Below are 288,358 nucleotides of genomic sequence, written 5' to 3' on the forward strand. Positions count from 1 at the left end.
ACTAAAAAGCTTCTGCACAGCAAAAGAAACAACCACCAAAATGGAAAGGCAACCCACTCTATGGGAGAGCATCACTGTCAATGATAGATCAGATAAGGGGTTAACTTCCAGTATATATAGAGTGCTCATACAGCTCAACAAAAGAAAGACAATCCAATTAAAAGATGGGCAGAGGAACTAAATAGACACCTCTCCAAACAGGACATACGAATGGCTAAGAGACATATGAAGAAATGCTCATCATCACTAATTATCAGAGAGATGCAAATTAAAACAACAATGCAGTATCACCTCACACCTGTCAGAATGGCTGCCATCAACAAATCATCAAACAACAAGTGCTGGCGAGGGTGTGGAGAAAAGAGGACTTTAGTACACTGCTGGTGGGAATGCAGACTGGTGCAGCCACTATGGAAAACAATATGGTGTTACCTCAAAAAATTAAAAATTGAACTTCCATTTGACCCAGTGATCCCACTTCTAGCAATATACCCTAAGAAACCTGAAACACCAATCAGAAAGAATATATGTACCCCCATGTTTGTAGCAGCACTATTTACAATAGCTAAGATCTGGAAACAGCCCAAGTGACCATCAGTAGACGAATGGTTAAAAAAGCTGTGGTACATATACACAATGGAGTACTATGCAACTGTAAGAAAGAAAGATCTTTTATCCTTTGGGACGACATGGAGGGACCTGGAGAGTATCCTAAGTGAAACAAGCCAAGCAGAGAAAGACAAATATCACATGATCTCACTTATTTGTGGAATATAATGAACATAACAGTCTGAGGAATGGGGTAGTCCCAGGGACATGGAAGTGGGGTACAGACTGACAATTCCAAGAAGAGGGGGTGGTGGGGGAGAGATAAACCACAGAACTTATATGCATGTATGCATGGACAGCAAAGCTGTGGACAGGGCTGGAGGGTAGGGGAGTGGGGTATCAGTGAGGGAAAAAGGAGAAACATCTGTAACAAAAATAAATAATTTAAAAAAATTCTTTAAGGATATACTGCTTACTTTACACAGACACACATGTATGCACATAACACACATATATATAACAGAAATATAACATGTAATTTATATATGTACAAAATGAACTTATCTTACCTATAATAAGCTACTGAATAAATACTCTTCAGTGAGTCTGATTTGAGTCTCATGTTCCTCCTCACAAAGTTGTTGGTGATAATCCTTAAAAAGCATAGTGTGAAGAGGACAAGGACTGGACATGTGCTGGGACATCCGTGTTCTCTTCAGAGGTGCATTACATCTCTTGTAGCATGACGGTGATCTGCTTCATGCTCCAAGGCTCATAGAATTAGTTGATGAATGTTGTTAGAATTTTCTTATGTAAGTGACCAAAGTATAGTCTGTGAGTAGTGCAATTTTTGCATTTGTATCTATAGATTTCTAATAGCAACTATATAGTAGGGTGGTTGTGAGTGTTGAGTTACCTGAAGGAGTGCTTGGCATCTCATAAGCACCAGGTGAGTGTTTGGACTCTGATGTCAGAATTCTTGCATTTCAATTCCAACGTGGCCACTTCCTGGTTGTGCCATCTTGGCCGGTTCTGGTGCCTCAGTTTCTGCATCTATAAAATGGAGGTCATAATAAAATTACTCCACAGGGTATTGTGAGAATAAATGCACTGTAGTATGTAAAATGTTTAAAATGTCACCTCGTACATTAAAAGCATAATATATTAGTTATATTTTACTAGTAGTTCTAGAATTACTATTATTACTGAAAGATTTGCATTCATCTATGGAGTCCAAATAACATTCCTCTCCCTGATCTCTCCATACAGTCTTTTATGAAAGGTACCCTTACCTTACTCAGGTTGGCTCAGGAAATATTTTCTACCTCCATGTTCTTTGTCTAGTCTAGCTGTGTATACTTTGTGTTGTAGACCCTCTCTTGGCCTTCAGTTCTTCTCTGACAACTCCAGGGATTTCACTTTTGGGCTTTTCCTTGCATCCTAGACCTATACAGAAAAGTTTTCTCTTGCCCCAGTTACCCAACATCATTTACTTCATGCGTGACATTGGTTCCCAGACTCTGGCCTGAGCAACTTCTGGATGCCTTGTTGCCTCTGACAAGAGTTGAGGAAGAGGGTGGGAGGCAGATGGATGGTATACTTTACAAAATGCTGGCTGCTGGCTGTCTTGCTGAACTATGGGGTCCATCCCTGTAACTCAAGAAGCCTTTATCTTTTGTATTAGCCTTGCCTTTTTTCCTGCTCTGATCAGCATTCTTTGCAAGCTGCTACTTTTAAGGGGAACACTTTAAACTCTTTTTGGCAGAAAGATGTATGGACTGCTTGGAGTTCAAGCTGAAGGTGGCCTCCTCACTACTGATCATAATCAACATCCTGTGTAACACCTTTCAGGAACTCCTGGCATTACTCTTAGGTCACCTCATGTGCAATATAATATGAGCTAAACTTTCAGGTGTAGTCACAATCCTCACAACAGCCATAGGAAGTATTATTACTACATAATGGATAAAGAAATGGAGGGTCAGATTAAGAAATCTGTATGGTCACTGTTGTATTTTTAGCTCCTCAGGAACATTCCTTGCCCCCCCCCTTTTTCCCCAGTGTCTGAAATACCTCCTTTCCATGACCCCTTATAATCCAACTAGATGGTCAAAATGCTCAGTTTCAGCTTCTTGGGAGAATGACCCTGGAGTCAGCAGCTTGGGAAGAGGCCCTGAGCAGTCATTTAAAACTTTCACTTATAGGTTTGCTAAAGCAAGTAATATTAATATCTGTTCTGTTTTCACAGTTATAAGAGAGTTGGGAAATACATAAGAGTTGTTTTCTCTTTTTATCTTCTGGGGAGCAAACAAGCTCAGAGCTCCAGGACCTGGACATTTCTTGGCCTCAGGAGGAAACGACTAGTTCTTTGTTTTTGAAAATCTCCTGAAGGGGTGGATCATCTGAAAGGGAGGAGGTCTCCAGGGTCTGGAGGATATAGTTGGGATATGACCCTGGGAGGAGAGAGATGGATTTTCTCACTGCTATCTCAGGATGGCTGCACCCCAGAAGGGAATGACAGTACAAATACCTGAAAATCTGTACACTAGGTCCCAGCTATAACAAAAGACCTGTGCCTGAGCTTGGCAAGAGGCAGGGGAAACACTTGCCTTCAGATGGCGTGTGTGTGTGTCCCAGAGGACAGTCATGAAGGTCTGAAGGTAAGTGGCCTCTTTCTCCAATGTTAAGGATTGAATACGCCCTCTGAGACTATTGGATAATGCCCCAGAGAAAGGGAGGGCCTCCCTAAGTAGGCCTGAAATTCAGTTTATCAACACTGATTAGTGAGGGGCTTAGCACTAGAGTAAAATCAATTTAGAACAAATAAAATAGGGTGACATGTCTTATTTCTGAGTGTCAAGCATATTGACACCCATTAGACATCTACCAGTACAACTCAGCCATTATCACTTGATTTTATTATTCTTTACAGATTAAAACTTTGTTCTGGAATTGAGGGCTGAGGGAGTGGGAAAAGAAGGAAGGGTAGAGAATGTTATAAAGGAAAGCAGGTGGAAACAAGAAGGGAGGGAGAAGCAAGTGCGTTTCAGGAAAACAGGGAAAGGAGGACGAGCAGGCTTGCTGACAGACTGAGTTGAGGATGGACCTGTGTAATGGGGTGGTTGTATGTACTCTGTGTATGGTAGTGACTAGGGGTATTTATAACGGTGGGATAAGAAATTGGAAGGGCAGTAGGCTTGGCACCCTTTTATAGTTCTGGAAGTGGTGGAGAATTCCCATAGTTGTTTAGGGCCAGAATTTTTAGGTTGCTCATGATCCTAGTTGTTGAGGGACATGATAGTTATACATGGCCATTGGCCAACAGCACTGTACTGTAGCTTCACTAATATCTCCAGGATCCCGATGAATAAATAACAGGAAGTCAAAGGTAACATCTTCCACAGAAGATGATCTGCTTTGGGGTGCCTGCCTAGTTCACTCTCTCTTCTTTTGGAACCGACCCCATCACAGTGTTTGATGAAGGGATGGGTTATGGACCTCATGATACAGCTACTTCTCCTGTTTTCTACCCTTGTTACAAACTCTTGTACTAGGGATACACCTAATTTGTCAGAGAGAAACCATATTTTCTGTCTTTTTTAGTCTGGGGTCAAAGACACAGGGCATGTACTCATAGGGTGGTGCATACTTTAATACAGAAATCACAAAGCAAGCAAGAAGGCAGGGACAGGGTATGTTTTCAACCATGTGCCTTGATAAGTAGACAGAGCTGGCCCTCAAAGAGAAGCAAGTGAGGGTAAGGGCTAAGCAGAGAGAACAGGGAAGAGAAGCTACTTGGCTTCAGAGAGAGGCTGAGAGAAGCAGAGTAGCTTCCTCCGTCACGGATGACTTCTGAGTTCCTGGGTGATCAAAATACCCTTCCTGGAGCTTTCTTCATGTCCTTCCAATTGTCGTCCTTGAGGGACATCTGTTGTTTGCAATCTCTGATGAAGAAGAAAAGCTACCACTTAATGAGTGGGCCTTTTAAATAGCAGATTTAGCAAATCTGGCTGACTCTGTCCCCATCTTCCATAGAAACACAGAGAAATCATACTTGTGAGGAGAGACTTTAATCTCATAGGGAAAATAAATGTTTCTTAAGCACATTTAGATGTCAGTCACTGTGCCAGATGCTTCCCCATTCTCTTCCATTTAATTCTTATAAAACACCTGTAAGGTACCCAGTAATTATCCCCATTTTACAGATGAAGACCCAGAGACTCAGAAAAGTTAAGTAATCTTTCACTTTATATGAGAGAGCCAGGATTAAAAATTATACCATTTTATTTTTCTTTCTGCTTTGCTTTCTCATCTGACTTCATTTAAACTGGAATATTGAAAATTTTTTCTATCCCTATGGTATTGCTTTAAAATTTTACACAGTTTGCTAGCCTTGATAACTAAGTAGGGGCTATTTTTGAACTTAGAAATGTTATGCATGATTCTCTGGGAACTTATGAATAATTTTTATCTGCATTTCTAATCTTGGACCCTCAGACTCTGAGCAGTTCTGCTCTGTTGAAAACAAGGAGATTCAGAGGACACAGAGGACGCTAAAGGAACCTGGGTGAATTCAGGAGGAATGCAGAGTAGTTATTCTGAAGAGCCCAGTAACTCCTTCCCGTGGATTATTAGCTGAGTAACTCTCAGAAGCCACTTAGCTGGTCATGATTATGTAACTTAGGAAATTACTGGGAGAATGTAAGACATTACTTATGAGACTTAAAATTTAGAGGGGAAAAATTATCTCGGAATTTGCCCGAGGACGTTCTGAATAGATTCCAGGCACACCATACTGTTCTTTACTGATTGATGTTCTGTTTAGTTAAATCCTGCTGTTTTGCAGTTTCTATGCCATCCAGTAACTTCATAGAAATTCCCAGAGGCAACATTAGCATCTGTCTCCTATTCTCCATCACCTTAAAGAATTATTGTGGAGGACTGCAAGACAATGTTTTAGGAAATTATGAGATACTTCAGTCTGTCTTTCAATCAGAACTTCCTCCAATTCTTAAGGATATTTTAAAGGAAATTTCAGATGGAGCTTAAAGTAGGGATACAGTTACAGTCCTTAAACTCTATGTTGAACATGCTCTTAATCTCTAGGGAGAAAATTGTGACTTGCGGTTCTTCACTTGGATGCAAACTCTGAAGCCTGGTTCCTATGGTTTTTGATCACTTGACATGAATAGGGATGCCTACTCGGTTAAACAGAGCTATAAATGGCCCTATTAAGAGATGCTCCTGCAATGCAGGCTTTCAGTTTATTATAAATTGCCCACCAGGTTTTCAGTTGGAACCCCCCTGAGAGAAATCCACTTTCCCATCAGATTTTCATTAAGATCTATTTCCCTGAACCTCTGTCTGTTACTCCGCTCTTGGAATGTCTTGAGAATCAATCATTCCATTTTACTCGCCTGAAATGTCAGGCAAATATAAAAACACACAACCAAAGGTTTGTGACCGGTTAACCATAGCAAGCATACCTGATATTTGTTATTGTGTGGATGTGGCTTTCAGTTATTGAAGCAAAATGTGCCAGTGTCCACTTCATGAGGGATGTGGGGACTACAGGTTGGCTTAATTTCTAGGAACTACAGGCTCTGTTGTGTAATGATTATTTGCCATCCATTTCTTCTAGGGTTAGAATCACTGCCATGATACGCTATAGTATTAATCTCTGACAGTTAGTGCAAGTGTAGTATGGACACAGACTAATAACTGAATGTGTTAGTCTCTCATTCCTAACACTTCTCTGACTTCTTCATTGGGATATGATTAAGCATGGATGGGAACCCTGAAAAAGATTCAAACATTCACAGGAAATACTTGAAAATGGGAACTGGCCTTCCTTTTGCAAGATTCCTAACACCCTTTGGCCTCTGAGACTGAAGGTCAAAAATGTTATCCCTTTCCCTTTTTTCTGCTGTTATAACTGAAATCGATTCAAGTATTTGCCAAGTATAATTCGGACTTTCTGGTTAAAGGCCAACTTTTCACATGAAGCATTATGAATTTGCAATGAATTCATTACATTTAGTATTCATGGTAATAACACTGATCATTATGGAAAGATTTAATATTCATGAGGGTTACATTGCTATTTTCTCAGGTGCCATGATAAGTTTTAATAATAATTCAGCATTTTTTCCTGGGAAGTTGGCATAATAGAATGGCAGGGCATTAATACAAATTTTTAAACTTGATCTTCCATGAGAGCGTTTGATCGGTATTTTTCTGTATTATTAAAACAAGCTGCCTCTGTTAAATGATTCTGAAAAGTCAAACAAATCTCCCCATTGAATGCAAGCTGGTGACTGGTGTCGTTAACAGTTTAAAAGGTCAGGGACCGCAGAAATATCTGCAAGTCCATTTGGGGAGGGGGGTAAAAAGCACTTTTAGTATTTGTGTCATCCTTGGCCTTTGTGTCCTTAAATTTGCTTTTTACCAAAAGCGTACACTTCAGAGTGTTTTTTTTTTCCCCTGGTATGCCATCTGTTTCTTTGCAATTGGGGATGGTTGAATAATTTCCTGAGGAATTGCTGACAAGATGTGGCCCAGGAACAGTAATCCAGCAGGACCCGATTTCTCATTAAAATCGCTAAGCTCAGCTGTGTTGTAGCAAGCTCTTGATTTAAGGTGGTCACCCTGGGCCGGCAAAGGTCACTGACCAGCAGCTACCCATTTTTTTTTCTTCTAAAAACAGAACAGTTAAATCTGTATACACATTGTAAATGGTCCCATGTATAGACCATTTAGGTGGGAAATTGTCACGTGTCCTAAAGGGATTTTTTTTGTCATATCAGTAGTAGTGATCATCTTTGTTTACCTTCATGACGTACTGTCTGCCTCTCACTCTCTGAGAAGACTGGCAGGGGCATTTCACATCACACCTGTCTTACCCCAGACGACTGTCCTTTTCTTCCCCAGTGCACAGATGAGCTGGGATATGCATTTACTTTTCTGGAATTTCCCATGATTCTTTTTGCAGAACCTGACGCTCCTCCTCAGCTGCTCTGGAACTGCTGACAGTTGGAGCAGGAGGCATCTGGAATCGGCAGGGGTCCCAGGCAGGGGAGACAGTGATGCGGACTTTGCCCTGGCACCTCAGTGTCCACCACAACCTGATGACTCAGATATTGTTATTTTTCTCATTTCACAGATGAGAAAACTGAGTCACAGAGCATTTAATAACTTGTCCCAAATAACATAGCTAGTAAGTACTAGAGAAGGGATTTGTACTCTATTGCTAGTTTTCTTTGTCACCTACAGAGCATTTAGTCTCATAATCTCCTGGCCCTAGATGATATATGTCCCCAAAATATATGCAACCGATCACCAAGATCAGATGCAACGGAACTATTAAAAATAAAATTCCTGCCCCCCACCGCAGACTTTCTGAATCAGAATCTCTGGGTTGGTGGGTGCCTGGAGTTTTTAACAAGCTCTCCTGGTAGTTCTGATGCATACTAAAATATGAGAACTACTGTCCTACAGCATAATAAATGTTATTTAATTAATTGGTTTATTAAATATTGAACAGTTAAAGTCATTATAAAGCTACGAGTAAAGTTGGGTGAAATTAGAAGTAAAAATCTGAAGCTATGGTGGAGGTGGGCTGAGGACCCACAGAAAGAGACCAAGGCAAGAACTCTCTTATATGGAATAAATCACAGGAAGGTTTTGGTATCAAATTTTGGTACAAAATTTTGTGATGATGACCTAAGTGAAATGAATCCTGTCTGACTCCCGTGTTTCACATTTCAGCTGAACCAGATGAAAAGTGGTCTCAAACTTTCTGTCTGCCTTTTTCTGCAGTTTTTTCTCTTTAACAACCAGGAGATTGGGCATCTTTACGTTGGTTCTTCCAATGCCCCAAATACAACAGCTTGTCATTAGGAGGTCCTTGTTCCAATTATACATTCAGCATGTTGTGTTTCTGCTTACTTTCTCTGTAAAAATTTTATTAAATTTGGGATGAAATCTCTCAAGAGACATCTTAAATTTGATTTTCCAATCAGCCATGGTTGAAGTGAAAAGGGGGCTGTTTAGTTTTTTAAAAATTGTATAACATCCTGGATTGAACTTGTTAAGGTTTGCAAAATAGAACTACTGTTGAACTCATCAGTTTCTAATAAGAGATTTGAACTGGCTTAAAAAAGGAAGAGGAGGAGTATTGATTATAAAGGTATAGAGGTGTCTCAAGGAGCCCCCAGGCAGGAGTGCTTCCAGGCCTTAGGATGCAATTGGAAACTTGAGCAGCAGTTTCCAGAACTTTCTTTCTATCCCCAAAGCTCCTCCATCCCTCTGCATCACTCTTCTATTTCTTAGGCTGGTGTAAGGGGACCACCTCAGATGTCTGCTCTATTCAAAAGGGCTGAGACCATTTCTTAGGTTACAGTCCCAATTGCAGGGGTAAACAAAGCTGATCAGTCTAGTTTGGGGCTAGACTCACTGCCAAGCGGGTGTGTGTAGAGACAAGGGGATGGGTTGTGGAGGAGCGTCAGACATTAAGTAGTGAAGAGGCACTAGGAAGATGTTCCAAAAGTTAATTCTTCAAGAAATAGACAGAATGCGTTTTGTCAGTGCTTTGCAGCTTGCTTTCTGTTCTGGTGAAAGAGGCATGAGGGATAGTGATGGGGCAAGGAGTGCAGGAAACAGCCTTGCAGAGAAAAACCCAGCGCTGAATGGGCCCTCCAAAACTCAGTAGCAGCTTTCTTCCTCCCCCGTAACATATCTTCTGCTGAGATTAAGCCATACTAGACAAAAACAAACAAACAAACAAACAAACAAACAACAAAAACCATGGTTAGCTGTGAGAGGTATGGATTTAAATGTACCACATCTCACAAACAAATCCAATGACACAATATTATATGCATAACTTTTTATGCATGACTTCACGTCATCATCTTGAAGTAATATTCATCAAGAGTATGGAAAGCGTAGTAATGTTTCCAATTTGACATTGAATCCGGCGGTGAAAGTTCATGCCTATTTCATCTATAATGACATCTGGACATGGGCTCTTTATGAAATATTTGTTTAACAGAGAAGAAACAACATTTGATGGCAAGTTCTCTCAGCCATTTCCATAAACCTTATTGGTCAGTTTTCTTTATAGAACAAAGATAAAAATTAATGCACTACCACTCAGACAATCCCACTGCTGGTTTCCAAATACCAGAACTTGTCTGATGTAGCCCTCATTTGGAAGGATAGCTTTAATGTCTTCATTCAGCAAGTATTTATTGCATATGTCACAGGTTAATAACTGATGATCTGTAGGCTGGACTTGTCCTACAAGTGTGTGTGTGTGTGTGTGTGTGTGTGTGTGTATGGGGTGGGGGGATATATTCACATCTATATAGAGAGAATTGAATAATGTTTAGTTAGTTGCTAACATTTAAAGTTTAGATTTCCCATAAAAATCAAGACTTCCAGCTTTATTTGAAAAATCAGATGTGTCAGCATTACATTTACATACCTACAAGGTAATGTTCGCTAGAATTCTGCATGAATAAAGCATTGGAATTAACTATGTTAACCATTTATAGAGAGAGGCTAATTGAATGATTCGAGTTGCCTTAGCACCTGGTCTTTGTTGTGGAGAGCTGAGTTCTTGGCATTACTCAAGTTCGTTATGTGACTCTTCTCAGGCTTGTCTCCTCTGAACAGGAGATGTTTTGGCAGGGAGTTGAGCTCAAAAGGTGGTCATAAATTCACAAAATTGCCTCCTCTTTCTATATTGGTAGTCTCCCCACTAATTATGATGGAGTAAATCTTTCATCCTAAATCTGCACTGTAGGGTAATATAAGAAGTTTGTGGGAAGAGGTACATAGACAGAGAGGTGGTAGAATGTGTCAGATTTTAATATTTGGTGGCTTCATCCACATGGTCCTCATATCTGCTTTGCCTGCCAGCAAATTGCCCATACTCCTGAAATTTGACAGGGGTGTTAACTTAAAATGGACCATTTTACAGATCCTTTAAGTAACTTGCTAAATCCACCCTGGGTTCCAGATAAATTTAAGTCCTACCCACTCGGTAAAGTATTTCCTGTCTCTACCAACACAGACTGAATTCATTCGAGTACACTCCTATTATATTCCGTATTTTGCCAGTACTTCCCAAACTGTAATAGATTGAATTGCATCACCCCCCCCCCCCCACACACACACACACACACACCTCTCCCTATTCATATGTAGAAGTCCTAACTTCCAGTTTGGCTGCATTTTGAGATAGGGCTTTTAGGAGGTAATTAAGGTTAAATGAAGTAATAAGGGTGGTACCCTAATCTAATAAAATTGGTGGCCATATAAGAAGGGGAAGAGCACTTTCTTTTTCTCTGTCTATATCTCTGTTTATATCTGTGCCTCTTCCTCTGTCTCTGTCTCTGTCTCTGCCATGTGAGGACACATTGAGAAGGCAGCATCGTAAAGCCAGGAGGAGATCCTTACCAGAAGCTGGCCATGCTGGCCCTGATCTCAGACTTCCAAACGCCTGTTGGTTAAGGCGCTCACTCGGTCCATGGTATTTTGTTATGGCAGCCTGAGCAGACTGAGACACAAACCATGTTTAGAAAAACACTGGATGTTAGTGGATGTTCCAGTAGTGGGAAGTGTGGATGGTCAGGTAACTTTAGGAGGCACTAAATTAAGTTAAATAGGATTCTTTATCATATGACTTCTCAGATCTTTGTTAATGTGCATGATCAATCTCCAAAGGGAGGTATTTTATGTAAGATTTTCTAAACTTCTTTAATTGGGGGACAACTTTTATCAAGAAATACATTTCAATATCTTGAGCAAAACTAATCTTCTACATGGCACTATTTAGAAAATTGTGCGTGTATATTGACCTGATGATGTAAATTGGCTTATGATATCTCTTAGTTTAATATTACACTTTTCTGTCTATATCCATCCATCCATCCATCCATCCATCCATCCATCCAACCATCCACCTATTAAAATTTTTCAGTCCACAAAAATGTAATCAGAACCTATGGAGCATTAATCACTTAGTTAATTTTTCAACTCTATCACTTAATCAGCCTAACAACCACATGAGTACCATTTTACAGGTTATGAGAACAAGGCTCCAAGTCATTAGCTCAAAATTATAATTAGCAGAAATATGAATTGGTCTCAATTTTAAGTCTATGCTCTTGCTTTTATTCACCCCCTACCCCCTCCTTGCACATCCAAATCCATGTCGATAGAGATATTGAAACTCAGAGAGCACATACTTACTCGAGTGATAGTTTTGGTTTCACACTCTTGTTTAGCCTATGCTCTTTCCATTAGAACATGTATGTTCCAGGCTAGGGGATTTTCATGAGCACAACTATGGATGTGGAAAAGTACAGGGCACGTTTAAGGACTAACCCACTTGATATAAAGACGGCTTGTGGAGGGAAGAAGGCTGGCAGATGAAACTGGAATGGTAAGCTAGGAATAGATTTGCCATTTTTGAACATCATGTGTGTTAGTTAACTTTGTTTGAAGCAACAAACAAGTTGAAAATTACAGTGACTTACTACAAGAGGTCTCTACTTTTTGCTCATATTATTTGGGGGCTGCAGGTTATCTGTGGCTCTGTGGGCTCAGCTGGGTTTGGCTTGGTTGGACTCCGCTCCATGTGTCTTTTTGTTCCCAGACCCAAGCTACTGGAAGAGCCACTATATGTGATATGGTTTATCTTTGATTTGTATGATAGGAGCTTAAGATTAAGGGTATAAGCAATGCCTGTTAAACTCTGTGTTCGGAACTGGCAGGCTATCTCCTTCACCCACATTCCATTGGTCATGACCAAGTTGTAAGTAGAGTTATCTATTTTGTGTATTCTACTTGGTGGCACTGAAGAATCACATGGCAGCAGGTACGGATAGATAATGTTTCTATAGGGAAGGAGTGAAAATTTGGAAAAATAATGTCCTGTATCAGACTTTACAGTTTTCAGACCTCTCCAGAATTAAGCCTTAACTTTAAATCTTAATTCTGTCACTAGTAGACAACTCTTGACACATTTTTTGGGAAGCAGAAGTAATTCTTGATCTGGAAAGATGGCTGTGAGCTATATGTATAAATATATTGTCCCCCCCCCCTCCGGATTATACTGGGTAGGCAAACTTTTGTGGCAGAATGGGGCTCTTCATCCCTTTATCATCTTGTTCTCTTCCCATTCTCATACTTGTGTGAAGGGTTGTTAAACATTACAAACCCATGGCATGCTCTCAGTATCAGTGAGAACGGAATTGGGTTATCTTACAGGAACTCCAATCAAAAGTATGTACATGTCCAGCCTCACCATACCAGGAACAGCACAGGAACTTGCCTTTCTGTCTTTGGACAGAATAGCAGCAAAATGAACCAGGACTTTTGGTTTAAAGCTGAGAGGTTGAAAAGGAGAGACAGAGACCAAGAACAGGAGACTTTTGGATATCCATGTGAGATAGACATAATGAGAACAGCAAATAAATGTTTTGCATCATCCTATGAATTTCGAATTTGTTTACAGTCAACCAAAAATAAAGTGTGTGTGTGTGTGTGTGTGTGTGTGTGTGTGTGTGTTGCATGCCCTTTGAAACACCAAACTTAAAAATGTCAGGAGTATGTTCTCTTGATTTTTGACCATGGACTCCAGGTGTGAGAAAGGAGACAACGAGGGAAAAGGACTAAGGAGCTCTATTTCAGAGTGTGCAAGGTGGTAGAAATTTCACGTCAGTCTGGACCAGTGGTTAGGAACCTCTGGACCTCCGATTAGGCAACCTCCTAGGACAGGGGCTGCTTTTAAAGACTTGTCTGCAATATTCTCAGCTCTTTGGTGTTGATCCATCCCAGATTCTTCCATACATTTCTATTGAGACTAGAAGAACTGAGGTTTAAACAGCCTTTTGTGTCTTAGTGTCTTCTGTTGCTTGAGTCTCTGGGGACTCTTTACCATTGTTAGTTAAAAGCTTGCTAACTGTGTTCTGTTATGATATAATTAAATATTTGATTAATTGCTTCAGCCTTATTCCACAGAGTATGCAGTTTTCCTGAATCAAAGAGTTTGTCTCAGCACGGTGTCAGAAAACATGAAGATTTAAGGCTCACCCAAGCATCAACTTAGAGCTAATGCAGCTGCCCTGCCTCTTGAGGCTGCTGAATGGTAGGATTAAGCAAACATTTAAAAGAGAGAGACTGCTGATATTACTGAACAAGAATAATAATAAAATGTGTTAAACATTGGAGAATAAAAGCTTAACATTTTATGTTTTTAATGTATACACTGGCTCCTGTTTTTGGTCTTCCCTTTTAATGGAGGAAAATGAGTTTTCATCTGTAAGAGGGAGGTCAAAGTTGTAAATAAGCTTGGATGTGGAGAAAGTCTTTCCGCAGTCACCAAACATTTACTAATCATCGTTTGTGTACCAGACACTTCAAGAGTAAGATTGCTTTTAAGGTGCTCATGTTCTGCTACAGACCTTTATAAAGAACATTCCAAATACAGATAAATACTAATAAGTTTAAAAATAGTGTGAATATGGTTATTGTAGTTTGGCTAAGACAGGAGTGGGAAAGGAAGGAGATCAGAGGAAAAACAAATACTAAAACGATTAAAAAAAAAAGTCTCTAAAGAAAAGCTAAATGGAAGAATGAAAGATATATGGAGAACTCAGTGTCAGCTTCGAAGGCTCGTCATTGTGACTGGCTTTAGCATTAGCTCTGAGCAGAACGCACCACCTAAATAGCAGCAGATATGAGTTGGAGGAACTGCCTCACTGCAGTTCCTGCTCGATGTGATCTTCATTGCCTTCATCCATAAAACTGTCATGGGCCCTGGCTGGTTTGGCTCAGTGGTTGGAGCGTTGGCCTGCGGTCCAGAGAGACCCAGGTTCGGTTCCCGCTAAGGGCATGTACCTCAGCTGTGGTTTGTCCCTGGCTCTGGTTGGGTTGTGCGAGAGGCAACCACTCGATGTGTCCCTTTCACACCGACGTTTCCCTCTATCTCTCTCTCTTCCTCTCTCTCCCTCCCACTCTGTCTGAACAAAAAATGGAAGAATTTCCTCGGGTGAGGATAAAAAAAACCCCAAAAACTGTCACAGGGTTAGCTGCCCGAATACCTGAAATCCATGCTTCTTTTATAGTGTGGATTTGCTTCTGGGAAGCTTTTGCTCAACCAAGGACTATGTTTCTCCTTCTTTGGCACCTTAGCCAAAACCATGTGACTAGTTCTGATCAATGGAATTCGAGTGGAATTAATGTGTGCTGATTAGGAAAAGGTGGAGTATCTTGTGTACCTTCCCATGCCCTTGCCACTTGCTGTATTGATGTTGATGACAATGACATCACACGGGCATTTCTGAGAGCTGCTTGGTTTGCATTAGACTCAACATCAGCAAAAAATAAATTTTGATTGTTTTGAGTCACTGAGCTTTGGGAGTTGTGAATTGTAATTAGCCTACCATAGTGCAAAGATTTATAATATCCAGTCTACATTTCACGGAGCTGATGAGAGCCTCAGACACGATAGACATGAAAAGCATTGTAAAATTTTAGGTACTAGAAAAACAGGGATTGTTATTGGAAAGAAAATAAAAACTTACCTATTGAAAATTAGTGTATTTTATAATAAGTGCAATGAACTCAGTCTAGCGCATGTTTAAAAAGATTACTGTTGTAGTATTTATAAGCTGTATCAGAACATCTTTAGTCTCAACTGAGGCCTTTGTTTTGAGTTATAGCTAATGCTACAAAATAATAATTTAATGAAATACTCTGAACATAAACTTGAGGTTTATCATTATGACATCTGATCTGTATTATTATTATTATTATTTTTAACAAAATGTGAATTGACTGTCTCAAGGGAGATACCATTTGAGTTGGCAATAATTATGAGCAGAAAAGGACTGGGTGAGGATTTATAGGGGAAAAAATGATGAATTGCTCAGAAGTATTTCAGGTACAAGTGATGGAAATTTGATTTGAAGTACCTTGAGCCAAAGAGAGGCTTTATTGATAGGACATAACTGGAAGAATGGTCAGGGTGCATCAGGACCTCAGTGATGCACTAAAATGCCATTGGGTTCTTTCTGCTGACCCACCTCTGCTTCTCTCTGTATGTTACTTCCTGCTCCCAGTGGGCACTGCCTTTTCTTTCCATGGCTGCTGGTAGCTTCCTGTTTCCCATCCTCAAGCATCAGTCACTGAGGCAGACAGTTTGTACTGAGGTGGTATAAACTCCTTTCTTCCTAGTCCTGACATTTCAGGGAAGGGATTTGCTGGGTTATTTGAGTTATGTGCCCAGTCCTAGAGAGGTGAAGTCATTAACATGGTGGCTTCTGGGTGGGTTAGTCATGTGTATGAGGCAAGAATTTACTAGCAAGGAATTCTAGATGCAAATTTAGCAGCCAAGAGAATTTTGAATGCAAAGTTGTTGATTAAAATAATCACTGTTAAGGTATTATTCTAGATTCTTTTGAAGGATGAAAGTATAGTTGACGTACAATATTATATTAGTTCCAGGTGTACAACATAGTGATTCAACATGTATATACCTTATGAAGTGATCACCATGATAAGTCTAGTAACCATCTGTCACTGTTTAATGTTATTATAATGTTTTTGAATGAATTTCCTATGCTGTACATTACATCCTTGTGACATTTATTTTATAACTGGAAGTTTGTACTTAATCCCCTTTACCCATTTCACTTATTCTCCTCCCCCACTGGCAACCGTAAATTTGTTCTGTGGCTATAAGCCTGTTTCTATTTTGTTATTTGTTTTGTTTTTTTAGATTCTACATATAAGTGAAATTATATGGCATTTGTCTTCTTCTGTCTGACTTATTTCACTTAGCATAATACCCTCTAGGTCCATCCATGCTGTTACAAATGGAAAGATTCCATTTATTTTCATGGCTGAGTAATCTATCTATCTATCTATCTATCTATCATCTATCTTTCTATCTATCAATCGTCTATCTATTCATCCATCCATCCACCCACCCACCCACCCACCCACTTGTGGGATGTAATTTGAGAGTCAGCAAAGAGATTTTCTATTCTCAACATGGCCCCTGCCTTTTTGCACCCAAATACTTTATCATTGAACTCATTCCAGTTCATTATATTACTGTCCAGTTGCGACTCTTTGTTAAACTTGGGAAGCCAGTGGGGCTGAGTAAATCTGGAGTGGCATTTAATTGAGTCCAATATAGCATATTTATAATTTGTACTGTCCTACTATATATGATCTAGGCTAGAAAAATGGAATAATACTATGCTTGTTGTTTTCATTAGGAAATATTGTAATTTGAGTATATTTTACTATTTTAATAACTCCTGTTGTTGAAGATTTGGGTTGTTTCTAAATTTTTACTCATGTAAAAAAAGAAGCTGTAACTTTTTTTTTAACTAAATCTTTATTTATCTTTTTTATTATTGACTAACAATTTATTCCTAGAAATTTAACTAATATACCAAAGGACATTTTTTTTTAAAGAGAGAGAGGAAGAGAAAGGGAGAGATAGAGACATCAATGAGCGAGAGAGAACATTGACTGGCTGCCTCCTGCATGCCCCCCACTGGGGATTTGGCCCACAACCTGGGCATGTGCCCTGACCAGGAATTGAACTGGTGATGCCCTGGTGCATGGGTCGACGCTCAACCACTGAGCCACACAGGCAGGGCCCAAACACACTTAATTTTTTATATAGGTGCTGCACAGCTACCCTCCAGAAAGAGTGCAGAAAGGCACACTCCTGAACGGTCCTCCAGAAGTCTGAGGAGTCTATCAGCATCTTTTTTGAAAAAATTAATATTAAATTTATTTTAAACACTGATCATTTCAAAGCTGAATCTTTCTGTAACACTTTGGTTTGGTTTGTATTTTTATTAATGAAGTTAAATTATTTTATGTTTATCAAATATTTATATTTGTGTGTTTATGAATTGTGTATATATCCTTTGTTCACTGTAATCTGAGGGTACTCCCACTTTTTCTTTGTTTTTGTAAAGACTATCTATTAAGAATAATAGCTTTATATCTTATATACTGAAAAGATATTTTTTCTCAGTTTGAAAATGATCTTTTATATTTTTATAATATTCTTTTAAAATAAATATTTATAAATGTATACTTTTTTATTAATTAATTTTTGTTACAGATGTTTCTCCTTTTCCCTCCACTGATTCCCCCCTCCCACTCCCTCCCTGCCCTGTCCCCAGCGTTGTTGTCCATGTACATTGTTCATGCATACATGCATATAAGATCTGTGGTTTATCTCTCCCCCACCACCCCCTCTTCTGGGGATTGTCAGTCTGTACCCCACTACCTCATTCCTCAGACTGCTTTGTTCATTATATTCCACAAATAAGTGAGACCATGTGATACTTGTCTTTCTCTGTCTGGCTTGTTTAACTTAGGATGATACTTTCCAGGTCCCTCCATGTCTCAAAGGATAAGAGATCTTTCTTCCTTACAGCTGCGTAGTACTCCATTGGGTATATGTACCACTGCTCTTTTATCCATTCGTCTACTGATGGACACTTGGGCTGTTTCCAGATCTTAGCTATTGTAAATAGTGCTGCTACAAACATGGGGGTACATCTATTCTTTCTGATTGGTGTTTCAGGCTTTTTAGGGTATATTCCTAGAACTGGGATCACTGGGTCAAATGGAAGTTCAATTTTTAATTTTTTGAGGTAACACCATATTGTTTTCCATAGTGGTTGCACCAGTCTGCATTCCCACCAGCAGTGTACTAGAGTCCCCTTTTCTCAACACCCTCACCAACACTTGTTGTTTGATGATTTGTTGTGGCAGCTATTCTGACAGGTGTGAGGTGATACCTCATTGTTGTCTTAATTTGCATCTCTCTAATGACTAGTGATGTTGAGCATTTCTTCATATGTCTCTTAGCCATTTGTATGTCCTGTTTGGAGAGGTGTCTATTTAGTTCCTCTGCTAATTTTTTAATTGGGTTCTTTGTCGTCCTTTTGTGGCATTGTATGACACTCTATATATATTGGAAATTAACTCCTTATCTGATATATCATTGGTAATTATGCTCTCCCATACAGTGGGTAGCCTTTCCATTTTGATGATTGTATCTTTTGCTGTGCAGAAGCTTTTGAGTTTGATGTAGTCCCATATGTTCATTTTCTCCTTTGTTTCTATTGCCTTAGGTGATATATCAGTGAAAATTCTGCTGCGTATGATGTCTGAAATTTTGTTGCCTACAGTTTCTTCTAGGATTTTTATGGATTCATGAGTCACATTTAAGTCTTTTATCCATTTTGAGTTTATTCTTGTGTAGGGTGTAAGTTGATTGTCTAGCTTCATTTTTCTGCATGTAGCTATCCAATTTTCCTAACACCATTTATGAAAGAGGCTGTCTTTACTCCACTGTATGCTCTTGCCACCTTTGTGAAATTGAGCATATTGCCTTGGGTCCATTTCTGGGTTTTCTGTTCCATTCCACTGGTCTATATGCCTGTTCTTGTGCCAGTACCAGGCTATTTTGATTACAGTGGCTTTGTAGTATAACCTGAAATCTGGTTATGTGATCCCTCCAACTTTGTTCTTCTTTTTCAAGATTACTGTGACTATTTGAGGTCTTTTTTGTTCCATATGAACTTTTGGAGTACTTGTTCTAATTCTGTGAAGTATGCCATTGGTATTTTGATGGGGATTGCATTGAATCTATATATTACTTTGGGTAATATGGACATTTTAATGATGTTAATTCTTCCAGTCCATGAACAGGGTATGTTCTTCCACGTTTTTATATCTTCCTCTATTTCTTTTTTCAATGACCTTTAGTTTTCTGCGAATAGGTCCTTTATTTCTTTGGTTAAGTTTATTTTTAGGTATCTTAATTTTTTTTGCCGCAATGGTAAATGGGATTGTTTTCTTAGTTTCTCTTTCTGTGAGTTCATCATTGGTGTATAAGGATGCCATCAATTCCTTGACATTAATTTTGTATCCTGCTACTTTGCCAAATTCATTTATTAAGTCTAGTAAATTTTTGATGGATTCTTTGGGGTTTTCTACGTATATTATCATGTCATCTGCAAATAATGGCACTTTCACTTTCTCCTTTCCAATTTGGATCCCTTTTATTTTTTTCTTCCTGTCTGATTGCTGTGGCTAAGACTTCCAGTACTATGTTAAATAAGAGTGGCAAAAGTGGGCATCCTTGCCTTGTTCCTGTTCTTAAGGAAAATGCTTTTAGTTTTAGCCCATTGAGTATGATGTTGGCTGTAGGTCTTTCATATATGGCCTTTATTATGTCTAGATATGATCCCTGTATTCCCACATTGCTGAGCATTGTTATCAGAAATGGATGCTGGATTTTGTCGAAGGCTTTTTTGGCATCTATTGATATGATCATGTGGTTTTTATTCTTCATTTTATTTATGTGGTGTATCACATTTATGGATTTGTGAATATTGTACCAGCCTTGCATCCCTGGGATGAATCCCACTTGGTCATGGTGGATAATTTTTTTGGTGTATTGCTGGATCCGATTTGCTAGTATTTTGTTCAGGATTTTGGCATCTATGTTCATCAGGGATATTGGCCTGTAGTTTTCTTTCTTTGTTGTGTCTTTTTCTGGATTTGGAATTAGAATTATGCTGGCCTCATAAAATGAGTTTGGAAGTCTTCCTTCTTCTTGACTTTTTTGAAATAGTTAGAGGAGAATGGGTATTAGTTCATCTTTGAATGTTCGGTAAAACTCCCCAGTGAAGCTATCCAGGCCTGGGCTTTTGTTTGCTGGGAGAGTCTTTATTACATCTTCAATTTCTTCTGTTGTTATTGGTCTGTTCAAGTTTTCTATCTCTTCCTGGTCCAGTTTTGGGAGACTATGTGTTTCTAGAAATTTTTCCATTTCGCTTAGATTGTTGAATTTGTTGCCATATAATTATTCATAGTAGTTGTTAACAATCTTTTGTATTTCTGTGGTGTCAGTTGTTACTTCTCCTTGTTCATTTCTGATTTTGTGTATTTGGGTTCTCTCACTTTGGTTCTTGGTGAGTCTAGCTAAGGGTTGATCAATCTTGTTAATCTTTTAAAATAACCAGCTCGTTGTTTCATTGATCCTTTGAATTGTTTTTTTGGACTCTATGTCATTTATTTCTGCTCTGATCTCTATTTTCTTCCTTCTACTTGCTCTCTAGTTATTTACGTTGTGAGGTTAGATAGTCTATTAGAGATTTTTCTTGTTTTTTGAGGTAGGCCTGTAGTGCTATGAACTTCCCTCTCAGAACTGCTTTTGTTGCATCCCAGAGATTCTGTGTTGTTGTGTGTTCGTTTTCATTGGTTTCCAGGAAGTTTTAATTTCTTTCTTGATCTCCTCGGTAACCCATTCATTGTTTAATAACATGCTATTTATCTTCCATGTATTCAAATGTCTTTGTATGTTCTTCTTGCAGTTGATTTCTAGTTTCATGTCATTGTGATCTGAGAAGATGCTTGATATGATTTCACTCTTCTTGAACTTGTAGAGACTTAGTTTGTACCCTGACATGAGTTCTATCTTTGAGAATGTCCCATGTGCACTTGAGAAGGATGTGAATTCTGAAGTTTTGTGGTGTAATTCTCTGTAGATATCTATTAAATTCATTTGGTCTAGTGCTTCATTTAGAGTCTCTGTTTCCTTGCTAATTTTTTGTCTAGAGGATCTATCCAGGGATGTCAGCGGGGTGTTGAAGTCCCCTGCTATGATTGTATTGCTATCTATTTCTTCTTTGAAGTCCTCCAGAAGATTTTTGATATATTTTGGTGCTCCTATAATGGGTGCATATATGTTTATCAAGGTTATATCTTTCTGTTGGATAGATCCTTTCAATATTATGTAGTGGCCTTCTTTGTCTCTAATTATGGCCTTCATTTTGAAATCTATTTTATCAGATATGAGTATTGCTACCCCAGCTTTTTATTCCTTTCTGTTTACTGGGAAGATTTTTTTCCATTCCTTCACTTTCAACCTATGTGAGTCTTTTGTTGTGAGTTGGGTCTCTTGTAAACAACATATAGATGATTCATGCTTTCTTATCCAATCAGCTACTCTGTGTCTTTTTATGGGAGCATTCAGTCTATTTACATTTAAGGTGATTATTGATATGTACTTATTTATTGCCACTTTTGTTTAGTGTGGTTATATTTTTCTTCCTATTTCTCCTGCTAATTACAGCAGTCCTTTTAACATTTCTTGCAGTGTTGGTTTTGTGGTAGTGTATTCCCTTAGCCTTTTTTTTTTTTGTCTGAGAAGCTCTTTATTTGACTTTCTTTTTCAATGATAGCCTTGCTGGGTAGAGTAGTCTTGGATTCAGATTCTTGTTTTTCATGACCTTGATTCCCTCATGCCATTCCCTTCTGGCCTGTAGTTTTTCTGTTGAGAAGTCAGCTGAGATCCTTATGGGGTTTCCTTTGTCAGTAACCTGTTGCTTATCTCTTGCTGCTTTTAGGATTCTCTCTTTGTCTTGAATTTTTAGCACTGTGATTACTATGTGTCTTGATGTGGGTTTGTTTGTGTTCTTCTTACTTGGGGCTTTCTGTGCTTCTTGAACTTGAATGCCTTCTTTCTTCACCAAATTAGGGAAGTTTTCTGTCACTATTTCTTTGAATATATTCTGTAACCCTTGCTCATTTTCTTCTTCTTAGGGGACTCTTATGATGCGAATGTTATTATGTTTCCAGTTGTCCCACAGTTCTCTTAAGCTGTTTTTCTGTTTTTTAAATTAGTTTTTTCCTTTTATTTTCTGATTGGTTGATTTTTTTCTACCCTATGTTCTAATTCACTGATCCAGTCCTCATCTTCCTCTACTCTGCTATTTAGACTTTCCAATGTGTTTTTTATCTGATATGTCATTCTTCATTTCTTCTGGTGGTTTTTAATTTCCAACTGGTTGATTTTCAACATTTCTATGTCTTTACTCATGGTGCTCATGTCTTTACACATGCTGTTGAGCTTCCTGAAGATCATGGCTCTGAATTCTAGTTCTGTTAACTTGCTTAACTGCACCTCATTTATCTCATCTTCGGTAGAGGTCTCTTGTTCCTTCATTTGGCTTTTGTTTCTGTGTTTCACCATTTTGACTGTCACAGTGGGCTTTGGAGCCTGCCAAATTTTCCCTGTGTGTATTGGTGTTCTGCTGTTTGTGGATCCCTCTTCTGGGTTTGGATGAGGCAGGGAGGACCCACTTTAATCACCACTGTCACATCTTAACTTTCCTGGTTAGAGTTGCTAGCCCAGGGAATGGTAGTTATCCTCTAGCTTTTTTGCCTAGAGGCTATTAGTAGCAGTCACCTGATGAACCTTGGTTTCTGAGTTGACTGAAAAACTCCCCCAGGTGCTCAGTGTAAGAGGATTTCCAGAGGGTGGGGCAGATGCTGGTTGTAATGACCCTCAATTAGCATTTCAATGAACATGGGTGGGGTTGAATCTCTGAGGGAAGGGCTGCTGTCTCTCCCCAGGTCCCTGGGAAGTAGTAAGATGACCATAGTCCTGCATGGCTGCACTTAGCAAAAACTCTGAGTACCCCCCCAAATCCCGAGTGTCCCCACACAGTTCCATTCCAGTCTGCCCTCCCTCTGCCAGAGCCCAAGGTGAGTGGCTGCTGCCAATTTAGCCTCTGCCCTGGCTCTGCGCCGTGGAGCCGCCTGGGACTTTACCCCGAGTGTGCAGCTTCCTGCCGAGGGCGCAGCTTCCAGCTGAGGCCACTGGTCCCAGCCGAGGCCACAGGACCCAGCTGAGGGCGCAGTTTCCAGCCAAGTCCACTGGTCCCAGCCCAGGCCGCTGTGGACTGTGGGCTCCCGGACCTCTCAGGCGTCCTCGCAAGCCTACCAGGATTGAGTCATTGTCACTGGTTATGTGGTCCTCCAAGCTGCCTTTAGGTTGCCCCTTCCTGACGATTTGTCTTTATTTTTGTTGTAATTCTAGTTTGGTCCTGGGAGATGGTCTGTGTAGCTTCCATTCATTCTGCCGCCATTTTTTCTCTCTCATAAATGTATACTTTTATATGGTCAGATATATTTCACCTTTGTTTCTTTCATGGTTTTCCTCTTTGGTGTTAATGCTTAGAAAGATTTTTAAATTGACCCATTTAGCCCAGCTGGTGTGGCTCAGAGGTTGAGCGTCGACCCATGCTACAAGGTGTTACCATTTTGATTCTTGGTCAGGGCACATGCCCAGGTTGTGGGCCAAATCCCCAGTAGGGGGCATGCAGGAAGCAGCCAATCCATGTTCTCTCTCATCGATGTTTCTATCTCTCTCTCCCTCTCCCTTTCTCTCTCTCTCTCTCAAATCAATAAAGGAAAAAAATATTTTTTTAATTGACCTATTTATGTACATATGTTTTTTCCAAATGCATTTGTAGTTGCAATTTATTATATCATTTTGAAGATATTTTATTTCTTTTGGCTTTCATTATTATCATTGAGAAATAATCTGTAAATCTTATTAGGGTTTATTTGAAGGTAATGTATATTTTCTCTGGCTTCTTTGAAGATTTTCTTCTTGTCTTTAGATTCCAGTAGTGTTATTATTTTATGTCTTTGTATTTATTCTCCTGGTGAAGCTGTCTTAAGATCTTTGATGATAGAAACAACTGATAAGCCTGATTCTCTTCTAGTCAAGCTTTATATTTTGTACAATAATATGGGGACGTCTTCATAGGCCTGCCTATCATGGCACTGGATGGGACTAAAGAGCTTTTGAGAATGGAAAGTCAGTGAGTTGGTTCATGATTCCATATCTAGGAATGTGAATGTTGGTCTCCATGTAAATGATGTCCTATATTTATGTTGGGAATGGTGAGGAGATAGGAGCAGGTCAGGCAGTGAGAGATGGGACCACGGGAAGGGAAGGCTGAGACATGTGGGAAGTTTGAGAAGACCTGGAGCTCAGCACACAGGCAGAACACAGTACAGAGCATATCTGGGAGTTTATTTGGACTCTACAGATCTCAAAATAAAACTGAAATTAGCATGGGAGATTGTGCCTCCCAGGCCAGAAACTCTCAGCCCCAATTTATAAAAATGCAATTTAGAAGCTCCTGGAAGGAGCACAGGTGAATTACATAACAAAAAACCCAGAAAGGCTGGTTTCATGCAAGAGGGGAACAGCAATTAATTGTATGATTCCCTTTTCTGGGTTTGCAAAGAAATTTTATTTACTATTAAAGAATATAGTGCTGGAAGTTCCTACCTATTTCAACTAATATACCTACTGGTTTCTGGAAGCAAGGCACCAGGATTGCTGCATGAGTTTTGCTGAGAAACTATAGAATGTGTTCTTATTGCAAAAAGCCAGGCCACCTTAAAAAGGATTATACAAAACCAAGGCTGGATTGGGGGAAGAAATCAAAAGCAAGCATGGGGTTGCTCCAAGGACGTTTCCCCTCCTCCTCACTAATAGTCTGGGAGGAGTTGAAATTATCAAAAAAGGAAAGCCACTAAGGCCCCTATAGATGACTTAGGGCTGAACCCAGTCAAAGAGAAAACACAAGTTTTAAAATGTATAGATGTTACTAAGACAGAATTCCTTCAAAGGACCAATCAGAGGCTAGCAAAGTATATATCTAACCCTAGACAACAGAGCCCCTTGTGCAACACACTTGGGCCCCCTCCCCACTATAGGGAGTTTGTCTATCTTTCAAATAAACTTTCCTTTTGCTCACCCTTTGTCCCTGAAATCATCCTTCGATTTTTCGAGACAATGAGCCTGAACACCGCCTCTAGATTTCAATGGGAACAGTGTAAGAGAGAGGAAGAAGGTTCACTGCTGTGTAGATGGGAGTGTGTTTCACTTAGCTACAATTCTTTGTGTTATCAGAGACCTTTCCTAAACACATTGAAAAGGATATTGATTGACTCTTTCATAACTCAAAATTTAGTTGTAGATTTAGTCTGAGGTTCAGCTCAGTACAGGGACCCAAATTATGTAATGAGGTCCTGGATTCTCTCTTAGATTCTCTCAGCTGTTCTTTTTTATTGGATTTATTCTCAGATAGGTTTTCTCTTACATTGGAAATACAGGCTTTACCACCTCTAACCCACATCTTTTCGGATTCAAGTCTCAAGAGAAAAGCACTATTTTTTTTTTTAAAGAGTTGTAGCAAAATTGTGTTACTTGCTCTGATTTGATTCTTGAACAATAACTGTGGCCAGAGAAATGAAATACCCTTAATGACTAGACTAGTGTCAGATGACCATTACATAGGTCTAAGGGATGAAGTTAAGTTGGTCTGAAGTGTGTCAGTTGATAGGGGGAGATTTTTTTTTGTTTTTTGTTTTTTGCCAGAGGATAATGGGGTTCTGTGGTGACCTAGCCTTTATTTCTTATTTATTTGGCTTTCTAAGCCTGAAATTGTTTAATTTTAATATACAGTCTTTAATTATTGAGAATATTTTCTTTAGTGGCTCTCTTGAAGTGTTATACACTCCTGAAATGCCTGTATGCGCTCATGCCCTACATCAAAATTTGCAGTCCTCATTTACATAATCTGCAGTCATCTTATAAGTAGAGGCAGCTTCAGTGGTCTGAACACTGGATGCACATTTCCTGGAGAGCATTTAAGAGAGTATTTCTGGATTTGCCCTGGTGATTTTGATGTAGTACATCTGAAATGAAACAGGCGTGATTCTGATGTAGCGCTAGGAAGAGAATGATAGGTTAGAAAATTCTGGAGCAAATCAAGTATCTATTTTCTTAGGTGGTAAATTTTAGATTCTCAAGTGTTTGAGAGTTAATTTCCTTTAGCCAACAAGTGCTGACCTCCTTTATTTCAATGTTATTTGATTTTGAGTTAAAATTTGGTAGAAAAGGAAATGATGGGAATGAAGGTGGGAAGGGCAGGAGAGTGGATATGGCTACAAGTGAGGTGTTTTTCCTTCAAGATCTTTGTGAAGCCTCATTAAAAATAGCCCACCTTGAAAACATACTTATATTTCAGAAGCATTTATTAACTGAGTATCTAAGCAGAGAGCACATGGGAGACATTTTTCTTTGATGCTCAGGAGCTTGTCTAGCTGCAGGGCTTAAAAAGATAATAGCACTTGTGTGTATATCTAGGTTCCCCATACTATGGATTACAAGTGTTTGTTTGTGTCATTTTTGCTTTGTCCATAATTTTATTTTATTTTTTAATTTTAACATATTTCTATTTTTAAATTATAGTTGATGTACAATGTTATATTAGTTTCAGGGGTAAAACCCTGTGATTAGACCTTTATATAAATTATGAAGTGATCACCCCAACAAATCTAGTATGCATCTGATACTATATATAGTTATTAAAATATTATTGACTAGCCCTGGCCGGCTTGGCTCAGCGGTTAGAGCGTCGGCCTGTGGTCCGGAGAGACCAGGGTTCGGTTCCCGCTAAGGGCATGTACTTCGGTTGCAGTTTGTCCCCAGCCCTGGTTGGTCGTGCGGGTGGCAGCCACTCGATGTGTCCCTTCACATCGATGTTTCTGTCTCTCTCTCCCTTCCTCTCTCTCCCTCCCACTCTATCTGAACAAAAAATGGAAAAATATCCTCGGGTGAGGATAAAATATATATATATATATATATATATATATATATATATATATATATATATATATTATTGCCTATATTCCCTATGCTGTACTTTCCATCCCCATGAGTTTTCTGTAACTACCAATTTGTACTTCTAAATTCCTTCACCTTTATCACCCATCACCCCAAAACCCCTGCCATCTAGCAGTCATCAAAATATTCTCTGTATCTATGAGTCTCTTTCTATTCTGCTTATTCATTTATTTTGTTTTTTAGATTCCACATGTAAGTGAAATCATCTGGCATTTGTCTTTCTCTGTCTGACTTATTTCACTCAGCACAATACCCTCTAGGTCCATCTATGTTGTTGCAGATGGCAAGATTTCATTATTTTTTATGCCTGAATCATATTCCATTTTATATGTAATATATATGCCACTTCTTCTTTATTCATTCATCTATTAATGGACACTTAGGTTGCTTCCATGTCTTGGCTATTGTAAATAATGCTGCAATAAATATATAGATATATGTGTTATTTTGATTAAGTGTTTTGTTTTTCTTCAGATAAATATCCAGAAGTGGAATTACTGGGTATTTCTTTGTCTCCTGTTATTGGCTTTGTTTTGAAGTCTATTTTGTCTAGTAAAAGTGTTTCTACCCCAGCTTTTGGTTTTCATTTTCATGAAATATCTTTTTTCATCTCTTTACTTTCAATCTGTATGTGTCGTTTGATCTGAAGTAATTCTTGCAGATAACATGTGTAAGGGTCTTATTTTGATACCCATTTAGCCACTATATGTCTTTTGATTAGAGCATTTGATCCATTTACATTTAAAGTAATTATTGATCGTATTTATTGCCATTTTATTATTCATGTTTTGATTTTTTTTCTTCTTCTTCTTAAAGACCCTTTAACATTTTTTGTAACACTGGTTTGGTGGTAATGAACTCCTTTAACTTTTTCTTGTCCTAGAGCTCTTTATTTGTCATTTGATTGTAAATAGTAAGCCTTGCTGTGTAGAGTAATCTTGCTTTTCGGGTCCTTGTTTTTTATCACTTTGAATATTTTGTGCCAATCTCTCTGGCCTGGAAAGTTTCTGTTGACAGTCTTATGGGAGCTCCATTGTAGGTAACTAAATGTTTTTCTCGTGCTGCTTTTAAGGTTCTCTCTTTGTCTTTATCCTTTGGCATTTTAATTATGATGTGTCTTGGTGTGGGCCTCTTTAGGATCATCTTGGTTGGGACTTTCTTTGCTTCCTGGATTTGTCTATTTCCTTCATCAGGTTAGGGAAGTTTTCTATCATTATTTTTACAAATAGGTTTTCAATTTCTTTCTCTCTCTCTTCTTCAGGCACCCCCATGATGAGAATGCTGGTGTGCTTGAACTTGTCCCAGAGACCCCTAACACTTTCCTCAGTTTGGGGATTCTTTTTTCTTTGTGATGTTCTGATTGGGTGTTTTTTGCTTCCTTATCTTCTAAATCATTGATTTGATCCTCTGCTTAATCTGCTTTACTGTTGATTCCTTGTAATGTATTCTTCATTTCAGTTAATCTATTCCTTATTTCTGACTGGGTTTTTTTTTTTTTAATGTGTTTTATCTCTATTTTAATGTTTTCTATGTCTTTGCTAAAGTTTTTACTAAGTTCCTCTACTCTTTCCCTAAGTTCATTGAGCATCTTTATAACCAGTGTTTGAACTCTGCATCTGGTAGATTCCTTGTCTCTATTTTGTTTAGTTCTTTCTCTGGAGTTTTGTTTTGTTTTTTTTCATTTGGCACATATTTCTTGTCTCTTAATTTTGGTTGACTTCCTGTGTTTGTTTTTATGTATTAGAGATAACTGCTGTTTCTCCCAGTTTTGGTAGCATGGCCTCTATGTAGGTGTCCTGTAGGGCCCAGTGGTGCTGCCTCCCCAGTCACCAGATCTGGATGTTCCAGGTATACCACCCATGTGGGTTGTGTGTACCCTCCTGCTGTTTTAATTGAGCTTTGATTGCTGTTGGTACATCTATAGAAAAGAATGACCTTCCCCCACCAGGTCAATCAGCTGTGGCCACTGTGGAGGATCTGTTGTTCAGGGGTCAACCCCATAGAGTAGAACTCACTTCAGTGGGCTCAAGTACCTGTTGAGTCCACCCCTTGAGTGTGTTACTTGTGGAAGTGGTTGGGTGGTGCTTCTGTGTGGTCTGACGCTTTCCACTGGGTGAGTCTCTCTGGGGCCTCCTGGGAGTTGCAGAACCAGGTCAAGCCCTGCCTATGCCCTGCATGGGGCCAACCAGCATGAGCTATAAAGCAGTCTGCAGATGGCTGCTACTTGTGGGCTTGGAGTTACCTGGGAGAGGCAAGCTGTGAACCAAGGCTAGCTGCCACTAATGGTGGGTGTGGGGCCACTGAGCAAGAGGTATAGGGTATACAGAGGCTAGATGCTGCTTATTTGAGAGATTTTAGGAAAGTTGGCAGCATGAGCCAATACAGGCTATTTGTATGAAAAAGCTGCTGGAAACAGCTTGGTTGGGCACAAAAGTTGGGAGGGGCATGGTCTCAAGTAATCAATAAGGCTGGGTGAATAGTATTAGCCAGGTTGATGGAGACTCAGGTATGGCACCTGCCTGCTGGTTCTTTTAAGTAAAGGGCTCAGCAGAGAAACAATGGCCTCTGTCATCACTTCTGTCTGGAAGAAACCTGCCCCTCCCTTTCTCGCTCTGATGCAAAATAATTAATTTCCTCCCTGTATGTCATTGGCAGCACTCTAGCTGCTGCCCCAGTGATGGAGTTCACAATAAATGAGTCTGAGTAAGTTCGTGCAGGCCCTTTATGAGGAATGCCTGGGACTCCAGAAGCCCTCTGTCTCGCTCACTCACAATTTCTGCTGGTTTTCACAGCCGGAAGTTATGGGGATTTCTGTTCCTGGCATTGGAACCCTGGGATGAGGGGCCTGTTGTGGGGCTGGACCCCTGGCTCCTCAGTGGGGATCCCCACAGTGGAGAAATCCCTCCCGATTTTTAACCACTATTCCTGGGTGTTGGGCTTGCTCATTCTGCATCCCTGCCGGTTCTACCAGTCTTGGTGTGGCTTCTTCTTTATATCCTCAGTTATAGGACTTCTGTTCAGCTAGATTTCAGGTGGTTCTGAATGATGGTTGTTTTGCAGTTTAGTTATAATTTTGATGTGGATAGGGGAGGAGGAGAGCACAGCATTTATTGAACTGCCATCCTGACTAGAACCTGGACTTCAGTTTTAAATGGGTTCCTTTTAAGCCCTATTTTCTGTTCACTACAACTGTTTAAGAGAAGAGGTGTTGCCAAATGAGCATTTAAATAAATAGACCAACTCAGAAAAATGGTGACCCGGCTAGTGTATGGCTTGCGTGTACTTCTTTGTTACATTGGGCATACGCATGGTGGGCTCTCATTGTTCCCAAAGGCTTGGACATTATTTTCAAATGATAATAGGTGAATGTCTTACACTTAAAAAAATCGATGTCTATCTCTTTTCCCCCTCTGCCATAAATTTGTAGCCAGTAACATAACCAGGGTTTGTCAAATGCCAATATCCAGAAAGCCATGGCTTGCCCTCAATAAGTTTTTTTCTATAACAGCTATCCACTTAATTTTTATTTATGTAGTAATTTTTTCTGAGAGTAGAGTAGACTATTTTTCTAAAAAATATATATGTTTTTATTAATTTTTAGATAGAAAGGAAGGGAAAGGGAGAGGGAGAGAGAGAGAAAGAAACATTGATTAGCCTTCCACCAGGGTTTGAGCCTGCAGCTGGGGCATGTGCCCTGACTGGGAGTCTAACCAGTGACCTCCTGGTTCATGGGGATGCTCAGTTCACTGAGCCACACCAGCCAGGTTAGAGTAGACTATTTTAACATGCCAATCTTCATATCTGGGGACCAAGGTGGAGAGGGATGGACTGAAATTTTTCTTCAGTTCTACCATCCTTCAACCAATTTCTGTTATTTTCAACCCTGTTTCTCATTCTGCCCAGTCTTCTGTCTCCAAGATTATCTAGCTCTGTACTGCTTTTGCAGTGATTTGCACTGCATCTCCCTATGGTTGACTCTGACTGTGGATTTTGTCACTGTTTTACCTGTCAGTGTGCTTCTATCTGCTTTACAATTCCAGAAATGCAAAGAACTGCTCTCTTCTCCCATTCTCTCTCTTAATGTGGTTCTACTTTTTTCCTACTGATAGACTTTTTTTCGGGTGAGCCTTTGGATAGAAAGGAAGATGAATCTCTCATCTGCCACCTGTACCTGAAGCTATTCTGCTTCTCTTTTTATACTATATCAAGGGACATCTGATTGTTCATCTTCCATTTAATGAAACATGCCATAATAATTAATTTCAGAAGTAATTTTACTCAAATTTGTTATGTTTATACACAGGGATATGCATGAGCAAAGGCATTATTCTTTGGGAGAAAAAAAAATTGAATCTTAATATTGCTTCTATTGCTAAAGTCTCCTCTGAGATTTCAGAAAATAATTTAAAAACCAAATAGGTGAAAGGTTTTATAATATAATTTATAACATTTTATTAGAATGATAAATGAGTATAGAATTAAAAGAACGAAGCTTTTTGGCAGACTATAGGACATTCACCTAAGAATAAATTACTTGGAACTTCGGTTACTTTTTAATATCTGTTACCAGTTTTTGCCTAAGGCATAATGCCAAGCAGTTCCAAAAGATGAATTATTACCCACAGCTCTTACCATTTTATCTTTTTTGTTTAATTAAATATGGTTCTCATCTCTTTATCAAGAGGAATAAATCTAGATTGCTATGTATTTAGTCCATTGTAGCTTATTTTTCTGGTACTTAAAAAAAAGGCAACTCTGTGCCATATGCTGTGCCCCAGAATGGCTGTAAATAATCATAAAATTAAATGCCAGAATTTACCACTACATGTGGTTTCTCATTAGATTTGATGTGGCTTCTCTAAACTGGAAATGGTTGAATGGTTGATTTCTTGTATTATCAAGCTGTTTTCTGAGTTTTCTTGCAGGCCCACCTACCTGGATATATAATTAAGTCTAGCTCTCAAAGGCTTCTAGTAGATTGGGGCTATATCTTTAGGAAAATAAGAGGTTATTCTCTGAAACACATATGTGCTATAGGAATAGCAATTCCAAAATATATTCAGTGGCTGCTCCCTAATATGATGGTGACCATATGTTTGGTTATTCCCAAGAAATCCTATGTCATGTACCCTGATTCAGGGTTTGGAAAATACAGCCAATACCATATGTAACACTTACTAAGTAAAGAGAATAGATCAGGCTGCTATTGCTAATGAGCTCAGTGATTTTTTTTAGAATGAATTCCAAACTAACCCAGACTATATCAGTCATTATTTTATATTCATGCCTTTACATTTCTTCTTTAAATATTATTGTATTCTAGAGAATTAGAAATTTTCATATAGAGAAGATCATGGTCCTATAACAAAAAAAAATCTATTTAGAGGAGAGACTTTATAAATTAAAATTAATATGGGTTAGACTATGTCTAATTTTAGATCTATTGCTTTGATACTCTCCTTTATATATTTTTGCATTTTAGAGAATTAGGAATTTCCATGTAGAGAAGACAATGATCCTATGTTCACAAATCATTTAGAGAAGAGATAATATCCATTAAAATTAAACTTTTGTTTTGTTCAGTCATAAGGGTAGCAAGTAAAGATCAGCTCCACTGAGCAGTGTGTTAATTTTTCACACCTCCCAATTGATTTGGTTTCAATTCCATCACCAAATATAGTAGGGATAGATATTCCAATAACAAATATATTTGAATGTCATTTGTTCCTCAAGGTACTGTGCTGAGGAGGAGGGCACCCAAAATAAATGTTCTGACTTTTGCTCCAAAGCAGGTCAAACTCTGGTAGTCTGAGAAGAGCACAACTTGTGGTTAAGTGTCAGGAGTCAGGAAGATGTGACCTTGCCACTTATTAGCTGTGTGACTTAGCAAGTTAAATAAATCCCCTGAGCCTCAGTTTTCTCATTTGTATACTGGAGAGAATAATGCCCCACAGGTGGTTGTGTATGTTGAATGAGGTAGTGATGTGCTCAGCACAGTTTTGGCACCAAGTACTTCAACAAGTATTGACAAGAGCAGTCATTATCATTATAATCATGTCATTTCTTTCATATTGATCAGTGATATTTGTCAACATCAGACTATAATACCATTAAGCAGAAGAGGTAGGAAGCACGTACCTTGGTATGCTCACTATTACATCAGGATAGGAATGGAGTTGAGGTGTGGCAAGAGGAACACAAAATTGCATTTCTGCTTCTTAATGATTGACATAACTGATTTCTAGAAACTTTATTCCTGTACATTTCTCTCCATCTTTCCCCTGTTATCTCCATATTTAGAAGCACCCACCTCCTGTAATAGTCTGTTCAGCTTCCTACAGTACTAAGGAATTGATTTGGTTGTTGGTGGAGATGGTCTTACCCCAGGTCAAATATAAATTAGGGACCAGAGCCAAGAATAGGGCAGAAGCACAGAAAAGATTTTTTTCTTGATTTTTAAATTTCTTTATGTAAGTAGCTATGCAATGTAATAAATTTTTATCACACTCAATGAATTGGCTTTAGTGACACAGCCACACTTAAATGAAGTTAAGTACTGTACAGGGACATATTGGTTATGCCGAGTATGGGCTGTTTATGAAGTGTACCACCACAGGGAAAAATAAAGGAGATCAACTGCATGAGGAAAAAACTAAAGTTCCAGGTGGATAATGGGACATCCAATCTTCCTTAGAAAAAAATGTATCTTTGCTTTAGCGGAATCCAAGACCCAGAGTGATGATCAGAAGAAAGGTTGACCATATACTCTTTCTCCTGGTTTATTTCTTCTGAGAGAATCATATGGTCTTTGATGGTAAAGATCTTACAGACCATTTAGTGCAGTTGTTTAAAAATTTTTTGTTTTAAAACTATGGCAAATTTTGTTGAGATGAAATCCTCCATAGAGCCCATGTATATGAAATAGAAAATAACTAATTTGTGTGGGAGTGAACATGGAGACCTAGAGCATACCTGCTTGGTTTCCCAACCCTCCTGTTCCATTCACAGTCTTTGCTTTTGCAATGTGTTTATTTGGGATTCCCTAAGGTTTTAAACACCATAAACTATGGTGAGCTCATTAAACCCTGTATTTTTATATATGAATAACCTTAGACCTAGAAAAAGAAAATTATGTTTAAAATCATGAGCCAGTTAATGTCAAAATAGGTCATAGAACCTAAGTCTCCTAACATCCAGGCCATTGTACTTCCCTTATAGGATGCTACTTCATTCAGCTTGTCTATTTCCTTCAGGAGCCTCTGTGGAGAGAAAACAGCTAGGCATAATTTTCCATAAAGGATGCTGCTGCTACTCTTATTACTACTACTGCTACTACTGCTACTACTACTACTACTACTACTACTACTGCTGCTGCTGCTACTACTACTACTACTACTATTACCACTGCTACTACTTACTTTCCTTTTTATATTTTCAAAATGTAAAAAGGAAAAAAATCCATCAATGATGAGAGTGTTAATATAATCCATATTTATAGCTGGATTCTATGTACTTCTTTCTTCATAAACACATTTTTTAAATTGACCAAATTGCAATTTTATCATATCTATAAAGGAGACACTTCTTTAACTAATCAAAATGATTAATTGCATATATTCTTTTCAAAACCATATTGACTCTACCTTATTATAAAAGAATCATTCCATGATATCCTTTCTGATTCTGATTGTGTGGTTTCCGAAACAGAATAACAAAATAAATGAAAACACTTCTCTCCAGGCACTTATGCCAAATGTTATAATTGAAGAAATAAAAGAAGACAGTATCAAATATTAAAGATTAGACAGTATTGTCTAATCTTCGCTTTTGCCTCCAGCATTATAAAGTAGTGACATTTATTGTGAGGTCAGTGAACAGATTCTGTTGAGTGATTGACTTTTATATGTGTTTGTCAGCATATTAGTTTTCTATTGCTGCATAAAAAAATCATCAAAAATTTATTATATTACAACGAGACAAATTTATTGTCACAGTTTCTGTGGGTTAGGAGTCTTAGATACAAATTGGATGGGCCCTTTGTTCAGGCTAAAATCCAGGTGTTGGCTGAGACTGGTAGTGTCCTTGGGAGCTCACTGGTTGTTGGCAAATTTATTTCTGTGTGGTTTAATGACTGAGGTCCATTCTTCCTTGCTAGCTGTTGGCTGGGGACAGCTCTCAGCTCCTGGAGGGCACCATCCTCTTCCTGGCCAGCAGGAGAATGTCCCTTTGACATTCTTTTAAAGGATTCTGTGATTTGGTTAGTCTCACCCAGGATAATTGCCCTTCTGATTAACTCAAAGTCAACTGATTACTCAGTCTTGGGTAGGATATCCAATCATATTCACAGGTTTTGTTCTTCCCTTACTTAAGGGGAAGGAGGGGGTTTTTCAGGCTTGTACACCAGAGAGCTAGAATCATGGGGGCTGACTTTAGACTCCTGCCTACAACATTCAGATTTTGTATTATTGCCAAAGTAAATGAACATTAGATAAAAAGATCAATTAAGCAAGTTTATTCTCAAAATCTTCTCATTACCCTTAGGAGTATCTTGTTAACTCAAAGGAATAAATTGCCAAAAGGATTTTTTTTTTTTTTGGTGGAAAAAGGTTGCAGTGAGGAGAGACGGAAGAAAGGAAGGGCTTTTCTCAAACTATGGAAGACCTACTTCGGATACAAAGCTTATCCCTCAGCAGACTTCTCAAAAACAAGAAACTCAATACTTTAGTAGCAACCAATGTGTTGGTGTGGAAACTATTTTTCTTCCACGTATTTTCATTAGCATTTTTAAAAATAAACAAATAGAAAATGTCATCCAGAGTCAAGTTTCAGAGTTTTACCATTTCTGTGAACAGAATTCAGATCTAGTTACCATATTACAGGGATAAAACCCAAAAAACTCAATAATTTTATGACTAAACATTCTGAGTTTTTTTTAAAAAAAGGAGAGAGGACTATTTTGGCAAGAGTAAATCATCAGTTAAATTATTCATCGAAGAATAATTCATTATGTTAAAAGATAAATGGAGGCATATTACAAATTTTAAGAGTTTTTTTGAGCAAAAATCAATTTGAATTGGGCAGTATCCAATCTAGCAGATAGAAAGGAGCTCTGAGGAACTGTACAAAATGAAATACTTTAAGACTTCCAGTCAAGATGATGGAGTAGGTAAAGGCTGTGTTGGCCTCCTTCTATGAACACATCAAAATTATAGCTATATTATAGAACAGTCAACTGGAGAACCATCTGAAGACCAGCTGAAGGAGCCACACCAAGGCTGGATTTTTAATGCTGTTTAATAATACTTGAGCATTTTCTGTGTAAAGGCCTTGTACGTCTTTTGTTAGTTATTCTTGAGTATTTTATATTTTTGTACCTATTATGAATGGGATATTCTCATATATTATGCTTTCCAATTCATTATTGTGAGTAGATATACAGTAGTGCTATTGGTTTTTGTATGCTCATCTTGAGAACAAAGCTTTTAATGCCAACTTGCAATGTTTACTAGCACATTTTTATTAAAGAAATACTAAAAAAAACATTTAAAATATTAGATATTAAAAAAAAAACAGAATGAAAGACTTTTATAGGCAGAAGGGAGAGGAGGCAAGAAAGTTATACTAGGCAAAAAGTGATCAGATATTACAAAGTTACTTTCCTTAGGGGATGGTAGATTACCTAACTAATGTTGATTAGGAGACTCCTGATCAACCAATTTTAGATTCCATTTTTGAGAGAGCCAAACTGTGATTGAGTCTCTGTTTGGTGATGTGGTGTCTTGGCATAAGTGACTCCATTTTGGAGCTTTTGTCTTGTTTATAACAATTGTCAAAACAGTTTTGGCTTTATCTCATAAAACAAAGCCATGCAATTTCTAGAAGTTTTCTCTTTGATTTGGTTTCATGAAAAATTACTTTCTACCCATTTCAAATTTCCTTTAGAATTTCAGGTTGAATCCCTTTTTTTTTTGGGTAAACTCTTTCAGATTGTGCTATAAGTATAAAACATCTCCGTGGAACTGTATCTGTTCAGTTCAGTAGAAAACATTGGTGAGCTTCTAGGAATTGGGGTTAAGTTCAGACTGCTTACATAGTCTGAAACTGTGGTTTCAGATGGGAGTGCCAGCATTTGGTTGAGCTGTTGTAAAAATGCTTGTGGGTTCAAGATTGCCAAGCTGCTCTAGTGTTTTAATGAGACACAGACCCCCTGTACATCAAGATTTTGATTCTACCCACAATCCTGCCATTCTTTGTGACTCTCACCACACCTTAGTACTTAGTACTTCTAGTACATAGTATTTCTGCTCTGTTTCTGAATGTGGTCCCACATTCCAGTACTTTTAGCACCCAGTCTTTCATATAGATGAAAAAAAAAAAAAAAGGAAAATGGGGGTATAAAATAAGAATTACGTCTCTATGTTAATGTTATCTCTCTCTCTCTCTCTCTCTCATTTCTTCCTCTCTCTCACCTTTGAAAACACCAACAAGAACAACATCCAGATGGAGAAAAGAGAAAGGAAAGAACTTGCTCAGTGTCAAGACTCTAAGGGTGGGCAGAGCCACAGATGGAATCTGTGGTTACCAAGTCCCTAGACTTTTGCAGAAACAAATGTTAATGACAACATCCATGCTGCAGCTTCTGGAGGACTCAAAGGCCAGCTACATCAATGGGGATTTGGATTTTTCTAAACAAGACTTTCTGGACCAAGGTCCTTAAAATCAAGGGGCTTATGACATTTTTCTAAAGATGTTCTCTCTCTCTCCTACTCTCTCTCTCTCTCTCCCTTCGTTCCTTTCTTATTGATGACAAACGTTTTAAAACTCTGCAGATACTTAAGTGATGAGTGAATCTGATAAGGAATCTCACTCACCCTTGTAATGATCTAGCCATGCTCAGTTGTTTCAATAATGATGCCCCATGATTAAGTTGTTTCAATGACATTTGCATTGTTTCCTGCAGATAAAATACCTATTTCCAATAGTTAAGATATCTAGTTCTAACAGTACTGATATGTGGTACTACTGAACTAGCTTTTAAACTGGCCAACATGGCGTCATGCAAGATGCAACCTTAAGGTGAGCAGTGTGTTAAGTGACTCCTACATTGCAGGGACATACGATTCCCAATTTTCCTTAGGTCTCAGAAAGGCAGTGAGGGTATTTTCTGAAGCTGCTCTTATATATTAAATAATTCTACTTTCCCTTGCCTTTGGATAAAGTGACCCTGTTCCAGAGAAAGTGATGTGAAAGTATTCTCACTGTTGGCCAAGTGTGAATTTGAAAAAAAGTACATGGCTCATCCTTCACTGCCAATTAAGATTTTACAGTCTCATTAGTGTAATGATTCTGTCTCAAAAAAGCTTTGCCACCACAAAGATTATTTTTTTCCCCTCTAAAGTAGGCAAATTAAGCTCTTAAAAATCAGACAAACCTTTTTTCTCATCTAATTCAAAACCTTCTGAAGAGCTTCATGATGTCAGTGGTGTTGGGAAATTTAACTGAGTTGAATGCTTAATATGAGAGTTAGGTTTTGAACTCACATTGAAGCAATGCTTTTAACAGAGTTTATATAGTAGTTTCAGATGTGTGGCATTACCAAAGAATCACAGGATCATAGCTGAGAATGGATAAATTAATAGGGCCCTCATGCCCAAGATATTCTGTTTTCCCGTATTTAATTGCTTTCTTCTAAAACAAACACATACAAAAGACAACAATAAATACTAACCAAAACCCAAAGCCTATATTCCGGGAACCATTACCTTCTGCTAAAATGTTGCTTTTTAGAGCTTAAATTTTCCTGTTCCTGCTACTTTTTAAACCCTATGTTTCATAGTAATATAGATTATTTATTTCAAATGATGAATACTCTCTATGTCAATGATGCTCTGGAAAATAACTTAGACTAAGTGTAGAGATAGACAATGAGGGGTTAAACCTAGGCCACAGGCCAACTCTCATGATTCTCATAATATGTCCTATAACCTTGGGTCAGATGTAAGCATCATGTGACAGTGTCATGTCATGGGCCTGCCTCTTCTCCCTCAAAGCCACCAGTTACTCCTGCTAAGTCTTTCTACTCGAGAGGATGATCTTCTCACATCATTGTTCTTCAACCAAATGTATATACTTTATTGCTGAAGCCTCCAAGCAAACAACCCCGAAGCAAGAACATTTTCTCTCTTAACTACAACAAAGTTATTCTGAATTAGAACAATGGAATTCGCGCTGACAACAAACAAAAATGTTGTGCCCCTTTTCTGTTTTGCATTTTATTTTATTTATTGATTTTTAGAGAGAGGAAGGGAGAGGGAGAGAGGGATAGAAAAATCGATGAAAAAGAAAGAACATTGATTGGTTGCCTCCTGCATGCCCCCCACTGGGGATTGGGCCCACAACCTGGGCATGTGCCCTGGCTGGGAATTAAATTGGTGACCTCTTGGTGCATGGGTCAAAGCTCAACCACTGAGCCACACTGGCCAGGTCTGTTTTGCATTTTAAATCTGTCCATATAAAAGACCTTTATGTGTATACAAAAAGAATGCGCTTAATTTAGCATCAGTAATTTAGCACCTGTATTTTTGGTGTCTTCCACACACTTTGATTCAGGTGTCCCAATTTACTTAGAACCTATGTGGCACCATGAGGAGGGCTTATGAACAGTCCTCACTTCTAGGAACTCACATCCGGAATAGCAACAGCAATTCTTGCAGTTAGATGTAATGTGATATTGTGAGTGCCATACAACAGAGATGGGCACAAATAACACAAAATGCTAAAGAAATTGAATGAGTCAATAGTAGATTCACATGCAAACAAAAGAAAATCCAAGTTTATTTCTTTCTCACACAAACAATTTTTGGAGGTAGGTGGTGCTGGCTGCCTGGTAACTCTACAATCATCAAGAACTCAGGATCCCTCTACCTCATTGTTCCACCATCATCAGCACTTGACTCCCACATCCTGGTCTAAAATAGCTGCTCAAGCATCCGTCATTAAATCCATCTTCTAGCAAGTGGGAAGAGGGAAGGAGTCAAGAATCGCGTGCCTTGCTTGCTGTAAGAACACCTCCTGGAAGTTAAGACACAGCACTTCTGTGTTCATCCTATTCACCACACTGTGGTCTCATGGCTGACCAGACCTAGCTGCAGGGAGAGGGTGATATGGTCTTTACTCTGGAAACCAGGTGCTGGTAGAAAAGAAGGATAGTTACTGGAGAAAATGGTTATTTTCTGCCTCAGGCATTCAGATAAGGTAGAATTTTATCTGGAAAGAAAAAGCAGATCTGGAAGGCTTCCATGGACAAGGATATATTTAAGCTAGATCTCTGAGGGAAAGCAGGAGTATGTCAAATATAGAATCAGCAGAAGCATTATATAGGCAGAGGGAGCAGTATAAGAGTTTGCTTTCAGGAAGCAGCCAGCCTGAGTCAGGAATGTAGTCAGTCACCACAGATCAGGAATGGCTTTTCTGTTTAGTGCTGGATGGGGAGCTAAGGAAACATTACACAATGTTCTCAGGATCTGGGCTACTTTGTCTCATCACATGTATCTAGCTGCTAAAAGCTGGATTATTACATCATGCCCATAGAATTGATTCCCTGACCTGAGGAGATAAATCAGAAAAAATATTGCTAGGAGAAATGTCTGAGATTTTACTGCCTATGTTTTCTTCTAGGATTTTTACGGGCTCAAGTGTAACATTTAAGTCTTTAATCCATTTTGAGTTTATTCTTATGTATGGTGTAAGAAGGTGGTCTAGTTTCATTCATTTTTTTATATCTGTCAGATACTCCCAACCCATTTATTTATTGATAATCTGTCAGACTATCTTTACCCCATTGTATGTTTTTGCCTCTTTTGTCAAATATTGACTACAAAAGCATGAGTTTGTTTCTGGGCTCTCTAATCTGTTACATTGCTCTGTATGTCAGTTTTTATGCTGTTTTGATTACTGTGTACTTGTAGTATAGTTTGATATCAGGTAGCATAATTCCTTCAACTTTTTCTTTCTCAAGATTGCTGTTGCTATTTGGGGTCTTTTGTAGTTACATATAAATTTTTGGAATATTTGTTCTAGTTCTGTGAAATAGGCTATTGATATCTTGATAGGAATTGCATTGAATCTATAAATTGCTTTGGGTAGTGAGGACATTTAATGATGTCAAATTCTTCCTATTCATGAACACAGTATATACTTTCACTTTTTTATATCTTCTTCAGTTTTTTTCTTCAGTGTCTTATAATTTTTCAAGTACAGGGTTTTTACTTCCTTGGTCAAATTTGTTCCTATGTTATTCTTTTTGAAGCAGCTGTGAATGGAATTTTTTTTTTTTTTGGTTTCTCTTACTGATAGTTCATTATTGGTGTATTAAATTCAACTGATTTCTGGATACTTATTTTGAATCCTCCTTTATTGAATTTGTTTATCAATTATAATATTTGTTTTTTGGTGGAATCTTTAGGCTTCTCTATGTACAGTATCATGTCATCTGCAAATAATGACAGTTTTATTTCTTCCTTTCCAATCTGGATGCCTTTTATTTCTTCTTCCTGTCTGATTGGTTTTATGTTGAATAAAAGTGGTAAAAGCAACATCTCTGTCTCATTCTTAATCTTAAGGGAAACGCTTTTTGTTTTTGCCCATGGAGTATGATGGATGTGTCATATGTGGCCTTTATTACATTGAGGTATATTCCCTTTATTTCCACTTTGCTGAGAGTTTTTTTTTTTTTTTTTTATTTTTATAAATGCATTCTGGATTTTATCAAATGCTTTTTCTGAATCTATTGATATGATCATGTGGGTTTTTTTTTTTTTTTTAAGCTTTAATATTGTTTTTATTTTTTATGGGGTAATAATCTCTTACTTCAATACTTTGTGTGTTCTGTGCTTTATACACATTTCCCCGACTAGGTATTATTTATTTTTTAACTCATCTTTATTGTTGAATGTATTACAGATGTTTCTTCCTTTTTCCCCCCATTGACCCCCCCCCCCCATTCCTGCCCCCTCCTGCCTTTCCCACACTATTGTTGGTGTCCATTGGTTGTGCATATATGCAGAGAAGTTCTTTGGTTTATCTCATCCCACCCTCCCTCCCCCTTTCCCTCTGAGGTTCATCAGTCTAACAACCAATTTGTACTTCTTAATTCCTTCATCTTTTTCACCCATCCCCTCCGCCCCCACCCATCTGGCAAGCAACAAAAATTCTCTGTATCTATGAGTCTGTTTCTGTTCTGCTTGCTCATTTTGTTTGTAGATTCAATTGTTGATAGATATGTATTAATTGCCATTTTATTGTTCATATTTTTGTTCTTTTTTGCCTTCAAGAAGACCTTCAGCATTTCATATAATACTGGTTTGGTGGTGATGAATTCCTTTAACTTTTTCTTGTCTGGGAAACTCTTGATATGGCCATTGATTCTAAATGATAGCTTTGCAGGATAGAGTAATCTTGGTTGTAGGTCATTGTTTTCCATAACCTTGAATATCTATTGCCATTCCTTTCTGGCCTGCAAAGTTTCTTTTGAGAAATCAACTGACAATCTTATGGGAGCTCCTTTGTAAGTAACGGCCTGCTTTTCTCTCGCTGCTTTTAAGATTCTCTCTTTGTATTTAAACTTTGGCATTTTGATGATGATGTGTCTTGGTGTGGACTTCTTTGGGCTCAACTTGTTTGGGACTCTCTGTGCTTCCTGGACTTGTATGTCTGTTTCTTCACCAAGTAAGGGAATTTTTTGGTGATTATTGTTTCAAATAGTTTTTCAATTTTTTGCGCTCTCTCTTCTCCTTCAGGCACCCCTATGATGCGAACGTTGGCATGCTTGAAGTTGTCCCAGAGGCTCCTTACCCTATCCTCATTTTTTTTTTTTTATTCTTTTTTCTTTTTGTTGTTCTAGTTGGGTGTTTTCTGCTTCCTTATATTCCAAATTGATGGTTTGATTCTTGGCTTTACCTACTCTACTATTGATTCCCTGTAGATTATTCTTTATTTCAGTTAGTGCATCCTTAATTTCTGATTGGCCCTTTTTTATGTTGTTGAGGTTCTCACTAAGTTCCTCAGAGGTCTCCTTAAGTTCCTTGAAGGTCTCACTAAGTTCCTTAGATGTCTCACCAAGTTCCCTGAGCAATCTTATAACCTGTGTTCTGAACTCTGCATCTGTTAAATTGCTTATCTTCATTTTGTTTAGTTTTTTTCCTGGAGTTTTGTTCTTTTCTTTCATTTGGTACATGTTTCTTTGTATCCTTATTTTGGCTGCGTCCCTGTGATTGTTTATATGTATTAGGCAGAGTTGCTATGCCTCCTAGGCTTTGTAGGGTGGCCTACTGTTGTAGGTGTCCTGTAGGATCCAGTGGCACAGTCTCCCTGATCATCCCAGCAGGGCCCTCACAGTGCACCCCTAGTGTGGACTGTACACCCTTCTCTTGTAATTGAGTCTTGATTGCTGTTGGCACATCAATGGGAGGGGTTTACTTAGGCTACCTTGGAGGATCAGCTGTGCAGGGGCCCACCACACAGAACAAGACTTACTTCAGCAGGGCTCTGGTACCCACTGAGCCCACTCATTGAATGTGTCACTTGTGGAGGTGGTTGGGTGGTGGTGTTTTGATGTGGTTTGAAACTGTCCACCAGGTGTGCTGGCTCTGGGGCAAGGCCAACCACTACCTGTGCTCTATCCAGGGCCACCCGGCATAAGCTACAAAGTGAACTGCAAATGGCTGCTTCTTGTGCTGGGCTTGGAGGTGACCAGGAAAAGCCAAATTGTGAAGCAAAGCTAGCTGCTTCTAGTGCCAGGCCTGGGGCCACTTAACGAGAGGTATGGGGCTTGCTGAGTCTGGCCCCTCTTGAGCCCTAGCTCCACACCACTCTTGTAGGCCACTGGTTTGCACAGGCCCCTCTAGATCCCCAGCTTCCCTCTGCTCTTGTGGGCAGCTGTGTTGCACAGGGCTGTATGGAGCCCCTGGTCCCACTGCTGGTGGCTGGGGAGTGCTGCTGCACAGTGGGGCTCAGATCCTGTTTAGCCTTTGCTGTAGTTTTTGGGGATGATTTTCTGCTGCTGATCTGTGCTTCTGTTGCCTGGGGATGGATGTCTGCTCCCCAGCCTCTGTTGCTGGGGGTATATCTCGACTCTGATTGGGCTGCTACTGCAGGATATGGTGCTGGGTTCCCAGCTGGCCCTTTGTGGTTTCTGCAACTGGCACCTTGACAGCTCTACTACTGTGCACTGGTTTGTGTTGACACAGAACCCTATGGTGCCAGGTGGACTGGTGGGCTCAGGTACTGGATGCTGCTTGTTTGAGAGATTTTAGGAAACTCTGAAACAGGATCCAAGACAGGCCAACCCTATGGTAAAGCCTTTGGAAACAGCTTGGGTGGGCCTGAAAGTTGGGTGGGGCGGGGCCTCAGATAATCACCAGGGTGGGGACAACAGTGTGAGCCAGGTTGCTGGAGTCCCAGATATGGTGGCTGTCTGCCTGCCCTGTGGGGGAAGGGCTCACCAAAGGAAAAACAGCCTCCACCAGCATGTCTGTACAGGAGAAAGCTACCCCTCCAGCCCTCGTCTTTGTTTGGAGGCCAAACAGCACAGTTCTTCCCTGTTCTCTGGTGCTCCTCAAGCTGCCTCCCCTAGGAGCTCAGAGGGAGCAAGTCTGAGTAAGTCTGTGCACAGGCCCTTTAAGAGGAACTGCTGGGGTTTCCGAAGCCGCAGCCTCCCTCTGCCTCAGTTCCTGCTGGTTTTTCCAGCCAGGAGTTATGGGGACTTTTCTTCCTGGCACTGGGACCCTGAGCTGGGCACCTGGTATGGGATGGGGACCCCTCAGTCCTCAGGGAGGACCTTTCCAGCGGAGGTGTCCTCCTGAATTTTACCCACCAAACGGGTGTGGGACCAGCCCGTCTGCGCCTCTGCCCCTCCTACCAGACTCTGTGGCCGCTTCTTTAATTCCATAGTTGTAGGACTTCCATTCAGCTGGATTTCAGGCGGTTCTGAATGATGGTTGTGTTGTAGTTTTGTTGTAATTTTGATGTGGTGGTGGGAAGAGGTGATACTGCATTTACCTACGCCGCCATCTTGACCCACCTCTATGATCGTGTGGTTTTTATTCTTTGTTTTGTTTATGTGGTGTATCACTTTTATTGATATGCAGATATTGTACCAACCTTGCATCCCTGGAATAAATCCTACTCAGTCATGGTGTATGATCTTTTTAATGTGTTGCTGAATCTGGTTTGTAAAATTTTGTTGAAGATTATAACATCTATGTTCACCAGGGATATTGACCTATTATTTTCTTTCTTTGTAGTGTCTTTATCTGGCTTTAGAATTAGTATAATTCTGGCCTTGTAAAATAAGCTTGGGAGTCTTTTCTTCGAAATTTTTTGAATCGTTTGAGAAGATACCCATAGAATTAAAAAATAATTTAAAAATATATCTATAGAAATTATTTTAAATGTGCATTAAAAAGTATAATCACTTGTTAAATTAAGGAAGATATTTAGAAATTTAATTAAATCTGGATTCTGATTATGACATGTATCAAGTGTGAAATAATCATCTCTAAAACCTTTCACACATGTGTTCATTTACTAATAGGCATCATAATAGCATAACATCATGCTTAAAACAAAGAAACACTTAGTCCTGAAACAGAAAAGTAGGCAACGCAAGATGGGCAGTGCAGCATTGGAATAATAATAGTAATAGACACTTAGTGGCCCTTGCCCTGTGCCAGGTATGCTTCTAAGCATGTAGCACATATTAATTTAATCTTCAGAAAATACCGTGAGCTAGGTTTCTATTACTATCTCCATAACTAATATGTAGGGAAGGATAGACAAACCCAACTAACCTGGCTCCTTAGCCACTATACTAGCTGGCAACAGGGAATTGGGTGTGGGGTAGAACCCAGCTCCATGGCTAACTAGAGATGAGACTCTTGGGAAAGTTATTTCATCCCCCTGTGTCTCCTTTTCTTACAGTTTCTATGATTCCATGAGAAGCTATATGTAAAAGATGTAGCCTGGGGCTTGGCACAAGGTAATTGGTTAATAGTTAAAAGGTTGAACAAGACTGAGTCATTAATCATAAACACTAGCCATATTTTGTCCTTAACCATACAAACCAAAAGACAGACCTAAAGCTATTTCTGACATGGCTTTAAATTCTCTTTCAAAAGAGTAAAATTTCTCCTTCTATTCATTTACCCCAATTCCCTGAGGTCTGTCTCTCTGCTAGTTCTTGAGTTTGAGCAGATTTTTATAGCCATCTGCTACAGTGTTGTGTAACAACAAACAATAGCATCCTAAAAATGTTTACAAATGCTTCTTACATTAGTGCTGTATATTTTTTCATTAAGCTGTGACATCGCCATTGAAAAATTATTTTAATCATTGAAAACTGAATTACATGAGGAGAAAGCATCAAGAGATAGTACTTAAAAGGCTGGATGTACATTAATTGCTTTAGCTAATGAAAGAAACATGACTTAGCCAATGCATACAACATGAATCCTAAGATGCACGGACAATTGACTACGGTAATAAAACAAGTATTAGTGTGTTGCATCTGAAATCCTCATTATGCTTCATGCAGCAAAGCCCATGGTGTACCTGCTGTTCAGTGTGTGCTTCCTCCTCTTGACACCACAAGCTAATTATAGCGCAGGGTGAAAGCACGTGACCTATGTTTCCACAGTTTGGGGACCTTCGAGAACCCTGCAAATTATGTCTGGTGACTCTTTTTACTTTTTAATCTGATAAAAGTAGGTGTTGGTCAAAATGATTTTGGGATATTCTGTGTTCCATAGGCAATTTTAATTAAAATATTAATTATTTAAATATGCACACACTATATTTCACTTACATTGGGATCTTGCTTTATCTCCCTTGGCTTTCTAAACTAGTAAATTATTAACTCAAGGATAATTTATGGCACAGTGTTCAAGATGCTGTCCATTGATTTTTTTGTCTGTCTTTTCATTTCATGAACCTTAAAGATAATGATAAAGTCATGTCATTTAAGAGACAGAAAGAGAATTGAATGCCTTATTTTCACTATTCTAGAATCACATAGCAATGGGATTATGTAGCTTATAAACAGGCTGTATTAACTACAACCTTCTGTTCATAGATGAAAAATATTACTCTATTAGGACCCTCAGTAAAACTTGATACTACCTAAATGCCCCCCCAAACTTCCCACCACCTTTTGGTGTGAGAATGGGTGGTCTGAGGAATCTCTACAGGGATCATCTAACCCAGTCTAGGGTATCCTAAAGGGCTGGAGGAGATAGTATCTACATGGAAATAGAAGGGAAACAGGAGTAGTAGGGACATTCCAGTTTGACTTTCTGTGTTTGGCAAAGAGGCCGTGGATCCCCGTGACAGGGGTAGGGGAGGGGTGGGAAATGTGAACACAAGGTCAGAAGGTTAAAGAACTTGTAAGACATATTTTTGGGTCTCAAGGAGGATTTTGGTAATAGGTGAAGACAGAGAACACCTTCCTAAGATGTCTTCGATTAACAATTGAGTAATGCAGGCTCGTCATGCTGTAGGATTTCTCTGGAGAAAGTATTTGGACTCTTCCTTCAATAAAATTCTATGATACATGATTTCACTCTGGTGGGAAGAGAAGGCTTCATGGAAAATGTAAAGATTCAGCTGGGCCTTGAAAAATGGGTAGATTTTTATGACATTTCATTTCAATACAATTTTAAACTTTCAGAAAAGTTAAAAGCAGAGTATGACTAATCTCCTTATGCTTTATCCAGATCCACCAATGCTCACATCTTGCCCCAATTGTTCTTGTTCTCTTTCTTACACACACATGCTCACACACACATCCTGACACAGATATTTCCTTCTGTACCATTGAAAGTTGGAGATGCTTTGCTCCTTTACTCCAAAATACATCAGTCTATTATTTCCTAAGAAAAAGAACATGCTTTTATATAATCATAGTCAAATAATAAAACTTATGACATGTAATAAGAAATAATTCAGATCCAGGCCTTTCTGTCACTGACAGTCCATAGTCAGATTTTGTCCCTTATCTCAATCATGTTCTTGACAGGATTGAGCCTTCCAGGGCAGAATCATTGCCTGTAGTGTCTCTATCATTGTCTGCTCATTTTGATAGTTCCTAATTTTTTTTTTTTGTCTTTCTTGATCTTGAGACTTTGGAAAGGTATAAGTCATTTATTTTGTTGAATGTCCCTCAGTTTGGGTTTATCTAATGTTTCTTTATGATTAATTTTAGATTATGCATTTTTGGAAAGAAGGACGTTAGGTTGTATCCTCCTTAGTACATCATGATAGGAGGAGACACAAAATGTAGGTTTGTCCCCATATCAGTGATATTAACAGTGATAACTTAGGATGGTGTCCACTAGATTTTATTACTGTAAAAATCATTGATTTTCCCCTGGGTAATTCATAGACATTTTGTGGGGAGAGACTTTGTGGCTATGTAAATGTCATGTTCCTCATCAAACTTTCGTCTGATGGTTTGAGCATCCATTGATGACTGTCCAATCCATTGATGCATCCATTGATGACTGCTTCTGGATATTAGTTTATCCTACTATATCTATATCACTATAAGGAAGAGCTTTTCTGGTTCCCCCACCTATGTATTCATTTACTTATATCACTGTGGGCTCATTTTTTTGAAAAAAACAAGTTGTAATCCACTAGTGTCATTATTTTGATATTCAAATTATCCTTGATTTTACCTCTGGAAGTTCCTTCAAATTGGTTCCTTTTTTTAGTAGTTTCTATCATTCTTTGAACACTTTTTGACTTTCTGGGGTAATATACTACTCCAGGATCATTTTGTAATTTCCCTGCCCCAGTCTTAGACTCTGCCTTTTATTCCAGGAGTACGGTTCCTAGCACCGAGGTTTGAGTGTACTCATTACTATCAAGGTGTTATTGTTCTAATATCTTTGGCAGACAGAGCTAGGATATATTTATTATATTATATTATATTATATTATATTATGTTATATTTATTATATTATATATTATTATATGGTGTTTTTTTTCTTTATTGATTTTTAGAGAGCGAAGAAAGGAGAGAGAGGAAGAGATAGAAACATTGATGAGAGAGAACATCAATTGGCTGCTTCCTGCATGCCCCCCACTGGGTATCAGGCCCACCACCTGGGCATGTGCCCTGACCGGGAATTGAACCGGCAACCTCTTGGTGCATGGGTTGATGCTCAACCACTGAGCCTCACTGGCCGGGCATGTTGTATTATATTGTATTGTATTATATTAGTCTTTCTACATTAAAAAACCATGAGTTCACACTGATAATGGCATCTTCTAGTCTTTCTTGCTTCTATATTTATAACTTCAATAGTGAGACACCTATCTCAGAATGAATACATTTTTAAAAGGCAGAGAAAAATAAGAAAGTTTTTCTGATCTTGAAGAATCTGTGAGACATCGAGGTGGAGAAAGGTCTGGATCTGAGTTATTTCTACCAAAGGAAACATTGTCCGGAATTTATTACATTTTATAGAGTGGTATAAATGCTAAGAAGGTCTAAGTTGCAGGATCTGCATGGGATTAGGGGTCATATAATCACGTGTATGCCTCCCAGTTTCTTCACAAGGAAATCATCATCTCCGCCTTCATTGTAGAGGGCGGGGAGCACCTTCTGTGCAAAATGCTTATATGGGTTTTAATAATGCCTTGCCTTCAACATTGAGATATTTAAGACTGACCTCTTATTGAACTATTTGTGGTATAAGGTTTCTCTACCAGAGATCATGAACTTGGCAATAAATCCTGTACAACAAAACACTCTCCTAAAAAAAAAAAAAAAAGAAAGAAAGAAAAGAAAAAAGAAAACCAAATCTCTTTTCCAATAAATTTTGATATAGAGTTCATCTTTTAGGTTAAATGGTAAAACCTCTTCAAAATGTAATTGCTGAGCCTTTGTTCATGAACCAAGAAATTTTTTTTCATGACTTGTCTTCTTTTGTAATCTTCCTAATTATGGGCAGACACTATTATGCTAGTCACTGTTGAGCGAGATTCTTACCACTGTTATTATTATTTGTCTGTGATCAGTTGAAGATGACTTGAGACTGCAAAACCAGGTGCCAGGGTGTTTATTGGATGACTGAGATTTCTTTTTCAGCATGTGGTGAAAGAAAAACAATTTCAAATCTTTTTAAGGTGTGTGTGTAGGAGGGGGAGGGAGAACAATATGTTTCCGAATTAGGCCAATGGCTATTTGCTGCTTATTATTGGAGAAGGAACACTGAGTACTAGATGATCAAATTCTCCCAGCCTAGGGACATGATTCAGTGTCAACTGGAAGGAAAATTGTCCCTTTCAAGTGAATACTTGCAGAACATAATGCTCTCACAGAAACCTTGGCCCCAAGATAACAGGTTGTTTCTTGTCAAGTTACGAAATTTTGAAGAACTTAACCTGGTCACAGGAGGGGCGTCAGGTTTGAGCTAGGCGTACAAAATATGAAGCTAGGAAGGGATGAATTCCCATCAGGACTAATCCTTCCTTCCTTCCTTCCTTCCTTCCTTCCTTCCTTCCTTCCTTCCTTCCTTCCTTCCTTCCTTCCTTCCTTCCTTCCTTCCTTCTTAATTTATTTTTGTTACAGATGATTATCCTTTTCCCCCCATTGACACCCTCCTCCCAATCCCGCCCCCACTCCTTTACCCAGCATTGTGGTCTATGTCCATGGTTAAGGGTACATGCATATAAGTTCTGTGGTTCATCTCTTGCCTTGCCCTGTTCCCCTCTTCTGAGGTTTGTCGATCTGTACCCTACTTCTCTGTCTCTGGGTCTATTTTGTTCATCAGCTTGTTTTGTTCATCATATTCCACAAATAAGGGAAATCATGTGATATTTTCTTTCTCTGATTGGCTTGTTTTGCTTAGGATAATGGGAAGGGCAGGACCCGGTTGGCAGAGGGCTGGCTCCTGAAACAAATATTTGGTCTATTCAGTGAAGCATCTTTCTGAGACATTTTTTTTTTCTTGTATAGGAATTAGTGTGGAGGGCGGGAACCAGGCCGATCAGTCAGTGAAGCGGACACTGCTTTATGTTCTCTGTTCCCTTCTCTTACGCTGTTCCTCACAAACACCTCAAAGCCCCATTTCGTTTCATAATAATTTTGTAATACTAAACCCACAATAATGCACATGAAGCACTTAACATGGTGTGTGTCACATAAAAAATATTTAGTGTTTAGCAGTAATGATTAATTTTGGAAGTTATGAAAATTTCTTTACAAAAATGGATGTTAGAAATGTCACATCATTTTCTTTATATTCAATTAAATTTAGCCTCAAGTCGCCTGCATGCTGGTTGGCAGAAAATCTACTATCAGTCATTATTAGACCGTCCCTGTCTCAGTTCTTGGGACCTAATAAAGAAAATAAAGTCAGCCCTGGTTGGTTTGGCTCAGCAGTTAGAGCATTGGCCTGCGGTCCAGAGAGACCTGGGTTTGGTTCTCGCTAAGGGCATGTACCTCGGTTGCAGTTTGTCCCCGGCCCTGGTTGGGTCGTGTGGGTGGCAGCCACTTGATGTGTACCTTTCACGTCGATGTTTCACTCTCTCTCTCTTCCTCTCTCTCCCTCCTGCTCTATCTTACCAAAAAATGAAAAAATGTCCTCGGGTGAGGATTAAAATAAAATAATAAAATAAATAAAATAAAATAATCTAAGGCATGCATGGCTACTTGATGTTAGGGGACCCTGGACACCTCTGCCCTGCATGGTCCTGGGGACTCTGGAGCACACCTTGAGGCCAAAGGCCCAGCCTCCTGTGGGGCAATAATTAGTGGCTCTGCACTAAAGTCTTGCACCCTCACCATTGTGTGAGGGGCCTCAGAATTCGTCCTGGTCTTGGGGGTTCCCGTCTCTCCTGCTGTTTTCTTCTCTCTTCTTTATCACATGTCATGTTTGCAAAGGTTCAGCTCCCTTTACCCTATGGCAGGGTTGGCAGATTTTGCAGAAAACAAAGCAATAACAAGTCACACTGTGAAATGTGAATTTTAGATAAACAGTGAATAACTTTTCAGTGTAAGTTTTTCCCCTGCAATACTTGGGACATAGTTACACTAAAACAAACAAACATTTGTCTGCAATTGATATTTAACTGGGAAACCTACATTTTATCTTGCAACTCTACCCTAAGAGTTACTGCTTTTGAAAGACTCAGGAATAGAATTGTAGGGTTGAGTCTTTCAGTGCAAATCTTCAGTGTGGTAGAGAGAAGACAACCTATATAGACTTAGAAAGGTGCAGGGGAAAACCCACCGTGGACAAACACAGAATAATGTCTATAAATATTCCTGTTACTCTCATCATTATGATCATCCTGTTCATCATCCCCCCTGGAGATGTGCTGCTTAAGAGTCAGTCCCCTTGGGGGAGGCAGTATTAAAGGATCCTTTTCTAAGTACAGTATTAATTAAGATAAAGGAGGCATAGCAAGTCTGCAAGCTGAGGCAGGGGGATAGGAACAGGGGCAGAAGTGCAGAGAGGTACCTCACAGCTTCACTTGCTGGCCTGAGGTGGGCATCTTGGGCAGCCTAGGATGGCAGAATTGATACCGACCTGATTCTATTCAAGTCTCTGCTTTGTCACCACGACCACCATGCTGTGTCACCTGGGGCAGGTTGCTTGACGTGTCTCTGCAGCTCAGACCACTCCTGTGAGAGTCAAACCCAGATGTGCTCCTGAATGTTTCATAGGTACCTCAAAGTCGACATGTGCCATTGGGAACCTATCCCTCTCTCCAGACCTGCTTTCTGTGTTCTTTGTGTTGGTGCGATGACACCACCATCGGCCCAGACCTCCAGGCCAGATCCTTACCAGTCATCCTACACTTGGCCGCCAGTCTTATCCCTGGTGATTGCCAGAATGGGTCAGGTCCACTTGGATGGCTAGGCATGTGCCCTTGTTCCCTTCATTGCTGCCCAAAGTGAGGTCCTTCTTAGACAGGAGAGGGACCATTCCAACTTTTCCCAGGAAGACAAAGTCACTCTCAGGTGGCCAGAGAGAACAGAAAATGACTGTACATTTGGAGGGAGAATTGAGTTAAATATACATCTGTACCTTTTATAATGGCGTAGTGATAGTCCACTCTACCTTCCTTTTCTGCCCACCCCCCCATTAAGGGTTGAGTTTTTTTTAAACAGGTATAATTGATATGTAACATTATATTAGTTTCAAGCATAATGATTCAATATTTATGTATTGTGAAATGATCACCACAGTAATCTAATTAACAGTCAGCCTCCCCCCCCCAAATTCACCCCCCTTTTTTGAAGTCACTTGAATGCATCTCTGTTCCTGTCTATCAAAACGGCATAACAAACAGAAACTCATTTTACTTTCTTTTTCTCAATGGACAGGAGATGTCGACTAATACTAGGGTGGCAGGGTATTATACTAGGGTCTGCTTACACCTTGGACACTTCTTGTTTTCCAGAATTGAAGAAAAATGTATGTTAGAATATGCCACAAGGGCAGTTTCCTGAATGATACACCCATGCGCAGAAAGTTATTAAATCCGTAGAGATTAGAGAACAAGGTAAGAAGGCATTTGAAAATAATTAACCAATCTTCTCTATTCTTGAAATAGCTTCTCTTCCCCAGGAGCACAGAGGAAAGAAGCCAAATAATAGGGGAATGGATGAGAAAGCACAAGACCACTTCATGATTCCTGCTTTTTAAGGTAGAAAAAAATCACTCATAACTGCATGCCCTTTCCTGGTTATGTCACAGGAAGGCACATGGCAAAGGGATAGGAGAAGAAGCAGAGTTATTAGTCATGTTGGACAAAAGTGTTAAATTGTTGGGAAAGGGGGGGAGGATCGCATCTCAATAATTCCAGAGAAATACAACCTAAGTGAAATAATTTCATGATGGTTTTGGATCATTCCAGCCCAGTCAACAGAAAGGTTCAAAATGACCTGTAACAAACAGGTTGATTGTTACAAAATTATCCCAGGAGAAATGCATGTGTGTACACACAATCAAAAACACTATACTTTATATTTTTATGTATTTATATATATAAAATGATATGTGATATATATATATATAGCACTCAAAATGTAAATTTTTGACACTCTCTAAACAAAAATTAGATTTAGAATTAAGTTTGGATCCTAGCCAGCTGTGCTAAGCACCTGATACATGTGATAGGATTTGAATATAGAAGGCAGGTGTTTTCTGCCTTTTGAGTTCCACAAAATTCCAGTCTGTGTGTATGTTTGTGTGTGTGTGCATGCTTATGATTCTTTTCTTCAAAGTTTGCAAGCATCCCCGTCTATTGTGCCTCTCAGATCTCTGGCTGGAAACATAGCTGGGAGCTGATCAATGCCATCCCGGTCGGTGCTGGATCACCGCCAGAACTGATTGGTGAGTGTAATGAAGCTGTACCTTAAGAAACTGTTTACTGAGTGTCTGCTAAGTGCTAAGTACCTTCATGATAATCTGCCAGTTCAGAATTTTATCCATTTTACAATAAGGACTAAAGTTCAGTCACTTACTTGTGGTCACATTTGACCTCCAAGTGACTAAGCTGGAGTTCAGTTCCATGGTGTCGAACTGGAAAGCCCGGGTCTCTCTGTGGTTAGTGATGACATGTGTAAGTGGTTTGGAACAGGGACTCTGGCGCCAGACTGAGTTTCAATCCTGCTTCTGTGGCTTTCTAGCTGTTTTACCTTGGGCAAATTATATAACCTCTGTGGTTCAGCTTCCGCATCCATAAAATGGGAATAATATTATGGACTGATAATGATAATAATATTAATAAAGTTGTCCAGAGGATTAAATCATACAATATGTATAAAGTGCCTATCCCATGCATTGTAAGACCTGATCTGTATTGGTGGTGACATTACTGTTATTCTGAATGGGAAGTGTCCAGGGTACAGATGCTCATCGAAGCCAGGCAGTCAGGATTGCTCCCTCCTCGGAGGTCCAGAGTTTTCCAACAAGCCCATGTTTACTTTCCAGACTCTTTGGGAAAACCTGTGAGCCTGGTGTGAATGGGATGGCTTTTCACTTAGAATCACCTCATCCAAAATCATAGACATATCTCCCTCCTGGGAAATATAAATTATTTGATTCTAATGTTCAAAATACACCTTCTCTGAATGCCTCCCACCATGGCGCCTAAGTGAGGGGCTTTCCACCTCAAAATGAGGTCATAAAGACACAATTATTCTCTTCCTCAGAGTAGACACGACCAGGCTCATTTACAAAGTTACTCAGCTGTGACTTGGCCACTTAAATAACCCTATTGTCTAAAGATATTCCTCGCTGCAGCAGTTTACCCCCAGGAACCCCCAGGAACCGTGTTACAGAGAAATACAAATAAATACAAGTACGTTCTGCACCAGTGGTGTTACAGTGCTATATTTTGTCAGTTATAAATTATATCTGGTCTTTGGTGGGAGGGAGCCAACAATTCCGTTGCCCAAGAAAGAATTTCATAAGAAATAATAGACCCTCATAATTTGGAAGTCTCATATGCTGGTTTGATTTTGTTCTGGCAGATTTTAGAAGCAAACAGTTCTCTGAATGCCTAAAAGTAATGCCTAGGATTCTGTGTTCACATATTTAAGCTATGTATTTAGATACCATTTAAGCATTCCAGGGTGTTAAGGGTGTTTACAAAGGAAACTGCTGGAGGCAAATTCAGGCAGTTCCTTAAATTAATAATGCTTTTTTCCGCAGTCCAGTTTTTCCATCCCGTTCTGCTACAGCCAGAGTGCATCTTCTCCATTTATTCAGGAGATAATGATAATTTCTATTTACACGCTGCTTTTCATCTGGAAGCCGCCCCCCCTCCATCATGGTCTGCCCCCTTCTGCATGGCAACAGGGAATGCAGTCTGCAGCATTCACTCATTGGTCAGTGAGGAGAAGAGACACCTCAAAGCAAACACTGAAATAAAGAGGCTGAAAGAAAGGCAGGAGGAAAAGAAGGAAACTCAACATGTTGGCATGTTTGCTTAGGAGAGGGGCCTGGCCCAGAGAGCAAAGTATTCTTCCAGAACCACACCTGCACTTTTGTACGAATAAGTAGTGTTTAGGGGCTTGGAGCTAGACACACCCACATTTAAGTGTCTTTAGTATAATCATGTGACCTCTTTGAGACTTGTTTTTTTCATCTGTTAAAGGAGTACAATATTTCCTACTTTCCTGGCTTGTGTGGGTGTGTATAGTATGTAATAAGGGTTAGTATATGATTGTTAGTATTTGCTGTCTCATTATCATAGTGTTGCTATACTATTACTGTCATTATTATCTATACAATTACATCTGATGGGGGCTGTACCCTTCAAAGGGGCCACTCTCTGCCTGGCTCTACCTGCCTATGTCTTTAGTCCCATCAATAGAGACAATGTTGAGGTTTACACAAAAGAGAGCAGGGTTTTATCATCCACAAGCCTAAATTACAATGTATCCTTATGGGCCAAGGAGAACACTTGGTGTTCCATTAGCATGGACTCTAACAAAAATACTTTAGACACTAATCTTCAAATTTTAGTATGCAAAACTGTCATCTGGAGGAATTTGAAAATATGCAGATTGCAGGGCCCTGTCCTGCATTGTCAGGTACAGTACGGCAGCCCAGTAATCTGATTTCTCGTGGTTCCCAGGTGGTGCTGATGTTGCTGCTCGGGGACTACACCTTGAGTCCTGCACATGAGCTTCTAATTACCATCTTGGAAGCCATTAGCAGTCTAATCTTCGAAGGGTGTTTTGTATTTGAGGCCCAGAGAGTCCGGAAGAGGCTGGGGCATCAAAGGTGAAGTCAGGGATAGGGTGAACACCTGCAGAAGCTGAAGGCGGAAAGGGGAGGGTGGGTATCAAGACCCCATGCCACCTAGTTCACAATCTGCTGGGACTCTTGACTTAGGGTTTTTCTCCTTTCTCCTCTTCCTCTTGGCTTCCTCACTCTTTAACCACTCTTATCTTTGTGGGTTTCCTCTTCTTTCTACCAAGTCACCGCCAGATGGGCCTGATGAGGGACATGGGAAGAGTTTTCTCAGGTAGTAGAAAGAGCAAGCATAATGGCCTAGAGGTTAGGTCACAGGTACTGAAAGCAGTTCAACTTGGTAAAGCCTAGAAAGCAAAGAAATTCCAGCTTGAGAAGATGCCCTGGATAACAGCCACGAACTGGACTTGATTCTAAGTACCGGTGGAAGCTACCAAAGGGTCTTAGCAGGGGAGTGACACTAAGTGCTTGTCGTGTGGGCCTGCACTGTGAGGAGCTGGCTGGAGGAGCCGAAGCCTGGACTTAGGGGGACCAGAGATCAGGTGTCCAGGCACGAGGCAATGGTGGCCTAGATTAAGCTGACACGGCGGGAAGGAAAAGACTTGTGAGTCCTCGTCTTGCTGTAATAAAGTTCTTGAATAATATCTGTCCTTTATTCTAGTGGTGTGTCCCCCCAGTGGCTCCCATTGTGCATCAGAATTAGCTGGTAGGCTTACTAAAGTATGTATGGCTGCATTTCAGTACTCATGGCTGCATTTCAGTACTCACAGACTTTTTGATTCAGTGAGTAAGGGTGAGGTCTGAGAATTTCTGACAAGCTCCCAGAGGTTGCTGCTGCTGCTGGTTCTGGGACCACACTTTGAGAAACACTGCTTTATTCCTGCCTTTAAAAAAAGAGGATTATTGGGCCTTTCCAGGTGAGCGTGTTCTCAGCTTTTGGTAACCAGGATCTTGGTGTTTAAACAAAACATCGAATCTACTTGCTAAGACTCTACCCCTCAGGATCTGCCCTAGCTCACCAGGCTCAATTAATTTGTCTTCATGAACCATCGGCCTTGCCCTAACTTTTCCAAAAACTGCTTCCTCTTAGCCTTCACTTGGCTTACACAGCAAGTGGGACCTGCTCATCCCAAAGTGATCCTAATGAACTCTCTCTGGGTCAACTCCCGGAGTAAATGACTTGGATAACCCAGCATGCCTGTAATACTTTATTTATTTAAAGATTCTGAGCCCTCCTACCCCACAATCTTGTGCTGAACCAGGACAAACCAAAAAACAATTAAGAGTTTAAAAATGTTTCTTTATTCCACAAGTTGCTTCTTTGTTCTCGGACTCCTTCTGTGTGTCTTTAATTCTCACAGATGGTCAACCTTTCTTGATTTCAATTTTGGCAAGAACCCTCCTGGCCCATGCAGGAACACATTAAACATTCTCTGCTGATGGTACTAGAAAACAAAAGTTAACTGTAAGATTGCTGTCTTGGTCAGTTATTATACTGTTCTCTCACTTTGGAAGGGTTAGTAAGAGTATGCATCAGTCACAGGCCTTCTTTCTTTCCTTTATTCTCTATTTTTTAAAATGGTTTTTTTATTTTTATTTTTTTGAGAGAGAGAGGAAGGGAGAGGGAGAGAAAGAAACATTGATGAGAGCGAAACATAGACTGCCCCTTGCACGTCCCTCACTGGGAATCGAGCCTGAAACCCAGGCATGTGCCCTGACCAGGAATCGAACCAGCGACCTCTTGGTGCATGGGACAATGCTCAACCAACTGAGATATACCAGCTTGGCTTTCTTTCTCTTTTAAAATTTTTTTCCGGACTCAATCCTTGCAGTCTAGGTGTTTTGCAGCTTGGAATATCTTGCCACAAAATTGGTGTGGTTACCATATCTACTGCACTGAATATATATTCATGCTTCCTATGTGCCCTCCAGAGACATGAAGGCTATTGTGATCTCTGCTGTACCTTCAGCTCCCTGTATGATCCAGCAACTTGCCACACAGTGACTTTGGGGTATGAGAATGGGTTCCTTAAAGCACTCCCCTGGCATTGGTGACACGGTGGAGGAAAGGAAGGGGAAAGAGCAGCAGAGGAAAGCAGTGTCAGTACTCTTTGGTGCTATACTGCAGTCGGTTGCTTTCGCAGTGTCACCCAAGTGGAAGAGACGAGGACACCCCAGGGGAGAGATGAAAGAGGGGGAGATGCAGGGGAAGGTAGGTTCAGAGCTGAGTCTGAGAAAAGATCCCATTATCCATTATTATGCAAACAAATGGTTAAGAAGGAAATGAATGAGAGAACTGACAGTGAAGATGATTTCGTGTCAGAAAGAAGACTGGACTCAAGGGCTCTTCTAGTTTCAGGGGTCACTCAGTTACAATATACTGCTGTATTCCCTCAAGTGGAGTCTATAAATCAAATTGCTTAAAGTGACTCTAATTTTCGCATTGATTTCATTATTAAACTTACTTTGCAATGTAATTTTATAATATAAATATACTTACATATATTTATATGACATACACCTAAATATATATATTTATACCATATAAATATATTTACACTGTAATATATAAGTGATTCTGTTATGTAAGTTATTTTTATAAATTATGTAAATTATTCTAATGAACTGAGAACTTTTTTTTTTTTTAATCCTCACCCAAGGACATTTTTCCATTTTTTGTTCAGGTAGAGTGGGAGGGAGAGAGAGGAACAGAGAGAGAGAGAGAAACATCGACGTGAAGGGACACATCGAGTGGCTGCCACCCGCACAACCGACCAGGGCTGGGGACAAACTGCAACCGAGGTACATGCCCTTAGCGGGAACCGAACCCGGGTCTCTCAGGACCGTAGGCCGACGCTCTAACCGCTGAGCCAAACCGGCCAGGGCTGAACTGAGAACTTTTGATGAGGAAGGGGTCAAGTTGAAGGCTAGCCCATGGCATGTGGGACATTTTAGAGAATTGGTTGGGATTTCACTTTTTACATTTTCCTTACTTTTGTTCTTATAACCTGATCCATTAATGAGGGGATCCGTTTTTTTCTTTTTTTTCCCCCCTACAATTGATTGAGGCAAGAAATGTTTATTTCATACTAAAAGTCTCCTCTTTTCATATTTATAACACTCAAATTTAATCTCCTAATTTTTGGTTTAATTTCAGTATAGAATTTTTATTATTAATTTGGCTTGCACAAGTTTGGTAATTTATGAATTTCCATTTTCAGATAGGATCACTTTAAAAAAATAAAACTCAATCACAAAATTTTTCAAAATTGAGTTCTGAAATGTTTGTTCACTTAAACAAAGTTGCATTAAGACCTTTAGAAACACCAATTTAAAAAAAGAATGAATTGCAATTTCAATATCACTACAACGTAAGTTGAATATTTGTTGTACTAATCAGAAATACTTTCTGTAAGGGTCTGGGAAACCTCACTTTTAGTCTAGGTCAAATTATCTAGATGATTTGAAGGTAATATTAAAGTGATTTTTTTTTTTTTTTTTTTTCCTGTCATGGATTTCCCTCAATCGAGTCTGGCCTTTTTCCCATTGTGTCTGAGTTAGAGGGGTTTGACTGTATGAAGCTCTTCAGTAGTCCTGGTTTACAATATTACACTTCACCAATAGGTGTCACTGTCTAACACATGATCTATTCAAACAAAAAAATTCCTATGTATGTATTTTAAGGTTCTGTAATCCTAATTAATTCCATACTTTATCAGTGTGGAAGGGTTGAAACTTTGAGCATTAAGTTTCCATAAAACAAGGGCTCCAGAGGATTTTGGGGGCAGGGGAAGGAAGCAAATTATGTATAGAGTTCTAGTATTTTAGCTGTTTCAGGGAGAAGTTAGGAGAGCGCACAGATCTGAAACTCTTTGACGTTCAGAGATCTGTCACCATAAGTAACCTTTAATGACTGCCTGTTGAGGCTTACTTGCTTTTTTATTTAATTTAATTTATTTATTTTTAACTCAGCCAAGGCCTTCAAATAATAGTGGAGAATCAATTAATTCAAATTCTATTCCAAGTGGTAACCAAACTTTAAGGTTCAGAAAGATTTTTTGTCCTGTTACAAATAGCTGAGCCAGGATACCCCATCTTTGTCAAATATCAGTAGTGTGGTAGACACATGTTTTCTGATGAGTAAAGGAGTTGACCTTGAACACTTGACAAAACAGACAAAATTATCTGCTTGAAGGTTTGAATGCTGAGGTGACTTTCTTCTGGATGATCTAAGAGGGAAGTGGCTTTTTTTTTTTTTTTTACAGTTTTAGAGAACCTCTTAGAAAGTTTATTTTTCTTCAGTGAATTTTTTGGGAAAAAAATGTTTTGGACATTTAGAACATACATAAAATTAGAGAGAATAAGATAATAAAACCTCTTTATGCTCATTACCTAGATTCAATAATTATCAGCATATGGCCAGTCTTTTTTCATCTATACCATCTCTTTTATGCCTTAACCCTACCTACTGGATCATTTTGAAGTAAATGCTAGACACAATATCATCCTCTCCTACATATTTCAGTATGTACTTCTAAGAGACAAGGACACTATTTTCTTAACCATTCTTATACCAAAAAGAAAAAAGAAAGAAAGAAAGAAAGAAAGAAAGAAAGAAAGAAAGAAAGAAAGAAAGAAAGAAATTAACGTTATTTCTTTAATATCCTCCAGTATGATCTCAGTATTCAACTTTCCCTATTCTATATTTAAAAATTGGTTTATTTGAATCAAGATTCAAATAAAGTCCACTTATAGCATTTGGTATTTCATAATACTCTTTTAATCTGTATCAATTTCCTCCCTTTTTAAAAAAATGTCATTTATCGGTTGAAGAAATTAGATCTGGTGTCCCATAGAATATCCTACATTCTGGGGTTGGCATATTGCATCCCTGTGTTTTCATTTGATGTGTTCATCTATACTCTGTGCATTTCCCATAAACTGGTAGTTGTATCTAGATGCTTGATCATATTCAAGCTCAATTTTTGGTAAGAACATTTTATAGGTGATGCTGTGTACTCACAAGTATATCACATAAGAGGCACATGATACATAGCACACTTTTTCTCTTTTATATTTTATTTTACCTTCTTTTATTTTATTTTTTGAAATGTTATGATTGACTAAAAGCTTAAGATGTAGTCAGCCTGATTGATACATCACTACCCACGTGACTGTAGTAACCTTTGATGGCCATTGCCTATGAGGAACAGAGTGAAGAAATAAAATGGAGTCACTATCATCAAGCTTCTAAATTACTAAAATCAAGTAGGTTGAGGCATGAGGTAATGATTCCATTATTGTTTCAAGTAGCCTGGGAACTGAAACTTTTGAACTTTACAGTGCCGCATCAATGCCTGGGTATACTATTCAAACGTACAGACAGTACTCTGATTAACCCTGAAGGACTGAGGAAAGAATGCTCATGTACCCAGACCACCTGACACCCCTTATCCAGACCACAGGTCATCTAGAGGATTGCCATTGCGGATCAATCAAAGGCTAGGAATGCAGGACTGGCCCTTCTCAAGAATGTACCTTTTACTATGAGAACTCTCAGCTTTTCTTTTTTCTTCAGAACACTCTGGGTATTGCCTAGTTGTGTTTCTGGTTGGCAAACCCTAAGACCCTTGAATAGGTCTTTATCATTTATTTCTAGCCCAAGCCTCCATGTTCCTTTTCAGTTTGTTGGACACCTGGAGTTTTATTAGAGGCTACAAAATATAGATATTCTAATTTAATCAGTTCTTCTGTAGTTACTGAGTGGCATTCTTCTATAAAGAAGAATTTTTTCCTCGTCAATGATTTGATTACCTTGGAATACAGTTACTCTAGGAAAGGTAGGATACATGCTTGATTTCCTCCAACCCCTTTATTTATCATATTTCAGAATGACAGGTTGGTGCTCTCAACAACGTTCAAATGGAACCAATGAGATTTTTAAAAAATTTCATTATAACCTCATATATTTAAAAAACATATATGATGTGTTTTAATCTCATAATTATTATACGTTTTGATGCACAAACTCTTTTATCTTTGTCCAGTGGGAGTCCTTTTAACTTGTCTCCTATTATCTCTTGACATAACTCCAGTGAATGTGGATAGCTTCTTTGCTTTCCAGGATGAAAGGATGTTCCAGGTTTACATTGTGCATTTACTGCACCAGACTTAGAATCAGCCATCTCTCTAAGGATATCAGGTTCTTTTTCCTGGAAATGGTAGTTAGAAAACACAGTATGGACACAAGGGGCGCCCCTTGCCACTGAGTTGTTTATTGCTTCCAGACCTTTTATGTGAACAGAGCTAGGTAATAATTTTTTAAAAATAAAATACATAATGAGTATATTAGACTTTTGATTCAAATGCAGGTCTACAGATCTCATTGACCTGTATTTCCTTTAACTATGCCTCAGGCTTTTATAAGATCCAGCTTAGGTAAAATTGAGTTCATATTTAGTTTGGGTTTAGTGAGGTATATTAATGTGATTTTTTAAGTCACTTTGGTGTAGTTAAGCTATTGCTAGCCATCAGTGTATGAATTACTTCTGTGGTTCTTGGAAGCAGAAACATGTGGATACTGGAGAAAAACTAGGCTTGCAATGTATGGAACATGAAGCTGATCCCTGGAAAATTCTTCCAATTCGTAGACATGTTTAATTGTTAGTAGAGAATACTCATCAATACCTAGTCAAAATGAAAAGTGCCCTGCTGTCAGGAATTTATTTGATAATGCAGTATATATACAAATAAAAAAGCAGCATACATTTTTTAAAAATTTATGGTAGTCATGCCACATAAAATTTGTCAAAATTCCCATGTTTGTAGGGTGTGAACTTACAATGGGGCTACAAAAAACAACCCATATTTTTCTGAAGTTGCATATTTTATGCAACTCCACTATCAATAATAAAAATAATTTTTGATGTGTCACTCTAGAAAGTATTAAAATATCTTTCTTCTCATTACCAAAAGTTGTCCTTATTTGAAGAGATGAAAAAATTGCAACCCAAACCATACAGTTTAACATTATAAAGGTATCTTAGGTAGTTAATGAATAAGATTATTTTGGGTTATATGATAGTTGAATATTTCCCAGCTATTTAAAATTTGTTTGTTGTGATTTTTTTCTTCTTAATCTGAACAAATGTTCACTTCCATACCTAATTTTATATTCTTAATTTTAATATTATTATTTTTAAAGTGAGCCCCTAAAATTGCAGAAATCTTAGATTCCCCGCAAATTTTAGAGCTGCCAGGTGCTGGTTGTTTTTATTTAACCCTTTCCAACTTTTAGCCCTTCTCTGCTCCATTCTGTGCTGTGGGACCTCTATAGATTGCCTTAGCTGGTGTTAACCAAAGAACTGGAATTCAAAAGGAAAGAGAAAAAGGTTGGGCCATTTACTCCTTGGCTTTCCTCTTGTCTCTCACCATAGTTAGAACAGTGAATGTACTTCTCCAAGGCTTCAGGCCTTGGTGGAAGGCCCTAACTCCGTGGTTTTAGCTCTTATGGGACGGCAGTAACAGCATTTCTTCATTTTCCCCTTAGGGCCCTGGATGTAATGACATTCTCCCAAATGCCTCACCATCATTGTTGATGTCCTTAATCCTGTTCAAGGCTTAAGTAATAGTTCCCTTGATAAATTCTTTTAGTTAAACTTTTTCAAGTGTGCCATTTGTTTTCTGCTGGGACTGAGACAGATATTGAGGTTAAGCCTGAGTAGAGAAGCTGGAATATGGAATTAGCCAATGTTATTGGCTCCTTCTGATCCACATAGTATCTCAGCTTGCACTTCCCTTTTTGTCTGAAAGTGTGTTGTATCTGGACCCTGTTCAGGGCATGGAACATTCTGGCAGGGGAGGAATCTCCTGTGCTTATATTTTAGGCTTCACTGGGATACCACATATCTACCCACCCCCAAGGGCATTCCTTTTCCCTGGGGTGTCAACACTGCATAGCATATGAGTTTTTGATTTTCAAAAATACCTATATTCTGTTCTTTCTCTAGTATTTAGAATTATTCTACTTTTGCTGCTCCCATAGGTGCATCCTTCTTCCTTCCTCCTCTAGTACCTTTAGTATAATATTTGCAACTAGTGTAGGCATTTGTTTTATACAGAGAAATTATGATTTCAACTAACTTATGTTTCGCATCTTGCAAAAATCCCTGAGGCAAAATGCTGAGGATTGGAATGAAATGGGGAAAAGGAAAAATACAGGGAAAATCACACAAATTAAAGTTATGTTATTATGCCCCCAGACCACCCAAAATTGTTGCAAGGTGTTTAACAGTATGATACAAAGTGTTTCTTGGAGCCTACATGGGGCACATCTTGGTATGCTCACTTTCAGATTCATACTCTGTCTCTCTCTGCCCTGCTTTCTATTCCAAGGAACTATATTTCTCAAGCCTCTAGTCCTCTAGCATCTGTGCAGATTTCATACACTAGTATGAAACAGGACAAGCCGGATATTCTTCTTCTCCTCTTTACTTTTATTGGCTTCTGTGGCAGTATTTCTGTGCCTCTTCTATGGGTCCCAATCCAACAGCTGGAAAACATTTGTTGCCATAGTCCCACTGGAAAGGCCCAATTGGATTCCAATTTATACCCAGTAGCCACCCTCCTGGATTTGGGACACAGCCTCCTCTCTGTTCCTCTAGCTCTAGGGTAGTAGCAGTTTTGTGTTGTTGCCAGTCTCTTCGATGCCTCATCATCTTTTTGGTTCTTTAGTTCTTTCACCACTTATATAATCAGTTTCCTAGATTGGATTCTATCTGTTTGAGATACCTCAAGTGGTTTCTGTGTTCTGATTGAAATCCTAATGGTATATCTTGTTTCTGCTCAATGGGGGGATTTGCTTTTCACTGAGATCCCCATCTTTGTCAGAGAGGGCTTGTTTGTAAAAAAGAGCAATGCAATCAATTAATCTAGTTTAAGTAAAAGAAGATTTATTGCAAATATACATACAGAGCTCATGAAACTCAAGATTTATTGCAAGTATATAGAAAATGAAATCTGTTCTACTTTCTACTCTAGATAGGCTTAACCCTCAGATGATAATATGAATAAGTGGATCAAACTAAGCCACTGCTGATTATTTTACTGCAACCCCAGGTCAGATTATACAGTGGTCCTGTAGAAAACATTTACCTCTTTCAATTTTAAGGTTAGTTTCAAGCAGTGTTCTTGCCAATGGGGAAAATGTGGTATGTAACTATATGATTTATTATCCGCTTAGACTTTACCAGAGACAATGGGGGACGTAACAGGTCAGTGGTATTCAGAATACTCTCCATAATACAGGTTTATGTTAACTCTCAAATTTTAAATTCTTTTGCTTGCTGACTTTTTTTTACCCTATGTAATTAATTCCTCCCATACTTCTTTTCATACTTCTTCTATTTTATTTTTACTTTATCTTCAAGTATTTTTCTTATTATAATACATTATAAAGGGCAATGAGCTCTGTGTCCCAGGAGAAAAGAATGGATTATGTACAGACCTTCTAGTCCATTTGGCCAAACTCCAATTATAATTAAGAACTCTCATTTCATTTCATGTAAATATTGTCCACTTACCCTCTTATTAGTTTAGCTATTTCCATAAGGTCTGAGGAACTTGAAATATTTCTTAACTTCACTGAATATACACGTTATTTTTAACTGTACCTTCTTCCATGCAATAGTTTCCAATTCTGATCTATACTGCTTTCTCAAGTTATGTCATACAATAGGCCAGAACCAGGGCAGTCCTAAGCGATCTTAGCAGTAGAAGTGTGTGGTTTTCATTGCAGCAACTCAGCGTTAATATGTTTAAACTCTGATCTGATTCTAGTTCTGTCTCTTAGAGAGCTGATAGAATGATAGTAGATGGCCTAAGATCAAAGGCAACCACTCTGTCCTTGTTTCTTATTTGTACCTAGTTGGTAAGGGATTTGTTCATGATCTTAGTATTTTTCCTATTTCTTCTTCTCCAAATAATGACTTTTCTTCTATATACTTTAAGAAGTAAAAATAACAATTCCAATACTAGTCACTTCAACAAGAGGAGTATGATTACTTTTTGTAAAAATGGGACTTCTTGCAGTGAAGTACCGTACACTTCAGAGAATGTGTAATTTCAACTTGGTTGGCTGTCACATTATTACCGAACACCCTCTCCCGTCTTGACTCTATTGCACAGGGTCATTGGTCTAGATATGCCCTCCAGAATGCTGCCAAGAAAGGGAATCTAGGTTGCCTCTGTTGGGGCTGACCTGGAGATTTACAATTCCTGAACCCACATAACCAGTTTGTTTAGATTTGTTTTGATGTTCCATAGAACTAGAAAGCTGCCCATCAAAATTACTACTGGTCACTTGTTCATTGGTTGGTTCACTCATGTTAAATAATTGTACAACCAATCACTAGTAACTAAAATAAGGGCATTGAGGTCTGCTAATGGCTGAACCACAGGTAGCAGGAAAGGCCTGGAAACAGCTGCAGTTGTTGAACTTAAGTAAGCATCACATGTGGACCACGGACCCAGACAGTGGAGATTACCAAAGAACAAGGGTCTAGGAAAGGCTCCATGATAGCAACTCTTGCTAAGATGCCACCCTCTTTAGTTGGAGAACTAGGCTACTTGGGGAACAAAAGCCTACTCATATTAGGGAAAATGACCAGGTAGAAGTGCTAGCTTAAATATTTATAATGGGAGAATCAAGCTTGTTTGTGTGGTAGACAGTTGAATGGGTTTTGATGAGAGATGCAATAATTGTGTGTGTGTGTGTGTGTGAGCGTGCACATATGATAAGATTTTCTAAAAGGTACTTGTAAAGGTAGGAAGAATAGAAACTCTTCCTACCCCAAAGTATATAGAGTATTGTCACGTCCTTACCTGCTACTCCCACCCACAACATTGGGGCTGGACTAAATGTAGATCATGGCAGAATTGAGCAGAAGACCAGTTATAGATCAGAGAAAACACAGATTATGAACAACAGGAACTATGTGTAGGAGTAAATAAACAGTTTCTAGATAAGATACACCATAGCCATATTTCTGCAAAGTATTTTGACTGAAAGGAAAGCCTCCTTAAAAATCAGCTGATGAGACTCATTAAAAGTCCGCAGTTAGAGTGATATCAGACAGGATCTGAGAATTCTCTTCACTGAGTAACCAAGAATCTAGTATATAAGAAAATCGCAATTTAGAGTCTATGAAAATCTTCATAAAACATAAAAAAAAGGACCAAAGAATATGAAAGCAAAAATCTGAATCCTGTCAGGGCAGAGATGTTTCACCTACCATGTGACAAGAGGTTTCCACCAGCTTCTTATGAAGCAGAACTTGGACATTAATATCAGATACCTTTTTTATATTTTTATATTTATAGTTTGTAGAAGATAACAGTGTATAATTTTACTACTCCCTTTAGCATTATTTCCTATAGGGTTGAGACATTCGTGACTTATTAATTTTTATTGCCTTCATAAAAAACCCCAGTTAAGAAACCCATCCAAGTATTGTTGAAGATAGAGATCAACACCAGATGATCTTAGAGGATTTCCATGAAGAATCTGCTTTTCAGAGTGCTAAGACCACTTTGGGAGCACCCCACCAAGCATGCTGCTAGTGTGACTTTCTTCAGACTAGGGATGCCAAAGGCCCATATAAGAATTAAAGGAGAAACAAATTTCCATTAGAACCAGTAGCTAGAAACAGCTATAAGTTCTAGCAAAGTGATTTGATACTGGATGTTGTTTCAGTTAAATGATGCCTACACATAAATAGGTTATCTGTGTACAGTACCCAAGAAACTCAGCCCATCACTTAGTAGCTGTGTGACCTTAGACTGGGCATTTAGCCACTCTGTGCCTCAGTTTCCATCTTTATAAGTGGGATGCGTATAATAACTCTTTCTGAGTTGTTATGAGGATTTGAACATGTGGAAAGAACATTCAGTAAATATTAGATAATATTCATTACTAATATTGATAAATATTTTTATCAATAATTAATTTCACTGAAATAAAGGCTGATAGGAAATTTAAAATTCTTGATATGTGTTTAGAAGCATGGCTTTTAGTCATGTCATGGCTCTGACAATTATACTTGAAGTGAGTTACAGAATTTTAGAGATGGAATATGGGAGTGATTTTGAGATTATCTTATTGAATTTCCTCAATATATGGGAAGAAATTGAGGCCAGAGGATTCTTGCTTAAGGCCACACAGCTAGCTGGTAGCAGCTTGCGTTTCATTCTGCTGTTTCTCTTAAATGAACGTGGCTCTTAGTTTTCTCATGTGGAACTCAGGTATTACATTACATTAATTTCACTCCAAATTTGATTAAAACATAGGTTCTTTTAAAGTGCATATTATTAATTTATCAACAGATATTTATGTCTAAATCTGAACTTGTGCATATTCTGTAACAGCGATCCCACTCCTAAGTATGCAATCCACATTAATATATATATACCAAAAGATATGCACTAGAATGTTCTTAAGAGCACTATTTGTGTTACCCAAACCTGGAAACTGCCTAAGTGCTCATCAGCAGTTGACGAGGTAAGTGAACTAGTGCAGTTACACAATAGCACGTGATGTAGTAGGGAAAAGGGTGAACTGCAGCTACCCACAGTATTGATGAATTTCAGCAGTATAGTGTTGAATGAAGTCATCCCAAAACAGTTTATATTATGGGATTACATTTATATAGAGTCCCAAAATAAGCAAAACTAAACTCTGCTGTTAGAACTGGGGATGATGGTTACTCCTGTGGGTGGTAGTAAGTAGGAAAGCGTACAGAAGTGTTTCTGTGGTGCTGGTAATGTCTGCTTCTTGTTCTGAGTTCTGATTGCATAGATGTGTTCAGGCTGGGAAAATTTAGTGAGTTTTATACCTGTGAAATGTGTGCTTCTCTCTATGTACATTGTACTTCAATTAAAAAATAAACAGTAAAACAAAAATAGTTTTTGTTGTTACCCACTAATCCTGGTACTGGGGATAATCTCAGGAATGAATCTCACAATATTCCTGCCCACATGGAAGCTATTTTTGGTGGGAAGTAGAGGAGACAGATATGTGCAATGAAGGAAATTTAATGTTATTGTGAAACTGTAGAAGGACAGTGCTTCTGCATTTATTAAGCAACTACTTTGTAATTGCCATTGTTGTCTTCTAGTGTATAGTTAAACATTTGATAGTGCATCATCTTTCATTCTGTCTCTCAGACCTTTGTAATATTATTACTTTCTTTTTTATCTGTAATGCTTTCTTTTTTCTTGGCTGCTGCTGATTTCCAAGTGGTTTTAGACTCATTTTTCATCAGTATGTCAGTGGACATCTGCCAATTACCACAAAGTGTTCATTTCTGATAAAGGAATAGAAACAGAGCAAGCTAGAAAAACCTGCTTTGGCAGCCAGTGGTATATGGGACCTATTAGAGCCATTTAAGTGACCTCAGCAGTGATCTGTTTACAAAGGAAAGACCGTTTGCTTTCTAAGATCTATTGCCCATTTAGTGACCTCACTGACAAATGTAACATTGTTCAATATTATTTTCTCATGTTTCTGAAGTTGTACTTTAATTGCCTTTCAGACAAAAGGGACTCTTTAATTATTATGCTTAATTGTGCAGAGAGAACAGTTAAAAAACAGGGATATACATTGATGTTCCAATGTGCTTTTATGGAATAAATGAAGTCCAAGAAGCAAAAGAAATATGCTGAGAAAAACGGGTGAAGAACTCTGGGAATGTACAGAGACTTTTATTGGGACCACGTATAAGGGCCCCAAGAGAAGCAAAGAAAGATGCTAATTAAGGGGCAGAATACAGTATGTTTTCCTTGATCACTTCTGATTGTTCATGTCAAAATGTCCCTGTGGACTGAGGGAATACACAAAGCCTCTAGCTTGAGTCTTTAATAAGGTTTATGGTATTATTTAATTTTAAGTTTTATGAATAGTCTATTACTTAACAATGGTTCCTTTTATGGGATTTGTAATAGTTGTGATCCCATCCCCTTGTGTTCTGGTAGTTTTTCTTTTCTTTCCCCTCTGTCAGCAGTGGGTGTGTGGCCCCTGTTGGCCATTTTGCACAGTGTGGCTCTGGCCACAGGTTACAGTTGACTGGAGGCGGGAAGAGCACGTTTCAATCCGAGCACCTTGTGGTCATTGATTGATCAAGACGTGGGCATCTGACCCAAGCTTGGGCAACTCCTTCCTTAGGAATTTTGAGCTGAGTCTTAGAGGACAGGTTGGTTCCTCTTTGGATGGTATATATGTACATGTGAAGGCTGACTGTAGACATCTTTTTCTGTCACGTGCCATACTTTGTAACAGTAACGATTGCTACATGTGCACAGTGGGGAGAAGGATAGGGAGGTAGATGTTCTTGAGGTCATTCTACTTCCTAGTTTCTGCCCATTCATGAGGCCAATGGGGCATTTCTTTACTTAGATTCCATGAGAACATTAATTGGCCTTAGATGGCAGAGTGGGTTTCTCTACTTGCAAACAACAGTCTGTGTACTACAGTGGCCTTACTTTGCACGGACTCTCTTCTGCAGACAGTAACATATGGGTCACCACTGTTAAACCCAGTTGGTCAGCTCAACTCCCTTTTGGAATGAAGTGGTTTAAATAAATCTAAAAAATAAAGTAGTAAATAAATATTTTAGAATTCCTAAGAAGGGTGTATATGTCATTTTACATTTGGAATTACGTTTCACTGAAGGATGAAGATTAATTGTAGAAATCATTCCATGTTAACGCTAAAAGGGATCTTCACTCCAGATCTTTTGTGGCTTAGAAAAGTGGGGCCCAGGGATGCCAACAGGCCTATTCAGATTTTATGGTTCATCAGTCCTAATAGGGCTTTTCCCCTGGGACCGTAAAGAGCTTATACATAGGCCCCTACAGAATCTGAACCTGAAAGCGGAGAGCTAAATTCCAGAGAGAGTGGAAGCCAGAGGTGATGGGGCTCGGGGGAGCATTTCTGTGGAATGCATGGAGAGAGGAGTTGTGAATTCAGTATCGGGTCCCCAGGCACCAAATTCCATTGCAGGCCCTCTTATTGCCTGACCCATCATGCTACTGTGTTTTAGAAAATGCTTCAGCAATCTGCATTTTTGCAATTGCTACCTACTTCTCTCTGTCTTCTAAACTCAAAACTCTTTACTTCCTCCCATAGTTCCTCATCTCTCTATCTCCTCAGAGGACCCCTTTGGTCAGGACTGAATGAGAAAGTCTCTTCTTCATCAGCTGTCAGAGGAAGGTGTGAGTTGTTGAGATTGCAGACAGGGTGTGGATCAGGATGCACTTTGGAAGAATATGTTCTCGAAAGGGAAATAAATCGAGAAATTCTGCATAATGAACTCATCTAGTCAGAGGTCATGGAGAATTAACCAGAAATTTGTACATTTTTGGGGGGTTGGCAGAGGATACGTCTCTGATTTTCAATTTTACTTCTTAGATGGTAAAGTTACTTGACCTCTCTATACCTCACTCAGTTCATCTTTTTAAAGAGGGAACAGGCTCAAATATGCAGTTGTATGGCTGACATGAGAAGACACACATGCAGAATTTAGCACAGTAAGCACTCACTATATGTTAGCTATTAAAACCAGGAAGGAATAATTTTTATGAAGGCAAAATAATGACTCTCACAGAGGTATAAAACAAACATGTGTCAGAGATTTTATTTAACTTATTATTAAATGAATACAACCATTTCAAAGGGGAAATCGAAAGATCCAACTATTTATAGACCAGGAGTATTGAAATTAACTGCTCTAAACAGTGCATAATTTTCTATTGGAGGCACCCAGTAATCTTTTTTGCTTGTTCAAAATTCCCTGACATTGCTATAATTATTATTAATTCGTCTTAGCTGAGTTCCTTCATTCATGCCCACTTATCAGGAAGGGTTCTACTTTTGACATACCATAAATCTCATGTGCCCAAAACCCACATTTACAATATAAATATTCCTTCTCATTCCAGGTAGATTTTGCAATAGAGTTCTTCTATTACAACCCCTTATTATCAAGCCTTCAATTCTTGGCCATAACTTACCAGCTTGGATTAAAGTCAAAGGATGAAAAATATGTTGAGGCTTAAACAAGAAAGAAAAACGGAAGTGGTCTTGCTGGCAATTTACCCATTTAGAAAATGTCTGGGGCTAAGAAAACTAAATTCACTGTTGGCAATGCATGCTCAAGCAAGAAAGTCTATTTGGTGTGGGAAATAGAACTCAACCTTTCATTTTCAGCAATTTAATCAAATCTCTCCTGCTCTCTCAAATATTTATTTAGTCTCCTATAATTTATGGTAACCATGGCACTTAGTATTACCCAGGTGTTAAATCTAATACAAAAAAGGTAAAAAGAATAGTAGAGTAGTATCAAGTGATGCCCAAGGGAACTTATTAAATGTATTTCATTTAAATAATCCAATTCAACGAATTGAGGCAGAACTCTTTAAAAAAAAAAGAACTTGGCTCAAACTGAAACCCAGATCATTAATTTTAATAATTTCTATTGCATACATCTTGGGTAGACAGCTGTATAGTCATTGTGCTGGTTGTTACTTACTCTTATTCTGTGATATATACAAACCAGGTTGCTATTAGGATCTTCATTTGAAAGACACTCAGAGGGGCCAGTGACTTGCACAAGGGCACAGGCAAGGCCACACATACATTGTTCTACTTCAGCTCATTTTTATCTCTTTTCTGGGAAACCTGAGATGTTTCTTGATTAAAAACAGATCATTTCAGGAGGTTAGCCACCTTGGGGTACCCCTGTCATACAATCTTCTTACCCTCAGAAACCACTGTGTTTCGTGCCTTCTTCTCCCACAGTCAGCACCAGTTTCACGCACCTGCGTGGGCTCAACTTGTGAGTTTATTTGATTGCTACCTCACCACAGGTAAGAACCATTTTAGAAAAGAGGGATTAGTCCAGGGGCCCACAGTGCAGGTGAGCCTCCTGATTAATTGTGGGCTCATGCTGATGGCTGACCGAAGAAGTTGAAGAAGTCAGAAGACTGGATTCTGGGTCTGACTTTGCTGGTGTCAAATGTCATGACCTTGGGCTAACAATTTAAGAACTTTGTCCCAAACACTTTAACCACAGTGTGAGCTAATTTAGTAGGAGAAAAATGAATATAATGGACTCTCCAATATTGATACATTAATATTACACTGTGAAGAGAGCATGGGCTTTGGGGGTTCAGATTTTGGCTCTGTCTTTAAGTAGCTGCTGTTTAGTAAATTAAAAAATTACTTAATGTGTCTGAGCCTCAGTTTCCACATCTGTAAAGTGATAAAGACGGTATGTTATAGGGTGCTCTAAAGATAATCTGTAATATGTTTAACATGCCTGGAACAAAACGTGTGTACACTAAATGATAGCTATTATTTTACATATCACTTCAGGCTCAGTCCCCTGTGAATTAAGTATTCTCACTTTTCTTATATTTTTTATGTCTAAATCTTGAAGGAAAGAAAATATGAAAGTTCAAATATGGCATGCTTCTTTTATTTTGTAAACTATACAACTGAAGTTATTTATTCATTGGGATGACATTTATCCAAATGTTGGCTAAATCTAGATATTGGTGACCCATGGCAATTTTCTGTTCAGGCTAAGGTTTTTTATATTATATCACCTATCCAAGTGAAGTCTTTTCTCTCAGCTGGAGATTGCTCTGGGAACAGCCAAATTATTTTGTTGATATCTTCAGCCAAATGTGGACCATTTATTCAAATCCAATAGTGCAGAAAATATTTTTACAAAGACAGATAAGAAGCAGCACCGTGCACTGGAAAGAGACTAGATGGAGAATAAAAAAAACAAAAACAAAAACGCACACCCAGTTTCCAGTTCACCTAACACCAATTGTGAGCATGACCTGGAATCATCAATGAATTTCTTTGGGGCGGTTTCATTGGTGATTTGTTGAACCACAAATATATTCCGATGCTGGGTGCATAAAGGCATTGATGAGTCTATGCTAATTAGAAATCAGTTGCTAAAACATGAGGAAATTAATTCAGATATCTGTGTTTTGGATACTACTGTTTCCTTTCATTAACATGGAAATCAAGGATATTTACAAAGCACTAGCATAGTGCTAGAATTAGTATACTAGCACCAGTATGCTAGCTTTCATACACTTCACAATACTTTTCAAATACATCACTTAATTTGGACCACACAGTGACGTGTGAGATAGATGTTACCATTCTCTCCTTTTGACGGGCTAGGAGTGTGTGTGTGTGACACAGAAGGAGGTGGGGCTGGGGAGAGAGAGAGAAAGAGCATGATCTCACAACCACTGAAGAAATCAGCAACAGTCTCGGTCTTATTCTAGTGTGTTCATACTCGTGAAGCTTTGCTGCTCCAGTCATCCTACATCTGCTTCTATTTAGCCCAAGCCCATTAATACAACAGTAACATTGGGAACTCTGCCTGGTTAAAACCTATAAATATGCCTCATGATAGCTGAAATAATTAATAATCAATAATCCAAAGAATTACTGAGTTTTAACACACAGAAACAGAACTTGCACCCTGGCAGGCTTTCCACTGATCCCCAGAATGGCTTTTTTTTTCTGAACAGGGTACAAACATGATAATTTAATTACTTTCCCAAGCTTTGGGACAACTTAAGGAAAAATAGTCAAGTCAATGTTTTCAGTTTTGAAAAACATTAAAAGAGTTTTAATTGGATTACAAAGCAATATATAGTTACTGTAGAAAATGAGAAAACAGAAAACAAGTCCAATTTCACCAATTTCAATGACAGTTATGTTTGGCCACCTGGGATCATGACAGATTATTCACTTTCTTGGCACTTTTTTTCCCTTTTAACCAAATTTGGCTTCAGAAGCTTTCCCAACACAGTGCCTGTGGGATCCATAATGCTTGATCAGAGCTGGCCCATGGGTTGATATCTGTTTTTCATCTCTTGTGCCTTTCCAATGCCTTTTCTCTAAGCTCACCTGTTATCATATATCAAGTTTATACATATATCTTAATAGAATTTACCGATTTGACGGGCTTCAAAGCATTCAACTGCTTTATGAATGTGGTGCCATCTGTCCTTTCTTCTATAAAAGGTGCAACTCTTACATGCCAATCAAAGAACTTCCTCTGCGGTTTCGGGGAATGGGGGATGAGGAAGGAAAGTTAAAAGGTATTATGCAGACGATCATGGAAATCAGTTCTGAAAATGAGCTTTAATTTGAACAGTTTAAGTGAAAAAATTTCAAAAGGAGACTTTTGTAGTAAAAATACTTAATGCCCAACATTTCGTGTTAAGCCTGCGCGCGTTCCAAATAAGGTGTCCCTGTCCTTCTAAATTACTGAGTGTAAAAGCTGTAATGTTATATGTTCCCGAGGGGCAGAGAGTAATTCAGACATGAAGTAATTTTAATAGAAATCATTCCTCTTTTCTTGGCAAGAGAAGAATTTCAGTAGGAATTTTTCAAAATTACAAAATATCCTTCCCTGGGGGATCCGTGCCGCCACTTAGCAGATTTCTCATTTCATTTAACACAAATATTTTGATCCTCAAGGGGAAATATGCTCAGTTACAGTTTCTGCATTACTGTCTCCCAAAGATAAACGAGGTGCTTTTTCTCCAAAATGGACACAGGAGAGGAAAGGTGGGAGGAAAATGATGTAAATCCCAGGAAGAAATTTCTAAAAACAAATCATTTACCAAAGTCCTTAAAAATGGAAACAACCTCTAATTTCAATTTCATTTTCTTCTCAGAATGTTTTTCAAACAGGATATGTGTGTGTGTGTGTGTGTGTATTTTTTTTTTTTTTTTTCTTTTCTGGAGAAAGCTAGCCTGAAGGTCTCCCTGAAGGAAAAAGAAATTTTGATCTTGGAAGGCAACTGGGTTAATCCTCTCTTACCAGTTCAGATGGATGCAGTGACCTGCTAGATGGGTGGGTGAAGAGAGGTTCTGAGCTGCACCTGGACTTAGCAGGAGAGGGCACTCTGATTGAGCAGCAAGTGTGATGGAGGGTTGTACGCGGATGCTTTCCATTTGCTGGTCTTGAGTAGATGATGCCAGCACACCTGGGAGGAAGGTGCAGCTTGTCATCAGTGCCTGCTCCCAAGTGTCCTCGGTCCTCCAGATCTTCTGAAACTGGGCACTTAAACCTGCCCTTTCCAACCAACATTAAAAATTCCATCTTGTCCCATTGATAATTCCATTGAGGTTCCACTCTTTGCTAAATAACAAGCAAAATAATCTCCCACATTGGGTAATGAGTGTAAATGGGATGCACTGTTTTGCCAGTGGTCCGGTTGAAAGAGTTGAGCTCCCAGGAAGTAACTTAATGGTGATAATGTCGGGCACCATGAGTTGTTAGGGAAAATGCTTGAAAGTGTCTAGGTATTACCATCTTCATCAAAGTGGGCATCTACCTATTCTGTCTCTGAAAGAATGATATCTCCCCCATTGTTGACTTCAGCAGCATATTTTGGTGATGAGACCATTCCTTTCTTAGATGGTAAATGATTATAAGGCTTTCAGTGAAGGAGGCACTAAATGAGCTTTTAAATACACCTTGATGTCCTCAAATAAATTGTTTTACAGCCCTTACATGATCCCTCAAGACTTCATTTTTAAATGTCACATCTCAAGAAGTGTACTTGTGTTTAGATTAAAAACTTAGATCCTAAGAACCTGAAACCATGACCCATGTATATGTTTTCATAATTTTAGTGCAGGGTTCTCACAGTTTCTGGGTACATAGTTAGTGACCAATAAATGTTTTTGCCCCAGCGGTCTGGGAAGGTTAGCAACACCAAGAGAAATTGCTTAACAGATTAATCGGAGCGTTGCTTCGGTCATACAACATGTCTATCATGGACACATGGTTGTTACAAAAATGCAAGGTCAGAAACAGTCCTTACAGACAAGTGATCGGATGTCACAGTGACCTTTATTGGAAGTTTCATTGCCTGAGGGATTGACATGAGTGTCCAAGGTAATTGCCAGATGTTTGGGCATTAGGCTGTGAGCCCTTTTGGAGTCAAGGGTAAGCAGCTCTCTAAAGCCACAAGCAGCTGTTAAAAAAATACAATTAGTTTTTAAATGGAGTTTTTATGACCACTTAAGCTCCAAGAATTGTTTAAAGTGATATAAAAAATTTTTTTTAAACCATAGTATCAGTTTTTAAAATTCTTCAAGTAGGCCTCTTTGTAAGGAAATAGACTTTATTAGGCCAATATCCTTCTCTCTCTTTATCTTTTGTTTTTATTATGTTAGGCCTAGTAAAAGTCACTCCTATGCCAAGTACATCAATTAATTCCTGTACTAATGAAGCCAGGAAGGGTGTTAAATTTTCTGAGGCCAATTTTTGTGTGATTAAGAGCTCACCTTACTCCAATTGTTTTTTTAATTTTTTTTTCTTTATTGATTTTAAAGAGAGAAGAAGAGAGAGGGAGAGAGACAGAAACATTAGTGAGAGAAAACATTGATTGGCTGCTTCCTGCATGCCCCCCACTGGGGATTGGGCCCACGACCTGGGCATGTGCCCTGACTGGGAATTGAGCCGGCGACCTCTTGGTGCATGGATTGTTGTTCAATCACTGAGCCACACTGTCAGGTTGTTTTTTGTTTTCTTTTGCAAATGTGTGCCATGAACATGTGTACCCTGAGATGTGGGACAAGAGAATATAAATAGATTCTTGTAAACCCATCTTTAATACTAAAGAATTAATATTAGAAATATTAGTTATTCATATTAAGATTTATAACAGGAAGTAATATATTTTGAGTGCCTTCTATGGAGCAAACTCTGTACTAAGCATTTCACATACAATCCTCACAACAAATTTATAAGATAACATGAGCAATCCCCTTTTTATAGAAAACAAAACAAAACAAAACAAAACAAAACAAAACAAAACAAAACAAAACAAAAGGCTCGTGGAGGTTAGCAGACTTCCCCAGGATCCCATTGCCATTAAGTGATGGACACTGGATGGGAAACCAGGTTCGTCTAACTTCAAGCCCACTCTCATCCTTCAGGCCAGGCTGCTCCAATAATAGTATTTGTATAGTAATTTATAACTGATCACAGACCTTTTCATTTATTTTTGGTCTCTGAGTGTTGATCAGAGATCCCTTCTTAGGAATGGGATCTTTGTCATTGCCTTATGGATAGGGAATGAAGGTGAAACAGTTATGAAGCTTATTCAGATTTATGTAGCTGGACCGTGTTATTTCTGTCCTATCAAGGACACCAAAGGTTTCAGAGCTAGTGGTATCCATAGCGTGCCGCCACTGTCTTTTTCCTTTGAGGTGCAACTTGTACCAAGAATCAAAAGACTTTCAAGCTCTGAAAGAGTTTATCCAACACACTGCATGAAGCATCTCCTCCAATCTCTACCTTCCAGAAGTTCACACAAGTGCAATGTCTAAGCACACTTATACAGCAAGATCTTGGAAACTAGTAGACAATTCATATCTTAAGCCAGTGATAATTAACGAGTAAACATATGCATAATTACACAAAATTATTAAGCACACAATGGACTCAAACTATCATTTGTATCCAGTACCTTAGCTGAAAAGTTTGATCCAATTTATTGTCAGTTCTAAGATAAGAAAACTGTTATTTATACTTAGCATGAGATAAAGATCTGGAAGATGATAGTATAGTTAGAAGAAAGCTGAATGTCAGTAGAGTTAGAAGAAAGCTGGAAGATATTGAGTGGGCCTAAGGAAAATTATTAGTCCATATGTCTATGAACTTTTGCTAAAGTCAGTAATTCTAGGCCAGAAGCCCTGTGTTATTTTTAATATCTTTTTACCCCATTCACTTCCACTGCCTAACACTGTCCAGAAACTGCCTTCCTAACCAAGCCATTCATTGATGAGCTTGAAAGCATTTATGTACCTCCTATTATTGAAACTAGAATAAAAGGTATATGTACATTTTTCTGAAGAGCGGTCCCTAGATTTTGTTTGAACCTTGGAATGCGTGACTCTGCAAAACCGCTAATCTGAAGTGATTCTCCATCCTGGCCACATGTTAAAATCATTTGTGCAGCTCTTTAAAATTATGGATGGCTTCTCACTGGCGCTGTTGAATCTGAATGTCCCAGAAAGGGGAGATGGGAGTGGAGATTACCAAAACACTCTAAAATTTATTATAGTACACCAACAAGTGTTGAACACCATTGATCTAGAACACAATATTGTCATGTTATTTGAATAAGGAGGGGAAAGAGAAGGGAGACCATGTGTACATTTTGGGGGGATCGTGTACATGGAGAAAGAAGAAACAAATTGAAGAAATTATTTGCTTACTCTCAAATTGATTGGTTTTAGTCTCTTGCTTTCAATTAATGGCTTTTGATCTTATTCTGCCAATGTTTTTCTTATAAGCTGCCTCAGATCTTTTCTAAAAGAGGCATTACAGTGTTGTGTTTTCTATTATTTATTGTTTCTAAGGCGATAAGCAAGAGGAATAGATTTTGACTAGTTACGCCCAAAGTGGGGGATTGGAATGATTATGACTGCTCACAGAACTGAGAACAAAGATGAAGATCCAACTTCTGGGAATCCCAGTATATGGGCAGTTTCATGGAACCTCTCAGCTCAGTTCCCAAGACCTCCAGCCCTTTGGTTCTCTAATCAAGGTTCAATATACCAGGGAAGGTTCGTTTGCCAGTGACGGTGAACAGGTGGGCAAAACTACTGGGAGCCCTCCTATATCTATTGGGAATCATTTCAAGAAAAGGAGGTGTTTCAGAAGAGTAGGAGTCATGTCAATTAATAGCTACTCTACTAATAAATATATTTGGTTTCGTCTAGTCCAAGACCAAGTTTCGAGAAATTAAAGTGCAGGGCAGATGGAAAAGCCACAGGTTCAGAAGAGGAAGTCCACTAGAGGATTATATTTATGAGCTGGGTTAATTGTGGCTCAAATGGGAACATAATTATCAAGGGACTGTGGTTTTATGGTATTTACCCTCATACAGCTGGTAAAGGATCCACTGTAAGAACTATGTCCCTGGCTGAAGCAGGGCTTAGCTGGTGGCTGGCAGACCACCCAATGGAGAGGGCCAGGACCTAATGCAGAGTTTTCAGCTTCTGCACCATTGACATTTAGGTCTGTAAATTCTTTGCTGTGTGTGTGTCCTGTGCATTTTAGGATGTATTTTAGCATTGTTGGCTTCTGCCCAACAGATGCCCGTCATGACCAACAGAAATGTCTCCAGGTATTGCCAAATGTTCCCTGCAGAACAGAATTGCCCCTGGTTGAGAATTACTGACCTGGAAGGTGGCTGATCAGTGACTGCTTCACTTCACAAGTGATTACTGAGCTCCTGCTCTAAGCCTTGTGGTGGTCACTGGGGTTATAAAGATGATAACCCTTTCTTCAACCGGGTCACACAGTAATGGGGAAAAGTGGACACAAACAGCATGGTTTGTATCTCTGTTGTATTACCAGCACCCAGGCTATTCCCTAGAACAGGTGACCTGCTCAGGTATGTATTGATGAAATTAATGAGAATGCATCTTTTATTAACTGTTTGACCTAAGACAAGTTCGGTAGTCTCAAAGAATCTGTGTCCTCATTTATAAAATAGGTATAATATTAGTTACTCACAGGACTGGGGTGAGATTTAAATAAAATAACACCTGCTTAGAACATGATAGGCAGTCAATAAAGAATTATTATAAAATGAACGTGTAAATTGTCAATTGGGATCTTTTCTGTATTCTCTAGAATTGCTGACAGTCACGCACAGTTGAATAGTAAGGCATGGAGTACCATACATTCTAAATTTAGGGAAAGCCGACAGCCACCTCTGAATAGCTGTTACACAGAGAGGCCATCCCAGTAGTCCCTCACCACTTGATTGTGTTAAAAAAAAAAAGCTAAAGATGGAGAGAGGAGCTTGTCCTTTGGAGAATGTTGAACTCTCTCCTCTCTGGGGTGGAAATTACCAAGTGCTAACCCCCTGCGGTCAAACATGTCTAAGAAATTCATCAGATTAAGCAGGGGATGGGTGATGCTACCCCGTTGGAAGGTTGCTGTGAGTGATGTTGCAGGCATGTGGAGAAAAGTGTAGAAGTCAGAATGGACCTGAGAGATGGAGAGCCCAGGAGAAGAGGGTGTCTGCAATACTTGGTATGAGAGCTAGATGACCTGGATGCTGATAGCATAGTAAGGTTTAAATCAGCTCACCGGGGACCCCCAGAGGGCTGTAGAGAGGAGTAGGTGGATAAAGAATAGACTTGCACAGGGGCTGGGAGCTAAACCATATTTAGGGGACATGGAGTAGAGGAGGAGGCCAAGTTGTGCCAGCATCTTCCCCAGGGAGGGACTTTTAGGGGTTCCCTGAAGAAATAACAAATATACCCACAAAAAGAGCCAGCATGTGGAAACTGGGTGCACCAAAATACCTAAATGTTTCTCAATAGAACAAGTAACAGAAAGTAGGCGGAGAACTCAGTATCATGCCCATATCATGGTCTGGTTATGTGACTAAGAGTTTATGGCCACAATAAAATTAAATAAATTCTGACCTAATGAATGTAGGGGAGCTCCTAGTCTAAGGATCCTTAAATGCACTTTAAATAGGATCAGTATCGGTTTCCAGCCTAGAGCAAGGCTGAGCCAGAAGTGGGCGGGGACTAGAGGACTGCCAGGCAGAGGGGTGTACATTTCCGTACCCCTGGCCCAGTCACACAGATGTTCTGTGCTTGCATTGCATGATTGCTGGTCTTGCACAGAAACCCTGGACTTCTACAAGAAAAAGGGTCTCACCTCGCATTCTATCAATAGCACCAGAGGGAGTCTTCATTTCCAAAGGTAATTGCTGCAAACGTGTTACACAATATCATTCATTACTTGCTAGGATTGAGTGTTGAAAGTACATTTCACAAGATAATGAAGTTGTTTCCCAGGACTAAAATAACGGGTTATCTGACTCTTAGGTTCATCCCACATTAGATGTATTACACACACAACTGTCAAAATAAATAACTTACTTGGGATGTGTCAGAGCTCACAACAAGCTGATGAGAAATGTGTAGGGTTGTAGAAAGCAAATCAGAGAGGCTGAGTGAGTGAGGGGAAAATAATGGTCCGTGTCAGCAAAGGGACAGCCCAGCACGAGAGAGGAAAGCCTGGTGAGATTTAAAATGCCCACATTCCCATTCCTGCAGGTTTTAGTGAACAAATAGGGCCACATGTGGTCACACCAAAAATATCAGTTTGAAATGAATCTCCAGCTGCAGCAGTGTCTCGTGAAGCTGGCTCTGTCATTTACAAAGGTGACAGCCAAAGCTATAACATGAAAATGGGGGTTTTCAATCAAGGAGCTTGAGAAAAGTGGGGGGAATCATAGACTAGTCGGCAAATACATTTTTATTAGGCAACAGGTGTTATTTAAAAAAAATAAAATATTGAAGAGCCTGCTCCAAACAGGGAGAATTGCAGGCATAGATTTGTAACCTTACTTGTTGAATGGAAAGTTATTTTCAAGGAAGAGTTAGGGAATATTTAGAGTAGCTTCTAAGTGGACATTATGAGCTTAGGAGGGTATGAGAAAACATGATGATAACGATGACGATGACGATGATGATGATGATGATGATGATAAAGAAAAAAGAGGAAGAAGAGGAGGAGGAGGTAGAGAAGGGGGAAGAGAAGTAGAAAAGGAGGAAGAGAAGAAAAGGAGAAAGAGGAAAAGGATGAGAAATAAATCTTGTTCAGACCAGCTAAATAAAAAAAGTAAACATGACCCATACAAAGTATACCCCAACATGTAAGCTCAATTAGAAAAGGTGATAAGGCTGGGGAAGGTGAACATAAGTAAATACTCAGGGCTTGGCAATGTTCTTCTAGTGGCAGCAGTCATTTGTCCAGGGTCCTTACTGTTGGATGAAGCCATGTAACAAACTGCTCGTGGCACTGGCCGTTTGCAGCTCTCACTAGTCTGTCCCTAAAGAGCGGCGATTTCATGGAGCATCATTCAAGGCGATGGCCATGTGGAGGGCCCAGTCTGTCTGTCTTTGGGCTGACAGGTCTGAATTCATTGAGCATGCCCAGTGGGCCCAGGCATTTGAGGCCCTGGGTACCCCTCCTGATGCAGCATTTCTCGTTCTCAGCAAGACCAAAGCCAGTTTAGGCAATTTTGTGACTCAGCCACCAGATTCTTCACTTTGCCAAAGACAGAGGAAGAGAATTACTGGAAGAGAGATCTGGAGTGAAAGATAAGAGCCCATGTTAGAGTTTTGTTTTGTTTTGTTTTCTACCTCCATTACTACAGCTTTTCTGAGCATTGCTATTACAATCAAATAAATTGGTTATACAGAATTGTGGGAGTGAGGCAAGAACCATGGACTTTGGGGGCAGATGACCATGAATTCTAACTGTGCCTCATAGGGCAAATTGCTTAATCTCTCAGCCTGTGTCCTATTGAAGAACACTATATATTTTGAAAAGTTACAAAGATCAAATCAATGAGACTCACCTTTAGGGCTTATGTTAAAGTATCTCAGTTAAACCTCACCTCAACCCTGTTAAAGTATCTCAGTTAAACCTCACCTCAACCCTAGGAGATGTGAACCATAATTCATACCCCCCATTTTACATAGGGAAAGCTGAAGAGAAGAGAAGTAACCTGTGTGCAGTTGCACCCTGTGGTGCAACTTGGATTTGAACTAGGTCCGTGTGACTTCAGAACCTGAGCTCTGAACCTTCGCATAAAAATGCCCAGTTTGGCTCCTGCCACCTACTGAGCACTTAATAAATGACAGCCCCTATGCTGATGACAACTACCTTACATCCATGTTGGAACAAGAGGGGATATAAATAAAACAAGAGAACTACTATGGTTGTTGCTGTCTTTTGAGTCGTAAGAAGTATAAAATGCTCTGCCAGCTCCCAGAGACATTTTGCTCAGAGAATTGTGAAGACTTTGACTTTATAGGGAAATGAGTTAAGTGAACAAAATCCAATGGTAGAAAAAATCTCATCAAAAAAGGCTTAGATAAATCTGTTGCTTTGACTACCACTAAAACATGAAGTTTCTTTTGGAGGCTTTTATTTCTGCTGTGGTGTTAGAACATCTATAAGTTTAGGCTTCACTGGGAAAATGAGGGGATTGATTAGATTTTCCCAAGGCCTCCCTTCAACAAACTCAACAATATTCAGTATGACAGTTCAAATAATATCAACTTTAATCCTAAATTAAAAACTTATATTTATTGGAAAAATTAAGATGTACGGATTTAAGAAAGAACTTTGAATTGCCTGCTGCACTTTAATTTTGGGGAGTACACGAATTGCTTATTTTATTTTCCTCTGCAGTTGTACTTTTTGGCATAGGAAGTCATAAACTGGTTTAAAGGAAACAATTGATCAGAAAAAGCTTCCATTAGAAAACAGTATACTTAATTTCTTAATTAGGTGAATAAGAATGACTGAGGTCTGGCCAGAAGAGTTTTCTTTTCTTTTCAAATAATGTTAGGAAAATAGGCCAGGTGATTAGTAATCTATTTTTAGGACTTGACAGGTCAGTTTTATTTCTAGGAAGAAAAAGGGCTTCGTCTATTTGTAGAACTTGATAATAGCCCACAGCCATTTGTCACTGCAGGTTAAAAACCTCTTGCTAACTTCCTCCTTTAAACAGCCTAGACTAATCCCTCAGGAAATCCAATCTTTTTACCTCTTCACCAGATGGCACCAAACATCTTTCGGGGAGAGAAGAGAGGTGAATGGGAAGGCTTACTTCTGGTGTTTCATCTATAAAATAAATCCATTTAAAATGTGAAATGCCGAGGGAATGAAATATATAGAGAATTGGAGCCAGTTTCCATGTTAAGCAATCCACAGCATTCCTTTGCCCTTGCTCTGGATCAACTTCATGTTCTCTAAAAGATAATCCTAGGAAAATAGATTTTTGAGTCAATGTTTTATTATAAAATATACATATCCTAAAATGTATCCTTTTAACCATTTTAAGTGTACAATTCAGTGGTCTACGCAATTCACTGTGGCATGTACATCTACAATGGTGTACACGTATTGTCACTATGTATTTCCAGGACATTTTCATCATTTCCAGCAGAAACTGTGTACCCATTTAGAGTCTTCAAACAAGAAAAACTTACTTTATTTAAAAATAATTATAGATTTACGGAAAGTTGCAAAGATAATACAGAGAGGTTGCATGTACATCTCACCCAGTTTCCTCCAATGGTTACAACTTATGTAACTACAGTACAATATCAAAATCAGGAAATTGACACTGAGTTTGATACAATGTGTGTGCAGGGGAACCTGGGTTCTCAAACTTAATTTATTCCAGAAGGCTGTCCTAGAAATGATTTGTTTGAAAACTAAACCATTTTTTTCCATTAGAAATAATGTAAATTGAATTAATTCATTTCAGACCCCCAAATGATTCCCTGTTTTAACCTTTCTTCTATACAGTACATGTCTAATGTACTGTTTAATCTACACACAAACACTTCTTTTCTTAAATCTGTCGAGCCAGCCCCACTAGCCTTAAAGGAATCACTTCAGCGCTCCTTCTAAGGGTGTCTTCAGGAGGTCAGTAGGTGGCATCTTCGCTTTTTCGCATAGCACTGCCTCAGAAATGCTGTCACCAGCTAACTGCTTTTCCTTTAACTAAAGCAACAACAGGTTTTCTACCTCTTCAATTGCCTGAGATCATTGTTTCTTTCCCACCCCTAGCAACATTAGCACCCTTGATGGCCTCTTTATGTTTTAAAATTGTGTCAGCAACAAAAGCAAAACAAACAAACAAAAACAAAAATCCACAAAAGTATTTACAGCACCATTTCCTGAGATGTTAACAAAGGAGATTTAGAGGTCAACTGACTGGCATTCTCTTTTGTTTGTGGCCTGAGAGACACTTTTTTGTCATGCTGATGTATCAGCAGGCAAGGGTTCTCAGCTTGAGAACTGAAATTTTTGTTCAACAACTTAGACATTATTTCCGTGAACAACTTGGTTGAAAACCAAATTGTTCAGAGATGGGAGACATTCGAGAACCGAGGTTTCACTGTATACAGTTCTTCCCCCTAACTTTACTGAGATAGGATTGGCATATAATGTGTAAATTTAAGGTATACAAGATGATAATTTGATATATGTATATATGAAATGATTACAATAAGATGTTATCTCACTTAGTCACTGTGTGTGTGTGTGTTGAGAACATTTAATATTTCTTAGCAACTTTTAAGTATACAACAGAGTATTGTTAACAATAACCACTCTTAGATCTCCATTACTTATTTCTCTCATAGCTAGAAGTCAGTACCCTTTGACCAACATCATCCTACTTCCCCCACCCCCCAGCCCCTGGCAACCACCAATCTACTCTGTTTCCAGGAGTTCAGCTCTTCTAGATTCCACATATAAGTGACATAATCAGGTATTTGTCTTATTTCACTTAACATGATGCCCTCAGGGTTCCCCCACATTGTTGCAATATTTTTAATTTTTTGCAGTGTACAGATGTTCCCTTATCTATACACCCTTGTCAGCACCTGCTATTTCTTATCTTTTTTATGGTGTGGATAGTTCTGTGCCATTTTATCATATGTATAAATTTGTGTAACCACCGCTGCTATCATATGCAGATCATTTGAGTATGTGTACAAACCTCATCTTCCTTAAAGTCCTTTACCCTCCTCTGTTTATAATAATTGTCTTACATATTTATTCTACACAGGTTGAGAATCACATCATGCATTAAACTTTCGGCCTCAACCATCAAACATAATTGAGAAAACCCAAAAGAAGAATGTGTTGTATTTACCTATATTTTGTTCTTTCTATTGTTATTGCTTCCTTCTTGATGTTCCAAGATTTTTTCTTAATCATTTCCTTTCTGTTTCAAGAACTTCCTTTGTGGGAGATCTACTGGTGACAAATGTTATTATTTCCCCTTGATTCCTGAAAGATAATTTTGCTGAATATAGAATTTAGGGTTGCCAGTCTTTTCTTTTAGCACATGAAACATGTATTGTTTCCTTCTGGCCTCCATGGTTTCTGATGAGAAATCGAAGGTATTTGCATTGTTTTAACCCTATAGATAAGTTGTCTTTTCCCTCTTTCTGATTTTAAGACTTTTGTTCCCTTGTTTTTCTGAACTTGGCATGGATTTCTTTGAGTTTATATTTGTTGAGGGTCACTCAGCTTCTTGAGTCTGTAGGTTTATGTATTTTGCCAAATTTAGGAATACCTTTCTTTAGCTCTATCCTTTTTCTCCTGTCCTGGGATTCCAATGATGTGACTGTTGGAGCTTCTGTTATACTTCCACGGGTCCTTCAGGGTTGGTTCATTTTTCTTCAGTCTGATCTCTCTATTGTTCAGTCTGGGTCATTTCTATTGTTTTATCTTCACTGTCATTGATATTTTTCTTCTGTCTTCTCCATTCTACTCTTGAGTCCGTCCATTGAGTTTTCTATTTTGGCTATTGTATAGTTCTAAAGCGTTCATTTTTTTTTTTTTCCTATTTCTTTGTGAGACATCCTAACTTTTCTTTTGTTTCAAGCATGATTGTAATTGCTTATAGAAATATTTTTTACGATGATTAAAAATGTTGTTGGATTATTTTTACATGTGTCATTTTGGTGTTAGCATCTGTTGATTGCCTTTTCTTGTGCAAGTTCAGATTTTCCTCGTTCTTGGTATGATGAGTGATTTTTAATTTTATCCTGGACATCTTGAGCATTATAAGAAATATGGATGTTATTTTATTTTATTTTTTTAGACAGAGTGGAAGGGAGGGAGGGGAAGAGTGAAAGAGACAGAAACATCGATATGAGAGACACATCGACTGGTTGCCTCCACACGACCCTGACCAGGGCCTGGGGATTGAACCTACAACCCAGGTACATGCCATTGACCTGGAATTGAACCTGCACCTCTTTGATTCACAGGCCAATGCTCTAACTGCTGAGTAAAACTAGCCAGGGCAATCTGGTTGTTATTTACATCTTCTCTTTTAACCAACCTCCCTTGACACCATGCTGCCAGGTGAAGGGGGGTGTCTTGCCTGTTACCACCAGGTGGAGGTGGACATTAGGTGTACCACTTGGCCTCTACTGACACCACAGTGTCGTTCCTTGGGTCTCAAGGATCCTAGCTGGTCCCCCTTTTTCTCTCTACCTTTCAACATCTAGTTATGTTTGTTTTTTATTTAATGTACAAGATTTTTAGCTGTGCATAATGGGAGGAATAAGGAGAATTGCATGACACTCTCTTGGTCCTGAACTGGAAGTTTTAGAGTCGTTTTATTTTATTTTGTTATGTAGTTGGTGAAACACATGATCCAAGTAAATCTACGGCAATGATGATGCTTTAGGCTAAAATTTAGAGTGTTTGCAGTCATAACCAGTGTATTCACTTCTTTCTGAATCGTGGATTTTGGGGGAAAACCAGCACTCATTGCTCAATGACTGTTGCTACTACATAAAGTAATGGAAAGGTTTTTGTTTTTATTAAAAAGTTTAAGGAAGGAAGTTAATTTTTTTTTTTTACTTAAAAATACCACCTGATTTTTTTTCTTAGAATATATTTAAGGAGTCTGTTTAAACACACCTGAAGATGGAAATTATATCCTCATTTTAAGCTTTCTGTTCTTGACAGAGTCATACTCTACAGTGACACAGTATCATTGAATTTTATTATTTATTTTTACTAATTAATTTCTTTTTGTTACAGATGTTTTTCCTTTTCCCCTCATTGACACCTTCTTCCCAACCCCCCCACCCCAGCATTGTTGTCTGTGTCCATTGGTGATGCATATATGCATATAAGTTCTTTGGTTTATCTCTTCCCTCCTCCGTGACCCTCTCCTCTAAGGTTTGTCAGTCTGAATCCTACTTCTGTGTCTCTGGGTCTATTTTGTTCAGCAGCTTATTTTGTTCATTATATTCCACAAATGTGAGATCATGTGATATTTGTCTTTCTCTGATTGGCTTGTTTCACTTAGCAGAGTACTCTCTGGGTCCCTCTGTGTCGTCTCAAAGGATAAGAGATCTTTCTTTCTTACAGCTGCATAGTATTCCATTGTGTATATGTACCACAGCTTTTTTATCCACTCATCTATTTATGGACACTTGGGCTGTTTACAGATCTTAGCAATTATAAATAGTGCTGCTATGAACATAGGAATACATAATATTCTTTCTGATTGGTGTTTCAGGCTTCTTAGGATATGTACCTAGATGTGGGATCACTGGGTCAAATGGCAGTTTAATTTTTAATTTTTTGAGGAAACATCATAGTGTTTTCCATAGTTGCTGCACCAGTCTGCATTCCCACCAGCAGTGTACTAGAGTCTCCTTTTCTCCATAGCCTCACCAGCCCTTGTTGTTTGATGATTTGTTGATGGCGGCCATTCTGACAGGTGTGAGGTGATACCTCATAGTTGTTTTAATTTACATCTCTCTGATGATTTGTGATGAGCATTTTTTCATATACCTCTTGGCTATTTGTATGTCCTGTTTGGAGAGGCATCTATTTAGGTCCTCTGCCCATTTTTAATTGGATTTTTGTCTTCCTTTTGTTGAGTTGTATGAGTACTCTATATATTTTGAAAATTAACCCCTTATTTGATGTGTCATTGGCAATTATGCTGTCCCATACAGTGGGTTCCCTTTCCATTTTGATGGTTGTTTTTTTTGCTTTGCAGCTTTTTAGTTTGATGTAGTTCCATGTGTTCATTTTCTTCTTGTTTCTCTTGCCTTAGACATTGTATCAATGAAAATTCTGCTATGTGTGATGTCTGAAATTTTGTTGCCTACACTTTCTTCTAGGATGTTTATGGATTCATAAGTCACATTTAAGTCTTTTATCCATTTTGAGTTTATTCTTGTATATGGTGTAAGTTGATGGTCTGGCTTCATTTTTATTTTTTATTTTTTGCATGTAGCTGTCCAGTTTTTCCAATAACATTTATTAAAGAGGCTGTTTTTACTCCATTTTATGCTCTTGCCACCTTTGTCAAATATTAATTGAGCATAATGTCTTGGGTCAATTTCTGGGTTCTCTGCTCTGTTTCATTGATCAATATGCCTGTTCTTGTCCCAGTACCAGGCTGTTTTGATTAGAAAGGCTTTGTAGTATAATCTGATATTTGGTATTGTGAGTATCATTGAATATTAAATAAAAGTGCTATGGAAAAGGATGGGAAGTATAGCTTGATGTATATTTTATTTTTCCTCTTGACTAGAATAAAGATTCTAAGTTATAGGCTTTAACTATCATGTCACAAAGAAAGCAGTCAGAAAGTTGACTATACCTGCTAATTAGAGACCAGGTTCAACAGGAAAACCCAATTGTTACCAACATTCCAGAGAAAGCACAGCCTTTACCTTATAATGAATCAATCTATCCACACTGTAGCCTAGAGTTAGCAAATATATTTAAGAGCCTTTTAATTTTTACATTGCTTTGGTTCCCAGCCTCAATGATGCTGTGAAGGGGTCAGCAAATTGTTTTCATACAAGGCCAGATAATAAATATTTTAGTGTTTATGGGCCATACACTCTGATCTGTTGTAAATACTCAACACCTACATTGTAGCATGAGAAAAGCCATAGGTGACACATAAACAAACGAATGTGGCTATGTTTTAATAAAGCTTTATTTACAAAACCAAGCAGCAGGCCAGATTTGGCCAATGGGTTATGCTTTGCTGACTCTTGGTGTATACCCATGTGGCAGGATACTTTAGATTCTTAGCTCTTTATTTCTCATGTGTAGACAAGTTCTTTCATGCCTCCTTGACTTGGGGATTTTGAAACAACAGAAATCAGAAGTGGCTTGAAATCAACTCTTCTATTTATTTTGAAATCCAAGACAGAGATTATAAATCAGCGTCTACAAGACTGACTACGGCCAATGACTACTTTTGCTTGGCCCAAATAATGTTTGCACGGCATTTGAATTAGTATTTAGCATTTAACAATCAGGATGTTTCACATAAAAATTGAGATCTCTGACTGTTCTAGAAACACTGTCATGGCAGGCAAGGTAGTGCCTGTGTCTCTCATGACAGCAACTGACTAAAGCAGGACAGTTGCTGCTCCTTTGGAACAGGTCTCCCCAGTCCCCACAACTCCCTGTTGTCTCTGAAATAAATTTCAGGGTTAGTTACTATCTATTATTTTTCCCTGGCTTTTTTTTTTCTCTTTATGGTAAAGGATCATTTATTTATTCTAGTGTCTATACCATTGTTCATATTTAAATCCTTGGGCTCCTTTTCCTTACCTGCCATCCTTGGCCTGATGCCATTGTAGAACTAATGCTAGGTATTCCAGATGAGAATAGGGGAAGAATAACACTTCAGAAGGAAAAGAGAAAGATGCCATTTCTCTAAACTGGCAAGTGTTAAGACAACAGTGAGACCTCAGGAAAACAGGACTGCATTGTGTTCTGTGGGTCTGGTGGTTTTAAAACATATTGTAAATTTTTTCACGCTCTTCACTTGAGACCAGGCTGGCCTGTGTGACTTACTCAAGGGAGAGAATGTGATGGAGGTAATGCTGGGTGACTTCTGAGGCAAAAAACCATACCATTTCTGCTGCTTTCTCTTGTGATACCCACTTTGGGAACCTTCACAACCGTGTGAGAAGCCTGGGTACTGGGAAGTGGCCATGTGGAAAGATCATGTAGAGAGACCACAGTGATAAGGAGGGGTGCCCAAGCAACTCCAGCTGTTCTGACTCCCAGCTTTTTTGAACATCCTTCGTCCAGTAACCGTGTAAGCAAGAAGCCTACAAGATGACGCCAGCCCCAATCACCATCTGATTGCAACTTCATGAAAGACTAAGCAAGAACCACCTAGCTGAGCCCAGTCAGCTCCCAGAGCAAGGTAAATGATTGCTACTGCTTTAAGCTACTCTTCTGGGCAGTTTTTAAAAATATAATAACCGGTAACCAGAATAGTGGAAGCGCTGGAAAGAAATGGAAAAGCCCCTAAAGGATGGCTGCACAGTGCAAGGTGGCTTTCTTGCCTTGGCAGAGAATCCTGTAAACAGAAAGCAGCTGATCTTGAAAAAACGCCGGTGGGTTTGGCTAGAGGACACAAATCGTGTCCAGTGGAGGCAGAGACAGAAGACTAGAGGGTCCCCTCTTCCTAGCACTACCAAGTTCTGAGCAACTTTTGGAAGGAGAGAAGGAAAAGAGGAGGAGGAGAGAATTCTAATTTTGGGGCCTGAAATTCTGGCCAGTTCAGGGGATGAAGTCAATGTTTATATTATTTAAAAACAATTTAAAAGCATTGCTTCTTTAACATTCTAATTTGGGGACTCTGATTCAAATTAGTATGGAAAAGGAAGCCCTCGATTTGCCCAATATTGGAAACAGCACCCTTTTTCGCCCTCAGCCAATCACAAGTTTGCTAATACAATGGACTATTTAGCAAAAAATGTTGTGAAATTAGACAACATAGGATATCTGTCAGCTCTAAAAATTCAGTGAATAAAATATAAGTGAAGAAAAAAATTTTGGTGGGAAAGGTCTTGGAGACGGAAGAGTAAGATGATGCAATTACTGATTATTGATTTCTGTCCTCCCACCATTCTGATCATATCTCTCAATGGCATTTAACCTGAACTTGGATATGGGACAGATACTATAGTAATCTACCTTGTGGACAATGTTGATTTCCTTTGAAAAACTGGCATGACTGTTGTTACTAACATGTTTATAGACTATTTTGACTGGCCTGATTGTTTTGGTAAAGGTTATTTAGAAGCCATATTTCACGGATTTATGTTGTCCAGGTTTCATGAATAAGGACATATAAATAGGGAAGAAAGGCCAGTTTTTATTTTATTTTATTTAAATTTTTAAAAAAATGAGAAAAAGAAAATATAGATGGTTGGCCAATATTAATATTTGTATATATTTTCTTTATTAAGTGAATTGAAAAGTTAATTTGAAAATAATCATTGGCTTGCTAATGGATGTTTTCAAGGATTATGATTGGATAGTCAGATCTATGTGTTTATTGTATATGTGTGTGTATATGTTTATATCTGTATATTTATATACTGTTAACCCTTGAACAACATAGTTTTGAAGTGTGAAGGTCCAATTATAACCCAGATTTTTCTTCAATAAATCCTGTAAGTGTATTTTTCTTATGATTTTCCTAATAACATTTTTCCTCTAGTTTACTTTGTTGTAATGGTACAGTATATAATACTTATGACACATGAAATATAAGTTAATTTACTTTATGTTATTATTATATCTTCCAGACATCAGTAGGTTATTAGTAGTTAAGTTTTGGGGGAGTCAAAACTTATATGTAGATTTTCTACTGCATGAGGGGTTGGTGCCCCTAACCACTGCATTGTTCAAGGATCAAATATACATGTGTGTGTGTGTGTATGCAAGCGTGTGTGTGTGTGTGTGTGTGAGAGAGAGAGAGAGAGAGAGAGAGAGAGAGAGAGAGAGAGAGAACACTTCACCCTTTGTTTTCAAGTACATTGCTGTGGATGAAGAGTTTGGAAAGTTCTCAGTAAGTTCTCCGAACTTCTCCTTTTTGTTTTGTGTAGTTGCATTTTAAATTAATATATATAAAAATAACAAAGAGTTATTTTTCTAAAGCTCCTCTATCTTGTTCAGGCTTCTAAATACAATTTCTTTACATCATCACAATTTGGATATGGAAATGGATTTGAGACTGTTCTGGAGAAGAAAGGTGGCAAGTTCAGAGCCTTCCGGAAGGGAGCGGGTTTTCCAAAGCCATCAAGAAAGGGACCTGTAGGGAGACTTAAAAGTGAGAGATGAGGGCTTTGATGAGGCCCCAGAAAGCTTTCCTGGAAATGAAGATCAGTGAAATGAGCCATTTATAAGCAAATAACGAGAGAACTGAAGGAAAAAGAGGGTCCTGTTTTTTGTTTAGGCAGGTAATGTGGGCAGTGCTAAGTGTGGCAACAGCAGAGCTGAGAAGGTAGTAAGACTCTTGACTGTCATTTCTAAACCTTCCGACTGGAGAGCAAGAAGGAGCCTGGGAAAGATGCTTGAGTTCCCTCAAACGAATCTGAAGTCTTCCCCCAAAGAGATTGTTGGATTCTCTTTGGTCCCCACCCCCATCCCCCACAGCCCCGTAATTCTTAGAACCTCAGCTTTATCAGCTTTGGGGGAAAACAAGGGTTGTAGGATTTGTTCAAAATAAATTATCCTCAAATTAATGGTCCCCTTATATTAAGCAGTCAACGATGTGTCTACAGAGACGGCCATATGTGAAAGTGCAGTAAAAAACGTGTAGCCAAAACCAAGACATGCTGTTCTGTGGAAAACAATACTTTCAGCAGATTTGGCTTCACAGTCCCTATTAAGATGATGAAGTGGCTTAAGCAGAGGGATACAATCAAGTCTAGAAGGAGCAAAAAGGAAATTGGAAGCAAGATGTCTTAGTAGTCTCTTAAAAAGGCATCATCATTTCATGTGGGGTAATGAGACCTGGGCCCTCTGCAACTGAGTTACCCAAGACTCCCCTTGAATGCTTCTAATTACAGGGGTAGCCAAATTCTATTTGGGGTCAGAAGAGAGATGAAGACATTCTGACCCCCTCACCTGACGATGGCAAGAAAAGACCACTCTTGGTTCTCATAATTTTATCCTTGTCACAGAATATAGAGAAAATTACCTCAGAATCATGCCCTGGGCCACCTAAGGGCCATAAATTCAGACTAGGAGATGATTCCAGAAGGCAATGAATTCTTTCTCTATTAATTCGTATCCCTTAAGACAACCCACAGTGGAATGGTGGTTAGCAGCAAGATGAGAAGTTCCAGAAAGTAGCATGGATAGAGAAATAAAGGGTTTCTTCTCTCTTTGGTTTAAGTCAACTGTAAACAGCTGAAGAAGAAATTGTCAGGAAAAAAGTGCCAATAGGAATATCACTAAAAAAAAAAAAAAAAGGAAAAGAAAAAAAGGGGAAGAAGAAAGAAACAAACTTGAGAATTTTATTAGACACCCAGATTTAAAAAATAACCTCAAAGGACCATCAAACCTAAGTTAAAACCAGGAATCTAGTTCATAGCCTTCAATTAAAATAACAGTATTTGTAATTTTTGTACAGTGCAGTGACCCAGTTTTCACAAACAATCCAAATGTTGCTTTTAAAGGCAGCAGTGTCAGAAAGAAATTAATTCGGCACAAATCAGTCAAGATTCCTCGCACCATTTCTATGGCAACTGGAAGCAAAGAAGATAGAAGGTTTGGTGACAGGAGATTCTGAGGAGGAAAAAGCAAACCACTTCAGGTTGTTTATCAAGTTCAGTCAAATAATAAAAGCCATTGATCTCCCTAAATGAGACTTTTTAAAGTCCTTCACAGTTCTTATCAACGTTATCTAAGCAAAGAGTTCCCCAGCCAGGCACCCTTAAATATCTCAGGATGCTCAGAGGTAATACTGGGGCACTCAAACTATTTGCATTAATTTTAAAAGCCCAATGCAAATGGTACATTTACCTGTTAATTCCGAACCCGTGTAATCCAGTATCTGCACGGAAACACATTTTTTAAAAAGCATGGTACTAAAAAGTAATTAAAAAGAATTTAGGGTGTTTTTTTCCCAAGACACCTCAGCTATATTTCTTCGTAAGCCCATCAACGTTTCTCGTGTTACCACCCCCTTCTCCCCTCTTCTAGTCTTCTTCTGCCCTTCACCCCAGAGCCTTTCATGCATGAAACCCCCCTAAAATCTTCCTCCACCGGCTGCCCTGGGGAATTTTTCTTTCTTTCTTATCTGTTTTCTCCCTTATCTGTTTATTATGGGCCTCTCTCTAACTTCTCTCATAACCCTTTTTCCTTCTTTTCTCCTAGTCCTGTCTGGTTGTCTGTGTTCCCGTTTCTGCCCCCCAGAGGTGTAGGAAGGCCACTCTGTGTAACAGGGTGCAAACAGGGATGGCCACAGTGTTCTTTCATTTAGTGAGCAGAAATCGTTTTAGTGTACACTCATCGTTTAGTGTACACTCATCGTTTTAGTGTACACTCATCGTTTAGTGTACACTCATCGTTTGAACACTGAGCAGCAGCAGGGCCTTGTCTTCATGTGGAATCTTATTTACTAACTTAGGGCTGGGGAACGTAGCCCTTCCTGGTGGACTTTCTCTTGATCCATCCCTCCTGTGTGGTGACTCTGTTGTACCTTTGGGGGATTTCTATGCTTCCACCACACATAGTTCAGAAAATATTGCACAGTGATTATTTTACTGGCCCCTGATTTGACACTGTCCCAATGAGTAACTTTTCAGGTGTGTGTGATGTATTTTTCTCACTAGATTGCGTACCCTTTGGAGATGGAAGACACGGACTCAAGAGTCTTCCACAGCACATTACATGATGCTAGACAATCAGGTGGCATTTTATAGATATCATAGAGTTAATGACATCAGAGATCATGGCACCCAATTTTTTCCAGAAAATCTGTTATTCTGAACAGGCCACTTCTGGAAGCATATGTCAAATAGGGGCAATCATTCTGTAAAAAATCTACAGTAAAAGTATTCTGTGCAGATAACTGGGAAAGGCTCAAATTATACATACCCCTTTGGAAATGTATGGTACGTGTTAGCTTATTGTTTAACTTGTTGAACCCAACGCATTGCAAACCTCCGTGGCCACAAAGTCCACCCCCTTCCTCTCTCAAAGCATCCTTCAGCATCCCACAGTATGGCTGTGGACCCTCCTCCCGTGAACTCTGACCTAGGGTCGCCTGCTAAACCAGGACATGCATCTCAGATAAAAGCCTTTTGTGTGGCTTTTCTAAATCTTGCTCTAGCTTTTCTTCTTCACAAAAATTAACTCTTTAATCAGGTATGAAGAGGAACAATGGAGGCACGAAGGGTAAAAAAATACTACTTCGGAATTTTCCTTTTCCATCTGCAGTGTATTTAATCCTGGCAGCCTTTGTTTGGTCCATTTTCCTCTTGCGGAGGTCAGGCTTGAAGTGATACATGCTTTTTGTTTTCTCTGGACACCAATCAGAGAAAGTTTCTTTCAACATCTGGTACTGCTTAAAAGCTAAGAAAAAAAAAAAAAAGGAAAAAAAGCACTTCATGAAAAAGCTATTAGTAGGCAGGGAAATGAAACCTTGGTGTTCTCACAAAGGAAGGAACACTTAAGAAAAATTGAAAAGAAACAATAAGCTGGAAATTTGAATGCAGCTGATATTTCTTTTCATTAACAGTTTTTTTTTTATCTGCGGTGTATATAAAATGACCCACAACAAAACACGGTGCCTTCCTCCAAAGCTCTGAGCCTCACACACAAAAAGACAGCCCCAGGGAGAAATATATAAACGCTGCATTGAATTATGTTAAATGGGTCATGGCCAGCCACTAAGAGGACATTTCCTAAGAAGGTAAATAATCATTCATTCAAGAGTAGTCCCACAAAGTAGGGAGGATGGCGAGGAAGAGACAGGCAGCTGTGATCGTAGGCAAGGGTCTTGCTCCAAGAGATGGTTCATTCTTGGACAGAACTGCTGAGATGCTGGTGAGTATTCAAGGGAAGAAGGCGTTGCATTTTCCTGAGGTCATGGAGGAGAGATTAAAAATAAAATAAATAACATAATATAATTCAACTCATCCAGGGAATAATTTTTAGCATTTATTATTATAGATTAAGGAACAAATAGAAAGATCGAAAATGGCATGGTCCCTACCTTCTAGGAGTTTAAATCCTAGGATGGAATTAAGACACAGTTATGGATAACTCTAATACCAAGCAGGATGTCATGAATGCTGTAAGAGTTATAAATTGCTCTGAAAGTTGAGTGGAGGTTCCTTTTTAAATTGTTTCTCTTCAATGTAATTTCTAGAATTTATGTGCAAAGCACTGTTTGGGACACAGGTAAATAAAATGATCACTACCTTCCATTGGCTCACAGTTAGATCCTGCTGGTAGTCAGCCACTCACCTTTAAAAAGGGGTTCACAGCCCTGGCCGGTTTGGCTCTGCGGTTGGAGCATTGGCCTGTGGACCAGAGAGTCCCAGGTTCGTTCCCGCTAAGGGCACGTACCTTGGTTACAGTTTGTCCATGGCCATGGTTGGGGGTTTTTGGGTGGCAACCACTCGATGTGTCTCTCACACATCGATGTTTCTCTCTCTCTCTCTCCCTTCCTCTATCCCTCCAGCTCTATCCAAAGATAAATTCCAAAAAAAAAAAAAAAAAAAGTCCTTGGGTGAGGATTAAAAAAAGGGGGGTGGTTCACAATCCATGGCCTGCAGGGCATTTCTGGCCCATTGACTCTTTTGAAAATAAAGTTATTGGAACACAGATACGTTCATTTCTTTACATAGGGTCTGTGCTTTCAAGCGCTAACAGCAAGGTTAAGTAGTTGTAGTGGAGACAGTACAGAATGCGAACCCTAAAATATTTACACCTGGCCCTTCATAGACAATGTTTGCTGACTCCTGTACTAGAAGACAATCAGTAATGTGAGCCATTTGATAAGGAATCTCTTCCGTATGCTATGCATGTATTAAATAATAGACACAAGGTAATTGCTCTTATTTCAATATGATGGTGGGAAACACAACTACACCTACAGCCTCATTGGGGTTGGAAGCTCCTTAGGAGGTGAACAATTCCTTATTATCCAGGTAATACTCCAGAACTCAAGTTCTGTGCCAGTTCTTTCTTCACCATTGTATCGCTGGTGCCAGGTACTAAACAAATATTTCTGCATTGGACCCAGAGAGATCTATAAACTAGTCCAGAATAAATGCTGGCATGAGAACCATAATTCAGGGCACCTCATTCCCCGTGGACGCTCCTTCCTCTTTTCTAGCAATTTCTCCCCTGGGCTATTACTCGTCTTGTCTCCCAGACTGTATTCTTCCCTGCAAGACTTTATTGCTAACAGGAACATTTTTCTAGAGCTCTGCTCAAAAAATCTCAAGTAGTTTACCATTACTGAAGTCCTACCTAATTTTCCAGACTTAGCTTAATTATTTTACCTCTGTGAAGACCTCTGAAATCTCTCACCCACCTCAAGAATGAAATGTACCCTTCCATGTGTCCACAATTTCTATTTGTTGTGGAGAAAAATGTTACAGTAGAAAACGTGATGCACACGTTGGAGCACATTCTTTTGATTTTAGCCCTTACTGCCTTTGAGCTATTTTACAACTCAGGAAGCTGGAGATAACTGATAACAATGCAGAATAACTCTAGTCTATAAATAGGCAAAAAATGCTGTCAGGTGAAGTTGCACTTAAATTTCCTCGCTACTGTGGAAGAAGCTAGTTTTGTCTCCATTTGCACATTCATTAGAATACATGTTTTCATTTTACATCTGAATGAGAATCATGATTTGACCCTTTTTAGTAAATCACCCTTTAACATGTTTCTTCAATGTTTATTGTACAACTTCTATATGCCAAGCTTTGTGTAAGGAAGTGGACATATAATGATGCTCGTGATAGTCATGACCTCTGACTTAGAGGAGTTTATTATGTCTGGTCGGGGAGATAGTTATTTATTTATTTTAAATCACAGAAACAAATATTTAAGGTTCATAATGGAAAATTCTGAGTTGTTCTAAGAAATTGGTTTGAGTGGCAGTGAGCAGTGAAGAAGATAAGGAAATGCCCCTCAGAAAGTAACATCACAGCTGAGACCTGCAGAAGAATTGGTGAAAATTCAGATGGAGGGAAGATACAGAGGCAAATAGGGGCAGAGTGAAGGCAAAGGGATTCTCTAGATACAGATTAGGCAGGACCTGGCAGCCCATTGTAAGTAGTTTGGGTTTCATCTTCAATTCAACAGGAGGACATTAAAAGGTTTTACAAACATCTTTCTACTCCTACCTAGAGAATTAATTAGGATAAGGGTCAGAATGGAAGTAGGTTCCTTTAAGAAAATACTATGTAGTCTTACAGTAGTATCTCACTCACATTAGTCTACTTTCTAAGATAATGGTGAGGACCAGGGTTCCCTCCCCTGACCTGAGGACAAGGATTATGTGTTATTTACCTTTGAATCTATCTAGTGCCTTGTGTACATAGAACACCCTAAATAAATGCTTGTTGAGTTGAATACCAGTCAGTACTCTATTAATAACCATCGATAGGCTATACTTTATGTAACAATAGCTAACATTTACTGAGTGATTATTATGATGCAGACTTTATACAAAGAACTTTGTAGGGATTGTATCATTTAAAACTCAACAATTCTATCTGGCAGTTTCAAAAAATTGTTTTCATTTATGAGATGAGATATCTGAGATTTAGATCAGTAAATAAGTAAAATAACTTGGCTAAGGTAACGAAACCAGCAAGTGGGACAAAGACAATTTTGCCTAACTCTAGAAGCTGAGCTCTTAGTCAGAAATTATAGGGTGTCCCCGAAATTGTTCACAACTTTGAATAATTACAAAGCCAGTGTTTATTAAAATACACTTCATTTTCAAAATGTAATAAAATCTACAGACACCCTGTATACATTTTGGCGGGATACCCTCTATATTACTCTCCATCCAAGTATTTGAATAAGAAGTTTACCAAAACAGATGCTGGTTCTTTGTAGCTGTTTTCTTTTTAACCATTCAGATGTAGTTCGATGCATCTTTCTCCGGATTGCATTCAAGCTCTAAATCAAGATTTTGGAAATCACGGCCTCCTTCAAACATTGTCATTTATACTTTCTCGTATCCCCTCAAAGACGTTTGCTGTTAGAATTCAGCACAAAAATCTGTCTTGCATTAGTGATTTATAGCGTCGCCAACATAATTTTACGCCTAACAACATCACCTACATTGTTTGACAGCAAGAGTCAAGCCATGAAAACGTGGAGCCGTTCATTGCAGCTCCGATGGAAACATAAATAAAAGAATAAATATATGCCAAATATAAAGGAGCCAGTCTCAATAGGGAAAGAAACATTCTGTCAGGGCCTCAAACAATGTAGGAAGGTAAGAAAAATAAATACAATCTAATTGATTATTTAACTTCATTACATTAATACATCTTCACTATATTCAGCTAATCAGCCAATTACAAGTGACAAGATAGAATGGTACCAAATTCCCTCCACATGAATAAAAAGCAATTTTGGATTATCTTGCTATATTGACTTCTCCTCACAGAGTTCAGTTTCTTTCTCTTGCATGTAGCTGGGGGAAATTGTAATTGCCTTAACTGGTTTTGATTGACCAACTGCTTTAACAGGACCATAAATACAGACTTCAGACAGCAAACACAAAATGTTTATTTCTGTGATCCCTCTCTAGATATTGACAATCTGACCCATGAACCCGCCAGCAGGTAATCTCATAGATCATTTTCTCTACAGGAGATTCTTGCAGTTGGGCAGGCTTGTCAATATCCCTGGCACAGGGTTTTGATCAAGGACTGCTTTGTAATTGTCTGGAAGATATATTAAACACCTCACTTTCCCCAGTGTTCTAAACACGGAACAGTCACTTCAAGTGTAAATTGCTCACACCAAGATTTCTGTATCTGGCTATTTTAAAAAGCATGTTTCAGATCCTTGCTGCTTAGAAAATTTACAATCATATAAACATGACTTCCTCATGCATATCTCTGAAGGTATTCTCTTGATCATCAAATCAGAGGTGGTGGTGGTGTTTTTTTAAACCCTAGTTGACAAGTCTTCTTTTTTAAATTCAAAGAATACAACTGCTTATCAATCTAGTCAGCTAACTCTTGCCTTAGAAATGTCTTTAGCACACGTGTTTCTGTTTTTACTGACACCACTGTACATTAATGGGTAAGCACTGAACATGCAAAACAGATAATCGAGAGAAATCATCTGGATGATTCACACCCTTGACTCTCTTTCTTTTGCCAAAAATACTTAGCAAAGTGTGTTAAATTCTGATGGGAAGTGTGTGGATCCTCAAATGTTAGTGTGAGATCGTTGAAAGGGAAAGAAGGGAGCTAGGAAACAGAGGGAAAGTCTGAAAGGTAGAACATTAAGGGCAGATGAGAAGTTGAAGGTCAGTGCCATGGCCCTCCCCTTTGAGCACAATCTCTCTTCAAGTCCTTCTCTTCTCAAGAATTTTTTTTCAGTGTTCCTTGTGGATGTCATAGTTGCCAAAACCTCTCTGTCAGATAGGCAGGAAAACGAAATAGAGAACATCTGTTCTGATTTGTTTCTCCTCGAGTGTGAATTAGCAGATGGGTGAATGATAGGATATTTTAAATTACCAGTGTTGTGAAATTTCAAACACAGTTATGGGGTGGCTGGGAGGTTGGGTGGGGGCAAATGTTACAGCTTTGTGTAAGGAAAAGCCAATTGTTTGTATTCCTAGCCTCATTGAGATGCTAATCCAGCTGGGCTAGGTTATTATAGGTCATAAGTAAGAAATAGGCCTAATGTTTGATGCGGTAAGCATTGTAGAGGGAAGAATTAGATTACTTTAATTTAAGCATAACCTCTCAATCATATTGGGAAATGCTAAAGTCCACTACCTGAGAAGAGATCTACGACTTTACTGTCTAGGTAGATAGCTGTTTTCTCTTTAGCTCAGTTTTTGTGCTGAAAATAAAAAATTCAATGAGAGTCTTTCTGTAGCATTAAGCTCAAGGGCCTTCAGGTTATAGCAGCATTAGAATAAGGTCAGTTTTAGTATTTATTGTCGAAGAAAGCTATTATAGATTATAAAATGGATCTTCTTTCTAACAAAGCCTGCTCTCTTTATACTTTGTAGAAACAAGATTGCCATTTGAGAGAACCCCAGAGCATAAAGAACAATTAGATATACAGAAGACTAAAGATTTAACATGGGCGGGATTGGAGAATTAAAAGACTCTTGACCATCATTTTTTAAAAGATTTTTTATTGCTTTTTAGAGAGAGAGGAAGGGAAATGGAGAGAGAGAGAAATATTGATGTGAGAGTAAAACATTGATTGGCTACCTTCTGCACAGCTGCCTCCCCCCCCCCCCCCATCCCAGGGATAGAGCCTACAACCCCGGCATGTGCCCTGACCAGGACTTGAACACACAACTTTTTGGTGCATGGGATGACACCCAACCAACTGAGCCACACTGGCAAGGGCAACTTGACCATCATTTTTAAGTTAGTCTACTGATATTAAAAGTTCAAATTAAAGAGAAAATAAGGCAAAGTCAGTTTCTCTGTATATTTTAGCCTTTTCCCTGGGAACTGACAAACAGCTCTTCAACACACAGGTGGAAGTGTGCATCTGAGAGCTAATGAATACTGGAACTGTTCCCTGAAATTCATAGTTTGAGAACTAGTTGTCATGAATTAATTTTGTCTTGGCACCCTGTTCAAATGGATTATAAAACAGACATAAATTTCAAGCTTCCCATGGGCAATCTTTAGTCTAAAATGGGGGTCACAGTATTCACTATGGTTAGTGGCAGGCAATACATTCCATATTAAAATACCATATACCCTCTCTCCTCAGCCCACCTAGCTCTTGTGTGAATATTGGAGAGAGCTATGTCATAGCTACACAGAACAAAAACATGCCACATATTTCCTCCCCCAGTCCTTCCACGGAGGGCAGATCTGCATAGTTGTAAGAGCTTGGGTTTTATAGAGAGACAAATCTGGATTAGAGTGTCAATTCTTCTGCTTACGAACTGTGATCTTGGGCAAGTTACCTCATAGTCTCTAGTCTCAGATTCCTCAACTGTAAAAATGGGGGTAATAATATATGTGCCTTGCAGAGTTGTGAGAATAACATGACATAATGTAAAGGGATTTGTTCAGTGTTTAGTACATGTTAAGTACTCAATAAAAATTAGCTGCTGCCATTATGCCACAGTTTTGACTGGCTATGTTGTAGACCTTGGTGATTTATTACATGTTCTTTTTAATGAATTAACAATCTCAAGTACCATAAAGTAAGTGTACAGATGAGACATGTCTCTAGTATGCTAATAGTAGTAGAAGAACAGTATTATACATGCACTTGGTACTTCTGAAGTTTATACACTTATTACCTGCTTTGATCTCTGCAGAATCCCTGCAAGGTGGCTGCTCTGATCCCCATTCTGCAGGTGAATAGATTGTGATTCAGAGGAGTTAAGAAACTTGACCTGTCATGTTTTCTGTGGCAGACCCAGGTAAAGTTTGCAGCTATTTTTACTTTCATGTAGAACAAACAAAAGAAATTTGATAGTCTCCATCCAACCTGTGACAGCCTTTTGCTCAACCAGCTATCCTGGTCAGATGCCTGTATTTCATTCAGGTCAGTATTAATCCTACCTTAGATTCAGTTGGTTTAAGAAGCTTCTGCACCAAACCTTTTATCTGCCCTCCAGGTATATCCCAGAAAATAAGCCCTCATATTCTTCAGTGTAATTTTGTGTTGTTGTTAATCCTCAACCGAGGATATTTTTTTCATTGATTTTTAAGAGAGTGGAAGGGAGGGAGAGACAAAGGGAGAGAGAGAAACATCAATGTGAGAGAGACATATCAATTGTTTGCCTCCTGCATGCTTCCTGACGGGGCTGGGGATTGAACCTGCAATCCAGGTACATGATCTTGACTGGGAATCAAACACATGACCCTTCGGTGCTAGGGCCAACACTCTAACCACCAAACACACAGGGCTCTTTACTGTAATTTTTATTAGAAGGTCAGTTAGGGGGATACAATACTGATGGAAGCTTACCTGAAGAATAATCTTCCATTCCTTTATGGTCAAAATGCAGTATTAGATCAAGTGAAATCATCAAGGAGATTCATGAAGACATGCTTCTTGGCTGCTTGTAAAATTAATTGTTTTGAAGGTCCATCAGGCATTATTGTGCTCAGTTTAATTGATTCATACTATAATAAAAATAGTCTTAGGAAGCGAGTATATGGTTTCTATATCAATATGAGCATATTGTCCATTGAATTCATTCCACCAATGTCTGAATGGCTATGTTTTGCCAGGGGTTGGGTTCTAGAGATGCAATAGTGAACAAGGCACAGTACCTCTTCTCAGAAGACAGACAGGCAAATGCAAATATGTATATGGTGATACATGCACCATAGTAAGTGAAAGCACCTAACAGGGCCACCGCAAAGTGCCCCAAAACTTCTCTCACTTCTGTCACCAATTACAAGTTTGGTGTTTCCAAGGCCACCTCAAGTTTAGTAATTTACTGGAACTCACAGAACACACTGAAAGCAGTTATACTCTTAATTATGGCTTGTCACAATGAAGGATACAGATTAAAATCAGCCACGGGGCCTGACTGGTGTGGCTCAGTGGTTGAGCATCGACCCATGCACCAAGAGGTCGCCATTTCGATTCCCCGTCAGGGCACATGCCCAGGTTGTGGGCCTGATCCCCAGCTGGAGGCGACCAGTCGATGTTCCCTCTCATTGATGATTCTATCTCTCTCTCTCCCTCTCCATTCCTCTATCTCTCAAAAATTAATAAAGAAAAAAAAATAAAAAATAAATGAACAAAATCAACCGAGGGAAGTGCTGCTTGTGGCAGAGCCCAGAGAGTTCCAAATGGGAAGCTTCCCGTTGTCTCTCCCAGGGGAGTCGTGGACAGTGAGCATCTCCCAGCAGTGATGGGTCACACTACTTATAGAGTGTTGTTTGTCCTGAGAGAAGCTCCCCTGAGCCTGGGGTCCAGTGTTTTTATTGGGGCTCAGTTACATAGAGATGGTTGACCACTTTTGTGGCCGATCTTAGTTTCCAGCCCCTCTAGGAGTCAAGCTGATACCCTCTGGCCCAAAGCCTCCACAATAAATCACATTGTTAGTATACACTATCAGGTATGTCAGAAGTCCTCTGAGTAGACAAAGACACTCTTATCAGACAGAACATTCCAAGAGTTTCGAGATTACTTCCAGGAAGCAAGGACAAAAGCCAGGTTTGGGCAAAGTTAAGTGCATACTACAAAACTGCTACGCCCGTGTGCAATGCCAGGGAAGACTTCTTGGGGTAAAAAATGTATAAATGGAGACCTGTGGGGCAATTAAGTGTTAGCCAAGGTCTTCCAGTCAAAGGGAACAGCATGAACAAGGGCTCTGAAACAAGAAAAAGCTGAGATTATTTGCTGTGCTGCAGGATGTCTGGAGCAGGAGGTATGGGAGAACAAGGGGCCAGAGGTGAGCTTGGAGCAGACAGCTGGGAAACAGATCTTACGCTGCCTCAAAAGCAATGATATGCTGGAACCAGCTTGTTATAGATTTGAGAGCTAATTGCTAAATATTCTAGGATTTTGCACATATTATTCAACACAGTTATTACTAAAAATTCAAATATATAAATGTATGACTAAATAAATTATATTTTTGAAAGATAATACTCAAGCCCTGGCTGGTTGCTTAGTGGTTAGTGCGTTGACCTGCAGACCAATGAGTTGAGGGTTCGATTCTGGTCAAGGGCACGTACCTCGGTTGCGGTTCATCCCCGGCCATGGTCAGGTTGTGCAGTAGGCAACCAGTTGCTGTATCTCATGTCGATATTTCTCTCTCTCTCTCTCTCTCTCTCTCTCTCCCTACCTCCCACTTTATCTGATGATAAACAGAAAAATATCGTTGGGTGAGGATTTAAAAAAAAAAGAATACTCAAGATCCATCACTTACTAATTACATTTTATTATTATCTATATTCTTGAGGTTATTTATGTCTATTGTATGTGGAATTTTTGTACAATAGTGGATTACTGTGTATTTCTTTCCAATCTGCTTTCAGTGATGTCATTTTGGTAGCTTGAATTCAGCCATGGTAGGAGTATTTACACCGCAGTAATTGACAAGTGTTATAAGTATGGGCCTTTGCTCCTTCCAAAAGCTGATTGTTAAACATTTATAAATGTAACACTACTTAGGAAAATATTTCCGTGAGGACAAAAAGGCATTGAAAGATGTTAATCTGGGAATGATATAATAAGCTTTGTTCATTGGGAAGGTCATTTTGGTTTTGAGTGGAGGACAGATTTACTGAACAAGAGTGGATGCAAGTAGGAAGCCATGACACTGTCCTCCTTCTAAGGACTCATACGGAAACCTGTCTCTAGTTTCAATACCAAAGACACTATGCCTCACCAGAATATTTGTCTTTTGATCCTAAGCACACTGTAAATTTCACTGCTAATCATTTTTCCGTCCCACTTGGAAGTATGAATCCAAATTTGTGATCTACCTCTAACAATTGTGTTGTACCTTTTTTATGCCCTTACGCCGATTATTTTCCCACCCTTATTTTTCTCTTTGATACAATGTTCTCACTTTTACAAAGATTTCCAAATGTATTCTAAAACAAGACAGGCAATAATTAAAAAGATAAATATTTAAAAGGTATCCCAGCCCTGGCTGGTGTGACTCAGTGGATAGAGTGTCGACCCACACACTGAATGGTCACTCATTAAGTTCCCAGTAAGGGCATACACCTGGTTGCAGGTTTGATCCCTGGCCCTGGTCAGGGCTCATGCAGGAGGCAACCAATTTGATGTGTCTCTCTCGCAATGATGTCTCTCTTTCTCTCCCTCCCTTCCATTCTCTCTCTCTCCCCCCACCTTCTTCCCTCCCTTATACTCTCTCTAAAAATCAATGGAAAAAATATCCTCAAGTGAGGATTAGCAAACAAACAAACAAACAAATAAAAGGTAGCCTATGACCTTCAAGGCTCACATTTATAAAAAATGTCAACAAGTACCCACAACTTGTGGTTGTTTTAGAATGATTTTCTTCACTAGTTTTAACTTGGGACTGAGGGTTCTTCCTAGTACTATAATCAGGGAAAAGGCAGGATACTTACACATCCCATGAAATCTGAAAGGGCTTCATTGAAAAAGTGAACCACATAGAAGAGTCTTGAAGGAAGAGCGAGCTGGTGGGAGCCAAACACATGGGGGTGTTTGGGACACTGCCCTGCACTAAGGATGCTCACTTCCTCCTGGGACAGGATATGCAAGAGACATGTCCAGATCATCTATCAATATCTTTCTTTCCTGATAGGAGTCCGCCAACGTTTAGAGTTTCATGAAGGAGGGAATTTTTGAGTTTCTGACATGTGCCCTTAGGAGTCAGCCTGGGAAGGAAGTACATTATCCTGTTTTATTCCCCGATACTGTTTTATATGTGTTTTATACTCATTCTTTCATTCAGTCTATTAATCAAAACAGTCCTGTAGGTGGATGTTTTGTCCCTGCTTTAAAGTGGAGGAATTAAGGATCTGGAGTGCTTAAATAAATTATTCAAGTGGCAGAGATAGGATTTACATTCATACTCTGCCTCCAGCCCAGCCTCTCTCCTTCCCTCAATAAGTTCTCTGCACAGAGTTCAGGTTGAGCTTTGATCCACTCAGAAGAGGTACTGGGGAGGGAGAGAGCTATGATTGTCTGCTGAGTAAAAGGACTATACATTTCAAAGCAATGTTTGTGAGACACCAACAGATATGGATGAAAGGGCCCATCGTACTGACTTGTATCTTGGAGGAATGTTAATAACTTTTCCTTTCGTTTCATTAACATTTGTTTCTGACCAACAAAAATAATTATACTAATAATTAAGATAATGCTATCAACTAACATTTATTGAGTGTTTAGTCAATACCTGGCATTGTGCTGGGGAGTTTACTTGAATTGTTAACTAAACCTCACCCCAATCCTGTGACTGTGATGAAGGCACTATTAGTATCCCCATTTTATGGTTGAAGAAACTGACATTCAGTGAGCAAGTCGGGGAACTTATACCAGGTTGCACAGTTAATAAGTTAGGGAACTTATACCAGGTTGCACAGTTAATAAGTTGGGGAACTTATACCAGGTTGCATGGTTAACAAGGGCTGAAGTTGAGATTCCAAATTACCACAGCTGTCTTACAAAATCTACTGTGTGCGGAGGCGTTGGGATAGCCTATGGATTTAAAAATCAGAGGAAGTATAATGTATTCTTCCTCATGATTGTACTATGAAGAATATACATATTTGTCTCATTTGCCATCTACAGGGCATTCACATAGAAATTACAGCTCAATCTCATTAATCTTGAGAAAATTATTCCAGGTATTGAAAGTGTTGGATTTCAGAAAGAGATTGTTGCCCCTGTCATCTTGCCTTTAACGATGAATTGAAGTGTTAAATGCAGTGCTGAAAATGATGTGTGTGTGTGTGTGTGTGTGTGTGTGTGTGTGTGTTTGTGTGTGTGTGTGTAGTCAGGGAGCAGGAGTGGACAGTGGGTTGGAGCAGGAGAGAGAAGGTCAGAGAGAATAGGGGCCCAGCTGAGACTGATGTATTCAGTTTGCAGCACAGGACGCCTGCACCAGAGTCAGTCTTTTGTCTTCATTTCAAAACTGTTGTGAAGAGTTTCACGTGCATCCTATAAGTCAGGCAAGTCTATGAAACAATTTCTTTCCATGTTCCCCACTCTCAACTATAACTAGAATAAGCACAGACAAAAAAGATATGGCTAGTCACATGCTTGAAATATATTGATTGAGTTTTCATACAAATTGTGCGCAAGTGAAACATTTTATCTGTCCTTCGATGCTGTCTGGGCAGGCCATGTTCAAGCAATGATCTGGGAACTTGGTATCTGGAAAAGCAGAGGCTCTGAGCCTGCCTCAGTGTGGCCCAAAGGATAAAGCCACTGGTCCCCTCTGATTTTTTCTAAACAATGACCCTAACAGAGTTATTCTCTTTATTGGCACACTGCTTTTGATATCTAGTACCTTCTTAGATAAAGAACAGTGGCACGTTCATTCTGTGCTGGAATGGATAATGCGGGGCTTTATTTTGGGTTTATTTTGAATAAAGAGATTTGCCATCCTGGGATATAACTGTGGGGATTAAAGGCAATAGTGATATTATTAGAAACTCAAGCTTCCTTGATATTAGGATTACTATTTGCTAAGGTCCTGAAATATCAAACATTTTCCCCATTGTGATATATGCTTTATGGCCAGGTGACTTTAAAAAAAAACAAAACAAAAAAGAAGTCTCTCCATAGGAGGAACTCAATTCACTCCATTCATAAATCTAAATATGCACTCTGAGAGAGCTAGGAGAATGCTGTTTCTCCTTTTCTAAATCCAATACCAGCGGCTCTAAGTAGGCCTCTATCATTAATCCCCTGGATTTTGGCCACAACCTCCTCAATACTCTGTCCCTTTCTTCTACTTCCCATCTCCTCACCAAGTCTCCCAGCATCATACTGTGTCTGGGATCTCTTTGAAATGCAAATTTGACCTTGTCTTTCCCATCCCTTTACTTATTCGGTTGCCTGAAATATAAAATCTCACCTTCTTAGTATAGCATGTAAGACCTTCCATGATGTGACCTTTGCCCTTTCCATAACTTTTCTCCAGTGGTCTTTAGACTAATTATTACAACTAACTTGTTCACTATATATAATAAGTTAATTTTTTCAGCAGTCCTATGAGGTTAGGGTCATAGTTCCCATTTTATAAATGGGGATACTGGACTTTCAGAAGGAGTACATAAATTGTCCTAATGATGTCACTGGGATTCAACACTTACTGGCACTAACATTTTTTTAATCTCTTTCTTCTGCTGCCTCATAGTTCTGTCCTTCAAAACTGTAAAAGTTAACTAATGAACCCAATGTTCTGCCATCATATTTAGGCAGAACCATAGAGTATCACATAGAGTCCTGGAACCTGGTTTCAGGAAGGGTCTAGAACCAGGAAGAGGAATAGCACCAAAACGCAGGAGGGGAATACAGCTCACGGTAAATGCAGAATCACATATGATACTAAGACTCAAACACACAATGGTTATTTCAATTTTCAAAGTCTTTTCTTCATTTGTACTATGGGGAGAACAATACCTTCCTCACAAGGTTGTTTTAAGTAGTGTGAATATATACACATATATAATGTGACATTACAGTACATACAGCAAGCACTTAATAAGTGGTAGAAATGCAGCTCTTTATTTGTTTTTATGCTACCTTGTTTTATAAATAAAATAAATGATTTATAAGGCCTCAGAACAATATGCTTATTGGTGCTCCTGTGGTTGGTACTTTAGCTCTGTGTTCATTAGGAAAAATAGTCAACTTCAATAACAAAACTGTCATTTTTCACTTATTTTTATTTGTAAAAACTCACAAAATGCTGCCATCAGGAGACTGGGCTGGCATGAGAGGGACTGGGTTCCAATATCAGGCTCTCGTTAGACCCAGCAGCTGTGCACGCGCTGATACATGGTACTACTTGTCTATGGCTGGGCTTTCTCAGCAAACATCTGGCCTATATCACGGCATTGTTATAACCAGTAAAAAACATAGTTGGGGAAGTAGTTTGAGAAAAGAAGTTTAAATCTTGTAAACTCAATTTGTGCACAGCAGAAACCATGCTATTGAGATATTCACTCACACTGACTCCCTGTAAATACAGACCACTGTGGAAGGTTTCCAGAAGAAAAAGCACTGATTTCTGGGAGAAATCTGGCCGCCACCTAGGGAATAAAGCCATACACATACCAGTATTGGAATTCAATTCTCCCAGTGATGAGAGTGGAAACAATTTCATTAGGACCCCTAAATGTAATTTTACAAACATAAATAGAGCTGATCAACTAGTCATTGCTTCATTGCTTGGATTTGTACTTTTGCAGGTATAGGTACTTCTAGATCTAAATGTCCTCTTCTGCGCATTAACCACACATCTATCTCCCTTCATCACTCCTCAAGGTGGGAGTATTTCGTCATGGACACTCATGGACATCACACTGGTGGAACATCCCCCAGAGGCATGGAGGAGATCATAGTCCTTATCCCGTTTATAGCTCTTTTATCTCATTCCTATTAGAAAAATATGAAGTTAATCTGGGCTGCTTTTTCCTCGTGAGACATTTGTTATCCTTGTCACCATCATCATTCTTAAAAATAATAACGGTAATAATTATCAGTAAGAACTACTCTCCAAACCTGGGGCAAAATATGGTCACATTCATTTTCATTTGAGTCCTCTAGGTCAGAAGAGCATGCTGTTTTACATTTCTTTCTTTGAGGTTTACATCTCTTTCTTTGAGGTCTCCATCTCTTTTAGTTTTCAATAGGTGCAAATTAGGTTCTAGGAGCGCAAAAGAATGTGAAAGTCATTTATACTTCCACATGCAAAAGGGGACTTATTACTTATTACTGCTATATGGGGTTGCGGTTGACAGCTGGTCCTGAGCGGTCTGGTAAGTAGTACCAGAAGCTGATGAACCAGGTATTTGCTCCTTTGAGAGAGTTGAACCTATTTCCTCAGTGCCCAATTTTTCAGGTGCTCCCCTTGCTTCACGTAGTCTCCCATGGTCACAGTTCTTGGTTCTTAGCAATTCCATTTTGTCTCAAGCTATCTCCTAAGCCTCTATGCAGCTGGGCTCTTGCATATCAGTTTTCTCTCCCTCCAAGGAGTCAGACTTTTGTTTTCAACAGTCACAACACAAAAAGATTTCATTACATTGCCTCTTTACAACCACGAAGCTAGCAGCCTCCCCTTTTAAGGGTGGCTATTCTAAATGCCCCCAAGAGACATAACTACCTAGGAATAGCCAAAGAAGCCTCCTTTTCCTAACAATATCACTACTTTTTCAGTCTTTTAATGACATTAACCCTGAGGGTCTCCAGGGGAATGCTATGTCCTTCTACGTTTGGGAGAGGGGACTAGCACCAACACCTCAAAGCGATGTGCCATTCTGAGGACCACCCAGGTAGTTTATGGCACTGCTTTTGCTGGAGAAAAGAAAGAAAGAAAAAACAAATATAATATCACTACATTATGTATATCTTAGCACATAAGAATAAAAACCTATTAAATATATTGAGTCCTTATTCTTTTCCAGGCACTGTGTTAAGCACTTTACAGGTATACTCTTTGTTAAGCTAGTAAGGACAGAGCCAGAGTCCAACCTCAGTTCTGATTGATCCCTTGAATCAGAAGCTGCTGCTCCCTCCAGGAGATGCAGCTTGGTGGGCAGAGGGCAGGCTGGATTTCAGTCCCTTGAGGCTTATCTGTGAATGTGTTTGAGTAGTGTCCAGACTGTTCAACCTCAGCATTCCTGCCCACATACACGCTGTAACCTGTTGAAAGAGCACAGTGCATACATGCAAGAGTGTGGGGACTACACTACTTGAGTGTGAATCCTGGCTGCTCCACTTGTAATTATGTAATCTTTGATGAGTTTCTTTATCTTGGCTTCTCCATCAGTTAAATGGGAATAATACCTGCCTCGTGGGGTTGTTGCAAGGCTAAATGATTTTTATTCATTTAGAGTGCTCAGACATAGCACATAGTAGACACTTAATAAATATTGGCTTCTGCAAAATTAGTATTTTAACCCCTAAACTATCAGTGAAGCACTAGCAGGAAAGGGCTGTGATGTAGAGGAAAATTGTTTATGCAATAGGTTTCTTAGGGTTGGCTTTGTTGAAAGTGATGGGTAAGAGTAGAGTCCATGAGGTTTCCAGCTGGTTCCCAGAGGACGTGAACTGGTGAGCATTCAGGGCAAAATCCATGCTCAGGAATATTAGATACATGTTTATCCCAGGTACCACGTTTCTCCAGGGTCCCTGTCTTTCAGAATCCTGAAGCATGATAGGTGATGAGCAGAGAAGCAAAGGGACCCCACTGTTTAGAATTCTCATGCAATAGCTCCTTCTTCCACCACTAACCAATGTGCTCTCCTGGGGCAACAAGTCACTACTTCCATTAAAAATCCTCACACGTTGACTTAAAGAAAATGGAAGCACACAATTATTTGACTAGTACCAAGATCCATGATGAAAATACAAACAGTTGTGAACACATGGCCTTCTGAAGCATGAGGGACCGATCTCAGGGATATGTAGATGTTGTAATCCTATTAAATTCACATGGCTCAGGAATGAACAGAAGTGTATGATGTCCTTGTTTTAGTTAAAGGTACTTGTTCTCTGAGATAATCCATTAAAGAGAAGACTATGATATCCATGGAACATTTTGGCTCATTTGACTATTTTTTAAATTATGCATCAACATGTGATCACGGTTAAAGATTAGAGAACAGAGTCGAGGGAAAGTCAGGGGTGGGAACTGAGAAATCATGCTTTTAATGGGGGAAAGTCAAATGGTTTCCTTTCTTAAGGAAAGCATCCTAGTAATTTCCACTGGCATCTCACACCTCCTGACTCAAAATATCCAGCAACTTTTATCGTTGCCAACAATGATGTGTGTCTTTAGGGTCTGGCAGACTTCAAAGAAAAGAATGAGGATTCCAATATAGATTACTCCAAAATAAATGGGTTTTGATGGAATCAGGAAGTTGGGCTTATTACCACCTTCTTGGATGTGCAATGATAGAAAAGACAGCTAATAGAAAAGACTGAGAAAGTGAGGGCTCTCCTTGACTGGCTACTCCAGAGGAAGAATGAGCGAAACATAACCTCAAATTTCAACCTCAGTACACTAATGCTTGAGAAATGCAAATTTAAGTTAACCCTCATGTCTCCAATGTGCTGACAAAGAGAAACATTCCTTATCTCTGATGTACCATGTGCTTTTTATTTCATATGGGCATTATATATGGTTCATAAACTTTCATTGCCAGGTAACATGAGGCACATTGGCAAGAGTTCCCTGTACATTCGGTTTGGAGCAATGGAAATGGGGTTGGACGAGGAGACAGAAGGCCTGAGTCCTTGTTCTGCTTCTGTTGTTTATTAGCTGTGTGACCTGGCATAAGTTGCTTATTATCTTGGATCCCTTTATTTCATTTATAAATGGGGAATCCAGTATCTGACCTTCTGGCCTTACAAGGTGGTTGTGAGAATGAAATTAGGTAGTGTGAATTAAAGCACTTTGAACACAAAAGATGCAAGCAGTTAACACATTAAAGGACTCATTACTACAGATAAAATTGGCTGTGGGCTTTTCTTGTAACTTTGTTGGGGGCACGCTGCCAAATTTCACAAAACCAATCTATTCCCCAGCACCATTTTTTAATCTCACATTCACCTACTACTCATTGCAATCTGCCTTTTGACCTCTCCTCTTTTCTAAAATGGTTTTCTTAAAAGTCACCAGTGACTTCCTAATCACTAAATTTCATGTTAACTTTTCATTCTCAATCTCTCTGAACCTATGATATCCCTTATCATCTACTCCATGAAATTTCCTTCTACTTGGGTGACCCTGTGCTGTGCAGGCTGCCTTTCTGATGTCTCTTAACTACTTCCCTACTGATTCATCTTCTTGTTTCCACCCTTAGATAGAGGCATATTCCAAGATTCTGTCTGTGCTCCCTTTCTTTACTTCCTTGGTGATTTCATTCACCCAAAATGTTCAGGTTTCCCTGGAAACCTCAAAACCATTATGTCCATCTGACCTGAGCATCATCATTTCTTCTATCTCTTCCCTTATATCGGCTTTTTCCTAAATTGCACACTTGATAATGAATCATTATTTTCTTAATCATAGAGGTGAGAAACCTAATTTATTTGGGTTTTATGCCCTTCCCCAACCAATGATCAATCTTGCCAACTTTCCTCCAAACTGTTCTTACTCTTACCGTCAAATCTAGGCTTTTATCACCTCTCACCAGCAACACTCCCTTAAGAACCTCCAATTTATGGGATAATAATCTTAAAAGTGGAGACCCCATAATTCTTATGTTCTCTTATTCACAGAGATCCTGTGATTTTCCTATACTTGGGATTATAGTATGGTATCCCTATGCCCTCTATGCCCATGCCCAACCTGCCTGTTCAAGAATGTATTCCTGACTTTTCCACATATTCTGTATTTCACCCAAATTCAACAATTTCTGACCCACACAATCTAATATTTATCACATGAATAAATGAATGTATAATTAGTCCACTTTATTTCTTATTTCTGGTCCTAATTGTTTTTATTCATTTCTTTAGTCAACTATCTCCAGTCACCTCCCTCTCTCAAAACCCTAGTGATTCTTCGAAACTCAGTATAAATATTCCCTCCTTCTTGTGATCACATCAACCACTGTAGTCACTCTCCCTCTGAGATTAGAAGGTTCTTTGATGGTCAATCCCCAGAAGAGGGGGTGGTGGGGGAGAGATAAACCAAAGAATTTATATGTATGTATGCATGAACAATGGTCATGGACAACAAAGCTGGGGACAAGGCAGGGAGGGAGGGAGAGGGGAGTATCAGTGGGGGGAAAAGGGAAAACATCTGGAACAAAAATGAATAATTAAAAAAATGAATGATATTGCATGAGGAAGTTCTCAGTTTTCATTCATTCATTCATTCATTCATTCATTCATTATTTTGGTGGCTTTTATTCTAGGCATTAGTTTTCTTTCTAATTTTTTTTATTAATTCATTTATTTTTGTTACAGATGTTTCTCTCCCCCACACACACTGATTTCCCCCTCCCCCTCCCTTCCCACCCTGTCCCCAGCTTTGTTGTCCATGTCTATTATTCATGCATACATGCATATAAGTTCTGTGGTTTATCTCTTCCCCCACCCCCTCTTCTGGGGATTGTCAGTCTGTACCCCATTTCCACATCTCTGGGACTACCCCATTCCTCAGACTGTTATGTTCATTATATTCCACAAATAAGTGACATCATGTGATATTTGTCTTTCTCTGCTTGGCTTGTTTTGCTTAGGATTACACTTTCCAGGTCCCTCCATGTCGTCTCAAAAGATAAGAGATCTTTCTTTCTTACAGCTGCATAGTGCTCCATTGTGTATATGTACCATAACTTTTTATCCATTTGTCTACTGATGGACTGTTGGGCTGTTTCCAGATCTTAGCTATTGTAAATAGTGCTGCTACAAACATGGGGGTACATCTATTCTTTCTGACTGGTGTTTCAGGCTTCTTAGTGTATATTCCTAGAAGTGGGATCACTGGGTCAAATGGAAGTTCAATTTTTAATTTTTTGAGGTAACACTATATTGCTTCCCATAGTGGCTGCACCAGTCTGCATTCCCACCAGCAGTGTAATAGAGTCCCCTTTTCTCCACAACCTCACAACACTTGTTGTTTGATGGTTTGTTGATGGTGGCCATTCTGACAGGTGTGAGGTGATACCTCATTGTTGTTTTAATTTATATCTGTCTGATGATTAGTGTTGTTGAGCATTTCTTCATATGTCTCTTAGTCATTTGTATGTCCTGTTTGGAGAGGTGTCTATTTAGTTCTTCTGCCCATTTTTTAATTGGGTTTGTTGTCTTCCTTTTGTTGAGCTGTATGAGCACTCTATATATATTGGAAATTAACCCCTTATCTGATGTATCATTGTCAATTATGCTCTCCCATAGAGTGGGTTGCCTTTCCATTTTGGTGGTTGTTTCTTTTTCTGTGCAGAAGTTTTTGAGTTTGATGTAGTTCCATGTGTTCATTTTCTCCTTTGTTTCTGTTGCCTTAGGGGATGTATCAGTGATAATTCTGCTGTGTATGATGTCTGAAATTTTGTTGCCTACATTTTTTCTAGGATTTTTATGGATTCGTGAGTCACATTTAATTCTTTTATTCATTTGAGTTTATTCTTGTGTATGGTATAAGTTGATGGTCTAGTTTCATTTTTTTGCATGTAGCTGTCCAATTTTCTCAACACCATTTATTAAAGAGGCTGTCTTTACTCCACTGTATGCTCTTGCCCCCTTTTTCAAATATTAATTGAGCATATTGTCTTGGGTCCATTTTGGGTTCTCTATTCTGTTCCATAGATCTATCTGCCGGTTCTTATGCCAGTACCAACAATTTTGATTGATTTAAAACTAGCTCTTAAACTATTGTCTTAAAAACATATGACCATAATTGACATATGACTGTTCTTCTATGTCAGACTATTACTTGTCAGTTTTCAGCTACCTTCCTTGGGTCTATATTACTTAATTGAGGCTTACAGTGCATAAGACACCATGGCAAGTGTTTGCCAAGGATCATATATAACCCCACAGAGACCTTTAAAGGTAGGTATAATGTTTCCTCACTTTACAAATGTGGAAACTGAGCTCAGAGATGTTAAGTAAAATGTAGGGATCACACAGCTAGCAAATGGCAGAGTTAAGACTTCAGCTAGAAAGGATGTGGTCTTTACCTTGATAATAAAATAAATCTTAAGGCCAGAGATTTAGCCTGATACCTTCTAGTTTTTCTCCCTAGCCCACATTGACTTGATTATCCATGGTTCTTAATTTAGCCCCTTGCAAATTAATTTCTATTTTTAACTTGTGCTACATTTTGTGTGCAGGAGTTGAGTCTTGTCCTAATCTCTTTGGCTGGGATGCAACCCTTGGGACAGTGCTACTATGTCTTAATGTTCTCAGCTGTTCACTGAAGGGGATAAAGCCATAGATGTTTCCAGTGGCAGCTGTCTGCAAAACCCTGCCATGGTTAAAAAACAAACTTAGAAAACTAGGCTCCTGGGGCCAGAAAAACATGTGTAATTTATTGTAAGATAGAAAATACTTCAGGAACCCCAAGAGGGAAAGAAATCCTTCTACCTACGTCCTGCAGAAACTCCAAATAGCCAGCCTTATATTTTTCTAGTTACAAAGGCAGATTTTCCCCTCTGAAATACTCAAGAGGACTTTGTGGTAAGTATGAATTGATGCGAAATCACACTAAAAAAACTGTCATGACTGTAGTGCTTCCTTTCCATAAATTTGATGTCAAATGACCCTTAGCAATGACATGTTATTTCATAAGAAAGCAATCAAATCAATTAAACATTTATTGAGCTGCTACTACATGCCTATCTCAGATTATGGTTGGGGTATACTCTTGGACCCCTAGAAACAGGATATCACATGCGTGGTAAGTTCTTAGTAAGTATGTTTTAAATTAAAATCAGTATGGCCTTGAAACTGAAGAGCTTTCTCTAAAATAATTTTCTTTTTTCACATTATGAAAAATGAGAGAGGTAGACCAGATGATCCCAAGATCCCATTCAATGTTTAAATAACACAATAAAAAATGCTTTTAAAATTTATTCTATACTCTAGTAGCCTAATCAAGTGGGCCGTGTGGAATGTAAAATTCTATGACTTGTATGTATATTATGCAGAATGACAAATTAGCCATGAAGACAATTTCAGTGTAGTAAATAGGACCATATACAGGTTCCAGTAAACAATATATATGTTACATAATTAGTGAAAATGTATAATGATAAAAAGTATCATTTACTATAGTAAGAAAAAATATTAAAAAATCTCAGGAATAACCTTACAAGAAGTTTTCAGAATATATATTCATAAAACTATAAAGGTTTAAGATATAAGTAAGGAAAACAAATGGAAATATCTAATGTGTCCTAAAAAGTCTGTTTGGTTAGGTCTATATGTTGAACCCCATTTGGACTCTTTTGGGGAATATGACTAAAGTTAAATTAAAGGTGACTTGTAAGGATGATATGCTTAAAAATATTTAGGTATTTTTGAAGAAAAGAATAACGACTATGTATTTCCCCCCAACAAACATTATATTGTATCATAAAGCTACAAAAGTCAAAAGAGTTTGGTATCAGAAAGGACAGATAGGTTAATAAAAATAGGAAGGAGATCCTAAAAACCATACATTCTTGTAATAATTTAACATATAATTTCAAATCAGCAGTATATTAATTAGGCAAGGCCAGGCCAGGTAACAAATTATCCCAAATCTCAATAGATTAATACAACAAAAGTTTATATAATGCCCACTTTGTAGTCCAGTGCAAATCACATGATAGGTAGAGGAAAGGACTTTGTTCCACAGAGTCATTCATGGATCTAAGCTGACAGAGCCTCCACTATCTTGTAGGTAAAATATTTAAAATATATGATCTCCATGATTGCATGGCAAGAGAGCTTTTTAGACCTCATACCTATTCTTAAATGCTTTGCCTGGAAGGAACAAACTTACAAAGCAATGACCTGCATAACTGCAAAGAGCTAAGAAATTTGAGTGGGTTATGGATATTTTATGGGAAATGATTTTGCCTTAATGGAAAATATATAGATTATTTTTAATGGTATATAGGAAAAATGATTCATTATTTTGATTAACTTTAAAATTATCAGATAAAGTAAAGCCATGATAATCTGTTGCCAGCAAAGATGCATTATAAAAAATGCTGAAGTAAAATTTTCAGGATAAAAATATATGACAACAAATAAAACTGGGATTTGTAGATAGGAATAAAGAACAACAAAAATGGTAAATATGTGGGAAAAATACATATTTTCTCTTAATATCTTTGAAAGACAACACATGGTTTAATAATGTCAACATTGCATTGTACAGTTTATAATGCATGTACGTGTAAAATATATTACAAAAACAATAGGCAAAGGAAGAGGATTTACAGAATTATATTGTTGTAAGGTGATTATATTTTATGTGAAATTATATAATATTAAGTAGACTGTAATATATTGAGGATGCATTTTGTAATCCTAGAGTAACCACAAAAAAATGCAGTATAGCTAAAAGACATTAGAGAAATTTAAAAAGTAATATTAAAATCAATTTAACCAATAAGAAGGCATAAAATTAACAACAGAGGAAGAACCACAAATAGACCTCTCTCCGTTAGTTATGTAACGAGAAGAAGAAAAAATAAATTATGTATGACCGCAGAAGAAATCTACAAATATCTTAAAACACAAAGATGACCAACACTTACATAGGAAGACATAGAAATTATGTGTATTTCTATAGCTTTTAAAAATTGAATTCATTTTAAAAGCTTTCCAAAAGAGTACCTCAGGCCTAAATGGTTTTAGAATTAAATTCTGTCAAATATTTAAGGAAATAATATTATTCTTATACAAACTCTTTTAGGAAAGAGAAGAATAAAGAGTAATTCCCTATTTATTTTTTAAGATAGCATAACCTCAATAACAAAACTTGACAAAAGATACTAAAATAAATGAGAATAATATAATAATAAGTTTCATAAACATAGATGTAAAAATCCTTCACAAAATACTGGCTAATTGAATTAAAAATATATAAAAAGGATAATATAGCATTCTTTTAAAATTTATCTTTATTGTTGAAAATATTACTATGTCCCTTTTTTCCCCCTTGACCATCCCTCCTCACCCCCCTACCCTCTTCTCACCTCACTATTGTCTGTCCATTTGCTATGCATATATGCTTTTTTTTTTTTCTCTTCCCATCCCCTCCTTTCCCCTAATATAGCATTTCTAAGTGAACTTTATCCCAAGCATGCAACACTGAGCTAGCACTCAAAAAATTAATCAGTGTAATCTATAACATTAACAGAATAATAGAGCAAAACCATATGATATCAATAGATGCAGGAAAATTATTTGTCAACATTCAACATACATTTATAAAAAGTATCTTTAAATATAGGAATATAAAGAAAATTTATTGAATCTAATAAAGGGATCTACAACACAACAAAACAAAACAGCCAATATCATACTTAAAGATGAAAAATTAAATGTGTCTTTCCAAGATTAGAAACTAGACAAGAATACATGCTCTTAACATTTCTAGTCAACTTGGTACTAGAGATCCTAGCCAGTACAATTAAGTAAGTAAAAAGGTAAAGTCATAAAGATTGAAAAGGAAGAAATGAAACTATCTTTACTTGTAGGCAAAATGATTATGTAGAAAATACTAGGGAATCTAATAAAGGAAATCTATAGAATTAATAATAAGATAATGTAGTAAGTTTATAGGATTCATGGAAAATATACAAAAATTAAATGAATTTCTATATATTAGCAGCAAAAATAGAAAATAAAATTCAGACAAGTCCATTTATGGTAGCATTCAAACATAAAACATTTGGAAATAATTACAGTAAAAGATATGTAAAATCTCTTTACTCATAAAAGCAAAATGTTTCTGAGATCAATAAAAGAAGACCTGAATAAGTGAAGGTTTGAATCAGAAGACTATGTATTTTTAAGATGTCTGTTTTCTCTAAATTGACCTATAGATTTGATAAAGTCAAATAAAAATTCCAACAGAGTTTTTGGTAGAAGTGGATAAGTTAGTTCTAACGTGTATATAGAAATTCTAGCCAGAGCAATCTTTAAATAGAAGAACATTTTGAAAAACTCATGTAACCTAATTTCAAGATTTACAATAAATCTTGATGATATTGTAATCAAGATGATATGCCATTGACATAAGAAGACACAACTACATCACAAGGACACAGCACAGAATCCAGAAATAGACACATTAATGGTTTTGATTTTCAACAAGGCACCAAGACAATACAATGATGAAAGGAAGAGCCTCTTAACAAATGGTGCTGGAATAACTGGATAAGCACTAGGAATAAAAACTAATCAGTACCTCATACCATCCTAAAAAGTTAATTTGAGATGGATTACAAACCTAAACTATAATTCTAAAGTGAAGGAGAGGTAAGAGGTACTCATGGCCATTAACAAGGATATGAGGAATTTAGATAATGAAAGGAGTTTAGAATCCATTCTTTCCACATTATAGGTGAGAAAACTGACTCAGAGAGGTAAATCATGTATCCAACATCCCAATGATAATGTATCTTGGTTCCACATTACTATTCTAATTTTATTTCTTCCTACATTTTAGAATTTTTCCGGAAAGCTAATCTTAACAGTGTTAGATAGCCTGACACTTGTGACAGTTTAGTGTCTGCATTCAAATCTAATGCTATCATACATCAGTCAAAATATAGAGTCAGACTGCAAATGAAAACCACTGATCTGATATACAGGGAAAAATACGTAGTTGAGAATAGGAGTGATGTGACCAATGGGATTTGATCTATCAGTGAAAGCACCATTCAACAAATACACATTGGACATCCCCTCCATATCAGGAGGTCCCAGAGATAAAACAAGTGGCAAAACATTATTATAATCCAGAATCTGTAGCTTTATCATTAAAAAGGTATTAGGTCATGGCTTCATGCAAAACACTTTATATACATGATTTAATTTAACTTAATCCCTACAAAATCCTGGTCGGTGGAATTATTTTCTCCATTTTAGAGTAAACTGATGTACAGAATGGTTAAATTACTTTGTTTATGATTAGAAAATTATTAGCTTGTGGGGTCAGGATTCAAAGTCAAGTTTGCTTGATTTTAGAACTCAAACTGTTAACTAGCTTTTCTGCAATATTGCCTAATATAAGAGATGTTGCCCAACATCTCTGTTCCCTATAGAATAGGTTTACTATTCTCAAAACAAAGAAGAAACTGAGGTTCAAAGATTTCAAGAATGTTTTTCATAGTTAAACAGCTACTAAATTATATGCTCAGGATTTGAAACTAGATATGTTCAGCACCAACTTCAATGGCAATGCTTTCCCAATATTTGAATATACAAACTCTGATGGCATTGGTCACAGTGCTTGATGGAACCTCAGCAGCGGAGGAAAACCCCATCAAAGCAATTTCCTGAATTTTAGAAGAAAACACTCCAATGCAACCACCTGGCTCTCAAGATTCAACTTTCTCTAGGAAAGTAGCACAACCATTCTCATTACCTCTACAACGCCAGGCACATAGGCATGATTAGAAATAGTCAACTAATATGATAATACAGTTATCATATTGTATAAATGTATATGTGGCAGTGTAAGGAGTTGAAACTACCAAATGGTTCATTCTATCTAGTTTTATCCAGCTATTTAGCAGACAAAAGTAAATGAATGCAGCATGACTTGGCTATCAAACCAATCTCTTTAATTCCAAAGCATCAAAATGTGTGTATTTTTCTCTTTCCTTTTTAATACAGGTCAGAAACTCTAATAATGCCACCTGATAAAGAAGTCAAGGCGTTTTAAAATGAGTGTTCATGTACTCTAAGATACGTAGTTCTCATTTTAATTTAAAACAGAAGTTCTTTTCTGTCTCCCGCTCTCTCTTTTTTCTTTCAGTGACTTTTCCTATTTGAAAGCAGCCGTGTGTGTTATCATTATACTGGCAGTTTCTGAATGATTTTGGAAAAGATCAAAGTCCTTTTGTTAATTGCTAAGTATAAAATATTTAATCATTTCATTGTGATTTATTGGGTGAGTATAGAATGTGACAGCTTCCTCCAAAATTCTATGGTAGCAAGTGGGTGAAATAGCAAAATATAATAAGATTTCCAAATGTTAAATCAACACAGATTGTAGAGGAGCTTGCTAAACTTAGTACCTTACTTTCCTTTTCACTTTGGAGACTGCAAAATTGGTTCAGTTGACCCCAGAAGAAGACTAGTGCAAATACATACCTCTTTGTTGGATCCAATACATCACAGTAGAAAGGGGATGTCATTTTGCTCTTGACAAAATCAAGAGCTGTTTAGTTGAAACAACTAAGAAGTTGTTTCACTAGGGGGTTCTTTCATTCCTGCTGTTAGTCAGGAAGCAGTTGGCTGGGAATGTTTTACACGTCCTCTGCTTTCTTGTATTTTTAGTTTTGATATTTGAATCTATGTAACTGAAAGCATACTCGCCACAGTGTACTAAACCCCAAGTGGATTTCCATTTTTCTTCACCAGAAATTTTCTATGAAAGCTTGGACTAATGTCTAAATGGGTTTTGATCCACTTAGTCCTGTGGTTTGATGGGCCAATGTTTGTATTATGCCATCTACAGGGATTTATCTAGATCAGGCAATGCTTGGCTCTTAGTAATTCTTCCACTGAATTGATCTTAGAGCACTGAAGATACAAAGGGATGGGCATCAATAAACAAACTGAGCATTCATTTCCTACAACCTTGCCTCCCTGGTTCAGAAACTGGTCTTAATCCCCATGTTTCTTATGATGAAAATGATAGCATTATCTCAGAGGGTGGTTTTGAGGATTAAATAGTATAGTATATATAAAGCAGTTAGTTCAATTCCTAGAACTGATTAAATACCCAGTAAAGGTTAAGTATTATTATTAATAATATTTTGAATAATACCTTTTTGTGTTATACCATTGTTACAATTTACTGCATACTTTCACATATATTATTTCAGACACTTCAAGTTGAAGAAAAAAAAAATTGTTCTCTGCTGGGCTTATTTAATTGGCTTAGACCTGAATGTAGAAAAATGAGTTAAATACTCGAAAGCATTAATTAATGGAAATGATAAAAGCTAACATTCCAATTTAACTCTAGTTCTCTGCTCTCAACTTGCAGGAGAAAGAGAAAAAATCAGAAAATGTGCTTAGATAAAGTACTTATTTAAAAATATAAGTTTTAGACAAGTGTACTGACAAGACAGATTTATTCAATTTTGCTGTATTTTACATTCTTGTTCAAAACACTAGTCAGTAAAAATTATTGTTTACAATAAATATTGAAAAAGTAACCCATTCACTTGGTCATTTAATCATCACTCTTAAATGCTTAATATGTGCCCCAAGTTATCCTAAATGATCAAATATACATACAAGTATGTCCATTTTTGTTCAGCTAGTAAGTTAGGAAGGTGGAGTAATGTATTTCTTTAAATGTTGGAATAATAAAAGGTAATCCAAAAGTATTTTCAATACGCTCTTATTTAATGAGAAGTGAAATTAACAAGAATTCTACTCTACCCTGACAATTCTAAATGAGGTTTTATTATAATTAGGATATGGATTAGCTTCTCTCTAAAGTAGTTTAGATATTTCCAGAACAATCTCATTTAAAAGATGAAGCAAATTTTTTTACACCCATTACCTAAAATAACAGTGCACACTCAAAAAAAAAACAAAAAAAAAACACTGCTACAGAGAAAGAATAGTTTCCGTAAATAGGAAACAGTGAGGTTTGTGCAAACTATTCTGTAATTAACTTTAAAAAATAGCTTTAGCGATATTTATACATTTGAATAATTACCTTCTCATGCAAAGTAATCATCTTGGAAATCATTAAATAAATTCCAGTGATACAGGTATTACTTTCAAATAGTATTTGAAAATCTTTCAAAGAATTGAACATTAAACATTAAAATAACTCTCATTTGTGGCAAATTTTTACTCTTTGAGCCCAAAGTACCTGTAACTAACATTTAAAAATAATATATACCTAATATATATGCTATCATGCTCAAGGAATTACTCTAGGGTTGTCGAATGAACTCAAAAAGTGTCAGCAGGCTTTGCTGGAAATAAACAAGAGAGATTTATTCAAGGGTCTTGAAGTTTGCAAACTGGGAACACAGAGAGGCAAAAGCCCAGAAGTGTGCATATGAAGAGAGAAGAATTAAAAGTTCTTATAGTAAAGAGTACATTCTTGAGAATTATTAGCCTTACATCAGTAGCCCTACGATTGGGCAAGGGTGGTTATCACTCAGATGTCAGGCAGTTAGGATGATGCATGCCAGATGGTCCGGAAGATGTGCACCAGGAGGTCTGGTCATGTTTGGTGGTCTGTGTAATGGATGTCAGGTGGATGTATACATGAATTCTTCAGGAGGTAATCAGGTGGCCTGCATATGTGAGTCTTTTGGAGGTTAATTAGAGGATTACCTGAAGGTTCAGAGTATACGTCCAGGCATTGATGCAGGTCTGGAAAGTTCAAAAATTTTAAGTTCCTAGGATAGTTAGAACAAGAGTGGAGTCTTTCCTTGTGCCTCAACTTTCATAATGTTAATAATTGTAACAACTTGGTTAAAATAACTGTTTCATACATAACTTTATCTTCACTCTTTCCTAAAAGTAATGTAAATCTGTAATTAACATTTAAAAAGTAATATACAACAAATATGAGTTGCTATACCTGAGAAATAAATCAAAATATTTTATAAACATACATTGAATAATAGATTCACTTTTACCTTTGTGTTTAAAATATTTTTAAATTTAATTTTTCTGTGATTTATAATGCATGACAAGGCTTTATCATATTTCTCCTAAATTTTCTCCTCCCAGAAATTTTATTGAATTAGGTACCCTTTCTTTATTGGTTTAACATGTTACCTATAGAAGAGACATTGGGGAGAAACTGCCCAACTCATGATGTTCACATTTTTCTGAAAAGGGCCTCCCAAGCCATAGAGGTGAACCAATGTGTTCTGTTGGCCTGGGCTAATCATATTTCTCCTAGGAATTTAGAATTGGGACTAAGAGCTAGGTGTCCTTGTGTGTGCCTGGAGCTAAGGCATCTAAATAGGAGCTGAGGATGCCTATGTGCATAAAGAAGGAGGTTTGTAGAGAGAAAAAGAAGAACGCAGATGTTGTGAGAGGCCATGTTGTTAATGGTGCAGTCCTGTCTGCATTGCCATCTGTCATCATTAGAAGTGGAGTTATTGGGGTACCATGGGGAAAAGGATTTCCTAAGGCCCCCCTAGGAAGATGAGATTTCATGGAAAGCTTTATTGGTGATGTAAAATTAAGGGCGTTCCCCTGCAAATTCCCATCTTTGTTCATCCCACCATGGAAGAAGTCCAAACTTGTCTTCAGCAGGACCAGGTTTAAGGCCACTGCCCAGAGTTTCTGTTTCATATTAAAGTTTCATCCAGTCCAGCATCTAGCTAGCTTAGTTTGTGTTTCCAGCTGCAGTCCATTGTGTATGGGTTCTGCCTAGCCATGGGCCACAAGGCTACGGAGAGAGAACAAGGTGAGCGTGGGTTATGAAGCAAGAGAGAAAGGGGAGCAAGGAGAGAGGGAACTCTTTATTTAGGGACTTTACTCTTCCAAGATTTTGCATGCTCGCAGTGGCTCCACCTTCCTAACCAATCCATTGTTTTTCAGGCTAGACTGACGGGCAAACACCTTCCCTGGGTCACCTGGACTTCACTGTGCATGTGCCCATCTCCCCCTTTGCTTTCTCCCTTCCCCCAGTGATCTGCAGGGCATGAACGGTGGTTCACTGGGGAGTGTGAACCTGTAGCTTGCTGGTGAAGTTGCCTAGACGACTATGTTTATAATGTCTGGCCTCCCTTTTGCTCTCTTTCTAGTAATAATATTCATACACTAAGTAATTGTGATGGTAACATTGTGGGAGTTAGAGGATTGGGATAAAGTAAGAGTCCCTCAACTCCAGTCACTGTAACATCTTTGCTTTTGAGTGTCAGAAGAATAGTCTTATGGTAAAATGTCAGTTTCTTTCTCAGGTTAACTAGAATTAGGTTTTCTTCATTTGCATTAAAGAAGTATATTGACTACGTGTTCTCCCAAAATTTACGTCCATTTGGAACCTGTGAATGTCACCATTTTTGAAGTAGGCTCCTCAGTGGATGTAATCAAGATAAGAAGCGGTCATACAGGAATAAGGTGGACCCAAATCCAGTGAATAGTAAGAAGAGGTGATTTGGGCAAAGACACACAGAAATGCTTGGAGGAAGGATTGAAGTGAACGATGCCTTTACAATCCAGGAACAGCAAGGACTGCCCAAACCACCAGAAGCTAGGAAAGGGCAAGGGAGCATCCTTCTCCTACAACCTTTGGGGAGAAAACGGACCTGCTCACACCTTGATTTTGTATTTCTGATCTCCAGACAGTGAGACAATAAATGTCTAATGTTTTGGCCACTCAGTTTGTGACAATTTGTTGCGGAAGCCCTAGGAAGTGAATAAACTAATAAAGCACCTTTCGCACACGATAAACTCTTTTTTTTTTTAGATCTGTGTAATTGGTATGGCTATTTATTCCTACAAGAACATCACATTGCTTTGTTTTTGTTTTTTTAGCATTTTAATGTATAGCTGGGCAATTCTCTGTCAGTATTCTTCAATATTTTCTTGACCATTATCACTAGCTTATCATTTTACAAAATTAGACTCACTTTGACAATATCCAGGGGGGCTTTTATAAAAACTTTGAGTGGTCCTGTTATCAGGAAAGTTGAGGTATCATCTCCCCTACTGGATGATGGGGGTGGAGTCCTAATGATGTCTTGAGAAAAAGAATTTTCTGAGACTGGCACGGGAGGGTGAGTGATTTTTACTTGTGTGGAATACATCTCTGTGTTTCTAAAGTCACATTTTTCTTAATCCAGTCCTGGAAGAAGTGTAGCTGGGGATTCAGTAGAGCTAAAAGCAAAGCCAGTGTCCAGAGTTTCCATTCCATGTTGTAGCCAGGTCCAGTTCAGCGTCAGGCTAGTTGCAGTCTATTAGTCCATTGTGTGTGGGGTCCACATGGCGGTGGGTAGATGCAGGGTTGCCAAGAGAGCAGCATGCCCCCTGCAGTGAATCCCAAGAGAACCAAGGGAAATCAAGAGGAACCAAGAGCAACAAGAGAGTGAACTCCTTTGTTCAGGAATTAAGTATCCAGTGACCTGTTCTCAGGTGTAACTGACAGGAAAATACCTTCCGGAAGTCACCCCAACTTTATTGGACATGCGTCCATCTCCCAGTCATAGGATCCCTTGGGAGTGTAAAGTTGTAGCTTCCTGGCAAGGCTGCCCAAAGGACATGCCTATAATCATTGGCCTTTTCTTCGCTCCTTTCCTGTCATTAATAACTAATTTAATTACAACTGTATCACTTCCATGAGTTTTTGTTTAGTTTTTTACTCTTAATTTGTAAGATGATTTAAAGGCACCTACATTTCCAGCTTCGGGGTATTTATTAGGGTTGCTTTATGGCCTGGCATTTGTCAGTGTTGGTGAGGGAGGCCAAAGTTTGCCACCCCAAAATATGCCTTTTGGGATATTGATTTTAAACTGCTTATTAAGAAATAAAGGACTTAGAAAGAGCCTTTGACCCTCCCCTTTACCTGCCTCAAGGAATTCAGATAGAAAAACCTGCTTAAAGAAAGAGAACATTACCCAGCTGGTGCAGCTCAGTGGTTGAGCATCGACCCATGCACCAAGAGGTTGCCGGTTTGACTCCTGGTCAGGGCACATGCCTAGGTTGTGGGCCCAGTCCCCAGTAAGGGGCATTCAGGAAGCAGCCAATTGATGTTCTCGCTCATCAGTGTTTCTATTGCTCTCCCCTCCACTTCCCCTCTCTTTAAAATCAATAAAGAAAAATATGTAAAAAAAAAAAAAAAAAAAAAAGAAAGGGAACATCACCTTAGTATCATAAAATAAATGAAACATGGGGAGAAATCTAGCAAAGCCTGTGTATTGGACACACTTGTGTGTCCCATTGTTTCTGGTTGGCCCAGAAAGAATTTGGTTACCACATGTTTGCTCCTTCTCATCTGCTTGTAAGTGGCCTGCTTTCCCTTTGAAACCCCAGCCACTTTCCTCCCTCCCTTTGTCCAGAATGGCATATAAACCTCAACTTTCCAATGGGTCCTTGGACTTCATATTCTTATGACACCCCTGCCGGTACATTCATTCGTAATAAATTAGGACATTTCTCTGGTTAATCTGTTAATTTATTAGCCCAGCCAGAAAAACTTAGAAGTGTGAGAGAAAAATTACCTTTTGCGCCCCCACATTGGCATATGTTTTTGGTTGTTTGAAAAGGTTTATCTTCTCTGAAGAACACAAGCTATACTCATTACTGTTAAGCATATAATTTGTTAAAGTCCTACTTTTCATCTTTATTCCTTATTTTCCTGGTCTATCAAAAACAGTGAGTGCATAAGTACCTCCTAATATGACTGTAATTTTACTAAATATTCTTTACACTTTGGTTTATGTGTTTAGGTATTATGTTATTCAGTGCATAATATTTATGGCATTTATTTAGGATTGCACTTTTTATCACTAGAGAATATTTTCTTTCTTTGATTAAAGGCTCCTTGGCTTGAATTCCACTTTGTTTTGTATTAGTATCATCAGCATTCTTTATTGTTGTTGTTGTTAATATTGGTTTACCTTTGTTTATTCTTATATAGGTTTTTACAATTTATATAGTTTTTAATTAAGAGATGCAATCTTGTTTTTAATATTCAAACAACATGGGACTATGTAGAGAAAAATCTGAAAATCCCTAATTCATCAACCATTCACTGCATCTTCTATTGCAATGCTAATTATCTCATCCAAAATAACTAATAATAATCAGTGGGTATCTTTTCAGATAATTTTCTATTCATTTACCACTATATATTTATTTATCACTTGTCTAAATAATTATAATTTTAAAATAAAAATTTTATAAATAAAATATAAAATTTATAAGTATATATTATAAATAATAAACACACAAATATGAGCTTTTACATACATTTAGTCATACTGCTCCACTTCCATGTGGCATGAAGGAGCTAGAGAATGGTGATGGTCATCCTCTATGGCATAGGATCCTGCTGGGTGATAGGAAGCCCTAAGTGGGGTCTTTTTGAAAATCTTATGTCCCAAACACATCACCCACTCAAGTATAATTAATTTACGTTATTGGAAAATGACTTTGGGAAAAGCAAATAATTTAGATAGAATATTCAGATTCAAATTCTAGGTATGATTTCTTACTATGCCAGAAACAATATGTGCCTGCAATGTGCCCAGGTTATAAAATAATTTTCAGGAACTATGCATACTATAGTAACTTAATCATGCTGCATTATAGTAACTTAAGCATGCAGTATGTGTGTTATCGGTGGGGAGCCCTCTGTGTCCCCACCTGTTGCTGGTGGGAGTGGGCTTCTTGAGATCATGAGTAAAGGAATATTCTGAGACTCGCAAGGGATAATAAGTGGCATTTATTTGTGTGAAATTGGACCCTGAGTTTTCAAGGATCCATTTTCCTCTTCCTTCCAAGGAAAAAGTCCCATTTTGCTTTCAGCAGAGCTAGAATTAAAGCCGTTGCCAGGGTTTCTGTTCCATATTTGCATAGTCCATTCCAGCATCAAGCTAATTTAGGTTGGGTTCCCAGCTGCAGTCCATCAGTCCATTGCATGTGGGTGGCCATGAGGCTTCTAGGAATGTAGGTGAATAAAGGGAAGCGACGCAAAACCAGAGAAACAGAGAGCTAAGAGAGCAAACTCCTTTATCTGGGGGATTATATATTCCCAAATTTTTACCTGCTTTCAGTTGCCCCACCCCCTGTAGCCAATTATCTTTGTTTCCAGGTTAGACTGACAGGCACCTTCCCTGTGGCACCCTGACATTATCGCTCATGCATCCATCTTCCCCCTCTCCCAGTGATCTACAGAGAATGAACCAGTGGGGAGTGTGAAATTGCAGCTCCCTGGTGAAGCTGCCCAGAAGGCCATGCTTATAATGTCTGGCCTTCCTTTTGCTCCTTTCTGTTATTAATAACTAGCTAATTACAATGGTGACATGTGGACATATGCTATCATTTACCTTTTGCATAAAAGACCCAAGAGGCCATGGTCTATCACAGTAGAACACAGGATCTTCTTATAATAAATCCACTTGTCTTTATTTGTAGTTTTGGTCCCTTTCTCATTCCTATTAATTTCTTATTTTCTCCTATTTCCTGATTCAATTTGTTATACTTTTTTTTTTTTTAATCCTCACTTGAGGACATTTTTCTATCTTTTTTGTTCAGATAGAATGGGAGGGAGGGAGGGAGGGAGAGAGAGAGAGAGAGAAACATCGATGTGAAAGGGACACATCGAGTGGCTGCCACCCACACGACCCAACCAGGGCCGGGGACAAACTGCAACCGAGGTACGTGCCCTTAGCGGGAACTGAACCCGGGTTTCTTGGGACCACAGGCTGACGCTCTAACCGCTGTGCCAAACTGGCCAGGGCTGTTATACTTTCTTTTTTAATCCTCACCTGAAGATATATTTCTATTTTTTAAAATCTTCAGATAGAGTAGGAGGGAGAGAGAGGGAAAGAAGGAGAGAGAAACATCGATTTGAGAGAGACACATTGATTGATTGCCTCCCACACAACCCTGACCAGAGCCGGGGATTGAACCAAAACCAAAGTATATGCCCTTGAGTGGAATAAAACCTGAGACTCTTTGGTTCACCTGCCAGGGCTACATTTTCTATTTTAGTGGGTTTTCTAAGAACTCAAATTTTAGATTGACTGGTTAAGATTGCTTTTTTTGTTTTCATTTTGTCAGTTTGATTTTGTCTTTAATAGTTGCTTTCTTCTATTTATTTAGACTCATTTTAAAGCTGTTTAGATAATACTATTTTATTTTGGTAAAAAATACATAACATAAAGTTCACTAACTTAACCATGTGTAAGTGTAGAGTACAGTAGTGCTAACTATATGCACGTTGTCACAAAACAGATCTCTAGAACTTTTTCATCTTACAAAACTAAAACTCTATACTCATTGAACAACTCCCCATTTCCCTTCCCCAACGCCCTGAAAACCACATTGTACTTTGTTTCTATCAGTTTGACCACGTTAGATAACTTCTATAAGTGGAACCATGCAGTAATTTTCTTTTTGCAACTGGCTTATGTCACTTAGTATAATGTCCTCAAGATTCATCCATGTTGCAGTGTATGGCATAATTTCTGTCTTTTTAAAGCCTGACCATTATTCCATTGTACGTATATACTGTATGTTCTTTATTCATTCATTCATTGTTGGACATTTAGGTTGCTTCCACCTCTTTGTTATTGTGCACATTGCTGAAATGAACATGGGTGATCAAATATCTCCTCAAAACCTCATTTTGAATTATTTGGGATATATACAAAGGAATGGAATCGCTGGATAATATACTTCCATTTAAAATTTTTTAAGGAATCTCTATTATCTCCATATTGTTTTCTATAGTGGCTGTACCATTTTATATTTCCACCAACAGCCACAAGTGTTCCAATTTCTTCAATCCTCAGAGGCAGTTTTTAGTTACTGTTTGTTTTATTTACTTTTTGTGTTTTTTTACAGTGGCCATCCTAATGGATCTGAGGCAATATCTCACTGTGGTTTTGATTTGCATTTTCTGATGATTTAGTGATGTTGAACAGCTTTCATATTCATTTGTATATCTTCTTTGGAGAAATATCTATTTGAATCCTTTGTCTTTTTTTAAATTGGGTTATTTTGGTCATTGAATTGTAGGAATTATTTATATATTCTGGAGGTTAAATTCCTATCAGATAATATAGTTTATAATGTTTTCTCCCATTTCTTGGGTTGCCTTTTTTACTTTGTTTATTGTTTTCATTTCTCTGTTTAAGTTTTCAAATTTGATATAGGCTCATTTGTCTATTTTTTCTTTTGTTGCCTTGCTTTTGGCATTGTGTCAAGAAATCATTGCTAAATCCAATGTCATGAAGCCTTTTCTCTATGTTTCTTTTTAGGAATTGTATAGTTTCAGGTCTATGTTTAGTTCTTTAATTTATTTTGGGTTTATTTTTGTACATTGTGTGGTAAGATCTAACTTTGTTCTTTTGCATGTGGATATCCAGTTTTCCCAACATCATTTGTTGAAGAGACTATCATTTTCCCATTGTATAGTCTTGGTGTACTTGTTGAAGATTATTTAACCATACATGGAAAGGTTTATTTTGGGGATCTCTATTCTGTTTCATTATAGTAATTTAATGATACAATATGTATGTCTTTATGCCAGTACCATACTATTTTGATTACTGAAAATATGTTTTGAAGGAAGGAAGCATGACATCTCCAGTTTGGTTTGCTTACTCAGGCTTGACTCTTTGGGATCTTCTGAGATTCCATGTAAATTTTAAGATGTTTTATTCTATTTCTACAAAAAGGTCAGTAGGATTTAGAAGGTGATTACATTGAATCTGTTGATTGCTTTGGATAATATGGACATTTTAACAATATCAACTGTTCAAATCCATGACCACAGGATACATTTTTATTTTATTTGTATCTTCTTTAATTTCCTTCAGCATTGTTTTATAGTTTTCACTGTATAACTCTTTCATCTTCTGGTTAGATTTATTACTGTGCATTTTATTCTTTTTGATGATATTATTGCAAATCTGATTCTTCCCTTTCAGATTTTTTATTGTTAGTGTATAGATATAAAACAGCCCATTAGGTTCACTCTTGGTGTTATACATCCTGTGGATTTGGACAAATTTATAATGTCTATATAATTATAGTATTTTTAAAACTTATCTTTATTGTTGAATGTATTACAGATGTCACCCCCATTTTTCCTCTCCTCCCCAATCCTGCCCCCCTCCTGCCTTCTCCACACTTGTTTGTGTCCATTGATTATGCATATATGCAAAGAAGTTCTTTGGTTTATCTCTTCCCGCCCTCCTTCCCCCCTTCCCTTTGAGGTGCATCAGTCTAACAACCAATTTGTACTTCTTAATTCTTCATCTTTGTCACCCATCTCCCCAGCCCCCTCCCATCTGGCAACCAACAAAAAGTTCTCTGTATCTAGGAGTCTGTTTCTGTTCTGCTTGCTCATTTTGTTTGTAGACTCAATTGTTGGTATATATAATTTACTGCCATTTTATTGTTCATATTTTTGTTGTTCTTCTCCTTCAAGAAGACCCTTCAACATTTTATATAATATTGGTCTGGTGGTGATGGACTCCTTTAGCTTTTTCTTGTCTGGGAAATGTTTTATATGTCCATCGATTCTAAATGATAGCTTTGCAGGATATAGTAATCTTGGTTGTAGGTCATTGCTTTTCATGACTTTAAATATCTCTTGCCACGCCTTTCTGGCAAAGTTTCTTTTGAGAAATCAGCTGACAGTCTTATGGGAGCTCCTTTGTAGGTAATGAACTGCTTTTCTCTTGCTGCTTTTAAGATTCTCTCTTTGGCGTCAGCCTGCGGTCCAGAGAGACCAGGGTTCGGTTCCCGCTAGGGGCACGTGCCTCGGTTGCAGTTTATCCCCGGCCCTGGTTGGTTGTGTGGGTGGCAACCACTCGATGTGTCCCTTTCACGTCGATGTTTCTCTCTCTCTCTCTCCCTCCCACTCTACCTGAACAAAAGATGAAAAATGTCCTTGGGTGAGGATAAGAAAAACAAAAATAAAACAAAACAAAAAAAGATTCTCTCTTTGTGTTTAACCTTTGGCAGTTTGATGATGATATGTCTTGGTGTGGACTTCTTAGGGTTCATCTTGTTTGAGACTCTCTGTGCTTCCTGGACTTGTATGTCTGTTTCCTTCACTAAGTTAGGGAAGTTTTCTGTCATTATTTCTTCAAATAGGTTTTCAATTTCTTGCTCTGTCTCTTCTCCTTCTAGCACTCCAGTGATGTGAATGCTGGTATGCTTTAAGTTGTTCCAGAGGTTTTTTACACTGTTCTCATATTTTTGAATTCTTTTTTCTTTTTGCTGTTCAGATTCATGTTTTTTTGCTTCCTTACATTCCAATTCTATGGTTTGCTTCTTAGCTTCACCTACTCTACTATTGATTCCCTGTATATTATTTTTTATTTCAGTTAGTGCATACTTCATTTCTGACTGGTCTTTTTTATGTTGTTGATGTTCTCACTAAGTTCCTTGGAGGTCTCCTTAAGTTCCTTGAAGGTCTCATTAAGTTCCTTGAGCATCATTATAACCAGTGTTTTGAACTCTTCATCTGATTGATTGCTTATCTCCAATTTGTTTAGTTCTTTTCCTGGAATTTTGTTCTGTTCTTCCACTTGGGACATGTTTCTTTATCTCCTCATTTTGGCTGCTTCCTTGTGTTTGTTTCTATGTATTACGTAGAGTTGCTATGTCTCCTCAGCCTCATAGGGTGGCCCATTGTTGTAGGTGTCCTGTAGGGTCCAGTGGCACATCGCAGCTGGGCCCTTTAGGTGCACCCGTAGTGTGGACTGTACACTCTTCTGTTGTAATTGAGTCTTGGTTCATGTTGGCCTGTCAATGGGAGGGATTTACTCAGGCTGATCAGCTGCAAGGATTAGCTGTGCCTACTGACTACTGGTCTCTGACTCCCTTGGAGGATCTAGGGTGTAGGGGCCCAACACACAGAGCAAGACTTACTTCAGCAGGGCTCTGGTACCCACTGAATTCACTCATTGAGTGTGTCACTTGTGGAGGTGGTTGGGTGGTGGTGCTTCTATGTGGTCTGAAGCTGTCTACTGGGTATGCTGGCTCTGGGGCAAGGTCAGCCTCTGCCTCTGTTCTACTCAGGGCCACCCAGCATGAGCTACAAAGTGATCTTCAGATGGCTGCTTCTTGTTCTGGGCTTGGAGGTGCCCAGGAAAAACCAATTCACAAGCCAAGGTTGATTGCTTCTAGTGCCAGGCCTGGGGCCACTTAATGAGAGGTATAGGGCTCGCTGAGACCAGATACTGCTTGTTTGAGAGATTTCAGGAAAATCTGAAGCAGGATCCAAGACAGGCCAATCCTATGGTAAAGCCACTGGAAACAGCATGGGTGGGATTGAAGGTTGGATGGGGCAGGGCCTCAGAGAATCACCAGGGTGGGGCAACAGTGAGATCCAGGTTGCTGGAATCCAAGATATGGTGGCCAGTCTGCTGTCCCAGGAAAAAGCTCACCAAAGGAACAATGGCATCCCACAGCAAGTGTGTCCAGGAGAAGGCTGCCCCTTCAGCTCTTGCTCGTGCTGAACAATTCAATTCTTCCCCACATGTCTCTGTTGCCTTTCAAGTTGCCTCCCCAACTCTGGAACCCAGAAGGAGCACGTCCCAGTAAATCCATGTGTGGGCCTGTTAAGAGGAACTGCCTGGGACTCTAGAAGCCTCAGCCTCCCTCAGCCTCAGTTCCCACTGGTTTTTACAGCCAGAAGTGACAGGACTTCTATTCCTAGCACTGGAACCATGAGCTGGGGAGCTTGGTGTGGGACAGGGACCCCTCACTCCTCAGGGAGGACCTTCATGGATGAGATGTCCCTTTGATTTTTATCCACCACATGTATGTGTGGGACCAACCCATCTGTGCCTCTGCACCTCCTACCAGTCTCGATGTGGTTTCTTCTTTAATTTCATAGTTGTAGGACTTCCATTCAGCTTGATGTCAGACAGACCTGAATGATAGTTGTTCTGTAGTTTAGTTGTAATTTTGATGTAGTTGTGGGAGGAGGCCATATCGCATTTACCTGTGCCACCATCTTGACTAGAAGTCCATCATTATAGTATTTTAAAAAAATATTTTTGGTGTCCTAGAAGTCCTCTGTATTTGACGTATTCATCCCTTCCTCCACCTCCAAGCCCTGGCAACCACTAATCTTTTAACTGTTTCTATATTTTCCTTCTTCCAAAATGTCATCTAGTTGGAATTAAGTTTGCAGCCTTGACTTATTTCCCTTAGTAATATTCATTTAAAGTTCCTTTGTATCTTTTCATGGCTTGATAGTTCATATCTTTTTAGCACTGAATAACATTCCACGGTTTGGATGTACCACAATCTATCCATTCATCTACTGAAGGACATCTTGGTTGCTTCCACATTTTGGCAATCATGAATAAAGCTTCAGTAAACATCCTTGTGAAGGCTTTTATTTAGACATAAGTTTTCATCTCCTTTGGGTAAATACAAATAAGCATGATTACTGAAAAACTTTTTTTCATTTAATTAATGAATTTATTTTTGTTATAGATGTTTCTCCTTTTCCCCTCACTGATACCCTCCCCCCAGCCCTGTCCCCAGCTTTGCTGTCCATGTCCATTGTTCATGCATACATGCATATAAGTTCTGTGGTTTATCTCTCACCCCACCCCCTCTTCTGGGGATTGTCAGTCTGTACCCCACTTCCACGTCTCTGGGACTACCCCGTTCCTCAGACTATTATGTTCATTATATTCCACAAATAAGTGACATCATATGATATTTGTCTTTCTCTGCATAGCTTGTTTTGCTTAGGATAATACTCTCCAGGTAACTCAACGTCGTCACAAAGGATAAGAGATCTTTCTTTCTTACAGCTGCACAGTGCTCCATTGTGTATATGTATCACAGCTTTTGTATCCATTTGTCTACTGATCGACTTTTAGGCTGTTTCCAGATCTTAGCTATTGTAAATAGTGCTGCTATGAATATAGGGGTACATATATTCTTTCTGATTGTTATTTCAGGCTTCTTAGGGTATATTCTTAGAAGTGGGATCACTGGGTCAAGTGGAAGTTCAATTTTTAATTTTTTGAGGTAACACCATAGTGTTTTCCATAGTGGCAGCACCAGTCCCACCAGCAGTGTACTAAAGTCCCCTTTTCTCCAAACCCTTGCCAACACTTGTTGTTTGATGGCAGCCATTTTGACAGGTGTGAGGTGATACCTCATTGTTTTTTTAATTTGCATCTGTGTGATGATTAGTGATGTTGAGCATTTCTTCCTATGTCTCTCAGTCATTTGTATGTCCTGTTTGGAGAGGTGTCTATTTAGTTCCTCTGCCCATGTTTTAATTGGATTCTTTGCCTTCCTTTTGTGGAGTTCTTTGAGCACTCTATATATATTGGAAATTAACCCCTTATCTGAATGTATCATTGGCAATCATGCTCTCCCATAGAGAGGGTTACCTTCCCATTTTGGTGGTTTTTTCTTTTGCTGTGCAGAAGCTTTTGAGTTTGATGTAGTTCCATGGGTTCATTTTCTCCTTTGTTTCTGTTGCCTTAGGTGATGTATCAGTGAAAATTCTGCTGCGTATGATGTCTGAAATTTTGTTGCCTACAGTTACTTCTAGGATTTTTATGGATTCATGAGTCACATTTCAGTCTTTTATTCATTTTGAGTTTAGTCATGTGTATGGTGTAAGTTGATGGTCTAGTTTCATTTTTTTGCATGTAGCTATCCAATTTTCCCAATGCCATTTATTAAAGAGGCTGTCTTTAGTCCACTGTATGCTCTTGCCCCCTTTGTCAAATATTAATTGAAAATATTGTCTTGGGTCCATTTATGGGTTTTCTGTTCTGTTCCACTGGTCTATATGCCTGTTCTTGTGCCAGTACCAGGCTGTTTTGATTACAGTGGCTTTGTAGTAGAACCTGAAATCTGGTAATGTGTTCCCTCCAACTTTGTTCTTCTTTTTCAAGATTGCTGTGGCTATTCGAGGTCTTTATTGGTTCCATATGAACTTTTGAAGTACTTGTTCTAGTTCTGTGAAGTATGTCGTTGGTATTTTGATGGGGATTGCATTGAATCTATAGTTTGCTTTGGGTAATATGGACATTTTAATGATGTTCATTCTTCCAATCCATGAACAGGGTAAGTGCTTCCACTTTTTTATGTCTTCCTTTTCTTCTGTTTGTAATGACCTGTAATTTTCTGAGAATAGGTCCTTTATGTCTTTGGTTAAGTTTATTCCTAGGTATCTTAATTTTTTTTGCTGCGATGGTAAATGGGATTTTTTTTAGGTTCTCTTTCTGATAGTTCATCATTACTGTATAAGAATGCTGTTGATTTCTTGACATTGATTTTGTATCCTGCTACTTTGCCAAATTCATTTATTAAGTCTAGTAAACTTTTGATGGAGTCTTTGGGGTTTTCTACATATAGTATCATGTCATCTGTGAATAATGACAGTTTCACTTCCTCCTTTCCCATTTGGATCTCTTTTATTTTTTCTTTCTGTCTGATTGCTGTGGCTAAGACTTCCAGTACTATGTTAAATAAGAGTGGAGAAAGTGGGCATCCTTGTCTTGTTCCTGTTCTTAAGGGAAATGCTTTCAGTTTTTGCCCATTGAGTATGATGTTGGCTGTAGGTCTTTCATATATGGCCTTTATTATGTCTAGATATGATCCCTCTATTCCCACATTGCTGAGCATTGTTATCAGAAATGGATGCTGGACTTGTCGAAGGCTTTTTTGGCATCTATTCATATGATCATGTGGTTTTTATTCTTCATTTTATTTATGTGGTGTATCACGTTTATTGATTTGCGAATATTGTACCAGCCTTGAATCCCTGGGATGAATCCCACTTGGTCATGGTGGATAATTTTTTTGGTGTATTGCTGGATCCGATTTGCTAGTATTTTGTTAAGGATTTTGGTGTCTCTGTTCATCAGGGATATTGCCTGTAGTTTTCTTTCTTTGTAGTGTCTTTTTCTTGTTTTGGAATTAGAATTATGCAGACTTCATAAAACAAGTTTGGAAGTCTTCCTTCTTCTTGAATTTTTTGATATAGTTTGAGGAAAATGGGTGTTAGTTCTTCTTTGAATATTCGGTAAAACTCCCCCGTGTAGCCATCCCAGCCTATGCTTTTGTTTGTTGGGAGAGTCTTGATTACATCTTCAATTTCTTCTGTTGTTATTGGTCTGTTCAAGTTTTCTTTCTCTTCCTGGTCCAGTTATGGGAGACTATATGTTTCTAGAAATTTGTCCATTTCGCTTAGATTATCGAATTTTTTGCCATATAATTGTTAATAGTAGTTGTTAATGATCTTTTATATTTCTGTGGTGTCAGTTGATACTTCTCCTCTTTCATTTCTGATTTTATGTATTTGGGTTCTCTCTCTTTGTTTCTTGGTGAGTCTAGCTAAGGATCTATCAATCTTGTTTATCTTTTCAACGAACCAGCTCTTTGTTTCATTGATCCTTTGAATTGTTTTTTTTTTTGGTCTCTATGTCGTTTATTTCTACTGTGATCTTTACTGTTTCCTTTCTTCTGCTTGCTCTGGGGTTTTCTTTTTGTTTGCTCTCTAGTTCTTTAAGTTGTGAGGTTAGATAGTCTATTAGAGATTTTTCTTGTTTTTTGAGGTAGGCCTGTAGTGCTATGAACTTTCCTCTCAGAACTGCTTTTGCTGCATCCCATAGATTTTGTGTTGTTATGTCTTCATTTTCATTGGTTTCCAGGAAGTTTTTAGTTTCTTCCTTGATATCCTTGGTAACCCATTCATTGCTTAATGACATGCTATTTAGCTTCCATGTATTCAATTGTCTTTGTATGTTCTTCTTGCAATTGATTTCTAGTTTCATGTCATTGTGATCTGAGAAGATGCTTGATATGATTTCAGTCTTTTTGAACTTGTAGAGACTTAGTTCGTGCCCTAATATGTGGTCTATCTTTGAGAATGTCCCATGTGCACTTGAGAAGAATGGGAATTCTGTAGTTTTGGGGTGTCACTCTCTGTAGATATCTATTAAATCCATTTGGTCTAGTGCTTTATTTAGAGTCTCTGTTTCCTTGCTAATTTTTTTCTAGAGGATCTATCCAGTGATGTCATTGGGGTGTTGATGTCTCCTGCTATGATTGTATTGCTATCGATTTCTCCTTTGAAGTCCTCCAGAAGATTTTTGATATATTTTGGTGCTCCTATATTGGGTGCATAAATGTTTATCAAGGTTATATCTTCCTGTTGGATAGATCCTTTCAATAATATGTAGTGGCCTTCTTTGTCTCTAGTTATGGCCTTCATTTTGAAATCTATTTGATCAGATATGAGTATTGCTATTGCAGCTTTTTTTTCCTTTCCGTTTGCTTGGAGGATTTTTTTCCATCCCTTCACTTTCAACCTATGTGAGTCTTTTGTTGTGAGTTGGGTCTCTTGTAAACAACATATAGATGAGTCATGCTTTCTTATCCAGTTATCTACTCTGTGTCTTTTTACGGGAGCATTCAATGCATTTACATTTAAGGTGATTATTGATATCTACTTATTTATTGCCATTTTAATTTAGTGTGGTCTATTTTTCTTCCTATTTCTCCTGCGAATTACAGCAGTCCTTTTAACATTTCTTACAGTGCTGGTTTGGTGCTAATGTATTCCCTTAGCCTTTTTTTTTTTTTTTTTGTCTGGGAAGCTCTTTATATGACCTTCTATTTTGAATGATAGCCTTGCCGTGTAGAGTAGTCTTGGATTCAGATTCTTGTTTTTCATGACCTTGATTACTTCATGCCATTCCCTTCTGGCCTGTAATGTTTCCTTTGAGAAGTCAGCTGAGAGCCTTATGGGGTTTCCTTTGTAGGTAACCTGTTGCTTAATCTTGCTGCTTTAGAATTCTCTCTTTGTTTTTAATTTTTGGCACTTTGATAACTATGTGTCTTGGTGTAGGCCTGTTTGGGTTCTTCTTACTTGGGGCTCTTTGTGCTTCTTGAACTTGAATGCCTTCTTCCTTCACCAAATTAGGGAAGTTTTCTGTCACTATTTTTTTGAATATATTCTCCAACCCTTGGCCATTTTCTTCCTCTTCGGGGACTCCTATAATGCGAATAATATTACGTTTCTAGTTGTCCCACAGTTCTTTTAAACTGTCTTCATGTTTTTAAATCATTTTTTCTTTTTGGTTTTCTGATTGGTTGATTTTTTCTACTCTGTCTTCTAATTCACTGATTCGGTCCTCAGCTTCCTCTACTCTGATTTGTAGACCTTCCAATGTGTTTTTCATTTCTGATATGTTATTCTTCATTTCTTTTTGGTGGTTTTTAATTTTCAACATTTCTATGTCTTTACTCATGGTGCTCATGTCCTTACACATGCTGTTGAGCTTCCTCAAGATCATGGCTCTGAATTCTAGTTCTGTTAACTTGCTTAACTGCACCTCATTTATCTCATCTTCGGTAGAGGTCTCTTGTTCTTTCCTTTGGCTTTTGTTTCTGTTTTTCACAATTTTGGCTATTACAGTGGGCTTTGGAGTCTGCCAAATTTTCCCTGTGGGTGTTGGTGTTCTGCTGTTTGTGGCTCCCTCTCCTGGGTTTGGATGAGGCAGGGAGGACCCTCTTTAAACACCCCTGTCAAGTTTTAACTTTCTTGGTTAGAGTTGCTAGCCCAGGGAATGGTAGTTATCCTCTAGCTTTTTCGCCTGGAGGCTATTAGTAGAGGACACCTGAAGAACCTTGGTTTCTGAGTTGACTGAAAAACTCCCTCAGGTGCCCAGTGTAAGAGGATTTCCAAAGGGTGGGGTAGATGCTGGTTGTTAGTGGGCCTCAATTAGCAATTCAATGGCCACCAGGTGGTGTTGAATTTCTGAGGGAGGGGCTGCTGCCTCTCCCCAGGGCCCTGGGAAGGAGTAAGATGACCATAGTCCTGCGTGGCTGCACTCAGCAAAAGCTCTGAGCACCCTCCAAATCCCGAGTGTCCCCACTCAGTTTCAGTCCAGTCTACCTTCCCTCTGCTGGAGCCCAAGGTGAGTGGCTGCTGCCAATTTAGCTTCTGTCTGGGCTCTGTGCTGTGGAGCCACCTGGGACTTTAACCCGAGGGCGCTGCTCCCAGCTAAGGGAGGCCGAGGCTGCAGCACCAGCCGAGGGCGTAGCACCCAGCCAAGGTCGCAGAACCCAGCTGAGGGCATAGCACTCAGCCCAGGCTGCCGCAGTTTCCAGCTGAGGCTGCAGCTTCCAGCTGAGGTTGCAGAACCCAGCCGAGGTTGCTGATGGTCCCCACCAAGGCCACAGGACCCAGCTGAGGGCACAGCTTCCAGCCGAGGACGCTGGCCCCAGCAGAGTTCGCCAGACCCAGCCAAGGTGGCAGCAGCTTCCAGCCGAGGTCGCAGAACCCAGCCGAGGTTGCCGATGGTCCCCGCCAAGGCCACAGGACCCAGCTGAGGGCACAGCTTCCAGCCAAGGACGCTGGCCCCAGCAGAGGTTGCCAGACCCAGCCGAGGTGGCAGCAGCTTCCAGCCAAGGCCACTGGGCCCAGCCGAGGGCGTAGCACCCAGCCGAGGCCGCAGTAGCTTCCAACTGAGGTCACCGGACACAGCCGTGGCAGCTGCTGGTCCCAGCCGAGGCCACAGGACTCAGCCGAGGGCGCAGCTTGCAGCCTAGTCCCTTAGTCCCAGCCGAGTCTGCTGGTCCCATCCCAGGCCGCTGTGGACCGTGGGCTCCCGGCCTCCTCTTGCGTCCTCACAAGCCTACCAGGATTGAGTCAGTGTCCCTGGTTATGTGTTCCTCCATGCTGCCTTTCGGTTGCCCCTTCCTGATGATTTGTCTTTATTTTTGCTGTAATTCCAGTTTCGTCCTGGGAGATGGTCTGCGTAGCTTCCATTCACTCTGCCGCCATTTTTTTTTTTTTTTCCTCCCGAGATCCTTGTTTTTCATGACCTTGATTACTTCATGCCACTCTCTTCTGGCTTGTAGTGTTTCTGTTGAGAAGTCAGCTGAGAGCCTTATGGGGTTTCCTTTGTAGGTAACCTGTTGCTTATCTCTTGCTGCCTTTAGAATTCTCTTTATCTTTAATTTTTGTCATTTTAATTACTATGTATCTTGGTATGGGCCTGTTTGGGTTTTTCTTACTTGGGGCTCTCTGTGCTTCTTAAACTTGAATGCCTTCTTCCTTCACCCAGTTAGTAAAGTTTTCTGTCACTATTTCTTCAACTATATTCTCTAATTAATGCCCATTTTCTTCTTCTTTGGGGATTCCTATGATGTGAATGTCATTATGTTTCCAGTTGTCCCACAGTTCTCTTAAGCTAACTTCCTGTTTTTAAATTATTTTTCCCTTTTGGTTATCTGATTGATTTTTTTCTACCCTGTCTTCTAATTCACTGATCTGGTCCTTAGCTTCCTCTACTCTCTTGTTTAGTCCTTCCAATGTGTTCTTTATTTCTGCTATGTCATTTTCATTTTCACTTGGTTGGTTTTCAATGTTTGTATATCTTTGCTCATGGTGCTGATGTCATTACTCATGCTGTTGAGCTTCCTCAAGACCATGGCTTTGAACTCTACCTCTGATAATTTTCTTCACTGCATTTTGTTTATCTCATCTTTGATAGAGTTCTCTTGTTCATTCATTTGGGATTTGTTTCTTTGTTTCACCATTTTGGCTATCTCAGTGGATTTTGGAGCCTGCCAAATTTTCTCCATGGGTGTTGGTGTTCTGCCGTTTGTGGCTTCTCCTACTGGGTTTGGATGAACCTGGGCGGGCCCACATTAAATACCACTGACAAGGCTTACTTTCCTGGGTAGATATTCAAGCCCAGGAAAGGTTAGTATCCTCTAGTTTTTCCTGGTGCCTAGTAGTCTCAGTTACTCAGTGCCTTGGAATGTAGCCCTGGTGTTCTGAGTAAAAGGATTTCCAGAGGGTGGAATAGATTCTGATTGTTAATGAGCCTCAATTTGCATTTTTTTGCCTCACCTGGGAAAGGCTGAATCTCCTGTGGGGTTGGTGGACTGCTGCTTTTTCCCTCAGCTCTGGAAAGGAGCACACTGGCCACCGTCCTTTGTGGCCGCAACTCAGCAAAAACTCTGAGTGCCCTCCAAATCCCGCGTGTCCCCACAGAGTTCTAGCCTTGTATGCCCTCCCTCTGCTGTAGCTCTCAGGTGAGTTCCCGTGGCTATTTTAGCACTCTGTCCTGGCTCTCTTGCTGAGGAGTGGGCTTGGTCTTTATTCCCCAAGGGCACTGCTCACAGCTAAGATTGCTGCTGTCTCTGGGCTCCCAGCCCACCACCCTCTCGTGCCTCCTCAGATCCTACCAGTGTCCCTGGTTATATGGTCCTGTCCTGCTGCTTTTCTGTTGCTTTTTTCCAAGGACTTGTCTTTATTTTAGTTGTAATTCCTGTTTTTTCCTGGGCAATGGTCTGTGTAGCTTCCATTCACTCCGCCTTCATTTTTACATCCTCTAAGCCTATCTTGCATGTAGCTGGGTCACACAGGCCTCTCTGGTGCTCCTGCACCCTGCAGGTCCCACAGGTAACTGGATCCCAAAGTCCCTGTTGGGTGGCACAGCCCTCTCTGGTGCTTCAGCACCATGCAGGTCCCACAGGTGGGCAGCTGGATTGCACCAGTCCCTTTTGGGCTCAGGCTTCCCACCGCTCTTGTGAGCTGCTGTACCGCTCAGTCCTCTGTGGAGCCCCAGGTCCTGCCGCTGGCGGCTGGGGAGTGCTGCTTCCCTGTGAGGCTCAACTCCTGCTCAGCTTTTGGTATAGGTTTTGGGGATGGGTCTCAGTTGCTGGTTTCTGCTTCTGTTCCCTGGGGAATGGTGCTGGGCTCCTGGCTGTCCGTGGCTTCTTGGATAGGCACCTTGGGAGCTCCACTAATGTGCACTCGTCTGTGTTGACACACAGTGTCCACTGGTCCGATGGTGCCAGGTGCACTGGTGGGCTCAGGTTGCTGGGCCCTAGCCACTCCCACTGTCTCCTCCCAGGGAAGATCCACGATCTTCCAATATGGTGAGACCTCCCCTGGGAGTAGGGAGAAGCGCCCCTGAAGAGCTGCTTACCATGGTAGCCGTCTGCTCCTGTCCACAGCACAGGAATCTTCTGCTCCATGTCTCTGCACTGCAAGAATTTGGTCCTCCACCTTCAAGTCCACTCACACTCTCTCACACACTAGCTCACTCTCTCACACACTCACCTTCCCTCCGGTCCTGCCCACCCTGATTACTGAATCTTATATAAAAGTATGTTCAGTTTTATAAGAAACCACCAAACTGTCTTCTAATGGAATGGTGGCAACATTTTGCATTCCCACCTGAGAGTTTCTATTGCTCTGCATTCTCACCAGCACTTGGTATTAACTGTGTTTTGGATTTTGGATATTGTAATAGGTGTGTAGTGGTATCTCACTGTTGTTTTAATTTGCATTTTTGTTGACATATTATGCAAAGCATCTTTTCTTCTGCTTATTGCTATATGTATATCTTCTTTGGTGAGGTGTCTGCTTAGGTCTTTTACCCGTTTGTCAGTTCATTTTTTTGTTTTCTTATTATTGAGTTTTAAGTGTTCTTTGTATATTTTGGGTTAACAGTCCTTTATCATCTGTACCTTTTCCAAATATTTTCATCACTCTGTGGCTTGCCTATTCATTCTCTTAATAGTGTCTTTCACAAAGCAAATGTTTTTTATTTTAATGAAATCTAGCTTATCAATTATTTATTTATGCACCATGCCCTTTGTGCTGTATTTAAAAAGTCATCACCCTATCCAAGGTCATCTAGGTTTTCTACTATGTTGATTCATTCTTTTAAAATAGAAAATACCTTTTTCTTCCTTAAATTTCTCTCCAGTCCTTCCAGCTTTAAAAATAATGTTAGGAAATTCTATACCTTGTTTTAAAAATATTGTTTCTTTTCCTTTGAAATTAATTTACTACATTACATATTATCTCAATTATCTGGAAATTAATGACCTTATTCAATAATTTTGAAGATTCATGTCCTCACCTGTAACATCTTTAAAATTAGACTGGCAGGGTGGAAAGATTGAGCAAAACAGCAAAAACAGTGAAAAAACCTTTTGACATGGACAACAGTGTGGTGATTTTCAGGGAGAGGGTGGGCAAGAAGAGGTGGAGAAGGGTACCGGGGGGATAAATGGTGATGGAATGAAACTTGACCTGGGGTATTGAAAACAATACAGTGTACAGGTGATGTATTATAGAATTGTATACCTGAAACTATATAATTTCATTAATTAATGTTACCTCAATAAGTGTAATAAAAAGGAAAATAAAATAAATTAGGATGCTTTTTGGAGTCAATAACTCTTAAAATCCATGTGATAATTATGATATACCTGTGTAAGGATTTTCATGATATTTTGTTAAAATTAAGTAAGCATTAAATTTTAACTTGCTTAATTATCAACTGGTTGAATTTTTTTTCTTTGTTTTATTTCTACCATTTTTTCCTAGTCCGTCTTACTTAAGGTTACTTTTAAAAAACGTATTGTTAAGTAAGGTTTTTGAGATGTCCTCCTCTTATTTCTTTATTTTGAATGTTTATTTATTTATTTTTCCTTTTTATTGAATTTATTGGGGTGACACCGGTTAACAAAATTATACAGGTTTCAGGTACCCAGTTTCACAACACATATTGTGTGTTCAGCACCCCAAGTCAAGTCTCATTCTATCACCATTTATCCCCTTATACCCTCCTTCACTTTTCCCTACTCCCTCCCTCTAGCAATCACCACACTGTTGTCTGCGTTTGTGAGTATTATTTCTTTCTTTTTTTATTGTTGACACTATTACAGATGTCCCACATTTTCCCCCTTTACCTACCTCCACCCAGCCCCACACCCGTCCCTGTGGTCATCACCACACTGTCGACTGTGTCCATGGGCTATGCATATATGTTCTTTGGCTAATCTCTTCATCCTCTTTTATCCAGTCCTCCCACCCCCTCCCTTCTGTCCTTTGTCAGTCTGTTCCTTGTATCCATGCTTCTGGTTCTATTTTGTTTATCGGTTTATTTTGTTCACTAGATTCCATATATAAGTGAGATCATATGGTATTTGTCTTTCTCTGCCTGGCTTATTTTGGTTATCACAATAATCTCCAGGTCTATCCATGCTGTTGCAAAAGGTAAGACTTCCTGCTTTTTTATAGCAGCATGTATGTTTATGGAATACTAAGAAAATGATTGTTATGTCTGAGGAAGTCTTTGTGCTACCTTCAGATATAAGTGGATTGACTAAGTATAGAAATCTTAGATCATAGTCTTTATTCTCAAAATTTTATACATTTCACCTTCTATCATTTTATGTTCAGGAGGAGATTTTGGTATAAATAAGAGTTTTCCCCCCCTATCGTGTAGGATTTGGTTTCTTTTCCCTAGCTCCTTATAGTTTTCCTTACACATGAAATGTATAGTGGAAACATATGGAGTCCTGATGAATGGGTATTTTGTTAATTTTGTCCCATACTTGGAATAAAGCCTTTGATCTAAAGAATCAGTCCTTCTGTCAATTCAAGGACCTTTACTTCTGTTACTTCTTTAATTATTTTTATCTACTAACTCTGTTCTTACTTATTACATGTATAGTATATATAATAATATCTGATGTGCCATGCATTCCTCTTTTCCTTTTGCTCATTTTCTCATTGTCTGCAATCTTCTGAATTAATGAGGAAAATGTTTGTCTTCTAGTTCTGTCTTCTGAAACTTGAATTCTCTGTGGCCTTTCTTCACTGTAATTTTAATGACTACACTCATGTAATTTTTAAATATAAAATTTGCTGTTTACTTTTCTTAGAGTGATTTTTTCACTAAATTTCTTTCACATAATTGAGATATAATTTTTAAAAATTTTTCTTGCAGTAAATGTTGTATGTAACAATGTGTACATATACTTATGTGTGTCTCTATCTCCACTTTTGTCTGCCTCTATCTCTGTTCTTAACTCTATCTCTCTCTCCTCCTTTTCAACTACTAAGTATTCTTTATATGACTGGAGCTTTTTATCTGTTCATTCATTCTTTTTTTAAAAATATATTTTTATTGATTTCAGAGAGAGAAAAGGAGAGGGAGAGAGATAGAAACATCGATGATGAGAGAAACATCAACTGGCTGCCTCCTGCACGTCCCTTACTGGGCATTGAGCCTGCAATCCCAGCATGTGCCCTGACCAGGAATGGAACCAGAGACCTCCTGGTGCATAGGCCAATGCTCAACCCCTGAGACACACCAACAGGGCTATTCATTCACTCTTACAGGAAGAAGAAGATTGCTACATTTTCCAAGTATTAGGAATTGGGGTGAGTTTTATGAAAATTTATGCGGATAAGCTCTTGAATATTTCAGTCTCAACTGATGGGTGAAGGAACAGTTTTTATTTGCTGTGGTTTTATTTTGGCAGATCACAGGTCCATTTTACCCCTATAGAGAGTGTGGAGGAAGCAACAGTCAGAAGTAGCTCTTTGGCAGAGAGTCTATTATGTGCCTAAGTGTTTCTTTTACATGTTTGTCCTTGTGGCCAAGTTAGTTGGAGCCAGCTGCTCCCGTTCTCCAACTGCTAAATTTCCTTATGAGAGCCATCTGCCTGGTGGGCCCTGGGCCACTTCCTCAGAGGTTCAGGTAGGATTCGATTCACTGGACTTCCTCCTGACACGGTCTCCTTTATTCCCTGCCTCTGTGGAAGCAGTTTCACTTGAGGTAGTCCCACACTGTTTTAAAACATGCTATGAATGTTGAAATGATATCATAACTTCTTAATATACTAATTTAAGGATAATATTTATTTTTGATACGTTTATTTGAAGTGTTCATTTAAAATATGTCTCATTATTTTGTAGTCGTATTTTTATACCACTAAAGAAAACTATTATCTGTAATTAAACTGAGTTATTATCTGTTATTAAGGCCAATGGATATTCTTCTGATTCCTATTTTATATCACTCAACCAGATACATAGAGAGAGAACTAAATAATGGCAAGATACTTGCTAGTTTTTCAAACACTTCCCAAATGCCATATGAAGTTCCCAGTCATTCTTTTATTCAGTAAATATTTATTAAGTGCTGATATTTCCTATATGTAAGGCATGTGTGGCATAGGATAGATTCATTTTCAATCTGTTTAGATGTTTGATATGATTATCTCAATCTTATTATCCATGACACAGGCACAATAGCTTAGAAAACAAGGAGAATTTTTTATACATCTTCAGAAAATGCACATTTATAGAAGTTATTTTAAATAAAGCAAAGTGGCAAGATCCGGACATACTCTGCCATTTAGCAAAACGAAAGCAAACCTCAATATCTTGAAAAAATTTATTCTTTGAGATAGCAAAATATAATAGCTTTCATGGATATATTTAAGAAAATTACCTCTGGTTGGAAATGGTTCAGAAACTAGGACATGTCACCATGGATTGTTTTCCGTCAGTTTAGAAGAGGTAGACAGAATGATGCCGAAGGCAAAAGGCAGGCATTGGAACCAAAAAGATCAGTTTCAAACTCTGGATCCATTATTTTCTGCTCGTATAAACCTCTCTGTAAAATGGGAGTGATATTATTTCCATCGCAGGACTCGGGAGCAGGGGTTGCAGCATGGCCTTTGAGGCTCCAGTAGGATTTTCTTACCAATGACAACATTCAAGGGAAGTTTTTCTTCTAAATCCTACTTCTTTGCTCCCTGCCAAATCAACAGGTATTTACTTACTAACCACTGTGTTCCTGGAATTTCCAGCAAATGAGTTGCCCCTGTGATACTTGAATTTCATATTTAGTGAATAGCGCTATCTCAATACTTAGTCCCTTGCTATGTCAGGCTACTGGTAGAGATTTGACAGTATTTCTTCCCTGTGTAGGTGAGCCAGTGTCTATTTATATTCATGGAGAATTCTTTCATAAGCACCTCATCCTGTAACAGCTGGTGTTATAATAACCATGCACACATACCCACCTATGTGAAGGCTGTGACTTGACATATGACATATGCTCCAATTAATGTAAGGCATTATTGTGTGTCATCAGTCACTTGAAAGTCCATTTATATAACATCTCTGCTAACCTCTTGTGAGAATAAATGTTCTTGGCATATTTAGTAAGTCCCTTGTCAAGGAAGAAAAAAGAGAGCTCTGTACACCGAACTGATGAACTGACATACTCATATTCTTCGTATTGCTTCCTATTAGGCTTTTAAGAAAGGTTCCTTCTTTAACTGACCAAAAAGCATTGTTTTGCAGGGATGAGAAGCCTTAAATGCTGCTGTAATTTTATTGTTTATTCTTCCCCAGGAGACTTTGCTCTCCCATTCTGTCGTTTGGAAAGCACAATCAGTTTCTGTTTGAAGTAGGCAAAGAAATAGATGGATGCTCATTAAACCAAGATTCTCAATTCCAAGGTAAAATTATAAACTCTGATGTCCATGGGAAATTTGTTTGAGAATTTGATGGAGAGAGCCAATCTGGGTTCTGGGGCCAAGGTGTTCTTCAGATTGTTCTTTGACTTCTATTCAGATTTTAATCTTGTCTGTAGCAGATAATAGTCACCAAATGGTGTTCTTTTCTTATGACACACAGCTAGACTGCATTACTCATACTCTTTCATAGTAAAGTATGGCCATGTGCCTGGCTTCTAGGTAATAGAATGTAAGAAGTGATGCATACCACTTCCAAGTTTGGACCAAAAACCTTCCTGTGAGAGCCTCTATTCTTTGTTTTTTCTTGTCTGATACTGAGAATACAGAAGATAACTTTGAGGTACCAAGGGGATGTTCAAGGCACAAGAGAGAAGAATCCTGGGTCCTTAAATTACCACATAAAATTGTCACATGAGTTATGAATCAACTTCCCTTGTGTAAATCCATTCAGATTGCAAGGGGATGTTCCAGCATCAGTCTATGATGACTTGCACCACCCAGATGTATAGTAGCTTCATTCTACTTAATCCAGGTCCCAACTGGAAACCACCTGAAGTTTATGATTGGAATCCAGCCATCACTGTTCCTTTTTATTTTTCTTTCTCTCTTCAGTGATTGCATTCATGTATCCCAAAGTGTGTTTCATTGAACCCCAATATCTAAGAACGTTCATTAGACATTGCATTTGGTAACACTGACTCAAATGCAGATTAATTGGTTTATTTACTGTGGGACATCTGAGTCTTTATATTTCCGAGTCTCTAAGAGAGACTACAATAAGCAGTATTCCCCAAGCATACTTTGAAATTACATCACTTTCCATCTATGTTCTTTTTATTAACATCTTCTGGAGTGTACTTTAAGAAACACTAGCCTAGAAATTGGATTTATATCAGTGACTTTCCCACTTGCGTTTTCTTGTGTTGTTCCCTTCAAGCTCAGTGTGGTTAGCATTCACATTGTTTGCCATACGTGAAGAGGCACATACAGACAGTTGGTACCTAAACTGTATAGCAATGTTTTTAAGAATTAAGATGGACCATTCATAGAAAAAATACTTCTCATGTGTATTGGTATGATGATGAATGGAGACTCCTTTGTCTCCCAAAGCTAACCCCCAAACGAACACATTCATTCCTCTAATTAACCCTGACTTCTGAAATTCCCTTGGTAATGGTAAAGGCTCTTATTGATCTAACGTGAGTGTAAGACAGTATGTTTTTGTAGAGAGGTGATAATTAACTAGCTGACATTTTAGTTGTGATAAGTTGTTGTAGTTCATCTGTTGTCATATCACCAATCAGATTTCTGGGCAATAGGACCAGCATAATGAAGGTTTGATTACAGGTACAAGAGAAATGAATGGAGAGTTTATTCTACTGTTACTTTGGCATGAGGGCCAGGCAGCTAGGAGAGAGGCACACTATGAATTCAGACATACTGATGTGTTTTATCACTTAGTAATTAGGCCTGGAATAAGTTGTTTGATTTTCTTAAGCTTCAGTTTTCTGCAAAAGAAAGGTAATAAAAATTATCTTACTCCATAGGGTTTTGAGAGTTAAATTAGAAAGTACATAATTAACATCAGCTATTACTTTTATTATTATTAATCCAGTCTTTGTATGATACAACAAAAATAAGGCAGTTATTTACCAGTGAATTATGTGCTTTTGTTGAACAAAGAAGACTCAGTGGGACATTGTTGGGAGGAGGAAGTGAATTCTTTGTCCATGACATTGAATCTTTCATGCCACTCAAACATTGTGGTCCAAACATCTCCACTTATAAATGTATTATACTATTCAAAGAAAAGAATGAAATTTCTTCCATTGCCTAGAAAATTGATGGATCTCGTGTTTGATATATTGTAACCTCTTCAATTTAGAGCAATTCAATTTTGATAATCTCTTTTTGGAGTTTAGGAAAGATAAGTATTACTTGCATTGTGTTTCCTAGGTTTTGTTATTAGTCAATATTTAATTTAATGCAATGTTACTGCATCAGTGATCTTTGAAAGAAGGCACTCCCAAACTGGAACTAAGACTTGTTCTTTAAAACTGGTTCCTTTAGCACAGCTGTTGTATTCCATCAAGGATTTCCTGGGGAGAATCTTTCCTTTGTGAGGCTGATACACCTTCTTTTGAGCTCTACTTTAAAGTTATTAAGAGAAGAATATTGCTGACATTCAATATGATATAAATACACTGAGAAAGAAACAAGTCCTTTGGGGACAAAGGAAAAGATGAAAATGTCTCTCCAGACAGTTTGGTGAAAATAGGATTATTTTTATTGATGTGTCAAATAGAAGGCCACTTTGAAAATATTTCCTTCTTTATCCCCCCGTCCTCCACCACCATTTCTTTGGTTTGTATTCATTTAAACATCAATCAGCAAATACTTACTAAACACCTAGCACATGCAAGATCCACTGTTCAACTCCAAGTTTTTTGTTTTGTTTTTTAAGATGTTTAAAATACAGATTTACCATCTGGTTGGGGAGTTAAAACAGAGAGACATATATGTAGGCAAAGTATAAACACCAAAGAAGCAATACATAACCAAAAAATAGTTAACATTTATTGAGTGTCTACTGTTTACCAAGCATTTTTCTGTGATTTACAATAATTAATTAACTCATTTAAACCTCATGCTTTCTCTGATAGACTTTTACACATGGCTCTTAGAATACGTAAATGCAGAGAATATATGAATATTAAACTGAATAAAACTAATATAGGAACACATAAAAAGCAAAGACAAATATGCTTGTCAAACAATCTGATGTTATTTAAAAACAACCTAGTGGGCTATACAACACAGTTACTCTGCACATGAAAGGGCGGTCTCAGAATTTGCTCAGGATCTTGTATCTACAGTTGATTCCCAACCATGATTATATGGCAGTATAATCAGATCAAGGCAAAAAAAAAAAAAAAAAATATATATATATATATATATATATATATATATATATATATATATATATCTGAATCATACAACAAGAAGAAAGCCTAAAACATGGGGAGAAACCTTGATGTGACCATGTCATAGCTGAGTAGCCCTTCTTAGGCCACTGACTTTGAAAATGTTCCCTTTTAGAGTGACTGCTGGAGGGAAAGAAAAAAAAGTGTAATTTAACCCAGAGCTTAGAATAAGTCCTATGAATCTCTACAATTTTGGTGGAAATATTAGACTCTGGGAAGACTATAACTTAGAAGCTTAAGGCTTTTATCTGATTCTCCTTTTATATAATTTGTGGACATAAAGTCATTATGCAGATGTTCTTTGCACTGAAAGACTACTTTGATAAACCTTGAAGTTTTTCAAAGATAAAGCAAATTTGGAAATAGATTTAAGAAAATTTGGTTTCAAAAGCTGAATAATTCTCTATAATAATGTTTTGTTTTGTTTTAAGCTTCTTTAGCTAGCATGTTATCTTATGTTTCCTGTAAGAAAAATATATTATACATGTTAAGATTTTGATTGGTTGATTCGATATTGAATATACTTAGAGGATGGGCATGAGTTCTTGTCCCATAGTTGGGACAGAGGTCAAGAAGAAAGACCCAGAATATTGAAGGCATAGTGGCATTGTTCTATTGTGATGCTGTTGGATGGATCCAGAAATGAATGGGGTTAACTCTGTTTATGTTATAGAATTACTACATGCAGTATTTTCTAGAATGAATAAATCAAATTTTTTATTAAGACCTAATTCCTATGGGATGAAGTGGGGATTGTCCTGAATGAATGGACTTCCCTGGTGTCCATAACTCCTGGAAGAAAGACTGCCTTCCCATGAAGGAGTGAAAGGATACAGATATATCCTCTCTTTGTTAACAATTTGAAAATTGGAATATATATATATATATATATATATATATATATATATATATATATATAATTGTTTTTAGACAGTTTATGACAGTACAGGACTGATTTCTAAAAAAAGATGAACAAATGAAGTGAGTACTACAATTGCCCTAACTTTATGCCTGCAGGCATTTTCAAGCCTTTGCACAGGGAATGGGAATCCAGGCATATTCAAAAAGCGCAGCTGCACAGGCTCACTAGAGGGCTGAGAATGCTTTCTCTCTCCCTACATGTTACCATGACATCAGTTCCCTTTACTCAGTTGGTCATGTCCAACTTTCAGCAAACAATTACCACGCATGATAAAAGACAAAATCACAGTCTGAAGAGAAAGTTAACATCAGGATCAGACTCAGATATGACAGAGGTGTCAGAATGAACAGATAAGGAATTTTTAAAATCTATGATTAACATGCTACAGGTTCTATTGGAAAAAGTAGAAAATATGCAATAATATAAGGGTAATGGAGGCAGAGAGATGGAAAGCCTATATTGTTAGGGCATCAGAAAGGCTCAAAAGGAAATAATAGAAATTAAAAAAACAAAACAAAACAAAAACAAAAAAACAAACCACCTTAATGGAAGTAATGAATGTCTTTAATAGAATCATCAAGAGATAAGACATGGCCTAGGGGGGCACAATCAGTGAGTTCAAAGAAATGACTGCAGGAACTTCAAAAGTTGAAATGCAAAGAGGAAAAAAATGTCAAATATAAAACAGAATATTCACGAATTCTGAGACAACTAAAAAGGGTGTAATATATGCATAATGAGAATACCAGATGAAATAACAAAATCCAGAAAGCTCAGAGAACACCAAGAAGGATAAATATAAAAAATCAGCCTAGGCATATCATATTCAAACTATAGAAAACCAAATACAAAGAAAATTTCTTGAAAGAAGCCAGAAGAAAATCACCTTACCTTTACAGGAGCAAGGATAAGAATGATATCAGACTTCTGTTCAGGATCCATGCAGGCAAATAGAGAGTAAATTAAGAGTGAAATAAAGAGAAAAAAAACCCCAACCAAATGAAACAAGAATTTTATTTATACTGAACTTCCTCTTCAAAAGTGAAGAAGAAATAAAGACCTTTTAAGACATATATTGGGGGAATGTATTGTCTGTAAACCTGCCTTGTTAGAACTGTTGAAATAAATTATTCAGAAAGAAGGAAAATATGTCATAAATTTGGATGTATATGAAGAAAGGAAGAGTGCTAGAGAAGGAAAAATGAAAGTAAAAATTTTTAAATCTTGTATTTTTCTTATTCTTGGGACTTAGCAGACAACAGGTTGCTCAAAATAATAATGGAAACAATATATTCAGTTTATAGCTTATAGGTAAGTTAAATGAATGACAGAAATATTATGAAGGATAGGATGGAAGAATGATATATGTTCTGTTTAAGGTGAGTACTTAGTACCCACGAAGTAGTGTAGTATTACTTGAAACAGAACTTGGATTGGTTATAAATGTATATTGCAAATTCAAAGACAACCACTAAAAAAGTAAAAAAGGAAGGGTAATTGGTATTGATAATTGATATTGTGGAGTTGATGTTCTAATAGGAGAAACAGAAAGATAATGAGCAAATAAAATATGCAGTATTTGGAATGGTGACTTCCTATGGAAAAAAATAAAGCCATATGCATATTTTGTGTGGTCCTTTGTTCAAACATTTCAACTGTACCAAGACATCTCTGAGACAGGTGGGAAATTAGAATACGGACTGGTAATATATAATACTGTTTCTTTTTTGTTAGATGTGATGATGGCATCATGGCTGTGGTTCCAAAAATAAAAGTGCTTATCATTTAAAGATACAGTCTGAAGAATTTCTAGATAAGTAAAATATGTTTTAAAAGTATTGATAACTCTTTTTGGTTGATAACTATGTGAGGAAGGGTTTTTATACCATTTTTTTCTAATTTTGTATATATTTGTAAATCCCAAAATACAAAGTTGTTTTCTTGTTTGTTGTTGTTGTTTTTTAGGAAAGCAATGGATAGGGGTAGTGGATAGATTGTGCAAGGGGTCTTGGAAGACCAAATAGATCACTAAGAAAGCGGCACTGGAGCAAAGACTTGAAGGAAGTCGGGAGGGAGTTACATGGATCTCTGGGGGAAATGATTGTGGCCGAATTAGGAGGTAGTGCAGAACTCAGAAGTGGGAAATGTGGAGAGAATCTACTCCAAAGAAAGTTGGGCAAAGCTGTAAATAAGAAGCTAAAATATGGTGAAAGTTAGCTCCCACTCAGCTTCATAGATATTCAAAATGTACCTTATTGTGTCTTATTGTGCACACAGAAATATTCTTACTCTTAATTGACCTAACAGATAACAGTTTGTTCAAAATAATAGCAACACATTCCAAAATGGTGGCGGAGTGAATGGAAGCTACACAGACCATCTCCCAGGATCAAACTGGAATTACAACTAAAATAAAGACAACTCGTCAGGACAAAGCAACAGAAAAGCACCTTGCAAGGACCATATTACCAAAGACACTGAATCAATTCTAGTAGGATAGTAGAGGTGCGAGAGGGAGCCCATGGACAGCAGTGGTCTTAGCTGTGAGCAGCACCCTCGAGATTAAAGTCCCAAGTGGTCCCACAGCGCAAAGGGCTGGGACAGAGCACTAAAATAGCCACAGCCACTCACCTTGGGCTCCAGCAGAGGGAGGGCGGACTGGACTGGAACTGTGTGGGGACACTCGGGATTTGGAGGGCACTCAGAGCTCTTGCTGAGTTGTGGCCACACTGGACAGTGGCCATCTTCCTCCTTCCCAGGGCTCTTAGGAGAGGCTGCGACCCCTCCAGATGAGATTCAACCCCACCCAAGTGGGCCATTGAAATGAAAATTGAGGTTCATTAACAACCAGCATCTGCCCCTCTGGAACTCCTCTTATGTGAAACACCTGAGAGGTTTTTGTTTTTTTTAAAACTTTTTTTTTTGGGGGGGGGGTATTACAGAGAGAAATAAAGGGAGAGGAAGAGAGAGATAGAAATATCGATGAGAGAGAACATCAATTGGCCGCCACCTGCATGCCCCCCACTGGGGATCAGGCCCATCAACAAACCATCAAACAAATGTTGGTGAGGGTGTAGGGAAAAGGGGACTCTAGTACACTGCTGGTGGGAATGCAGACTGGTGCAACCACTGTGTAAAACAATATGGTGTTTCCTCAAAAAAATTAAAAATTGATCTGCCATTTGACCCAGTGATCCCACTTCTAGGAATATACCCTAAGAAGCCTGAAACACCAATCAGAAAGAGTATATGTACCCCCATGTTCATAGCAGCACTATTTACAATAGCTAAGATCTGGAACAGCCCAAGTGTCCATCAGTAGACGAATGGATAAAAAAGCTGTGGTACATACGCTCAATGGAGTACTGTGCAGCTGTAAGAAAGAAAGATCTCTTATCCTTTGAGACGACATGGAGGGACCTAGAGAGTATTATCCTAAGTGAATCAAGCCAAACAGAGAAAGACAAATATCACATGATGGAATATAATGAACGTAACAGTCTGAGGAACAGGGTTGACCCAGAGATGTAGAAGTAGGGTACAGACTGACAACCCTCAGAAGAGGGGTGGGGGGAGGAGGTAGGAGATAAACCACAGAGCTTATATGCATGTACACATAACCGATGGACACGGACAACAAAGCTGGGGATGGGATGGGGGGATGGGGAGGAGGGTGTCAATGAGGGAAAAAAGGAAAAACATCTGTAACACAAATAAATAATAATAATAATAATAATAATAATAGCAACAATATATGGTATAGTATCATGGCGCCAGTTAAATTGTAACATCATTTTAAGATCAATAATTTTATTTAAAATAAAGGGGGTTTAATTTTTAAATTGTAGACATTGAGTTCTTTAAAAGCCAAAAATTTTTGCAACTTTTCAAACTAGAAATGAAAGGGTCACTGAGACATCCTGCAGATTTCTATTTCTAATAAGTTAAATGCTGAAATAATATACCAGATAAAATTTGGATCTACACAAAACAATGAAAAATGTTAAAAGTGGTAAATATTTAGATATATATAATTCTTTCCCCCCCTCATTTCAATTTTTTTTTTTTTTTTGTATTTCAAATTTCTTTAATGGGAACTTAATGTTTAAAGCAAAATTAACAACAATGTATTGTGGGTCTTATAATTCAGGTAGAGGTAAAACAATTTACAATAGCACAGGTAATTCCACGGATATTTAAAAATATACTCCTGTAAGGTTTTCACATTATATGTGAGGAGGAATGATCTATGAAGGTAGACTGTGATAAGTTAAAGACACATTCATAAACTATAGAGCCAGCCTAAAATATCAAAACAGAATGTGAAGCTAATAAGCCAACAGTTGAGATAAAATCATAAAACACTCAATCTGAAAGAAGGCAGAAAAGGAGAAAAGACACAAAGAACACAGGGCTAAACACAAAACAAATAACAAGATGGTAGTTTTAAACGAAACATATGTATAGTTACATTTGATTTAAATATTCTAAACACTTCAGTTTTAAGGTGGTGCTTGTCAGATTGGATAAAAGTTAGACCCAAATATATGCTGTCTATAAGAAACTCAATTCACTATATGTAGAGAGATAGGTTAAAAGTTAAATGACAGAAAAAGATATAGCATGAAGCAGCATATATAAGAAATATGAAGTGGCTATACTAATATTAATAATTACTTCAGGACAAGAATCATTGTAAGGGATAAAGAGGAACTTTGAATAATAAGTCAATTAATCAGGAAAACTCAATAATCTTAAATGTGTATGGACCTAATAACATACACAGAATACATAGAGTAAAAGTGATGGCACCAGAAAAACCAATTGACAAATCCACAATAACAGCCAATGTCAAAACTTCCTTATTACTAGAACATGTAGACAGACACATCAGTGGGTATTTAGAAGACAGTGCTATCAGCCAACTTGATGTAACTGAAATATAAAGAACATGCAGGGGTTGGCAAAAAAAGTAGGCTTACAGCTGTGAGTATGCCAAACACAGAGTTTATTTTTTTACATTATCATTTATTAATGATTGTATTATTTATTTGTATTACAACTGCAAACCTACTTTTGCCAACTCCTGTATATGGAACACTTCACCCAATTATAGGATAATGCAGTTTCTTTGAAAGATAAACTCTAGAGTTCTGAGCCATACAAATAAATCAACTAATCTAAAAGAGTTTGAAACTAAACTAGAAATCATATATGATATTAAATTAAAATTCAGTAACAAAAAAAGGTACCTGGAAAATCTACAAATACTTAGAAATTAAGCCACACATTTCTAATTAACTTACAGATGGACATCGTAAAAGAAATATAAAAATATGTTTAGGTGAACGAAAACACAGCATATCAAGATTAGTGAGATTCAGTTAAAGCACTGCTTGGAGGGAAATGTATGGCTTTAGAAGCTTATATTGGAAAATAAAAAAGGTCTAAAAGCAGATACTAAGCTTCCACTTGAAGATAGAAAGAGAAAAAAAGCAAACCCAAAGTAAGTAAAAGGAAGAAAACAGTAAAGAGAAGAGATTAGTGAAGGTCTCAGAGGAAGACTTGTGGATTCTTTATAAATTTTGTAGGATCTTTATGATACTATTCTTGTCTGTTCTCTCCTGTCATCAACACATGTGAAGAGCTACATCTTAGTCTCCACATTCAGGGGAGCTGAAGGAAAGATCTGGTTCCAAGGTAGAGGTAAGATGGCTCTGTGTCAAGTAGCAGCAGCCCGACAGAAATGATTTCAAGATGGCAAGAGGAGATCTGTAGAGGAACAGAACAGTACAGAGGCCAGATGGTTGGCTGCAACGGGAGCCTTAATTAGATAGATATGAGAATCATATAAAAAATTTCTAAAGATGCCTAGCAATATGTCAACAAGGAAACCTGGGAAAATACTGGATTTCCTACAAGCAGCTAGGATCAGGACTCAGATTTAGGAATTAATGAACCATCTACCTCATCAACTACTGAAGTGTGGAATATTTGGGCCCATAATTTTGGGAAAGATATTTTCTCGTTTGTCTATGGTTAAGAATAGACAATGGTTAAGAATGAGCACCATTGGAAGTTCTCACTGTGAGGAAATGGTGATGTGCTTAATTCAGGAAAATAATTGGTTGGTAGGTCATCCGAGTTCAGGTAACCTGGGATGTCTCAACCATATAATGCCATCCAGGAACCAATATTTTAGGCCATGGCCACATTTAGATAGTGGAAAGTCTTACTAGACCCCTGGTCTTCTGATTTACAGTACAAGAGCTTTCCACATATATGCTATTTTCGCGGTTAAGTGTGCACTATAAATTGAATTATTGGGAAGTCATTTAGTCAACAAATATTTGTTGAATACTTTCAATATACCATGTAGCATTTTAAGTTCTGGAGACCCAGGAATGAACAAGAGAGACATCTTCTTGGCTTTCAGGGAGCATACCTTCAAGTAGGAAGATGGAAAATAAGCATCTATAAAGGTAAATAAAGAAGATAATTTCTGTGCTGTCAATGGGAAAAGTGTGATGTGATTGAGTGACTGGCAGAGAAGTGGGAGCAACAGACCTCTTTGTACAAGTGGCATTTGGGTTGATGCTAAATGATCAGAAGACAAGAACCTTTTAGGCAGACAAAAGTACAAGTCTCCATGCTGGAATACACTGACTGTTTGAAGCTAAATTTGTCTAGGAGAGGTTGCCTTTGAACAGAAAAGGAAATCTGGGGAATGACTCAGGAGAACTATTTCTGGTCCTCCTTCCACCACCATTCAAACCTGGTCTTCTATTGATTTTCACCTGTTAAAGGAGGTAATCAGTTCACCTTTTATTCCCCAAATTTACAAGACAACCAGAAATATGGATAGGATTATGTATGTGACAGCAATATGAAAATCTAAAAAAAAGTATCTTCCAACCAGAGGAATGTTAGGGTAAGAAAGGCCACTGAGAGCCGGAGAGCTGCCGGATACCCAGAGAGGCCAATGGTGCCCTACTGAAGCTTTCTTCACTCTGGTTCATGTAAACAATGGCTTTCCCCCTGCCTCAGGATTAGAGTTAGTTTAGGAAAGCAGGTCGTTAGTGTCCTTGAAAGTCAAGTGCTAGAGCAGAGTGAAATGTGTTCCAATACTACATTATTCCTTGAAATGGTGGGGAGTAAGAGACTTATCATTTGACAGTATAATATAGCCCCAAACCATACTGTACCTAGGCTATGCCCAAATCCAGAACCACATTCTGCTTGAAATGGGGCAAAATGCTTTAAGAATGTGTTCAAATTGTTTCCTTCAGGCCAAAGCCAGTAAATGCATTAGGGAGCTTTAATAAACTTTCCTTTATTTACAAGAAAGATAAAAAATTTCATTTGAGTTTATGACCCCAGTTTTGGGGGCAACTTTTAAAGCCAGATTCCAGACCCACAGTGAAGGCAAGGAAAACATTTATAGGTGTGCATTTGCTTGCGTGCGCACACATACACACACACGTTGGCATTTTGAGGATGCTATCCGATTATTCATCCAGGATGATTCTAGCTAAATGAAATGGAACAGGAAGGAAACAGTTTCCAGAAGACACAGGTACACCAACAAGAATCCACTGCTTTGGGAGAACTGAAAAAAGGTTAGTGAAATTACACAGTCTACAACTCTATTTATGAATAATCCATGAGAAAACTAAAAATAGAACAGCCCTCCATAAGGCTGAGTATTTATGAGGCAATAGAATATGTACGCAGATCACTTATTGGGGGCATCTCAGGCAGTCTGGATGGTTATCTCATTAAGGGAAGTACTTGGTATTTGTAGATATATAGATGGGAATGTAGTTCCCATTGAATGGTATAATTTATGGAACTTAATGTAGCATCTTTAATCTAAATATTTTAGAAGGATGGTAGTAATTCATTCTCCTCTCCATCTATGAAATGACCTAGGTAGTAGATGACAGGCAGCAAGCTGACCTATAAAACTATCTTCTATCTCTTATCCTCAAATGTCTTCATGCCTCTTTGGGCAGAGGTGGCAAATCTGTAGACCAGGCTTTGAGGGACATTTCTGTTGCTTTTGACTCCTCTTCACCCTTGTTTAAAAAGATTGGATTAGTAACCAACATTTTAAAACTGGGATATCACTTGAATTTCCAACTTCTCTTAGGTAATAGGAAGACCTAACAATAGTACGCTAGTGACCTTGCACAGCTATGATTATTTGGAGTTGGGTAGCAACTCCCCTTCTAGTATAGACTGGTGAGGTTTTTATGCTAGGTTCTCATCTGGCCCACTTATGTACTTTTCCATTTGATTTTGTAAACCCAAATTTGGAGACACTATGTACAATTGTTCTCTTACCACCACTCTTGTTGCTTTGGGAGGGAAGTGTGGAGAGGCATAGCTTGGTACATATACCATGTCTAACTTACGAGTAGATTTTGTTATACAATACAGTTGGGGATAAGTTTTCTGGAATTAAATCCATTTATCCACTGGAAAATATTAATTCAATTTTACAAATATTATTTGAATACCTCTGTAAATGAAACCAAGGTTTGGCTTCCTGCCACCACAAAAGCCAAACTCATGAGACAGGTGCTGTTTGCAAAGGACAGAGGTTTATTCAGGTGCTGGCAACCTGAAAGATGGGGGACTCTTGTCCTGAAGCCCATCTTCACATGTCAGTGCAGGCAGAGGTTTTTATTTTTTTGATTAATTAATTTATTTTTGTTACAGATGTTTCTCCCTTTACCCCACTGATCCCCCCCTCCCACACCCTCCCTGCCCTGTCCCCAGCTTTGTTGTCTATGTCTATTGTTCATGCATACACGCATATAAGTTCTGTAGTTTATCTCTCCCCCACCACCCCCTCTACTGGGAATTGTCAGTCTGTACCCCACTTCCACGTCTCTGGGACTACCCCATTCCTTAGATTGTTATGTTCATTATATTCCAGGTCCCTCGATGTTGTCTCAAAGAATAAGAGACCTTTCTTTTTTACAGCTGCATAGTGCTTCATTGTGTCTATGTACCACTGTTTTTTATCCATTCATCTACTGATGAACATTTAGGCTTTTTCCAGATCTTAGCTATTGTAAATAGTGCTGCTACAAACATGGGGGTACACCTATTCTTTCTGATTGGTGTTTCAGGCTTCTTAGGGTATAGTCCTAGAAGTGGGATCACTGGGTCAAATAGCACTTCAATTTTTAATTTCTTGAGGTAACACCATATTGTTTTCCATAGTGGCTGCACCAGTCTGCATTCCCACCAGCAGTGTACTAGAGTCCCCTTTTCTCGACACCCTCTAGTTCTTTAAGTTGTGAGGTTAGATAGTCAATGAGAAATGTTTCTTGCTTCTTGAGGTAGGCTTGTAGTGCTATGAACTTCCCTCTCAGATCTGCTTTCACTGAATCCCATAGATTTTGTGTTGTTGTGTGATCATTTTCATTGGTTTCCAGGAATTTAAAAAATTTCTTCTTTGATCTCCATGGTAACCCATTCATTGTTCAATAACATGCTATTTAGTCTCTATGTTTTCAAATGTCTTTGCATATTCTTGTTGCAATTGATTTCTAGTTGAATGCCATTGTCATCTGAGAAGATGCTTGATATGATTTCACTCTTCTTGAATTTGCAGAGACTTAGTTTGTTCCCTAACTTGTGGTCTATATTTGAGAATGTTCCATGTGCACTTGAGAAGAATATAAATCCTGCAGTTTTGGGGTGTAATTCTCTGTAGATATCTATTAAATCCTATTGATCTAGAGCTCCATTTAGAGTCTGTGTTTCCTTGTTAAATTTTTGTCTAGAAGATCTATCCAGTGATGTCAGTGGAGTGTTGAAGTCCCCTGCTATGATTGTATTGCTGTCGATTTCTCCTTTGATGTCCTCCAGAAGATTTTAAATATATTTTGGTATCCTATATTGGGAGCATATATCTTCCTATTGGATAGATTCTTTCAATATTATGTAGTGGCCTTCTTTGTCTCTAGTTATGGTCTTTATTTTGAAATCTACTTTATCAGATATGAGTATGCTACCCCAGCTTTTTTTTTTTTTTTTTTCTTTACATTTGTTTGAAAGATTTTCTTCCATACCTTCACTTTCAACCCATGTGAGTCTTCTGTTGTGAGATGGGTCTCTTGTAAACAATATGTATGTGAGTCATGCTTTCTTTTCCAGTGGGCTACTCAGTGTCTTTTAATTAGAGCATTCAAACCATTCACATTTAAGGTGATAACTGTTATGTACTTATTTAATGCCATTTTTGTTTAGTGTGGTTATGTTTTTCTTCCCGTTTCTTCTACCAATTACAGCAGTCCTTTTAGCATAACTTGCAGTGCTGGTTTGGTGTTAATATATTCTCTTAGACTTTTTTTTTTGGTCTGGGAAGCTCTTTATTTGACCTTGTGTTTTGAATGATAGCCTCACTGGATGAAGTAGTCTTGGATTCAGATTCTTGTTTTTCATGACCTTGATTACTTCGTGTCATTCCCTTCTGGCCTGTAGTGTTTCTGTTGAGAAGTCAGCTGAGAGCCTTATGGGGTTTCCTTTGTAGGTAACCTGTTGCTTATCTCTTGCTGCTTTTAGGATTCTCTCTTTGTCCTTGATTTTTGGCATTTTAATTACTATGTGTCTTGGTGTGGGTCTGTTTGGGTTCTTCTTACTTGGGGCTCTCTGTGCTTCTTGAACTTGAATGCCTTCTTCCTTCACAAGTTAGGAAAGTTTTCTGTCACTATTTCTTCAAATATATTCTCCAACCCTTGCCCATTTTCTTCCTCTTCGAGGACTCCTATGATGCGAATGTTATTCCGTTTTAGTTGTCCCACAGTTCTCTTAAGTTATCTTCCTGTTTTTTAATTATTTTTTTCTTTTGGTTTTCTGATTGGTTAAATTTTTTCTACCCTGTCTTCTAATTTACTGATCTGGTCCTCAGCTTCCTCTACTCTGCTGGTTAGATCTTCCAATGTGTTCTTAGTTTCTGCTATGTCATTCTTCATTTCCACTTGGTTGGTTTTCAGTGTTTCTATATCTTTACTCATGGTGTTGATGTGCTTACTCATGCTGTTGAGCTTCAAGATCATGGCTCTGAACTCTACCTCTGATAATTTGCCTAACTACATTTCATTGATCTCATCTTTGATAGAGTTCTCTTGTTCTTTCATTTGGGATTTGTTTCTTTGTTTCACCATTTTGGCTATCTCAGTGGATTTTGGAGCCTGTGGGTGTTGGTGTTCTGCTGTTTGTGGCTCCCTCTACTGGGTGTGGATGAGCCTTGGTGGGTCTATGTTAAACACCACTGACAAGTCTTAATTTCCTGGATAGATTTGCAAGCCCAGGAAAGGTTCAGTTATCCTCTAGCTTTTTCCTGGTGGCTAGTAGTCCCAGTTACTCAGTGCCTTGGAATGTAGCCCTGGTGTGCTGAGTAAGAAGATTTCCAGTGGGTGGGATAGATGCTGTTTGTTAGTGAGCCTCAATTTTCATTTCTTTGCCTCACCTGGGAAAGGCTGAATCTCCTGGGGGGCCGGGGGTTGCTGCTCTTCCCCCTCAGCTCTGGGAAGGAGCACACTGGCCACCATCTTTTGTGGCCACAACTCAGCAACAACTGTGAGTGCCCTCCAAGTCCCGGGTGTCCCCACAGAGTTTCAGCCCAGTCTGCCCTCCCTCTGCCAGGTGAGTGGCTGTGGCTATTTTAGTGCTCTGTCCAGGCTCTCTGCGCTGTGGAGCAGGCTTGGTTTTTATTCCCCAAGGGTACTGCTCACAGCTAAGACTGCTCCTGTCCATGGGCTCCCAGCCCGCCACCCTCTCGTGCCTTCACAGATCCTACCAGTGTCCCTGGTTATATGGTTCTGTCCTGCTGCTTTTCTGATGCTTTTTTTTTTCAAGGATTTGTCTTTATTTTAGTTGTACTTCCCATTTGGTCCGGGGAGATGGTCTGTGTAGCTTCCATTCACTCCGCCTCCATTTTGACATCCTCTATGCCTGTCTTGTGCGCAGGTGGGTTGCACGGGCCTCTCTGGTGCCCCTGCACACTGCAGGTCCTGGGGGTAACTGGATTGCACAGTCCCTTTGGGGACCCAGCTCTATACCTATGTTATGGGCTGCTGGGTCGCACAGGCCTTTATGGTGCTTCAGAAATCCGCAGATCCAGTGGGTACCAGGATGGCACAGGCCCTGCTGGGTTTCACAAGCCTCTCTGGTGCTTCAGCACCCTGCAGGCCCCGTGAATGACTAGATTGCACAATCCCTGCTGGGTCGCACAGGCCTCTCTTGTGCCCCTGCACCCTGCAGGTCCCATGGGCCGGCAGCTGGATTGCATCAGTCCCTCTAGGGCTCAGACTCCCCACCGCTCTTGTGGGCTACCGGGTCACAGAGGCCTCTCTGGTGCCCCCACACCCTGTAGGTCCTGCGGGAGGGCAGCTGGATTGTACCAGTCCCTCTTGTTCTCTGGCTTCCCACTGCTTTTGTGTGCTGCTGAGTCAAACAGGCCTCTGTGGAGCCCCAGGACCAGCAGCTGGAGGCAAGGGAGTGCTGCTGCCCCATGGGGTTCAACTCCTGCTCAGCTTTTGCTGTAGTTTTTGGGGATGAGTCTCAGCTGCTGGTCTGTGCTTTTGTTGTCTGGGGATGGATATCTGCTCCCCAGCCTCTGTTGCTGGGGGTATATCTTGACTCTGATCGAGCTGCTACTATGGGGGATGGTGCTGGGCTCCAGGCTGTCCAGGGCTTCTGCGACAGGCACCTTGGGAGCTCCACTACTGTGCACTGGTCTCTGTTGACACAGAGTGTCCACTAGTCCGATGGTGCCAGGTGCGCTCGTGGGCTCAGGTTGCTGGGCTCCAGCCGCTTCCTGGGAAGACCTGGGATCTTCCAAAATGGTGGGACCTCCCCGAGGCACAGGGAGAAGCACCATGAAGGGCAGCTTACCAGGGTAGCCGGCTGCTCCTGTCCACAGCACAGGGACCATCTGCTCCGCGGCTCTGCACTGCTCGGGTTTGGTCGTCTACCTTCATGTCCACTCATAGTCTCTCACACACTAGCTCAGTCTCTCACACACTCACCCTCCTTCTGGTCCTGCCCGCCACCATCTTCCCTCAATGTCCAGGCAGAGGTTTTTATAAGGAGGGAGACAAAAAGCAGAAGAGAGAGAGCAAGGGCAGGGGATTGAAAAGTTCTTTATGTAAGACCAGCACAGTCCATTTTGATAAGGACCTAGAAACTGGTCAGGTCTGGTGTGCATCATCCTAATTTTCATCATCCTAGTTATATATCATCCTGGTTTTATGGTTGAAGGTCAGCAATTATCCTAGAGCTGGGATGACTGAAGTTCGGAGTCTCTGTCTTCTGAAGTTATTTCCTAGGATTCTTATAAAAACATACTGTCTATCTACAAGCTATATATTAGTGAGTCAGCATTTACAGAAAAAATGTCAAAAGAATGATGGGGTGTGTTACTATTCCCCACTGTTACAATTCCTGACTGTTACACCTCTATCATTGGGCAAGGCACATGGGAAGGAGAGGTCATGGAACAAAAGACATGGTTCTTGTTCCCAAGCAGTCCAGGCAAGATCACTAATGTTTATTTAACAGGTAATGCTTTTGGAATGAAAATGTAGTAGCAAATATAATTTATAATCACTTGATAGATTACAGAAAAAAGAAAATTTTATGTTACATGTTTAATCCTGAAAGCTGTTTCCTGTGGATAAACAAATAAATAAATAGATGGTGAATATTGTTAGTATTTTGAAGGAAATTGTTGTAGTAAAAAACTTAGAGGTTAATAATACTTGTCCCTGTGGCACCATTCTTTAAAAAAAAAAACACATTTTTTAGAAGATTTTGAACCATTCTTCTTCTTTATTTATTTTTACAGAGATGCAAGGGGTGAAATGGAAGGAGAAGAGGGGGTGGATAGGGAAATAGAAATGGGAAGAAATAGAGAGAAAGAAGAGGAAGTATTAAAAAGGATATGAGTGCCCATGTAAAAAATAGATTCCTGGGTTAGAACTAATTAAATTGTGTGTGTGTGTGTGTGTGTGTGAGAGAGAGAGAGAGAGAGAGAGAGAGAGAGAGAGAGAAAGAGAGAGAGCGAGAGAGAGACAGAGAGAGAGAGAGAGAAATCTGTGTATGGGTTTTTGATCTGAGTATTGATAAAGAATGATACAGACATTTATCTTATCAAGGTCTAAAATGTTCTTCATATTAGGAAATCCAAAGATCAATTCTTAGTCTTAATCTTATTTGATTTATGTTATGCGAAGTGCTGAGGTCCCAGAAAACCTCAGCATATTATTTGTGGATTCCAAAGGACTAGCTGTGAAAGACATGGGTTTATTAGGACTTACATGTGCACCAATGGTAGCTGACCAGTGCAGTTTACCACTGCACCGGCTGCCACCAGTGAGGATGTCCCCCTAAGTTTCATCCAGCCTGCCCATGGGTTGTACTGGGGGTGGCTGGCCAGCTGGTGCTATTGTTTCATCTCCACTCAGACTTTCCCAACACAAGCTTTTATAAAGTACAGAAAACAGAGAGAAACGGGGCATACAGAGGGAGAGGGATATGCCTGTGAGATCAAAACATGTTCTTCACAATCAAGGCGCACATCTAGAAGCAGTTTCTCTTTTGCCTTTCTTAGACCGAGTTCCTGGCATGGTTCCCAAGGGCTCATGGTCCGCTTACAGATGGCCTTCACATATTTCCAACAGGGTGGGAGGGGGAGTTGGGGTATGGGGTGGGGCCCTTGTTTCTAGTTACCATGCAGTTTATCAGAGCCATTTGACACAGATGATCATTCCATCCCTCTAGAAATACTTTGGCTTCCAGGACACCATACACACATAGTTTTCCTACCTACTGATTACTCCTTTTCAGTTTCTTCTGCAGGTTCCATCTGACGTCCCCCCTACCATCCCCTGCCAAATTTCAAGGGTAGAGTGCACCAAGGCTCATTGTTTGTGCTCATTTGCATTTTCACCTACCTGTACTCTTAGTGATCTGCTCAGCTTCATAGCTTTAAGTACCATCTGCATGCTAGTGATTCTCAAATATATACGTCAGCTCTGAACTCCATGCATACTCAGTATCTCCACTTGGGTGTCTCATAAGCATCTCAGTATTATAGTGTGTAAAACTGAATTCCTCTGCTTTTGTCTCAAAGCTTTGAGATAAAAGCTTACTTCCTCAGTTTTCTCCATCTAAAATAATGGAAACTTCATCCAGTTTCATTTAGGCCAAAAACCTTTAGAACCATTTTTCACTTGTCTGTTTCTCTCACCCCACAACTAATCTGTCTACAAATTATTTGTGTCCTTAAATATCCAAATTTATATAACTTCTCATCACGTTCATTATTGTTACGTTGATATAAGCCACCATCATCACCTCCCTGGATTATGATAACTTTTGGGCTTCAATTCTTATTCTACCAAAAGTCTATCTTAAACACAGGGACCAAATCAATTATTTTTACATGTAAGATCATGTCCATCCTCTGCTCATAACTCTCCAATGGCCCTCCATTTTACTAAGAGTAAAATCCCAAGGCTTTTCAATGGCATCTAAGCATAAAGGTGTGGCCCTGGCCGGTTTGGCTCAGCGGTTAGAGCGTCGGCCTGAGATCCTGAGAGACCCAGGTTTGGTTCCCGCTAAGGGCGTGCACCTCGGTTGCAGTTTGTCCCCAGCCCTGGTACGGTCATGCGGGTGGCAACCACTCGATGTGTCCCTTTCACATCGATGTTTCTCTCTGTCTCTCCCTCCCACTCTATCTGAACAAAATATCGAAAAATGTCCTCAGGTGAGGATAAAAAAAAAAAAAAAAATGCATAAAGGTACCGTAGTCCATTATCTTTCTGAGCTTACTTCCAACAACTCTTTTCTACCTCACTCTATTGCATTCCTACTGGCCTTTTTTCTAATCTTTGAATGTTTCAGGCATGCCCATTTGCCTCAGGGCCTTTGCATTTGCTGGGTTTTTTGTTTGTTTGTTTGTTTTCCTGTCTAGAATATTAGTACCACAGACATGTGCTTCAGTCTTTTGCTCAAAAGTTAACTTCTCATTGAGGTCTTTCCAAAGAACCTTATTTAAAACGGAACCTCTCTCCATCTGTCAGGTACCCCCAGTCGCTCTTTCTTCTTCATTTTTCTCCATAGCACTTGTCATCTTTTTATATACTATGTCTCCAAATAGTTTATATTTTATACACCCCTCCTCTGAAACATAAGCTTCTTGAGGAAAGACTGTTTGGTCTTTTAAATTTATTGTTGTATTCCTGATACCCAGAACAACACAAAGTAGAGGTCCAATAACTAATTGTTAAATAAATGAATGAACAAAAGGAAATGGCAAGACTAATTCTTCAATCAGATAGCAACCTGGTTTAAACTCCAGGTGGCATCATACTACCAATATGATCAGTTTTCTAGACCATCAGATAGGAGAGGAGGTAGGAAATACAGGGCAGCTTGATTTATGTCATCAGAATAGAAACCATGTGACCTGTTTGCCTCTTTTATCACCTGATCATGCGCCATCCTCCATCTCCTCCCATCCCCACCAAGGAGCATATGTGTAAGCTGCGGGCGGAGTACTGATACAACAGTGGAGGGTGGCATGGGAATCTGGGCATGTGCCCACGAAACTAACTTGTACACTCTGGACTCGCTCATGTCTGATATCAGAAGTGTCACTACCATCTTACCACCTATTGCTGCTGAGCCTTCTGAAACTTGTGAATTGGTGGACTTGGCAGACTTGGCAACCCAGTTTCTGATGGGCAGCTGTGTCTACATAGGTACTTGATGTTTCATGGTTCAATGCTTCATCTCAAGTAGGGCTCAGTAGTATATGAAAATCTATTTCAAATTGCCTTGGAATCTCTGCAGTAGGTGGAATGAGCCTGGCTAAAAATATAGACCTAGGGGTCTATATTATTACTTTCCTATTGGAGCTTACTGTAAACTATACATATTATCTGTTCTCAGCACAGGTACTTCTAATAGCATAGGATCTGCTATGTCTGATATTCCATGTGGCAGGGCTGCCTGAAAAACACGTTGGACCTGTTGCAGACCTCTTTACTGTTCTGGGACACTTTCAAAGCTGGAAGTCTTCCATGTTTGTCAGTAAAGGAGTGGAAGCAGTATTCCCTAGTGTGGACTGTGCTATACAGGTACTTAGACCTAAAAAGGCCTGCCAAGCATTGTACTTCCTTCATAAAGGTGGGATTATGAGATGCTGTAATTTGTCATTTACTTTGAAAAGGACATCCCAGCTGTCTTAACTGGAGAGGACAAGAAAGTTTCTTAGTTTTCCACTCGGCTTTTTCCGCTGCAATGGTAAAGACTAAGGAAGACTAAAACAGTTATATATAAATTACTCTAAAGAGTAAAGAAGCTATGTATAGGTTCAGACAACTATCAAATATGCATGTTTATGCCAACTTTAAATTCAGGAACTGGAGAAATGATTATGGAGTAAGTTAGTGGACCCCAGTGGACTCATGATAAGCAGGACCTGGGCCAGAATTCCATTTATTACATGGCACCCATATATCCCCAATATAACAGAGGCCCATGTTGCTGCTTTGAGTCACCATATGTCAATGTTAATTTGAACTCTGTATCTAACAGTTCTTGAAATATTTTGGCATTTCTCTCTCTCTCTCTGGTGTACTGTTATTTGAGTAAATGGACAGAAGTCCCTTATGGAAGAACTGGAAGAATCATTACTAATTAACTCTGTCAGGGTATCATAGGATTTTTTTTTTCCTAGGGACATGACTTTTCCATCAGTCAATGTATTCCAGATCTGAGAATGTCTCAGGAGTAAACTTTGGGCAAGAGATTGTGAATATTTATTGGGGTATCCACCCTAAGCCTCTTGATTATCCATTCCCGACTTCTTTGCATTGTACAGCTTCAGCAATACTCTCAAAGGCTGGCTATTTATCTTGATATTTGGAATCCATGTTGTATTAACCATCTCCGTGGTTCTTTGCGGGTCAGCTTCCTTGACGACCACTTTGACCTTACTATTCATTATGATTATTGCATTCACCTTGCTTTTTTTTTCAATTAAGTGCAGCCACCTGACTTCAGGATCCTCTCATGCCCATTGTTACCAGGGTGGCCACTTCTTCAACAGAATCGCTTGTTGCCCTGGTCTGCCAAGGACAGCTGTCCCTGTGCTTCTCAACAATGCTAGTGTCCTTCACACCGACATGTTCCCTAACAATGTTCCCTAATCATTTGGTAAATGGATTGTCTCCTAGGTCCTTTCATAGAACATTGTTGATGGGTGGTTTTTCTGGCCTTAAGTAATATATCCATGTTCTAGCAGGCTCACTTATCTGGATCTTTTGATTACTGCCTCCACCATCTGTCATGTTTATACTTCATTAGGTGTGGGCTGTTGCTTTGTCCCAGCTTCCAAGAACCATCCTATTGGTATATTAGCACTGTCTCCTGGGGGTCCTTAATGGGGTGCAAACTTTGAATCACAGGCGAGTGCTCACATATTGATAAAGTCATCCCTTTCCAACTTCACATCCTGTTCTCCTTCATACAGCATCCTCAGGATGCCATCACATGTGAACTCTTCTAGCTCTTGCCAGTATAGGTTGGCTAGGCATTGCAGCTTCTTTGACATTTAGTCTCTAATCTACTTCACCAGACCCATAACTTTCCCAGATGGCTTTTGTTATGACTGTTCCTATGATTTGGTGGCCAGGAGGAAAAGTAAGATAGATCATGAAGGGACTTGTATTATTGTTCAAGACAAAAGCTTCTGCACCATCTTCAAGGCAAAGTGGGGTGGGAGTGCAAGCCGTTAAGAGGGAGGAGGGTCACTTCTGAATAACTAGAGGATTTGGGGGAATCTGATAAATCTAGAGAGTTAAGATTTTCTAGTGCAGCAGCCAACATGTTCCCATCTGACATCTCTATGCACCACATTTTCCGCATTAGCCGTGCCCTTACGATAGAAGACATGCAGTTGTTTAGGTTCTCACACTACCTTCAGTTGGTGGTATTTTACCCTTAGGCTTTCATTTTCATATCAGTTCCCCATTAGTGGAATTTTTAACAATTGCACCATAACTGCACACAGCGATGAGATTTTCATTTTGGAACTAGGTGATCCAGCTTCTAAACCCCATTTGATAGTTGTCGTCCTGGAATCAGTTTGGGCAGGAACCGTCCAGCGTGGCTTCCTCGGGTGGCAGACTCTGAGGCATGGAGATTTGCATGCAGGAGGTTAAATGAGGAGTGCTTTTAGTAACATCACCTGTGATGAGTGAGGGTCGCAGGACTGGGCAGAAGAAGTTGGATTGTGATGCAGTTACAAAAGAGGCTTCAGTTGATCCTACGGTAAGATTGGAGCTATTCACAGTTGCCCTAATTGAATCCAGAGGCTATGTAGTCCAGCACCATCAGTCACTGGATACAGATGTCTCCAGGAAAGGGGATGTGTGTTCGTGTAGCTTAGATCAATTCCTGGAGAAGACTGACTCAGCTGTGAGCTATCAGCAGTTTGCACTCCTGGCACCTGAGGAAATGCGTGCCTCAGTTTTGAAGGACTATTTGGGCAGCAGGCCATGGAGGCTACCATAGTTCCCAACAGAGACTTGAATGAATGATTGAATGGTCCTTTTGGGATTATAAGCCTCTTGATAGTAGATTCCTTTTGGATAACAGTACAGCAGTTAGCATAGTGCTTTCCATCGATTGATCAATATGTGTCGAATGAATAAATGAAGGGATGAGTTTTAAGCTTCTCACCCATCAGTGACTATTTTAGGTCCCAGTCAATAATTAGAAGTTTTAACTATCATCCTTCTGCATGGCAGTTTTCTAAAACTTGCCACTCCCATGAAGTAGAATGATGTGGGTTTACTGTTTGTGTGGAACAGTGACTAGAGAGATCCTTTTGAAATGTGGTGGTGTGAGTGGGCACTAAGCTGAGCCCAATTTAATTGCTGCTCTGCTCCTCAGCCATGTCACAGGACTCATTAGTGCCTGGTTGATGGCAATTTATTGGCATGCACTGCCTTAGATAGAGGCTGAGTTTTGTGTGCTGTGGAACTGCCTATTAGCTTCATTCTGAATACTTAAGAGTATACTAGACATACTTAAAATTTCTTCCTTGGAAACAGATTGTTGGTAACTGCTTTATTTTCTCTCTAAATACAGAGTTTGTCACCACATTTCTTCATTAAACGATGTCAATATTCCACTCAGTAGAAATAATTGTACCCTTTTCTTAGGTGCAATTATCCTGATGAAAGTAATTAGTCAACACAGCTACTTAAGAAGGAGCCCTGCATTTGGAAGAGATTCAACTCATATGTACCATGTGGTAGGGATTTAGCTTGGCACTGAATTTAACTTGGCAACATGCACAACTTCACAGAGGATTTCTTGGTTGTTTTTTTTCCCCATACACAGATGATGTCCCAAGAACATCCAGTACAAAGAAAACATCCTTCCCTGTATTAAGACCAAAAGCATACCTGTTATTCTGACAAAAATTATACATATATATATATTTAACCCTCATAAGAAAATCAGGATTCTAATTTTACTTTATTCTCTCCTGCCTGTTTGCCAACTTTTTGGGTATTCAGCTAATGTTGTACAACCACATAAAGCTCACCCCTGCCATCAACTATGCATTTGGAGTGTGGATTAAAAAAAAAGAAATAGAGGAAAGCAACTTTTTAATGGCTTGAGATCTGAAGCAGTTTGAGAGATTTCAGACTCTTTAAGTTATCCCTAGACCAGTCTCTTTCTGGGTACGGAAATTAACTGATGGTTCTCAAATCTCTACTACTAAAATTTCTGGGGTGCTAGTAATATAATATATCTTGATAGGCATTTCAATTACACAAGGGTTTGAATTTGTCAAATTCAATGAATGATCACTTTTACATCAAAGGAAAATACTTAAAACACATATTGAACACTAATGATATGTATGGTGAATATTTTTGGAGAAAGGTACCAATGTCTGTAATTTAATTGGAACTGCATAAAAAATAATATGAGTTGTTAGATGAACATAGATATGGATAGATAGAGTTGTGTGATAAAATCAAGTAGAGTGAAATGTTATGGTAGAATCTAGGTCACAGGTATAGGAGTGTTCCATGTAAAGTTATTCATGCTTTTCTGTGTTGGAAATTATTATAATAAAATATTAAAATGAAAATTTTTATAATAAAATAAAATAATCACCTTTGGCACTCCTCTTGCAGTACCCTTGAAGCAAACTTTAATCAAAATGGAATGACAATTTATTGAGTACCTATTATGGACAAGTACAATGCTGGGTACAGGTTTCATTGGGATTCCATGCTTAGCAGATTTTCTCTGTTCTTCACTGGGTCTAGTGCAGCAGCTCCAATCTCTCTCATTCTGTCTCCAGTAGAAAAAATATAGGCAACTGTATTCTAACCCTCTGGGATGCATGGATTGATTTATCCATCCATCCATCCATCCATCCATCCATCCATCCATCCATCCATTTATCCATCCATTCATCCATCCATCCATCCATCCATCCATCCATCCATCCATCCATCTGTGTTTACTCTATTTCTCTGTTTAGTGAGAGGGATTTACAAGTGATCAAGACCAAGCTCTACAATCAAGAAGCTTCAAGTGTCATGGGGAATTTCAGTATGAAGTCACTATTCCTGCAAGTTCCACTCTGACCTTGTTTATTCATTCTGTCAGAAAAAATTACTTCAAGACCAGGGATGTGATGTAAGATATTGAAAATATACTTGTCCACATCTGGAAAACTTCAAAAGTCGCATTTTTTATTTTCCTGGTAATTTCCAAAGCCACAAAATATTCCAGTCACAAATAAAAAAAACCCAAGGCTTTCCTGTGGGAAACTTTAGAGGAAACCTAACAAAACTTTCCCCAATTGGAATAAGCCATTAAATACTTAAAAGAATTTTAGTAGCACATAAAACCAAACCAAGTCCTCTGAATATCACAGGGCCAAATCAAATGTTAAGTTTTGAAATAACCCGACAGAATCCATCTCACCCAGGTCTTGCCTGGGGAGTTATTGCTCCCTTCAGATCTGTCTTCTTTTTTTTTTGTTTTGTTTTATTGGTTTTAATTAAGTTTTACAGAACAAATTAGTTTGCCATATTTGAGTCACTTTTGCACAGAGATGAAAAGTTCTGTATTCCCTCTTCCAAATCAGCGTTTTACTACCGAAATAGCAATCTGTGCGATGCAACTACAATTGAAACTCCAGTCAATAAAAGAAAAAGTCCAGTAAAGTGGGAGAGAGAGGATATGGGAAAGAGAGCAAAGAGTAGACAGCAGAAACAGAGGAAGCAAAAGAAGAATAGAGAAGGGAAGGGAAAAACTAGGGAAAGTAGACGAGGCCAGAGGGCAGCAAAAATGACTCTGTGTTCTCAGAGTCAAATGCTTGCTGTCAGATTCGAATGTCTCAGGTTCCTTTTGCCTTCACCCCAAATCAATAAACTCCTAGTTGAGAGTCTTCGTAACCCACTATTTGCCATTGGAAACAGGAGCACCAGATATACTGCAATTCTAAGACTCAATGACTTGGACACCTGTTCTTGATCCTTTTCAATCCTCTACAATAGGAAAAAAAATTTCTCTCACCTATTTTTGATTTGGTACTAGAATTCCTGGATGTTTTCTTTCCCTTGCTTTTGTCTCATCTTAGGCATATAATGAAAGACAAAGAAACCAACAAAGAACAACCAACAAGCAAAAACCCTGTGTGAGAGCAAAGAGCCAGAGCTTGAAACTTACAGTGGTATGTCCTTCCACAAGATGGTGCTCATCTTTCTCTGCTTTTACTTTCCATCTTAAAAACTGGAATGACTGTGACGTGGGTTTCAAAATGACTTGAATGATTATACATACACATTTCTGATAGCATTGTAGGATTTTATTCATTGAGATATTTAATTTCCAGGGTATATTAGGGGACGCGAAGATGAAGGGAGTATTGGAGTTCGGGTATTACTGAAAACAGACTGAGAGAGAGATTAGTGAGCAGGGACTGTACTATGAAATGCTCACAGAATTGACACCTGTATAAGAAAAGGGAAGGCAGAGATTGGCTTGGGCATAGGATGAAGCTGGACTGGGGTGCAGTTTTAATGCAGGTTAACTCACAGGGCTTTGAAGCTGGGATGACCCTCCACAACTGTTTTTTTGGGGCACTGGGCTGGGCCCTAACTCTTCTGTAATGACCACTGGATGTGGACTGCTCCATGAGGCAACATATTATTTAGTGAGACAGCTCTCTTCAGCAAAGGCATTTCCTGAAAAGGGCTGAGAGCTGAGAGCTGTCACCAACAACATTGCCAGCAATTGTAGGAATAAATCCTACCTTTCTAATGGGAGATTTCCTGGCATGCTTTCTTCTCCTTTTCTTTCTCCTATGTTTATGTCCCTAGTATGTGGCAGCCACAATTCCATATGGTTCTTCTCTCTGAATTTCTCCAAGTCTTCTAGTTAGCCATGGCTATTTCTTTTTCTTTCTTTCTTTCTTTTTTGTTATTTTTCTGTTTCAGTTTGGTTCCCTGAGCAGCTATAGCTGTGGCTTCGATTTTCCTAGCAGCTTATCTTTCACCTTTGCTTTGAAATTGAGAAAGACCAATGTGCCTCGACGGAGAAATTTTACCTATCTGATTGCTAGGCAGGGGAGGAGCAACCGACAACCCATCAGTGAAAAATGTACGGGCAGTGGATTGGTTTCTGCTAATTTTTCTGATCTGTTAGCTAGTGCAGAAATGGATGGTGGCTGCTTTTCTGTTTCTTGCTTGTAAGGAATGTTAATATGAGTTTCAAGTCAATCAACTGGTGGATCTATATATTTTCCTTGGAGAGTTTAAGAGGGGCTCACTAAATAATATTCTTTTCCACCCATCAATCTGTGTTAGGAAGATGTATGACTGGTATCTAAGGCGCTGTCAGTGTGTTATTTTCCATGTTCCTCTCACATGTCAAATATAAAAATACAGCCTGTCAGTGTAAGTGTGATGTGGGGCATTGTTCAGAGAGACTGTGAGAACTCCTGCAGTGCTCCCTGATTCATCATTTCAACAGCCTAATCATTTCATAGCCCAGTCTAAACAAAACAGTTAGGACACTCCGACTTAGGGGGTACTGAATCAGGGGCAATTCAGAAAGGACAGAAAAGTCCCAAAGAGAAAAATGTTCCAGAAAAAAATAAATAAGAGAAGCCTTGTCTTTGTACCCAGTCTCATAGTTACTGATCTTTTTTTCCAAAGATTGTTTATCAATTAATTATTCTCCACCACACCCTACCCCCTGACATTTTGCCACAGCGTCTGGGAGTCCTCGTTAAATCAGAATTTCTACTTTCAGCTCACCTGTCACAGCTAAAGGCTCCCTCAAATACATTGACATCGATTAATATTTAATGATTGAATAGTAGAAATATTGGCTCAGCACTTTTTACTTTTTCTTCCTTTAAATTAAAATGCCTTTAAAATGGACTCTACTTCAGATACACTCAGCCCTAGATTTTTACAATGAGAGATTTATGTGGGTGCCAAATACAGGAGAAGACCATCACCCTGTGTAAAGCAATACATGCTCTAGGAAAAGGCTTAGACTGACGCAGAGAGAACTAGCATTTAATGAGCAGTTAGTTACTCTGGGCCAGGCACTGTATTGGGTACTTTCCATCATTCACCTCCAGTACTCACAAGCACCTCTACAAGGTAAGTATTATTTTATTTTTTATCCTCACCCGAGGACATTTTTGCATTTATCTTCAGATAGAGCAGGAGGGAGAGAGGGATGAAGAGAGAGAGAGAAACACTGATGTGAGAGAGACACATCCAGTGGTTGCCACCCACATGACCCCAACCAGGGCGGGGACAAACTGCAACCAAGATACGTGCCCTAAGTGGGAATCAAACCCCAGACTCTCTGGTCTGTGGGCCAATGCTCTAACTGCTGAGCCAAACTGGCCAGGGCAAGGTAAGTATTATTATTAACAGTCTCAGAGAAGTTAGAAAAAAAATGTCTGAGGTCACACATTCAAATTGTAGTAAATATTTGAATCTTGTGTTGTTGGGCTACACAATCCACACTCTTTCCTAATCCATGTTGTCCCACTGGGAGACAGGAGACCTGAGACCCACTGAACCGGTGCCCTATTTGATGCCAACAATCATTTTTGTGTCTTTGTGTCTCCATTTTCCACCTGTGAAATGAGCAATAAGTCAGATCTTGAATTCTAATTTGAAGTCTATTAGGACTGAGATTCTGGTTTTAAATCAGGTTAGCTCTTAGTTTATATGAGCAATACCCTACAGTTAATTTTTATAACATGCAGATGGAGAAGGAAATGAAGAGACATTTTCTTCCAGGGTAAAGTAGTAAAATATATATAAATGCTAAAAAAAATTAATATATGCATAGTGTGCATTTTTAGAGAGATCGATCAGCATAACCATGACAGAGAAGACGCAGCATGCTCAAGTGAAAAGAAAATAGGCTTCGGATCAGACAGATAAGTTAAATTCTACTTCCAGTACCTGTTGGCTCTGTAAACTGGGGCAAGTTTTGTAACCTCTACAAGTCTCAGTTTCCTCATTGATGAAATGGGGATAATAATTCCTACCTCACAGAATTGTGGAGAGTGGAAGAGGTCATGTATTTAAGGAGCCTAGAATAGTATTTAGCACCTGTTAAATAAAAGATCAGTGTTATTAATATTAAAAAGGAAATATCAGTCATAATCAATCTTCATAAATGTACCAGCTTAGTTCAATTTTATCATTTGTTGACAAAGATAAACTAGACACATGCTAAAAGGGATCATATAGGTAAAGACACAAGAAGTGATTTCAGTAATTCAACATCCTAGGTATAGTGATAGATTCCTGAGTAGTGTGTTTCCGTGAGTAGAGGAAGAACACTTAATGGAGGAGATACCTGCTATACGTTTTAAGGCATGAAGAAGGTATCTAGGAGTTGTGGGTTGCTAGCTTTCCCACAAAATCTGTTCTCTCTTCTGTAGTACTAGAGATGCAGCTTTGCACGTGGGTCCCAGTTTGAGAAAATATTAACCAGCTTCCTCTGCATCATGGTGTGACCTTTTGTCTAGTTTATTATCAGTGTTTCATGTGTGTATAATCTGTATCCATTGCTTAAAATAAATGACTCATTAATTTACCTATGGATGAACATTTGGGTTGTATGTGAAGATTAACGTATATAAAGTTTACTTCAATAGGTATAAACCAAAGAGGAAAAAAGAAAAAAGAAAATAGTTTGTCCTTTAATGTTTCTCCTTCTCCCTTCTGGTGGGCAGGACTACAGATGTGGTATGACTCAGATTTGAAAATGAAATCGAAGACAATATCCTAGGAGATGACAGAGCAACAAGATAGCAGGAACCTGGGTCATGATAGCCTTATGGCACAGAGCAGCTATGCAGTCTTGAAATTATCTTTATACTGGTAAGTGAGGGAGATATCAACATCTATCTTATTTATGCTACTCTGTTTTGGAGTATTCTGTACTACACGAGGCAACAATACCCACATACTCATTAATTCAGTATTTCTCATAGGACCACCTTCATTAGAATTACCTGGGCTACATATTAAAAATGTAAATTTCATCACCATCAAAGCAAATCCTTGGGGGATAGGAGTACAGATAATCCACATTTTAAATGTGCTCTTGGGTGATGCCCATATAAACTAAAGATACAGTATCCTGGATTATTAGCTTTTTGTTTTCTTAGGGCCTACGGAAAATGCTCCACAGCAGTAGACAGGCATCATCCTTTTAATATTGTAAGGTTATAATTGACAGGTTGTGAGTGCAAGTCAGGATAATTTTTCTACAATTAGGCTTAGTAATCTGTGGGGAATCATTGTTATACCCTTTAAGGCGGTTCTCAACCTGTGGGTCACAACCCTTTTAGGGGTTGAACGACCCTTTCACAGGGGTCGCCTAAGATATAACAGTAGCAAAATTACAGTTATGAAGTAGCAACAAAAATAATTTTATGGTTGGGGGTTACCACAACATGAGGAACTGTATTAAAGGGTCACAGCATTAGGAAGGTTGAGAACCACTACTTAAGCTTTGCTACTCAAACTGTAGTCTGTGGACAGCAATCTCAACATAACATTAGAGCTTTTTAGAAATGCTAAATCTCAGGCCCCAGCCCAGACCTACTGAATCAAAATCTTCATTTTCACATGATCTGTAAATGATTCATAGGTATATTAAATTTTGAGAAGCACAGCTTCTGGTGGTCTTCTTCCTTGGAAAGAAGTCTGTGAACCAGTGACCCATGCTTGACATTTATATAAGTGGCAACTATAGTTAGGAATTCAATGGGCAACCTCCAGAATGATAAAGAAAGACAGTTCTAGGAGCTAATGTTTTTTTCTCACCGTGATTGTACCAAACTTATAATCTTTTAGGTGTGAATCCATGGTCCTGACCCTTGCCATTAGCAAGGCCCATGTGGCTATTACAAAATGAAAAACACCTGGCTCTCAGCTTTGGGCACACCTTGATTCTGCTATTACTTGGATTAATCCCTTGTCAGTCTAAGTGGGCAGCAGATGACTTGCACTCTCTTTGGTAAGGACAAGGTTCTTCCACCTGTTTTTTCAATTACTCTTTCTTTTTTTCCCGACTTTACTGAAGATAATTGATGTATAAATTGTGTAAGCGTAAGGTATATAACATGATGATTTGATATATGTACAGTGAAATGGTGAAATGATTAACACACTAAGGTTAGTCAATACATCCATTACTTCACATCATTACCTTTCCTTTTCTTTTGTGGTGAGTAGAACTTTTAAGTTCTACTCTCAGCAACATTCAAGTATACAGTCCTGTTGTGTTAATCACAGTAATGTTAATGTACACAAGATACCCAAAACTTACTCACCTTATAACTGAAATTTGTACCCTGTGATCAACTTCATCCATTACCCATGGCCCATAGCAACCATCAATATACTCTGTTTCTATGAGTTTTTAAGGATTCCACACATAAGTGAAATCATAAAATACCTGTCTTTGACTGACTTGTTTACTTAGCATAATACCCTCAAAGTTCATCCATGGTGTCACATCAGCAGGATTTCTTTCTTCTGTATGGCTGAGTAATATTCCATACATATGTGGAAAATGTTATATGTAAAGTTCATTCTTAATATATAAAAATACAACTAATTTTTGTACGTTGACGTGTATCCTGTAACATACTGAATTTTGAATTAGTTCTAACAGTTTTTAGTGATGTCCAGTATTTTCTCTATATAAGATTATATCATATGCAAACGGACAATTTAAATTTTTCTTTTCTCATTTGGATGCCCTTGACTTTTTTTGCTTGCTTGACTGCTCAGGCTAGGGCTTCCAGTATTGTGTTGAATGGGAGTGGTGATAGTGGGCATCCTTGTCTTGCTCCTGATCTTAGAGGAAAAGCTTTTAACCTTTAACCACTGAGTTATGATGTTAGCGCTGGGCTTATCATATATGGCCTTTATTATGTTGAGGTACATTTCTTCTATACCCAATTTTTTACAGTAGTTTTTGTTTTTTATCATGAAAGGATGTTGAATTTTGTAAAGTGCTTGTCTATATCATGTAAATTTTATTTTTCATTCTATTAATGTGATGTATCACATTTTCAAATTTATATATGTCAAATCATCTTTGCATCCCAGGGGTAAATTCCATTTGATCATGGTGTATGATTCTTAAATATGCTGCTGAATTTGATTTGCTAGTATAATGGTGATAATATTTTTGCATCTATATTTTACATCTATACTTTTTGCTTCTGTGTTCATCGGGAACATTGGTCTATACTTTTCTTATAGTATCCTTACCTGGCTTTGGTATCCAGGTAATGTTGGCCTCATAAAATAAGTTTGGAGTATTCCCTCCTCTTCAATTTTTGGGAAGAGTTTGAAAAGCATTGGTGTTAATTTTTTTTCTAAATGTTTGGTAGAATTCACCAGTGAAACCATCTGGTCCTGGGCTTTTCTTTTTTGGAAGTTTTTTATTTATTTATTTTTTTATTACTGATTCTGTCTCTTTACTCATTATTGGTCTGTTCAGAGTTTCTATTTCGCCATGGTTCAGTCTTGATGGGTTGTTTGTGTCTAGGAATTTATTCTAGGTTGTCCAATTTGTTGGGGTATAATTGTTCATAGTAGTTGCTTATGATTCTTTGTATTTCTTTGGTATCTATTACAATATCTTCTCTTTCATTTATAATTTTACTAATTTTAGCCTTTTTCTTGGTTAGCCTACCTAGAGGTTTATCAATTTTTATATTTTAAAAAACAACAAATTTTGGGTTTGTTCATCTCTTCTATTGTTTTCCCAGTCTCTGTTTAATTTATTTCTGTTTTGATCTTTATTGTTTCCTTCCTTCTGCTAACTTTTACTTAGTTTGTTTTTTTTTTCCTAGCCCTATAAGGTGTAATGTTGGGTTGTTTATTCGAGATTATTCCCCCCTCCCCTTAATGTATATGTTTAGAGCTATAAACTTTCCTCTTAGAACTGCTTTTTCTGCATCCTGTAAGTTTTTGGTATGTTTCCATTTTCATTTTTCTCAAGGTATTTTTTTAAATTTCCCTTTTGATTTTATTCTTTGATTAATTTGTTATTCAAGAGTATGTTATTTTTTTTATTTCCACATACTTGTGAGTCTTACAGAGTGCCCCCTGTTATTGTTTTTTAGTTTTATATACTTGTGATTGGAAGAGATATTTGATCTCATTTCTATCTTTTTTATGTTGTTTAGACTTGTTTTATGGCCTAACTTAATGTATCATAGAAAATGTTCCATGTGTGCTTGAGAAAAATCCACCATTTTTATAAATTAGCCAATTCTAATGTATTTTCCCATGGATATTTGGAACTCACATGTGGCCTATAGTTAGGACATACTACTCAACCAAATGTGCACACCATAGTGTGTCAACGGATATCCCAGATATAATATACTAATTTCCTACTCATTCAGAGTTATTGTCATTGTTTTAGAAATAAGTTTTTATAGAAGACCATTTAAGCAGATCACTGGGTGGCTTATACATACTTATTATTTTTTCTCTCTATTCATTTGTTTGGTTTATCCAATGGGACTAAGTTGCTTAATAATGCCCTGTTCTTAGTAGACCAGGCTGGGGCCAATCTGGCTAATCACTTACTGAGTGTGAGTTTTGGATGGTTGAGGAAAGATCAGTGGGATTCTCTCTTCTCTTTATTCAGGGTTGGTAGCATCAGAGAATTAATTTAGAAGTACCATCTGGGGTGGTAGAGAATAATTGGTCAATATGAATTAATTTATTGTTAATAATAACAACAATTTTCACAACTTACAACCACAAGAACACAATAAATAATTTACTGAGCATTTTCTATGAATTTTACATATATTATCCCTATTAAATTATTTTTAAAATCATGATAAATTAGGAAACTGAGGTTTTGAAAAGTTAAGTGATTTTTCCAAGATTATTTAGCTTGATGAGTGGAGCACTTAGTGTTTGACTCCAGATTCAACTATTTCACCCATTAAGATGTAGCCTCTCAACAAGTCACCCATAGCCAAGAATACTAAGCTTCTGACCAATTTTGAGGTATGGGACAAACAAGAATTCAGCTAACTATGACGTGAGAAGAAATTGAATGAGCAAGATGTAAGATGGTGTGAATGAAATCTGAAGATACAAAATCCATGGAATTTTGGCCTCTGAGGGTCCATTTTTCCTTCTTACCAGCACCTTGGTTTCTCGGGGGGAGTTGCCCCTTCCACTCAGGATACCATATAGTGGAATCCTAGTAAGGAACTCAGATGCCACCGAAAAAAGGAGTAGATGTGTGAACTAAAGCCAACTGGACAATCACTCCCTGGAATTTGAATCTTGAACAAAGTACCAAGCAGATAATGCATGATCAGAGTTTAATCATTTTGGATTCTTCTTGCTATGGGTTCATTTCTCTAGTTTCTGCAGTTCTTGATTCAAGGCTGCTGTATCTCTTATCTCTTTCAAACTTGGTCTCCAACATACCTGTCAACTCTCTGAACTAACTCCCATCATCTTTTCAATATACTACCTTTTGATTAATTCAGCCAGAGTTGATTTCTGTTTTTTACAACCAAGGAACCCTGATCGCCACACCAGAGTTGTATTTTATCTGCTCAATGTGCCTTTGTGGGTAGGTCAGGAATATATAAGGAGACCTAGTTGAGACATAGAAATAATACTTATTTGAAAATACAATGAAAAACAATGATTATAGTCTTAATTGTTTTATGGGCAATAATAATATTTAGGGAGTGCTCATGGATTTTTGAAAAGAGGGTATAAGATAAAGCTAGGGAGCATCAAGTTGAACAGCAAACTTCCTCTACCTATAAGTCAAAGACACACTCTAATTCAGGACATATGTACATAAAATTTCCTATTAAGTAAAGTTTCAATTTAAAAAAAATATAAAAGTAAACAATCAAAGATATTTTGGTGATCTGTAGGAGTTCAACCTCCAAAATAATTAAAATGATATTTCTGATACTGGTTCACACTATACATTCCTCCTTCCAGTTGGAGAGCTGAACAAGGAAGCCAGCCCTTAGAATAATAAGAGTATGGTCAGAGTCAGAATACTGTGCAGTAGTAGACAGGAGAATTTTTATTCTCAGCTAGCAGGGTCATTGTAGACAAAATAGAGGTTAGGACTATTGGACTCTGGCATTAAGAGAAGGAGCTATGCCTACCAATGATTGTTCCAGCTGGGGTATAAGTAGGAAGTCAATCTCTATCCATGTCCACAAAGAAAGGGATTGAAGGCAATTCACATGCTTTGTCTACTGAGAGAAAAATTGATAGAGATCTTTTCTTACTGAAGGAAAAGGAAATAGAAAAAATAAAGTATGGGGAATATTAAAAATAGTATACCACAGAGGAAGATAATTTTAACCTAAATACTTCAAGGAGAAACAAACCTCAGAGAATGATTTCTTTCAGTAAACAGAAGAGAATTTTAGAAAATTGAATCATCAGTAGTGGAATGCAAGACATTCCATCCCTCTGAAATAGTAATAGAAAGCCATAATGAGAGAATTGGCTGAGATGAAAAGGAAGATTCTCGAGTAAATAAAAGACTTTCAGAACACAAAATAATGGCATGGCAGGATAACATTGTATAGCAGTAAAGAATAGAATAGGCACTATAGAAAATCAAATTAATGATGCATTGAGCAAACTCTAGAGCTCTTACAAAATACAGAGAAAGGGATAGAAAGAAAAATGATGAAGGAGAGTGTAGCTCTACAAGGCAGAATGGAGAAGAAACCTAATGACTTTAGGTGTTCAAGAGCAGAAAACAAGAACAATTGGAGATGAAGCAATAATCAAAGACATGTTATGTAAAAAGTAACTTTTCTTCTGAGTCATACAAATACTTAAGTATTGAGGACAGAAGGATTCACTGCATGCCAGACAAAAATCAGAGAAAAAAGCACTGCCCTTGACCATGACTGGCCAAAATGTTTGAATTAGCGGAATAAAAATAAATCTCACATTCACCCAGGCAGAAAGAAAAATGTTGTCTACAAAGACTGGCCCTAACCTTTCTGTAATAGCAAATGCCAGAATTGGAGAAAAGTCTTGTGCTTTTGGGTGAAAAGTTTGTAACTCAAGAATTTGAAAAGCACCCAGATTGTCTTTCATGTGCGATAGCAACAGAAAAACCTTCACCATTATTTAAAGGCTCAGAAACTACTCATGGATGTGAGGAGTTTTAAATAATATTTAAAATATTATTTAAAAATATACTAAAAACATATAGGAGATGAAAAAATGACCAAAAAAATAGAAATTCTAGACACTGTGTTGATTACATCACACTTTACACCCTGAAATCAATAATTGCATTTTCTAGTTAGAAGCCTGAGTTACATGGCTAAGCTTAGCCTTGCAGTATTCCCTTATACTCTTACTTTTTTCCCAATTTACCAGCACCAGGTTTAACTCTTGAGTTGTATCATTTAGTCCACTATGCTTCCTTTCAGATGAAACCCCTTGCGGTACTCATGGTACTTCTCTTTACAAGTGCTTGTTGACAGTGAATGACCTATGTTATAACATTAGATTAGAGAGACTAGAAAATGACAGAACAAAATATTTGCTTTTGTTCTACACAAAGTAAAGCAAATATCTATATTCTGGCCATTTTCAACGCCAAAGATCTTGACTAACAGTGTTCTGTATTTTTCAAACACTGAATGACTCCAGCTCTTGGTATTTGATTTGGAAAGAATTATAAACAACCCAGTGGAAAATTTTATCACCAAAGCCCTTATCACAGCTTCTTCTCACTTTCACTCTATAAAGCAATTATGTATATTAAAACACTATAAGGAAAATGTAGCTAAATATTCATAATATTAACCAGCAGGTGGTGGGATTTGAGGTGATTTCATTTCTTCTTACAAGTTTAGAACTGAGCATGTATTGCTCTTATAATTAGAAAAGAATTGAATAAAAACCCACAATATTCAAAGGATACAAAAAGGCATCTCACAAAAGCAGAAACCCAAATGACCAGTAACATGAAAAATACTCTTTCTCATTAATAATTAAGGAATTCTAATTAAAACCATAATATATTTTCAAAATCGTTGTAGTGGGCAGTAATTTAAAAATTTGACTACACCTGTAATAGTGAGGATGAAGTGTGGAACTCTCACACCTTACTGTGAGAATAAAATTAGTACAATCACTTTGGAAATTAATATGACAATATATAGGAAAGTTAACATATATAGCAAATACACTTTTAGATTGTCTCAGCATTGCTTGCAATAAAAAAATTGGATAAAAATCCATTAAAAGGAAAAAAATTGATAAAGCAATTTGTCGTATATTCTATACTATAATTAAAATAACTGAATGTGAACTACATAGAACAATGTGGAAAAGCCTCCAAAACATAATGTTGCTAGAGAGAATGCATGTTATAAAAGAATATTTATCACATGATTCCAATTTTATAAATTTAAAGACATAAAAAATAAATTTTATTTTTTTATGACACAAACATATGTAACAAAATTATAAAAGTATACAAGGAAGTGATGAATTCAGGATGGTTATCTCTGGGGAGCGAAGTAATGGACTTGAAATTGGGGAGGAGTAACTCAAAAGGCATTGATCATTCTGCAATTGTTTTTGTCTTGGGAAAGCATAAAAATCTGAGGCATAATATGAATATGGTAATATCTGCAAAGCTGATAGTAGGTATAATTTTATTTGCTTGAAATATTTCATAGTAAAATTAAAAATAAAATAAGAACATATTTTATTTATAATATATATTTGTTGTGAAAATAAAATAGTTTATGTTTATAATTTCACTGTGATATAGTCTCACAAAGCAGATAAAATATAACATAAAGACTGAAGTAAAATAAAACTGAAACTAAATACTAGTGATATTTGGGTGACAGGACTGATATATTTTTTACTTCCTTTTTCCTGTATTTTCATAATTTTTAATATGATATTATACTATTTTTATAATGGAAGCCGTATTTGGCCTGTATTGTGGAGGGTCTTGAATGTTATGGTATGTGTTTGGTTTTATCCTATGATCTACTATTTCCCAAATAATGTGCTATGGAACATTAGTGACCTTTGAGGTTTTAATTTGTGTTCCTGTGAAATAAAGTTTTCAGGGTCAATAAGTTTAAAAAAATGATGTTCCCCGTGCCTCCTGCTTGAATAAGCAGAATGCACATTTATACAGTAAAGGCTCTGAGAAGTTCTGTAGTAAAAAGCACCATACAAGACAAGCTGAGCATTTGTTCAGCTCTGTGTTTCCCAATTACATATGATTACAGATTCTTTTATGGGGGCGTATTTATTATCATTTGAGGGATGTTAGTTTTCAGGAGACGCATTTTGCAGAACACAATTATGGAAATATCCATAACATTATATAGAAAGTAGCATAATTAAAAGAGATTTTGGACATTGAAAGTGGCAGTGCTGGGCAAGTCGGTTGGAGGTGATGGAGGCTGGTGTCAGAGAGGCCAAATGGGCAATCATTGCAGTAGATAATTAACAGATGATAAAGGCTTCATACGTTGCTGAATGCTTCAGCCCACTATAGCCACAATTATGCTCCTGGCACACAATAAACACTCATTTCCCAAATGTCTGTGGACCTGCTCAGATTCGGCTGATCTGACTCCAAACTATAGTTTGGATCAAAGTCTGTTCCATGTATCTCAGTGTCTTTATTTTTCTTTATTGATGTGAGAGAGAGAGGCAGGGAGAGGGGGAGAGAGATAGAAACATCAATGAGAGAGAACATCAATCGGCCACCTCCTTCATGCCCCCCACTTGGGGATCAGGCCCACAACCTGGGCATGTGCCCTGGCCAGGAATTGAACCAGCAACCTCTTGGTGCATGGGTCAATGCTCAACCACTGAGCCACACCGGCCCGGCTCTCATTTTCTTTAAAAAAAAAAAAAAAGATTACCCAAGGTATGTTCTTCTTATGGCAAATACAAGTTTATTTCAAGTCTTGTACCATGACAACTAATATCCCATTGGCCAAAGCAAATCACATGGATGGCCAAACCCAAATCAAGAGAGAGAACATGGCACTCCGTTTACCACAAGGCGAAAACACATCACAGGGCCAAGCTTAACATCAAAGGGCTAGGGAAGTATATTCTTCCCAGGAAACTGGGAGTCAGGGGAAGAAGTGAATATTTGCTGAATGATTATCCCATCTATAGCCCTGTCGGTCTACAAAATGAACACAGCACAGCTCTTTGCTCGCTAGTGGAAATCTGTATATGTTATATGCATCAGTATGGTCTTGATTTCTGAAAGACGCCAAGGATGAAAATGGTTTTAGCATGACACAAACCTAAAGACAGTTGTGTGACAACTGAACCTTACCTGCACTTTATTTACTCTCTAGGTGTGATAACAAGAGTATAAAGTGTCTATAAAGAAGAAAATTGCTAAGAAATTAAAGCAGGATTGTAGGAGCTGAGCCCTAATCATTGTGCCTGGCAGAGATCAGCATGTGAGTAAGAAGCCCATCTTCCACATTCCACACAGCGTTTCTCTTTCAATATTAATTGACATTTAGTATTCAGAGACATGACACTGTCTAGATCCCAGAAAATAATTTCAATCCTCAAGGGGAAAAAAAAAGAATGATCTTGAATATTTTGAAATAATGTGGATCAAAAGTATAGGATCAAACAACCTGTTATGTTTTTAGATACTTTGTATTTTTACTCCAAAATGGTTTGGTGCCTGTTGTTTTCTACATTTAATATCCCATATTATATTTTTGTTGTTGTTGTTGTTGTTTGTCATTTCCACATATTAATTGTGTGATTCTGATATACAGGCGACCCTACCTGCATTAAGACACATTGCTTTAAAGAGTAATAGTAAGGTATATTTTTTGAGGTTTTATTTTCTGGCCAGACTGCTTTTAAAAGTGCAAGACTTATGTCTAGTTGTGTCGTAGAAGAAGTGGGAGAGTAAAGGAATGATGAGAGGAAACCGGGAAGGGCCTGGTCTGTAGCCAAACTGTGAAAATAAAGAGCGGAGAAGACCGGGAACGATATTTGGGGAAGCATTTTGGAAGGCAGGGATTCTCTCAGTGCTCATAACAGACCACCAGGAGGGCACCGGATATGTTCTACCTACAGAAATACATGTGTTTTACATATGAATTGTGTTGCATATGAAATGTTTGGTGCCACATCGCATCTATATGGAGTACTCGATACATAGTACTGAACAAAAAGGGGAGGCCTAAGACACAATTTTCTAGTCTTACGGTGTATCTCTTCTGTGGAATACGATCCTATTATTTTAAAAAATATAACTCAAAATAAAAACAAAATTCACAGGGTGTTAGAGTTATGAAGCTTTGGGAGATGGAGTATAAAGCAATTATTAATATTTTGTATTCAGTTTATATCTGGTTAATCACTTGTTGAGTCTCCAGCTGAATGACTAGATGTGCCTAGAAATGCTCCTTGGTACCAATAGCCAGGTTAGTTAAGTTAGATTGTTTACTGTGGCCCATCTAACACCAAATCCCAGGTCAGTGACTATTAGTGATAATAATGTTGGTGACTCTAGCATCATTCATATAAAGCGATCTTAGAAACCCACTGCTATACTTTAGTTTTAGAGTCATGTGCTCTCTGCCACTGGCCAGAGGGATGAATTGCGGATGACCTCCTTACCTCCTTAGGGCTCAGTTTTATTCATTTATTTATTCAACAAGTATTGTTGAGGATCTCCTCTGTGTAAGCCTTTGCTAGGTGCTGTGAGCAATGGCAGAAGGAAAAATAATCATTGCTTACAGTAATATTACAATGTAGTGGGATTTAGTTATAAGATATAGTTATAAGATATAGTTATCTTATAACATAATTTAAGTGCTATAAGACAAGTATACCCCAAATATTAAGCTATCTAAAAGAGGAAGAGGGCATTTGGGGTTGGAGTGGGCAGGGGGAAAGAAAGGAGTGGAGAGGGAGGGAGGCTTCTAGTAGAGGGGAGCTCTGAGGCTGGCTCTGGGTCTGGGGGGGCCGGTGAGGCACTGCAAACTGAGGGTGTGGTCTTAACACAGAGTAGAGAACAAAGAGACGTATTTGTCGAATGGTGGAGGTGACCTCTTGGCTGCAGGTGATGTGTAGGGGAGTAGAGGGAGTAAAAGTCAGGAAGATAACGTGGGGACAAAGCATAGAAAGCTTTGCATTTCCAGACTGAACTGTATTTATAAGGGACTGATAAGTCACTGGATTTCTTCAAGCAGATATTTGGTATGACGTGAGAGGTGTTTGGGGAAATGACTCTGGCATCATGGGTAAGATGATTTGAACTAGAGGGAAGGGAGAGTTGTTTCAGGCAGACCAAACTAAGAAGCTATCACAATAGTTTAAGTCAAAGAAAATATAGACCTGAACTGGGGAGGAGAAGTGAACAACATTTCTGGATGAAGATCTGATTAGGCTGTTGGGAGGCAGCTGGAAAGATGTCAGTTGTGGCTTAATTTTTTAATCTCCCCAAATTCTCTTAGCCCAGGTTTTCTCAACCTCAACACTATTGATAATATGAAGTGTATAATTCTTATTTATGGAGTAGGTGGGACTTTCCTGTGCATTGCAGGGTGTTTAACAGCATTCCTGACATTTACCCATTAGAAGCTTATGGTGCTGCCCCTACCCCTATCTGCATCTCCAGTTGTAAAAGCCAAAACTATCTCTAGACATTGGCAAATGTCCCCTGGGGGATAAAATTATCCCCAGGTGAGAACCCCTGTCCTATATACAACTAATAGAGCTAACAGGATATAAAATCTAACAACCCACCAGACTATGTCTATGTCTGTGTCTGTGTCTGTGACTGTGTCTATGTCTGTCTCTGTCTATCTATGTATCTATCTTTATATTTATCTATCATCTAACTAATTTGTGATCTATCATTTATTTTCTATCAACTATTACTAGGTTTAAGGTATCTCTACAAACCCAAAATATGAATGTGTTACAAAAATACCCTGAGATCCAGGAGACCTGTGCCGTATCAGCACCTTTTGTAGATGGACGCCAAGGGAAGATAATGTGGATCCTGAAGGTCCTGATACCAGATCACTCTGGTATCCCCAGGAGGGGCTCACTGGAAAACATGGCTGTGCTGGGTGGGAGTTCTGCAGCATCAGATCATGAGTGGGAGCAAGGGGTCCACATTTGATGAGAGGCAATGGGGCTGGCACAGTCTGGGCCCTGTAAACCGCTGATCATTAACAAGCCATTCCCTCCTGGAGAAGCTATTGAGGATAGACTTCAAACTGAGCAGAGCAAGGACAAAAGGGGCAAAAAAAAAAAAAAATCCCAATGCAAATGGGATTGGAGAGTAGAACAGATCTTATAAAGTATAAGGCCATACTTCTTAAATCACTTTGAGAGGAAAAACAGTTTAGAATCATGGATCTAGAAAAGTTATTTTGGCTTCTTTTTCTTCCTAAAAGTAGACGAAAAACTCATTTTTTTGCATGTGAGCAAAGGAAAAAGTATGCAGTCTAATAAAGAGAATGAGGAGCAGGACAACCCCCACGGCCCAGGAGGCACCTGGAAAGACATGCCGACAAAGTGGATGAAAACCGAAACCCAGAATTTCAAAGTGAGCTGAAGAAACCAAGCAAATAGTAGAAGCAGTGACAATAAATTAAAAATAGAAAAACTCAGAAATGAGTTGATTAAGGAAGATTCAAAAGGAAATAAAATTGATCTTTAATGAAATTGAGCTACAAGGCACACAAAAGCAAATAAACAGAAAGGATAATGCAATGTGAGAGATAGAGCATAGATAAGAAGAACATTTTAAATATCAAAAAGACATGAAAAAAATTTTTTTAAAGCATCTGAGAGAAAGGTATGAATTTAGAAGATTTATCAATATCTTATGTCTAATACAGAGATTCATTATCTGGAGTCATGGACTACAGGGTTTGTGGGTAAAATTCAGGTGGTCTATTAACTTGATTGGAAAAAATATGATGGCTTCATTTTCACCAATCTCTGGCTGAAATTAAACATTTTTATTTAATTATTAATGCATGCATCAGAACACAGTAGTATTAATAGTAGCCATTCCTTTGTCACCAAAACTAATGACAAATGTCATAATATCAAAATATAGTTTTACAAAATGTTTCCAAATATCACTTATGTTCATCACTTTTTCAAACTTATAGTTGTTATTAGACATGCCATCAGATCTTATTATTTAAAATATTAATACAGAAGTAAATATATTACTATGCCCAAAATTAAAACTATTTTGAGAACTCTATTTCACTATAACTAGTTTTCTTTTATATTCTATGCATTCAATTTTATGCATCTAAAAATATTATTCTGAGAAAAGACCCAATGGTTTCACCAGACTGCTAAAAGTTTCCATAGTACAATGAATATTGTAATCTCTATTATATAATAGGAGTCCCTGAAGGAAAATTATAATTCAAAAAACTTTCTTGAAATAAAAGACAATTTGAAATTACATATTGAGAGGACTAGAAATGGGCGCATAATGGCCAATATTATCCTGTAAAGAAAAATCCTTTGGACATCCCAGCAACACGACCAGTAGAAAGAAAATTAGATTGCCATTAGAATCTTGAACAGCAACACCTTTACGACCAAGGAAAACATAGTAATATATTTAAGAAATCTAAGGCAAGAAAATGTGGGCCAAGAATCTTATGTTCAGCCAAATTGACCTTTAACTATAAAAAGCCTCTGGTAAACTGATGTAAACATGAAAGAACACAGAGAATATTGTTCTCATGTGCCTTTCCTGAGGAATCCACCAGACCACAGTGAAATGAGAGTGGAATTTAATAGTAAGCAGTTTGAAACTTTTATAGCACTTTGACATTGCCATGACATCCAAGCCCATGAATCATTTCTCTCGTAATTTATTTTCATTGTACTCTACAAAAGTATTGGTCCATAAAAGATTGGAAAAAATTTTAACTCTCTATACTAATAAATGAACTTCAGACAACCAAATTTACCATATGGTGGGTAGTGAGCATTAAATATAAATTTACCTGGACAATTAAGACAAAAAAAGTCTTAAGGGAGACAGTGTAGTATGTAATGTCTATATGCTCTGACAGTGAGGATAATATTAGTATTTTAAAAATGAAGAATTTTAGAATAGGGAGATTATATACAAACTGCCTCCTAGTTCTTCCCACTGAGAAGACTTAGAAACAGTAACAAAATTATTAGTAATGAGCATATCTCACATGTAGTCTACAGTCTGAAATACTATTTCCTACTACCTGCATTTGGATGATTCCAAGTCTGAGGTTGGAAATGCATATGATGACCTACAATGTACCAGAGAGCAAGAAAGCTATCAAAGATGACCAAGGTTATGTCAAAAAGATTCAGGGATTAACTTGAAGAGGCTTGTAGTGGTCACATATGGGGAAAGCAAAGTTAGGAACTTGGAGATCAGAGAATCTCACAGGTAGAAGGGAAATAAAGATGAGAGAAGAGTGGGAGACATGAATGATATAAGGGGATGAAACAATGGGTGGGAATACTTTGTATAGATGGCACCTTAAAAGATCTTTAAAATGCCTTTCCTCTCTAACATGTAATTCTGTCCCTGAAACATTTCTGGCCACTTGCCCAGGTTAATTGAAGCATTTACTACGTCTAGGGTGAGAGAAATAGAGGGACCCCCCATTGTTTGGAGTTTCTGGAATGGATGGAAATGGATTGATGGGCTATTTCTGGTATCTCTGTTGAAGTTATAGCTGGCCCCAGTCTTTTTTTTTTATCCTCACCCAAGGACATTTTTCCATGTTTTGTTCAGATAGAGTGGGAGGGAGAGAGGAGAGAGAGAGAGAAACATCGACGTGAAAGGGACACATCGAGTAACTGCCACCCGCACGACCCAACCAGGGCCGGGGACAAACTGCAACCGAGGTACATGCCCTTAGCAGGAACTGAACCCGGGTCTCTCCGGACTGCAGGCCAACGCTCTAACCGCTGAGCCAAACCGTCCAGGGCAGCTGGCCCCAGTCTTTATCATTCAGCTTCAACTGTTTTCAGAAGGGCTATCCTTATAATGAGTGCCATATATAATGAGAGCACTAAATCAACATGAATGTGGTTTACCTATATTTGTTTATGAACGATGGTCCTCTTGCAATTTACAGCATAGAATGGATGACTAGCCTTAGCTTTTCAATGGGATAGTTAGGCAAGGAACAGAAGAGCAATTCTAAGAATTTTTGAAAGACTCAAATCGTGTACCATCGTATCCTACTTCTGACGAAAGAAACGTGACTCTTCTTTGATACTATGAGGTTTATAATTATTCTTCTCTGAGAAGATATTAAGGGGTATCTAATATTTAACCTCCCTGGGCCTTGTGTTTCATGCACTGCTACTTTTAATATCCTATTTTAAATCAAGATTAAAACAGGTTCTAGTATAACTAGAGAGCATTGCCTTTAAGTAAAAGGGCTGTGAGACTATCTATATTATATATATATATATATATATATTCATCTCTCATTTGCCTAAAGCTTTTAATTTTTTTCTAACCTTTTCATACCTATTATTTCACTTGATCTTCACAACCACCACATGAGGCTGTTCACTTTAATGAAATGAACTTGAAAGCAGCGAACATTTAAAACGTTTCCCCCCAAATGTAGTAAAACCACAAAGAAAATTTCCAGAGCATTTATACCATAGCTCTAACTTAAACTGTATTTACTGCAAATTGTATTGACTCAGAAGAGATGGCGGCTCATAAATACAGTTTCTCTGTCCTGAGCCACATTCAAACTGCAGTTGTTATGAATACAAAAGAGCTTTCTGAGTACATAACTGTAGTTTTGCTGCATTAAAGCGCAAGGCTGGCATTTGGACTAGAAAACAGGCTGTAACTGTGTCTGTTCTGCATGGCAAGCACCTCAGCGCCTGCCAGCAATAGGATGGATTTACATATATTGACTCAATCCAGCATATGAGTAACGATCAATTTTCTTGATCTATTCTATTCTGTCAATCTGTGCTTTTGCTAGCAAATGAGGAGACATTGCTGTCAGCCAGAAATAGAGTTTCCTGGGCTTATGTGAGCTTTTAAGATCTCTTTTCTACTTAATTAAAAGATACATACAGTGGTTGGCAGAGAGCAGCAGGCAAGTCAGGGTAACAAAATTTGCTATGTATAGACATTCCTGGAAGAAAATCATGGAAGATGGCTAAATAAATGCAAAGGAAGACTTATGTTTCTGAGGATAGTATATTGTATGTCAATGTTATTAATAGTAAAATAAATACAAAGGGACAAATACAATTTGTCAGGAGTAGCCAGTAAAAGCATCCTTTTCAGGAGTCACAAATTACTCTTCCAGGTAACAATATGTATCCTGCTAGATCAAAGGAAGGGAAAATGCTTTTCTTTTCGGTCACTCATATTAATGTACCATGTCATGTTAATTCATTTGCTTTTGGCTCAGATAATCTCTAAATTGTGATGGAGTTGTAAGTAGGACCAAATAATATATACAAAGTGGGTAAGAACTATTCCCATAAGGGACATAAAGAAAAGCTTGACACATCCGGTTCTGTAGGTGACCTTTCACCTCAAATGCACCGGTGATCTCAGTGACCCCATCAGGCCCCCAGACAAAATCTGAATACTTTTTGGAGAGTTAGTTTTATGGCAGGTAAATAACCAAATGTTTCTGCAGGGGGTGCAGTGGTGTACTCCTGCAGTTTCTACTCCTCTGCCCGCTTGCAGGGTTCTGGCAATCAGGGTTCTGACTGTGTGCACGGAGTGGGATGTCATTATTGATACCTTTTCTGGCTTTCATTAAGTACTGGGCTGGTTGGGTTTGGCTTCTGTCAGTCCGCTAGGACCGCCCTGAAGGCTAGCATCAAGTACCTGCAGAAAGGCCTAGACGTACCGGGGAACAGATTTTAGCGATAGCACGCGTTAGGAAGGGACAGTGGCTGAAGTTCCCTGCCAGGAGATCCTTCATGGAAGTGTCCTGTGACCCTGAGAACATGACTGACGTTTTTGCACTTCAGTTTTCTCATCTGTAAAATGGAGATGTTGCCGTAGACGCACAATTTTCCAGCTGGATGCAGGGAGTCTTCTCAGAAGCCATCACCGGGAGAGGGCAGGTGGGACGAGGGGATCCCCACTCCTGGGACACTGTTAGCAGCTCTACTTGTAACTAATTTATATAATGTGCTTCCAATGAGATTTTGTTCACATCGAAGCTGAAAAAAGCACTAGGGCATCTTGAAGGTTTCCAACAGCTCTGCAGTCTATGATCAATTTGAGAATACCTGTGCCTTTTTGTACACTGGGTTTTCGATTGAGAATCCTGTTTGCTAAATCCGAGGAATGGATTGGAGCCAAGTCACCTCCAACTCTCAGCGGTTCTTCCTTGTTGGTCATGTCGGACAATGACGGCTCCCACTTGGTTAGCTCACTGATAGAGCATATGGTACGTAAGGTGAATGCTATCAGTAGATATCAGACGGCTATCTGGTCCCCATAAGATTTGTGCTTTTAGATTTTAGCCAAAGGAACTGGTTAGGAATGGCCAAAAAGCGAATGGGTGTTCGAAAGGGCAAGCATTTGGTGTCGAAGCAGACTGAGAAGAAGATAAAAATAAAAGTAAGTTCTCTGATCCCTAAGAATCAAGACATTGACACAAATTCCACATTTATTCCTTAACCCATCTCATTTGGTTTGGAAATGAAAATAGACATACGGTGCTCTTTGGAAATCTGCATCTCCCTTTTGATCTCCGCCTCCACTGCCTCCCCCTTGACACATGGCGTTAAATATCTCATGCTGAACATTTGCCCCATGGAGATAGTGGAATGAAAGAGTTCAACCCAACCAACGCCACAAGGATCACACCATTAGGAACTGAGATTACCCCAGTACGGAAGGGCAAGTGCTTCTGGTTAGTCTCTGTCGTCATGGTGGACTGGGACTTCAAATGTATACTTCCTTAGGGCAAGACTGTCCTTTTCCCTATTATGTCACGTTTCTAATGCTCACAGCCCCTAATATGTCATAACTAACCATAGTAGGAGCATCCTCATTTTAATCTATTCCCACTTCCTTTAGAATCAAGGAAATTGAGACCTATGGTAGATACTGGATTTGTAACAGGCCGTAGGACCAAACAAATGTGCTTGCCCTTATGAATGTTCCTCAATGAAGAGGTCATCATCTTTGGATTTCCAGATGTGAGATGGGTCCATGAGTCAACCAGTCAACCTCTATTTATTAAGAACCTACAATGTGCCAGGGAACGTGCTAGGTACTCAAGATACCATCTAACACCAGGCCACTTTCTACTTTCACAAATTTCACATTCGTACAGGAAAGACTCAATAGCCTTTGAGGAAAGGCTACAATGTAATTCCAAGTACCGTAAACCTAAAATAGTTAAGAAGGGTATCCAGTCTTATCTGAGTGATCAAGAGGGCATCTCTGATGAACCAATGGTGAAGTTGAGAATTGAGTAATAAAAAGGAAATAGAAAAGCCAGAGTTTTTCTAAAACTACTTTATAAAAATCACCTGGGCATATGTTTATTGCAAATTTCCAGACTCCTCCTCTTGGAGATTTTGATTCGTAAGTCAAGGGGTGAGATGTAAGAATTTGTATTTGTATGTAACTTCCCCTGGTTGTTCTTGCAATCCAGGAAGTTTGGGAAATCCTCAATGAGGTGATGAGCATTTCGGGAAGTGTGCTGCATTGAGGGTAGGGAAGACCTGAGAGAAGCTATTTTGATTAGAGGGTAGACTGTGATGTCAGGTGAGGATCAAGAAGGATTTGCTAGAAAAATATTTAAGATGTTGAAACCTTGCACAGTGGCTGATCAGAAGTTTAGGTGGATACCAGGATATGGGGAAGAATAGGAAATGAATGACTACTCAGCAGAAGGAACAGGACCTGCTAATTCCTTAGAGTCACCCTGCAAATAAAGTTTGCTTTCAATTGTTTTAGATATTATTCCCTTTACCACCAAGGAGAAATGTAGGTAGCTGAATAAGAGGGATAGTTTGTGGAATAGCCTTAGAGTGTCCCTTGTTTCTAACTTCCTAAAATGATGCATAAAAGTCTGCAGAGAATTACTATTAGGCTTATATTTCAACAAAATGTAAACAGTCCTGGCAAGGGGGCCCTCCATCAACCACAAACCAGGGTGTCTTCTTTGTGTTACACACCGTACTTGAACCTTCTCAACTGTTTATGTGGCCATGCAAATGGCTTTTAGGAGAGATCATGTGCCCAAGAACATGAAAGATTAGCCTTGTTTCTTATATTTCAGGATGTTCCTTATCCTACCTTTTGGTTTTAGAATCCCTGGCAGTGGTCTGCTGGAGCTAGCCCATACTGGCTTGTGAGAGTTTATTGTTGACATCTTTTCCCATTTTGTGTATAGTGACTTTACAAATCAGTCACTGTGGGAACTAATTTGTGGGGGCTTTTATACCATGGAAATCAGCAATCAGCTTTTTTTATTACTGAGAGTCTGTTATTAAACACTTACCAGCACACCACTGCCTGACGGGAATTTACATTTTTGAAATTGTGGCTATTTCTACATGAGGGTATTCACTGACCAGACTCTCCTACCAATGAAAGTTTTTTGTTTTTTTTTCTCCCTGCTCTCTTTTATATTATGGAGGAAAGCCTTCCCCAGAATCCTCAATACAATTCTGTTACTTCTCTTTGGTTAGACCTGTGTCCCATGGTCATTCAAGGGAGACTGGGATAGTCAGTATCTGGCAAAGGAATGGGGCTTCCATATTTGGTCTAAGCCAGTGGAGCTGAACACAATAATACTGAACAAAATTGAGGCTCTATTAGACAGGAAGACAGGGTCATTGTTTGTTTGTTTTATTGATTTTAGAGAGAGAGAAGAAGGGAGAGGGAGAGAGAGATAAAAACATTGATGAGAGAGAACATTGGCCGCCTCCTGCAAGCCCCCACTGGGGATTTGGCCCACAACCTGGGCATGTGCCCTGACCTGGAATCAAACCAGTGACCTCTTGGTGCATGGGTCAATGCTCAACCACTGAGCCACACCAGCCGGGCAAGACAGGGTCCTTATCCTTGACCTGGAAATGAATAATATTTTCCACATTTGTAATACAAGACAAGGATGTATGTGGCCTTCAAGATCCAGAAGTAATAGGACTGAAGTAAGTTCTCCCTGTTTTGTTTGTTTTTGTTTTAACAGCTGTTGGCATTTCATACTCATCCTTTTATAGGAGTGGTTCTCCAAGTGTGGTCCTCAGATCAGTGGTCTCAGCATCATCTGGAGACTTGTTAGAAACACAGATTCTTAGGCTCTAACTCAAACTCTTGAGTCAGAAGCTGTGGAGGGAGGCAATAATGGGGGCAGGGCTATGCTTAGGGATGTGATGTAGCAGTCTGTGTGTAATAGATATTCCAGGTGGGGCTGATGGATGCTGAAGCTCGAGAGCCACCGTCTTAAGAGTGTTCCTAGCTCTATTAGTGTGATAAGTGTCAAGTGAATTTCAATGAATAATGAGCACCTAGCAGGTGTTAGGCACATAGTAAGCACAGTCATTCACTTATTCATTCATTTGCTGTTCATTTGTTGAGCACTTGTTGTTGTTACCCTGTGTCATACAATCCATTGCCCACTAGCAGCCAGAATGATCTTTTAAACAGGTAAATCAATTGTACTCTGCTTGCTGAAAACTTTTCAGTGACTCACATAACCAGGTGAATACAAGTTCTGAGTCCCTCCATGGCTTGGTCTGCCTTGCTCTCCCAACTCCTTCCTACTCTCCTCTTCCCTCGTGGAGCCTCTACCTCACTGACATCCTCCTGTGATTGAACTTATCTTGTCATTGTAGTTCCAGCTCAAATTGTCCCTTTTCAGAGACAGCTTCTGACCACCTTATCAAATGGACCTGCCTCACTTGTCTTCATCATTGATCTTTTCCGTGACATTTGAAATGGCCGTGTCTATTCATTTGCTTACTGTCTGACTTTTCCTAGAATGTAAGCTCCATGAAGGGGTGCCCTCTGCGTCTCAGAGTGGACCCTGGAAAACTGGTCGCAACACGTTTGTCGAGTGAATTTCCAGGCATCACCTGAGCTCTGCCAGAACCGAGATTTGAATTGTTAGAGGAAATGAACAGCTGGAATCAACACTGAGCACTTTGGCATAGGCGTATCATGCTTTTTTCACTTGTAAATTATGATCTATTTCATCTTTAGAAACTTCAGTTTACTTCCAGGAAGCTCTTCAAAGGATCATGAAACTCACTTGTCTGGACAAGATCAGTTTGCTTCAGTTGACTTGGCAGTATGTTCATTTATTGACAAGAGATTGCCAGGAACTTGAAAAAGAATACCACAATGTCTCCCTATACCTTGTACCACGTCAGATAAGCAAATAACTGACTCGGAAAATTTATGATAGCTTTATAGATGTTTTTCACAGAGACTGTTCTGGAAATAGAAAGACGAAATCAGACTACAGTGCCATCTAGTGGTCATGTTTAGTTTCTCAAGAAATAAAATCCAAGATACTCTAATAGTACTGATTTTTTTTTCCCTTCTTGTTTTGGAAGGGGTGTGTGTGTGTCTTTCTGGTCTTACATATTACTTTAGACATATTAAATGGTGATACCTTTTGAATTGGTTCAATGCTAGGAAATTCGTGAGGAACGTTAATTCTTTATGTTGTGATAGACATGTTTTATAAATAGTAATAATATTAGATAACAATTTATTTTAAGGTATACAATGCCTAAGATAATGAAACTGTTTGATGCGCCTATTTGGTCTCTGGTCTCTAATTACCAGCTTTCTTCTTACTTTGTTGTATATTCAGATGTTCCATCCTATTCAGTGGTGAGGATGTTTTTCACCCTCACCATTGGCTCATAGCAAGGCCCTTTGCAAAAGATAAACAAATCTTCAGTTAGAGAAACAAAATAAATAAATGATTTTTAAACAAAAATTAGAACCTCCAAAAATTTATTGTATAAAGTTATTTTCATCTCCTATAGCCGTAACAGGATTTCCAGGGTCTACAGAAACTAATGGGAATTATTATTCTGAGTGCATATAAAGCAGACTGTGTCCTGTACTAACAATTTTATGTGCATATATCTTTACACACTGAACAGTCCTGCACAGTGTGGATGATTATCGCTTATTTTAAAAAGAGGGATAGACTCATAGAGTTGTCATTTATTGAGCCCTTAATATATGCCAGGCATCCTGCCAGACATTTTTCATGCAATCTTTATTTAATCCTACCAACTTTCGGAAGTAGTATTATGATCTGTTCAAATGAAGAAACTGAAGCTCAGAGAAGTTATTACCCCAAATCCCGTATCTGGAGACTGGGATTGCAGTCCTTCCAGCTGGCCTCCATGCTGTGCCTTTTGTACCTCTTCTCCATCCAGCATTTTAGAAAGAATTTTGATATTTAAGTATTTTTAAAACATCCCCCCTCCCCCCCCCCTCCCCCCCCCCCCCACACACACTGAGGGCAGGGAGCACATCTAATGCCTGGCATGTGAGAACTCAGTAAGTATTTGTTGAATGAGTTGAAGGAGGCAGGCTTTGGAAGGTTCCAGTTCTCTAGCCATCCACTTGGTTAACATTTATATTAGTTGTTTATTACTGCATAAGAGATTCCCCCCTAAACCTAGTGCCTGAAAACAACACGCGTCTTATTTCCCAGTTTCTGTGGGTCAGGAGTCCAGGAGCAGGCTACCTGGGTCTCCCACAGGCTGCAGTCGAGATTTTGGCCATAGCTGTAAATCTTGCCATGGCTCTGCTGGGGCAAGATCTGCTTCTGTGAGCATTCACGTGGCTTTGGCAGGTTCTAGGAGATCTGCATCCAAGCTCATCCGGGAGGCCCTTGGCAAACCTCATCTCCCTACCTCGTCACCTTCTCCACAAGGCTACCTCACGAATGGCAGCTGGCTTTCCCTGAGTGAAGTGATCCAGGAGAGAGTGAGAGAGAATACCCAACAGGGAAACCACAGTCTTTTTCTTACCTAATGTCGGAAGTGACATGTTTTTTTCCTTTATTTTTATTGTTGATATTATTACAGATGTCCTCATTCTCTTCCCACCTTTGTCCACTTCCACTCAGCCCCTACCCCTCCCCTCTGGCCATCTCCACACTGTTGTTTGTGGGTTATGTTTATAGGTTCTTTGGCTTATCCCTTCATCTTCTTTCATTCAGTTCCCAGCCCCCTCCCCTCTGACAGCTGTCAATCTGTTCCATGTGTCCATGCCTCTGTTTCTGTTTTGTTCATTACTTTATTTTGTTCATTGGTTCCTCATATAAGTGAGATCATATAGTGTTTGTCTTTCTCTCACTGGCTTATTTCACTTAGCATAATAATCTCCAGGTCCATCCATGCTGATGCAAGAGGTAAGATTCCCTTCATTTTTAACAACTGTGTAGTATTCCATTGTGTAAATGTACCACCGCTTTTTTATATTCTCATCTACTGATGGGCAGTTGGGCTGTTTCCAGATCTTGGCTATTGTAAATAATAATGCTGCTATGTACACAGGGATGCATATATTCTTTCGAGTTGGTGTTTTGGGATTCTTAGGACATATTCCCAGAAGTGAGATTGCTAGGTCAAAAGGCAGTGTTGTATTCTCTTCATTAGAAGTGACTCATAAAATCCCTCTCACTTAAGAGGAGGACATTACATAAGTGCGTGAACACCGAGAAATGGAGCTCATTAGGGGCCGTCTCAGAGGCTGCCAACCACGACATTAGTGGCATATTCATTGAGTATGAAACCTTGAAATTACTCTGTAATATTAGATCGATGCTTTGCCCTATAAACCAATAATGTTTTTTAATCTAGGCAAGGCAGGCTCTCATAATGCATCGGAGAGCTAGTTCTAGTGTTAGATGAACTAGATTCAAATCCCAGTTCCCTGACTTTATAACTGTGACTGGGTTGATGTCTCCATTTCTTAGCCTTGGAGTAGGAAGCATAACAGCACTCACCTCCTATGTCTGTCCTGAGAATTAAACGATATCGTTTCAGTAAATTGCTGTGTACTGTACCTGATGCATAAAAACAACAATATATCCCAGCTAATATGGTCTAAATATTGGTGCGAATTTATTTTTAACTCTCCAGAGGGCTTTCTTATGTATCTCATGTTGCATCTATTCTAATTGTAATCCTAGTAAGGTGGTAGATTTGATACGATTGTACCCATTTTAAAGTTTTAACATTTGAGACATGTAAAAATTGAATAACTAGCCCGTATATGTTGAAGACAGTACTGTAATCCAGTCCCCCCCGCCCCAACTAATTTCTCCTTCCAAATTATTTCTATTTTTTAAAAAGAATATCTGCAAGGGATGAGCAGGGAACAGTCTCTCTACCCCATGTCTATATATTTATTGTCACAGAGCTGTAAGAATCACCTAATTAATGAGCCCAAAAGTTGTCTTAGAACTAAGTCCTATTTTTGTCATAAAAGAATAATCTCTAACAAACTTGAATACATGCACCACATTCTAAAACTGCACTGTTATGGTAGCTTAGGAAACCCACATCCTGGCTTTGGTTCCTTATTCTGAGAGTATGATTTTTCTGTTAAGTTAATGAAAAACAACCTCACGAGACTCAGAGTCTATCCCTTAATTTGAGAATGGTCTCCCAGAAGGCCGAGGAGACCTTCTAACGATAAATTCCTAGTGATATTTTACCTAAGCCAACAATAAAACTCAGTAATGGAGACTCGAACCACAAATACATTCACATTTAATTCCTATTATTCTCCAAATCCTCAACCCCATCTCTTCTTTTCCCTCCCAGAAAACCCCAAATTCAGGCCAAACAATAATGAAGAAAAACATTGTTGACTATGTGTCATAATCACATCTGTCTTCAAAAACAGAGGACTCTATTCCCCAGATATTAGATCAAGCCTTGAATCATTTTCACTTACGAAGCTGATCTATGCAGAAGAAATGCCACTTTATTGTGGAAGCTCAGTGCTGCCTCCTCTCCATTTCCTCTCTACAACCTCGGAAAACTGCGGCTTCCCTGCGCAAGCTGTAGCACACCTGTGCTGCATCGCTTCTTCTAAGCCCTTTGTTGTCAGGTCTCACATAGGCATACAAGCTACCCAACTTTTAAGACTTTTACTCGTTGGAGTTTGCAGTGTACTTTGGAGGGGTTAGAAGGAGGAAAGTATGAGTAGGAGAGAGGTTATTACAGATGAAGAAGGGTGAAATAATGCTTGATGGATTGATGTCTAATTTTTTAAATTATTGGCAATGTATCTAAGGGAAAACAAAGTTCTTAACACCTTTGTGGTACATCAAAGAAAATAATTAGTGCCCTTTAATGTTTAAAAGAGGGAAGTCTTTCAAAGTCAGGATCTGTAAGCTTCTTCACGGCCTTTTCCCTAGCTAGCAGACTTAGTTCTGGGAGGCTTCCAAGGGCAATTTATCATCACTACCACGGGTGTCCACATCCAGCCCCTAAAGCTGAGCAAGAGAATCATGTCACCACTTTGACCTTTCTGGGGGCTGACCTAATAGAACACTATGTTCTGCAGAGCTGTTGAAGTCTAAAGGGCATGCATATCAAGACACCAGTGCCATCGTAATAAAAAGTGCCTGAATGGATGTGTGTGTGTATACCTGTTAAGTCTATATATATATATATATATATATATATATATATATATATGCAGAGATACACAGATAAGCATATGTATGTATGTATCTTTAATCAAAAACTTGAGCCCTGGCCGGTTTGGCTCAGCGGTTGGAGCATCGGCCTGCAGTCCAGAGAGACCCGGGTTTGGTTCCCACTAAGGGCACGTACCTCGGTTGCAGTTTGTCCCCGGCCCTGGTTGGGTCGTGTGGGTGGCATCCACTTGATGTGTCCCTTTCATGTCATGTTTTTTTTCTCTCTCTCCCTTTCAATCTATCTGAACAAAATATTGAAAAACGTCCTTGGGTGAGGATAAAAAACAACAAAAAAAAACTTGAAGCAATGGCCCATGATCAGACCACATCTAGAGTACTGTATACAGTCTTGGGTCATACATATTATGAGGGTTCTAAACAATTTAATATATATCCAGAAAAGGAATAGAGGCTAAGGAAAGATCTAGACACTACTAGGTGGAAAGAACAGAGGACGAAAGTAGGTATTAATGCCCCGGAGAAGTGAAGATATAGTAAAAGCAGAGTCACTTCCAAATATTAAAGCAGTGTCATCTAAAGGGAGAAAAGACTGGCAATATGTCACTCCAGGGGCAGAGCTGGAAGAGCGGGCGGAAATGACGGACAGGAGGATGGGTCCTCAATGCTTGATGGACTTTCTCTCAACCTGAGAAGGCACCAAAGCATTCCAGCCACTCCACTCAGCTGTCCCGCCCAAGTCCAGGTCAGCTGGCGGGAGAAACGCGCCCTGGTGGCAGCCCAGAAAGCCAGGCTGGATGCGTTGCAGGAATCCAGACTCAGGCTGTCTACCAGGTACTAATGATCCAACAGAACAATAATAATAATCATCATGGCAAACAGTTACATAGCATTGTAACTCTGTTCCAGGCCTTGTGCAATTACTTTACCTCTCAGAAGATAACAGCCCCAGAGAGATCTTTAACTCCTGCTGTGAGGCAGAAAGTAGGAAAATAATTCTATTTTTTGACAGCGAAATATAAGTGGAATGGCAGAGAATTCAATCAGGCAAAATAATGTGCCTTAGTTCTTTGGTTATTTTAAAATAATCTCATCCTTTAAACAAAATGTGGTACATACATATAATGAAATGATATTCAGATATCAAAAGGAATGAAGTTCTGAAATACACTTCAGTATGAGTGAACCTTGAAAACATTATTCCAAGGCCCGACCGGTGTGGCTCAGTGATTGAACATTGACCCATGCACCAAGAAGTCACTGGTTTGATTCCTGATCAGGGAACATACCCAGGCTCTGGGCCCAATCCCAGTGGGAGGCATGCAGGAGGCAGCCAATCGATGTTCTCTCTAATCAATGTTTCTATCTCTCTCTCTCCCTCTGCCTTCCTCTCTCTCTCTCCAAAATCAATAAAGAAAAAAAATTTTTTCCCTGGCCGGTTTTGCTCAGCGGTTAGAGTGTCGGTCTGCGGTCCTGAGAGACCCGGGTTCGGTTCCCGCTAAAGGCGCGTAACTCGGTTGCAGTTTGTCCCCAGCCCTGGTCGGTTGTGCGGGTGACAGCCACTCGATGTGTTCCTTTCACATCGATGTTTCTCTCTCTCTCTCTCTGTTCCCCTCCCACTCTACCTGAACAAAAAATGGAAAAATGTCCTCTGGTGAGGATAAAAAAAAAGAAAAAAATTTTTTTAAAGGAAGAAAGTAAACATTATGCCAAATGGAATAAGCCTGATGTAAGAGGAAAAATAGTGTTGGGTTCCACCTATAACATCTCTAGACTAGGTGGATTTATAGAGACAGAAAGTAGAGTAAAGATAACCAGGGACAGAAAGGAGAATGGGGAGTATTGCTTAATGGGTAGGGAATTTCTATTAGGTAGCTATTGTACTAGCACAATTCGAGACTGTTCCACTCTGGACCTTCCTGGCCATGCCCCTCCCCAAGAGATGAGTGGTGGAAGAGGTCAGAGGGTCTTCAATTGTCCTCTCCCTCTTTGCTCTCATGTGGTGGGAGCAGGCTCAATGTTGTGAGTACCAGAGCCAGAAGAAAATTCCATGAGTCTATGTAAGGGAATTTGGAATTAGAGTCGTAATGAGGAATAAAGAGGCATCTAAGAAGTTGACCAAAGTTTACTTTGATCCTGGCAAGTGCAAGCACGAAAAAGAGGCCATGCTGGGGGGAGAGCTTAGGATGTGAAGAGGAGAAAGAGAAGACTGAATGTAGTTTTGTGCCCAGGTGGTCACCTTGGATGACATATTTCTTTCTGGGTATTTGAGAAACACGGGGCTTCTTTCCATACCCTTTCAATTGTGAGGGAAGAATGTTTACATTCTGGTGGAGACGGGACCTTCTGAGTTCGGGTGTAGCGTAGTCTGTTAGGGGCAGAACTTGACTGTGCCTAGCTGTGTTGGAATTCACAATAGATTTGAAGAAGATGGTCATGCAGAACTTGTATACTGCAATAATTTGTCCCCAAGAAAACTGTATGGCTTCTAAATTTCCACTTCTTTCATGTATTTCTGCTTTGTCTTAAATTCTGCCTTCCCTCTAAGGAGATCAAGTTCACCCTCTCTTTGCCCAAACTATGGAACAGAATCGAAATCAGGGGCACCTGAGTGTGGCTGAACCAAAGCCCCAGTGAATTTGGAAATGAAAGGATGAATGATCAGTTCTCTTGTTGCTGGTTCTTTCTGTGTGTGAAAAAGCCCTTCATTTACTCTGTCTTGGCAATAACTCGATTGATTCTGAAAAATTACACTTTCATGTCCCTTTGGAAATACTTGCAACAATAAAGAGGAGAATTTACTCTCCTGAAGTCAGACGGCTGCCTTGATGTCTCTGTACAGCAATGCAATTAATGAGCCACTGAGAAGCTGCCACTGAAATTGGCTACAGTGGGAGGGGAGTGAGGAAAAACTGCACCTTCTCATTCCTTGGCTTCTCACTGAATCCAAAGAGGAAAGATAACTGTTCTTCTAAAGCCTATGGCTAGTCCTGGATAATAATATGATTGCTATAAAAGTACCATAGAAAATATAGAGATGGAACAATTAACATGTAAGATGTTGAGGGCCTACTTCATTCCAGGCACTTCCCAAGCATTTATATTCTAAGAGCCATTAAATTTATGACAAAATATTTGAGGCTCAGAGAGGTAAGTCGGTTGTTAAAGGATGCAGAGCCAAAATGTGGACTTAAGTCTATCTGGTGGCAAAGGTCATAAATGAGGTGATGCTTGTCTTTCCCCTTCTTAGCCCTAGTTTTCTCAGGCCCTTGGGTACTTGATGTTCTCACAAATCCTCTCTCAATTAGGGCTTCCCCTCGTATTATCTGCTTGGGTCTCCCCTGTCCCCATAGACCCCATACTCCCCACCTGACCTGTTTGTTTTCCCCTGTTCCTGAAATCTGACGTGTCCGTTCTTACTTCCTCAACTCCTTGTCGTTCTCACTTTTGCTAACTGGTATGAAGAGATTAATGTACTATTCACTCATCACAGCAATACTAGCTTATTGAAAAATGTCATCTATGGACAGTATTTCCATGATCCAAAGGAATGATTCTCTAATATGGAAAAGGTCAGGCACCAAGACAGGCTGATTGAGAAATAACGTTTGCACATCTGAGCGTGGCGTTTGTGTGCGCATGTGTCAGTGTGCTTGATGAGGGGATGACTGCTAGGGAAGGGTTTCCCTCGTGTCCTCCTAGCATGCCTCACAGACCAGCGCTTTTCAATCCTTTTTCATTATTGCTCCCCTAAAAACAGTTTTTTCCTAATTGTCCCTTCCTATGACATCATATTATCTGCTTATGTACTAAAGTAATCAGTGCTTTATACGTGAAAACCGTAGGTATTTTTAGACTCTAAGAACCAGTTTTTGCCCAGTTGTGGGTGATAGGCTAATAGACCAATGTGGAGAGACAGGATAGCCTAGTGCTAAGGGGATGCTCTCTGAGTTAAAATCCAAGCTCCATTACTTTCTGGCTGTGTGACTTGAGCAAGTTATTTAATCCCTCTGTGCTTTCGTTCTTCCATTCATAAAATGAACGTAATAATAGTTCTTGTTTCATGGGTTTGCTGTGGGTGTTAAATGCTTATAAAGCACTTAGAAAAGGGCTGGAGGCAGAGATGGAATTAAGTGCTAGATATTACATTTCATGTCAAGGTGCACATAGAAAGAGATGTCATTTTGCCCGGCCGGTGTGACTCAGTGGTTGACCATCGACCCATGAACCAAAAGGTTGCAGGTTGGGCACATGCCCAGGTTGTGGGCCCAATGCCTAGTGGGGGGCATGCAGGAGGCAGCCAATCCATGTTCTTTCTCATGGATGTTTCTATCTCTCCCTCTCCCTTCCTCTTCCTCTCTCTCTCTAAAAAATCAATAAAGAAAAAGAAAGTGATGTCATTTGTACTACACACTGGAAGAAACTGTGGGGGTGGCAATTTGGAGTTGTCTATATGGGGCTTGCTGGAAAAAGTTTTAGTTTGTGTATTGTATAGTTACTATAAGAAAATATAAACATGAAAAACAATTTTAAATTTGTATATAACTTTGAAATAAAATAATTTCAAATGCTGTAATAATGAGAAACTTGAACTTATTGGTCATCAGTAACAGAAATCTTTCCACAAATGGTTGATGGTAAATAGTTTAGGGGAGATGCCGAAGGGCCTTCTATATCAGAATATTGATCTGAATTTAAGAAGTATCTAGAGGGAGTCATTCAAATCGGGCCTAAAGATAATCTTAACCACTGAAACTTTGTTGAAGGGTTGCTTCCCAAAAGGTTGAACATTTTAGCACTGAAGGTTTGTAACCCCTCTCTCTCCTGGGTGACTGTGGTTGGTGCATCACCCAGCGGTGGGCCACATCTGGGGAGGGGCTCTGACGTCACCTATCACCTCTCCCAGTTCATGTAAGCCTGGCCCAGAACAAATAGGAGAGGATTGTTCCTAAGAGGTCTTTTTCAGAAGAATATACTGAATTGCCTTAATCTATAAAAGAAGACCCAAGCTAGGCTTCTTAAGGAAGAACTATTTCAGATCTCATTCAGGGCGGTCGTCACTGCTTCATGAATGGGAGGCCACAGGGGTAGCAGACGCAGCCACAGCCCAGAGCAGGAGCAGGACAGCGGCCCAGGTCCGATCTCCAGGAATGCCTGTGGCCAGGCTCCGACTGGATGGGGCAGGAGGCGAATCTGCGGCTCCGAAATTTATGGCTGAGCCGGTTTCCTGCGCAGCCTGAGTACAGGATTACATTGTGCTCATTTACATCCTCTCCTTCGCTAGGCCCTGTGGAGAGCCGCTGGTAGATTTCTAAAAATACAGAATTAAATCTCCTCTCGCCTCTATTTGAATAATTGTATGCTTTTTATTATTGTTTCCCAGCAGTGAATTCAGAGAAGAACTGCATGTTCTAGCCAAGCCTAATGATTGTTTTATAAATATTTATAAATCAGATACTATCTTTCTTCCTTTCCCCTTTCGCCCCGGCTATATGTTATTTGGAGGCCCATTCTTCCCTTCCTAGCAGCTCCTTTGACGTTTTGCTGGGATGGGAGGGCATTTGGATTTTGACATTTTTCTTTGATTTGCTTGCCTGTACTTTGGGAGTCTTTGTTAAGAAGCTACATTCTGAAGTATTTAAAGGTGGCCTCCTGAGGCTGCCTCATTGTTCACATGTGCCAAAGCCAAACTGAAGCCTCTTAGAAGAGATTTATATTCTTTTGCAGAAGAGAGCACCCATTTAGTAAATTCATTTATCAACAGAGAAAACTAGACTCTGATTAGGACAGTGTCTTTTGCCTATCCTAAAAAGCATCAGGAATAATGGGGAAGAAGAAATATCTCCAGCCAAAAAAGTAAAAAAAAAAACTGGCATCTGTAACCAGTTCTATAGGTTGGTCTTGTTCCTGGAAAGACTGCTGTTCATATTCTGGCAGCGGATGGCACTCCATCTACGGTGCTTGGAAATTGTCCCCAGTGGCCCTGGGTTTCAGAAAGTGCTGCCACACTAATTAGATTAAGTTAACTGTGCCCAAACTATTATATTGGATTGATATTCTTTTTTATTCTAAGCATAGAACGACTACAGAAACCAATAGCTAAATAAATGCAAGTTTTCTGTCTGGTACCAAAAGGTTCTCCTGATCTTCACTGACTGTAATGGGACAGTGTCACATAAAGAGGGCACGGTGAGACTGATAGGCCCTTCAGAGTGGGCACTGCCTTAACCAGCACTTGCTTTCCTAGTTCCCATATGTGCCCAGATCCAAGGTTATTAGATTAAGATCTTCCAGGAAGCTTATTTTGATGAAAAAGGCACACGTGTTAGTCCAGCTGCTTCATACGAGAGCTTTCAGGAAGTAGGGATACATGACCTCAGTAATCGTCACCCCCACCACCACTACCACCAGAAGAAGAAGCAACCACCATGGAGCTGTATGTCAAGTTTCTCCTTTATACAAGAACAGGCTTCATACAAAGTGCTTTCCCACCTTCTCTCATTTTGCAATGATTTTGGGGAAACAGCACATTTAAAAGCGTTTGGGACAACCTTGTGGGTTAGCTGATATTATTCTCAATCTTCTGAGATATGAGGAAGCTGGGCTTAGTAGTGGAGGGATTAAGTAACTTGCCCAAGGTCAAGGAGCCTGAGATGCACCCGGAACTGACTCCACAGCTGGTGCTCTGAAGCCCAACGCTGTGTTCTACAATAGGAGCTAGACCTTTACTTGCTTCCATTTTGTCCCCTGATAAAGAAGAACACATAGCGATATTTTCTGATTTTTTTCCATGATCCTGTGAAGTTCTCTCTATGTGAGATTCTTTGCTCTTCAACATACCTCCAATATGGGCCAAGGCAAGAATTAGCCCCTAGAATGTTCTTTGGAGAAAAGGACACATACCTTCTCCCATGTTATCTAAACGGAGTCTTAATGAAACCAAGAGCTGAATCTTAACAGAGCTGCTAATTAAGGCTGGAAAATCCCATCTGAGACATGCAAGTTGCTGTCTCACTGAAAGGTGAAGGGGAAAATCATGGCGAGATATACACCAGATCACGCAGAAGGCTGGCTGCTAGCGATCCACCGGCCCACACACCACAAACCCAGCAAAGCACCAAAATTCAGCCCTTCCCCACCTCTGTGGGAAGGCGTCAGAAAGGGGCCTTGGAATTAACCTCACCACTTTGTAAAATCAAGATATATCAGTGCAATAAAGGGCTCTACCAGATTAGGACTGGTAGACCACTTCCATGTGGGTTAGCAGCGTGGCATGTGGCAGTGGTTTTCACATTTTTACATTTTCAAACAGTGAGACCCTTTTTAAAAAGAAGGTCTCAGGTACATCTCCACTCTGGGAGTTTAAATTGGAGATTCTCAGATTGTACCTGCCTCTGAGGGAGAGGGGGCAGAAGCCCAACTGATCACCTGCTGTTCCAAATGCCGCTAATTCTCTTCCAGAGCCCCCTGAGGACTTGTAAGTTTTCTTCTACTGTAGTTGGGTAGACTCTAAATTTGCCTTAACTTTGAGTATTTTACTAGCAAAGACAAATTTCAGTTTGAACAAATTAATATATTGTCCTAATGATTACAGAATTTAAACTGGTGATTTCAAATAAAGTTTGGCTGACTATGTATTTTAAGTATCATGGAAGTTAAAAATAAAACTGTTTATAATAGAACCTTTCAAACATACATGGAATAGATAGACTATATAATGAACCTCAATGTATTAATCATCAAGGTCCAAGAATTATCAATATTTTATTTTGCCAATCCTTAATCTATCTTATTTCCCCTTTCTTCCCCTGGAGTATTTTAAAAACTAAATCTCAGACTTCAAAGCATTTCAGTCATAAATACTTCTGTATGCATTTCTAAACAGGATTTTTTAGAAAAACAAAAACACATGCCATTATAACATGTAGCAAAATCAATGGTAACTCTTTAATATAGCCATAGCATTTTAACCTTGGAATTTTAACCCAATCAGTGTTTTTCCAAATGTATTTTGATGTTAAATGTAACATTTTTATATTAATATCTATTAGATACTAACAAAGGGTATTTTTAAAGAATAGGTTTCATTGTCAAATTATCTGGGGGAACTTCTAGTTTAAATAAAGTTAAACAAATTATCCACCTGCCAGACTTCTTAAAATCTTCAATACAGATTGCGGCAAAAGTAGGTTTACAGTTGTGAGTACAAGAAACACTGAGTTTATTCTTGTATTATTATGTATGAATTACTGTATTCTTTTCCATACAAACCTACTTTTGCCCCTCCAGGTATGCTAACTTCCATGTGACTGTCAAAGAGGGAAAAAGAATAGGCAAAAGTTTTGAAATTTATTTGACTACTGACACATTTTTTTAGGTGACAGGACAAGCATCCCATAAAATACATAAGAGTAGAAAGCTGATCTCAGGCCCTGGACTGTAAATTCCTCCAGGGCCTTAACGTTTGTATTTCCCAGGGAGTTAAGGACACAGCCTTGCTCTTAGTGAGCAATGAATGAAGATATTTGATACACATCAGCTGTCATCATACCAAACGATGAAATGTTGCTCAGGAGAGGTCTACAATCTAATCATGGAGAAAGACAAATGCTATTTTAACAACTCAAGGACCTCATGATATGGTGCTCCATTGAATACTGTGGCTGTAAATTCAACAGGATTCCAGAGGAGGGCAGACCCATGTGGCCCTGTAGTTTCTGTGTCCAGAAGGTACATGCTGAAGATGAAGCTTGGACAGGGCCTGAAAAAATGGGAAGGAGAGAGAAAGACATCTGGAATATAACTGAATAACATGAATAAGAACACAGAAATCTGAAAACTTATGGTGTGTTCAGGAAAAGGTGAGGAGACCAACCAGGCTAGGGAGTGGTGGGAAATGAGATCTGATAAGGAGAGTGGAGTGTGAGAATATAAAAGAACTTGACAGTCTATTTGGAATGTGATCCAGGTGGCATGATGATAAACTATTTGGGAGCAGATGCTGTCTCTTTTATGGCATCCTTCCAAGTGGAATACCTTAAATATAGCAGGTATTTAATACTTCAAACAAATAGATGTTTATATATGGAACTCCATTAGATGGCTCGAACCACGAGTTCTTACATCTCAACATGAACTCATTAATCAACATGACTAGCCTATTGATTACAACACACAAGACCCCAAGAGGGTAGGTCATAGGATGGGTCTATTTTCATGGAAGTTAGGAAGGCAAGGAAAGATCAGAAATGTAGATGTTTGGGGACCGAAGTTACCAAAACATAGAGCAGTGTAGTGAGGATGAAGGATAGAGAGGTCCCTCTTACCTTCCCTCCTTCCCCTCCACTCTCCCTAAAAATCTATGGAAAAAATGTCCTTGGGTGAGGATTAACAACAACTACAAAAAGAGACAATAAAGAGCCCTCACTTGAGTAGAAAGTGGAGTCCTGTTTTAAAGAGGGTTTGGGGTTTAAGAATTGGCACTGGTGTTTATATTGGTAATCTAGATCAATGCTACTCACAGGATGGTTCTTGAGTTGGTACAAAGTATAGAATTATTTGTTTCTGGTCACCAGTGAGATAGTATTAAAACTGTGGGTAAACCACATAATATAACTGGACACCCAAGCAAGTGGTTATTTTCTAGTAATTAATTTTTATTCTATTTTGCAAAAGTAATAGTTTTATGAGAGGAAATCCTTTTTTTTTTTTTTAGTTTCTGCATATTTTATTAATTTATTTATTTTTATTCATTTATTTTTGTTATAGATGTTTCTGCCTCCCCCCCCCCCAGGGCACCCTCCCCTTATCCCCCCCAGCATTGTTGTCTGTGTCCACTGGTTATGCATACATGCATATAAGTTAAAAGTAATAGTTTTAAAGCATTGGGAAAAAATATAGTACAACCTTGATTAGTCTTGAAAATGCCCTGAGGAATATCTTCTCTCACAGCGAGTTTTTCATTCTTCATTAAAACAAGTGGCTGTTTCTTTGTCGGAGAGCCAGGTGGCTTGCATTTTTAGGACATCATATTAGAAAATTATGCACCTAATTCCTAGAAGCAATACCTAGCATGGGGAGATGCTTACAGTTGGAGAGGCACAAGAGAACTGGGAAGGACTAAGGCTGCCCATCTCTTCTTCATTGCAGGTTTATTCTCATTGAGTAGACTAATAGGAGGAATTATTGGCCCTGTTTGAATGATTTTCTCTTACTCTTTCTTTTCCTTCCACTTTTCCTCCCTCCTTCTTTGTCCTGAGCACATGCATTTGATATTTTGCAACTATATAATATGAGCTTATCATACAGGCGACCATCCTGTTTATACATGTAATTTTATTCTCTTCTAATATTTTCTCTTCTGATATGTTGCCCCTAACTTAAAAGTGAGGTAGGCAGGAACTGTATTATCATCCCATTTTACAGATGAGGAAACTGAGGATGCAGAGAAGATTTATGAGGCACCCTATTCAACACATCGAGGACTCACATCTTCCAACTACTTGCCAAATGGTTTGACTTTCGACCATGATAGGAAGCAGCTGAGCAGACTGAGAGCTTTCAAATTGTTTTAAAATGGTTTAAACAGAGCAACAGGTGCAAAGAGCTAGCATAGAAACTGATAAAAAGTAAATGCTCAATAAATGTCAGTTTCCTTTCCATAAAAAATGCCAAAAGGCAACATACAATGAAGGAAAGAAGTTGTGCTGTGAGTAAGACATGGCCCGTGATCTTTAATCAAGAATTTCAGAGTTGGCATTACACAGATCATTAAAGTCAACCTTTTCCAAAGTGTTCTCCAAACCTTGTTAGGTAGGTCCCAATCTCTGCCACTATGCTCTGCCTCCCTCAACTGTTTAATCCCTCGAATCCCAGGGTGTTTTTCTGTTGTTGTTGTTTTAATCATAAAAAGGATTGATAGAATATACTTTTCAGAGAGGTTGTGAGCCTAGCACATAATGGACATTTGATAATTGGTACTGTTGTGTTATATCCACATCATCTTGCATTGACTTTATTCAATATAAAACATTCAAGTCAACCAATAGATTTTGAATTCACCTCAATTAGATCTTGTGTGGAATAGCTCTTCTACCCTTAACTACCTATTTTTTTAAATTCAAAAGTCAGGCAGTTAAGTCTAAGTGTCAACAAAGTGCATCCACATGTACAAATATGTGTACAAAATGCCTCCGTATATGCACTTAAAATATGTATCCCTCCCAAATTTCTCTTGTATGGCACAATATTTGAGGCTTGTGGGGATGATTTATTATAGTCTGGCAGCACCAATTCTTCGAGGCTGGCTACACTGGAGGAAGATTAAGAGGGAAGACAGAACCATTTGACAGTATAATTACACACACAGCTTTTAATGTTATTGTGTATGTATCAAAGATATTGTATCAAAATTTAAAGAGATAAATATTTTAAATTTAGAAAATGAGAATACTTTCTGCTGGTGGAAAAGAAAAAAAGAAATTTAATAATATGCCATTCAAACTTGCTTTAAATAATTATGTTATTTCAGATCTACAAGATAAACAGTCCACACCACAGAACCAGGGCACAGGCTATAATTTAATAAACACATGTCCCACAAGAGCGATGAAGAATATGGCCAGAGGCTGAAATTGGATGCATACATGATCTGGGGGTGTAACTTCATTTGTAAAATGAATCACAGTCTAAACTTGGACTCAGTTGACTTATTGAAATCATACTTTCTCACGAAATGTTGTTTTTCTTATAGGGACACTTTCCCCAGTTTATTTTTAGTGAAGCTCTTTTGAACAAAGCACTTCAGTATTCACTAGGGGCCAGCTAAGGACACTTCTTAGGACCTTTCTCTCTCTATTAGACTCTCTTTGACCCACCTCCAAAGCCTCTCTAACCTCACTGATTCCAACCCCCCACCTCCTACGCTCTTCAAATTAACTGCAGAAAACAAACATCATGGGAGTTTTCAAAATTTATGTCCATGGGTTTTGTAATCACTCTTTAACCCCAAGCAAGAGGCAGTATAGTGTGGCAGGAAAATTACAGGATCTGGCTAATAGGAAAGTATGGTTTTAAGTTCAGCACTGTCATTAACAATCTGAGGAGCTTGGGCAAGTCACTTCATTGGTCTTGGTCTCAGTTTTTCCATCCACACAGAGTGGGATGAACCAGGGAATGAATCCTAGAAGCAATACCTAGCAATCTTAAACCAAGGAATTCCGCTATCACATTCTATGATGCAAGTTATCTGCCTTCATTCAGTCAATGAAATCCATAGACCAAATTCTCCAGTTCCCCTACTTGTCAACTATAGGGTCATAGACAAATTCATTAGTCTTTTGCACAGTTTCCATATCTATACAATAAACAAAATAATAGTATTTTCCTGAATAGGGTTGCTGTAATGATTAGATAAGATTACCTAAAGAATCTATTTAGCACAGTGGCTGCCACAGAGTAGGTATTCAATAAATGTTATCTATTGTTTAGCTTTCAAGAAACACTGTTTTGACTCATTTTGATAAGAAGGCAACAGATACTGGTAGTTAATCAGGAGATGGTATTTCCAGAAATCGTATTTCTCAAATAACAGTCTACCACAGTAAAGGGCCACCATAGAATATTGCCACTCCACCTTCTGGGGCACACATAGTTAGTTGTCTCTTGCTAAGAACCACCTAACTTCCTACTTTGTCTTTTTGAATCCTAGATTCAAAGGATGAGTATCTTGAGATATCATTTTAGATTAAATTCTGGGGTCAAATTAAAAAACAAAACAAAACAAAAGCCTGATGCATATTCTAGTGAAATGATTTCAACTTGAAGTTCTGAATTCAACTCTTGTCTCTGCTGACATCTGCATGTGGGTAACCCTAGGCAAGTTACCTTCCCTTCTCTTTCTCATTCTCTCCATCTGTAAAGCAAAATAAAAGAACATATATCTCATAAGGTTGAAGTGAAAAACGAATGAGTTATTACTTAGGGCAGTGCTAGCACATTTTAAGTACTGTGTTTTATAGGTATTATTTATAATTATTAGATTTTTGAGAGAGAGAGAGAGAGTGAGAGAGAGAGAGAGAGAGAGAGAGAAAGAGAAAGAGCGAGAGAAGAGATGAGAGAAGGAGCTCCAGATGTGTGAACCAGTGATCCAAGGTTGTACAGCTGAGAGACCAGTAAAAAGGTTGAGATTAAAGAATAACGGTGTTTAGATCTGTATTGCAAGTAAAAAGGACATATCATAATTCTACATAAATCAGAAGTGAAGAAATGTTGACTGAATAACTTTTTGTCATTTCTCAAAGTGCCTACTATACACTAGTTATGCTTATAAATTACCTCATTGAATCCTCATGGCAGCGCTCTCTGAAATATCATTCTTCCCATTTTACTGATGAGTAAATTCAGGTCCATAGAGGTTAGTAGCTTGCTCAAGTACACACAGCTAGTAAGTGGCAGGATTTGAATCTTCGTTGACTGGCTTCTGAATCCATGTTTATTCAGGATGCCATGTTGCCTTACAGTTGGAAATAGGGGATAGGAGGCAGGGACAAATCTGAGGAGTAGGAGAGGTAAGTCTGGGAAATTTATTCTTTTTTTTTTACCTTAAGTTTACCAATGTCATTTTATATCCCCACATAATTTCCCATAAGAGACTTTGATGTACTGATATCATTTTCCCAGATACTTCATCATAACGAAAATTTCTTAAGGCTTTTCAAAGTCTAACCATATGTCTTCCTTGTTTGATGATAATTTAGTCTTTATTTTCCAGCTAGAGTGAGGTTAAAAGACATTGACTGCTAGAAACTGACCTGTTTCAGATAATATTTTTTCAAAATGTATAGTTATTCTTAAGTGAATAGTAGTTTAAGACATAACAAAATTTTGTAAGATAGCATGCCAAAATTACTCATAGATGCTCTAGAAATAGTTAAAGAGCACTGTATTAGTCATTTTTTTCCAAAACACTTTATCTTTTTTAAAGCCAAAACCTTAACAAACCCAACTATTGTTGAAATAAAGAGATTTTTATTTTTTGCTGGAGTGATTATTCTTGAAAGAAAATGAGTTTTAAGAGTGAAACTATAAAAACAGTAAAAAAAAAGAGAGAAAGAGAGAGAGAGAGAGAGGCAAAAATAATCATCAGAAAAACTTATTGAAAAAACCCTAAAAAGATCAGAGAGTAACTTTCTGGTCTGGCTATAGCAATGTTTTTATTATGAGTTTAACATCTGACCCTACTGTCCTGCTTCGCCAAAGATGTTCAACTTTTTATTGTATTAATTTCAAATTTATATGTGCATAAAGAAATAACCTACTTTCTCGGGAACATGTTCCATTATAGATTATAAATAACACACTGAATCAGTTATTTTCAAGCATATTTTTGTTCTCTCACTTCAGTTCACTTTGAGTATCAAACCCAAAGATGATCCCTTGAAACAACACAGAACTTTTTATTTGTCTTGTAATAAAACCACTCTTCTTTTTTATCACACTTTCATTAAACATTTTATGAATGTACTAAAAAATATTGAAGCCAACATTAAAACTCTCCACTCTCACAGCAGAATTATGTTCCTTCATTCTTCTCACTCTGCGTGTCATGGGATGTTCTAGCCAGACTGTGAAATGTGGCCTGTGTGGGCCCCTGAGGGTCTGAGTGTGGACTCCAGTGAGAAAAATACCAAACAAGGGTATGGAAATAAAATAAAAACCGGATAAACCATTACAATAGTTTCCCCTATGAAAATTATCTTGAAACTTGACAAGTGCCACTTAAGTCATTAATAGGTTCATTTGTTTATTTCATTTAAAAAATATTGTGGGCTTTCGCTATGACAAGCATTATTGTAGATGTAATGTAACAAAGAACAAATAAGTAACAAATCTGTCCCCACAGAGCTTACATTATAGAGGGAGATAAATAAGTAAAATGAAGTTTATTTCAAGAAGATAAGTTGGTATAGAGAAGAATCTATAGATGAGGTTAGAGAGTGCTGGGTGGAGTTGGGGACTGCTACTTCAATGAGTTCAGGCAAAGAAGGACTGACAGAGAAAGTGATCTGAGTAAAGAAAGACCTAGAAGAGCTGAGGGGAGAAGGGATGTGGACATCTGGAGGAACAGCTTTCCAACAGAGCAACCAGTAAATGCAAGTGCCCTGAGGTAGCAACATGCTCAACATGTTCAAGGGACAGCACAGAGCCTTATGGGTTTGTTCGTTTGTTTTAATTTATTTTTGTTACAGATGTTCTTTTTTTTCTCCCACTGATACCCTCCTCCCGTTCCCCCTGCCCCTACCAGCATTGTTGTCTGTGTCCATTGGCTATGCTTATATGCATAAGTTCCTTGGTTTATCTCTTCCCTCTCCCCCATCCCCTCCTCTGAAGTTTGTCAGCCTGAACCCTTCTTCTATGTCTCTGGGTCTATTTTGTTCATTATATTCCACAAATAAGTGAGATCATATGATACTTGTCTTTCTCTGACTGGCTTATTTCGCTTAGCATAATGCTCTCCAGGTCCCTTCATGTCATCTCAAAGGATAAGAGATCTCTCCTTCTGACAGCTGCATAGTATTTCATTGCGTATATGTACCACAGTTTTTTTATCCACTCATCCATTGATACACACTTGGGCTGTTTCCATATCTTAGCAAATGTAAATAGTGCTGCTATGAACATAGAAACCTGAGACCCCAATCAGAAAGAGCCTTATGTTTTAAAAGAACCTTTCAAATTGATGTTTTAAGATTACACAGAAGGGGGCAAGGGTGGAATTAGAGATGCTAGTTAGGAAACTATTGAGTACAATAGGTAGAAATGATGATGGTAGTTAACAGTAGAGATGCTGAAAAGATCAAATACATGTAAATGGTGGTAACTTCCAATTTCTTTTGTCTCTGAAAGTAAGCATCTAAATGAGACAAATATTATTCAACATCTGTTTCCAATAGAGTTTGTCATCTACTCTTTCTTAAAAATAAACTCATCAGAGGCTTTTTAAAATACCTCTTTGCATTTCTATATGAAATTTGACAATTTCCACAAAGAGTGATACTGGGATTTTGGCTAAGACATCATTGCATATGTTAATCAAATTGATGTATTTAAATAGTGTCTTATAGTTTAAGATCCTGATCTATTCATCTACTTATTTAGATGTCCTATAATATTTCTCAACAATGTTTTATAGTTCTTGAACATCTTTGTTAGGTGCACTCTCAGTTTTATTTTATATCTTTATTTTATTTTCTGATTGATTTTTTTTTTTTTTTTTTTGCTGGTGTATAGAAATCCAGTTGGTTTCTATATGTTAATATTACATTTAATGACTATGCTAAATTGTCAGTTTATCTGAAGATACTTTCAGATTTTCTACATATGCAATTATGTGTTCTGGAAATAATTACAGTTTTATTTTTACTCTTTCATACCTTATAGAACTAATAGACCCTGCTGTGCAATGATAAATAAAAATGGTGATGATGGGCATTGTTATCCACTGATATCAGGTAGAAATCTTTCAATAGTTTAGCATGAAATACAGTATTTGCAGCATTTTATTTTTAATATGTTTTTATTGATTTTATAAGGAGGGAGAGAGAGATAGAAACATCGATGAGAGAAAATCATCAATTGTCTGCCTCCTGCACTTGCCCTACTGGGGATTGAGCCCAAAACCCGGACATGTGCCCTGGTCAGGAATCAAACTAGTGACCTCTTGGTGCATGGGACAATGTTCAAACAACTCAGCCACACCGGCAGGGCTATTTGCAGCATTTTAGAGATTTTCTTACCATATTAAGATAATTTTCTTCTATTCCTAAAATACTGAGTTTGTTTTCGTTTTGTTTTGTTTTTTCATTAATTGGTATTGGTCTTTTTATCAGTCTTTCTGCATTTATTGAGTTAATCATATGATTTTTCCCTTTTATTTTGTGAATGTCATGAATTGCCTAGTGTTGAACAAAACTTCCATTCCTAGAACAATTCCAACTTACTTTTGAATCAGCGGCTTATAATTTTTTTAAGACTTATGCATGAGAGAAAGTGATTTTCTTTTCTTGAAATGTCCTTCTCAGGTTTTGTATTAAAGTTATAACAACTTCATGAAATGGGTTTCTACTTTTTCATTTTCTTTTTTTTTTTTTTTTTTTGTTAATGTATTTGTGTAATATTTGTGTTATTTCTACTTTAAATGACTGGGAAAGTGTAACAGTAAAACTTTTTGGGTGTAGTATCTTCTTGCAGGGATATTTCTAATTAGAGAGTGAAATTCTTTGGCAGGTATGGAACTACTTACTTTTTCTACCTTTTCTTGGTCAGATTTGGTGATATGTATTTTTCAAGGAATTTCACTTAATTTCATCTAAATTTTCAAATTTATAGGAATAATGTTGTTCATAATATGTTCTTATCTTTCGAAGTTCTGTAGGATTTGAAGTTATAAGCCCCTACTATTTCTGTTATTGTTAATTTGTGCCTTTTCTCTATTATTGATACTCAATTTATTTAAAAGACAATTCTAAAAAGTTACTTTTATTTTTTAAAAAACATGTACTTTTGTTTTCTGTTGTGTTATTTCTTCTCTGTATTATTTTCTTCTTTTAAGTTATTTGGCTTTAGTTTGCACTTCTTTTTGTCACTTCTATAGATAAATATTTAGAGACCTGATTTTCAGCCTTTTTTCTTTTCTAATATATGTTTTGAAGATTGTAATGTTCTCTCTAAGGAGCTATATAGCGGCATCATATATGTTTTTGTTTTTTTATTGTTGTTTCTGTTTTGTTTTGTTTTTGTCATCTAAGAATTTTATTCAGACCAACTGAAAAAATGGCAAGGAGAAAAAATATACAAAATTTAACATGCCATAAAATAAGGAAACATTGCCTCGGCTGGGTCCTGCGACCTGGGCTGGGTACTACGCCCTCGGCTGGGACCAGCGGCCTCTGCTGGGTCCTGGAACCTGGGCTGGGTACTACGCTCTCCGCTGGAACCAGCGGCCTCGGCTGGGTCCCGTGGCCTCTGCTGGGACCTGTGGCTGCCTCGGCTGGGACCTGCGACCACCAGGGCTTGGTGCTTCGCCCTCGGCTGGGTCCTGAGACCTTGGGTGCTACGCTCTTGGCTGAGAGCTGCCACAGCCTCAGCCTCCCTTAGCTGGGACCAGCGCCCTCGGGTTAAAGTCCCAGGCGGCTCCACCGTGCAGAGCCAAGACAGAAGCTAAATTGGCAGCAGCCACTCACCTTGGGCTTTGGCAGAGGGAGTGCAGACTGGACTGGAACTGTGTGGGGACACTTGGGATTTGGAGGGTGTTCAGAGCTTTTGCTGAGTGCAGCCACACAGGACTATGGTCATCTTACTCCTTCCCAGGGCCCTGGGAAGACGCGGCATCCACTCCCTGGGAGATTCAACCCTACCCAGGGACCACTGAAATGCTAATTGAGGCCTATTAACAACAAGCATCTGCCCCACCCTCTGGAAATCCTCTTACACTGAGCAACTGAGGGAGTTTTTTAGTCAAATCAGAAACCAAGTTTCTTCAGGTCACTGCTACTAATAGCCTCCAGGCAAAAAAGCTAGAGGATAACTACCATTCCCTGGGCTAGCAACTCTAACCAGTAAAGTTAAGACTTGACAGTGGTGTTTAAAGTGGGTCCTCCCTGCCTCGTCCAAACCCAGAAGAGGGAGCCACAAACAGCAGAACACCAACACCCACAGGGAAAATTTGGCAGACTCCAAAGCCCACTGTGATAGCCAAAATGGTGAAAAACAGAAACAAAAGCCAAAGGAAAGAACAAGAGACCTCTACCGAAGATGAGATAAATGAGGTGCAGTTAAGCAAGTTAACAGAACTAGAATTCAGAGCCATGATCTTGAGGAAGCACAACAGCATGTGTAAGGACATGAGCACCATGAGTAAAGACATAGAAATGTTGAAAATCAACGAGTTGGACATTAAAAACCACCAAGAAGAAATGAAGAATGACATATCAGAAATAAAAAACACGTTGGAAAGTCTAAACAGCGGAGTACAGGAAGCTGAGGCCCGGATCAGTGATTAGAAGATAGGGTATAAAAAATCAACCAATCAGAAAAGCAAAAGGAAAAAATAATTAAAAAACAGGAAAACAAGCTTAAGAGAACTGTGGGACAACTGGAAATGTAATAACATTCGCATCATAGGAGTGCCCGAAGAAGAAGAAAATGAGCAAGGGTTAGAGAATATATTCAAAAAAATAGTGACAGAAAACTTCCAAAATTGATGAAGGAAGAAGGTATTCAAGTTCAAGAAGCACAGAGAGCCCTAAGTAAGAAGAACCCAAACAAGCCCACACCAAAACACATAGTAATCAAAGTACCAAAAATTCAAGACAAAGAGAGAATCCTAAAAGCAGCAAGAGATAAGCAACAGGTTACCTTCAAAGGAAACCCCATAAGGCTCTCAGCTGACTTCTCAAAAGAAACACTATGGGCCAGAAGGGAATGGCCTGAGGTAATCAAGGTCATGAAAAACAAGAATCTGAATCCCAGACTACTCTACCCAGCAAGGTTATTATTCAAATTAGAAGGTCAAATAAAGAGCTTCTCAGACAAAAAAAAAAAAGGCTAAGGGAATACATTAGCAAGAAACTAGCACTGCAAGAAATGTTAAAAGGACTGCTGTAATTCGCAGGAGAAATAGGAAGAAAAATATAACCACACTAAACAAAAATGGCAATAAATAAGTACATATCAATAATCACCTTAAATGTAAATGGATTGAATGCTTCCATAAAAAGACACAGAGTAGCTGATTGGATAAGAAAGCATGACTTATCTATATGTTGTTTACAAGAGACCCACCTCACAACAAAAGACTCACATAGGTTGAAAGTGAAGGGATTGAAAAAATTTTTCCAAGGAAACGGAAAGGAAAAAAAGCTGGGGTAACAATACTCATATCTGATAAAATAGCTTTCAAAATGAAGGCCATTAACTAGAGACAAAGAAGGCCACTACATAATATTGAAAGGATCTATCCAACAGGAAGATATAACCTTGATAAACATATATGCACCCAATATAGGAGCACCAAAATATATCAAAAATCTTCTGGAGGACTTCAAAGGAGAAATCGATAGCAATACAATCATAGCAGGGGACTTCAACACCTCGCTGATGTCACTGGATAGATCCTCTAGAAAAAAAATTAGCAAGGAAACAGAGACTCTAAATGAAGCACTAGACCAAATGGGTTTAATAGATATCTACAAAGAATTACACCCCAAAACTACAGAATTCACATTCTTTTCAAGTGCACATGGGACATTCTCAAAGATAGACCACATCTTAGGGCACTAACTAAGTCTCTACAAGTTCAAGAAGATTGAAGTCATATAAAGCATCTTCTCAGATCAAAATGGCATGAAACTAGAAATCAATTGCAAGAAGAACATACAAAGACATTTGAACACATGGAAGCTAAATATCATGTTATTAAACAATGAATGGGTTACCAAGGAGATCAAGGAAGAAATTAAAAACTTGCTGGAAACCAATGAAAATGAACACACAACAACACAAAATCTATGGGATGCAGCGAAAGCAGTTCTGAGAGGAAAGTTCATAGCACTACAGGCCTACCTCAAAAAACAAGAAATATCTCTAATAGACTATCTGACCTCACAACTTAAAGAACTAGAGAGCAAACAAAAAGAAAACCCCAGCGCAAGTAGAAGGAAGGAAATGGTAAAGATCAGAGCGGAAATAAATGACATAGAGACCAAAAAAACAAACAAACAAACAAACAAACAAAAAACAATTCAACGCATCAATGAAACAAAGAGCTGGTTTTTCAAAAAGATAAACAAGATTGATGGACCCTTAGCTAGACTCACCAAGAAACAAAGAGAGAGAACCCAAATACACAAAATTAGAAATGAAAGAGGAGAAGTAACATCATTAAAATGTCCATACTACCCAAAGCAATCTATAGATTCAATGCAATCACCATCAAAATACCAATGACATATTTCACAGAACTAGGAAAATACTTCAAAGTTCATATGGAACCAATAAAGACCTCCAATAGCCACAGCAATCTTGAAAAAGAAGAACAAAGTTGGAGGGAACACATGACCAGATTTCAGGTTATAATACAAAGCCACTGTAATCAAAACAACCTGGTACTGGCACAAGAACAGGCAGATAGATCAGTGGAACAGAACAGAAAACCGAGAAATGGACCCAAGGCAATATGCTCAATTAATATTTGACAAAGGGGGCAAGAGCATACAGTGGAGTAAGGACAGCCTCTTTAATAAATGGTGTTGGGAAAGCTGGACAGCTACATGCAGAAAAATGAAACTAGACCATCAACTTACACCCTACACAAGAATAAACTCAAAAGACTTAAATGTGACTCATGAATCTATAAAAATTCTAGAAGAAACTGTAGGCAACAAAATTTCAGACATCATACGCAGCAGAATTTTCACTGATACATCACCTAAGGCAATAGAAACAATGGAGAAAATGAACACATGGGACTACATCAAACTCAAAAGCTTCTGCACAGCAAAAGATACAGTCATCAAAACGGAAAGGCTACCCACTGTACGGGAGAGCATAATTGCCAATGATATATCAGATACGGGGTTAATTTTCAATATATATAGAGTGCTCATACAACTCCACAAAAGGAAGACAAAGAACCCAATTAAAACATGGGCAGTGGAACTAAATAGACACCTCTCCAAACAGGACATACAAATGGTTAAGAGACATATGAAGAAATACTCAACATCACTAATCATCAGAGAGATGCAAATTAAAACAACAATGAGGTATCACTTTACACCTGTCAGAATGGCCACCATCAACAAATCATCAAACAAGTGTTGGAGAGGGTGTGGAGAAAAGGGGACTCTAGTACACTGCTGGTGGGAATGCAGACTGGTGCAGCCACTATGGAAAACAATATGTTGTTACCTCAAAAAATTAAAAATTGAACTTCCATTTGACGCAATGATCCCACTTCTAGGAATATACCCTAAGGAGCCTGAAACACCAATCAGAAAGAATAGATGTCCCCCCATGTTTGAAGCAGCACTATTTACAATAGCTAAGATCTGGAAACAGCCCAAGTGTCCATCAGTAGACGAATGGATCAAAAGCTGTGGTACATATACACAATGGAGTACTACGCAGCTGTAAGAAAGAAAGATCTCTTATCCTTTGAGACTACATGGAGGGACCTGGAAAGTACTATCCTAAGTGAAAAAAGCCAAACAGAGAAAGACAAGTATCATATGATCTCACTTATTTGTGGAATATAATGAACATAACAGTCTGAGGAATAAGGTAGTTCCAGAGACATGGAAATGGGGTACAGACTGACAATCCCCAGTAGAGGGGGTGGTGGGGAAGAGATAAACCACAGAACTTATATGCATGTATGCATGAACAATGGACATGGACAATAAAGCTGGGGAAAGAGCAGGGAGGGGGTGGAGGGGGGAATCAGTGGGGGAAAAAGGAGAAACATCTGTAACAAAAATTAATTTTAAAAAAATACGGAAACATTAACCTCTATAGGAACAGACACACATATACACACAACATGATGCAGAAAGGTCTGTGAGAATCCTTTGAGAATACCCTACTATTGGAATTATTACTTTGCCCAACTAGACCAAATGGGTAATTTTTGGAAAACCTTTGGCCACTCAGCTGTAACATACACCTTTCTCTTACTCACAATCTCAAATATCAACATAATTGAGCTATCTAACATGTAGTTGTAATTTTCTTGCCCATTTCAGGACTGATGATTACATATAAAAAAGAGATAGATCCAGATTATTGTGGAAAATTCAAGAGGAAAAAATATTTTGCTGCAGTACAAAAGTTAACATTGGAATTATTTGTTGTTTACAGTAAACATCCAAGTAAAGACATGCTTGGGTTGGATATTGGGGTTATTTTCCAAGAAAGATTATGGTTGGCAGATATTTTTAGAAATCATCAACTGAAATGCGTGTGTGTGTGTGTGTGCACGCTATTCCTCTGAATGACAATCAGACTATAGAAATAGGAATATATGCATCTCCAACCCTCGCCACTGCACTACCAATTTATAAATTTAAAAAACTGATTCTATTTATCTATATAGATATATCATCTCTGTTCAAGGATTTGGTATTCAAAGAAAAAGAATAATATAGTTAAGGCAAAGAAGGAAGCCAAGGCTTAATGTTTAATATATTTCTAATTTATTTTACAGAAATGCCTGCAGCCTAAATTGTGTTTACATGAATTACAAGTAGTGATGTTTATAAAAGACATTAACATTTCACTTAGGTATGTGGTTTAGAAAGGAGGAACCAGGGAATGATTGCCCTCAGCACCCTTAAATATTCAGGAATCAAAATGAATGGATGATGCTTATGAATCTTAACATTCAGCTTCATTTTGTCAAGATACAAAAGGTAACACACACAAATATACTGAACTACCAGGTCATGGATTTTAAAGCCATTAGTCATGCTTATGATTATTATGATTATGATTATATAGCCTATAATAATTTATTTAGGAAAGTTGTAAGTCTGACCAAGAAAGAAAAAAGCAATTTTTGAATTTACAAACACGCGACATAGCAGTGAGAACCGAGAATACACATATTACCACCTCCGCAGTATCCAACCACCCCTCAATCTATCTTGACAATGAAATTAATATTTAATAAAATCATTCTATTTATTTGTAGAAAAAAGAAAAATACTAAAAAGGGCATTAAAGTTTTTTAAAGTAATTTTGCCGCATTCACGGACTGAGGATTACATTGAAGTTGTGTGGGCTCGTTACATTTTTCAGAGAATTATGAAATCATTGTGAAGTTCCAAGTTTTTCTAGACTGCAGCCTTCTGGTATTTATTTAATGGCATGATTAGCACGTGCCATTTAGTTGAAAATAGTTTCTATTTCATTATGAATTCTTATTTGACCTATGTGTTTTTACAGACATATTGGTTGTTTTTCATATTTATGGATTTTTCAATTATCTTTTGGGTATTAATTTTAGCTTTATTTCACTCTAATTAGGTAATGTACACTCTGTGACATCAATGTTATAAAATCTGTTAAGATTTACTTTATGGCCCAGTGTCTTGTTAATTTGGGTAAATGCTCTATACACTTTGGGAAAAAATGCAGCCTTTCAATGTAGAGTTCTATATAGGCCAAATATATTAATCATGTTGCTCGTATCTGTTATATTCTTTTGGTTTGGTCTACTTATTGTTACAGAGCAAGTTGTGCTAAAGCTTTCACCTGTATTTATTGATTTTTCTCTCATCTTATTTTGCCAAGTTTGCTCTATATATGATGGCAATATTTTATTAGGTACATACACTTTGTTTTTATTTAAATTCCTATTAATAGACCATATTATAATTATGGAAAAAAATCCCTGTTTCATCTCTAGCAATACTTCCTGCCATTATATATCTTCCCAATAGTAATATAGCTATTGCAACTCTTTTTTTTAATTAAAAAAAAAGTTTCAATTGCAGTTGACATACAATGTTATATTAGTTTCAGATGTACAACATAGTGATTAGACATTGATAAAACTTATGAAGTTATCAACCTGAACCCATGTGACACCATACATAGTTATTGTAATATTATAGACTATATTCTCTGTGTTGTATTGACAGCCCCATGACTGTTTTTATAACTGGAAATTTACATCTTAATTTTTTTCTCTTTTTTTCACCCACTTCTCAACCTTCCTCCCATCTGGAAACCACTGAAATGTTCTCTGTATCTATGAATTTAAAAAAAAAATTGTTTTCTTTATTGATTTTTAGAGAGAGAGGAAGGAGGAAGGAGAGAGAGATAGAAACATGGATGAGAGAGAACATCGATTGGCCGCCTCCTGCATGCCCCCTGCCGGGGATCAGGCCCACAACCTGGGCATGTGCCCTGACTGGGAATCAAACCAGCAACCTCTTGGTGCATGAGTCAACACTCAGCCACTGAGCCACACTGGCTGGGCTGTATCTATGAATTTGTTTCTGTTTTGCTTATTTGTTTATTTTGTTCATTAGATTATACATATAAGTGAAATAATATGTTTTTGTTTTGTTTTTTTCTATGTCTGACTTATTTCCCTTAGCATTATACCCTCTTGGTCCATTCATATTGTCACAAAGGGCAAGATTTCATTCTTTTTTATGGCTGAGTAATATTCCATTGTATATATGTACCACATTTTCTTTATTCATTCATCTATTGATAGACAGTTGGGTTGCTTCCACATCTTGGATAGTATAAATAATGCTGCAATGAACATAGGGGTGCATATGTCTTATTTAAAGTGCTTTTATTTTTATTTTTTTATTTTTTTTAGGGAGAGAGAGAGAGAGAAACATCAAAGTGAGAGAGAAACATCGATTGGCTGCCTGCTGTACACCCCATACTGGGGATCGAGCCCCCAACCTGGGCATGTGCCCTGACCAGGAATCAAACCGGGACCTCTCAGCCCCTGTTTGATTCCACTGACCCACATCAATTGGGCTGATTGTTTTTTTATAGTTTATTTTTCTTCTGAAATCTTTCTTTGCCTTCTTTATTTTTGAATTATGTTAATCATATATTTTAATGTTGAGTCTGGAAAATATTATTTTATCTTGTTTTTTGTTTTTTATCTTGAATTTGGGGCACTTATTTTGGCTCTAAGGTACTAGTTAATTTTGTATTGAATTCTGGACATATTACATGAAAAATTATAAAGTATTCTTATCCTCCAAAAAAGATATACTTTTTCTTCCAGAAGGCAATAATGTTGGCCAGATTACCTGAATTCAATCATGGATTGAACAGATTGGAGGAGGGCTCTATTTTATGTGAGGAGTGGTAAATTTCCAGAGTCTGGTACCAATTGAAAGCATAGGGTGTTTACTTAGGCCTCTCCTTGGTAGACCCTGACTTCCAAATGCTCTATACAGCTCCTCAGCTGCTACTACTTGAAAACTGACAAATGCCTCAAGGGGAAATTGCATAACTTCAGGTTTATCTAGACGCTTCACTTTCCTCTAGGATCTTGGCTCTTAAAGTCTTTGCTAATTTGGTAAGCTTTCTGAAACCTTCAAACAAATGTTTTAAGACATTTTCTGCATTTTATATTGTTCTTAGCAGGAGTGTTGGCCTGTAGTAAGCTTATTTACCATTACTGGAAGTGAAATCTCTTACATAGCATTTTGTTTTTCTCTTTTTGATATGCCAACAATATTTTCTGTTTACTTTTCTGATTTCTTTCCTTTAATCATCTTTTACTTTGTCTTTTTTGTTTCAAATTTAATTTATTGAGACTCTGACTTATGATCTGTGTTTTTATTCCTTTAGTCTTACTCTTTCAGTGAATTCATTTGCACAATGAATCTATTTCTGTGAAGATATTTTGGGTTTGATCACTCTACCTCTCTCTTTCTTCCCCTCTCTCTCTCTCTCTCTCTCTCTCTCTCTCTCTCTCTCTCTCTGTCTCTCTCTCTCTCCCCCTTTTCCAGAAACAGTCTATTGATTAAGACCAGGGGTATTGGAGTCATATGAGCTGGAGTCAAATCTTGATTTCATAAATTGCTAGCTGTGCTTCTTTGTTAAAGCTGTTGAACCTCATTAAATATCAGTTTCTCCATCAAAAAACATGGAAATGCTAAAAAATTATTATGAGTATTAAATAAGGTTATGTATATAAAAATGCTTGCCATAGGCCTGAAACATAGGATTGACATAGGCACTTAATACTGTTAGCTATTATTAGTCTAAATGACCACTAAAAGTGAGGTCCAGAGATAGGCATTAGGAATTCAAAATATTGTATCTATCTTTAGTATCCTAACTCCTATTTGCTATTAGAGGTATTTCCATTAACATGTTTCACTAATTCTTAAATCAAATGTGTCAAAATTGAGATCTACGCTTTCTGGACAGAATCAATTATTCCTGACATTACCAGAGGCACCTTCATTTACTCAGTGCTGTAAGATAACAAACAAAAATTTCACACTTCCTCTAACCCTCTGTCATGTCTGTCACCATCTCTAGCCAATTATTTTTCTCTAATGTTTTGGATTTTTCTTTTTCTTTCTTCCTCCTATATTTTTATTCTAAGACTGGTCTTCTCACTCCATGCATAGATAGCCTTAACTAGCTTATTCTTAATCATCCAGGCTTTTGCTTATTCACCTGTTATGTCTTGTTCCCCAATATGAGAATTATCATCTTATAACACAATTTTATCACCCATCCCCTGTTTAGCTTTACAAAATTTTTCTCTAATATCAGTTCCTTAGATTGGTATGTAAAATACTTTAAAGTCTTATTTATTTATTTATTTATTTATTTATTTATTTATTTATTTATTTATTTTTTCTTTATTTTTTCTTTATTTAAATATTAGAGAGACAGAGGAAGGGAGAGGGAGAGAGAGATGGAAACATCGATGAGAGAGAACATTGATTGGCCGCCTCCTGCATGCCCCCCATTGGGGAATCAGGCCCCCAACCTGGGCATGTGCCCTGACTGGGAACTGAACCAGTGACCTCCTAGTGCATGGGTCGATGTTCAACCACTGAGCCACACCAGCCAGGAAATGCTTTAAAGTCTTACCCAAGGTCTCTCTTCACTCCCATCTTACCACGATTAGTTCTCAATAATGAAAACAAAAGTCAGAGGATGGTAATAAAACACTGATCGGAGCATACATAATACTCAAATTTTAGTCTCTAATCACTATTTTTTTAATAAAAGGAAATAGTTCACCTTGGAGAAGTATTTGATTCCAGGGGTAGGGCAAGATATGTACAACATCAATCTGAAATAACTTGTGATATTAGAAAGCAAGGAAATGCTTAAAAAAACAAACAAACAAACAAAAAAACCAACAAGGTTTGTCACAAGAACACAGGAGCCAACCTGAAGGACCTCTCAATAGCCAAAGGTGGAACAATTTAAGCAACACAATAAATAACAGTAATAGGTTTAACTCATGGAATAAAATTATATATACATATGTATATACATATACAAATATGTAAGATCCAGAGAAGAGACCACTCTTTCTTACAGAACTCAAATGAACAAATATAGAATAAAAGAGAGAAATAGTGAAGCATTAGGCAAACACTATACCAATAATAAATGTTGCAGACAAGAGGCGCCAATGGATACTAAAATTAGGAGACAATTTTGAGGAGAAGTGGGATTTGCAGAGTCTCAAATGAGATAATGCTTGTGCAATGTGAAGAACAAGGATTTGTACATAGTAGGTATTCAACAGAAGCTTGTAGAGAAGATGTGATTACCTTTAGAGCTTGCCTATGGTTAATTTATAAATGCTCTTTTACTGTGTTCCTTTAGTATATACCAATTTAACTCATACCATTTAAATTTGTATTTGATATTTAATAAGCTGCTCTTAAGTTTAGATAATTTCCTCAATTAAATTATAAAATTGTTTAATGCAGAAAGAGTCTTCCACTTCTTTTATCATGCTCCAACTGCCTAATTCAGTATTCTGCACACAACACAAGATGAATGTTCACTGACTGACTGATTATAAGTTGGCAACTCTGTATTCCTTCAGCTTCCTAATGAGCTGAAGCTTTCATATACTGATAATATTTAATAAACTGAAATACTGCAACTTGGAATGTTGGCAAAAATGTTCAAACATTGCACTGATTTCTACATTTTTAATTAAGTTTCCCATGGTGCTACAGTCATTTTATGGGGAAATGACTAAGAAATAAGTATATGAAACATCGTAGGAATACACCATCATATGACAGTCTGAGACACCAGTGACACAAAAGTTCTTCATCAGAATTCATTGTGACATCTTCAGTCTTAGCAACTTCATTTTTCTGTGTTTACTTATGAATGGTCATGATAACAAGCCAAAAAATGCATATGTGATTTTTTAAAAAACAGATAATGATGAAAAAATCCTCTGTTTCAAGAGAGGTGTCAATTTCATTCTGTGGTTTGTGGAAGGAAGGCCTCCTAACAAGAAATGAAAGTTGTGTGGTTGAATTTCACAGTGATTACTCTCAGAGTGTGAGGGAAATCTGAAGGTGGTCAGCCGGTTCTGAGGAGTCTGGAGATCCAGAGAGTGCTTGGCCAAGAGAGTGGGGTTTGCTTCATGCTGCATGGATTTCCCTCTTACTTCCTTGACTCACCACACCAGCTTCATAAAAGCTTAGATATGTGTGAGTTTTGATTTTTCATTTATCTTTGCTTTACCTCGGTTTGTTCATCTCTAAATTGGAATAATAGTAGTAGCTACTTCATCAGGTTGTGAACATTACATAAAATATTATGTATAAAATAAAGGGTATCATGTTCATAATTGCACAATAAATGTTAGGTTTTCCTAATATAGATATGTCCCTCTGTCTCCTTCAGACCCTAGAATCTTAGGGGGTGAGCAGAATTCTAAAGATTTTTTAAATTTCTTTTTTCTTTTATTGATTTTTTAGAGAGAGAAGAATGGAGGAGAGATAGAAACATCGATGAGAGAGAACACTGATAGGCTGCCTCCTGCATGCCCCCCACTGGGGATTGGGCCCACAACCTGGGCATGTGCCTTGACTGGGATTCAAACTGGCAATCTTTTGGTGCATGGGTTGACCCTCAACCACTGAGCAACACCAGCTGGGCAGGAATCTTAAAGATTTTTAAGATCAGCCTGATTATTGTCAGAGAGAAAGAAACTGAAGCACAATGACTTGCTTAAGGAAGTAAAGCTATTAATTGAAGATGGTTAGTTCAGGGGATGATAACTGAAATATTTACAGAATTACATCCATTGGTGTTAATAGGAAAACAGCAGTCCTTACTAAAATGAACTCCCCCCACCCCAAACAGCAATTGGTTTTGTTTTTGTTTTTTAATCCTCACCCAAGGACATTTTTGGGAGGGAGAGAAGAAGGAAGAGAGAGAGAGAGAGAGAGAGAGAGAGAGAGAGAGAGAGAGAAACATCCATGTGAGAGAGACACATCAAGTGGTTGCCACCCACATGACCCCAACGGAGGCTGGGGACAAATTGCAACCGAGGTACGTGCCCTTAGCGGGAACCAAACCCGGGTCTCTCTGGTCCGTGGGCTGATGCTCTAACCGCTGATCCAAACCAGCCAGGGCCTCAAACAGCGATTCTTACTAAAATGTGCTCAACCTTTATTCTTTTCCTTTTAATTGATTTTATGACTATAAGTCTGAATGATAGAAGTGGTTAAAGAAAGCACTGGGTGTTCATTGAATTTTTATTGGTTAATATACATTAAGACCAGGAAGATGGCAAATGTGGACCTTTTCCAAATGCCCATTGACAAAAGAATGGACAAATAAAGTGGTGAATTTATGCTGTGAAATACAATATAGGCCTCAAAAAAGAATGAAATATAACTACATAAACAAAATGGATTCATTTTAACAATGATTTTTAATATAAGCAGTAAGTCCAGGATATTATATGCAGCATTTTTAAAAGTTAAAAACAACTGACACAAGAGAAAATAAGTTTTGGATATAATAAAATGATATAAACGAAGAGCAAGTTTATGATGGACAATAATTTAAGATATGGTAATTTTCAAGGGAGAACAGAGACAGGATGAGGTAATACAAATAAAGTACATGGAAGTATATGTAAATAATTGCCAATGTTCTAGTTTCCATGTGGGGTGGTTTTTTGTAGTTTAATATATTAATAAAACAAAATAAAGAAGACCTTGTGCAAATCAACCATAAAGGTGTGTTGTGAACAAATATATTTTAAGCATAATAGCAGATGTGTGTATATATGTTTATGTGTGTATGTATATATAACAAACATATAATGTGTGTGTGTGTGTGTTGAGAGAGAGAGAGAGAGAGAAAGAGAGAGAGAGAGAGAGAGAGGCCTACATTGTGTTTTGTGTCTCTTCATATTGGGAAGTTAAAATAAATGTATCACATGCTGCTTTGTCCTCACAAGACTTAAGAACTTCCTTATTCACAGCAGAATGGTCAACATCCAGTGAGAACAGCTATGTTTAAGGCAAATTTTACTTCTATTTCTGGCAAAGAAGGAAGAGTGGTGAATGAGTTCTTACACATATACATGATGTCTTCCACTAACGTTTAAGGATTCAGCAAATATCTGAGTTTATCTGCTCCTTGGCTGTGCATTGCTGTTAAATTATTCTATACTTTGTCAAACAGTATGTCTTCCTTGGAGGAGGCCAATGCATTCATATTATCCACCCTACCATTTTATATATAGGCATATTGAGGTGAAGTGTACCTGAGGCCCTACACTCCCTTATAAATCCTTGAGCTGAGAGAGTCATAGAGGTCCATCAGATCTTGGAACAACCATCTGTGCTCCCCTATTTCTAAGTACTTTTTTATTTCTTCCTTTTACTTTGGTCTTCTTTCGGTCTCCAAAATGGTAGATGAATGGGTAGGGCATGGAGTGGTTGGTGAAGAATATCTAGAAAGGAAAAGTGAGAATGTGGTGAAAATAATAACAACGCCAACAACAACCAACATCTCTTGACTGCTTGGTGTGTGCCAGGCACAGTCTTGCTTTGTGCTTGACGCATACTTTGTGTTGGGAGTATATTACATCATTTAATTCTCAGGACAAAGATTAAAGAGCTAGTGCAAGTCATTACTTCATTGGAACAGAAATGTCATCCTGTTTTCGTCTTTGCTTTTCACTACAGTGTACACATGGCAAGTAATAATAAAGCTTAGTATTTATGAAGAAGCCACTAACACATGGGGGTGAACAAGATTCACTATACTACGGTAGAGCAATCATGAAAGTCCTTGGCTACAAAATTCTTCTGATAGTTGAGCGACTAGGTGTGAATGCTTTACTTTGTCTGATTTTTGGAAGGTCTCTGAGGTCCTCAAATGCTCATTTTGCATTCTGCTCTGCCACTTCAGTCGCTTCTAAGATGATCGAGAATTTGTCAGCCTCACATTTCACTGATCTGCTTGGCCCAGCAGAGCAAGTTGGAAGGATTATGAGTTGTGTCTGTGATGCGACACCTCCAGAGCTCCATTATTTGTGCCTGTGACTCAAATATTTGGAATGAATGGAATAGGCGTGTGTGGCACTAAATTGGTGTTGTCTTCTAAAGCACAAAGGTACAATTTTCAATAATAAATCGCCATATGATGATCCATGCTGGACATACAGTCAAGCCACCACAAGTGGAATTTATTAGATAGTTTATGACATTATTCTAACTTCATTTTACGTGACATAATATGTCTGGATCTTTATGCCTTTTGTGTTGCCAGACCTTGCCTAAAAGCATGCCAAGGGATGTGAGAGAGGAAGCCTCCAGGCCTTAGGGCTTTTGCCTGATCCTAAAGAGTGAGCAGGGCCGCAGAGAGAGGGGAGGTGTGAAATATTTGCGGGCCCCAGAGCAAATCATATTGCATGCTCCTGCGCTGCTCCCAGTCCCACTGCACATTTTTATAAATAAAGTACAAACCAAAAGGTCAGAGGACATATAAGGAGAGATGGGGCTAATGTTTTGGATGGGAGGGTGTTTTAATGAATCCCATAACCAGCCACATGACTCTGGACAAGTTAATTTCCCTGAGCCTTTGTTCCTTGGTAGGGATAACAACTGCATCTTCCTCACAGGATCATTTCAAGGATTACATGAAATTATGTGTGTAAACTGCTTATCACAGAATATGGCCTAGGCCGTGCAGCCAATAATTATTAGACATCATTGTCATTGAGAAGAGAATGGCGCATCCCTTACAAGGGGAATGAATGAGAATGTGTGCTGCACGCCTGACACATACAGTAAGGCCTAATAAGGACAGTTAGCTTTTCTTACTTTGTAAGTGTTATTAGAATAATACTAGGATCCTCAAAGAATGGGCCCCCAGGCTCTGATTCGCCATTTTCAGAGCTTTGTTATTTGTAAAACTATAATTTACAAAGTGTGTTCCAATCTTTAACTCACCAGACCCTCACAAGGAGCTTGCTGCTTCCTCTTCTGAAAAATAGGCTTCGTCCTTCCCATTTTGCATAAGAGGAAGCTGTAGCTGGTGGAGTTTATGTGACCTGTACAAGTTCTGCCGTGGAAGAGTCAGAATCTGAACTCAGGTGTGTAGGACCCCTATGCCAGCATTCTTTCCACATCACCTTTCTAAAGATTGTAGCTCATACTGAGCTAACTAGATCGAATTACTTTTTTTTTTTTTTTGCCTAGCTATTACCTTGCATAATTCATACAAGCTGTCTTCAGGGTTGTATTGATGCAACTAGGTTTTTTAACTGGGTCCCTCAGAGCAGTGACAGAGTAGAAAAGCAACTACCAACTAAGAAGCCAGGAGAGTGAACACCATGTAAAGATTATTTTGGGAGGGGGGAGGGGATATTGCTGTTTGTTTAAAGCATAAGAACTTCCTGGAGATGCAGCTGCGGCAAATGTATCAGCTCCTTGCAGTGTCATCAATCACAGAGGCACAGGGAAAAAAGCAAGCTGGACCCAGTACCCATCCTTGTAAATTATTTTTCAGGAAATCCTGCAGGTTTGGTTTTTTACCAGGAAACAATTACAGTTTAATATAGAGGACCACAGAATTCACATGGAACTGATTTCTATTTCTTTTTGTTCTGCTTACACAAAAGGAAATGCAATTTTTCAAAAACAGCAGAGAAATATACAGGCGCTGGACTAATATATTGGCGCCTGTCACTTTGAACTGAGGGATTGTGTCGTTTCTCATTGCCAGTCCTGACAGTGCCTCAAATAAAGAGGTGTCTTAGCAAATTATGTTCTTGATATCACTTACTGAAATGCAGCGGCTCCATTTTAAATAATAAGGTGACAATGCAAAGACCTGGAGCTGGATATGAAGAAAGTTTACCACAGCTTAACTGATGGTTCATTACATTGCTCATGGCATTATCTTAATCTCATATTTTCATCGTGTCCGTAAATGCGCAAAACTAAAAAGCCAGAGGTAATTTTGTATTTTTTCTGAAACCAGAGGAAGAGATTGTTAAATTATCATTGCTTTGATATTAAATAGCTTGAACCTGTACAGTGACTTTTGAATATGCAAATGAAGGAGCTTTGTTGCAAACATTCCGTTTGCTAATTGTTAAAATGATAAATGAGAAAAAAATGGAAGAAAACCGGCATTTACTTTGAAGCAAACCTCGTTGAAGGTTTATGTGATAAGGATAAAGAAAATGTTTTATATTTATGTGCAGGTTCAGAAGAATGATTGTCTAGAGCTGTTCAAATCTGTGACTTTGCAGCTGTAATCAAAACCAGCGGGAGAGTTTCTGACTTATATCCCTGGCAGTGAACTTGTGGAATACATAATACATACCCAGAAGAGTTAAGAGAATTTCAATAGTTCCTTAGGTAACAATTTTCATTCTCTGCTCTTAAGATGTTTGAAAAATGAAAGGCTGTAATTCCAAATCAAACAATAATTAAACATCCATCTTCATTTTTAAATGAGCTTTTTAACATCACCATGCTCATAAATTGAATGCTCCCAGAAGCGAGGGATGACTACAACTTTCAAGAATGATGATGTCATTGGGCATGTTTTCCCCTGGCAGTTGACCATTTTAACCTTGATCTTCAGCATCTTGGCTGTATGAATGTCAGGATTACCCCCAACAGAGAGAAGTGGCTGGAGTAGGTTGGGCTTGGACAAACACCCATGGGGACTTGGATGTGGCATCTCATTTGCCGTTACTCTTGGGAAATTTGACTTAGGTCCCCAGGCCAACTGTGATTTTGCCAAATTACAATTGTGGAGTCCATTTCCTCTGCAGACTGGGAGTTATGTGCACATCATTCTCCAGAAGGCAGTTGTCTACAGACGTTCATAGAGGAAGAAAAAGGCAGCACATCTCCCCAAATTCCGTTCCTGCTGACCTGGACCAGGTGGTACTGAATGATCTCCACTGCTATAGCTGCAGTGTGTCACAGTGATAAAAAATGTAGTTGTGCCCGGCGAGTGTAGCTCAGTGGTTGAGCGTCGACCCATGCACCATAAGTCACCAGTTCGATTCCTGGTCATGGCACATGCCCAGATTGTGGGCCAAATCCCCAGTGGGGGGCATGTAGGAGGCGGCCAATTGATGTTCTCTCTCATCGATGTTTCTGTCTCTCTCTCCCTCTCTCTCTAAAAAATCAAAAAAGAAAAAAAATGTAGTCGCCATGTGCTCTTGAACAAGCTATTTCTCTCTGCCTTAGTTTCCTCATCTGTAATAAAGTTTTAATGCTCTTACAGATGCAGAGAGTTAGTTAGTTGTAGAGGCTGGACCTCAGTTTGTCTGTTAGCCAATCTTATGCTCTAATCACTCTACTAGAAGGCCTCCCTAGGAGTTTAGGATTGGGAGTTCCAGTGACTTGGGACCTAAACCTATTTCCATTAAAAGCTTTTCAGCTTTGTGATTTTTCTATAAATTATTTCATTTCTCTGGGACTTTATTTTCTCTTTTGATAAAAATTGCATGATCTCTATAGCTTTTTCCAGTTCTGAAAACCTATTATTCTATAATGAGAGTATATATTTGGGAGGGAAGGAAAGGGAGAGGGAGAGAGAGACAAGAAGAGAGAAGAGATGTCAATGTATAATTATAATTGAACACAATGATATTTTTGTAGCTTACAAGGAAGTCAAATACTTTAAGATATTTCAGTACATTTGTACAATATGTCGATATATCATCACCATCATTTTATAAATGTGGAAATTGCAGTATAGAAATTTTTTAACTTGCCAAGGTCACATAGCTAAGTCACAGAATCTAGCAATTTTACTGCCAATATGAAACAGCATTCTCTGGATTAGGCTGGAAAGTCAATATGTAAAACTTCTGAAAATGTCTATTGCTTAATAATGCAAATAGTGATATATTTCATGCAATCAAAGAGTTATTTGAAAGATACAAATCAAATGTCATTAAATCAAATCTTTTTGTCACTGGCAACTCTTTAATTTTAATTGGATCTTCAATAGGTGGTATCTTCTTTTGATTTTTCTCCTGCCTTATTTCTATATTGTCTCCAACATTTAACCAGTTATTCTATGCACAATGGAAGTTCTTATTTAAATGGACCCTGCAGTGAATCCACGAAAAATTCTGTGACTATCTATTTTATAACGAAATTCATTCATTCTGCTATACCTCTATATATCAAAGTTTTTATATTTATCAATTGAGGACAATGGTTTCTCCTTTTCAAGGTTTTAAAAATTTCATGAGATATCTGTGACAAAACTTGAGCAAAAATAAGTGCTTAGGAATCATTATCTCATTTGTAAAACTGAATTTTTGCTTATTAAAGTTTCTTAAGACATCTTTGTAAACTCATGAGTGTCCTTTGAATAGCATACAAACTGGATTTTGAAAACTGGTTTTGAAGATTCCAAAGCTTTGTACAGCAAACAAAATCCACCCTATAGGTAACTGTAGACCTATTATTCAAAAAGAATGATGCAATCAAATCTGTTAGCAATAATACAATAATAAAATTCTGGTTTCTATTTTTATCAGAAGTCAGGGTCTATTAATATTTATGCACCTTCATGTGAGTGTGTGTGTGTGTGTGTGTGTAAAGCCCCTCCTTTTAAAATCTCAATTGTAAAATAAAACCATTGAACTCATCGCTTTCTTCTTCTCTCTTTTAATTTTCCTATTCCAGGGGTATTATTCTTTGAGGAGGTTTTTGATGGCAAACAAATTTGTTTCTTAAATGGAGCATTGGCTTTTGCAGTTCTGCTAGAGGGCTGGAGGAGATCAGAATGCCTGTTTGCTTCATAGATTCCCGTAAAATTCAACTTCTCCCAGCCATACATCTCTCTGATTACTGCCTAGCCTATATATATTTCAACAAGGAGAAAAACAGTCTCAAATTGTTAATACCAAAGAGCTCTAAGAGTTTTGTTTCAGCTGCAGCATGTGGATGTATTTATAAAGGCTGAAATCCTTCACATATTTTGTGCTCAGATTATAATTTTATTTGCTAAATCATTAAGCATACTTTTAGAGGGAGAGTATTCTTATTAGAAAGGAAAAATCCCTAGTGATTACACACACACACACACACACATATATCCTATGCACCACATATATTTTTTCTATACACATGTATATTTCATATATACACACACGTGTGTATAATGAGCATCTATAATGTTTAGCAAAGGATTTTTCTCTGAAACGACTCTGTTAAAACAATCATATCACACAAATCACAGACAGCCACAGTGGGCCAGATTTCTAACCCCTAGAGAGTATGGCATTGTGGTTTATTCATGATAACCAGAGATGGTGGAAAAGTTAACTACTTGGCAGTGGGTCACATTTCTGTAATAATCCAATACACATTGTACATGGATTCATTTCAGATTTGGCACAAAATTAAGCAGCAAATATAGATATTTCTTTAGTCTTCTGACACCAGGTTTGACCATAAACCTCATTCAGATGCTACTTTTTTCTCCTTTGCAACTAATTTCAGTGGGAAGTCAGCAGGCCATTTGCAAAAAAAAATTCAACCTCAAAATTTATGAGTTTGGAATGTTGATCAAAATCCAAATCTTTTGGCATTTACGTTCATTTGCCTTTGGCAAAAAAATAAAAATAAAAAATAAAAATCTTGTTTTCAAAAAGAAAGAAGTCAGAAGTGAACTTTATTAAAAAAGGCTCAAGCAGCTGTTTAAAAGGCTGTTTTGATGATGTCAGTGTAAGAGAATAAAAAACACATGGATTTAAATTCCCTTAAATTATACAAGCCTCTAAAAATTAAAGGGACTGTGTTTGGGGAAAATGTGTTTTAAGTTTATTAACTTAGGAATCAGTCTTCCATAGTTTCTAAACAGCTTTATATTGGAGGAACGCTACGGTTATTTGCTGAACTTAAAGACAAGTGAGACGTGGAACCCGGTTCAGTAAGAACCAAGAGGCTTATGTTGTGAACCCAAATGAGAGCGGAAATCCCCTGTTCTTCCTCCCCTTGCCAATAATACAGTAGTAACAGAGGAAGAATGAGGGGTACACTTTCAGCCAGTGAGAAAGCATGGAAATCCCCTGTTCTTCCTCCCCTTGCCAATAATACAGTAGTAACAGAGGAAGAATAAGGGGTACACTTTCAATTCGCAACTACAGTTCTCTGTGCTGTTTTATTTCCTGCTTCACTGTTTATTTCCCTGTTGTGTAGACAAAGCCCCGGCTCTTGAAGAGCCGTTGGATATACACCCATTGTTGACAGAGATCTGCCAGCCTAAAGGATTCTCTGTGCCTTCTGAAAATCACAGGCACGTTCTTCTAAAAGTGAGGGCTTTTTTTAGTTTCCATAAATTGGGCAGGGAGACAGACCATAAACAACTTTACTGTTCAATTCTTAAAGCAACATGACACCTCTTTGCAAAAGAAGATGTGGTGAAATTTTGACAAATGAATACATTCATACATAGACTCTATAATAAAAGCATTTGGAAAGCATGACTGGTGCCCCCCAAACAGTAATTTCTTGTTCTTAATTTGGTAGAAAATAGAAGAACATGTCTTCACCTGCTAGTCCATCGGTCTCCTCTAAGCTGCTTCTGTCATGACACTGGGAGGTGATGTTGGGACTTTGAGCCCTGAAACAGCAGATAGAAATAAGGAAACCACTTCTGCCCCAGCAACATCTTGATACACTTCTTGAATGACTACAAAGCACTAGATCCTACCTCCTTAGTCTTGGGAAATAGAGCAGTCCTGTCTTCTGGGAACCATGGCAAGACTAACGTAGAATCTCTACAGACAGATAGATATTTATAAGTCTGGTGGTGGGAAATATAGCTGTTATTTCTGGTGCTGCTCATAAGTGCTATGTCATAAGCTTACAGGTGTAGGTAAATACTTAACATAACTGTATATGGTAGATGTTTAAGAACTATTAATTAATCAGCCGGTCGGTGTGGCTCAGTGGTTGAGCATGGACCCATGCACCAAGAGGTCACCAGTTCAATGCCCAGTCAGGGCACATGCCCAGGTTTGGGGCTCAATCCCCAGTGGGGAGCATGCAGGAGGCAGCCAGTTGATGTTCTCTCTCATTGATGTTTCTCTCTCTTCCTCTCCCTTCCTCTCTCTCTAACATCGATAAATATATTTTTAAAAAGAAATATTAATTATTATTTCACAGACATTACTTAATCTATCATTTGCAACTCTCCTGTGTAATAACTATTTTTATTGCCATGTTGCAAATATAAAACACGGGCTTCAGAGAGGAAACGTGACTTGCTGAGCCATATAAACTGCTGGAAAGGGAACAATAAGAACAAAAATCATGTCTGTCTGATTCCAAAGTCCATGTTCTTCAAATTAAAAATATCCACTAGAGCAGCTAAAATTAAAAAGACAGACAACATGGAACAACTGGGCCTTGCATACCCTGCTGGTGGGAGCACAAATTGTTATAACCACTTTGGAGAACTATTCAGAGATTTCAATTAAAGCTGAATATCTTCATATCTAATGTTCCAACAATTCTACTCCTAGATATGGCAACAGAAATATGTACGTAAATTTACCAAGAGACATGTGTAAGAATGTTCCTACCAGCATTATTTATAAATTTCCCAAACTGGAAACACCCAAAATGTCCATCAACGATAGAATGGATATAAAAACTGTGTTACATTCATGCAGTGAAGTGATATACAGCTGGAAGAATTAGCAAACATCTACAACCACACAGGTGAATCTCATAAACATAGATGGAATGACAGGCCACGTTTCAAGAAGTACATTCCATAGGAGTTTATTCATATAAAATTCAAAAACAAGGAAAAGTCATCTATAATTTTAGATGGAGAGATAATAGTTACTCTTGGGAAACAGGTGATTGGAAGGAAGCATTTATTATGTTTCTGGTATTAACTAGAAATGTTTTGTTTCTTGATATGAGTGCTGGTTGTATGGGTATATTCACTCTGTAACATTTATTGAACTGTGTTTATGATTTCTGCACTTTGCCACATCAAGTTTACTTGCAAGATTTACCTTCCAGCACAAACTTTATTCTCATGAATGTAATGCATGACACCCTCAGCAAGAGGAGAGTGAAACTTGTGTCCATGGAAGACAGCTTTCCTATTCCCCATGTTCCAGGCCCCTCCTGATCCCCTGCAGCTATGAAAGTGTGAGGTCTTTCAAATGAACCCATGCTTCAGATTACGTCTGAGCAGAGAGGTCTTAACCTGTGTGTCACCTAGGCAAGAGGAAAAATAACACAGAGCCTTCCACCTACTGATACAGCATCACCCATAGACTCTAGTCATCCACATGTGAGAACATTTTCCCCATACTGAGCCTACAGAAATTCTGGTGAGTTTACTAAGTTAGCTCCTGCTCTACTGATGGGGATGAGCATGGTAAAACCTGCGTAGCCATCAGCCTATTTTGGTGGCCAAGGAAACACGTGCATCTATAATCATGGCAATTTGAGTTGAGTGTTTACTTTTGAAACCCCTCAATCTTCCAGCCTAATAAAAATTTTGTCCAGCAAGGGGAGGCTATCCTCGATGCATTTTGTTTCTAGGCTTGTTGCCTGATTTCTCTTTGGCAGTGCTGAGCATGTGGCCATAGCATAATTTGCATGGTTTATAAGCACACCCAAGTTTAATTTGGAATCACAAGACCTCAGGGTCCCTGATGCTATATAACCTGGGACTTCCATCTGTAGCACAGCATATGTTAGTCTGATGTAGGAAAACTGGGCAAGGAATCCAAATCTAATTATAAATGTACAAGCAGAATGTCAGGTAAATTACACTTCCTGCAAGTAAATTATTCCCTTAGGACGGAGTGGACTTTCGAGGGCTGGGCCATCTTCCCACAGCGCCCTCTGCCTGTAAGTGCCCGCCGCGGGGGCGTTGACAACTGAGTGTTCATTTAAGGAGTTTTGGAACCCTTAACAAGTGTCTTGCTGCATCTACAAGGAATATCTTGTCTAAAGCCTGTGAAATATACAGAGACAGATGAACGAAGGCAAAGTTTAAACGCAGTTAATGTTCAATTGCATCTTATGATTATGAAGTGCCCTAGGGCAGGATTTTGCAGACTGTAGGTTACTATTCACAAGTAGGTCATGAAATCAATTTAAAGGGTCACTACTAGCACTTTTAAAAGCTGAAACAGGAGAGATTAGGAAATTTTAGAGTGACTTGGACGTGACGATCGTCAGTATTGTTTAGAGCAACACTTTTTGTTTAATTTTGTGTGTATATATCATGTCAGGATGTATAATGTGTTTCTTTCTGGATGACAGTTTTTTCAAGTTTGAAAAAACTGCCCAAAGGTGCACTGTAAACAGATGTAATATTTTAATGACTGTAACCGTATCATTGCAGTAACTTTATAGCTCTTCTGTTTAACAAAACCAACTCCAGGCCTGGCGAGGCTGGGCACTGAAAATAGAGCAGTGAACAAGACAGACAAGGTGTCCCCTGCATGGGGCTCACATTTAGAGAGGAGACGTGCGTGAAGTACAAATTGCACCATAGATTATGCAATTATAATTGTCATAAGTGACAGTGAGGAAACAAATTCAGGGGTTACAAGAGTGAATACCAGGGGGCTCTGATAGCTTTGGGGGGGGGGTGTCAGGAAATCCTTCCTTAAGGAAGTGATATTTGAGCCAAAATCTATGAATGAGTCAGAATGAAGTTCAGTGTCAGAAACTTAAAATGTTTTAACACAACTCTTCATAGTCCTCATTTCTCCGTTGGAATCTCAAGGTAGTTCATCCCTCACTGGACTCCAGAAAAGCCCTTCTTGATACGGACAGTGTTCTGTGTCAATGCTATGTTCTCACTATATCCTTCCCATAGTCCCTACTCTCCATTCGAACTGACTGATTCCTGCCTTGCCCTGCTCATTGACAGACACCAGCCTACAAGCATCACCAATGGCACTTTTCAATGAGTATCTGGAAGTGCCAGAGGAAGGGTTTTGGAGCTGATGTGAAGGTGTGTGTGGATCAGCTCTGCCCCGCAGCTGGCTGCTCCTCTGCATGTCCTCCTGCTGTTCATGGGAGACAGGCCCCAAGTCGTATCTGCTTTGCCTCAAGAGAAATCCATCCTCCAGCTAGTCACATGATCCGTTGTCCAACTCTGGTAACTAATGAGAAAATTCCATGCAACAGACTCATTTGCAGGAGAACACTGCATTTACTTAGAGAAATACATTGAAACCACTGCTTGGGATGGAGTAGGGGAGATGGCAAGACGTCAATCTGGCACAGGTCACAGAACTGTACCTTCTCAAGTGGTCTCTCTTATTAGAGACGTAAGTTTTCCTTCTGAGGAAACCCAGTTTGAATAATGATGATGGTGAGGCCTGGCTCAGAGCTGAAGGGATCTGCATAACAGAGAGGAGACAGAGGAGATGTTGACATTCCCTGGGAGGGATCCAGGAAGCTGTGTGCTGCATAGAAGAGAGATAAGAGAGGGCAACTTTTAGGGCATCTCTTACTTTGTGACCCTTGTGGCTTTCCTTGACTCCTGAGCTCAGCTTTGCATTTAGATGTTTGTATCTTATCTATTATTTCCAACTGTTGAAACAAAAAGCTTTTTCATGATATCTATTTTGATAAAAGGCTAGCAACAGAAGTCATTGGTATATTTAAATTGTGAGCAAAAGCCACTCACTGTATGGTATATACAAATTATACTGGGTAGGCAAAAGTAGGTTTACAGTTGTGAATATGCAAGACACAGTTTATTCTTGTATTATTATTTATTAATTTGTATTATTTATTTAGCAACCCTGTATTTTCCTTCCAGCATCCCAAATGTAACTTTTAGGATAACTATTAGAGTTGAAAAGCTTAGCAGCACAGATAACAGTGTTACTTTTTTTTTTTTTATCCTCACCTGAGGACATTTCTTTTTGCCTTTATCTTCAGGTAGAGCAGGAGGGTGAGAGGAAGGAAGAGAGGGAGAGAAAAATCGATGTGAAAGGGACACATCGACTGGTTGCCACCCACACAATCCCAACCGGGGCTGGGGACAAACTGCAACCGAGGTACATGCCCTTAGCGGGAACCAAACCCAGGGCTCTGTGGTCCACGGGCAGATGCTCTAACTGCTGAGCCAAACCGGCCAGGGCAATATTGTTACTTTTATAGCATATGTGCGAGGTATTAAGGGAACCGGGAGATACTGCATTAGTGAACTAGATCCGTCCTCTAAATCAGTAATCTCCACATTTCAACCAGAGGATACAGACTCTAGACTGCAATGTGGGGTCTCCTACTCTTCTCCAGAAGAAGTGGAAAACTAAAATGAAGGCGATTCTGCTAAGAAAATAAGCTTTCTATTTTGCTCCCTCTCGTTTATCATGAGGATAATCAACATTGTAAGAAACTTGTATTCACTAAATTTTTAACAAATTTCAGGCAGAAAAGAGTTCTGAAGAAACTTTAGAAAGGGATTTGGAAATTGTTTACTAAGGGGAATGTCATGCCTCCCTCTTCCCAAACACTTTGGTGAAAGTCTACATTGCTCAGCGATACTTCTGCATGAGTGAATTCTTTGTGAGAAACTGAAAAGGCTGTTGACTTTTGTGTCTCAATCAGTGTAAGTTGAAAACAGGGACATTAGCAGTCAGAAGTTGAAAGAAAAGCAGTCTTTTGTTTACCACCAAAGCAATATGGTGTTTACTTCTATAGCAACTTCGAGATCTCCCTTGGCTTTCTGTTATACTGACAAGAAATAGTAGTATAAATAGTTAAAGATAGCTAGTCAGTGGGGTTACAAAACTTCTGTTAAGGGTCAGATAGTAATCACCTTTTGTTCGTGACTCAGACTCTGTTGGAACTACTCAATGGTCCTTCTGCCTTAGCAAAAAAGTAGCCATAAACTGTATGTAAAGGAATGATGTGGCTTGTTCTAATAAAACTTTATTTACAAAGACAGGGAGTGGACTGGATTTGGCCTGGAGCCTGTTAGTTGGCCAATCCTTGATCTATGGAAAAGGGCAAAACCTTAACTGGGAGAAGACTGAAACCTATTGATGCCCACATCAATCTTACGCTTCCCCAATAACTGTTTCTTTGCAAAGCAATTATTGGGATTTTTTTTTCTTTTTGGTGGTTTGTAAAGACTTTAGGGGCATTATATATTCTCTCTTTAATTCTTTCAGCAAATAAAAACTTCAGAGTGATTTTCAAAACTATTGTGCTTTTTTCCCTGACAGTTGTGTTTATGTTACTGTTTCTAAAATAATGTTTTTCCCAGAAGAAAAATTGTACATCTGATTGCCATGTGTTATTAGAAAGGAAATCAAATGCCCTATGACTAGAGAGTAACACTCTGAAACAAATCTAATCAGCACACTGCCTATGATTCAGAAGGATGATGTTGGCATTCACTAAGCTTTATCACAGAGAGTCCAATAATATGTCAAAGACCTAGATGTTCATAGAATGTTTTAAATTCAAACTTGTGTTCCAGTTAGCATAGTGCTCACTTTATACCTTCAAAGAGGATGATTAGTAAAAAGCCAATTTCATACATTTCATGGAGCTGGAGGAGGCCTCGGTGATCACTGGCCAACTCACCAGCCCGTGCTTCCATTGCACATCCTACAACATCACACCTGCTTGCACACTTCCAGTGATAGGAGGCTCTGCCCCAGGCAAGCACATTCCTTTTTTGGTTGGCTTATTGTCATTCAAGATGTCTTTGCTACATTTAGGCAGCATTTGCCTCTCATTTCCCTGCCTGCTGAGCCAACAATACTTTACCACTCTAAACACTTGCCCCCAGGAACAATCTTTCGTACATTTGAGGATAACTAATCAATTGTCTTTCGTGGTTATTTATTTCTGAAGGCCACACACCAGTTCTTTCCAAACACCTCATATAACATAGTTGAGAAGAGAAGTCTCAAACTCTGATGTTGACAGGGTTGGGGGATAGAATGTAAACAAGTGAATGCATATTGGAGAGGACAGAGGTGAGCCAGACAGAGAAGGAACCCCCAAGGGAAGAGGCAGAAGCTACCTGGCACCGAGCCGTTGTTGCTTCGTGGAAGTCTGGGGAGATCTCAAAGAACCCGAGAATCAGGAGTCTACTTAAAATCGCCCAATTTTTAAATGCTGGCAAATGATTCAAAAAAATGTTTAAACACTCTGTAAGCCAAACAAAACACATCTGTGGGCCAGATTCGGCTAGGGGAACACTACTTTGCAGACTTACATTTAGATTCGTCTTACCATCCTGGTTGCCACATTTTGTACACATTTCTATTTCGTCACTTGTAATGTGAGGACCATAAACCATTGCAAAAAGGGACAGAATTCCTTAATTGAAAGGAAAACAGAGAAACAGCAACTTCAACACAGATAAGCACCAGAGAGCAACTTTACTGCATAATCAGAATTTAGGTCACACATAATATAAGGTTAAATTCTAACTTTTTAACCATTGTGAACTCTAAAAGTAAAGACATGTGTTAACAGTTGATGTGATAGGTCGACAAGAAAACATATTGCTCTTGTCTAGAAGAGGTATCCTAAAAGCAGGAATAAAACACTGAAGGAATATAATATAAAACCATTACCAGACCATATGTTTGTGATATAAAGTGAGGCATTTTCTTGCCAGGATATCACATAACCGTGGCAAACTGCTATTAGCCTACTCTCCCACCATAAAAGAGAGAGGGAGAGAAAGATTCAACAGACATTCTTGGGATAAATTGGGTTGATGTTTTATTATACGTATTTAATTTAGAAAATATATTCCTGGAGTTCAGTGCCACTCACCAAAGTAAATAATTATATCACTGGGCTGAGGGGACATTGTTCTGTCATTTGTAAGTCTGCCCTTTCCATGACACAGGGGTTTGCCGGTTTTAGAAAGGCTTATCTGGAATACATTTCTGTTCCTGTGCTTCTCGCCCTCTGTTGCATGTTCTGATTTTTAAGCCAGTTTGCCCTTTCCCCCTTATTTCCTCAAGAATCTTTAGGACCTTAATTGAAAGAATGGAATGAACACTAAGCCCCAGCTGGACAGCCCCTGGTGTTAAGGTCAATCCACCGGCACCTTATCTAATTGCTGACCTCTTCCTCATGGAAAGGGTGGTCGTAGATGATTCTGCAAGTCAGTCACCGCCATAAAATTCCTTTGTCCAAAGCTGTCAACTCACAGAGAGGGAGAAAGAGCAGAGTAGCTTTGTGGAATATTTTTTATGCAACAAATCCATTGATTTCAAAATTGCCTCTTTTTTTACAGTTGACGCAAGCATTTTGTAAAACCTTTTAGAAACCCTGGCAATAGTGCTACAAATACTTCAGGGCATATTAATACATTAAAAAACTGGACATCTTTTTTAGGTGAATATTAAGAAGACAGTTCAAATAAAACATTGAAGTCATAGAGACAAAGTGATTTTAGAATTTAGAGTATTTTGTTATTCTTGGAGTTAGTCTTTGAGATTATAAAAAGAAATGCCAAGGAAAACCATTTCCCTTTAGCAAATAGTGATTAAGAGATTAGACATGCATAGACTTAAATTAGCTGCTTCTCTAGCCAGACAGTAATTAAAGCAATACTGTACATAGTTACAATAGACAGTTAATTTATTAGGTGAAACCTAGTATTAATAACACTGAATCTAATACTTACAAGGAAAAATACCCATCTTCTTATTTTATGTTAATACTCCTAAAAAGATTTAAATAAATCATGAACAATAAACAAATAATATCTAGATAACTTAAAAAGCTAGACAATTGTCTTTATTTTCACTTTATTACTATAGTAAACCTAATCACCCCATAGAGTTACCCTCTCTAAGGATAGTTCTCAAATGCACATTCTAGAATCCAGTTCTTTCAAGTTTAGACTTTGCTTTTCAATGTATATATTTAGATTAATCGACTATGAAATGTAACACAGCTCTTCCCTACAAACTTTGATACCTAAAGAAATTGTATGAAATTGTGTTTTATAACTCCTATCTCCCTGAATGGTGCTTTCCAATTTTCTTAATCTCCGACTCTGAAATCCCTCTCATGCTGCTTATGAAACAGTTACTATCCTGAATGAAAGTGTTTAAAAAATGTAATAAAGTATAGGCCATCTTAATGTACAATTTACATGGATTAGTAGCAACTTGTCCACATGCTTCTTTGCATTTGGATGCATATTATTCTAAAGTGCTTGATGCAGAAGAAGCCTTGACATTTGCTATTTCATGTGTATTGCCAGGACACGACTTGTAAACACTAGCAGAATTTCTGATCCGAATGACAATGCCATTGGGAAAGACTTCCTACTTGACATCTCTACACTTTTATACATAAAAATTATATATACACATACATACAAATTATATGTTCTATAGATATAATATATACACATCTATGCAATTAATTTTTAAAATTGCTCTGTGAAGAACTCTGTTAGGAGAATGAAAAGACAAGCTACAGACTGGGAGAAATATCTGTAAATCACATCTCTCACAAAGGACTGGTACCTAGATTGTGTAAAGAACTCTCAAAACTCAACAGTAAAAAAAAAAAAAATCAAAACAAAAACAATCCAATTAGAAAATGAACAAAAGATATGAAGAGACATTTCACCAAAATAGATATACAGATGGCATGGCAATTAAGCACATGAAAAGATGTTCGACATCACTAGCTATTAGGGAAATTAAAATTAAGTCCATAGTGACATATCACTGTATACTTATTAGAACAGCTACAATAAAAAAAAATAAAAAATAGAATACCAAATGCTGCCGAGGAGCCTGAGAAACTGGATTTCTCATACATTATTGATGGGAATTTAAGGTCATACAGCCACTCCGGGAAATAGTTGGCAGTTCCGTAAAAACACTAAACATATACTTAACATACAAAGCAGTCATTGCTCTTCTGGGCATTTATGTCAGAGAAATCAAAACTTAATGTCCAGATACAATCATCAAAATGGAAAGGCAACACACTGTATGGGAGAGCATAATTGCCAATGATATATCAGATAAGGGGTTAATTTCCAATATATAGAGTGCTCATAGAACTCAACAAAAGGAAGACAAAGAACCCAATTAAAATATGGGCAGAGGAACTAAATAGATACCTCTCCAAACAGGACATACAAATGGCTAAGAGACATATGAAGAAATGCTCAACATCACTAATCATCAGAGAGATGCAAATTAAAACAACTATGAGGTATCACCTCACACCTGTTAGAATGGCTGCCATCAACAAATCATCAAACAACAAGTGTTGGCGAGGGTGTGGAGAAAATGGGACTCTAGTACACTGCTGGTGGGAATGCAGACTGGTGCAGCCACTATGGAAAACAATGTGGTGTTACCTCAAGAAATTAAAAATTGAACTTCCATTTGACCCAGTGATCCCACTTCTAGGAATATACCCTAAGAAGCTTGAAACACCAATCAGAAAAAATATATGTACCCCCATGTTCATAGCAGCATTATTTACAATAGCTAAGATCTGGAAACAGCCCAAATGTCCATCAGTAGATGAATGGATAAAAAAGCCTTGGTACATATACACAATGGAGTACTACGCAGCTGTAAGAAAGAAAGATCTCTTATCCTTTGAGATGACATGGAGGGACCTGGAAAGTATTATCCTAAGCGAAACAAGCCAAACAGAGAAAGACAAGTTTCATATGATCTCACTTATTTGTGGAATATAATGAACATAACAGTCTGAGGAATGGGGTAGTCCCAGGGACGTGGAAGTGGGGTACAGACTGACAATCCCCAGAAGAAGGGGTGGTGGGGGAGAGATACACCACAGATCTTATATGCATGTGTGCATGAACAATGGGCATGGACAACAAAGCTGGGAACAGGGCGGGCAGGGAAGGGGAGGAGGGAATCAGTGAGGGAAAAAGGAGAAACATCTGTAACAAAAACAAATTAATTAATTAATTAAAAAAACAAAACTTAATGTCCACTAGAAAACCTATGAAAGAATGTTCATAGCCACTTTATTTGTAGTAGCCCCAAACTGGAAATAACCAAATGTCCTCTAAAGGTGGGCAGTTAAATTGATGGGTGGTTAAACACTGTGGAACATGCATAAAATGGAATACTACTCAGTAGTAAAAAGGAATGGACTGTTGATACATGTAACAACTGGAATGGATCTTGAGGGCACATACTCAGTGAAACAAGCCAGTCCCCAAATGCTCCATACTATGTGAACCTGTTCATGTAACACTTTCCAAATAACAAAATTATAGAGACAGGCATCAGAGTAGTGGTTGCTGGGGATAGGGGTGATGGGAGAATGGGTGGCAAGTGTGACTATTAAGGGATACATGAGGAAAATCTTTGTGGTGATGGTATAATTATATAGCTTGATTGTCATAATGGTTACACTAATCTACAGATAAGATAAAATGACAGGATCGGTATACACATGTAGCAATGTCAACTTTCTCATGTTGATGTTGTACTGTAGTAATGTAAAACATACCCATTGGAGGAAACTGGGTGAAAGGTACCTGGATTTTTCTGTATTATTGCAACTTCCTGCAAATATATGGTTACTTTGAAATAAAAATATTTTAAAAGCCTCCAAGAGGTATGTAAAATCCATAGATTATGTATTATCATTAACAAGGTGAAAAACATTATTGTTTTCATGAATTTATACCCTGAAATACATGTCAAGAGCCTGGGTTTTTGGTATCAAATAGACTTGAATATCTGCTCTTTCATTTACCAGCCATAGGTCACAGAAAATTACTTATTGTCTCCAAGTCTCAATTTCCTCTCCTGTTAATATGTAATCAAGGGAATAATCCCTACCTTGTAGCAGAATGAATATGTATTACTCTTAGATTTCTGACATCTAAATATACCCCAATAAATGAGACTTGAAATTATTTCCTTTCTTTCAGGCCTTCGTGGAGCTCTGCACTAATTCTTTGTTTTATTGCTGTGTTTAAATTGATATATGTTTATGACTTGACTCCGCAGCTGGATAGGAAACTCCATGAGCTCAAGAACTGGATTACCTTGGATGCCATTAGCACCTAGTAAATTACTATGTAAAGTTAAATTATTAATACATGCTTATAAAATGCACAATCTGCGTTGTACAATGCAATGGTCACTCTTTAGTGTCCCCTGGAACTTAACTTCTCAGCAGCATTTGACAAAGTTGGCCATTTCTCCATTTTAAATCCTGCTATGGACTGAACCGTGTCCCCCCGATTAATTCAAATATTGAAGCTATAACCCCAATGTGATGGTATTTGGAAATGGGGACTTTCAGAGTTTGGTTTAGATGAGGCCACAAGGGTCCCACTCTTGTGATGAGATTAGTGCCTTCATGAGACGAGACACCAGAGAGTTCTCCCTCCATCTCGTTCCACCAGGTGAAGACACTGTAAGAAGAAAGTTATCTGCACCAGAAAGGGAGCTCTCTCCAGCAACCGGCTAGGTGGCACCCGGATCCAGGACTTGCCATTCTCCAGAACCAGGACAACTTCATTTCAGTTTTTTGAGTCACCTAGTCTATGACATTTTTTATGATGCCCAAGTTAACTAATACAGTTATTTTTTTTCTTTCTTATGACATTCTTTTCTCTTTTATCTCACTGGCTAATTTTACCCAGTCTCTCTTGATTTTCCACAAGTCTTTAAATATTAGAACTCCTCTTTGTTCTCTCTTAAGCTCTTTTTTCCTCTCTCTTTCTTTTTAACTCTATACTTCCTTCTTAAATGATCTGGTCATTTGCCCAAGTTCCAGTTGTTATCTCGATGCTAGTAATGTCCACATTGGTATCTCTAGTTTACAGTTGCTTTTGTGCTCCAGACTCAGATATCTAAATTTCCCCTGGGACATCTTGCAGTCACCAATATGTCAAAAACTGAGCATGTATTGGTCAGGCTGCTGGCAGGAAACAGAAGAAATTTTACTAAAAGATGTATTTGTAAAATTGTGGACAAGGTTTAGAGAAAGCAACAAGGGTTGATGCATTACTGTGGGCCTAGTAACAGCAGGAAACTATTAGCACTCCCGGATCTGTCAGGCAAGCAAAGGAAGTGGTTACAGAGAGAGAGAGATAGAGAGAGAGAGAGAGAGAGAGAGAGAGAGAGAGAGAGAGAGAGAGAAATAGAGAGAAAGCAAGAGCCCAGTATGGAGAAGCCTGTCTGAGAAATAGTGGGGCAAAGCTCAACCCAAGAAGAGGCCCAATGGACTAAATATCCAATCCTCACCCTCCTCTCTTCCTTTGATCTCTTTCCTCTGCCCCATTCACTGAACCAATTGGAGTGAGAGGGGAAAATCTCCTCCTGGTGTAGGACATAAAGATCAGCCCTCTGGGGCATAAAGCAGGGTGGTGAAAGGAGGAGATGAGGTCTGTAATAGTCAAAGAAAGCTATCAAATACAGAAAGCAGGCAGCACAAATCGTTCCATCTCTAGTGTTTCTTAGCTCAGCAAGTGTCACCACCCTCCACACAGATCCTGGAGCTAAAAACTTGTGAGTCATTCTTGACTCTTTCTTTCTGCACCTACATCCACGTCAGGTACAAATACAACCCAAATATCGCAAGTTTGATACCACCACTCCCGTTTGAACGTCCTGATGTCCCTCCTGGTCTACTAGAGTGGCCTCCTACACCATCTCCCTCACCCACTTGTTCCTCTCTTTATTTAGTTTTCCACAGGCCATTAATATGGTTGTGGTAGGCAGAACAGTGCCCCACCCCCATGCACACACAAAATACCATGTTCTAATCCTTGGAACCTGTGACTATGTTGATTTAGAAAGCAGAAGGGACTTAGCAGATGTAATTAAGTTAAGGGCCTTGAGATGGGAGATAATGCTGGACCACCTGGTGGACACAGTCTAATCACAAGTCTTTAAAACTGGATCAACTTTTCCTGCTGTAGACAGAGGGAGATGTGACTATGTCTTCTACGAAAGAATGGTCAGAGACATGTAACACCATCAATTTTGCAGATGGAGAAAGGGGATCATTACCCAAGGAATGTAGGTGACTTCTGCAGCTCAAAAAGGCAAGGCAACAGATTCTCTCCTGGAATTTCCAAAAGGAACATAGACATGTTGAGACCTTGAGGTTAGCCGAGTGTGAGCCATGCCAGACTTCTAACCCGCAGAACTGTAAGAAAATTAATTTGTGCTGTTTTACTCCACTGTTTGTGGTAATTTGTTACAGCAGTAATAGCAAACTAATACACTGATGTGAAATCTTAAGGTTGATCCTATCACTCTTGTGCTTTAAACCACACATGCTTGCCATTTAGACAGGGTCTAAAATCCCCCACCTGAATTCCAGAGCCCAGGACTGTCTATTTGTGCCCCGCTCTTCAGCCTCTTTGCACACACTCTCCTCCTCAGTCGGCGTGTCCCAGACATGTCATTCTTCATTCTATTCTTGTACCACGCCACACTGTTTCTTGAATTAAGTTCTTGCACTCACAGCTCCTTTTGGCTGGAAGATTTTACCCGACCCCAACACTCTTTAACTGAGTGTATTAGTTTTTTATTGCCATGTAACAAATAACCACAAACTTAGCAGCATAAAATAATCATTTAACATCTATTATGTCACAGATTCTCGGGGTCAGGACTTCAGTCATGGTTCAGCCAGATACTCTCCTCAGGGTCTTACCAGGATGCCACCCTGGTGTCAAGCAAGCTATAGTCTCATCCGGAGAATAGGGAAGAATATCCTCCCAAAACTACTGAGGCCCAATTCAGTTCCTGGCAGTTGTATAGCAGAGGTCCCTGTGTCCTCGCTAGCTGTGGCTGGGGATCACTCTCAGCAACTCCAGACCACCCCCAGGGCCTTGCTACATGGTTATCTCCTAGAACCTCTCACAGCAAGGAAGCTTGGTTTTTCAGAGCCAGCAGGGGAATCTTTCTTTATTCAGTTAGGACAGTCTTACATGATGTAGCAGAATCACAGGACTGATTATCCCATTACCTTTTCCATATAATTTGGTCAAAGGGGGAGCTATTTCATTATATTTACAGGTGTTTGTCTATACTCAAAGGATGGTGGTGTACATGGTACAGACAGTAGGGGGCAAGAAACTCTGGGGGATCATTTCAGAAATTCTGCCTATCACATAGGGTAATAACTGCATTTGCCTGATGTGAGCTTACTCATAACTTTCTGAGAAAAAAATTCTCACAGTGCCCCTCTCACAGGCTTATTAGATTTCAGAATGTCAGACTGGTCTCACTCAAATCAGAGCTCTTACTCAATATCAAGATTTACTACTAGTTTCTAGAATGCAAGCTATCAAAAGTCACAGACAAATCAGAAGGAGTTCGGAGAGATCTCATGCACCAACCAAGTCTTTCCTTCCTGCCCCAGGTATGTACTCTTTAACCCAGAATATTAAAGGTGGTCTACATGTGAAATGTGCACTTAGGTTATGAAACATATCCATTGTGTACCTTCTCTGGGGAGCCATGCTTCATAGATCCATATAGTGTAGATTTGTTTACCATCAGTGATCCTAAATCCGAGACATCCTTCTAAGAAGATGCCCTAGATAAGGACGCTTATACTAGCAAGTGCCATTGGACTAATTGCCTGGAGGTGTTGTTGTCATGTTTAAAGGAAATTAGAAGATTATAAGGGTCACCTATCTTTTTTTTTTTCTCATTACTGCCTTCACCCACCTCCCAGTCCCCAGCCCCCAGCCTGATATTTGGAGGATAAATAGATCATAGGCTGTGTATTAGTATCCTAGAGCTGCAGTAACAAATTACCACGAACTGAAAGGGTTAAACAATAAAAATGTATTCTCTCAAAATTTTGGAGGCTAGAAGTCCAAAATCAAGGCATCATCAAGGCCACAGTCTCTCTGGAGGCTTTAGTTAGGAGGCATCATTCTTTGCCTGTCAGCTCCTAGTGCCTGAAAGCATTTCTTGACCTGTGGCCACGTCACTCCAATCTCCGTCTCCATGGCCACACATTGCCTCCTTCTCTTTTCCGTGTCTTTGCCTCTTTTGCCTATTTCAAATCTCCCTCTGCATTGCTCTTATAAGGATACTTATTGGATTTAGGGGTCACCCAATAATTCAAATTCATCTCCTTATCTCAATACTTTTATTACATTTGAAAAGACCCTTTTTTTAAATAAGGTGACATTCACAGGTTCTGGGAATTAAGGCATGGATATTTCTTTGGGGGGCGATAATCCAACCTACTACAAGTCAACTGCTTGAATGCCTTTTCTCCCTGGGTTCCCCAATCCATGCTCCTCAGCACCCTGCTCTTCTGCACAGTCACAGTTGTGCAATGTCTGTCTGGGTCCACTAGAGCACAACCTCCCGACAGGTAGGAACCTTGTCTGTCTGGCTCACAACTGTGTTCCCATTGCCCAACCTGATGATCTGCATATATCAGGCATGTAATAAGTCGATTTTTCCACTCCAACCAACTGGATCGTAGGTTTCTCTCCCACTTTGCTGGATAGAAATAGCCTAAGTCATTGGTAATGAAAGTTCTTCCCATTAATTGTGAACTTGTCATCTCTCAAGCTGTCTCACTAAAAAAAGCATTCATATTCTGAATCTAAATGAAGCTATTTCTCTTTTAATGCATTGCTTTAACTTTAGGCCCATCTCATTGTGGAAGAGGGGGGTTGAAATGCGGATGGTGAAACTCAACACCTTTGCTATAGTTCATGGTATGTAAATGTGGCACAAGACACTGTATCTACTTTAACTGGTCAGTTTCATAAGGCTGAGAACATTCCTTTTTACAATACAAATATTTAATCCTTTCCTGTCTGAACTCTGTCTTCCTGCATGCTGTGCCTTACACACTGCAGAATACAGAAGTGGTACTCAGCGAATAACAAATAACAACCACAATGATGATTGTAATGCACACCGTAATATTGTTACTAGAAATATAATTATGTGAACAGACAATTTACAGAAGAGAAGGGACCTCAGAACCCTTGTGTTGTCAATCTGGCCTCTCTCTTAATCAGGGATAATAATAATAAAAGTATCCCCCTCCCCATCTGCAGCCAGCTTGTCAACACAGCAATATTTATAGAATGCTCTATATAACAATGGCATCTCCATGCAGATGGATTAAGATCGAGGAGCAGCTGCAGATGGCTGTTCATTAACTGAAAGAAGAAAATGAATTTGAACAAAGGCACTTATGGAACCCCTAATTTATTAGTACTGTAATAGGGAAGAGCAGCTCTCTGGAATGGTAACTGAGTAAGACCAGTTACAAAGATAATTGTGAAAACAAGACACAAAATCAGTACAATATACTGGGACATTTTATTGCCTGTAAGTTCTGTGGAATTACAAAGTCAATAGATATCAGACTCAACATCTAATCCTTCATATTTATTAATTACATTCAACAAAACGCTTGCCATCAATCTACAGACCGAAACTAGATTAATATTCTGTCACAAAAACCTGCTCAATTTGTCCAGAGAGAGGTTAAGATTTATTTTACATCTCTATTGTATTTAGTACAGAGCATGTACACACACGCACACACACACACACACACACACACACACACACACACATTCTTTCCTCCAAATACTTTCTGACCAAGGTTCTGAGAATGACTTACATTCCAGGACTAGATGAGGTAAGGTATATTAAATGCCCAACAAAATGTCATAGAGGAAAATGTACTACTCCGGTGTTGGTATTTTTTTTCCCTTCCACAACACAGCTGCCACCTGACCAATAAAACTGTTGTCTACATCATAGCAATGATCTCTACTTCTTCAAAAGTGTTCATAAGTATTTAAAATCTGACATTAGTCAGAATTCATGTCAGTGAATTCCAAAGTGGAAGGAATCTGCTCAATCAAAACAAAAATATTAATTAACAGGTAAATGATAAACACATTGTGGTATTTCCAAATAATGCAATAAAAAAAAACTCAACAATAAAAAGAATCAATATGGTGTTTCCTCAAAAAATTAAAAATTGAACTGCCATTTGACCCAGTGATCCCACTTCTAGCCAAAGAAGCCTGAAACACTGATCAGAAAGAATGTATGTACCCCTGTGTTCAAAGCAGCACTATTTACAATTGCTAAGATCTGGAAACAGCTCAAGTATCCATCAATAGATGAGTGGATAAAAAAGCTGTGGTACATATACACAATGGAACACTATGCAGCTATAAGAAAGAAAGGTCTCTTATCCTTTGAGATGACATGGAGGGACCTGGAGAGTATTATGCTAAGCAAAATAAGCCAATCAGAGAAAGACAAATACCACATGATCTCACTTATTTGTGGAATGTAATAAGCAAAAAAAGCTGATGAACAAAATAGACCCAGAGACATAGAAAGAAGTATGGTTCAGACTGAGAAACTTCAGAAGAGGGGGCAAGCGGGAGGGATGAGAAACCAAAGCACTTATCTGCATGTATTCAGAACCAACGGACATAGACAACAATGCTTGGGAGATAGGGAGGAAGGTGTCTGGGAGGAAAAAAGGAGAAGCATCTGTAACAAAAATAAATTAATTAAAATACAATGTACATTAAAAAAAAAAGGAATAGACTACTGATATACAGCAATATGGATGACTCTCAAAATCGTTATGTCAAGTGAAGGAAGAGAGACACAAAGAGTACAGTACATACTGAATGACTCCTTAAATGAAAGTCTAGAAAAGGTAAGTCTATATTGATTGACAATAGACCAGTCGTTGTCTGAGGCCAGGGGTGAGGAAATGCTCTGGGAAGGGGGTGATGAAATGCTTCTCCCTCTTAATTATAGTGGTGGCTCTATTTGGCAAAACTCATTGAAATGTTCACTTAAACTGAGTTTATTCACTACATGTAAATTATAACTTGATAAATTGGTTTTAAAACTCTTTTACTCAAATATGTTTGAGAAATATTACATCCTATATTCTCCTCTCAGAAATTCATAAGTAATTAATTAAGGACTCTAAATTCATTAAAGGCAATCGAATCATTAAAAGATCTGAGAAATCCTATGGTGGAGAACACTGATTAACTGTTGATTCCCACATTCCCTGAATCTCTGTTACTTACAATCCCTCCCATTTAAAAAATTAAGTCCTATTAATATCCTTGGCTTATTAATGCATTAGCTGTGTGATCATGGGTGAGTCGTTTAAATTCTTTGTAGCACAATTTCCTCACCCGAAAAATGAAATAGTGGCCCCTGTCTCACAGGTGTAGTGAGGATGAAATGAGCTAAGGTCTGTAATGTTCTCCGAATTGTGCCAGGGGCAACTTGTTTGTTACTCAATGTGTTTGGAAATGGAGAGCCTTCCTTCAATCATCCACGTAAGCAGAGAAAGGCAAGATGCATATCATTGTCTCACAGGACCTGAGACGGGATGGGGAAAGTGAGTGATGGGTTCTTGATGAAGAAGCCTTTCAGATGATCTATATGTAAAGTGATGCACAATGATGCTCTAAAGAGGAAAACAAACTTGAATCGACTCCCTGGGTCTGAAGTTTACTGACTGTGTAACATGGGAAGTCAAGTGATGTTTCTAGATCTCAGCTTCCCTTCATTAAAAATAAGGTGGTTGTTAGAGGCGGAAAGCAGATTAGTGATTGCCAGGGGCAGAGAAGAGGGGGGGAATGGAAAGTTACTATTCAATGACTACAGGCTTATTTTTAGAGGGTTGATAAAATGATCTCGTCACAGCGATTCTCAACCTTCCTAATGCCGCGACCCTTTAATACAGTTCCTGATGTTGTGGTGACCCCCAACCATAAAATTATTTTTGTTGCTATTTCATAACTGTAATTTTGCTACTGTTATGTCTTAGGCAACCCCTGTGAAAGGGTTGTTAGACCCCCAAAGGGATCACAACCCACAGGTTGAGAATCACTGGATTAGAGAGTGGTGTTGGTCCTACAACATTGTGAAGGTACTAAAAGCTACTGAATTATACACTTTAAAATTGCGAAAATTCCCAGAAGATGACGGCAGACAGGACTGGAGGGAGGGTGAGTGTGCGAGAGAGTGAGCTAGTGTGTGAGAGAGTGTGAGTGGACATAACGGTAGACAACCAAACTCATGCAGTGCACAGACACAAAGCAGAAGGTTCCTGTGCCGTGGACAGAGCAGCCGGCGACCACGGTAAGTGGCCCTTCAGGGAGCTCCTCCCTGCGCCGCGGGGAGATCCCACCATTTTGGAAGATCCCAGGTCTTCCCTGGGAGGAGGCAGTGGGTGCGGCTAGGGCCCAGCAACCTGAACCACCAGCGCACCCGGCACCATCGGACCAGTGGACACTCTTTGTCAACACAGACCAGTGCACAGTAGTGGAGCTCCTAAGGCACTGGTCAAAGAAGTCACAGACAGCCGGGAGCCCAGCACCATCCCCCATAGTAGCAGCCCGATGAGAGCAACAGAAGCTGGGGAGCAGACATCCATCCCCAGGCAACAGAAACACAGATCAGCAGCTGAGACCCATCCCCCAAAACTACAGCAAAAGCTAACAGGAGCTGAGCCCCACGGGGCAGCAGCACTCCCCAGCCACCAGCTGTGGGACCTGGGGCTCCACAGAGGCCTGTGTGGTCCAGCAACCCACAAGAGCAGTGGGAAGCCGGAGCCGCAGAGGGACTGGTGTGATCCAGCTGCCTGCCCACAGGACCTGCAGGGTGTGGGGGCACCAGAGAGGCCTGTGCGACCGAGTAGGGACTGTACAATCCTGTTACCAGCAGGACCTGTGAGGTGCTGAAGCACCAAAGAGGCCTGTGCGACCCAGCAGTCCATAAGATAGGCATAGAGCCGGGTCCCCAAAAGGGCTGTGTGGTACAGTTACCCATGGGACCTACAGGGTGCAGGGGTACCAGAGAGGCCTGTGCAAACCAGCTGCCCACAAGGTAGACATAGAGGATGTGAAAATGGAGGCGGAGTGAATGAAAGCTACACAGACAATCTCACAGGACCAAATGGGAATTACAACTAAAATAAAGACAAATCCTCGGAAAAAAGGCAACAGAAAAGCAGCAGGAGAGGACCATATAACCAGGGACTCTGATAGGATCTGTGGAGGCGCGAGAGGGTGGCAGGTTGGGAGCCCAGGGAAAGCAGCAGTCTTAGCTGTGAGCAGCACCCTTGGGGAATAAAGACCAAGCGTGCTCCACAACGCAGAGAGCTGGGACAGAGTGCTAAAATAGCCACAGCCACTCATCTAGGGGCTACTGCAGAGTGAGGGCAGATTGGGCTCGAACTCTGTGGGGACACCCGGGATTTGGAGGGCACTCAGAGTTTTTGCTGAGTTGTGGCCACAAAAGATAGTGGCCAGTGTGCAACTTCCAAAAGTTGTGGAGAAAAGCAGCAGCCCACCACCTCAGAGATTTAGCCTTTCCCAGGTGATGCAAAGAAATACAAATTGAGGCTCATTAGCAACTAGCATCTACCCCACCCTCTGGAAATCCTCTAATGCAGAACACCAAGACTACATTCCAAGGTACTGAGTAACTGATACTACTAGCCTCCAGGAAAAAGCTAGAGGATAACTGAACCTTTCCTGGGCTTGCAAACTACCCAGGAAAGTAAGACTTGACAGTGGTATTTAACATGGGCCCACCAAGGCTCATCCACACCCAGTAGAGGGAGCCACAAACAGCAGAACACCAACACCCACAGGGAAAATTTGGCAGGCTCCAAAATCCACTGAGATAGCCAAAATGGTGACACAAATCCCAAATGAAAGAACAAGAGAACTCTATTGAAGATGAGATCAATGAAATGCAGCTAAGCAAATAAGCAAATTATCAGAGGTAGAGTTTAGAGCCATGATCTTCAGGAAGCTCAACAGCATGCATAAGGACATTAGCACCATGAGCAAAGATATAGAAACATTGAAAACCAACCAAGTGGAAATGAAGAATGACATAGCAGAAATAAAGAACACTTTGGAAGGACTAACCAGCAGAGTAGAGGAAGCTGAGGACTGGATCAGTAAATTAGAAGACAGGGTAGATAAAATCAACCAATCAGAAAACCAAAAGGAAAAAACAATTAAAAAACAGGAAGATAGCTTAAGAGAATTGTGGGAAAACAGACAACGTAATAACATTCACATCATAGAAGTCTCCAAAGAGGAAGAAAATGTGCAAGGGTTAGAGAAAATATGTAAAGACATAGTGACAGAAAACTTTCCTAACTTGGTGAAGGGAGAAGGCATTCAAGTTCAAGAAGCACAGAGAGCCCCAAGTAAGAAGAACTCAAACAGGCCCACACCAAGACACATAATAATTAAAATGCCAAAAATTAAAGACAAAGAGATAATCCTAAAGGCAGCAAGAGATAAGCAACAAGTCACCTACAAAGAAAACCCCATAAAGCTCTCAGCTGAATTCTCAACAGAAACACTACAGGCAAGAAAGGAGTGGTAGAAAGTAATCGAGGTCATGAAAAACAAGGATCTGAATCCAAGACTACTCTATCCAGCAAGGCTATCATTCAAAATAGAAGGTCAAATAAACAGCTTTCCAGACAGAAAGAGGCTAAAGGAATATATTAACAACAAACCAGCACTGTGAGACATGATAAAAGGACTGCTGTAATTAGTAGAAGAAATAGGAAGAAAAATAGAACCACACTGAACAAAAGTGGCAATAAATAAGTACATATCAATTATCACTTTAAATGTGATTGGTTTGAATGCTCCAATAAAAAGACACAGAGTAGCTGATTGGACAAGAAAGCATGACTCACATATATGTTGTTTACAAGAAACCCACCTCACAACAAAAGATTCACATAAGTTGAAAGTGAAGGGATGGAAAAAAATCTTTCAAGCAAACGGAAAGCAAAAAAAAGTTGGGGTAGCAATACTCATATCTGATAAAGTAGATTTTAAAATGAAGGCCATAACTAGAGAGAAAGAAGGTCACTACATAATATTGAAAGGATCTATCCAACAAAAAGATATAACCTTGGTAAACATATATGCACCCAACATAGGAGCACCAACATATATTAAAAATCTTTTGGAGGATTTAAAAGGAGAAATCAACAGCAAAACAATCATAGCAGGAGACTTTAACACCCTGCTGACATCACTGGATAGATCTTCTAGACAAAAAATTAATAAGGAAACACAGACTCTAAATGAAGTGCTAGATTAAATGGATTTAATAAATATCTACAGAGAATTACACCCCTAAACTGCAGAATTCACATTCTTCTCAAGTGCACATGGGACATTCTCAAAGATAGACCACATGTTAGGGCACAAACTAAGTCTCTACAAGTTCAAAAAAATTGAAATCATATCAAGCATCTTCTCAGATCACAATGGCATGAAACTAGACATCAACTGCAAGAAGAATATGCAAAGACATTTGAAAACAAGGGTTAGAGAAAATATTTAAAGACATAGTGACAGAAAACTTTCCTAACTTGGTGAAGGGAGAAGGCATTCAAGTTCAAGAAGCACAGAGAGGCCCAAATAAGAAGAACCCAAACGGGCCCACACCAAGACACATAGTAATTAAAATGCCAGAAATTAAAGACAAAGAGAGAATCCTAACGGCAGCAAAAGATAAGCAAAGGTTACCTACAAAGGAAACCCCATAAAGCTCTCAGCTGACTTCTCAACAGAAACACTACAGGAGGCTAAATAGCATGTTATTGAACAATGAATGGGTTACCATGGAGATCAAGGAAGAAATTAATACCTTCCTTGAAACCAATGAAAATGAGCACACAACAACCCAAAATCTATGGGATGCAGTGAAAGTAGTTCTGAGAGGGAAGTTCATAGCACTACAGGCCTACCTCAAAAAACAAGAAAAATTTCTAGTAGACTGTCTAACCTCACAACTTAAAGAACTAGAAAGCAAATAAAAAGAAAACCCAAGAGCAAGTAGAGGGAAGGAAATAATAAAGATCAGAGCAGAAATAAATGACATGGAGACCAAAAAACAATTCAAAGGATCAATGAAATAAAGAGCTGGTTCTTTGAAAAGATAAACAAGATCGATGGACCTTTATCTAGACTCACCAAGAAACAAAGAGAGAAAACCCAAATACACAAAATCAGAAATGAAAGAGAAGAAATAATAATTGACACCACAGAAATACAAAGGATCATTAGCAAATGTTATGAACAATTATACGACAACAAATTTGACAATCTAAACAAAATGGACAAATTTCTAGAAACATATAGTCTCCCAAATCTGAATGGAGAAGAGATAGAAAACTTGAACAGACCAATAACAACAGAAGCAACTGAAGATATAATCAAGACTCTTCCAGCAAACAAAAGCCCAGGCCCAGACGGCTTCACAGGGGAATTTTACCAAACATTCAAAGAAGAACAAATACCCTTTCTCCTCAAACTATTTCAAAAAATTAAAGAAGAAGGAAGACTTCCAAACTCATTTTATTAGGCCAGCATAATTCTAATTCCAAAACCATAAAAAGACACTACAAAGAAAGAAAACTACAGACCAATATCCCTGATGAACATAGTTGCCAAAATCCTGAACAAAATACTAGCAAATCGAATCCAGCAATACATCAAAAAAATTATTCACCTGGTCATTAAAAAAAGAAATAGAGGAAGATATAAAAAAGTGGAAGCACATACTTTTTTCATGGAATGGAAGAATTAACATCATTAAAATGTCCATACTACCGAAAGCGATCTATAGATTCAATCCAATCCCCATCAAAATAACAATGACTTCACAGAACTAGAACACATATTCAAAAGTTCATATGGAACCAAAAAAGACCCCAAATACCCACAGCATTCTTGAAAAAGAAGAACAAAGTTGGAGGGATCACATTACCAGATTTCAGGTTATAATACAAAGCCACTGTAATCAAAAGAGCCTGGTACTGGCACAAGAACAGGCAGATAGATCAATGAAACAGAATAGAGAACCCAGAAATGGACCAAAGACAATATGCTCAATTAATATTTGACAAAGGGGGCAAGAGCATACAGTGGAGTAAGGACAGCCTCTTTCGTAAATGGTGTTGGAAAAATTGGACAGCTTCATACAAAAAAATGAAACTAGACCATCAACTTACACCATACACAAGAATAAACTCAAAATGGATAAAAGACTTAAATGTGACTCATGAATCCATAAAAATCCTAGAAGAAACTGTAGGTAACAAAATTTCAGACTTCATACACAGAAGAATTTTCACTGATACATCCCCTAAGGCAACAGAAACAAAGGAGAAAATGAACACATGGGACTACATCAAACTCAAAAGCTTCTGCACAGCAAAAATAAAAAAATAAAAATAAATAACCACCAAAATGGGAAGGCAACCCACTCTATGGGAGAGCATAATTGCCAATGATACATCAGGTAAGGGGTTAATTTCCAATATATATAGAGTGCTTATACAGTTCAGCAAAAGGAAGACAAAGAACCCAATTAAAAAATGGGCAGAGGAACTAAATAGACACCTCTCCAAACAGAGGTGTGTCTCTCTTAGGACATACAAATGGCTTAGAGACATATGAAGAAATGCTCAACATCACTAATCATCAGAGAGATGAAAATTAAACAACAATGAGGTATCACCTCACACCTGTCAGAATGGCCGCCATCAACAAATCATCAAACAACAAGTGTTGGCGAGGGTGTGGGGAAAAGGGGACTCTAGTACACTGCTGGCGGGAATGCAGACTGGTGCAGCCACTATGGAAAACAATGTGGTGTTATCTCAAAAAATTAAAAATTGAACTTCCATTTGACCCACTGATCCCAGTTCTAGGAATATACCCTAACAAACATGAAATACCAATCAGAAAGAATATATGTACCCTCATGTTTATAGCAGCACTATTTACAATAGCTAGGTTCTGGAAACAGGCCAAGTGTCCATCAGTAGATGAATGGATAAAAAAGCCTTGGTACATATACACAATGGAGTACTATGCAGCTGTAAGAAAGAAAGATCTCTTATCCTTTGAGACGACATGGAGGGACCTGGAAAGTATTATCCTAAGCAAAACAAGCCCAGCAGAAAAAGACAAATACCACATGATCTCACTTATTTATGGAATATAATGAGGAATGGGATAGTCCCAGAGACGTGGAAGTAGGGTACAGACTAACAATCCCCAGAAGAACTGGTCGTGGGAGAGATAAACCACAGAACTCATATGCATGTATGCATGAACAATGGACATGGACAACAAAGCTCGGGACTGGGCGGGGAGGGAGGGGGAGGGAGAAATCAGTGGAGGGAAAAGGAGGAACATATGTAACAAAAATAAATTAATTAAAAATTAATTAATTAATTAATTAAAATTGTTAAAGCAGCGAGTTTTCTTTCAATAAAGACTATTAAGTGGTGCCCCACCGGTGTGGCTCAGTGGTTGAGCGTCGACCCATACAACAATAGGTCGCCGGTTGGATTCTCGATCAGGGCATGTGCCCTGGTTGTGGGCTTGATCCCCAGTGGAGGGCATGCAGGAGGCGGCCAATTGATGTTCTCTCTCATCGATGTTTCTATCTCTCTCTCCCTCTCCTTTCCTCTCTCTCTGAAAATCAATAAAGAAAAAAAATTTAAAAAAAATATTAAGTGGTTGTAATACTTAATATTCTAGATCCCTCATAGTTTGTTCATTCATTTATTTATTCAATACATTTTTATTAAGCTTCTATTATATAACACAGTAATGAACAAAAAAGACATGGTCCCTAACCTCCCCAGAATTATATCATTGGAGCTTTTCTTCCTATTGTTGACCCTAGTCTAAGGTATCATGCCTTGTTTTCTTTCAATCATGGTATAATTTAAAAGGCTGGAAAGTATGCTAAGGATTTGATGCTATGACATCAGTTATAATTTGATATTATGTGCAGAAGGAAGAGAGGGAAAAGACTACCAATTATTCAGCCTCAAGTAGCAGTCACTGTGGACTTGACTGGGTTTCTATCCCTAAATTCTCACCAGATTCATGTGAAATTGGTGCTATCATGCACATAATGCCAGATGAACTAAGCCTCAAAGAATTTAAGTAAATCTTATTTGGATTACAGATTTTATAAGTGCTAGTGAGGAATCAAAATACACAAGTCCATGGATTGCATATAATACTACATTTACTCCTATAATATAATTCTTATAAACCTAACATTTATATACAATGTAGAGTACATGTGACATTAAGACTTACAATGTTTGCTGTGAAGTTTGGCCTCACCGTGACAGATGCCAGCAAACAGAGTTAACAAGGTGAAGAAAACTAATTAGAGGCCAAAGTGCTGGTGATGCCTAGAGAAATATATTTTGTGGTATTTAAATATTTAAGATAGTTGTTAATATTTAAAACCATTGTTTAGGATAGTTTTTTTTCATCTAAGGAAGAACATTGTTATAAAATTTCTTGTGCAACTCCTAAAAGACTCTATTAAAATAAAATTTTGTGGTCATCATAGCTTTTAACCAGATACTGACTGGGCACACTATTAAAAAAATGACCTTGACAGGCATGTTCTCATAGTCATTTACAGTTTGCATGCCTGCATCAAGTAACTACTGAAATGCAACTGGCAAGGAAATTAAAGACAGATTGGATAGTAAAAAATATGGAGAGAAGACAAACATGGGCCATTTACTTTGGTTAGTAATTCAGTGACACAAAGCTATCGCTACATTTAAGTTATATTATCATCTGAGGTGTTTGGTGGGTTGAAATATTTCCTTTAATTGGCGTCTCAGTTAATATAAAAGTTAGATTAATCCTTCACAATCCAATAAATTGTTTATTAGCTGGAAAGGAAATTTTCCAAGCAAAGCATGGCCCCTACTATTTTTCAGTTATATCTTATTTTCTTTTTCATTTCTGAGCTACAACTATCATTGTAACATAAAAGAAAAGTCATGATAGAAAACACATTGTTTCTGACTTTAAAATTGGTGCCTCTCCTGTTTTAATGTCAAATAGAATGTTTCTCTAGGTTTACTGAGAGAAATCTGTTATGAAGTTAAGAAAATGTCTTTCTGATCTCATTTGTTAAAAAATTTTCTTGAATGAGTTTTAACTTTTGTCTAATGCATTTTTCTACATCTATTGATATGAGAATACTGAGTTTTCTCTTTTATTCTGTTAAAAATTGTGTACTACATAACCCTGGACAGGTAGCTCAGTTGGTTGGAGCATGGTCCTATGCACTAAAAGGTTGTGTGTTCGATTCCCAGTCAGGGCACATACCTGGGTTGTGGATTTGATCCCTAGTTGGGGCACATGCATGAGGCAACAAATCAATATTTCTCTCTTACATCAATGTTTCTCTCTCTCCCTTCTTCTCTCTCTAAAATAAATAAAAACATATACTTGAGTGAGGGGAAAAAAAACCAACAACATGTGTATTACATAATATACTTTTGGAAATCAAACCATCCTCACATTCCTGGGATAATGCTGGCCCTCACCCATAAAGCCTTACTTCCTGCCAGTTTCCCCAATGGCCTCAATCAACAGGCTAGTCCTATTTGAACTTCTTTCAGTTCCTGGAATAAATTTATTTTCACACATCATATATGATGTTTCTTATCCCTGGCACAGCCTTCTGGGCTTGTCTCTCCCCCAACACACCAACTTTATTAAAGTATTGTCTATTACCTTAAGCTTAAACAAGCTTTTGAGGGGAAATATATCTTGATACCTTCCACTCCTCAACCCCTCACCACAGCACCCACTATTTGTTCTTTAATATCACTTATATTAAGTTGTAATTATCTGTTTAATTTTTTTTCTTTCTAAATATACTGTACACTTCATGGAGAAAATACTAGGTATTTTTCAGTAAAGTTTCCCCTATACCCCACAGAGGGAGAGAGAGGGAGGGAAAGGGAGAGAGAGAGAGAGAGAGAGAGAGAGAGAGAGAGAGAGAGAGAGATCAGCGTAACAGCAAGGAGAGAGTGGGGGAAGGGGGATGGAGAGAATCTTCAAATTACATTTCTGAGGTGATGCTAAACATGAAAAAGTTTATGATTTTTAAATTAGTATCAGAATTGTCTGATTTTATTCAAAATATGCTATGCATGGGGGCAAAAGTAGGTTAACAGTTGTTTATATGGAAAAACACATGCAGGTTATGATTATTACAATAACTTTATGAATTTAAAGGAATGTCACAATGGCACAGTAAACCTACTTTTGCCCACCCCAGTATCTAGAAAATCTGTTTTGTGAGCTTATTGGCCATCAAAAGAAGCAACACGATGGAGACTGAAGGAAAGGCATTTCCATGAAGCATTTCCTTTCAGTAAAAACAAAGCTGTATCTTTTTTTTTTTAATCCCATATGAAGAATTACAAGGCATTGATTCATGTTTGAGATCTTGAAAACTATTATTTTGTTATATAATCCCAGCAGTTGAGATATAAAGACACTGCAATTTCAGTAATTCTGGTGTTAAAATGCCAGTATCTCAGACATTGTCACAGAAGGTCCAGAGCAACAACAGGATGAAAGGACAAAATCTTAGAAGAGAAAAGAAGAGGACAATTATATCTAGGACAACCCTAGTGAGAATCAAGGGTGTTGGAAGTAAGCAAAAGATAGAGATGAGCCTGCTTCTTAACCATTTCTAGATTAATAAAATTATATTTCAGTGCCAACAGCATTTAGATTTCCTTTCCTTTTCCACTCCATTCTCACTGATGACTCTTGATCTATACTCTCATCAGTTTATGCCTGTATTCTAGCCTTTAATCTCTTCCTGTTTCCATCTATTGCGTCCTAGTAATATTGTGATGCATGTCTTTCTTCCCACTTCATCTAGGGACATTTATGTGTCTCCCCTGTAAGTCCAAACAGTCTTGGAGGTTTGTCCATGATGTAACAGGAAGAACATAAAATATTGTGGTAAAAATAATAAATATATATATATATATATATAAAATTTAAGTTGAAGCCACTTCATTGCTTCAACTCTAGGTGTCTTTCTTGCCAAGAAAAGGTGGGAGTGGGAACTGTCACATTCTTGCAGTCCCATCTTCCTTCTCATCACATTTGGGTCCAGTCTTCTTACATAGGTTTCTAAATTCCAGATTAATCTCCCTGATTTTTTTGTCCATCTCTGTGTCTTCTACTGTTGTCATCAACTTGATTGCCAATATCCTGACCAAATACCGAATTTGCCTGCCAGTGAACACAGTTTCAAATGTTCTCGGTCTTCTTATTCATCTCTGCCACAGAAATTGTCTTGACCTTGTTGCTTTTCTAAACACCTTAATGTGTTTCAGAAATCAGGAAGGTCTTATTATTTGTTAAGTAAATAAATAAAAACCAACATTTTTGGCAGAATTTTATGGTTTTATTAACACAAATACAATGAGCACACAATCTGTCTATTCACTTTCTTTGCCGTGCAGCCTGGCATTGGGTTTGGTGACTTTGATGGCAGCTGGGCTGCTGTCTCCACAGTGTTTTGCTTGCGGTTCCTTGAGGAGACTGGTGAGCAGTCTCAGCACAGTGAGATCTGTTGCACATCAGCAGCTCCCTGACGCTGTGCACCAGGAACTTCCAAATCCCCTGGGCAGCGTGTGCTTGGTGTTCTTGTTGCTCCCATCACCAATATTTCTGCCATTTTCACTCAATTTTGACATATTGGTCTGACTGGTGATGGAAAAACTTCTTGCTTCTCTTTTTTACAGTCTTGGGCTTCACAAGGGGTCTGAAGGCAGCCCTGATGCTGAGTAGGAGATGGCTGTCACCTCAGTAGGCAGGACCAAGGAAGAACAATGAAAGCCACAATTGAAAGAGTGTGACACACTCTTTTCCTGCTCTGTGCATGCTGATTCAGAGTTAACCTACTTGCTGCTGACTCCTACTCTCCCGGCTGGTTCTGCTTCAGACCTTGACCCACATCTACATCCCAACCACCATGCCTTTTCTTCAGTTCCCATCCATCTGCAACCTTCATACCTTCCTGGTGCAAAAAAGATTGGCTTTCATTATTTTGTTCCCTATTCTCTTAAGAATTCACAAAATTCAACTGCTTAACACATTGGCTCTCAAATCATGCTTATCTCTCACTGGCACCCAGGCGTTCCACTGCAAACTACAAATAATGGGACTCTTGTCCTATTACACAGAAAAATTAGATGAATGAATTCAATTTTCTCATTGCAATGCCCTTCTGGATTTCTGTTAGTCATAGCACACAATGAAAGCCTAGACATTCAATAGACCAGTGACTAAATATTCATTAATTTAACTTTGCCAGTATTTGTGGTTGGGATTTATATGGACTTAAAAGCAGGCTCCTAACGAGTAAAGGGTTTGAGGATTTTTATGACCAGACTGTGATTATTTAATAATTTGGGAATATGGTATAATAATAAAATAAAATGTCAAATAACTATCTACTCTCCATATATATTTATATTCTACATATATGGTATACATAGTATACTACTATATATAATATATACTTATATATTAATATATAATAATCCTCAGCTGTGTCTCAGCTGAAACAAAGACAAGCCACAGCCCCAAATTTCAGTTTTTAGCATTGTATCAATTACTGTTTTCCGTCATGAATATATGCAAATAAATACATCCATATACACACATACACAGAAGTATTGCAGTGTGATACCGTCTGCTGGTGAACATTTATAACTCCAATATATTTTACTTTATAAATGAGAGCAATACTATTTTCTACATCTCTCCAATCTTTTTTCCTTTTACCTCTTTTTGCTTTTTAGTTTTTGAAACATAAAGTCTGTATGCTTTTGATTAAAATAAAAAGTCTCTTTCTGTTAATAATCAGAATTAATTTCAGACAAGGCTAAGAGTATAGTTCCTTTGGAAATATGCCTAGGAGACCCCATGAGTGTCTGTAACACTTAAACCTTCACTAAATATCCTATGATATATTTATCAAATAACATATCTGTTTATATCAAGCTTTACAATAACTCACTCTCATGCATTAGGCAGACATATGGATTGTTTAATGACATTGGCATGTCTTCTGTCTCCAGAGCTGTTTCCTGCCATGGCATCACACACTATAAAGAAATCATAGATGCATTTTTTTGTATCTCATTTTTTTTTTTTTTTTGAGCAAGGAATGAATTTTAGAATAACTGCTTGGCTCTGCTACATGGTCTAAAAATGACTGATAAAGCTTTTAAAAAAAAAAAAAAACATAGGTTAAAAAAATAATTCTAAGACACTGATATACAAAGATCCCTGAATTCGTTTTGGAAATGTTGTAACCCTGGTAATATATTCTGGTGATCTAGGTGACCGTCACTATTCAGTTTGATGCTTTTCTAAACCAATATTCTGGGGAGATGTTTATAACTGTTTTCCTTAATCCCCAGCTGAACTGATAAAGGTGATTTTCTGAAATCAGGAGGAAAGAAACATTCCAAGTAATCACTAGTGATAACATTTGCTGGATAAACTTCAGATATCTAAAAATAGAAGGACATCGGTTCCTAGTTCTACAAAGAGAACTGATGTCAGCAGCATCAGGATGTGCAACTTAGACAGAGTGAAAACACCCCATGGGGTCATATAACTCACCAGAGTCATTTTGAAGTTCTGTATGTAAATTGTATAAAACTCCCAACAATATAATCCTCAGGATATGGGGATGATTGGCAGGCTGCAAAGCTTTTTCTTTAGACTCAAACAGTTCTTTGATACAAACAATATTTTTCATTTCAAAGGTAATTGTTGGTAGCCAATAGGCACTGATGGTCCCATGTGGGTAGCACAATAAGTACATTGCCTTTCAAAAAACAGTATTGCTTTTCATGTGATAGAGACCATTTGTGCAATTGAAAACCCATTCAGAAAGCACACTGATAGACAGACCCGTTAAAATTCCAAGATGTAAATGTATTGAAGTGCACTATTAGGCTTTCACACAAAAGATCCTTGGAAAATAATTTAATATATATATTCAGCCATCATTGTATTTACTCTTTTGGCAATAATTCATTTTTCCTTATTTTCCACTGCACTTAGCGAAAATCCTCAGCTGTGTCTCAGCTGAAACAAAGGCAAGCCACAGCCCCAAATTTCAGTTTTTAGCATTGTATCAATTACCGTTTTCCACTGTCCCATTTTTGTTTCTTACCAGAAATTTGTAAATAACCCACAGAACACAGAGATGATAAATGATTGAATAGCCTATCCCTAGCCAGAAATGTCCAGGAAAGTACATTTTCTAATAAGTCTTGTAAATTGTCTTTTTTTTTTTTTTTAATCTCCCAGAGTGAGTTTATTTTACAACAAATAGGAAATGGTTTTTGTCTTTTCATTTTATTTCTACTAATCCTTTTCAGAAAGAAAGCAGGCCAGTAAGAGAGATCTTTGGGTTGTTCAATATTTGTACTTATTGACAGAGCCAAAGAAAACATGTAACAAAATGAACTATTAAAAAGCATAAAGCCAAGAATAAAGTTTGCTGCATTACCATTCAAAAGATTAACCATAATCTTATTAAGACATAAAAGTAGAGTTTTCAAAGAAACCCCCACTCAAAGTTCTGAATGATCCATTGTCTGAAAGAAAATCAATCTCTACATAACATCAAAAATAATCTTTTACAAATCTCTACATACTATTCATAACTAGGCAATAAAAATAATAAAAGTTCAGTGATTATCTTGAGCCATTATTAAATCACTTCCTATAAAATGAAAAACTTATTTAACTGTGTCTTTGTACCTGGGAAAGATTTGGTCATAATAAAATAAGTGGGACTGTCTGGCCAGTGTGGCTCAGTGGTTGAGCATCGACCCATGCACCAAGAGGTCGCCGGTTCGATTCCCGGTTGGGACACGTGCCCAGGTTTGGGCCCGATTCCCAGTGGAGGACATGCAGGAGGCAGCCAGTCGATGTTCTCTCTCATTGATGTTTCTCTCCTTCTCTTCCTCTCCCTTCCTCTCTCTAAAATCAATAAAGAAAAAAAAAAACACAAAAAAAAACAAAAAACAAGTGGGACTAAAGAAGCACAGTTCATTTTTATCTCTTCATTGAGTCACTGTGTGACCTTCAAACAGTTGCTTAATCTCTCTGTTTCATTTTTACCTTGTGTGAAAATGAGAGTTCACTTAAACTACAAAATCAGCAAAGATGCCAGAAGGACTGAAGGCATCATTTTCCTAAAAGTGCATACAGCTACTGAGAAACATATATCTGTGCACTAAAATTAAAAATCTATATTTCAAAATGAATGCTCTTACTATGGTGTGTGCTAGAAAAGCTGCATGCTCACTAAAACAAATGTAGATTTCAAGTGCTATTTTTCTAATAAATGTCTTCAGGCTTTTTCAGTTTTCCCAGCATAACTTTATCTAATCTAGGGTCTCGTGGGCTATATCTACTGTACCCATGTTATCATCATCATCAAATAGTCTTCTAGATACTTTGGCTAAACTCCAGAATGCTTGTTAATGACAACACAATAATAATGCCTTATTTATGGATACCACTTTGCACTTGACAGTCTAATGTACATAATGCTCTCTTGGTTAGTACATGATTGTTTTAAGGGTGATTGTACACTTACTATGACTCTAGTCCTTCTGAGCTAGGGAGTTGGTGGCATTTGTCATCCAGAAATGGAAAGTTTCTGGGATTTTTGCCACGTAAGCCAGACCATATGATTCACCAGTATAATTGTCTTCATTGGATATAATAACACGAGTTTGGCTATAGCAAGGAGTATGAAAGCCAGTGCCTACAGGTCAAGATACTAGAATAAATGAAGTGAAACTGGTGTTGAGACAATAAGGTCAGAGGACCTTGTCGATCTGGCAACTTGGTTCTGATTGTTGCCATGAGTCCATTCAAGCCCATTATCAAGCTCTGCAAAAATGTTAACATCAATACTATACATACATGTAAAATATCCCAATTTTAAAACATAGTACTCCAAGTATTTTAAGAACTGTGAGAGAGAGCTCTGTGCTATAGGAAGTCTCACATTATCAAAAAGTTCATTATAAAAAACAGTGCTTTAATAGAAAGTGGAGAGCAAATGCTTGAGGGTTTTAGACACTTTAACACAAGTCTTTATCCTGTATAAATTTTCCAATAGTGGTGGTTTTTATCATTATGTAAGTGTAGACCTATAATAACTAAACATCACGGAGTGTTGACTTCATATGGATTTTTGCTCAAGAGCAACATTTTTTTACCACCATAAGCACCATCGCTGATATAGCTCTTCTTACATTTCCATCACTTTCCTCATCACTGTTAAGATAAACAAACCATAAAGTCACTCATACAAAAGAGATGGGTTATAAACACCACTGCATTGTACATGGGTTGCTTCTGATTTCCACCTCATTAAAACCTGAGACACACACACTGTACTCAGATATGCACAAAAAAGTGGTATTTTTATTTTTCTATAACTATCTTCATCTCACTCTGAGACATCCATTGCTGCTGATGGCAGAAAAAAAAAAAATACTTCAAAACTTGCTGCTTACAATATCTTAGGCCCTTCTAGTGTCAAGTCATTTACTTTTGGTTTGAATAGCTCATTTCAGAAATGATGAAGGCAACTCAAAGTTCAATTCCTATCCAATCTGCCTCTTTCCTCACGCTCCCCAGGGCAGCTTCTGGTTGCAAGGGTTACTTTTCTCTCCTGCTGGCCGGCAGAGGGGGCCCAGGGTCCTCACACTCTTCTGGATCTCCACTGACCACCTGTGGGTGTCCAGCTCTGATGTCCAGTAATGAAGAGCTGACTTAATTGATCATTGGCATATATAAAGCCAAATAAACAGATATGGGGAGTGAGTGAGTCATCACTCTCTGCTGATCTGGCCCTTATTCTACTTATTATTATTATTATTATTATTGTGATAAAATACACATGAAAAGCTTATCATTTAAATTGTAAATTAAGTAGCATTAAGTTCATTGACAATGTTCTGCAGTGATCAGCACTCTCTAGTTCCAGAAGGTTGTTTTGTTATCCCAAATGGAAACTACGTACTCAGTAAACAGTCTTTCTCCATTCTTTCTTCCCCCCAGCCCCTGTCAACCACCAATATATGTTCTGTCTCTGTGAATTTGTCTATTCTGGATAGTTCATATAAATGGTATCATATAATAAGTAGCTTTTTTATACCAAATTTATTATAATTGTCATATATAGAATATAATTTTTAAAAGGGATTTAATATGCTTAAAGAAATAAAATAGGCAATCAAAACTATGAGCTGATAACAGAGAGATGAAACCACAAAATTTTATCAGATCCCTCCCCTTTTCTGATCTAGAATGGGTTTATTTTTTATCTCTGTTCAAAGTTCAATCTCATCATGGGAAACTATTTTTTCTTCAGCATCACTTAAAAAAAAATCAAAATATTCAAATATATACAAAACTGAGAGAATAATATACCAAATATCTATTTACCCATCAACAATATTCAGCAGTGGTTAACTCACAGACACTCTTGTTTGCTCATAGCCCCTTCCCCAAACACTCCCCCACTATCTATTTTGAAGTAAATCCCAGACATCGTTATATTTAATCTGTAAACATTTCTCAATTTTATCTCTAGAAGATATTCTTTAGAAATGTATAATCACAATACCATTATCACCTTTAAAAATGATTCCTATCTTTTTTTCAATTTTCTCATAATGTTATTTCACAATTTGTTTTCATTAGGATTCAAATGTACATTGCAGTTGTTTTTATGTCCCTTAAGTCTGTTTTAATCTATAGATTGCACCTTCATCTTCTTTTTCCTTTCCTCATATTCTGTTTGTTGAAGCAACTAGGCCATTTCTCTTCCAAGTGTACTACAAACTGGATTTTATTGACTGCCTCTCTGTGGTGTCATTTAATCTGCTCCTCTATCTTCTGTATAAGCTGTAAATTGGTAGTTAGATCTAAAGGCTTGATTCAAGGTTTTGCTGTTTTTATTTTTTACTTTTGGCAATGGTTTTAGGAGTAAAGCACACTTCCATCAAGAGACATATAATGTCTTTCTTTTTTGCTGTTAACAATTCATAATTACTGCCTCGGTCCATTATTTCCAGAGTAGCAGAAATAGTAATATTCAATTCTATCATTCTTTCTTTACTCATTTGCTAAAATGTAACCATAAAGAGAACTTTCTCTTATCAACATTTAATGGCCCTGAGGCATAATTCAGAAAGAGAAAACAGGATAAAAATTTTACTCTAATACTTTATTGACCAGTTTTCAAAACAATGCATTGGGTCCTTAGCATTCTCCAAATGTGTCCAATGACACCATAATTTTTTAAATTAGTATTATTATTAACTCATAGATTTAAACAGATTTGATATATTTTAATTTACTACATTTGTTTTACTTTCAATTATCAAATTGTCCTAACTTTAGCCAGTGGAGGTTTCATGGAGTTGACTCGTGAATCTTTTTGATATTCCCTTGTAATCCTTTAAATCATACTTGCTTCTTAGTAAAAACACAACACTTTTTAAGAAGTTTTTGAAGTAGTTTTCCTGATTTTTATCTGTCCTGTCTGAGGCTCACACGTGTGAAGGCACCCAGGCTAATAGTTGTTAAATGCCATGATAATTCCCAGAAAAAAGAATAAAAGAACCACCCACTGACAGAAACACAAGAAAATAATTAATAATTGTTGTTTTAAGACACTAAATTTGATTTCTTAAAATAAAGTGATATATAATCGTCAATATATTATACTCACTTAACTCCGTACTTTTTTTTTTTTTTTTACTAGTACCACTTCATAGCATTACCTAGAGATATTCAACATTCATATAAAGCTACACAGTACTTCATTGTATGGACATATTGTGTGGCCTTTTGTGTATGACTCATTTCACTTAGCATAATGCTTTCAAAGTTCATTCCTTTTTAATGGTTGAATGATATTCTATTTATGAATATATCATTTTTGTTCATCTATTTACCTCTTAATAGAAATTTGGGTTGTTTCTACCTTTTGGCTACTGTGAATAGAGCTGCTATAAATAATTGTGCCAAAATTTCTATTTGAATACCTATTTAAATACTTTGGGGCCTATACCCAGGAATGGAATTGATGAGTCACACGAAGAAGATGTGATTACTTACTTCCACTCTTGCTGGCATGAATATCCACTCATTATCAGCTTACCCCTAATTAATGATGTCCACCTCGTAGCTTCCTCTCTGAGGACACTTTGCTCTCCTTACAGAGAGAGAACCTGTAGCAGGCCTATAAGCTTGCAGCTCTCAGCCTTCTGTATGGGGAGAGGCACCAAAGATATCTCTGAATATTTGATGTACCACGTGTAGGTATAAGAAACCAAGAGGACACTCAGAGGCTCATTCCTCATCTTCTATTTGTGCAATTTTGCCACTCTTGTGTTTGTTGGATGTGCTGGGAAAATAAAATATCCTCTTGAATGTTTTCATCCACACCTTCCATCTCTTTGAGGATTCTAAGAGGTATTTTTTCTTACCTAATTTCTCCACCTCTGTCCCCATGATTCCTACACACACAACCTGCCTGGATGTTCCTACTCTTCTCACCGGATAGGTTGTTTCTACTGAAGAGGACAGGACATGTCTCAGACTTCTTACCTCTCCTGTTCTCTCTTTTTCTCCTTCCATAACCGGAAGCACTTTCACTTCTCAGCTAGCAGGGACTTCCATTACATCACATCTTATTTTTTCACCAAGTATCAGTTATTTTCTTGGTGTCAAAATGGCAACTGGGCTGCAGGGCAATATGGTTTAGGGGGAAATAAAAACATCTGAGTTAAACATTTTTTAATATTAAATTATTCCCTTTTCATTGTCTAATAGAAGTCTATATAATACAAATTATATTCCTTAATCAATGGGTTATTTTGCATTCACTTTTTTTAACTCATCTTTATTGTTGAATGTACTACAGATGCCCCCCTTCTTTTCCCCATTAACACCCTCCTCCCCAATCCCAGGCCCCTCCAGCCTTCCCCACACTATTGTCGGTGTCCATTGGTTATGCCTATATGCATAGAAATTCTTGTACTATACGAAACATTGCATACGTTTTAAACATTTCTGGGAAAATGAAGCTCTTCGGGAAATTTCCACCAGCTCCACGTGTCCCGACTCATTTTCTCCAAGTTGTTTATTCTTCCAATGGCTTATTCTTTCTCACTCTTTCAGTGTGCTGTCAGCGACTTTAACTGCTACCGTCCATCTGCCATGGAAGCCTGCGGCCCCAACGCCGTGTTTTACCTCCTGTCTTGTCCAAGGTTTGCAACCACAGGCCTGTCCTGCAGTAACTCTCTTAACCTGGCCTGGATTCCAAACCCACTTGTATTACTTTGTTTGGAAGGTAGATAAAATGACACCCAAAAAAAAGGGTTGTGTCAAGGGAGTAGGGAGCTTCTAGAAGAAATGAACTGTTAGCAACATCAAAAGTTGAAGAGAGGTCAGATAAAATGAGAAAAAAAATGTGTCTTAATGACCTTAAAGAGAAAATTTCAGCAGAGCCATAGAGCTAGAAGTCCTAGATAAATAGCCAATACTTCCAAAATTTTTGTGTTACCCTCCACTTCTTCGTAGTGCTCATGACAGTTGTAATTCATTTTGTAAATAAATGGTTTTATGTTGATTTTCCTCAAAGACTATAAAGCCCCCTGAGTGTAAAGACTATGATTTGTATAATATTTGTATACCCTCTATCTTTAGGACTAAACATAATTTTGGCACAGAAAAAGTGCTGAATACATAACTGTGGAATGAGTACAAATTAATGAAAAAGTTAAAGACACGCATCTTTTAGGTATTGAAGTTGCCAGTGGAAATTTCAGGAGACGTCTCCTTTAGTCCCAGCCCCATATTAATAGCTGTGTAAACTTGGACACGCCACTGAATTCCTTCTAATTAGGTGATTGATTTGCTGGAGATCTTTCCATTATTGGTGACTTTTCACCTAATTCAGGCTTATTTTTCATTTCTGAATGGAAAGTTTTGAGTTTATCTTCTTTATAGCCACACATTTTATTCCCAGCTGTAGGTAATTTATAGCCTGAGTGTAGCTTGCTAGAATGAGGATATTGAGCAACTATCATATTTACCTTAACTTTTTGTCTCATTATCTGGTTCTGGGGATTCTAGCTTTCTTCATTTCTGTCTCAATTTTAGATGCCCAGACTTGTTTTTTATTTGGTTTTCACTTGTTGTTTTTTTTCCTTCGTGGCAGGAGAAAAAATAGAAAATACTTTGGTCAGCAGTGTGACTCTTTCCTGGCGATCTTTTTCCAGGAGGGAATATTTTCCTCTGGGAGCCACACTACCATTTTTTATTTCCAAATTAAATTCATATTTATACCTTATTAAGAGCTCATTTGCACTAAATGGCTCTTTGTTGAACCTCTGTTTGTATTTGCCTGTGTGTATGTGAGAATTTATGGCTGGATTTATGCCACAGTTTCCTTAAAGGGTGAGCCCACTTTCCATTTGGAATCCTTTAACCAACATCTAAACTAAACACAGCAATAAAAATTTTAAAAACACCGTTGTGCTTTAGATATTCAATTTTATTTCAGAGAGAGATGCTTTGTTACGGTTAAGGAGGGAGACAAATCCTTCTTGATTATACCAAAGCATTCATTCTGTGCTATTGTCTCCATGGTTTCTTAGCTACTAAAGGAATGTAATATCAAATAGGAACCATGCTCAAAAAGCTTTAGAATAAGTGTAATATGCAATCCAGTTCTCTAGTCTCCAATATTATGATACAGACGAAATCAGGCTCTGAGAGGACTCAATGGGAGATTTCAATTCTTATGAGAAAATCAGGCAATTAGGGGAAAAGTGTGGTTTAAGGGAAAAGAAACCTTGAGCCATGTTAAATTAATTATGTGAGTTAAATCAAAGAAATTTGAGTTGAAATCATTTTTACAACTTCAGTCCTCTATTCTTCGACAGAGTTAGAAGGTTGTACGTGGGAGATGTGGGAACGATCATAAAGGAAGGGGTTTTTCAAGGGAAGAAGCAGTCAGTGTGTCCTTGTAGCCCCATAA

The 288,358-nt window shown here is 38.5% G+C and overlaps 1 long non-coding RNA gene across 5 annotated transcripts; it reads left to right on the forward strand.

Annotated features, from left to right (window-relative positions):
* The first annotated feature begins 44,666 nt into the window (after positions 1-44,666).
* LOC118632773 lies at positions 44,667-205,046 on the forward strand. 5 transcript variants are annotated; one of them, XR_004960052.1, is made up of 12 exons: positions 44,667-44,821; positions 46,145-46,202; positions 53,792-53,884; positions 54,498-54,573; positions 92,727-92,844; positions 152,884-152,990; positions 178,516-178,673; positions 179,623-179,715; positions 183,259-183,406; positions 184,388-184,550; positions 192,940-193,047; positions 204,603-205,046. It is a non-coding gene; the product is annotated as an uncharacterized LOC118632773 (long non-coding RNA). The 5 variants fall into 5 exon arrangements; XR_004960053.1 differs by lacking the exons at positions 152,884-152,990; positions 178,516-178,673; positions 204,603-205,046 and adding an exon at positions 195,503-195,621; XR_004960054.1 differs by lacking the exons at positions 92,727-92,844; positions 152,884-152,990; positions 178,516-178,673; positions 204,603-205,046 and adding an exon at positions 195,503-195,618 and having other exon boundaries at positions 44,668-44,821.
* The last annotated feature ends 83,312 nt before the right edge of the window (positions 205,047-288,358 follow it).

This window comes from Molossus molossus, unplaced genomic scaffold, assembly GCF_014108415.1.
Source record: "Molossus molossus isolate mMolMol1 unplaced genomic scaffold, mMolMol1.p scaffold_m16_p_17, whole genome shotgun sequence".
Taxonomy (NCBI): Eukaryota; Metazoa; Chordata; class Mammalia; order Chiroptera; family Molossidae; genus Molossus; species Molossus molossus.